The following is a 273,233-nucleotide window of genomic DNA, read 5'->3' on the forward strand; positions in this document are numbered from 1 at the left end:
TCCCAGTCTTTGTGGATTGGTTCTATGCTGGGGCACTCCTTAACACTTAGGCTGTGTCTTAGTTATCTAGTGCTGCTATAACAAAAATGCCACAAGTGGATGGCTTTAACAGATTTATTCCCTCATATTTATTTTCTCAAATTTATTATCTTCTGGAGGCCAGAAGTCAGAATTTGGGCTGCTAGTTCCAGGGGAAGACTTTCTCTTTCTGTCGGCTCTGGGTGAAGGTCCTTGTTATCAATCTTCCTTTGGGTCTAGGAGTTCCTCAGCACAGGGATCCTGGGTTCAAAGGACATGCTCTCCTCCTGGCTCTTCTTTCCTGATGGTAGGAGGTCCCCCTCTCTCTGCTCACTTCTCTCTCCTTTTACCTCTTGTAAGATAAAAGGTGAAGCAGGCTACACCCCAGGTAAGCTCTCCTTATGTGAGATCAGGGCTATGATTTGAGTAAGGGTGTTGCATCCCACCCTAATCCTCTTTAATATAACCTAGTCTTACCTCATTAACCACAGGCACAGATTAGGATTTCCAACACATGGGACAATTACATCAGATCACAAAATGGAGAAAAACCACACAGTACTGGGAATCATGGCCTAGCTAAGTTAGCACATATTTTGGGGGAACACAATTTAATCCATGATAGGCTATTTACAATTTTGCCTCAGCTTTCACTTCCTGCTTGCACTGAGCCTATAGATCAACCAGTATTAGAGTCTTCTCAAACCTTTTCTGAACATGCATCCCATTGAGAGCATGCACGTGCCTTTCTATTCACCAGTATACACTATACACGAGTACTTTTGAATGCCCTGATTTCCCAAAGAATCTCTCTGGCTTTTACTCCTTGGCTTTAGGCAATCTCCTGTATCCCCTAGGCAGCTTCTGGCTTTTGGATGGCCTTACAATGTCTTTGAGTGAAGCCTACTGGTTTTTTTTTTTTTTTTTGCCCTGGGTAGGTTTTGAGTTAGGCAAAGAGAGACAAGCACCTTGCATCAGTCCTTCAGGTAGTCCCCTGACAGGTTAAAACAAACAAAGTAATTTGCAAATAAGGTCATCTCTGCTCCCTCTGGAATCAGGGTCCTACACTGAGCTGAAGAGTGGGACAAAGGCAAGATGCCACAAAGCTTTCGTACCATTTTTAAGCTGCCCTTTTTTTTTTTTTTTTTATTGTGCTTTAGGTAAAAGTTTACAGCTCAAGTTAACTTCTCATAAAAAAATTTATACAAATATTGTTATGCGACCCTAGTTGCAGTCCCTACAATGTGACAGCATACTGCCCCATTCCACCCCACATTTCCCATGTCCATTCAACCAGCTCCTATCCCTTTCTGCCTTCTCATTTTGACTTCAGACAGGAGCTGCCCATTTTAATCTTGTGTATGTATTTGAGCTAAGAAGCACACTGTGAGTATTATTTTATATTTTATAGTCCAATCTTGGTCTGAAGAATTAGCTTTGGGAATGGTTTTAGTTCTGGGTTAACATGAGTCCAGGGACCATGTCTTCTGGGGTTCCTCTAGTTTCAGTCAGACCATTAAGTCTGATCTTTTTATGTGAATGAGTTTTGCTCTACATTTTTCTCCTGCTCCGTCAGACTCTGTCTGTTGTGTTCCGTCAGGGCGGTCATTGGTGGTAGCCAGGCACCATCTAGTTCTTCTGGTCTCAGGCTGATGCAGTCTCTGGTTTATGTGGCCCTTCTGTCTCTTGGGCTATTATTTTCCTTGTGTCTTTGGTGTTCTTCATTCTCCTTTGGCTCCATCCAGGTGGGTTGGGACCAACTGATGCATCTTAGATGTCCACTTGCTAGCTTTTAAGACCTCAGACACCACTCACCAAAGTGAGATGCAGAACATTTTCTTAATAAACTATGTTATGCCAATTGACTTAGATGCCTCCTGAAACCATGGTCCCCAGACCCCTGCCCTTGCTACTTTGTCCCTTGAAGTGTTTGGTTGTGTTCAGGAAACTTCTTAGCTTTTGGTTTAGTCCAGTTGTGCTGACTTCCCTTGTATTGTGTTGTCCTTCCCTTCACCTAAGCTAATTCTTGTCTACTATCTAGTGAATTCCCCTCTCCGTCCCTCACAACCATCAAAAAATGTTTTCTTCTGTATCTAAACCTTGAGTTCTTTTAATAGTGGTCTCATACAATATTTGTTCTTTTGCAACTGATTAATTTCATTCGGTATGCCTTCCAGATTCTTCCATGTTGGGAGATGCTTCACGGATTCATCATTGTTCTTTTTGTTGCATAGTATCCCATTGTGTAAATATACCATAATTTGTTTATCCATTCATCTGTTGATGGGCACCTAGGTCGTTTCATTTTTGCTATTTGAACAGTGCTGCAACGAACGTGGCTGTGCATATTCGTGTGATGTCTCTTGTTTCTCTAGGATATATTCCAAGGAGTGGGATTGCTGGATCGTATGGTACTTCTAACTTTTTAAAAGCGCCAAATTGATTTCCAAAGCGATTATACCATTTTACGTTCCCACCAGCAGTGTGTAAGTGTTCCAGTCTCTCCACAACCTCCCCATTTATTATCTTGTGTTTTTTGGGTTAATTCTAGCCTTGTTGGTGTGAGATGGTATCTCATTTTAGTTTCAATCATGAGCATTTCCTCATGGATCTGTTAGCCACCTGAATGTCTTCTTTGGTTGACTTTTTCTTGATTCAGCATTTGTTTGGTTGCTGTAAGTCTATGACTGTTCTCCAGAGTTCTGATAAAAGTTGGTTCTGACAGTTTATTATTTCTGTGGAGGGACAGGAGTTTGGAGCTGCCTTCTGCATTTTGCTGACATCCTCCACCACAATGGCTTTTATATACTGACCTTGCTAGTTGCTTTATCAATTATTGGAAGATGGGTGAGAAAATCTCCAGCTACTGCTGTGAAATTATTTCCCCCTTTAATTCTGTCATGTTTTGTTTCACATACATTCACACATTATGATTGTGGAAGGTAAATCTTTCATCTGCTTACTTTGAGTTTAAACCTATCTTTCAAGTGTATGTCTTATAGTTAGTATATCATTGGGTCTTGCCTTTTTTAATCCACTGTAAAATCTCTGCCTCTTAATTGTAGTGTTTAGTCCGCTGAGGTTTAACATAATTGATACAGATGGATTTAAGTCTGCCATTTTACTACTTCTCTTTGTTCCATTTATTCTTCTGTCCTTCCTTCCTTTGTATTAATATTTTAAAAAATTTACTCTAACTTACATATTTATTTATTTATACTTTTATGTATATCGCTTAGGACTCAAATGTGCCTCCTGAATCCGAGTATTGGGGTTTTGCATCAATTCTGGAAATTTATTAGATACAGGTTAGAGCTTCTCATTTCAGCCTTCCTTCTCTTTATATCTTTATGTTTCATTTTTGGTAATTTCCTTGTTCTTTCAGATGGTCGATCAGTTTTCTCTTTACCTATGTCCTATCTGCTGCTTTAACTGATATTTTGCTTTTGTAATTTCAATGACTTCTTTCTAGATGTTCCATGTAGTGTTTTTGTTTTTTTAAATAACAGGACCATTGGGGCTGGGAGTAGATGGTTGCTGAGTGCCTGTAATGCAAAGGTCCTGAAGCCCCAGGGCAGAGCCCTTGAAAATGAACAAGAGGCAGACCCAGGCAAACAGACACAATTGTTTGTGTGGGACATCCCCTGTGGAGGTGGGCTGGGGAAGGCAATGGAGGGTTGGAGCAGAAGCAGACACGATAAAACTATGCAGAGAAGAGGCCACCATGGCACAGCTTCAGGGGGACGAGGGCCGTTAGGGAAAATTCTTTTTGTACATCTGCTGTATTGAGTCCATTCATGTGAAGCTCCAATCTGCTGAGCTATAATCAGTGGCCCTGGTCCCTGGTGCACCTCCCCTGCCCCGCCCACAGGAGTTCGACCTTCCTCATCATCTATGAACAGAGGCGGACAGCCCTAGCTTGTGAGGGCTGTATGGTTACAGGATCTCAGATGGAGGGTCCTTTGGAGAGGAAACAACGTGCAAGCCCAGGCTGAAAGGCTCCCGTAAGAGCCCACAATACCAGATCAGAGCCAGAAGGCATCACAGGGTCTGCCCATTCCTGGCCTCAACCCCTAGACTTGGCCAGGAATCACCCTCAGCTGAACATGGACTTAGTATATGACATTAAACATCAGAACTTTTTGGAGTTTTTATTTTGTCCAAGTTGGATATAATTTTTCTGTTCTTTTACACACGCACAAAAATACTTCAGGTACCTATAAAATAAGACAGGTAGGAATGTGTCCAGTGCAAACAAAGTATTCACACCACCGCACAGACAGCGCTGTCAGGTAATTGTCATTTCTACAACGTCACAAAAGCAATGCTACAAGTGTCATACATAAGGGGAGACCAGACTGCCAAGTTCCGAAGGTATGGTTCTCCTCCTGTAAAATCCACTGGGTCGAGGCAGGCTTCCTGCAGTGCACCTATGGCCCTGCCCATCAGGCATGCGTCTCCTGTGCAGCAGCCCAGTGTTGGAAGGCTTGTCCAAGAGGCAACACAGCTTATGGCTGCAGGAACATACATGCACACACACACACAGCTATGCAGCAGTCCGGAATTGGAAGGCTTGTCCAAGAGGCCACCAAGGCTCATGGCTGTGGGAAGGGCTGCAGGAACATACACGCACATACAGAGCTACCCGGAGTGCACTGGCTGCAGCGTGCAGGAAGGCAGATGGCGCTGTGCTCAGTAAGGGATGTCGTTCTGATAGTACTGGATTATGTCGTAGGTCCGGCTCCTGAACGGCCAAGAGAGCAGAGGGGGACTGTGTGGAAACCTGGTCTGGGTCCCTCCCAGCCTCCACGGCTCCTCCACCCCCACCCAAAATGCACACTGGGGTCACCCCTGCTTCCCACCCCTCCCTGCTCCCTGCAAGTGTTCATGTACAGAAGCCGGTACCGTCTTCCCTGGATGTCCTCCCCCAGCTCCCTCCTCACACTCAGCAGATATCCCACTTACTGCACTGACAAGACAGAAGCAATGAGGACACCTTCCTCATCCTCCTTCCCCCAAACCCCCTCGTCCACTGAGAGGTGACGTTCTAGCAACTCTGGCCTGCCCAGGTGCCCCGTCAGCGCCCCACTGCCCGTGTCTGCCTTGACCTACTCCACTCCCTTCTGCTTTGCTGTGAAAGCTCTGTCTGTGCTGCTGTTTTCAAGGCATCGCCATCTCCCCCGTGCCAACTCCCAGGGATCACCTTGTGAGGAACCACCCAGGGTCTGTTCTTGGTCTTCTGATGGTTTGTCCGGCAGGTCCCTGGCTCCTGGCACCTGCCTTCCTGCCCCCCTCCTCCTAAATCTCGATGTCGAGGGTCCCACAGCTGGGTGGCTTTGCCCAGATCCCCACCATCTTTAGATGCCTCTCCGTGCAGATGTCCCATCAGCATCTTAACCTGAACTCCATCCCCTTCACCCTATCTGCTAGAATCTCGTTTATCCAGCTGTTCTGGCCACACATCCCACAGCTATCGCTGACTCCCTAACTTCACAGCCCATCAGTGAGTCCTACGGGCTCTGCCTTCAAAACCTGTACAAACCCTTCTCACGGCCTCCGCCTTCACCACTCCCTGCTCAGCAGCTGAGGTGGTGCACGGAAGAGGAGTGGGGGACCTGACTTCAAAGCCTCTGGTCTGCCCTAGGGTGAAGCCGGAGCCGCCTCAGCCTGCCGCCCCTCTGAACTCACTCTACTCCTGGCTCTCGCTGGTCAGCCCTACTCCACAGGTTTGCCTGACCTCCCTCAGGCCCCTGTCCCTTGAACCAGTGCCCGTTGCTCTGCAGCAGCTGCTCCATGAGACTCCCTCCAGGGCCGACCCTCCCCACTAACGTGGTCACTTATGGGGGTGGCCCCAGAGGTGCAGCTCCATGACACCCTTATCCCCGGGACCAGGGCTAGCACAGCACAGCGCTCAGTGGTGGATGCAGGTGAGAGAGCGGATGGGGGACTCACCTGTTGCTGAGGAAGCAGTTCTGAATGATCTTCATGATGAAATTTGCAGCCTCTCGCTCTGTCATGTTGGGACTGAATCTGTGCCTGTGGAGGAGGACAAAGTCAGCACCTGGGGCCAGGGCTACGTGGCAGACGACCTTCCCCAGCATGATGGTCATTTTACTTGGGGCCTGGGGTTTCGAATTTGCAGGAACTTGTTAGCTGAGGCTCCCCCTATACTCTGTTGAGTCCCTGTGTCAGGGCTGGGGGGCAATGCTGGGAGGACCCAGCCTGGCCTGTTGTGGGGACAGTGTTCCCCGTTGGCTCTAAGGAGCACCGTTCCCCTTCCAGCACCTCCTCGGGGCCAGAATCAGCCTCATCCATGGGGTGGACTAAGCATGGGTAGGACCAAGTGCTGTGCAGCCAGACAAACTACAGATCAGGGACCCTTGGCATGTTCTCAGTCGGGCTGGCCGAGGCCAGGGCACCTCACAAATCTGGTGACCAGGTCTGATCCAGTGCCCTGTCTGCTCTGGGGGAAGCCCTGCAAGTCTCTAGGGCTCCAGGGAGATCATTCAGCTTTGATAGTGATGATAGAAGCACTCAAGAGGCTGCTGATCTCGAGTGGTGTTGCGGGTAATGGACAACTGTCCCTCAATGGCCTGCGTGTCTGCCAAGGACTTACTTCAAGAGCTTGATTGTCTGGCCTCGGAAACAGGGCAGGCCCGTGTCCAACATGAGGGTGACTAGAGAGACAACTGAATCCATGTAGGGCCTGGGGAGAGATGGGGGTGGGAGATGGGGCAGTGTGGCCTGGCCAGGTGGTGGGGCCTTGCACTGCCCTTGTCTGCAGCTGGCTGCTGCCCACAACCCAAGGCGTGTGTCCTCATGTGGCTGGGCTCCTGCCCGCTCTTTCAGATCTCCGGCAGTCCTCTTCACACCAGGCATGCCCCAGCTAGTCCTGAGGGCAGAGGCCCAGCAGCTGCTGGCTGAGCAGCCCACCCCGGAGGCAAGGCTCGAGGAAGCACAGAGGCTCCGCGCAGACCTGCGCGGCCCTCGCTTTTAGCTGGGCGGTGTTGCACACAGTGGTGGTATATGCACACAGTGATGCATGCTCTGGACGGACTCCCAGGTGGGAGTCCAGGTGTCACCACAGTGTGCTGTGTGACCTGGGTCAAGTGACACTTAGTGACTCAGTGTGAGCCTGGGACAATGACCATCTCTAGTGGGCAGCCTGGAGTAGTGGGCACTCAGCATTTGAAGGCAGATGCACAGAAGACGGACCCAAGGCTGAGGGTGTTGGCAGGAAGAGGGGCAGCCTCAGGATGCAGGGGACATTGCTGGCATGGGACAGAGGCGGCAGGAATCCATGCCCGGCACACCTGCCCACCAGCTAGCTGTGTGGCCTCCACCATCTCCTTTGTTTTCTGTGCACCTTGGTCCCTTTGTCCATGAAGAGGCCCAAGAATGCCACTCCACAGGGCCTTTAAGGGTCACCAAGACAGGCTTCTAGGTGCTGAGCTGCCTGCTGCCTGCCCCCCCGGGAGGGAACCCGCCCTGCCTGGGAGTCCAGGCTTTCACCCAGTGCCCACGTGCCTGCTCACCCCTCGGCCCAGGGCTCACCTCACGGCCAGGTAGCCACGGACACACATCTCCATGAACCACTTGAAGGGCGTGGCCTCCATCTTGCCCCCCATGATCATCACCATCTCATCTGTCAGCTTGATGTCCGGCTCCCAGCCTAGGTTGCCGCCCGGTGAGCTTTCAAACATGAAGCCAAAGTCTGGAAAAGCCCGAAAGCCATTTGTGACTGACGAATCCCGGCCAGAAAAGGGGGAGTGCATCACTGGGCAGGCAGGTGGTCTGCTCTGAGGAGTACCAGCTCCCACCACACACATGGGCAGGGCCACAGGGCTGCGCTTTCTTGGGAATGAGGGGGCAGAGGAAGAGAGGGGGAGAAGGCCACAGCCTACAGCAGAGACGAGCCAGCGCGTATCGGACGTGCCTGGTCTGCCTACGCCTTCCAGAGCTCCGCTCTGCATCCCCAGCCTCCCGGTGTGGGGCCGGGCTGCTCTCCGCACCAGGGAGGCCTAAGCCCTGGCCCCAGGCCCTGATCTAACTCTCCCAGCCGTGGCCTCGGCCATGCCTGGTGAGGAGTGGGGTCACCACCCTCCTCCTGGGGCCCTGGGGAGGGAGGGAGAAGAGGAGGGTGCCAAGGCCAGCCAACCGATGTGGATGATGTGGCCCTTCTTGTCCAGCATGATGTTGCCGTTGTGCCTATCTTTGATCTGCAGCAGGAAGAGCAGGAGGCTGTAGGCGGCCATGCTCCGGATGAAGTTGTAGCGGGCCTGTGGAGAGAGCCCTGGTCATCAAGGAGGGCCCTCGGGGGGCAAGCCTGGGGCTCCGACCTCCCGCACCTGAGGTTTAGCTTTCTCTCCTGAGGAATCTGGCCTGTGTTGGTTGGGCTTCTCTGAGTCCCAAGAAAGGCTGTGGGGGTCTGGTTCTATCCGAGGACTCAGAAGGGCAGGGGAAGGAGGAACGTGCAAATGCCCTGGATCTGGGGCTGCCCCAGGTACCTGCTGGAAGGCCAGGGTGGACTCGTCTCCATACTGGCGTGTGAAGTAGTCGTACATGCCGAAGTCTGTCTGGCGGCCCAGCTGGTCTCTTGAGGTGCAGTCGGGGATGCACTCGATCACCCCGCACTGAGGAGGAAGGAGGTGGTGCCGAGGCTGCCGGGGGCTGGGGGCAGCTCTCGGGCTGAGGTGGTGCAGGGGCCAGTTGGGCTCCAGACGGGGCACTTACCCCAGGGGCAGTGGCCACCACCCGGTAGGGAAACACAAAGAGGTCCAGGCCGACCAACTGGAAGATGTTCTTAAAGAGGTCGATGATCTGCAGGGCCAGCATGTCCTGGGAGCCGACCAGGTGGGTGCTGTCAGCCACCAGTCATGTCCTCTGGCTAGCAAGACCCTGCCCCACCCGTCCACTCCCACAGGCGTGTGAGTCAGGAGCAGCTGCTTGCCCTCAGGCAGCTCCCTCAGGGCAGCCAGTGAGGTCTGGGTCTTCTATAGCCCTGACTGACTCTGTGGCACCCAAGCTGAGTGGAGGAAGCACACATGGTTGTTCAACTCTGAACATGCTGAGAGCCTTGGAGGGAGGCAGGCCTGGCCCCTAGCCTGCACCCCAGCCGTGGATGTGGCCTCCCCTGGGCCTGGCCCCTTACCTGTCTGCAGTCGTCCCCAACTTTGAAGATGGCGGCCTGCCAGGAGATCTTCTGGGCGTCAGCCTCCTGTGTGCCACTCTCATCAGAGTCAGAGCCACACCGCAGCCCTGGGGGTGCAGGAAGGCAGGCTCCTGTTACCCAACAAGAACCCCAAGGATGCAGGCCAGCCCTGCTCAGTGCCTGGAAGAAACCCTGGGACCCCTGGGGGTCATCTTTGTGAAGCCCCCACAGGGTGCCAGAAAGGGACCGAGCTGGGTCCAGGAAACGTCCTGGGTCAGCGGAGGAATCCCAAGGCCGGGTGTTTTTCTCCAACACAGGGACCCAGATGTGCCCAGGGTCAGTGATGTGCACTATCTGGGGGCAGGGTGAGTGTGTCTGCAAATGGTGGGGGGGTGTGCTGAGAAGACTTGGGGGCCAAAGTGAGGGGAAGGTGTGGCAGGCCCACCTGCACTGGCCAGAGCCCCTCTGCACAGCTGGCCACCCCTGGACAAGGAGGTTTCCCCTGGACTTTCTGGCTGAGCATGTTTGGGGGCAGGCACATTTGTGTCTGCACTTGAGCTCAGAGGGTCCCAGGTGAGCAGTGGGCCTCAGAGCTGAAGCCTGAGTGAGCACCCACTTGGACACACAGATGGATGAACATTCATCACCTTTTCTGGGGAGTTGGTGATAAACTAAATATCCCAAGAGAAACTGACATGAGCAAGGGAACACATTTCGGCCCCAGACAAACCCAGAAATTCCCCCACTGACCTTCTTTCTCTAGTTCACTCACTCCACAATGCTTCACCTTGAACTTGGCCAGGTACGGGGCCTTTGCTGCACTGGGGTGTGGGAAAAGAATGTGGTGGAAGTGATAAAGCAAAGAAAAACTCCCTGAGAACAAGGACACAGAAGAAGGGGCACCGCACCTCTGCATGGGGGTCCCAGATTTATAGTCGATGTCCAGGACGATGGCCTCGGGGTTGCTGGGCAGGTAGCAGCCTGGAGTGGGGACAGAGCAGAGTCACGAGGGCCCCATGGGATGGCGGAGAAGGACACAGCATTTCCCACACACTGGCCACCACATCCTCCCCTGCAGGCACCAAGGACTCTCAGTCTGCGGCCTTTATGACTGTTCCTCCCTGGTCCCGTGGCCTTTCAGATGATTCCCAGATACCTAACAAATGAACCACAGCCTCGGGGAAGATGGCTTCTCCAAAGAGGACACATAGCCCACAGTTTGAAGACCAAAGCAAGTGGCTTCCTCGGGCCTGCTGGCCCCCCAGCAATAGGAGGTGGGGCGGCCCCTCCCAGGGCCTTTTCCCACTCCTCCGTACCCCTTCTGTTAACCACTGCAGCTCTCACTAGGTTCCTATCTTCTCATGGACACATGGAGGACATGACCACACTGGGCTCAGAGGGCCCAGGCAACGAGCGACAGGCGCCAAGGAGCAGCTCCCTACTTATGGTTGCAGCCCACTCGTGCTGCCCTGGCCCACCCCTCTGCGCTCATCTGTGTGGCCTGCATTGCTCCTGTTCCACTGGAGCTTGGGACCCTCTTCTGAAGTAACAGCTGCAAGGGCAGTACCCTGGCTGTCAGGAAAACTGCAGGCAGTATGGAAGATGGTGCTGCTGAGCAGCCGCCAGCAGGGGCTGCCACAGCCTGAGACTCCACACCTGCCAGCAGGAAGAGGCTGATCTCACGTGAGCCTTTGAAGCAACTCTGCTTACCTGGCTGCACTTTCACCTCAGACAGCGCGGACAGACACGCCTTCTTTCTCTCATCACCTTTAGGGTAGGGCCTGAGGAACAGGACAGAAGGCTGTCTCCCAGGCCCTCCTGTTTGTGCTGCCCACGCCACTCCTTGCTTCCTGGGTCAAGTCAGGAAGGCCCGCCGGCCCAGCTCCTCTGTGAGAACATTCCTGATGGTCCCTACCCTCTATTCCTCCTCAAAGACCACACGGCTCCCTGGGGGCTGAGGGGAGCTGCTGCTTCTGTCTCAGGCTGGGGGTGCACAGGTGCTATCAGAACCTTAGGAGGGGGCAGTGGCTGTGGGGTCAGAAAGCTTTGGGCTCAAATTCCAGCTCTGTTATTTGTGCTGTGTGACCTGGGCAGGTGAAGTAGACCTGAATCTGTAGGAGCAGGATGGTAAGGGGCGAGGTGGAACCAGGTGCTTCTCACCTGGCGGAGGCCTGGTTAGTGCTGCCTCCCTCTGCCCCTTTCTCTTTGTGGGCTGCAGGCTGCCAGTGTCACCTATTCTACTTAACGTCCCCCAGGAGAAGGCCTCGGGGACATGCAGTGGACAAGCAGTGCCCCAGGAAGAGAAGCTGGGGTGCAGCCCAAGGAACAAGGCACCTGGTGAGGATCGGGCTCCCTGTTGCTCATAGGCCAGGATGCTCCCTCAGGTAGATGCTGGCCAACGCTGAGGACTCCAGGGCCCCGTCCAACACAAATGAATAATGCCACAGACGCCCAAGGACAGCGTCAGAGCCACGTGAATGGAGGGCCCAGGATGACGGGTCTGCAGAGGAAATCTGGTTTTCCTAACACCACTAGGATCCTTTACAACTCAGAGGAGAGGGGCCTCACACCATGGGACAACAAAAGGAATGAAACTGGAGTATGCTTTCTGAAACTGGCCCGACCATGCATTTTCCATACTTCCATGAGACCTGAATCACCCTAGCAGGGCTCTTCTCAGCCTGCTGCTTGGCGGAACCTGGGCCCACCCTGGAGCCTCTCATTTATCTGGTCTGGAGAGGACCAGGCATTCCTAACCTAACACAGGACTGGCTGGCCCATAGGAGCAGATCCAAAGACTATTTCAAAGCCCTGCCACTTACTTGATGATGGCCGATACATTGGTGATCTTGTTGAAGAAGTCGAATTCCCGCTGGTAGAAGTCCTTGGCCGGGCCAGACAAGGAGCCTGTGATCTCCTCCACCAACTGCTCGAGCAGGTCGCCAATGTCGGCTGATGGAGAGACAAAGAGCTGAGCCTGGTGGCTGTCCTTCAGGAACCCCAGCGGGAGACCCATAGGTCTTTTTCAGAAACTCAGTCAATGGTATTGCCCATCAGTGAGGTCGGCAGTTCTCAAAGTGTGGCAGCCCACAGATGCTGAGACCCTTTCAGTGGACCCCAAGATCAACACCATCCCAAGATGCTCTTTGCCTTTCTACTGTATGGACAGGTGCCATGACGGTGCAGAAGCAATGGCACCTTGGCACGAACCAAGGCTGTGGTGGCCAAGCACATCAGTGGTCACTGGACTCTTCCCTGAAGCACCCCACTTCTTTAATGAAGCAATAAAAACGAGTTCTGTTAAAACCTTCCCCTTGAGGACAGTCATCTTAATATCCTGCGTGGCATCCCTGGAAGTATGCGTGAAGCACGTCTGCTGGTTCTGAAGTACAGGGTTATCCCGAGGAAAAGCACTCGTGCATTGGCCTGGACTGTGAGCCTAATTATAATTAGTCTCTTTGTAATAGAGCTTCGTTTTTACTTGAAAGAATGACTAACAAACAAAATGTGGCTATTCAGACTTAAGTATTTGACAGGTGTTGTCTTGAAAATAAACAAAGTGAGCCTGTCACTTAAAGGAAAAAACAAACCAGACCCATTGCCTTCATGTCAATTCTGACTCATGGAGACCTCAGGTACTACAGACTAGAACTGTGCTCTACACGGCTTTCTTGGCTGCAACTAAAAAATTCTGGAAAACCTTTATCTGCCACTATGAGTCTGGCAGCTTCTCAACGGCTAAAAACTTTACCGCTAAGATTGGTGGGGATATTGGTAAATGTGACATTATGACATCGTATATAGAAACGTATGGACATTTGGAAGGTCTGTGTAACTCACTGACCTATGTTTTACGAATGACCAGTGCTACAGTCCTGCATGGGGATGAATGCGAGGCAGGCCAGTGGATTTTAACATAGCTGAGCACCAAGAAAGAGTTCACTGACGTGGTTTGAGTCTACGCTGAAGCTAACCTTTACGGAAATGCTACTTGAAGAGTTTCGTTTAGATCGCTGAAGAATATCCACAATGATCTGAAAAGGCTATTAAAATCCCCTTTTCCAGCCACATATTTATGCGAGGCTGAATTTCCCTCATTTACTTCACCAAAAGAACATCTTTGGATATATTAACTGCAGAAGCAGGACGAGAATCCAGCTGTCTCCTACGTAGCCAGACAGAAATGAGATTTGCAAGCATGTGAAATAACTATGCTCTTCTCACTTGTGTTTTTTATTTTGGAAAAGTCATTTTAAATAGAAACACTGTTAGCATGCGATGTCTACATTTTTAAAAATTTCTGTTTTCGTTTCTAATACTGGTCTCAGTATTTCTATATACAGTCTTAGTCATTTTCAGGTATGGGAAGGGGTCCTGACGTGACACACAATTTGAAGAGTATTGCTCTGGACTTGCCAGCTCGTGCCCCACGTCACCCACAGCCCGTGTCCAGCCCAGGGACAGACTGGTGAGTTGATTTGATCTCTGACGGGAGAAGCAGCTCAGCCCCAGCTGGCGGCCTCACCCAAGGAAGCTGCCGGATGGGGCCAAGCAGGGGAGAGGGTGGGCTAGGGGGTCTGCAGAGTGGTTCAGGAAAGGCTTCATGAAGGAGGAGGCCCTGCTTCTCTGCATGTTAAGAGGAGAGCTGCTCCTCGCTTTGGCTGGGACAGCAAGCAGAGGGAACTGTAGGCTGGGGAACCCCGGGTCATGAAAGGCTCCCAGGGGCCACAGAAGGTGCCAAGACAGGGCTGAGACCTGGGGAAAGATCTGCAGGCAGGAAAACAAGATACTCACGGTCCTTCTGGTGCCCCTCTTCATCTAGATAAATGTTAGTTTTCATGTTCCAGATGAACTGGTGGGCCAGCAGCTGGGATTTGGACGCTGCCCACAGGATGTACTCCCGCACGTAGCCCATCTGTAGGAATGCAAGGCCATCAGCCAGGCTTGGCATCTCTGCTTTCTAACCCAGCATAAGCAGTGAGCCCTCAAGGCTTAGCAAACCCACTGAGAGGTGAAGCCGAGGGGTTTCTGTCTGTGGGCAAGCTCTGGGGTCTGAGGTGAGCCAAGCCCAGAAAAAAACAAAAACCCATTGCCATTGAGTTGATTCCGACTCATAGCGACCCTAAAGAATGGAGAACCGCCCCACAGGGTTTCCAAGGAGTGGCTTGGTGGGTTCGAACTGCCAACCTTTTGGTGAGCAGCTGAGCTCTTAACGACTGCCCCACCAGGACTCCGCTGAGCCCAGGGGCCATGCTGAATTCCACTAGCCCCTGGACTGAAGTAGGTAGGCAGAGTATGTGGTATAGGTGCGAGTCAGCTTCAGTCTGCTCCTGCTTCTTCCCCTGGATTTTAAGAACCCTGACTCTCAAACCAATTTCAGCTTTTGTCAAGCCCAAGAAACGAGGAAACTGGGTACTAAAAACTCATTTGTAAGATGGTTGTTTGGAAAAATGTTCCAAAGTGATGGACAGGTTCCAGAAAACTCTTATTTAATGCACAGAGTTGACATACCTACAGGCACCATCCTAAGAACCCCTCCTCCTCCCCTTCTCGGTCATTTTCTGCCATTCGTATGAGTGATTCCAGTTCTAGTCGCCATGTCCTAGGTAATGAAGGGTTTTGGGAACTGGCATAGAACCGTTTCTTGGAAGACCCCTAGAGAAGAGGTCTTTCCCTCTCTGTAATATTTTGTGGACAGGTGTTCTCCACTTGGATGGACAGGTTTACCAAAGAGGTAATACTCTGAACTATGTGTTGCTATGGGTCTACTGAGGTCCTTGGGTGGCACAAATGATTTGCGCTTGACTACTAACCTAAAGGTTGGCAGTTCAAATCCACCCAGTGGCACTGTGGAAGAAAGGACTGGTGATGTGCTTCCGTAAAGATTACAGCCAAGAAGACCCTGTGGAGTAGTTCTACTCTGTAACACACGGGTTGCCATCAGTTGGAAATGACTTGATGGCAACAGGTTTTTTTAATGGGTCTTTCAATCCTAACCCAGCAAAATGGATCTAATGACAAACCATGACTATTCAACTTGTGGAGCCCTGGTGGTTCAGTGGCTAAGAGACTGGCTGCTAACCAAAAGGTCGGCAGTTCTACTCTGTCCTATAGGGTCACTATGAGTCAGAATCAACTTGACAGCACTGGGTTTTTTTTTTTTAATTCAACTTGTAGTGGTTTTAAATATAATTTTGCAAAATATTTACACAGTACCAAAGCCAAAATTATTAAACATGGTACATTTAGAGAAGTTTAGTTTCCATTCCTGTCACTTCCATTCTGTTCTTTACCTCCCTCGCCATTTTTAATAATTTTGGTTTAACACACACACACACAAATATGTATATACATTTGTATTCCCTCAAGTTTAGATTAAAGAAAAAATCTCTAACAATAAAAAGCAAAAAAGGGACAAATGCAGCAGTGGAGACCAAGTGCCCTCACAATACAGCCATGTGATTGTATGTCCCCGATGAAAAATGGACCGAAGACAAAAGGAAAGGCAAAGAAACCTGAAACAGTCTTCAGTAATCATATCATTAATAACAATCTTGGTATTCTTATTTTGAAACTATTCAATACATAGTAGGATAAAGCAAAAGGGTGATTACGTTAATGCTGTCAGGAACTAATACTTTTTGGTGTCAAAAGAAAAATTTCAAACATAAAGTGAAAATTCCTGTAATCCTACATTTGAATTTGAAATATCAATAAAATCTCATGATGCGATTTTTCTTAAAAAAATTTTTTTTCTAGCTCTATCTACCTTTAAGGCCCATAAACGATGACTAACTCAGCAGCAGTGAACACTCTTAGCTTTCAGATTAAGGTCTCTAAATACCATTTCTCACTGAAATGAACCAGGGCTCCTTGGAAAACTGGTTGATTCCAGGTCTGAGACAGGAAAGGAGTAAGAAGAGTCTATATCCTGTTCATTCTGGAAAGCACAGAAGCTCTCAGAGACTACTGAGTTCATCCAAAGGACCCAGGAAACAAGCACAAGGGGATTCCAATGGTCAGAGAGATGGGGTAATATGAGCATCAGAAATATTAATACCTGTAGAGAACTAATACACATCAAATATATTAAAATTCATTAGTTTCATAATGATATTTAGAAAAAGGAAAACCCACTGGTCACCTCTGGATAATGCTAAGGAATTATCTCATTATTCTGAAAATTAGAAAATAAAGACAATTTTTTAAAAGCGGCTTAAGTAAAATGCTAGCCACTTAAAAGCCCTCCTCTAACAAGGCCATGGGAAGAGATCACAGCCTGCCTCTGTCTCCATGTGCTAAATGCAGCCCACTGAGCATACTGCCGGGAAGCAAGGGCTGTTCTCTGATGGCCACCCACGGCGTTCTCATGGAGACCCTGGTACCTGCTCTTCACACCTGCTTCCCTTCCCTTCTGGACTAGTGCCTTTTGTAGGCCCAGATGGAAAGAGACAACAAGCAAAGCGAGACTGATGCTGGGCTCAGAGAGAAGGGGAAGGGGAAACGGGTATCTGTGAAAAGGTGCAACCCGATAGCACCTGAGAGCTGGGACCAGTGTGAGGCCCCAGCTTGCTGTGTATGGTTCTCCATGGCAACAGAACAGGAGGAAATTTGGCAGCTATCTAGTAAGGACAGCAAACAGTGCCACGGGACTCAGTCTTTCAAGAGAGGTTGGTGACTGTTCTAGAAGCACTATGGGCTACAGACCTTAGATGGAGAACCTTGCCAAATATAAGAAAGTAACCAGCTCTGCGATACCAACCAAGGCTGCTATGGCAAATGGGAGGCCAAGAGCCAGTCCACAGTGGACTGAGGAGGCTCAGGCAGGACACAGAGGAGATGCGGGAAAAGCAGGCTGGCCTTGGGTGCCGGGGGCAGCACCAGCAGGGTCAGGGATGAGGGCAGGTGTGTGCTACTGCAACAGTGGGCAGCACCAGGATGAGCTGTGAGCACTTCCCCAAGACCATTTCCCATGGGTGCTTCCTGTGCCAGGCCCTCTATGACATCTGAGAGATGAGGGGGCTAGACGTTGGGGAGCTCAGTAACCTATGAAGACCGTCCATCTGACGAGTCTGCCCTCCCTGAGTGGGGCCAGCAACCCTCAGAACACACTGTCATTGAGGTGCGTCCTCAGAGACCAGCCTGAGAAGGGTCATTCCTGGGGACAGAAGACAGTAATGAGGCCTCAGGAGAGTGGTGATTAGGTATGGGCTGCCTTTGCCATGGGCACTGGTGACTGCAGGGACCTCAAGTGTAGTGTCAGTCCCCTGGCCCTGAAGACTGTAGGGATCACAGAGGAAGCATCAGACCCGGGGTACTGGGGACCATGGGGATCACAGAGGGCATTGCAGGAGGTCAGGACCCTGCTCCTGGGGTCCTGCACACCCCATGGGGGCCAGGACCTGCCTGCTCACTGGGCTGGGCTGTCACTGTGGCTGAGGCTCTGTCCCTGGACTGCACCACAGTGCTCAGAGTGAAGGGAGGAAAAGCAGCAGGTGCCGGCAGCAGCCTTACCTTGTCGTACCTGAGGGCCTGCACAATCTGCGGGATGTAGAACAGGATGGCGTCCTGCGATGAGGGAGGGAAGCAGCTGTGAGCTCTGCGGCAAGGACAACGCCTCAACTCTAGGTCAAAACCACTTGGGAAAGGGGAACCCTGAGTGTCCCACCCCAAATGCCATTGTCCCTGCTTTGCTCAGCCCCCTGTCATCCTTGTCAGAGCACCAGGGCAGGATGAGAGCTGGAGACAACCCAAGAATGGCAACGAGCCACCAGTAGCTTAAGAAGAGTTAAAAGAACAAGGCTTGCATGCCTGTGGGGAGGGAGGAAAGGGCCCTCTTGGGCTCGTTCCTGTGGAGCCGCCGCACAGAGGAGGGCTGAGGATGACAGCAGAGCCTATGCTTGGGCTGCAACGAGGCAGACGTACACAGACACTGTCCTGTGCCCCTGTGGGAGTTAACTCTCAGGGTATAAGGCACTTGCTACAGTCGGACCAAACTCCAGCCAACTGTCTTTTTTTAACTCAAATAATTAAAGTTAAAAAACAAATATACCTCTGGAATGGACCTGAGTTAGAGTTGAATCCGTTGTGTACAACAACCTGAACAGAACTGTAAGATGGGCTGATGTTTGGTTAGGGGAACAGTCCTGAATGAATTGTGAGAAGACCCTGTTTTTCTTCTCCACACTAGCACCTTCCCTGTGCTGTCCCATTAGGGCAGACCTGGTGGGGTTGGCGCTCACCGGAGGGAACGACCGCAGGACCTTGACCCCATACTGCGCGGTGAGCGGGTGCGGTGGGTACATGCTGGAGAAGTAGGAGAGGCCGGTGGGCGGGTCCGTGGGCGCCCAGCAGAGCACGTGGCTAAGCTCAGGTGCGTCAGCATCGATGGTGTGCCAGGTGACCAGGAACTGGGAGCAGAGTGGGGACATGGCTGACCTCAGGTGAAAACGCCGGGCCTGCACCCAGCATCACTGGGATGGGCACGTGAACCATGGATGTTGCACAGCCACTAAAGTTGTGTCTGGAAGCATTTAAACAACCTGGGAAAATGCTTCTGATGGCTTATATAAAACGGCGTAACTGCAACTAGATTAAAGTATGTTACCTTTTTTCTACTGTAAATGGAACATGGCTGTTGTTAGCTGCCATTGAGTTGGCTCCAACTTATGGTGACCTTTATGTACAACAGAATGTTGCCTGGGTTTGTGCCATCCTTGTGGCCCACTGACCATCTGTCAGTGTGTCATACTGTGGTGACTTGCATGTTGCTGTGATGCTGGAAGCTATGCCACTGGTATTTCAAATACCAGCAGGGTCACCCATGCACAGGTTTCAGTGGATCTTCCAGACTAAGACAGACTAGGAAGAAAGGTCTGGCAATCTACTGCCAAAAATCAGCCAATGAAAACCCTACGGATTGTAGATGTAATACATACTTTGTACTAGGAGCGGAAAACAGAAAACCCGAAAGGAAACAGCCTCGCAATGAGGCAACCCCTCCATTGCTGGCACATCCTGGTCTCCAGGCATTTGTGTGCAGCTTTGTAGTTTTACCCAGACCCCGTAGGTGCGCCATGCTACCTTGATCGCTTCAGGGATATCACTAACGGCTCCTGGGTCCAAGCGTACCAGACGGGTCACCTCGTTACCGATGGCTTCCGTATTCTTAAACCTGTGGCACACAGCGGGGTGGGTAAGGGGCCTCGCCTGCAGACTCTGGCTCTCCACCTCCAAAGAGGAGGGAGCCCAAGGACGGCACTGAGCTGGAGGGATTCAGGTCGGTATCAAGTGTTAGCTAGACAGTTCACGGTATTAGTATACTGATTAAGTCTGAACGTGTTTAAAATAGATAGCATCGTGATCGGCTCTGAGGAAATACCAGCAGTACCTCAAGAAGGAATTACTCTGCACTCACTGCTCTGAGGAAGGCCTCCCTTCTCAGTCCTGATATTGTCTCCCCTACCCTACATCCCTGGTCCTCCAAGCAGCCCATTCATGCTGGGCTCTCCCAGAGGAGGGAAGGCAGGGACATATTTTCACCTTAGGGTCACCACCCCCAGCTAACACTGCAGGAGAACCAAGCTCCGGCCCTGTTTGGTTCAGGACCAGAGGTAGCGGCTGTAAGTAGGCATGTCTGGGCTCGGCATAAGGGAACATCCGCCCAGAAGCATGCACGGGACTGGTGGGGTATCTGCGTGAGGGTGTGTCTCCGGTCCCTTTTAGGTCCCGTGAATCTAAGACCTCTGTCGTGTGAGAGCCACCGCAGGGGAGCTCAGGAGGCTCCGCTGCCAGCCAAAGCCTGCCTTCCTCTGAGTGCTCACCACTGACAGCTGGCACCCAGGACAAGCCAGGCCCACCTCCTAGGGAGCAATGGCCTCCACGTGCCCCTTCCCCCTGAACAAGACCATGGTCCTGATCTGCCCTGACATGGTTTCTCCAGCTCTGGGGCTCTGGCACCCAGCTGGGAGCATGAAAAAATCACAGCGTCACTGTGACTACTGCACAGATGACAGCTAGATGGATGTCCCAGGGCAGAGAACTGCCCACGAGGGTACTCCCTGCCATCCCTGGTAGTGAACCCCTCGTGCTGTGGCTGGGCAACACCCTAGTCAGGTAGGTGTGACCTGGGGCCCACCTGGCTGGCAGCTGCACGGCCAGGTAAGGAGAGATGCTCCAGGCGAGGTTCACGTTGTCCTTCCACTGCTTCTCACTCAGGCTGATGTATTTGGACCTCCAGTTGGCCACGCTGTTCTCCCCTGCCTGGTCCAGCTCCAGCTCTGGGGCTGACAATGGGTTGTACCACGTGATGAGGCGCTCAATCTCGGTGGCCTGGTGAGATCACAGAATGACTGATGTACCTACCTCATGGCCAGGTGTTGATTCCCAGGCACAGTGTCGCAGTGTGGTTGTGGGGAGCGGCGCGCCCGAGGACTCACCAGCAGAGACAGCAGCAGCGTCCTGCGCTTCATGTAGTACTTGTGCAGCTGGGAGCCCCGGTTGGTCTTCTTAGACATCCCTTGGGAGGAAAGAGAAAACACAGAAGTATTCCTCAGAGCCTCCTGCCCACCCTTTGTTTCTAGAATCCAGAAGAAACTGACTTTCAGCATACTCTCTGTCCCACCATCTGAACATGCACCAGTCAGACTGCTGGGACCGTGACTCGGATGTGATGGACAGGGTATGTCAGCAAAGTGCCCACTGACCTGACTTCTTGGAGATGGTGGACATGCCACTGGACAACGGGTACGTGTTGATCCAGCCTTGCGTGGCCTGCTGTCGAGAGCCAACCGTTATGTCCAGGTTGCTCCGCGTGTCTTGGTTATCTGTGACAAAGACATCATTGATTCTGGAATAAGCAGCTCAAGAAAGAACATCCCAAAAGTATACTGAATTTTTGCCAAAGACCAGGTGGTCAGCGGCGGACCAGGTGCTTTCTGGAGCACTGGGCTCAGGCAGGAGGACTTTCAACAGACCTGCATGGAAAAGGCTGAGGAGAAGACACAGCTGCTGACAACTTTGTGGAAAAACCCTTTGGGACAGTAAGTTTTCCAGACATCTGAGAAATTATTTCAACCTTTTTAGATAGAGAGCTTTCTAAATTTATTATATTCCTCCTTGCCTTTAAAGTAGAATAAAACAAACAAAAATAGCCCTTTTCTTGATGAACTATGGTCCTTATTTGATCATCAACACTGCACTGTCCTTTCACATAGTGATAATGTGGGACCTATGGGCCACAGAAGGGCTGTTTGCCCCACTGAGAAAGCTGGCTTATAAAACTGCTGTGTCTGCTTCTTGTTTCTTTCCTTCTCCTGGTAATTAGGTTGTCAGCTACGGGTCAGCCTATAGAAATCCATCTCTAAATTTGTGGTCTGTAATCTGCTCTGTTGGGGGACATTGGTAGAATTCTTGCCTTCCATGTGGGAGACCTGGGTACAGTTCCTGTCCAATGCACCTACGCGCAGCCACCACTTGTCAGTGGAGGTTGTGTGCTGCTGTGATGCTGAACAGGTTTCAGCCAGGCTTCCAGACTAAGACAGACTAGGAAGAAAGGCCTAGCAGTTTACTTCCAAAAATCAGCCAGTAAAAACCTTATGGGTCGCAACGGTCCAATCTGCAACCAGTTATAAGGATGGCACAGGACTGCGTGGCGTTTCTTTCCATTGTGCAGGGGGTCACCATGAGTTGGGGGCCAACTCAAGGGCAGCTGACACCACCACCAAATCTGTTATGTGCTTAGGGAAACAAGAATACCGCTTCATTTGGAGGCACTGCTGTACACGCAAGCTTCTGAAACTGCAGGGTCTTCTTCTGGAGTCCCCTCTGTCTGAAAGGCTCTCTGCCTGCCCATCCTGGCTACCTCCTATTCACCTTCTGAGGCTTGGAGCCCACGTCATCTCTTCCAGAGAGCTATGAACTCTGTCTGGGCCCGTCCTGGAGTGGTGCCCCAGAGGGCCCTCATGCTGCAATTAATTACCTGTCAATTTGGTTGGTTGCCCACCAGACTACAATGAACACACCTTCTTCACCAGCCTTTAGCCCAATACCTGGCCTGTTAGCCATGTGGTGGATGCTCTGGGAGAAGCTGTCACAGGAAGCCCAAGTGATGCAAGCCTATGTGGTACGGTGCCCACTTGGAGGCCTCCCGGGCTCACTCGTGGCTCTCAGCTTGGGCTCAATCGATGGGACTGGGTCCTGGACTCCAGGAGAGAGGCAGCACCCAGGTATGGTCCGGGTCAGGGCTAGCTGGGCCCTAACTGCTCTTCTGCCCAGCTCTTTGGAGGCCCACCTTGCACCTCTGCCCTGCATGCTCCCTGCCCCTACAAGTGGCTGCCTGCTGAGAACAACACTCACCTGGAGGAACGAGCTGGCTGGCAGTGAGGTACTTCTTATCTGAGAACATGGCCATCCAAAACTTAATCATGATGCTGATGTCTTCACGCAGCCTCTTCTCTCCTTGAGTTGGGAACTTGGGGGGACAACTGAAAACCACCACAGAGGAAGATGTGAGTGTCTGGAATCAGAAACTAGAAGCCGTCATATTACTAAGTGACAAAAGGTCTCTCAATGACAGATATGAGCCTGAGGTGGTCACTAGCACCAATGACTGCAGTGATCCACCAGGGAATGTGTAGTGACTTTCAGAGCCCTTTCATTCCCACCTTCGCACCATCCTCAGCAAGGGCACCACACTCTGGGAGGGAGGGCCATGCTGGTGGTGCACACAACGTGGCTCGCTGCGCACAGCGACAGAGCTGACATCTGAAAAGACTGCAGCCTGCAGTTTCAATTCCATGCGTGTCATCGTTCATGTCAACAGGAAGAATGAGGGGCATGACTTCACCTCTTAAATCAACTGAACAGAGGAGGGGGTGTGCTTAGGCACGTGCATGGAAACACAGCACGGGGCTGAGGAGACGCAGACCCTGGGCTGCTGAGATGGAGCCTGAGATGTATGGCAGGTATGGCCTCCTGAAAGGACCCGAGGCCAGGACCACAGTGGGGGCAGGGGGTGGGCTGTCCCAGGACGCTGTGCCGATACCGGGGCAGCACCTGAAGTAGTCAAAGGCGGTCGAGTAGATCTTCTCCCGGAGGACGTTGCGAATGGTCGCGTTGGGGACCACATCGGCGTGTAGGAGAGCCAGCCCCAGGGTCAGCAGCCTGCAAGAGGTGTGGGCTGTCAGGCTTAGCTGACCTGCACTCAACCCCTTCCCCACTGCGCGACTGGACCTGGATCTCCCACCTAAACCTTGCGCTCAGAGGACACCCCCAGTTGCCAGGGCTCTCTAGGAAGCCAGGACTGGCCACCCGCCAGGTGATTACTGCTTACACATTTATTTTACCCCAAAGTCTCAGCGAAGGTTCTTTAAAGCCTTTACTTTTGTTTGGGGGAAAATGAACAATTTGTGAGATACTCTGCCTTAGCCAGAAACATCAGTTAAATAAACGACCTGCCAACTACTCCTGGAAGTACTATGAAGGCGGAACATTTAATACAAAAAAAAAAAAAAAACCCAAAAGGAAAAATGACTGCATGCCTGGTTCCTGCCAAGACAGGTACTGAACAGGATAGTGGGAGGGACAGCTGAAGGAAGGGGCACTGTTCCTGCCCACAGGGAGCTCATAATCAGAGGTGAGAGAGAAATACTGATATAATAAAAAGCCATGCTCACTCTCATGAAAGAGGTATTAGGTTCCAAAATGAAGGGCCCTGCTGTTGAGAGGTCTGGGGACGCTTGCAGATGAGATGGGCCCTAAGGGATGGGGGGCTTCTTGTCTGGCAGAAGCAGGGAAGTACGCAGGGGTAGGGGGAAGTAGAAGCTGTAGGGGCCAAGGGGCAGGGGGTGGTGAGGTATCAGATGGGCTAAGTGGATCTTTGTGGATGGTCAGGCAAGATGGGCTGAGCACAGGGGGTGGGGACATGCGTGATGAGCCACACTTCAGGAGTTCTTCCTCACAGCCATGGGTGCACGCTGCAACTCTTGCTCTGAGGGCAGTGAGCAACTGGACACACATTTGAGCAAGAGCCCCGCTGGGCACGCCTGCAGAGCCCACACTGAGGGCAACAGACAGGATGCTGCTGACTGCGCCGAGTGAGGGGAGTGATGGAGGGCGGAGGCTGACCGGGGGGCTGAGTGAGGGAGAATGAAGGCTGACGGGAGGGCCGAGTGAGGGAAATGAGGGACAGTGGAGGTTGACCAGGCTGAGTGAGGGGAATGGTGGAGCCTTTGAGTGAGAGGAGCACACCAGCCTCTGAGGAGATAGCAGGGGGACTGAGCGTGCTTGTCCATTTCTGTAGCAATGCCACGCCGCCACAACAGTCAAGTGTGGGATTATTTTCGCTGCATTTCATAAATGTACAGGCCATGAAAGATTGAGAGCAGACCTCCCCTCAGCTGGTTTGAGGAGCAGTGTCTGAGGGGATGCCCAACAGGGTGTGGGAACGTAGTCTGGAGCCCAAGGCGTGAGGGTGGGAATGGACATTGTGGAGGGCAGGAGGGGTGCAGGCAAAGGAGTTGAGGGCCCCAGTGGGACCCCTACACCCTCCCACCCAAGGACCTTCCCTAGGCATGGCCAGGGTGCCTTCCTGGCTCACTTGTGGCCTAGCCCCCACCTGCTCAGCACAAGGTAGTCCCTGGCCAGCCAGGTTCATTCTGGCCCTATGCCCGCTGACCTGATGCAGACCCCTCATGCCTCTTCCTCACTCCTGAGCTGGACCCTCCCCACTAAACCCACTTCAAGCTGCAGGTCACCTCCAGGTGGCACTGAGAAGGTGCCTTGGAGGGAGTTTTACGGTCCCAGTGCTGTCCCCTCGGTGCTCCTGTAGCGCCCAGGACCATGGCCAGCCCCTTTCCTAGGCCCTCTGTAAACTGCACATAGTCTGCCTGGCCTCCTTGCAGTGTCCTGCCCTGCCTGAGCCCTGGAGGGCGCGGTCAGCCATTCCTGTCTAGGCCCTTCCAAGGAGCCAAGCATGCACTGGGAGCTTAACCCATCACTGCTAGATAAGTGACCAACTGTGAGAAATCCCTGATAATCCAGACAGAGCTGCATCCAAAACCAGTGAGCAGGGGGTCCCTGAGGAAGCTCCAGAGTCTGTGCCCTGGGGAGAGGTTATGTCACCAGAGAAACGGTGGGGGGAGCAGAGACTGGAGGAGGGAGGCTGGGCAGAGCATCATGAGACCACGGAGGGGGCCCTGAGGGTGGAGAGGAGGCGTGGACAGTGGCGAGGGCAGGCCCCATGCAGGGCAGGGCAGAGGCAGGGTCTGGGGCGAGCAGGCTGGAGGAGTTCCAGGAGCAGGAGGGGCACGTGCTCAGTGCAGGTGAAACATCAGTTGCGAGGCTGCTTCCGATGAAGCTCTCCCCCCTACTCCAGCAATTGCTGTCGTCTGCCCTGTGCCCCACACGGTGTGACACATGCACCTAGAAGGAGAGGCTCTCACTTGAAGCGGGGCCCAATGGCTGCCACGTGGCGATTCATGCTCCCTTTGGCTCCACCGATGTTCAGGGACATGGAACGCTGCAGGAGGCTGGAAAAGATCTCCACTTGGTCGGAGCTGCAGTACTTGGCGATCTCAAACCTCTGCACCAGAAACTGAGCGAGAATGGGATGTGCTGCCATGATGGGGCTCGGCCAGGCCTGTCCCCTCAGTGCATGCAGCCCACTGCATGGGTGGCTGGTGGGGGAAGACAAGCAGCAGCCTGGGGCTACAAGAGGCGGACAGGGGCCCCAGGGAAATAGGGCGAGGTGGGCAGGAGGTACTGGGGAGAAGACTGGGACAGTCTCCCCTCTTCTTATGTAGGCAGTCTTAGGGCCTGGAGACGCCCTGCCACAGGCCACCCAGCCCTGGAGGAACCCTCACCCTGCGGAGGAAAAGGCAGTGCCCAGTTGAGCTTGGGGAGGGGGGAGCAGGGGCTCAGGCACGTACGTCGATCCAGATGTAGTGGGGCGTCACTTCAGGGGGGCAGGGTTTTGGCTGACTTGCTTCTGACGCTGCCAGAGGGTCTGCTTCCTTAACCTCCGCAGAAAACAGGCCGAACTTCTGCTCCACTGTCATCTGCCAGGCCCCTGCCATCTCCCGCATGAACTGGAAGTACAAGAGACTGTAAGCGCCTCTGAGAAGCAGAACAAAGGAGATTTTTTTTTTTATTTAAATTATAAAAGGAGTATTTCCATTTACGACAGCATCTGAAGAAGTAAACACCTTGGAATGCATTTCACCAGGGAGGTGAAAGACTTGTACACTGAAACTGTAAAACATCAAAAAAAAATTAAAGAAGACCTAAATAAATGGAAGGACATTCTGTGTTCATGGATTGGAGGCTTAGCATTGTTAAGATGTCGATGTTCCCCAAAACAATCTACATATTCAATACAATTCCTGTCAAAATTCCAACAGCCTCTGGAGAAATGGAACAGCCAATCTCAAATTTATATGGAACTAGCTGTTACAGGGCCCTGAATAGCCAAAGCATATCTTTGCCTTTGTTTTCTACCCCAGAGGGTTTGTGAGTTTTGTCCAGGTTGATTGACATTTCCTGGGTAAACTGTAAGCAATCTGATGTTTGATACATTTTGTCCGGGCCTGGGCTGCAGCCTGCTCTGTGACTGGTCTATTTTACACACCTTGCAGGGATTGATTGATATGCCTATGCAAATGAAGTAACTATAGCCTACTATGCAAATGAAGTGTCTGTGGCCTACTGAGAGGGGATGGAAGGGCCATGCCTTGAAACTGACCACGAGTTTGCTTATATATGCACCAACTGCATAGAGGTTGGAGTCAGAAGCAGAACGAAGAAAACAAGACAGAAACAGCAGAGAGAGGTGAGGAACTTCCTAAAAAAGCTGTAACACAGCCCAAGGGCTGTAACACTGAAGACGGCAAAAGGCCTAGAAGGAGTCCTGTGGTAGAGTCAGTGGTGACAGGAGAAGCTTGCTGCTAGGTCTGCAGCTGAAAGAGCTGAACAAACTGCTGCACTGGCTATGAACTGGGTCAGTTAGCAGTGGAGAGGCTGCCAAAGGCATAGAGGCACAGGCCTGTCCTGAGGGGGCTGAAAGGAAGGCTGACCTGAGGGGACTGAGAAGAGGGCTGCACAGCCAAGAACGGGGGTGTACATGGCAGAGAGAGGGCCTGCTTGCTTGCAAGGCCGAGACGAGCTGAGAGAGCTGTCCTGCACTAAACGGATGTTTTCCCTTCTTCAGGGGAGCCTTCCAGACTTTGTCAACATGCTTCCTGATCCTGATCGAAAGTTGTATCCTGTTACTTCCTTAATAAACCACTTAGCTCTAAGTATGGTCTGTGAGTTCCGTGTGGCCATTGCAAAGGATCGTGGAACCCAGCAGAGAAGTAGAGCGTGCCATGGGGAGGACAGCTGGTGTCAGAACTGATAAAGAGGTTGGAGAGTGGAGAGGTATGTCTGACCTCCATCTCATAGGAATCACCTTTGGGCTGATTCTGGCCATTATCCCTCTCGAAGTTAGACAGGTTCTGATGCTACTACTACCATTTCACAGATCCATACCTCACACCATATATGAAAATTAACTCAAGATGGACCAGTGGCCTAAATATAAGAACTAAAACCATAAAACTCTTAAAAGAAAATATAGCAGTAATGTTTTAGGACCTAGGTTTTTTTTTTTTTAATTTTTATTGTGCTTTAAGTGAAAGTTTACAAACCAAGACAGTCTCTCATACAAAAACCTATATACACCTTGCTATAAACTCCTAGCTGCTCTCCCGCTAACGAGACAGTCACTCCTTGTCACCTATCTCTATTTTCGTGTCCATTCAGCCAACTTCTGACCCCCTTTGCCCTCTCATCTCCCCTCCAGACAGGAGATGCCCACATAGTCTCATGTGTCTACTTGATCCAAGAAGCTTACTCTTCACTAATATCATTTTCTATCCCATAGTCCAGTCCTATCCCTGTGTGAAGAGTTGGCTTTGGGAATGGTTCCTGTCTTGGGCTAATGGAAGGTCTGGGGACCATGACCTCTGGGGCCCTTCTAGTCTGAGTCAGACCACTGAGACCTAGTTTTTGACAATGGATTTTTAGATATGACATCAAAAGCACGGGCAGCAAAAGACAAAATAGATAAATTGAACTTTATCAAAATTAAAAACTTTTGTGCATCAGAGAACATTATCAACAAAGTAAAGAGACAGTGCAAATTGGTTTAATATCCAGAATATAAAAACAACTCCTACAACTTAACAACAAAAAGACAAACACTGGATCAAAAAATGGGCAAAGGACTTGAATAGACATTTCACCAAAGAAGAGATAGAAATGGCCAACCAATACATGAAAACATGCTCCACACATCATCAGTTACTACACCAAAAAACCTATTGCCAAGGAGTCGCTTCCGACTCATAGCGACCCTATAGGACAGAGTAGAACTACCCGATTCTACTTTACACTCACTGGGGTGGCTATGATCAAAACAACGGAACAACAAGTGGTGCGGATGTGGACAAACTGGAACCCTCACCCACTGCTGACAGGAACGCAAAATAGTACACACGCTGTGGAAAACAGTTTGGTGATGGGCCGGGGAGTCTGCCTGCGGAGCCCACTTCTTTTCTCCACACCCCGTGAACCCTCCACAGCTTTGACCCCGATCACCAGGCCCAGGTAATGACGGTGGGAGCCAGGTAAAGTCTACAATTGCCTCCACACCAGGGGCCGAGCATCAGGACAGCAGGAGCGGCTTGCTCTGTGGCCTCCCTGACCCATCTATCCACGGGGATGGCTTCCAACTGCCAAGGCACCGCAGCCTGGTTTCCATTTCATGCAGCCACATGCCAGTCGGATGGTGGAGGACATGGGGAGGAAGAAACCCTGAAATTGACTGATGGGCTCCCCACACCTGTGTGCCTTTGGGGTACTGCTCAGAACTAGGTGAATGGGGTATGCCATTCTGACTAAGCAGAGAATCCACAGGGAAATGAGAAGCCAGTCAGCCTCCTTCCCACACATGGGTTGCTGGGAACTGCACAGCTGCACCCATGAGCCAAGTATGGGAGCGGTCACAGGGCGGCTCCCAAATCCACAGCACAGTTCACTCTGCAGACCCCTCCCTGGGGCAGACCTGTTGCCGGGTGTGAATGTGTAGCAGCCCAGTGGGATCTTTCCAGGAGACAAAGGCTGCCCCATTCTTCTAAGGTAACAGAGTAGAAAAATGAAGGGGCGTAGGATCACAACATTTAGGCGTGATACCACCTCTCCAGCCCTGGCCATGCAAGTCACCTGACCTCCATATTCACTTCCTTCCTCTACCAACGGGCAACAACAGCCTCCTGAGGTGGCTGCAGCACAGTGCGATGGACCTGATGGGGTGGACACAAAGCAGGACAGTCTAGGGCGAAAGGGCCACCCCTGCCCTCTAGCCCACGGAGCCACGGTCATGGTAGAGGAACAGAAGACCTGTCACAATTACGAAGAGTTGGGGCCACGTTTTCCAGGGGGTGCTGGTGGGAGCTAGTACGGAATGCTATGGGAATATAAGAGGCTGGGAGCGGCAAGGGGGCCTGAGGAAACCCTGACAAGCTGTGCCTACGGGTCATGGGACTGGGAGGTGGGGTGGATAACAGAGTGGGAAGGAAAAAGCCTTTGAGAGTGAAAGGAGGAAGGCTGGCTTCCAAAGACTAGCCCTCAAGGAGAGATGGATGGGATGGGGGCTGGCAAGAGGGTCTTGGTCCAGGAGTTGGGGATATCGTAGGCTGGGCTTTAAAGGCAACTGGGTCTTGGCTTCAGGGTGAGCGCTTTGGTGTGGCTCAAGGTGGTGTGAACGGCAACAGAACTGCTTCCAACCCAACTATGGCCTCGAACCCAGTGTTAGTTGGGGGCACTGTTGAGGTGCATCCCTGACACACACAGGGTTGGGCACATACCCTGAGGGTGGGCTCCAGGCCTATGGATGCCACGGATGCAGCTGCCATCTTCTAGAGATGGAGAATGCTGACTGCAGGGGTGGGTGCACCTACTGCAAGGCTGTCTTTGCAGAATCCTTTACCTGGCAATGATGAGAAGCGCGGTATCAAGAGCAGTTAGCACTGACTCACTATGTGCTGGGACTGGAGTGTGGCTCTTTTCTTTCCTCTCTACAGGAGGGACAGACACATCTCTAGAAGGAGAGGCCAAACCCACAGAGGGGAGCCAGAACTGCACCCAGATCTGAGGCTCTGCAGGCTGCAGGGTGACCTTCCCAGGCCCTTCTGCACACTGTGCTGAGAGCAGTGCTGGCCAGGTGAGAACCCGGCACCCACCTCAGGCCCACGCAGAAGGGGTTCAGGACCACTGCTGAGCCCAGGGGCCTAGCTGACTTTCCCCTCTGAGAGGTAGGGTAAGTGTCCCCTGACTAGAGGACCACTAGATCAGATCATGTCCTCAGAAATCTGAACAGGCTGACAGGTACAAACCCTAGGCAATTTTACATACTAGGCAAATCTGTGGTATTTACGATCACTACGGAGCCCTGGTGGTACAGTGGTTATGAGCTCGGGCTGCTAACCAAAAGGTCAGCAGTTCAAATCCACCAGCCACTCCTTGGAAACCCCATAGTGCAGCTCTACTCTGTCCTATAGGGTCACTACGAGTCAGAATCACCTCCATGGCTTGGGTTTGAGGATCACTTCTATCACCATCTTCCCAGGACATTCTAATTCCATCTTTGGAAATATTCCAAATTTCCCCCCAGGAACAAGAAAAACAAAACACCCCTTTTGTCCACTTAACTGATCTTAAAAAACAGAAAAAACATGTCAAATCCCTTGCCATCAGGAAAGCTAATGAGATCTTTGAGAAAAAAATTGTTCTTAGGTGTTCATCCAGTCAGCTGAAGGTGAGTATAACCTTTCCGATCAGCTTGTCCGATAGCAATTTCAGAAATGCAGACGAAGGGAAAGGGTGCTGCTCCCAGAGTTAGCTGCTCAGAAAAATGTCCCTGTGGACAAACAACAGCCCTCAGTCATGTCAAGAGGTGTACAGATGACAGGATCTTCCAGTCTCAGTAGAGAAATAGCTCCCCCTGCTGAGCCTCTGAAATTAACACCTTTGAGGTATCTGGTTAAAGCGTTGACTGCTAACTGAAAGGGTAACAGTGCGAAACCACCAGCAGCTCCGCAGGAGAAAGATGTGGTAGTCTGCTTCCACAGGGATTTACAGCCTCGGAAACCCTATGTGCTTGCTAAAAGTTGCAATCGAATCGATGGCAGTGGGCTTTTTTTTTTAAGGCACCGTTGGAGGAGTGGCACAAAAGGTTAACGTGCTGGGCTGCTAACCCAAAGCTTGGAGGGCCGAGTCCACCCAGAGGCACCTTGGAAGAAAGGCCTGGCAACCTAATTCTGGAAAATCCTGTAACTCAGAAAAGGAGGGTGAGAATGACTGCACTACTTAAAGAATATAATCAATGTCACTGAACCATACATATAGAAACCTGAATTGGTCTGTGTTTCTGCTGTGTATATTCTCAACAATAACAACACCACAAATAAATTATTAAAAAGAAAAAAAGAAAATCCTATGGAGCAGTTCTCCTCTGACACACACAGGGGTGTCAGGAGTTCGAAGTCGACTTGACAGCAACTGGTTAAGGCACCACTGGGATGCTTTTCACCCTGGAAACCCCGGTGGCACAGTGGTTAAGAGCTATGGCTGCTAACCAAAAAGGTCAGGAGTCTGAATCCACTAGGTGCTCCCTGGAAACTCTATGCGGCAGTTCTACCCTGTCCTATAGCCTTGCTGTTGAGTCAGAATTGACTGGACAGCAAAGCGTTTTTTTTTTTTTTTTTTTTTGGTTTTGGGATGCTTTTCACGTGTATTCTCTCTAGTCCCCATAGCAGTCCTGTGGTTAAGCATGAGGGACATAATTTTACATGCAAGGAGGCTAAGGAGCTCTAAGATCACCAGCAGCAGAGCCAGGGTGGCCTCTCTGTATGCCCTCGCAGCGCTCACCCCTGCCCTGGGAGCTGGCCCGCACCCTGTTCCTACCGGCACTTCCACGCCGTTCTTGCCGGCCAGCAGCCACTCCCAGCAAGCCAGAGCTGTCTCCATGCCGTGCTCATTGAACATCCGGAGGGGGCCCCAGCACAGGTGATGCAGGAGTTGAGGGTCACAATCTGGAAGCAAACATAGGGTGCTTAGATGTCTCTGAACACTAACACCAAACACAGCACCCTCCCACAGATTAACCCCAAGTCAGCACCAGCTGGGGCCAAGGGTTCAAGTATCAAATGGTTGGCCTTTTATTTACTTTCCACCCCCGAGAGATGCGACATAGATTTCTATCAAGGGAGCTCCAACTGCTCATTCTGCCAGAATGCCGGCTCACAAAGTGCACTTCAGGTCACACCCCGGCCTCCTCACCTCTGCTGCTGATGAGCATGGCAGTCAGCTTGAACATGGCCTGTGTGTAGTTCTGAGGGCTGCTGAGGTCCAACGCTGTGTTCAGCTCCTGGACCATCATTCGGTTCAGGTCGGATATATGGCCTGTGGCGTCTGAGAACCGGATCATTCCATAGACCTGCAAGGAGCATCACGCTGGTCACATGATCCAGGCCACCTGGCGTATCTGGATCAGGAGCCACGTCGTCTTCTGACTCCATGTTGAGGCCTCCCATCCTCCACACCACAGCAGATTCCAGCCAGTTGACCAGTTCCTTCACCTCTGTGGGCCTCAGGTTCCTCATCTGTAGACCCCAGAAGCTAGCCTACACTATCTCCAAGGTCCCTGACAACCCGGACAGTCCATCAGCACCCTGTTTTGTGTGGGCTGTGGTATCTGCATCCCTAGTGAGTGGGGGGCCCGTCTGCTTCCCCTACAGGGCTTGTTTATTCCAATGGCTGGTCTTCCCTGTGAACCTTGGAAGGTGGGACCCTGAACTGCTCAGCTGCCACCGCCCACCACCTTCTCAGCCTCTGGGAATTGCTCATAGAGCCTGTCCCGCATTTGTTCTGAATACTCCGGTGGTGGCGGGAAGGTTGTCTTTTTAGGATAGGTTTTCTGGAATAAGACAGGCCTCTTCTGCAGTCAGTCTTGTAAATAAGAAAGCAGCACTTTTCTTGGGGGCGGGGGGAAGGTGCAACTTTAAAAATAGGGAGCCTGGTATTCTTGATGACTCACTAATTGATCCTGAAGGTACCTGATTTATTCAGCCCATGTTCATGCTGTCCTACTGTGAGTCAGACATGGCTCTGCTGGAATGCACAGATGACAAGACCAGGTCCCTGTGCTCAAGGGAAGTCAGTTTCTTTCTCCGTAGAAACGAACTCACAGTACTTACAGCTCACCCAGGGTTATACATGGCACTCAGCAAGTGTTCACTACAACTTAGAAAAGAAAAACTGTCCCCAAATCAGAACGCTTCAGTGTAGCTACAGCGTGTGTACACGAAGCCACCCTCCCGCGGAGATGGTCTGTCATGCTTCAGAATGTTCCAGGGGCATGCGTCTTAGGCCCCAAGGCCATCATGTCCACCTAAGACAGCAAGTTTTATCATCTTGTCCACATCCACCCAGACCCTCATTAATCCTTCATCTGGAAGGAGCCCACTGGCATCAGGATGCTTGGATACTCGGAAGGGCCTCTGACACGAGGGAAGGGCAGTACCTCTCCAGCATAGCGGTTGCGCAGATTCAGGGATGCCATGAAGTTGGAGTAGTCTTTCTTCACACAGGCTGGACGCTCAGTTAGCTGAGTTGCCTGCAGACAAGCATGGATAAATATTTCAGACGGCTGCAACAATACAGGTTTTCTCACGTCTACCATGGCTAAGCTCAATGAAGACGTCCGTGGTTATTAGAAGTCTTCAATGCTGAAGTTAATAAAAGGAAACACTTCAGAACACTCTTTAGTCTGATATGGTCCCTGGGGAGAAAAACTTCAGCATTTTAGTATGAGAAGTTTCTCTGGAAGGCAGCTTGTTCTGTATAGCTTCGCTCTGCTGTCCTGACTACATGCTCACTCCCAGTGCACACCGATCTTTACAATGAAAGTAATCGCTAGGCTGTTGTGAGAACAACTGTAATCTGCCATGGCAATGCTATGACAGTTCATGCTCGTAGGACGCCTCCTTGGGTGCGTCCTGGTGTGTCAGCGTGATGTTCAGGTGGCAGAGGTAACTGAAGGCGGAAGCAGTGAGGGCAGAGCCAGCAAGAGCCAGTGCTTTGCAATCTAACAGCAGAAGACAAAAGGGGCAGAGTCTGGGCGTGGAAGGGGATAAGAAGCTAAAGTGACCACACGAGGTGGGTCTGCACATGGTCAGGAAACATAGATGGATGGTCTTGTCAAGGGGCAGTGGAGCACAGCAGGGACAGCCTTGGCTCTGGAGTCCGATGAGCTGGGCTCTGGCCTTTCCTTTCTCCTGAGAAACCCTGTCCCATTTGGTAACAGGGATGGAGGGAAAAGGGAGGTAGTGAAGAGGGGGGCTCTAGAGCCAGACAGAGACATTTCCAGATCTGCCCTCTCCAGCTGTCTGACCTTAGTTCCCTTTCTGTAATGTGGTGACAACAGCAGTATCTACCTCATAGAGTCTTCCTGAGTATTCAACAAGCCGAACACATGCTCAGTGCTTAGGATAATGCTGCCACACCAAGCACTCACAGGTGGTGGCTGCTGTCATCCTGTGAAGTGGCGGTGGGAACCACGTGGAGCACAGGCTGGACGGTTCGGTGGGGCACTGAGCAGTGAGTGCAAGATGAGGAGGACCTCGCCTGGGCAGTGGCTGCTGGGATGTAGGACAGGCAGCTGTGCTGGTGAAACAGAGGACTATTCCCAGGATGGTGATGTGGGGGAGGAAGGGGCCACAGGAAGACATCTGCCTGGGGGCTTGAGACAGGGAAGACAGGAGAGGTGGGTCTGCAGAGGTGAGTGCAGGGGCTCAGCTCATCAGTGATGTCAGGTGGTCAATCTAGGAGGACAGAGTGAGAGGACCACTGTGAGGCCGAATGCCTGTGCCTCGTTTAGGAAGCCCGACACAGAAGCAGGTCTCTTCTGTTTCCACAGGTCCCAGGGAAAGAGCTGTGGGAGGGGCCTCTACGCTCTGACCCATAGAATCGGCTGGGCACCACATCTCTGGGCAGGCCCTGCTGCACCCCCATCCTGCTCTGCGGGTCCTCACAGCACCCCTGCCAAAGTGTCACTGCTCCCAATCCAGTGGGCAGTCCCCGAGCAGGGCCTGGAGGGCTACCCCATCACCACCTCACCACCACCGCAGAGAGCAGACTCAGAGGGGTTCAGGTCCGTGCAAGCTCAGTAGCACACAGGCAACCTCCACACCAAGGTACAGATCAGGGGTACTGGCAGGGACACCCCACAGGGGAAGTGGCTCGAGTTCTGTGGAGACTGTGGTCTGGGCCCAGGGGTAGCTCAGTATACATTTTTACCGAGACTTTCGAAAACAAGCCTCCTCACCAAAAGGATTTTAGGAGGGGCCTTGGGATCGGAGGAGTGAATATCAGGGAAACAGGGACTGGCACACATGTTTCTGAACGCAGGTGGCCACAGCGACGTGATAGACAGGGTGTCAGAGGGCTCCTGGTATCCACCAGTGGAGCGGCCTCAGGCAGGGGCCATCCTTTCTGTGTCCTCACACAATGGGGATGTTAGCAGCACACACTTCACAGGCCGTGTGAAGATTTGACAAGCTTGCACTGTGAGTGCTTGTACATGGCAGGTGCACAGTAACCCCAGTTTTAAAAACGAGAGGCCACCTGAGAACTGATGGTCTGATGGAGGGCCTCAGCTGGCAGACCATCCAAAATGGTTATACTCACAGGGGACACAGAGCCTTCAGCCCAGAAGCCCACGCTGAGAGGACTAGCCTGCAGGCAGGAGTCACAAAGCCGGTGGGCAGACACAAGGGTAAGTGTGAAACAGAACTTAGCAGACAACTAAGCTAGGAATGTGGAGGAATGTTCAGACTCCATCGGGGTAGCCCCAAACAAACCACTCTCTCCTGGGGCCCCTTCTCCGGCCCCCACTCCCCTTTCTTTGGCTGACCTCACCCCTACTTCACCCAGAAAAGCCTGGGCACTGGGAAGGAGCCCTCAGCTTCTTGTCTCCCCTTCACAGAGTCATAGCACTATCCCCCCACCCCCTGGACCCAGGAGTTTTGGTGGTTCCTCTTCCTTGCCCATAGCTTGTCATTACTACCATGTTCTCTAGCTATGGCTCGGCCCGGCATCATGGGAGACTGCAGGCAAATGACCAATTTTCACGTCTTCCCTTCAGCATCTTTTTACTACAAATCAACACAACCTACCAATTTCGTGAAAAGTAGACATTACTGGGGAAAATGAATTTCTCGATTGCTGGGGTGGGCCACAGTGTGAGCCAGCTCCCCACTGCCCTGTCTGACCCTGACTGCTCTATGTATGACACATCGTCACCAGGCAGAGCTGGTGGAAAGGACTGTGGCCCAGCACCCAGGTGGTAAGAGGTCCCATGGAGGTTGCCAACCCAGTCCTCTGGGTGGCATGACCCACTGGCCTGAGACCATGCTTCCAAAACTCTGCCCCTCTGAGGAGGCTCTTCCCCTCTGGAATATTCCGAGTGATGACAGGAGTTACTCAGTGGAGAGTCTGCAGTCTCCCCTGCCTCCCACAGAGCAGGCGCTGCTCAGGGTCTCGAGCACACCAACCATGAGGACACGATACAAAAATATCCTTCCCTGTTTAGCAACAGAAGACAGAAAGCCTAACTTGACCTAGTTTTCTGAAGACAATGATTAAAATCTTGTAGGCAAACAGATCTCCTGGGAGTCAGTTGAGCTTAGAAGAGGACTGCAAACTGTCACACACCTTCTTAGTTTATGAGTTCGCTTCTGGCCTCTGGCTGTGTACCCAAAGTGTCAAGAGTCCTAGGTCTGGGAGCTGTGTCCAGAGCTGATTTCCTGCCCCACTGCCCTGCCAGAGTAGGAGGCCCAGGGACAGTACCTCGGCCCATAAATTCGGCCACGCCTGGCTCAACTGGCCACGTCTATGGATGCTGATGTCTTTAGAAAAAACGCAATAACCTCTAGGTGAGCGCTCCAGTGATACAATCAGGAGTGAGAAGACACTGATCTTCTCTGGGCACTGCCCGGGGGTCTTGTACCCAGGGCCTGAGTAACCAGCTCTCTCCTCCTGCCTGGGGGTCTATGGGCATGATGATAACTCACAGGGCAGCCTTGGCATCCCTCCTTCTCAGGCCCTCAGCCTCTGCATCTCTACCATGTCACACCCTCACAAGACAGGCAGGCGACCCTCCCGTTCCACGCTTTTGTGAAAGTGCAGTGATTCATGTGAGGCACACAACCATGCTCCTGTGCAAATTAACCAGGAGTCTCTGGTGCTGGTGACTGTGGCTGCCACACTCCAAAACAGCATCGCCAGTCAGAGCACCAGCTGCCAACTGCCTGTTCTGACCCTGAGCTATCATTTACCTTAGGGGAGAAGGCATGACTTAATAGCTCTGTTGGAGTCCTGTGTGGTACAGGTGGCTAGGGCACTCAGCTGCCAACCAAAAGGCTGGCGATAGGAGTCCACCCAGAGGTGCCTCAGAAGAAAGGCCTCCAAAAAAGCAGCCACTGGAAACCCTAGGAAGCATTCTTCTGCTCTGATACACGTCAGGGTGCCAGGAGTTGGAGTTGACTTGCTGGCAACTGGTTGGTTGGAATGAGTCTGCTATCCTCTAACTTCATCTAGATCAGAACAGGACAGGACAGGTGACATTTGTGTGTAGTTTAGCACCTGCAGAAAACAAAACTATCACGAAGTCGAGGGAGCATGCCAGGTACATGCGACTAGAGGACAACGTTGTCTATGACTAGTGGAGACCAGTTTTCGTCCACTGTGATGTGGACACTCAGAAATTGAAATGTGACTCATTAATGAATTAAGGTCAAGCCTCTATAACCCATACAATCAAAGCACCAGCAAAAGAAGAGAATGTCTGTTTGCACGGCTGCCTGCTGCCTGCCCCCGGTTTAGGGAGACCTGCTCTTCAGGAGGTTTGCACCTACCCCGAGAGTTGTGTTCTGCTTGTTGTAGCCAGCAAAGTGGAGGATGCTCTCAGTGGCCATGGCCAGCCCCGTGTGCTGGGACAGTCCTGACACCCAGTTCTGATGTTTGTTCAGGTATTCCTAAAAGAGGAGAAAATGCTATTTTATTTTAAAGGCAAAGAGGCAGACAGTGAAGGGTACGGAGTGGGGGGGCATCGCCTTCCTACTGCCACAGTGCCCCTGCTTCAAGGGGGTGGGCGGGTCAGACAGCAGGGCAGGACAAGTCTCAGTCCTAGGGCGACACTGGGCTAACCGCGGAGGTGTAAGGTGGGACTCAGGCCTGGGAACCACAGGGGCTCAGCACTGAAGAAGTGCCAAGTACAAAGGGCCAGAGATGGGGGCCAGGCAGGAGAGGCCTCAAGTGCCAAAGGGGCTTAGGGTGAATCACACAACTTCCACCAGAAAATTCTCATAAGCACGCACACAAAACGGTGCCAGGGTTAATGGGGGTTCCTTGACCCTGGAAACCCCAGAAACCCACCCAGGAAGCTCATGGTAGTGGGGAGTCGCTGGTGAGCAGGTTTAGCAGGGAAGTACATGGACCAGGTTTTCTATCAAAGTAGACTGCTCCAGTGGGTGGTGTGGAGACAGGGATGGGGATGGTGAGGCTGAGAGTGAGAGCCTCACAGAGGTGGGCAAGGGGGACTCAGAACTGCACGGATGAGCAGGGGCAACAGGGGGCCGGGGGGTGGCCTGGGTGGTGCCTGGTGGAATACGGAGCTCATTTTTCAAGGCCTTCACTCTCCACGTCCTTCTTAAGCCTGGCCTCAGAGAACGCTGGAGAAAACAATACAGTCTCCCTATTGACCATGTTTTGTCCACTGAAGCCTTTAGGTATAGGGGGACCTCCCCTCTTAGGCTGCAGCCTTGGGAGCTGAGGCCCTTTTCCTTTACATGAACTGCAAGTCTAACATTTCTCAAATATTAACAGTTTGAGAAACTACAGCAGTCTGGAGAATTCTAGGGCAGAGATGAGACAGATACAGGTCGTCATTTGCAGACATGGCTTAGTCATAAGGCCGCACTGTCCAGCTTACCCGTGAATCTGCCCTCTATTCTGGTTCATTCTTGTTCCACTCCTACATCTTCACGGAAGGAGGAACCTTCACAGCCACCCTTAGGCACAGACTGCGGGTCCTTGCAAGTAAGAACAGCCTCCGTGGCCCTTGGAGTTAGGGGATCTGTCCTTCCTGGATCCCAGCCCAGCAGCAGTGCTGAACCAGCTTCATCCCGAACAGTGCTGCCAGGTCACCCTCACTAGCACGCTCCCAACACCTGCTCATGTTAGCCCAGATTTCTTCTGGTGGCCTTGTCCTCATCTCTGACACCCTTCAAGGTGACTCCTGCCTGCTTACACTGTGGCGCTGCTATTCTGCCTCTGCTTGGCCATCTCTGGGGCAATGGCTTACCTCACAGTGAACCGTGTTTACAAGCCAAGTGCCATTATCTAAAAAGACTTATGTGCACATGCATGTACACAACCCAGGGAGTGTGTCCATCACATAGACACACAGTCCATGACACAGCCCTTTGCTTCTCTCCAGCACCTTGGAGCTGCTGCTGTTGGCCCACGCCCACCCTGCCAGCTGCCCCCCGGATCCTGCATTAAGACACAGTGCCTCATGCCCCTACGACCACCAAGTCACACACCTGTCCTTCTTACCACCTCACCAGTACGCTTACTCCCGTGGTGCCTGACTCAGATCTGCCTCAGAAGCTTCCATTATTCTCAGGCACTAGCTCAATACTTTTGGTCTCTTATTTACTCACAGACTCCCCAGGTGGTACAAACAGTTAATGTGCTTGGCTGCTAACCAAAAGGCTGGAGGTTCAAATCCACTCAGAGGTACCTTGGAAGAAAGGCCTGGCAACCTACTCCCAAAAAACCAGCCACTGAAAACCTAGGGCTCATGGTTCTACTCTAACGCTCATGCAGGTGTCATGAGTCAGAGCTGACTCGGTGGCAACTGGTTTTAGTATTCACACCTAGTGCTGTTGGTTTTGAGCTCCCGGGTCTGTATAAAGCTCAGTGGGTAGTACGGAGGGGCTTATGGATTGCTCTTTGATGATTTCAAGGGAATACCTGCAGGTGGGACTTGGTGACCGTCGGTGCCCACTTCATTGCCTCTTGTAGAATCATGCCACAGCGTGCAGCAAAGTCCTTCACGATGCTCTGGAAAAGGGGTGCCTACTGTTAAACCCCCTGAGGCCCGTTTACCTGGGCTGTCAGAGGGTGGGCAGGTGCAAACTGTGCTGACCACGTCTGATACCAAGCCCACTGTCTGCAGCAGTTGCTCCCGTGCGGCCCGTGGCCCATGTCTGAGGCATGTGGTGGGACACGCACTCACAGCATGTCACACTGCCCCTGCGTAGCAGAGCCCACGAGTCAGCGATGGGAGAGGAAGGCAGGTTCCGGGGGGCAAAAACCATCACAAGTAGCACGTCCTGCATAGAGCCACGGCAGGGAAGCCCCGGGCAGGACGTGACCAGCCCAGGCTCAAGGAGCTCCCACCTGGGCTGAGGCTTCAACCCTGCCCAGTGAGGGCTCTTGAATTATAGGCCCAGCTGGGGAGGGAGACGCCTAGCACAGGATAAAAACAAACCTCCTCATTGGAGCCATTTATCTGTCGGTTTACCCACAGTAGCAAAAAGCCAAAGTCATGACCCTACACTGCGATGATAAGGAGGTCAGTATACCTCAGGGAAGCGAAGTTCGTCCCAAAAATCCTGCTTGCTCAACGTAGGTCTGAGAGGCCATGTACTGTCTTGTAGCAGGGAACCTTTTTGGCAGTTAAACCAAGAACACAGTTGGAAGCCAAAAGGACCAAGTGGAGAGTGAAGGCTTTGAGGACAGACAAACAGAATGTGGAGGGTGCCACAGAGCACCTCATATGAGTGACCTGGCAAACTGCACAGTTCCTTCAGTGCCAGGTGGGGCCAGGGACCAGGTGACTTCGCCTGCATACTGCACTCAGCAGGGCACGTGATGTAGTAGCAGGGAAAGTGGACATTACGACAGGCGAGTGCTGGCTCACCTCTCGGGCCTCATACGTGTCGGGAACCGTGATCCTGTAGGGGGCGTCAGGGATGTCATAGTACGGCTGGTCCTTGTGAATATCCTGGAAGCACAGGAGGATGTCCTCACCCAAACTACCCTCCAGTCTGCCCTGCTGCCCGCCACATGCATCTGACACACTCCTGAACCTGCTTGGGAGGCACCAGGGTGAGACCCGCCCCTGCTCCTCACTCAGCCCCTGTAGCATCAGTCATGGTGGGTGGGTAACAGGCTGACCAGCGCCCGGGGCCAGGGGACTCACAGCATTCAGCCCCTGTAGCATCAGTCGTGCTGGGTGGGTCACAGGCTGACCAGTGCCCGGGCCCAGGGGACTCAACAGCACTTAGCCCCTGTAGCGTCAGTCATGCTAGGTAGGTCACAGGCTGACCGACGCCCGTGCCCAGGGGACTCACAGCACTCAGCCCCTGTAGCGTCAGTCATGCTAGGCGGGTCACAGGCTGACCGGTGCCCGGGCCCAGGGGACTCACAGCACTCAGTGAAAGCGACAGGGTCTGCAGGATGTCCAGCATGGTCTTCAGCACTGTCCCGCTCCAGAGTAGGTGAGGGAACCTGTACCCAGAACCAGCTTTTAGGGCAAGAAGCCAGGTCCCCAAAGAATCCACACACCTTAAGGTGCTGCCTGGGTGGGAGAGAGCCCACCTCTGTGGCTGCCCCTGTACAGCCCAGGCCACACCTGCAGTAGCTGAGGAGCGAGGAGGTCAGGGCTTCCAGGGGGGCACCCACCTCCTAGGTGCTCTGCAGTGACATGGCCACGCCCGGTCGGAAGTACTGCCCAGAGCCCTGTGGCCTACCTCCCTCTGGTCACCTTGGCCATGCATCAGCCAGGCTGCACCCCTGCTCCCCAGTGCAACTCTCCTGCTGTTCAACTATGACCCCTCAGTACTTCCCCACATTGACATAAACAGAATACGACAGTATTTGTGTGAAACCCTGCAAAGACAAGAAGCTGCCTGCTCCTGAAAGTGCCAGGCTGCGGGCTCCAGTGACTCCCAGGGCTGAGGGACCAGTGTCTTTGCACAGCTGTGACTCACCTGTGGCCCACTGCTCAAGATGCCCAGTTCTAGACATAGGCCATATGGATGCCTGGACTGGTGCTTGGGTCAGGGCCCCTGGCTGGTTCTGGAACTCCAGGACACCCTGCTATGAGTTGTAGAGGGGCTCAGTGTAGGGAGCTGCTGCTCCTGGCCTCACACTGCAGGGAGGCTGGCCTGGCCCACCTTCCTGGGTCCTTGTCAGTGTGGGGACATACCCCCGAAAGGTCTGCTCTGGTAATCAGCACAAAGCCTACAGTGGGAATGGATCAGTGTAGGGCTTTGATCCTTTTACGGACTACAACGGTCCAATCCTGCTGGGAGTGAGGTCGCCAGTGTTGGGGACCTCTGTGCTGGCACTGGGCAAGGACAGCTGTGCCTCCCAAGAGTGAGACCAGAGGGCTCTGTTGCAGGACAAAGCACAGGGCCAGGTCCTCCCAGGGCAGGTGGACATTAAAGACATAAGGGGACATTACACTCTGAGATCAGCAAGACATATATTGTCTGTACTTTAAAATTGACAACTCAGAATAAATGCAAGTCTCAGAATCACAATTCAAACCCTGCAGAAAACTCATGACACTCTTGATTCTGACTCTGTGTTTCTCTGGACTGATTACAGAAGGATGATTTCCCCTGCATCCCAAATCACAAAAGCTTATCACTATTTAGCTGAAACCTATCGTACACTCACACACACTATACTCACACATCCATTCGCACACTCACACACATGCACACTCACACACACACCCACTCACACACATGCACACTCACACACGCACACAGCATTAGAGGGAAAATGAACTCACTTATCCACCAGGCCAGACAGATACTTGTCAGCCACCCTCCTTATTCTCTTGTGGATGTGGTTGAAGTTCACCAGCAGGAACTGTGCGTGCCGCTCCAACTCCTCTTCGTTCTCCTTGGTCTTGGCCTAGACATTCAGAAGAGACCGCACAGTACATGTCCTATAAACGTCTCTAGCAGACACTGCTTTCCCTCTGACAAGGCTTACTTTCTCTGCCATCATGTTCAGGAAGGCGTCAAACACTTTGTCGGCGACGGCAATCACACACTGCATCATCCCTACAACGAGAGGGAGGCCCTGTCGGTCAGAGGTGTTGACAGGAAGGGGCCCAGATATGTTCAAACTTTTTATTCTAAAATCATTTTAGACTTAGAGAAGAGTTGCAAAGACAGTACCGAGAGCTGCCACACACCCTTCACCAGCCCTCCTAATATTAGCTTTTTGTATCACTATGGTGCACTGGTCAAAACTAAGAAACGGATGTTGACACAACACTAGTCCCTACACCTCAGACTTCATTTGGATTAGCCCAGGTTTTCTACTAATGTTACTTTTCTGTTCAAGGATCCTACGCTGCACGCAATTGTCCTTTCTCCCTAGTCCCCTCTGATCTGTGACAGTTCTAGTCTTTCCTTGTCTTACGTGACTTTGACAATTACAAAGAGCACAGACATGTTGTAGAATCTCTCTCAGTTTTGGTCTGCCTGATGCAATCTCATGATTGGAGAGGTTTTGAGGAAGAATACCACAAAGGCCACGTGCCTCGTGCCTCTCTTGTTGCCTCCTATCAGGGGTACGTGATATCAACATGTCTTATCACGGTGATGTTGACCTTGATCACCTGGCTGATCAGTTACTCTTTTTCCCTTTCCATACTCTGTTCCTTACAAAAGAGCCACTAAATCCAGCCCATACTCAAGGCGAAGGCACTTGCATTACCTCCTCAAGAGAATTTGTGGACAGGTGTGAAAGCCACTACAATCATTGTGAAATATTTTGGGGGAGATACTTTGAGGCTACGCAGATCTCCTGTCTCTTTTTTGGCACAGTGGTTAAGAGCTACAGCTGCTAACCACAAGGCTGGCACTTCCAATCCACCAGCCATTCCTTGGAAACCCTATGGGGCAGTTCTACTCTGTCCTATAAGGTACTATGAGTCGGAATTGACTCGACAGCAATGGGTTTGATTTTTGGTTTTAATTTTGGCCTCCCACGTAGACCCTGCCGGGAACAGGTATTCCTGTTGATTCCAGTGGCGTTGCTGCGGGGATCTTCTATTCCCTTACTCCTCCTCCTTTAGTAACTGTGATTCTTCTGAAAGGAAGGTCTGTCCCTTCTTTCCCCTTTGTTTATGTGTTCAATCATCTATTTGTACCAGTATGGATTCAAGGATATTTATTTTCTTCCTTGGGCTATAATCCAATACTCTCATTATTTGTTCCTTAAATTGTTCTGGCTTTGGCTATTTTGGGAGCTATTCCAGGGTTGGTACCGCGTCCTTTTGATATGCCCTCATTGGTTTGTTTTCTGACACATCTTGCATTTTCCCTGCCCTGGCTTTAGAATCAACCGTTTCTCCAAAGAGCATGGTTTCCTTTCACTGGAGACTGGGTATTTTAGAAACCAAGCTCTGGGCACTGGGTGTGTTCACTGCTACTTTAAAAAGCAACAGAACACAGTGAGAATCAGTGCAGATGAAAGGACTGTTTCACACGCTGCAGTGCTGTCCTGTTTCTCCAGCATCTTTAACTAAAACCAAACCGGTTGCTGTCAAGGCAGCTCCAACTCAGGCTGACCCCACCTGTGTCAGTGCAGAACTGTGTTCCACAGGGTTTTCAGGGGCTGATTTTCTGGGAGTCGCTCACCAAGCCTTTCTTCCAAGGCGCCTCTGGGTAGATTTAAACCTCCAACCTTTCGGTTAGTAGCTGCGCACATTAACTATTTGCACCACTCGGGGACTCTGTCTTTACTAGGAGAGTGAAATGCAGGACTGTGGGATCATCATGGGCAGAGAGACCAGGCAAGTGCTCGCACCTCTGTGCTGGAAGCATAAACAGACGCGCCTATCTTTGTGTTACGAGAGTGAATGGGCCCCAACACAGCTCTCAGAGCTGGAGAAGTGATGCATGTGACCTGGACAGACGCCCGGGGCAGAGAAAGGCTGCCTTCTGGAGAGGCTGTGTGTGTAGATGTGGGGGTGGGGGTGAGATCTTATCTTGGGGGTGTGTGCAGTGTAGCTGTTCGGAAACAAAAACAAAAACAAAAGCTAAGTTCCTAATAATCAGTAAACCTGATAATCAGCTGCCGTTTTCATTTAAGTAGATTTTTACTAAAAAGTCACTCTTCTCTTTGGACTCAGCTGCCGGACTGCAGGTATGCTGATTACAGGGCAGCTGACAGCTGGGCAGGAGGCTCCTGCCAAACCTTCCTGGCTCAGCTGGAACACACGGAGGCTCGGCCTAGGGCTGTACAGCGGAGGGGAGGTCCTCCCCTTCTGAGGGGCTGTGAGACGTTTTATATCACCTCTCCTGGTCCGTGTAGAAAATTCAGGAATAATACATGCCTCCAAAGACCAGAAATTATATTAGAAGCCACATTTCCTTCCCATCTCTCATGTTTTAGGAGAGAAAAGGAAGAGGGAGTGAATTTAACTGTTATGCATTCATTGGCTTCATCTAATACTATGCTCAAAACAAAAAGAAATCTAAAAATCAATGCGAAATCACGTGGAAGAGTACAATGCACTGGGACAACTGAAGGTGTCTGTGAAGAGCAAATCTGTCCCCAGTGCAGTTTAATGTCCTCTTACGACACAGCAACGGAAAAGCAGAGCTCAGGAGGACATGACGGAGAGACACCTGGCTTCAAAGGACTTTGAGTCAGTCCCAGATATCCTCAGTCAGAGGTTCTCGGGTCACGGTGGGGAGTGGCGGTCTCCGCTTCTTTGTGGCTTCCTTTCCCTCCTAGAACCAAAGACTCTCAGCGTGTCCCAACTACTTGGCACAAAACAGCTGCTGAATAAATAAACAACGAGTAGCTCCATGAGGGGAGTGAATGAATGGACAGCTCAGCCAGTGGTTAACAGCATCTGTACTATACCCCCGGAGGTCCCTGGATGGTGCAAACCATAACTGCAAAGTTGGCACTTGGCTACTAACCACAAAGTTGGTGGTTTAAATCCACCCACAGGTACCTCACAAGGTAAGCCTGGCAAATCTGCTTCTGAAAGTTCACAGCCATGAAAACCCTATGAGCCCAATTCTACAATGCAACATATTACCATGAGTCAGAATCGACTTGACAGCAACTGGTACTATCTCTCCAAGGGGTCCTGGGCATGTGTGTGGGGCCCTCTGGGAAGGGGACTCTACCTCTCCTGTGTCCTGTACCCCTAGTGTCAGAAGCTTCCTTCTGTAGAAACAGCCCGTCTGCCTGCCTTTCACCCCGGTCTGCAGCTTGTACCGATCCTTCCGCACACTCGCAGCAGAGGGCGCGTCCAGTACACCAGCCTTCCTCAGCACCCCACTGGCTCTCGGCTCCAAGACAAGTTCCTGCACTGAATTCCTGCCTCTGTGGTGCAGGAGCAAGGATTGCTCTGCAAAGAACTCAGCAGAGGGAGCTCTGACATGACCAGCATCCCTCAGAGTCCCTGGAGTGATTTTGTCAGAAAGGCTTCTTCAAGCATTGATTTTTCTCCAAAAGCAACGGCATCAGAAGCCTGTGGGGATTATTTTCTCCACTGAATGAACAAGTCGATAGTTTCTTCCATGTGACAAGGGCTTCTGGCATGGACAGGAATATTAACTACTAGTTGTAGTTTATTAATACTAAACTTATTCATCTTAATAACCTATTAATTAGCATTCCTCAAAATACTGACAGAGTTAATAAAATCAAACTTCATGGATTTAACCAATCAAATTTGTTCAAACATTTAAACATAATTATACAATTAATAATTTAATTAAGACATAGGACTAATATTTCAGAGTCTCTTAAATTTTTAAATACCTTATAAATCAGCACACAGGCTAATACGATGATGTTGAAACTTATCAGTGCCCTTACACTAAAATTGGTCAACAGGAGTCTAGACTATACATTTAACTTCTTCCCCTTGCTGTTTCTATTTTAGCCTTTCTTCTTATTTTTACTCCTATTCTTACCTTAGGTTTGCCTTACTACGGTTTCAGTAACTATATTTTTCAGTTTTCCTACCACCAGTTAGTTACTGTTCCGTCGATTCCAACTCACAGCAACCCTGCATGTGTCAGAGTAGAAATGTGCTCCATAGGCCTTCATGGCTGATTTTTCGGAAGCAGATAGCCAGGTATTTCTTCTGAGGTACCTCTGGGGTGCACTTGAACCTCCAACCTTCTGGTGGGCAGCCAAGCACGTTCACCATTTGTACCACTCAGTGACTCCGGTCTTCCTAGGAACTGGATAATCTCAGTTGAGGCTGGCTATACTGAGACCCTGTGCACTCAGGGTCTGAGGACATGCTGTGCTATGGGGCTTGTGAGCGTTCGTGTTTCATGCAGATTCTCATTCTCTGAAGCGTCCCCGGAAATGATGCAGTTCATAAACCGGACATGGCCCACAGACTGACTGACGGCCCGGTCCCCTGTGGCCAAAGAACTATTCGCGGGTCGGACTGGGGTCCCATCACCCAGCAGGGTCAACGCTGAGGCGTGAAGTCCCTCACTAGTTAGGGCGCCTGCCTACTCTAAGGGATGGTGTCTTCATCATCTGTGGGACAGACTTTCTACCCAGCCGTTCTCTGAGGTCAGGCGTGACGGGTCCCCCCTACTGCTGTGACCTGATTTTTTCCCAGACCGCGTAGCCCAGTTGCAGCTCACACACGGAAACAGCTACATGTCTGTACAGCTACGGGTATAAATGCCGAGCGGATGGAACAAAAACCATACGTATCCTAGTATCTTCACCCTTCTTTTATAATGACAACTATCTCCTTGTGCATTTTATACTAAACTTTGTTTTTTTGGAGGAGAATTACAAACTCGCACCTTTTGCAAAATAAACTTGTCTCGATTAGCCAAGAGAGGGGAATAAAATACTGTATTCCTGTTCGAACTGTGACAATTTGTCCACTGGGAGTCCCTTTAAATTGGTTGGTTGGGTTTTCATCCTGCTCCTGATGTTTTACAAATATGATTGCTCCCTGGCAACAAGAAGTTCTAGGTCCATCAATGACCAACCAAGGTGCCCTGGTTCTTTCAGCAGAGGAACCAAAACCTAGGTGCTGGAGTGCACTTGAGAGGTGACAGTGGGCACGAGTGACAGAGCTGCTGCTCTGGGGCCTCTTGGCAGTGGTAGAGCCAGAAAGGTACTTCTCATTTTAAGGAGAGATATGTTTTATACCAATCTTTCCAGTATAATATACGGTTTCCTAAAACTATTTTCTCCACATAGACAGAAAACAGGGAGTAGTGTTCCTTTTACAACATTCGTCAGGAATATTATCTACAGCTCAGTTCAGCTGGAGGGCACCACGATAACACACTTACCTGATTTGTCTTTCTGAATAGCCTTATCCTCAAAGTAGCAGAACATCACCTGGAAGCGATCAGGGTCTGTTGAACGCAGCACCCTAACAAGGAGAACAGATCTGAGTGAATGAACATGGCACCCTAACAAGGAGAAAAGACCTGAATGAAGGAATGCAGCACCCTAACAAGGAGACCAGATCTGAGTACATGAACGCAGCACCCTAACAAGGAGAACAGATCTGAGTACATGAACTCAGCACCCTAACAAGGAGAACAGGTCTGAGTACATGAACGCAGCACCCTAACAAGGAGAACAGATCTGAGTACATGAACGCAGCACCCTAACAGGGAGACCAGATCTGAGTACATGAATGCAGCACCCTAACAAGGAGAACAGATCTGAGTAAAGCGCAGCAGCGGTTCAGTGGTGGAATTCTCGCCTTCCCCGAGGAAGACCTGGGTTCGATTCCCGGCCAGTACACAGCATTTGCAGCCGCCACCCACCCGTCAGTGGAGGCTTGTGTGTTACTCTGATGCTGCACAGGTTTCAGCAGTTTCCAGAGTACGATGGACTAGGAAGAAAGGCATGGAGATCTATTTCTGAAAATCAGCCAATGAAAACCTGTGGATCATAAAGGTTTGATCTGCAACCGATCACAGGGATGGTGCAGAACTGGGCAGTGTTGTGTTCTGTTGTGCATGGGGTCACCATGAGTCAGGGCTGGCTCAATGGCAGCTGACAACGACAACCTGGTGTGCACTTTCTGGAGGACGCTGCAGAAGGTGCATTTGCATTCCTCTGACCCAGCAATTCCGCCACCAGCCACAGATCGTAAGGCGGCAGGCACAAGGAGTCTCGTAACAGCACGGACTGTACTACCCCAAACGGAAACAATTTAAAGTCCATCGGCAGGAGGCTGGTCAGATAAACCAAAGTACATCCACCTGGTGACATGAGGCATTATCCAGCCACCAAGAGGAGAGCTCTGTACGTGCTGTGATGGAGAAACGTTGGAGGCATACTGTGTGAAGACGCCAGGTGCAGGGAAAATTCATGCAGCACGGTCCCATGGGCGGTTCTTCCCAAGGTCTGTAAGGGTGTTGAGTATATGTAGGACACACAAGCTTGCATATGTAAAGAAGATTTCTAGGATGGGAAATGAGAACATTACCAGCAGGTTTCTCTGGGTTGTGGGAATGAGGAACTCAGGGCTAGGAGAGGGAGACTTGGTATTTCCCACCTTCAGCATTTTCTGAGCTATTCCAATTTTTCCCTCTCTTCGTTTTGTGTACCATGGACATCTTTACTTTCATAGTAGAAAACATCTTTAATCTTGGAGGGAAGGAGGAGAGAGGAAAGAAATGCCGGGCCCTTCAGAGTGTAGAAGGCTCTGCTAAGACCCTCGGCCACGTGCTCAGTGCTGCACCAACCTTTAACCACGTAAGTCTACATCAGGCAGGCTAGCTGCATTAACTACACACACACTCGAGTGCTGACATGCACACAGCCTTAAAGTAATTTCTTACATTTTCCACTTTACTTTTTAAAAAAGTTCTCCTTACAACCCAAAGGCTTTACTCAGGTCCTTGAGTAAAGATATCTGGGTTTTTCCTTGCAGCTCACAGGCCTCAGCTGGGCACCCTTGGAAACCTGGCAGGCAGCCCAGGGTGGGAATTGGGCTTGTGTGAGCCGTCCGCAGCCTGTGTTCTTAAGGGTCTTCCTCTGCCAGGTACTCAAGAGCCTGCCCTGAGAGTCACTACACCCACCTGTGGCTAGCCTGCGGTACAGCAGACACCAGTCCTGCCTTTGTGCACATGCGGCTGAGGGGTCCGTGACACCTCTCCTACCTGTACATGCTAAGATTGAAACCATGTGTTTGTTCTGCTTTGGCTTGGCTTGCTTTGTTTTCACTGAAAATATATTTCTTGGAAAAAAGACCAGAAGGAACTATAGTAACATGCTATAAGGGACACTGGTGAAATTAGTGGGTTTTTTTCCTCTACTTATCTCCAAGTTTTTTGTAATGTTCACACATTACTTTTATAATTGAAAAAAATACATTTACAATGAAAAAAGAAAGTGAAAACTCCCTCAGCTCTGTGGGACTCGGGGAGGAATGGGTCATGGGGGATTGCTAGTTTTCAAATTCTGCTGAGTTGTGGAGGCTACGGTACTGCTAAGAGACAGGGAGGTGGTTATAAGGTGGCCCAATCCCACGTCAGCCAAAACAGCCTAAATCTATTTGACATACTGAGCTTCCACGTAAGATTTCTATTACCAAAGGGTTTCAAGCCACCTAAGAAAGGTTCAAACACTGACTTCCAGTACTCCTCCTTTTAAGAACTAACACTTCCCTTTTCAAACCATTTGGGAAAGAAATTATTCTAAGCACATTGCATCCCTCCTGTGTTTTAAACAAGCTGGGCCTTGATCGATGGCATGGAATTCGGTTTGGTAGCTGGCGGGTGGGCTACAGCCCAGATCCGCACTGGCTGGCCAGCAGCGGGCCCTCTGCAGCCTGGCAGCTGCTGGCAGCATGGCATTGTGGTCAGGAGAGTTTTGGGGATGAATCCAAGTCAGGGGTTACTGCCTTGGGCAACTTACTACTCAGTGTCGCAGTTTCCTCAACTATTAAACGGGTATATTACAGCTGATGTCATCATACTGACAATTATAGATTGTAACAGCTCCTTTAACTGTAACGCTGTCTGTGGTGATAGCTGCACCCTGAGCATCAGGCCACCTGGGGAGTTGTTGCTGCCCAGGCCCCTTCTCATGTGGCCTTTGTTGGTGGCACTCAGTTGTGGTCCTGGAAACCAGCCTAATGAGTTTCCTAGGGCCCTTCGCAGTGAGGGCAGTTCCCAGGAAGGGCTCTTGCCCACCACGTGGACTGGCTCTGCAGCCATTTACTGTGGGTGCTCAAGTGCCTGTTCCATGTGAGAGGCGGGATGACGGAGTGTAAAAACTTGTGTGTTTTCCTGTCTGGAGGGGAGCTGAGAAGGCAGAGGGGGTCAGAAGCTGACTGAATGGACACCAAAATAGAGTGGAGAGAAGGAGTGGGCTGTCTCATTGGGGGAGAGCAACTATGAGTATACAGCAAGGTGTATATAAATTTTTGTATGAGACTGACTTGATTTGTAAACTTTCATTTAAAGCACAATAAAAATTAAAAAAAGAAAACCTGTCTGCAGATGTGGTGTCTAGTGCTTGCAAAGGAGGGGCAATCAGAAAAGCACAGGGTTTATTTATTTTTTTTAAGAAAGCTTGATGTCTTGGGAAACCCGCTGCCCTCAAGTCGATTCCATTTCATAGAAACCTCAGAGGACAGAGTAGAACTGCCCCACAGGGTTTCCAAGGAGCGCCTGGTGGATTTGAGCAGCTGACCTTTTAGTTAGCAGCCATAGCTCTTAACCACTGTGCCACCAGGGCTCCATGATGTCTTGGAAGGAGGTAAAAAAAAGTTCCATGCCAAGAAGGGCACAGAAATAAAAACACAGCTCAAGTATGGATGTGTAGGAAGGCAAGGGCTTGCATACCTCATATATTCCAGTCGGTAAACAGATAGGAGATAGGTGGACATGGCGAAGTCCAGCTTGTTGATGAGGGCGGACACTTCGGGAGGAGGGTCCAGCAGGTTGATGATGGTGCTGCGAAGCTCGCTCAGCTCAGCCTAGAGGAGACAGACATTCTAAAGGGCTCCATGTGCATCCCCGCTCAGGTGAAACGAACCCCCCTGGTTAATAACACGCGTTAACAAGGACAACGAAAGTATCTGCTCTAGTCCTTCAAGGGGGTTTAACAGCAGCCAGCCTGTATCGGGTGTCTGCTGCAGGACTCTCACAGAACAGGCATCCTTACCGGGGTAACTGTGTCGTTCTTCATCGCCGAGTTGTACTGTAGGACAGAGCGCAGTGGCTCCTTGCTGGGGAAGGTGAGCAGGGGAGACTTGGTGGCTATCTCACAGACGCCCTCGTACCACTCCTCTGGCCAGAGCCCTGCAAGGGAGGAAACAGAATGGACACCTCCGCCTCAGTAGGAGCACTGTGGTAGACTAAAAATAAAAAATAAAAAAACACAAAGCAAACCAGTTGCCATTGAGCTGACTCTGACTCATGGCAGGCCTATGTGCGTCAGGGTAGAACTGTGCTCCTTAGGGTTTTCAAAGGTTGATTTTCAGAAGTAGAACGTGAGGCCTGGCTTTCAAGGGGCCTCTGGGTGGACTTGGACCGTAGTGGAGTGGACTCTATCAAATTCTAGTGGTGTGCGTCCTTTGTTTTAGCCAATTATCCCAAACATGGGGGCAGTGATGGTTCAACAGCAGAGATCTTGTCTTCCATGCAGGGGACCTGGGTTAGATTTCTGCCCACTGCGCCTCATGTGCGGCCACCACCTGTTTGTCAGTTGAGGCTTGTGTGGCTGTGATGCTGAACAGGCTTCAGCAGAGCTTCCAGACTAAGAAAGACTAGGAAGAAAGGCCTGGCTACCTACTTGTGAAAATTGGCCAATGAAAATCCTATGGATTACAGTAGTCTGATCCCATCAAGCACACCAACTTGACGGGAGCTAACAATAATCCCAGACATGCGGCACAAAACTGAGACTCTACCTAACTGGGGGTTAGGTAGTCTAAGACATGCAGTTGTCTCTAGGCCTGAACTACCTCTGGGAAGCGGAACACTGGCACATACCTGGGAGCAGCAGCTACATGTGGACAACTTTGAACGTGTCCACATTCATCGTTAGGTTGAGTCCTAGCTCACCTTTTTTCTCAGTCTGCACTCGGCCGTCCCCGGGACAGAAAGCACCAGCCTACCTGAGCCCTCCACAGCGAACCCCATCAGGACGGAGTAGAGCCAGAAGTCTCGGAAGAGCTTCTGCAGCCGTGGCTTCGCTTCCTTGATGGGCGGCAGGCGGCGGGTGAGCTGTGTACCAAGGAGAGAGGGAGGGAGAAGGTGCGTGTGGTGCTCACACAGCCTAACACTTGCTGGAAGAGGAGTGGCTGGAGACCTGGTCCCCAGGGCACTCTCAGGGACCGGGCCCATCAAGGGTGGGAAGGCACACTGCACACGAGTAGGCTCGTGGGTTAAGCACCGGAAGTGGCCTTCAATCTTTTTCAGGAGCAGACTTCTCTGGCAATAATCTCAGGCAGAATGCCAACACGTAAGGCAGGTGAGAACAGGACTGCTAAGACTCAAGTGTGAGGGCTGCGCCCTGCATCCCTGCATCCACCAGAACCACATGGCAGCAGCAGCAGGAGGAGGCCCGTCAGTAAAACTAGGTAAGATGGTTATATCTGCTTACAGATATAACCTGGCTGGATGGGTTGATGCTCACAGAATTCGTGGCTGGGTATCTGAGTTCCCGTACAGGGATATTCACCCTGTGGGGAGTGAGACCATGAACCAAATATCCACAAATCCCAGGCCCTGTGCCAGGGATGCAGAGATGGGACAGAAGATGGTGCCCAACACAGGGGTCGGGGAGTGAGACGGCATCTCCACACAGGGCTGGGGGACTACAAACTAACACTCTCTGAACAGCAATTTGGTAATGTATTAAAAAATCCTAAATATTCCCAATATCCCATCTCCAATAATCTAACCAAAATAATAATATTTAGGCACGAAAATGTAACATTTGTTACAACAGCAAAATAAACAGAAAAAACTAGAATGTCTACCTGGAAGGGGCAGTTGAATAAGCGAGAGTATATTAAAAAAATTTTTTTTCTGAGAGTATTTGTGCCACAGAACTTGCAAAATCCAGTAAGTGAAAAAATGTATGATGTATAAATCATGATGTAGATTCGTAGGTAGGTTATGCCTAAATATAAACTCATAGAAAAAAAAGGGGGAAAAAGCAATACATTACTATCAGTTATTTCTGGGTGGCTGTCTTGCCAGGGATTTCTAGATTATTTTTCAAAGTTGTCTGCATTTCCTAGTGTTCCTCCATAAGGGTGTTCCTCCCACAATAGTGCAGAGGACACAAGTGCAGGCCCAGTACTTGCAGCATAGGGATGGATGGCCTTGCCTGAGAGCTGCAGCGAATGCAGTCTCAGGGGGTTAGAGAAGGCTGAGGGCAGCAATGGGCACAAGTGCCATAGGGCAGAAAGCCCTGCTCTGGATGGTGGTCACCAAAATACAACTGACAAGGGGGTCCCAGTTTAGCCAATGGCCAAGGACAAAAGGGCTGACTGTGTGAGAGGGCAGGCCTGCTTGGGGCGAGGTCCCACATGATGTTGGAGGCCTGACGGCATTCCCAGATGGCAGTCTTTACTTAGCACTCAGGATCTATATGGCTAAGAGCTTCTGGTGTCTCTAAGAGCCCTTGTTGGATAAGGAAAAGGCCTGGCTTCCTTCTAGAATCCTTCACTCCCAATGGAATCAGGGCCTCCAAGTGGCTGGGAAGCCTCAAGTGTTCTTGGCACAGGCAAGAGAAAGTTACTCTTAAATCCACCTATGACGTACGATACAACTCCTCACCCAAGAACTTTGGCTGGGAAGTGTTCCCTGTGGGTTCTCCCTGCTCTGACTCAACTTGAAGAACAAACTCCTTGCCTAGTCCTCACCTGCTGGCCAGCATCCCACCTGAGACTGCTCAACTCCCCAGAAAGGGAAGGCCAGGGTGGTATCCAAAAAAGCCCTAGAGATGCTGTGAGATACACTGGGATGAAGTCACGGTCCAGCTGTGACCAGGGCTCTGTGCAGGAAAATAGTCCCACACACCCAGAGAGACAGAGATGGGGCATGATATTCTAGAACAGGGCCTCAGGACAATGATGGGTCACAAATGTCTAGCCCACTAAGAGGAAAGGCAAAGGCTGAGGACAAGCTGTAAGATCACTGACCTGCTTGTTCCTAAAAAACCAAGGTCAAGGAAGAAAATGGGAACTGAAATAGAGACAATTCAATAATCAACATCTGGAAGCAGAAGTCAAGAAATTGAATCTGCTGCCTATAAAGTTTAAAAACCAAAGGTGTCGCTTTGGTGATTAAGATGCGCCTGACTCAAGCCATGGTCTTTTCAGTTACCTCATATGCAAGCGAAAGTTAACTAATGAAAAAGGAAGAAGAATTGACACATTCAAACTGTAGGGTTGGATAAGAATACTCAATATAGTGAGGACTGCCAGAAGAATGTACAAACAAAGCTTGGAAGAAATACAACTAGAATGTTCCTTAGAAGTGAGGATGCTAAGACTTTGATTTGCTTCCTTTGGACACATCATGAAAAAAGGCCAATCGCTAGAAAAGGACATCATATTTGGTGAAGTAGAGGGCCAACAAAAACAAGGGAAACCGTCGATGAGATGGACTAACACAACAGCCACAATGGTGGACTCAAACATACCAACAATCACAAAGACGGCACAGAACCAGTGCAGGATGGGCCAACGTTTCACTGTGTCGTATACAAGGGCGCAATGAGTTGGAGCTGACTCAACAAAAAATAACAATAATAACAAAAAGATACAACATCCAAGTACAACGCATGAACCCTGACTGAATCTTGGGTTTAAAAAAAAAAACTATAAAGGGCATTTTTGAACTCTTGGAGGCACCAGACTTGAGGCGTCATGGTGTCCGCTCTAACTTACCTTCCAATGCTTCAGGATGTACCTCCATCCTCATACACCTATACATTAGGTGGCTAGTATATGGGTGGTTCGTTGCTCAATTCTTCCAACTTCTCTATAAATTTTTTCCCTTTTTCTAAAATAGTATTTCACTGTATTTTTGATAGGAATGTACATAGCGAAACAGGTTTTCATTTTACAATTTCTACAGATATTGCTCAGAGATACTGGTTACATTCTTCACTGTATCAACATTCTCATTATTTCCATTCTAGCTGTTTCCTTCCCATTAACCGAGTCTCAGAGCCCCCCAACCATCTCATGTACACTTTAGAGTATTTGTTTACCACTAAGTCGCATATAGACAGTTTTTTTTAAAGCAGCACAGTATATTCATTACTTTATGGGCTAACCTGCTATTTAGTTAAAAGGTGATTTGAGGTAATAGTTTCAGTTCAAGGCTTACAGAATATCTCAAGGCAATAGTCTCAGGGATTCCTCCGGTCTCAGTTTGTCCAAACCAAACCCAAACCCATTGCCTTCAAGTCGATTCTGACTTGTAGCGACCCTACAGGACAGAGTGGAACTGCCCCATAGGGTTTCCGAGGAACTGCTGATGTTTTGGTTCACAGCCATAGACTTAACCACTATGCCACCAGGGCTCCAGTGGTTCCAGTAAGTCTGAATTTTTTTGAAAATTTGAAGTTCTGTTCCACCTTTTTCTCCCTTTCTCTCATGATCCATCTGATTGTGGTCCTGATTAGAATATTTGGTAGTGACAGCTGGACAACATCTAGTTCTTCTAGTCTCAGGATAGAAGGGCCATGGTTAATGAAGACAGTTAGTTCTGTAGAGTGGTTCCTTCTCTGAGTCTTGAGTTTCCTTCTTTTTCTTTTGCTCCAGATGAGTGGAGACCAATAGCGGTATTTCAGATGGCTGCTTGCAAGCTTTTAGAACCCTAGATGCTATTCACTGGACTAGGATATAGACCATAAACTTTGTGAATGATATTATGCCAAATGATTGAGTTGTTCCACGTGACTATGACCCCAAGCCTTTAAACCATAGAAACTGATCCCATGAGGTGACTGGTTACGTTTACAAAACATCACTATCAGTTTCTGTGGCCCTTATTTAACCAAGTTAACTGCTGCTGCTGTGTGTGTTATGTGCACACACACATATATATTTATACATATATATGTATACATATAAAGACACAACACATGCGTATTTTGGTTACTGTCACAAAATTGTATATAACATAGCATTTACCTGAACATCCTTCGTGGGTGTTTTTGTGTACACAACCTATGGCGTCAGTTAACCCGGTTGTGTACATTTTTCCCATAGTCACTGCTACCTTTTCCATGAACACAAATAAAAAGTGACTACTGTTTACAGAATGAACCCCTTCTCCCCCACCCTGGAAACCACCAATGAACATTGGTCTCTGTATATATAGCTGCTCTTGTCATTTATAAAGGTCAGGTCATACAATATTTGTCCTTTTGTGATTGACTTATGTTGCTTAGCATAATGTCCTCTAGGTTCATCCATGTTCCAAGATGTTTCAAGAACTCATCATTCTTTACAGGTGTGTAGTACCACGTTTTGTTTATCCATTCATCTGTTGGTTGGCAATTATGTTTCCACCTTTTGAACAGTGCTACAATGAACATAAGCATGCATATCCATTTGTGTCTCTTCTATTACATCTCCAGGGTATATATACCAAGAATCAAATGGTAGCTCTTATTTCTAATTTTTTGAGGAATCATACTAGTTTATATAGCAGTTGTGCCATTTTACATTCCCACCAGCAATAGATGAGGGTTTCAATCTCCTCAAATCCTTGCCACCATTTGCTGTTTCCTTTTTTTAATTTTTATCGTAGCCATCTTAGCAGGCGTGAGATGGTATCTCATCGCTGTTTTGATTTACAACTCTCTAATGACCCTAGAGCATCGTTTCATGTGTTTGTTGGCTGCCTGAATATCCTATTTGGTGAAGTATCTGTTCATGTCCTTTGCTCATTTTTTAATTATTTGTCTTTTTGTTGTTGAATTGCTGAAATTTTATATATATTTTGGATATTCGACCCATATCAAATGTTGTTCCCAATGATGTCTTCCCAGTATGTATTCTTTTACTCTTTTGATAAAATTCTTTTGATGAGCACAAGTATTAATTTTTACGAAGTTCAATTTATCACATTTGTCTTCTGCTGTTTGTACATTTGTAGTTGTTTGATACTCTATCTTAACAAAAATTAGGTCCCAGAGTTTTATCCCTATGTTTTATTTCAAGAACTTTATAGTTTTAGCTTTTAACATTTTGGTCTTTGATCCACTTATTGTTAGTTTTGTGTATGGTGTGAGGTATGGGTCCAGTTTCATTTTTCTGTAAGTGGATATTCAATTTTGCCAGCACCGTTTGTTGAAGAGACTGTTTCTTCCCCATTGAATAGGCCTTGATCCCTGGTCAAAAACCAGTTGTCCATAGATACATGGATTTATTTCTGGGTTCTCAAATCTATGTATCTACCCTTGGACCAGTACCGGCCACTTTGATTGCTGTAGCTGTATGGTAAGTTTTGAGATCAGCAAGTGTAAGGCCTCCTATTTTGTTCTTCTTCAATACAGCTTTGGCTATTCATGGCCTCGTTCCTTTCCATATAAAGCTGGTGATTAGTTTTTCTATTTCAGCAAAAAATTCTGTTGGGATTTGGATCAGGGTTACATTGTATATCCAGATTGCTTTGGTATTACTGACATTTTCATCATATTAAGTCTTTCTATCCATGAGGATGGGATGACTTTTTGTTGTTAAGTTGTTAAAGTTTTATACATATTGTCGTTATTAGATTCTTGTCGGATATATGGTTTCTGAAGATACTCTCCCAGTCAGTAGCTTATCCTTTCACTTTTTTTGTAAACTGTTTTCTTTTTGGGAACCCTGGTGGCATAGTGGTTAAGTGCTACGGCTGCTAACCAAAGGGTGGGCAGTTCGAATCTGCCAGGTGCTCCTTGGAAACTCTATCGGGCAGTTCTACTCTGTCCTACAGGGTCGCTATGAGTCAGAACCAACTCAATGGCACTGAGTATTAGGGGTATTTTCTTTTTGTAAACTATTTTGATGAGCAAAAGTTTTTAGTTTTTATGAAGCCCCATTTATTTGACTTTTGCTATTTGTGCTTTTATTAGATAACCCATTGTTGAAAGCCAGGCTTGACAGCATTGTCCTGCTTATTCTAAGAATTTTACAATTTTAGTTTGCAAAATTTAGGTCTTTAATCCGTTTTGAATCTGTTTTTGTGTATGGTGTGAGGCATAGATTCTGTTTCATTTTTCTGCAAGTGGAAATCCAATTTTCCCAGCACCACTTATTGAAGAGACTCTTCTTTCCCCATTTGTCAAAAATCATTGACCACAGATGTGAAGGTTTATTTCTGGGCTTTCAATTCTATTTCATTGGTCCACGGCTGTTTTGATTACTGTAGCTGTATAGTATGTTTTAAAATCAGGAAGTGTGAGTCCTCCTACTTTGTTCTCTTTTAACACTGCTTTACTTATTCTGGGCCTCTTGCCATTCCATATAAAGCTGAGGATTGGTTTTTCTATTTCTGTAAAGAAGGCTGTTAGAATTTTGACTGAGATCGTGTTGAATCTATAGATCGCTTTAAGAAGTACTGACATCTTAACAATATTAAGTCTTCCAACCCATGAACATGGAACATCTTTGCACTTAGTTTTCTTTAATCTCTTTCTGCAGTGTTTTACAGTCTTCATTGTATATGTCCTTCACGTCCCTGGTTACATTCATTCCTAGGTATTTTATTCTCTTAGATGCTATTCTAAATGGAATTGTTTCCCTAATTTAACTTTCAGATTTCTCATTGCTGGTGTACAGAAATCCAACTAATTTTTGTTGTTGTTATTGACCTCTACCCTACAACTTTGCTAAGTTCCTCTATTAGCTCCAGAACTTTTCTTGTGGGCTCTTTGGGATTTTCTATACATAGGATCATATCATCTGCAAACAATCTGGATACTTTATTTATTTTTCTTGTCTTACTGCCCTGGCTTGGACTTCTAATACAATATTGAATAGACGTGAAGAGAACAGGCACTCTTGTCTTGTTCCCAATTTCAAGGGAAAAGCTCTCAGTCTTTCTGCATGAAGTATAATATTGGCTGTTGGCTTTTCATATATACCCCGAATCATACTAAATTTCCCTTCTACTCCAATCTTCTTTACGGTTTTCATCAAGAAAAGGTTTTGGATTTTATCGATTACTTTTTTCTGCATCCATACAGATGATCACGTGGTTCTCTTCCTTTGTTCTACTGATATGGTGTATTGCATCAATTGATTTTCTAATGCTGAACCATCCCTGCATTCCCAGAACAAATCCTACTTGGTCAAGGTATATAACTCTTTTAATATGCTGTTGGATTCTGTTTGATAGTATTTTGTTGAGTATTTTTGCATCTATATTCATAAGAGCATATTGGCCTGTAGTTTTTGTGGTGTCTTTGGTTTGGGTATCAGGTTATATTTACTACATAGAACGAATTAGGTAGTACTCCTTCCTTCTCTACCTTTTTGAAGAATTTAAACAGTATTGGTGTCAACTCTTCTCTGAATGTTTGGTAAAATTCCCCAGTGAAGCCATTTGGTCCAGGGCTTTATTTTGTTGGCAGGTTTTTGATCACTGATTTGATCTCTTCACCTGTTATAGGTCTGTCGAGACTTTCTATTTCCTCTTGAGTCAGTCTGGGTAGGTTGTGTGCTTCTAAAAATTTGTCCATTTCATTAGGTTATCTAGTTTGTTACCACACAGTTGTTCATAATATTCTGTCGTAATTCTCTTTATTTGTTTTGGGTCAGCTGTAATGCCCTTTCTTTTTTTATTTTTGTTATTTGCATCTTTTGTCAGTCTAGCTAAAAGTCTGTAAATTTTATTGATCTTTTCAAAGAACCACTTCTGGTTTCATTTATTCTCTCTACTGGTTTTCTGTTTTTTATTTTATTTATTTATGCTCTGATTTTTGTTATTTCCTTTCTTCTGGTAGGTTTAAGCTTAGCTTTCTCTCCTCTTTCTAGTTCTTGGAGTTGAATAGTTAGGCTGTTAATTTGGGATCTTTATTTATTTTTTTTATGTAGGCACTTATTGCTGTAAGTGTCCCTCTGAGTACTGCCTTCACTGCATATCCTGTAAGTTTATTTTAGGCTGCACTTTCATTTTCATTTGACTCAAAAAAAATTTGTGATTTCTCTTTTGATTTCATCCTTGGCCCACTGGTGGTTTAACAGTGGGTTGTTTAATTTTCATATCTTTGTGTATTTTCCAGGTTTTTTTTTTTTTTTTCTGGTATTGATTTTTAGCTTTACTCCGTTGTGGTCAAAGAAAATACGCTGTATGATTTTGATTACTTAAAATTTATTGAGACTTGCTTTGTTACTACATAAAATGTGGTCTATACTTGAGAATGGTTCATGTGCACTGGAGCAGAATGTATATTGTGCTGTTTGGGGTAGAGTGTTCTATACATGTCTGTTAGGTCTAGCTGGTTTACAGTGTCATTCAGGTCCTCTGTTTCCTTGTTGATCTTCTTTCTAGATGTTCTGGCCAATATTGAAAGTGGTGTATTGAAGTCTCCAACCATTACTGTAGTACCATTTATTTCTCCCTTCAATTCTATCAGTGTTTGCTATATTTATTTAGGTGTCCTGATATTGGCTGCATGTATATTTATGATTGTTAAATTTTCTTGATTAATTGACCCTTTTATCGCTACGTAATGTTCATCTTTATCTCTTCTGACAGATTCTGTCTTAAAGTCTACTTTGTCCAATATTAAGATTGCTACCCCGGCTCTCTTTTGGTTATTATTTGCATGGAGTATTTTTTTCCCATCCTTTCACTTTGAACCTATTTGTGTCCTTGGGTTTAAGGTGTGTCACTTGTAAATAGCATATAGTTGGTATCAGATTTTTTTTTTAATCCATTCTGCCACTCTGCCTTTTGATTGGAGCATTTAGTCCATTTACATTCACTGTAATTACTGATGAGAAATTATTTACTCCTGCCATTTTGTTATGTGATTTCTGTGTGTCTTAAGCTTTCTTTGTCTTTGTCCTTTAGTACTGCTTGCTTTTGTGTTTTGCTGGTTTATTGCAGTGAGCCTTTTTGGTTCCCTTCTCCTTTCACGTATGGTTTTTAAAAAATATTTTCTTAGTGGTTGCCATGAATACTAGATTTAACAGCTTGTATCTATAACATTCTAGGGTAAGTTGGTATCAGCTTCAGTAAAATGGGAGAAATTTTATATCTGTACCATTCCTCTCTCCTCCCTCTTGTTATTGTTATCGCTAATTATGTCTTTATATTTCATGTGCCCTGTGACATAATTTTATCCTTGCTTTTTATATGTATATTTTTAGAAAACATGAAAGACAAAACATTTATAATTGTCAAGCATGAATACCTTATTACTAGCCCTTATACCTGTCCACCCATTACCCTTTATTAGGGATCTTTCTTTTCACGTATAGCTTTGAATTACTCTCTAGTGTTTTGTTTCCTTTCATCTACAGAACTCCCATTAGTATTTTTTTGTAGGGCCAGATACGAACTCTCTCAGGTCCCGTTTGTCTGCGAATGTTTTACTCTCACCCTCACACTTGAAGGATGGTTTCACCGGGTATAGTGTTCTCAGTTGGTAGTTTTTTTTTTTCCTTTCATCACTTTATATCCTTCTCTTGCCTTCTGCCCCCCAATGTCTCTGAGGAAAAATCGGCACGTAACATTATTTGGGAGCCTTTGATGTGGCTGTTTGCTTCTTCCTTATTGCTTTCAGGATTCTCTCTTTATATTTCATTTTTGAAAGCCTACTTATGACGTGTCTTGGTGTAGAGCTCTTTGGGTTTATCCTGCTTGGGGTTCTTTGATCTTCCTGGATTTGTAGATTCATGTCCTCTGTTAGATTGGGGAAATTTTCTGAATTTTTTTTCCAAATATTCTTTCTGTCCCTCTCTCTCTCTCATTTCCTTTTGGAATTTCTATGATGCGTATATTAGGTCTCTTGTTGTGGTCCCATCAGTCCGTTAAATTGTGCTCAGCCTTCTTGAGGCTCTGTTCTTGTTGCTCTTCAATGTATGTAATTTTAACTACCTTATTCTCTAATTTGCTGATTCTTTTTTCTGCCTGATTAAATCTCTTGGTAAGTCCTTTTATTGTGTTTCTCATTTCAGTTATTGTCCCTTTCAGTTGTAATATCTCTTTTTTTAGATCCTCATTTTGTTCTTGTATTGTTTTTAGCTCTTTGTCTATGTTTTCCCTTAGTTCTTTAATTACATTTAATGTTGTTATATTATATTCTTCCATTTTTTTCATTATTGGTTGTCAAGGATTTCATTTTACTGGGATCCACAATCAATATCCATGGAAGCAGCAGTCAAGAAATCAAACAATGTACTGCATTGGACAAATCTGCTGCAAAAGACCTCTTTAAAGTGTTCAAAAGCAAAGATGTCACTTTGAGGACTAACATACACCTGACCCAAGCCAAGGCATTTTCAATCACTTCATACGCATGTGAAAGCTGGACAATGAATGAGGAAGGCCGAAGAAGAATAGATGCCTTTGAATTATGGTTTGGAAAATACTGACTACTGAAGAATGAACAAATCTGTCTTGGAAGAAGTACAGCCAGAATGATTTTTAGAAGCAACGATGGCGAGATTTCATCTCACATATTTTAGGCATGTATCAGGAGGGATTAGTCCCTGGAGGAAGACATCATGCTTGGTAAAGTAGAGGGTCAGAGAAAAAGAGGAAGACCCTCAACAAGACTGACTGACACAGTGGCTACAGGAACGGGCTTAAGCACAGGACTGGGCAGTGTTTTGTTCTGTGGTACCTATGGTTGCTACGAGTCAGAACCAACCTGATGGCACGTAACAACAAGACGCACTTTCACTCCTTTGTTATGTTCGGTTGGATGGGCCATTGTTTCTCCGTTCTTTTTTTGTCTTGTGATTTTTTGTTGGGGCATTGGAATTTTCACGAGTGTTAAATTTTTCAGTTTTCCCCAGGATTTGGTGTTTTTGCCTGCGCTACTTTCTGCAAGCGACTCTTAGCTGGGCAGAGCCTTCAACCTTTGCTTACCATTTCCATCTCCCTTTCTGGTTTAAACGGGATTCAAAAGTTCCAGATCCCATTTTTCAACTTTCAATCTATCCCAAGCACACCAGAGAACACTCAGGTGAGATGCTGTGTACTAATCAATCTGTCCACCAGGGGGGGCAGTTCCCTGCCTCTGGATATTACTCCCTTCCCTTCTGTTTCTCAGGAAGGGAACACCCAGCCCCAAAGAGCCTCCCTGGGTGTGGGTTATCATGTTTTTAGTCAGGAAGCCCACACCCAGTGAGCCCCCTTCAGGCCTGGGTGTTGTCCTGTGGTTTTGCCTCTGGTTTTGTTCCCTGCTTTGTGGAGACTGTTTGTATCTGAGCTGGCATTTAGGTGAAGCACAGATAAGACTGTCTTCCCTTTCAGGTTGGGGAAGCAGTCTCCACTTAGGTGGCCCACCTCCTGACTCCATTATAGGGAATCTTCCGTAGGAGCTCCTAACAGTCTAGCCACCGAGAGTTACTGGTTGGGGCAGGGGTAGTCTCACTCTGAATGGACCCCCAGGGAGGTCTGCCTTCTTGCTATCAGAGCCTGCCACTAGTACACTGGCTGTGGGTGTGGCCTATACTCAAGATGCCTGCTTTCTAGCACACAGCAGCCTCAATCATCAGTCTGCAGCACCAACTTAAGAGGGAGCAGGGAGACCCAAACTGATCCCCACGGAGGTCTCTCCTGTCGGTTTCAGAGGCCTGAGCTAAGGGGTACACGGGTCAGTGTCTGACCACATACACGTTCATGGTCAGACAGCCACCTTCCAGGGGATGCCCAAAGCCCAACTTGGCAGTAAGACCACCCCACCACCCCTCACCCGCAGGAATAGGTACCCCTGCAACTGGAAGGAGAGGGTGCCTGATCCTGCTCCCAAGGGCCCAAGGTTGGCAAGCATCGTGGAACCTGGCCAGGGTGAGGGCGCCAGGTCACCAAGACTGCTGCTGCCCAGGTCTGCACCTGGAGTCTCCCCACTGTAACCTTCACGGGGCTGTATTCTAGGCAGGACCTGGCCGAGTGTTCACTTTGAGGCATCTGCCGAGGGAGCTGCCGAGGCCGTGTGCCACACAGCAGCCCCTGGACCCACGCGCCCAAGAGCCCCGTGAACCCAGGTATTCCCGCAAGGTCCAAATCACATTATGTCCTATTTCACAGAACGTACCATGGATGTTAAGTGATGGATGACTGTAATTTTTTAGATCATAAAATTAAAAACACAAATTTAAACAAAAACAATAAACTATCACAGTCCTGGAGTCCCTGGGTGGTGCAAATAGTTAATGTACCCGGCCGCTAACCAAAAGGTTGAAGTTCAAGTCCACCCAGAGGTGCCTCGAAATAAAAGCCTGGTGATCTACTTCTAAAAAATCAGCCACTGAAAACCCTACGGAGCACAGTTCTACTCCGACACACATGGGGTTGCCATGAGTCAGAGTGGACCTGACGTTAATTTTTCATATCATAGCCCCATGGATCCCTGTGAATGCCTAAATGGACTTGAGTTTGAAAACCACTGCTTCAGGTAACATCCCTCTCTCTCCAACAATGAACATGACAGTTTGGCTGCAAGCTCTCCTTGACTGGAGAAAGGTTCTATTCCATGGTTTCCTCGCGCTCTAAGCCACCAATCTCATACTTTCCCCTCCATTTTTGTCTGAGGTACATGATCACAGAAGGACGGGGACACCTGCCTCATTGCCGAACCAGCCACGTCAACCCTGGAGACCTGGGCAAGGTCAGATGCTGTGATCAGATCTCCCTCTGGCCTCATAAAAGGAAGAGAAATACTTGGAGGGCAGGTCTGTAGCCTCTACTTTCAGGGAAGCGTTCCAGCTCTCCCTGACTCAATCTCATCACCCAGAACTCTGAAGAGTGTCTTGGTGATTTCAGCAAGGGCTGCTCCTGCACCAAGGCTCTGTAAGCACGCAGACAATTCTGGTGTCACACGTTCAAAACAGCAGCTAAGTCACAACTTGAGCTAAATCACAAGCTGAGAAGTCACAAGTCACTTAGCAGTGATCAAAGACATAGTTGAGGGGGTTTGTGCTGACAAAGCTAGCTGAGTATTGTTTGACTTGGGACATATTTACTTTGGAAAACATGCAACAACAGCTTAGCACCAAAGTTCACATTGAAATTCCACTGCTGATCTTGGCTGTTTTCATCTCTGCAACTCCACGTCTCAGCAGCACAGAGGTAAGTCTGGCCTTTAACACTTCTGCTGATCATAAAATCTTATTTGTGATCTTTCAATATGAGCTTCATTTCTCCATCCAACTACAAATTTCAATGCTTTCTACACTATTTGAGAAATGGAAAGATTTTTTTTTTTAAAACCTGCTTATTATAAAATTCTGTCAGTTATGTTATCAGGACAATTGACAAAATTGGATCATGGACCATAGAATAGATGGAAGTATTACATATACGTTAAAATATTTTGAATTGGATGACTGTACCGTGGTTATGTATGAGAATAATCTTGTTCTCAGGCACTTTTCCCTAAGGTATTAGTATTAAGGATTAAAGGGCCAGGATATATGCAACCTACTTTCAAATGGTTTGGAAAAGAATAATATGTGTGTGCGTATATATATGTTTACACACATACACACACATACATATATGGAGAGAGAGAGAAAATGATAAAGCAAACACTTCAAATACAAAACCCTAGTGACTCTCTGGGTAAAGGGTATATAGAGGTTGTTCTCTACACCATTCTTGCAACTTTTCTGTAAACTGAAGTTATTTCAAGATAAAAAAGATTTTGTAAATCCAGGCAGTTATGTCTCTCCTACCACACCTGCTGTTTGGGCCTAGTCCCCCAGGAGGGACAAGGTGTCCCGGTGTCATGCTCTGACGAACCACTGAAAAGTCCTGCTCCACGCAATTAACACAAGAAACCACCATGTGAAATTTCCATGAAAACAAACTTTTGAGCAATTTTCCTATTGCTCTCTCCAAAGACAGTAATCTGAATTTAAACACAAGCTAAACCTAGTGATAATTTTTAAATATCTTATATAATTTTTGTGGTACTAAGTAGCAAAACCAAGGAGCCTCAGTGGTACAGTGGTTAACTGCTCAGTTGCTAACCGAAAGGTTGGTAGTTTGAATAAGCAGCAAAACCAAGGAGCCTCAGTGGTACAGTGGTTAACTGCTCAGTTGCTAACCGAAAGGTTGGTAGTTTGAATCCACCAGCTGCTCTGTGGAAGAAAGATGTGGTAGTCTGCTTCTGTAAAGACTATAGCTTTGGAAACCCTATGGGGCAATTCTACTCAGTCCTATGGGGTCACTGTGAGTGGGAATCAACTCGATGGCTACAGGTTTTAAGTGGCAAAAAATCAAGGACCATAAAGGACCTAATTGTTATATATAGAAAATATCATAGTTTCTGCTTCCTCTCATGAAGGAATAATGAAAATTACTCTTGGCTTTTCAACATATAACATAGGTTCAGAGTATATGAAGCTTCCAAATATACTATCCGAATACCAAGATAAATACATGAATGCCTTTGCCCCGTCCTCCTAGTTGGTTCCAAATTTTTTTTCCTGAACTCTTATCTATTCGAGTTTATTTTTTTTAAACCTTATTTTATCTGAGAAGGATACTTTTAAGTGCCATCTATCAAGCAGATGTCCACCAAGTTGCTTTTCTAACTTTTTAAAATGTATTGCCATCAACACCCAGGCCCCATGCTATTTGGAAACTGGGCCTAATTCTACCTGACAGCCAAACACTGCAGAATTTATTCACAGGTGCAGACCACAAGGTACGACAGTGCTCACTACTGGGAGGGTGGGCGAAAAAAGACAGCAGACACTTTGAAAGTTAGAAACTCCGAGGCTTCCCCTCCTAAAAATGTGAAATTCAGAAACCTCTCAGTCATGACTGACACACACTTTGAGCTGATTGTTTTAGTAGTTCTGTAGGGGGAAGGCCCAAGGAGGGAGACTGGAGGCAGGGAAGCCATCCAGGAAGTGACTCTCAGAACAGGTCTGTCTAAAGAGGGGCTGTCAATCATGTGCTCCTTGAGTAACGGAGTGCTCCATGCTCCCCTGTGAACAAGGCACACTAGACTGAGGAGCTGGGAGTCCAGCCAGCTTGGCTTGAATCTAGCCACTGCCACTTTTAGTGATGTAAGACTCAGTTTCCTGCTATGTGAAATGGCAAGGGCAACACTGAGAGAATTAGTTAAATCACAAAGTACAATAGTCATCGCTCTTATTAACATCTACAAATCTTACAGTATTTCAAGTGGGTATCCAGACAGTTGGGTGGTGCAACTTTGGTTAACGTGCTCGGCTGCTAACCAAAAGGTTGGAGGTTCGAGTCCACCTAGATGTGCTAGGAGGAAAATCAGCCTTTGAAAAACCTACGGAACACAGTTCTATTCAAACACACATAGGGTCACCATAAGTCGGAGCTGACTCAACAACAACTGGTATCCATGTAGTTAGCCCCGACTTCCGGACTAACAAGTTCAAATATTTGCTTAACGGAAGCCAGTAACTCTTATCTGGCCTACACTGGAGGCAGATATTCTGGCCCTCACATATCTACTGAGCAGGAAATGATCACTGAAGCACAACCAACTTAGCAGAACAAAAGGCTTCCTTCCAGGGTGAGCAGAAGTCATACTGGGATCATGAACTACCTGCCTGGGTCAGCATTATAAACACTCACTGTCAGTGTCCAGGCAAAACGTGGACACATCAAATTATACCTCATCTACCCGGGATGCCGGCACTTGGTTTTTTTTACCCGGAATGCAGTTAATAACCTGGACATAAGCAAAAGGAAAACTTATTTGGCAGCCAAAATTGATTTGACAAGCAAGACAAATCCTTCCTGGCACAGGCAAGGGACTGACAGATAAATATAGGCTTGCCACAAGGTCCGTGTATTAATAACCAACTTTACTTAAATGAAGGTAATGATGCTTAGGCCTTTAATAAGAACTTTCTGACATCACTCGCACACAGACCTTAGACGCTGGGTGAGATAATTTCTAACCTCAGGTTAGAACCAGCAGAATAGAAGATTTAGTTCCTCCTGGCAACAGTGGGCACGACTGCCAAACAAAGAGAAAAAATATACCAGCAGCAAGCAGTATTACCTGACAGCTACAGGACAGCCAGGGAGGAGGAAGGCCCCAACCACATCTCACTAGGCCCCAAGGGTGAGCCTGTATTACCGACAAGCACAAACCCAACACAAATAAAACCACCCTGGGTGACTACTCAAATTTAAATTACCTTTAGAGTATTTGTTTTCAGAAAGCAGGGCACGGTACACTTTTTCAACATCTCCATCCCAAAGTGGGAGTGGTTTGGGTCCTCCAGGCAGGACTCAGTCCCTCTGCCCTCTGGCCCTGGTCTCAGGTAGTACTCGCCATGCCCCACCTCCAGGCCTACTCCAGCCCTCCTCCTCGGTGAGCTCTTGGGGCCCTCCCACCCCACTCCCCACCAGGTGGAGGAAGGGCCACACACCTGCCCTTCTGTGCCCATGGGCTCCGCTGGCTTGACAACAAGAACCCTGGCTTTACTGAGTGTCTCTCCAAGCTGGCCAGGGAGCCCTGTGGGAGGAAGGGACCTTGGTGCCTCTAGCGCCCAGCATGTCGTTTGGAGCTAAAACCAAAAACCAGCTGCTGTGATGTCGCCTCTGACTTACGGCGACCCTATACGTGTCAGAGCGGCACTGTGTTCCACGGGTCTTTCAATGCCTGTTTTTTTGTAAGTAGGTCACCAGGCCTTTCTTCCGAGTCACCTCTGGGTAGACTGGAAACTTTCAGATAACACCTCATAGCAGTAACCATTTGCACCACCTAAGAGCTCAGAGACTCTTAATGCTGAGTGAATGAATGAAAAGAAAACTCCACCCACCCCACAACTAAGCCCTCAGGGCTCCAGGTGGTTACAATTTTGCAAACCTTTAAAGCAGAGATTCTCACTTAGGGGCCCATAGATTCTTCAAGGGGGTTCTAAAGCCCACACACAGCGTTGGGTAAGCCTTGAAAGGCCATGATCCAGAAATAGCTGGGATCTGCTGCTCCAAGGTGCTGGTCTCCTGCTGCCACCTCTCACTGTGTGTGGTTCTCTCTCCCAGCTCCACCTCTGCCAAAATGAAACGTCTGCTTCCTTCACTTGTCATCTGTCTCATTGTAACATCTGCATGTGGGGAGAACAAGGGCCTGGGGGAACAGCCTGGAGAAGGCAGAGAGCGCTCCAAGACTGCCAATCCACAGTGGGGGCAGCTAACCAATAAAACCCTGGGCCTGCCCGTCCTCCCCGCAGACTTCCACAAGGAGAACACAGTCACCAACGTCTGGATCCCGGAGGGAGAGGAGGATGACGACTACCTGGACCTGGATAAGATACTCAGCGAGGATGACGACTACATCGACATCATTGACGCCGTCTCCCCCACCGAGTCGGGGGCGAGCGCCAGCAGCATCGTCCAGCTCTTCCAAGGCAAGAGCCGGATCCAGCGCCTGAACATCCTCAATGCCAAATTCGCCTTCAGCCTTTACCGAGCCCTGAAGGAGCAAGCTGGCACCTCTGAGAACATCTTCATAGCGCCTGTTGGCATTTCCACCGCAATGAGCATGATCTCTTTGGGCCTGAAGGGGGAAACTCACGAACAAGTACACTCGATTTTGCATTTTAAGGACTTCGTCAACGCCAGCACCAAGTACGAGACGCTGACTGTCCACAATCTCTTCCGCAAGCTCACTCACCGCCTCTTCAGGAGGAACTTTGGGTACACGCTACGGTCGGTCAATGACCTTTACATCCAGAAGCAATTCCCCATCCTGGAGGACTTCAAAACCAAAACGAAAGAGTATTATTTTGCAGAGGCCCAGCCGGCTGACTTCTCTGACCCTGCTTTCATAGGGAAGACCAACCACCACATTTTGAAGCTCACCAAGGGTCTCATCAAAGACGCTCTGGAGAATATCGACCCAGCGACACAGATGATGATTCTAAACTGCATCTACTTTAAAGGTAAGAAATGGCCTTACACTCCCCAGAGCAAAACCACAACATACTCTTTTTAGTATGCAGGTGGCTTGAATGCCAGGAACTGTATTCTAGCTGTCATTTATCCATGAAACCAAGCACACAGTCACCTCATAGGCCAGAGACAGGGAAGGCCATGATGAGGGGACAATAGTGTCTGACATCTACCGAGCCCTTACTCCTGAAGCTCACCTCATCCTCACACCAACTGTGCAAGGTTGTCATTATTGTCAGTGTCCCCAAGGCACAGAGAAGTAAAGCGGAACTCCAAGGGCACACAGCTGGTGAGTGGCGGGGCCGAGTGGGGACCCAGGCAGGCTGTCTCCAGCATGTGAACTTTTAACCATGTCAAAGCGGACAAAATAATGCAAAAACCTGTTAGCACTTGGCCAAGTGGATTTGAGTTTTTCTCCTTTCCCATTTTCAGTAAGCAGGAATGTGGACAAAAGGGTGAAGAAATGTGTCTGAAGGCTGTTCAGTTTCAGTAGCTGACGTTGACACCTGCAGACCTTTTCCGGGTATTTTTTCACTAATGGGGTGGGGAAATAAACTAATGTTTTCACACAACTATTCTGGGCCAGGTACACGGGCATTCTAAGGAGGATAATCCCCCCCCCCCACCACAGGACCCCTGGAATCCTAAGAATAAATGCTTTGTAAAGACAGAGCCTCTCTTGAGAAAAGCCCGCACCGAGACCTGAGCCAGATACATGCTCCATTTCATTCCACAAGCCTAGAATTCTGGAAGGCAGACACAAGGAACAGGTGTGCATCACGAACCAGTCACTTAACACACAACTGTTTCTCCTCTCTGCCACCAAGACCACCAGGCAGCAACTACAGTCAGTCCCTGAGGTCTCCGGGGACCAACAGTTCCCTGCTAGTTAGTTCCAGTGCAGTTTTACAGCAGCAGCCCAGAGGTGTAAAGGCCAGAGACCTTTTCACTGGCTTCTGCTCTGGGTAAGTAGGGTCAGAGCCCCTCATAACTGGCCAACACAGCTGCTCGGTGGCCAAGCTGAAGCCCCCCAACCAGCTCTGCCAGGCAGGCATTCTGTCAGGTGGGAAAATTTGGGCTGAGGAAGCCAGGACCACAGGAGTGACCTGGAGGGGTGAGATCAGAACCCAGTGCTTCCCACCCCCGATCTCCAGGCAGAGTAGAACCATAGGCTGAGTCTCTAACACATATATGAGGAACATAAAATAAACCAGCTGCCATCGAGTCAACTTTGACTCCGCCCCGCGTGTGTCAGAGTAAAACTGCTCCATAGGGTTTTCCATGGCTGCAGATCACCAAGCCTTACTTCCGAGACACCTCAGGGTGAACTTGAACCTCCAACCTCTTGGTTAGCAGCTGAGCTTTTGACCATTTGTGTCATCTAGAGACTCTATGATGAGCATACACACATCCTTTTTGTTACTGGTTAAAATTGCAAATTTTAGAAGTAAACAAACCTGAATCTAAATCTTGAATTCACCCCTTGTTTGTGTGACCTCAAGGTGAGTCGCTTAATTTCTCTGTCACTCAGTTTTCTCAACTTGGTCACGGAGACGGTAAAGCCTACCCTGACAGGGCTGCGATGACGACGACAAGAGACAACAGTGCAATGGTTACTGCAGTGTATGGCATATGGTCAGAGTTCAATGAACTTGAGTGAGATTATATTAGTGTAATAGGTGAAAATGGCTAAGCATGTGGCTGCTAACTTAAAGGCTGGCAGTTGGAGTCCACCCAGAGGCACCTCAGAAGAAAGGCCTGGCGGTCTGTTCTGAAAAATCAGCCATTGAAAAACCTATGCAGTGCAGTTCTACTCTGACACACATGGGGCAGCCGTGAGTCGGAGTCGGCTCGATGTAACCGGTAGTGATTTTAATACGATATTAAGCATACATGACATTTCTACTGATGTTTATCTTACTTCTATGAGCAATAATCTGTTTAGGAATGTCTTCTGAGCAGGCCAGTGGAAGACATTTTGGCAGCGTCGAACTCCTCAGTCCCAGGAGTCTGTCGGGTGTCCCTAAATACATCTAAGAGCCTTCCCGTTAGCCCTGCCAGGCGTTCGCTCACAGGCAGGCAGAAGAAAACGGCAGCAAGCAGCCCCGCCAGCAAGGGGCTGGAGAAACAACTAGGCACGGTCAGTTTATAATCTCCTGACCACAGAACTAGTACCACTTAACCTGGTGCCAGTAATCAGACAGGGTCAAATGCTAGTAACTCCTAATCTTTCGTGGATGCTTGTCAAAGGAGAGGCTAGAAGTGTTCATTTAATCTCTAGCTCCCAAATCTCCATCACTAATTTGATTTTAATTTCAAATGTTATAACCACCTGGTAAACCACAATAAAAAGAGGTTGAGCCTCAGGAGGAAGTCAGAGGAAAGAATCCCAGGAGACTTAGGAGAGCTCCATCGGAGCTGGGTAAAACAATGATTCTCAATCAGGGGCTATTTTTCTCCCAGGGAAAATGTCTGGCAACCTCTTTGGTTGTTACAATTCTTGGAGTTCGGGGTAGCACTGCTGGTATCTCGATGCTAAACATCCTACAACGCACAGGACAGCCCTGCACAACAGAGAATTATCTGGTCCAAATGTTCACAGTGCTGTGGTTGAGAAACCCTGGGTAGGAAACAACAGCTGGAGGCAGAGACTCAGGGACACAGCTGGCCAGCACAGCCACAGGCTAGCGAGGCCACTGGGGGACTCAAACTACCTCCTAAGGAACCCCCTGCTCATCTCATGCCAGTTGCTCTACCTACTGGCTGGGAGCTTTGAACAAGTTACTTCATTTCTTCGAGCCTCTGTTTCCTCACCTGTAAAATGGGGACAGTAATAAAAAGCACCTACTTCAGACAGTTGCTTGGAGGAGAAACTAATACGGGAACAGCAGTCATCTCTTATTCTTAATTACTAGTCTCTTAGACACTATTTTCAACCCTATGGGGGCAGTTCTACTGTGTCCTATAGGGCCGTTACGAGTTGGAATCAACTTGATGGCAGTGGGTTTTTGTTTGTTTTTAGATACTATTTTCAGAGCTAAAATAGATATTCACTTAATCCTAGATACACAGTATCGTATCTGAATCTAAAGATCTCGATGGCAACCATCACCGATGTGTCCTGAGCGTCATTACAGGGTCACAGGGAGTGAGAGATGAAAACCGTCACATAGGCCAGAAATGGGCTCAAAGCTGCACATTTTACAAACAAAGTAGAGGCCCAAGCTAGTGAAGGATCTTACCAGAGCCGAACAACTAGTAAGTGTCAGAATCTAACCCAGAGTCCACCCCAGGCTATCTAACCTCTCTACCACTGCTGTGTGCTGGCATTCTCACCTTTTGGGAATCCTCTAGACAGTGTTCCCTGGGTCAGCCTCAGGTCACCAGGGAGATTCTGAGCTGCCCCGGACCTGCAGAGTTAGACTTGGCTGGGGGGCTGCAGTCTGCATCTGAACACCCCTCTGGGGATTCTGGTGCTCGCCCAAGGGCAAGAACCCATCCTTTAAAATGGCATTTTAACAAAAGCCTGCTTCTGGCGAATTCACAGGCTCCTGGGTGAACAAGTTCCCGGTGGAAATGACGCACAATCACAACTTCCGGCTGAACGAGCGGGAAGTGGTCAAGGTGCCCATGATGCAGACCAAGGGAACCTTCCTGGCCGCGAGTGATCAGGAGCTGGACTGCGAGGTCCTCCAGCTGGAATATGTGGGGGGCATTGGCATGCTCATTGTGGTTCCCCACAAGCTGTCAGGTATGAAGACCCTCGAAGCACAGCTGGCACCCCAGGTGGTGGAGCGGTGGCAGAAGAGCATGACAAACAGGTACTATGGGGTGGGTGCGCGACCTCTGATCTGGGGGGTGGGGGGACGACCGGAATGCTGGGACCTGGGTGATTTTAAGAAAAGGTGAGAAATGTGTATAAATATTCAAGAATGGCCAGATCAGCAGTCTCTTAATTCGGCCCAAATTTCTTGCTTGGTGAGAGATGATCAGAGAGCTTTTATAAGACACACGTCTGCTCTCATGAGTTTCAAAAGAGACAGATGACTTGGACTCTCCTTAGAGACAATCCCAGCTCTGCCACACGCTTGCTTTGTGCTCTGAGCAATAGCTTCATCTCCTGCAAATCGGGGACAATCCCGCTACCTCCCAGGGTTGCTGTGAGAAGTACACAGCATGAGCAATGTCGAGTACCCCTCACAGTACCTGGAACCTAGAAGGTGTTCAACAAAGATTAGCTCTGCCTCTCCCCTGCCCAAGAAATCCCAAGGTCCTCTGCTGTAAGATCACAGCCACTGAAAACCTTATGGAGCACAATTCTATTCTGAACACATGGGGTCACTGTGAGTCAGAGTCGACTTGATGACAGCAGGTTTGGCTTTGGTTATTACTGGATCATGGCAAAAGAACGGAAGAGTCATCCTTCTACCAGATCCTGGCTGTTGTTAGTTGCCACTGAGTTGATTCCAACTCACGGTGACCGCACGTGTGCAGAATAGAACTGTGCTGCCTAGGATTTTCAAAGCTATGACCTCTTGGAAGCAGACTGCCAGACCTGTCTTGCTAGGTGACTCAGGGTGGGTTAGAACCACCAATCTTTCAGCGAGTAGTTGAGCACTTAATCGTTTACACCACCCAGGGCCTGTGGATACAGACTAGGCCCATATTAGGGAGAGAATCTGGGTCTCCTTATAGGACTAGAATACAAAGAAATGCAACACACTGAGAAGCAGGCTGTTAGAAGCTCTTTGCTCAGGTAGCCAGTTAGTCATAAAGCCCCACTGATTCCTTTAAAAATGTCCCTTCTGTAATAGCCTCTCTTTCCTAATCTCACTGCCCCATGACCATGGCCTTGATGCAGAAGAGGCCTCATCAGCCTGCCTATTCTATCCCTCAGTCTGCCCGGAGCCTTAGATACCAGGTTTCTGATCCCAAGACTCCATCCCTCCAGCCTCTTCTCTAAGCTCTCTGTGGACCTCCACCTGCAGGAACAGTCCAGACATGGCTGGGATCGGTCTGCTTCCCCACCCTCTACCTTCCTCTCTTGCCCTGCACAGCCTGCACTCTCAAGAGACCCTCAGGCCCACTCCTCCCAGCCACCTCACTCAGCAGCAAGCCGACCCCAGCTTCCAAACTTTGGGCAACCTCAGGCACCCCTCCTCCACAGGGCATCCCCCTGGATGAGACCCATTCTACTCATTCAGTCTTAATGTAGCCTCTTTGCATTTCCAGTGTTTCTCATTTGTGAGTCTTGGCTTGCCAATCAGAAAGCAAGCTCTTACTTCTCTCTCTCACCCCTCAAGAGCCGGGTGCAGCTCCACAGGCACCACAGCTGCTCTCGTCAATTAGGGACTGACTGAGCTGAGGCCAAGACAGAGCATTGAGCATGGTCTGGACATAGAGGGTTGTTTTTTCTGTACACTGACCTTAATTAACAAAATAAGATGCCTGAAACCAGGGAACCAATTCAGAGAATCCTTTTAGATACCTTCTCAAACCATAAACTCTGTATAAACCAGGAAAAGTTCTACTGCTAGCTAGTAGACAGGAAATAAATGACAGCACCAGGAGGTGACCACACAGCAGTCACACATCCCAATGCCATGGAACTGGACTTACAAAATGACAGTCTTTCCAGAACCCTCAGCTGACTGCACGGGTTAAGGATTTTAACAAGTGCTATGTCGATTCTGGGGTAAATACTACCCAGAGGGGTCGGCTGTGGACATTTAAAGATAGAAACATAGTTCTTTTGTAATTTGTGACACTTCCTGCGGCTGAATAACACTGGGCCCCTTTTTCTTACATTCCAGAACAAGAGAGGTGCTTTTGCCAAAATTCAAGCTGGAGAAGAATTACAACCTGGTGGAGGCTCTGAAGTCAATGGGGATCACAGCGCTGTTCGACAAAAATGGCAACATGTCAGGAATCTCCCAGGATAAGATCACCATCGACCTGGTAATCTCTTCCTCTGCCCTTCCCCATGTGGCCCAATCTGCTCCCACGTGTTCTTGCCTCTTGGCCCCACCGCAGTCTGACTTGCAGGGCAGTGGGCTGGGTGCTGCCTTGCTGGGCCTGGCTGGGGCACAGCGTGTCACTCCCACGGGAGCAAGCCTAGTTCCACAGGGGGCAGCCAGGGGACACTGCGCCTTCCTGGGAGGCCAATCCAGGTACATAAGAGGCGGGGTAGATACGAGGCACGTTCCTGGGGCAGCCCCTATCCTGCTGACACGAGAAAGAGCAGACACGTGTGCTCCCTCTGTGACATGTGCTCTGTCAGCTGCCTCATGATTGACTCATCAGATAAACATGGAGAAACGGCACTACAGGTACATTTAACCGACGTAACCCACCAAGAGGCACTCGGCGAGAGAGCAAGCAGTGGCCCAAATTATACGGCAGGTTCAGGCCCCCTTCTTATGGACATGTGCCCCAGAGAGTGAGAATGAGATGGGGACAAACCAGGCTCCCTTGTCATGGACGTGTGCCCCAGAGAGTCAGATTGGGGGGTGGGTCCCTTGTCTTGGTTCCATAGGCCTCTTGCACTGTGTGTGCTACCAGGAGTGAATGAGATTCTAGAGTTTAAAGATAAATATGTTTTGTACAACATGGCCTCCAAGCACAATTACCGCATACTTGACAGGCAATTAGACACTTTCAAGGGTACTTTTGACCAGTTGTGAGCTTTGCTTTACTTGGGATCTTTAGACCCTTTCCCTCAATGAGGCGAGCCTCACAGGTACTGTGAGCCATCCTATGGAGTCTGACAGCTCTCCATTCCATCCACAACAGTTCAAGCACCAAGGCACCATCATGGTGAACGAAGAGGGCACCCAGGCAGCTGCCGTGACTACAGTGGGCTTCATGCCACTGTCCACCCAGGTCCGTTTCACTGTTGACCGCCCCTTCCTGTTCCTGGTCTACGAGCACCGCACCAGCTGTCTGCTCTTCATGGGGAGAGTCACCAACCCCCTCAAGTCCTAAAGGTGGAGCTCTGGGCAGCTGCAGCGTTTTACTGGCCAGGCACACTGTGGTTGTGTATACATTCTAACATGACAACAGAGATGTCTGGCATTGTGATGCTTGTGATATATGCTACCAATCTGAAATCAAGGCCGACAGGAAGAAGAGAGGACTGAGAAGCTCATGGGAACCAATACTGCATAGCGAACAGTCCCATAAGCTGATAGAAGTTAATGGAACCAGGTGTTACCTGGAGGGTCTCAGCAAGAGATCGAGCTCCCGCCTCTGCAGGGCAAACTTACAGAGTGCACCTCCTTCCCTGGCGGTTCCTGTTCCTCAGCCAGGGTTTCCTATCTGTACACAGAACTGAGTTGTAGGACTCACTTCTCAGCTCTCCCAAGAATAGCACACAATCAGCATCATTCCTAATACATAGGAAAGGAGACCTGTGATGTATGCAGGATGCCTGGGGCATTAGGGCTTAATCCTCTCGGGGCCCAGCCGTCCAAACCAATGCTCAGTGTCATCTGTGCCTCTTTCTGTCACGTAACTGCTGCCCAGAGGACAATGTATACACATAGCCATGTTTTTTTTCCCCTTAGCGATAAATAAATATAGCCACTTTTACCATGTATCTGTTACAATTCTATTTTTGAAGCTCAAGTAATGAACAAAGTCCAAATTGAAAACTGATGAAATCAGGAATGCCAGAGGTTGGCAATGCTGCACACAGACCAGTGTGCTCCAGGTGTGCTTTCAGGTTCAGGGTGTCTAGTGTTCTGTGAAGCACTCGGTCTAGTGCAGCCGCAGATGAGGTTCAGAACTCTGTGTCGCATAAGCAGGGTTCCAGAAGCAAGTGCCGTGCCCTGCAGAGGGCACGCCCACCCCATCTCGCATCCCTCGGACACAGTAACAGAGTGAGACCCAGGTGTGGCGCTGTAATGAAGTGTGTTTAGATAAGGTAGGTGATGTCTGAAGAATGTGTCTCTGGATTCTTCACTTCCTGGGTCAGACAAGTGGGTTCAAAACTGAAGGGTGTGACGCTTCTCCTGTGATGGGGTTAATGGACGATGATGGTGACAGCCCCCACAAGCTGTGTGCATGCACACCATCTAAGTCTAACCCTCAGCCCCGCAAGGAGGCCTCTTTCCCATCCTGCAGATGCGGAAGGCACGGTTTGGAAAGGCTCGGCAACCTGCCAAGAGGCCACTGCAGTGAGCAGGGGCCAGGCTTTGAGTACTGGTTGGCCTGACTCCAGCGCCTGTGCCACTGTCAGGGAATGTTTCTGACTGAGGACACCAATGCCAGCAATGGTGATGGCAGCGGGAAGAGCCATGCCCTCCCACCTCACCTTGCACTGGCACCAGGGGGAGAGTGCCTGCAGATCACCTCACCCAGTGCACATGTCCACCTATAAGGTGGGCACTGTCATCGCCCCTTTTTTACTTAAAGCTCACAGAAGTGATGTGACCAGCCCAAGGCCCCAAATTCAGCATGTAACTGCGCCTAAATTCCAGCCCAGGCCAGTGGCACCTGGAGTCTGAGCTTTGGCTGCTAACCATCTCCCTGTTCCCTTCCTCGCTTCCTGCACTCTGTGCCCAATATTCTACTGAACACTGACTGGAACAGGCTGAGGCCAAACCTCTCCCTGCCACACCCTCTTGGCCTCTTAGTGAAACCTGCTGTTGCTGACACCCCACTCCTTGAATTCACCCTCTAACTCGCTTCAAGAATGCTGTTCTTTCTTTGTGCTTGTCCTGTATTTCTAAGTATACATTCTTGTCTTGCTGCTGGTTTCTCTTCTCCCTCCCATTCCTCAATGTCATTATCTCAAAAACTCTGCCTTTAGGCCTTTGCCGTGTCTGTCCCCTACCAAAAAAGGCCACAGAGTCATTTCTACTGTCACTCTCCCTGCTCCTGCTAGAGCCAGGCCAGGCTCCACCATGCCCCCTGGACTGGTCAGAAGCACTTTGATTTCCATGCTTTTTGTTCACCTACGTCCACTTAGAATGCCCTTTGACCATCTCTCACAGAAGTCGCCTGCCTATTATTTAAGGCAGTAAAATACTGGGAGCAAAAACTCTGAACCAGGCTGCCTCGGTTCAAGTCCTAGCTCCAATACTTCCTAGCTGGGGGACTTTGGGGCAAGTTACTTCCTGATGCCTCAGTTTCCTTATCTGCAAAATGGGGATAATAACAGTACCATCCTCTCAGAGTAGTTGTAAGGATTCCATGAATTTCTGTCTGATGCGCAGAGTATCTAGCCCAGGGGCTCCTAATTGGGGGGGGGGGGTGGTCCCTGCAGGGGCTTCCCCAGTGAGCTTCTTGAAGTTAAATGCAGAACTCTGTGAACATACGCATTTCTGTGAAGAGTATGTGCCCAGCTTCCAAAGGGGGCCGTGACCTGAAACACGTTAGTCTCCCAACCTCATTTCACGGGCACTGAGAGCATAAGTAACCTGCCCAAAGTCACAACAGCGACTGGCAGCACAGGTGAACTGGCTCTAAGTAAAGACTACGACCGTTTCCCAAGCGGGAGGCACATCTCATTAAGTCACAACGTTAAGACACTGGAGCAGCTAGGTCTCTAAGCATTAGACACATTTCAAAATGCTTCGCTAATTAATGGGCCAGATGCCAACAGAAGCAACTGCAATAATGAGATTTCAGAAGCAGTATTATTCACAAAGCTGAAAGAGAAAGATCTCCAAGTCGAAGTGCGGAAGAACGTCGGGGTCATCTGATCAGCCGCCTGGCGGTTCCTGCAGGTTCCCAAGGCCATGCTGATATGTGAGCTGCTGAATTAGGACCAAATCCAGGCCCCTGCCCCAAACCACCAGTACTTCCACCAAACAGAGTAATGCAAGACACTTTGTCATCAAAAGATCCAAAACAGGGTATCTTTTTCTTAAAAAGAAAGCAAAACATGAAAGAAAACCATGTTTGAAATTATTTTGTCCAGAAGGTGCAAGAGGTAACCACAAAGCAAATGCAAGAGCCCATGTTCTCTGTGCTCCTTGTTGAGCAATAAAGTCAAATATTTGTTACCTCCCCCACAATATAACCATTAACTTCTGTTAAAAACACAATACTTGATCTGTTCATGTAAAAGGTCACAGCAGTAGAGGAAACATGAGTGCTTCAAGTGAGCATGTTGACCTGTCACACGTAACGAGCCGAATACAGTCAGGCCTGCAGAGACTGGGCACCGCCTCGTCCCAGGACCCATGCTGGGCATGTCACGGGCATCAGCTCTATCTTTATAAGAAACTCCACTGGCAGAGCAGGATCAGAGAGGTGAAGACACTCACACGGGGCTGCACAGCATACCCAGGATTCCAACCCCAGCCCATGCCACTCTAAACCTGTTACCCTCAACCACACCAGCCATTGCTCCCAAACATGCGCAACAGGGTCCCTGCATATTTCCTCTGTGCGTTCATTAACCTTCACATGACAACTGCTAAACATGCCTGAAAGCTCACAGGAATAAGGGTCCTAGAATTACAGTGTTCAAAGATCCTAGAATTCACTGATTTGAGTGTCATCCCAAAAACCCGCCCTCTCAGTCCTAAAGCTGATCTCCTGGGAAGCCGACCACTAAGTGCCTGTTCTCTCTCCAGAAGACAGCTCTGCTCACCAGGCCCAGAGACTGCCATGGGCCTCATGGCTCTCAACTTCCCCTCCAGGTTCCTTCTACAATCGGACTTCTAAAACACAACTGTACAGCACTCAAGATTCATTATAAAGTTAAAAAAATTATGTCTCTAAAAATTATCTACGGGGGGGCGGTGCTGATGAAAAATATCTTTGTAGAGAGAGTCCCAGCAAACCTCAAATTATCCAAGGGCCACGGGAGTATACCTGGTTATAAATATGAAGGCGGCAAGGTTCCCAGGGAAACGCAGAGAGCCATGAAGCAGATAGCTACACTCCATCACACTGCAGGCTACCCACCCTGTTTCCTCAAGGTGCTCACATGCCTCCCAGACACTCATAAAGACGATAGCTGTCTCGATGAACGTGTCCTCCTGAACCTACCACCTTACATGGGGAAGGATGGGGAGTAAAGGACAGTGGACAGGCAGAAGGATGGCAGCCTGGAGCAGAATATTCCGTAAGATACAATACATGACAGTTTATTATTAAAGGTAGATAATAATAAACAGTCTATCTTAGCCAGCTAAAATTGGACACACATGGGAATGTTAAAGACTCAAACTGGTCAGGGTGTGGTGGGTGGGAAAGAACCGGGAAGCAGAAGCAAGGCATGAAGAAGGAGGTGGGTGAGGTGGAAGTGAGTGAATAATGAATGGGAACAAACACCAGAACACAGAGGCCCTGGACTTAGGACTGGCAATGACTGAAAAAGGAAACAACTTCTATAGAAGTCACCTGGGAAGAGATGGGCCAGGCAGAAAACAAGAGAAGATGGGGAGGCGCTCCCCACCACTGATCATGGTGGCAGGAGGCAGATCTGTACCGGGAGCCACGGTGGACAGGGCTGGGTCTGCAAGTGTGCCTGGTTCGCACCATGCCAGCAACTCCCCCCAGGAGACTGCGGGCTGCAGCTCCAAGCCTGAACCCCAACGAGAGGGCCTGGAAGCCTCATCTCACCGGAGCAGGCAGGGGAAGGAGCGGAAGGAGGCCCAGCACAGGATGAAAGGATGAAGGGTCAGGGGTGGCCTAGGAGCCAAGCAAGAAGGGAATAGAAGCAAGCCCCCTCTCATCAACGAGCTTCAGGGTTTGGAGGGGGCGCAGAGAGAGTGGACAAGCAGGGTGGCCACAGGTAGCACACAGCCACAGCGCTGTCACGGAAGAGCATTTTTTCAAGGAATCTGCTGGGTATCATCAGGTAACACTCATAAGGTGAGCACAGTGTCTGGAGTTTTAGATGATTCAATCCATGAACACTCACCACAGCTATTACAGGAATGAGCACTCCCAAGTTCCCCGCGCTGCTGGAGGCCTAGAAAAGAACATTGATGTCACTGAAGAGCATGTACTTCTTTCATTAAAAAAAACACAACACAGTGTTTATTAGGTAAAGCTGTAATTCCTTAACCTAAAGGACATGGTGAGGGATATACAGAGAAAGAGAGATGTAGAAAGACACATAATTTTAATACCAAAAAAAAAAAAAAGGAAACAAGGTCAAAGAGTAGGATGATTACACAAATCATGGCATTTCTGCATAATTAAATACCACATAAAAAAAACCCAGTGCCGTCGAGTTGATTCCGACTCATAGCGACCCTACAGGACAGAGGAGACCTGCCCCACAGAGTTTCCAAGGAGTGCCTGGTGGATTCGAACTGCCGACCCGTTGGTTAGCAGCCGTAGCACTTAACCACTACACCACCAGGGTTTCCAAATACCACATAGCTGTTAAAAAGACCCATTTCTGAAAAATATTTCATTACCTCAGAAAGTGCCTACAGCAAATGTTAAATAATTAAAAAAAAAAAAAACTCAGGATTCAAAAGAGTAAGCTAAGACACTAGCTCAATTTGTGTAAAATAAACATACATAAATGATGTCAGAGAAAATTTGTTTAAATGTTAACAATGGTTATATCCGAGGAGAGGGATTATAGATGATTTTCCCTTTATTAGTTACAGGTTTCCGTATCTTTGCAATTAAGGGAAATTTGGGGGTTACTTACAAATAATCAACTAAAAGGCAGGTGCCCCGGCTAGACACAAAAACCTGTTTGGCCCATAATGTAGCTAAACCATGGTACACGTTGATTAGTCAAAGTAAGTACGTTCGATCTACTTTGTAAAATAACAATAACAGCGGCAAGCGCACTGAGTGCCTGAGTGCCGGCACCATTCTGAGTGCTTCACAAGTGTTCATTTATCTTAATCTGCAGGTGAGAAACGGAGGTGCGGGTAGCTTGCCAAGGTCATAGACCTGCTCAGCGGCAGAGACCATTCCAACCAGTCTCCCACGGATGGCACCCACACTCGCCCCCATACTTGCGCACTATGTTCGCACCCATGCTCACACCCAGAGCTGTGGCCCACCCTCTCAATGTGGGCAGTGTAGCATCTTCAACAAGCACATGCACGGTCACTTTCTGGCTGGTAAATAGGAACTACTCTGAAAAGAAGAGAGCACAGCTTGGAGGACCCAGTGGGTGAGACAGGGTCTCTCACACGGCACCGTGGCGCAGCCCGAGAATGAAACATCAGACCCTGAGTCTTGAGACTCAGTAAATATATAGTAATAGCCGCAGAGGCAAGAGGCCAGAGGCTAGAAGGTGCCCTTCCAGCACTGAAGTAGAATTCCTGGGTAGAGAAGGAAAAGTTTCTGACACGCTCCTTGGACAGGTGACAGCATACTCTCTGAACTCAATGCCTCTGGCTCCTCAGAGCAGGGCTTTCGTCCTGATGCTAAGGCACCTGCTGGGAATGACGGCTCCCTCCTCTCCTGAGCAGCAGGAAAAGCACCGCTGTGCACTCTCTGCTGGAGACCTGAGAAGTCAGCCACTCGGTGCATTCTCAAGAAGGCCGGCAGAGAAAGGCTGAGCTAGTGCTTCCCAAACACTCCATGGGTCTTAGGTCCCTTTCTCATCAGCTGCTCCTCTGCCAGACAGCTCCTGGCCAGGATTCTCACACAAGGTTCCTTTACTCAGTGTCCAGCTCATACGTCACCTCAGAGGCTTCACACCAACCCAACCTAAAATGCCCTCGCCATTGCCCAATTTCATTCTCACCAGTCTCCTCCCACCAAACCCCACAGGAGTGGTAAGCGTTGTCTGTCTTGCTCACTTCTGGAACTCCGCCGCCTAAAGTATGCTGGGTAAACAGTGCCCAAGGGCTACAGTTGACCCACTGTCTGCTCTTATAAATAAGGTTTTGCTGGAACACAGCACAACTGCTCGCTTACACACTGTCTGTGGCTGCTTGTCCGCTACCATGGCAGAGGTGAGTTGCTACGATGGTGACTGTGCAGCCTGCAAAGCCTAAAAATTTACAAGCTGGTCCCTTGCAGAGAAAGGGCACTGACCTCTGACCTAGGACAGTACCTAGCACACAATAGGCAAACAGTAACCGGGGAGGGAGAGAAAGAGAGGAAGAGAAGAGAGGAGGAGGAAGGTGGAAATTGAGAAGAGGGCCAGGTGCCCATGTAACCTGCCAAACGGGCAGTGACAGGTTAAGAGGCTTACCTGCCTTGATCCCCCCAATCTCCCTCTTTGGAGGATCAAGACATAACATTTTGTCTGTCCCTGTGGATCTGTTTCCCTCAGACATGCTGAGGTTAGGTCAAATTTGGCCCTTCTCATGCTGTCACTGTGCTCTGACAAAGAGCTCTTAATGTCCATTCTAGGGTCAGCCCCTGCCCCCAGCTTGCCATGGACAAGGGAAGGAGGGAGGAATCTGGGCAGGGCGCCACTGGGCTACTGTCACGTTAGCATCCTGGGTGAGGCAGGTCGCTGCCACAGGCTGGATATCATCTTCCCCCTGCCCCTAGCAGCATCCCTGAGAAAGAAGCCCACCACCACCACCCTCTTTGTTCTCACCTTTTATCAGGTGAATTTACATCATTTAAAAAAAAACACTGTTTCACCCAAGATGGTACCTAGAGACCTGGTCCAGGCCAGCAGGCACAGGTGCAGTTATAGCCTACCTTCAAGGCAGGGCCTTTCTCACTGGCCCTCTCGCTGGCCCTCTTCCCTTCCAGCCCCAGCTGCACAAACAGCTCCAGCAGGTTCATCAGCAGCTCATCCACGAGGTGTTCATCCTGGATGTTGGCCGCAATGTTGGCCAGCGCATTGATCACAGCCAAGGAGCAGTGCCTGAGGGAAGGGGACTGTCACCCTACTTGGAAACACCAGCCACCACCACACCCCTGACACTGCCCCCACCCTCGCCCCTTGCCCAGTTTCCAGGGCCAGAACCCATGCGGGGAGTGGGGCAAGCTGATCCAGGCCCTGGGCCTGGGCCTGGGCCTTGGCCTGCCTTATGGTGCTCCCCTCTGCTAACAAAGAATACTCGAGAGGTGATGAAAATGTCATCTGTGTAAAAACAACAGCCCCTGGGAAAAAGCCAACTGCTTTAGAAATGACTGTAATACTCTCTTCTGAGATGTATTTAGGGCAGGCCTCAAAGGGACTGTTTAAGCTTCAGGAATCTGCATACCTAGGGGCTCATGACAGCCTCAGGACATTTCCCTCACGAAGGTCCAAGGTCTGCTACAACACAGCTAAACACAGACGTACTTGCTCCTAGGCACCGCCTGACTGAGTCTTGCTTTTTCCCCACAAACACGTTGTTAGCTGGCATTGAGTCTGCCCCCGACTCGTGGTGATCCCATGCAAAACAAGATCAGGCTGTTGTAATCCACAGGGTTTTCAATGGATGATTTTTCAGAAGCAGAGCGTCAGGCCTTTCTTCCTAGTCTTAACCCAGAAGTTCTGCTGAAACCTGTTCAGCATCACAGCAACATGCAAGCCTCCACAGAAGCAGACGGGTGGTGGCTGCACATGAGGTGCACTGGCTGGGAATCAAACCCAGGTCTCCCGTATGAAAGGTAAGGTTTCTACCACTGAACTACCACTGCCCTCACTCAAACTATACAAATGAAAAAAAAAAAAACCCACTGCCACTGAGTTGATTTTGACTCATAGCAACCCTGTAGAACAGAGTAGAACTGCCCCATAGGGTTTCCAAGGAGTGGCTGGTGGATTCAAACCGTCAACCTTTTGGTTGGCAGCCAAGCTCTTAAATACTGTACCACCAGGGCGCCCCTTCAAACTATAAAAAAAAAAAAGAAAATTTTTTTTCTTTTTTTTTTTATAGAGAGCCTAAATTCATCATTATCACTGTAAAACCAGCTGTCCTCTGAGAATCAGATTTTTCCAAACATTCCCTCTGCCCTGGCACTGACACCAAAGGCTTAGGAAGTGATCTGTGGTCCTAGGACACCCGCCTCAGGATCAGACTGGAGCCACACACGCTCCCGTGTGAAGCTGACATTGCCCCTCAGCATAGACACTGTGAGTCAGTGAGGTTACCTGGGCTTCTTCTGTGGGCAGACTGCAGCCTACATGCTGTAAGACCTGGGTGCACTGCTTAAACCTCTGAGCCTAAGTTTCTTCAAGTAAAATGAGGATAAACTCCCTTCTTCACAGGGTTGTAGGAGGAATCAAAACATTCTACGTAATGCTCTGAGCACAGTCTTTGCCATCCAGAAATCGTGGAGCAGATGGTAGCCATGGTAACAAGGCATGCCCCTCACATAAAGATAGATACCTGGTGGGTGAGGGTAAACAGATGGCCATAAATGCTTCCACTGATGAGGACGAGGATGAATCATTCCTGGGAGGCAGTATCAGGAAAGATTTTTCTGGGAGAAGAAGAACTTGAAGGCAAAGATCTAGACTTTGCAGCTATGAAGAATGGTGGGTGTCCACACAGAGTGGGAAAGAACAACAAGACAGGAGCTAACACCAGGGGTGGGGGAATGGCAGTGAGACACCAGAGTCATGAAGTTCAGGGCAAAGAAGCCACAAGGGGAAAAGGAGTTTGGGTCTGAGTGTTGGTGTCACTGCAGAAAGCAGGCCAAGTGGGAGGAAGAAGAGGTGGGCAGCCCTCCTGGCCCAGGCCTCAGGCTGCACAAGTGCTGGGCTCCTGACGGGGCTGCAGAGGAGGCAGTGAAGTAACAACGGTGCCGAGAGCCAGCATTTACTGAGAGCTCCCATTGTGCCAGCAGGCACTGTTTTAGGTACGTCACATGTATAATCTCATTTAACCCACACACTTGGAGACAGGTGTCACGTGTCAGAGAAGGTGGCCGAGGCACAGAGAAGCTCAGTATTTCCTGAGGCCACACAGCCAGAGTTTGGCTCCACAGCTGCACTCTACCCACTAACTGCACAGACTCAGGGAGTCTCAAAGAGGAAGGCCTGGATTTCATGGTTGCAAAGTGAGGAGTCTGGGTGACAGAGGATAGAATGCCACCAAAAGGCTCGTCGTTCTCTTGCCTTCCCTCACCCCTCTCATCCATGATCTGACAAACTCTTGTGGTATCTTCCAGACATGAATAAATGCATCCCCATTCTCAAGGCATTGCCAGTTAAGGGCAAGAAACAGACAGCATGCCGGGAAAGACTGGTCAGAATTTACAAAAGTATAAAATACTCATGATCATAAAATGCCCCTTCCCTTTGGTTTCCTTTGGAAAACTAGCCAAGCGTCAAGCTAGATAAACCACAGTGCTGGGATACAGGGAACCCTGTAGAGCCATCAAAGGGAACGTTCACGGCAGGGTTGACACGCTGCAACGGTGTGCACAGTCTGAGCCCATGCAGAGGGGTGGGGTCTGAAAACATGTGCCATTAGGACACTCGGCTGTCGGCCCAGGGGTGGCTGAATATGCTTTCACTCCTTGCCCGTGTGTGCATTTATTTGTAGGACATACTGCTTTTGTAAGAAGAAAAGTTTATTTAAGAGACCAATTTCCCAACCTCTTATTTTCAAAGGAAGCTGAATACTGTTGTAATAGAAAGCGATAATAAGGCCCAGAAGAGTTACCTGTAGCCGTGATCCTTGTAGTCCTTAGTGGCTGAGTACACGACAGAGCTGGCCTTCACACTGATCTGCTGGAAGAGATTCCACACCTCCTGATAGATGTATTGCTGGAAAAAAATGAGGAAGACCATTACCATGCACCTCTAGGAACACCAAAAAAGCACCTCTTTCTTGATCAGTCAGACAGAAACCTCTGAGGGTCATGGGTTATCAGGGCCTAAAAGACCACTGAGGGTATCTATTTTCTAAAGCTTAAAGGAAGCCTCGAATAAAAAGCTAAAAGGAACATAGCTTCGATCCAGATCCTATTATATGTTATTAACAATGACAAAAAAATAGTTCAGCTCTTTTTTCCTCACAACTTAGGGAACCATTTACACTATTCTACTTCATTTAAGGAAACCCTGGTGGCGTAGTAGTTAAGTGCTATGGCTGCTAACCAAGAGGTCGGCAGTTCAAATCTGCCAGGCACTCCCTGGAAACCCTATAGGGCAGTTCTACTCTGTCCTATAGGGTCGCTATGAGTCAGAGTCGACTTGACAGCAGTGGGTGGGTATTCCGTTTAAAAACTCTCACTGCTCAGCATTAAAACAATTGTGAATACTTCACTCACTTGCAGGATAAAAGAAATCTGTATATCTACATGCTTTATAATCAAAGGTGTTTAACGAGGGGTGCAAAAGGTGAGCAAGTTTTAAGGCTCTGGTTTCGAGGCAAGGGGCTCCCTTACATTTCCGGTGATAACCAGGCAGCCCAGCTGGTCGATGATGAGCACGTCGAGAGGGGACGGGGGTTGGCAGAATTTCTGCTGCAGGATCTGCAGAATTGGCTCCATGACCTTGGGAGTGTCCCTCAGGGCCACCGCAATGTGTCCTAAGGCCCGGATCGTGTGGTCGGGAATCAGGTGAGCATCCCTATGGAGGGAGGAACAGAAACATCTAGGAACAGTCCTCCAGCATGCAATAGTGAATATCTCACTGTAAATCCCCAGGGAGCTACCAAACGATGGGAGCTGGGGCCTAGGCCTCAACTTCCCCAGTCTTGATGAGGCATTAATCTAAAAACGATAGCCAGAGGTCCTTAAGAACCAGAAGAAACAAAGCCCTGGGCACTAGGCTGGAAGACAGAGCTCTTTCTCTACCCCAACTGGTGGTCCAGGATATAGACTCCAAGTAGGTGTCACTTAAACCTGTGACAAACACCAATTCATGACTACCGTCTATGACAAGGAACGAGGCACTGCATGATCAGGACTGCTTTGGTGAACTACATCCTGCCAAAGATGCCAACTGTATCAAACCAGTCCAGAAAGACTGAGATCATCTGTATCTGACACTAAAAACGTGGTGGATGATAAGCTCCACTCTACACGCCAAACGCATCCTGTGGCAACCCTAGCCTCCCTTTCCTAGTCAGGCCAGATGCCACCTGTTCCACCCAGCTCTTTCTCTCTCATCCCCATTCACCCAGGGCCAGGCCAGCAGGTACCGGAGCCTCTCTCTCTCACCCCCATTCACCCAGGGCCAGGTCAGTAGGTGCCGATCCCTTCTCGCCCACATCCCCATTCATCCAGGGCCAGGTTAGCAATTACCCGTGCCTCTCTTTCTCATCCCTATTTGCTCAAGGCCAGATCAGAGAGCACTGGCCCCCTCTCTCTCATCCCGATTCTCCCAGGGCCAGGACAGCAGGTACTGGCACCCTCTCTCTCTCATCCCGATTCTCCCAGGGCCAGGTCAGTAGGTACTTGGCCTCTTCTCTGTGTCTTAGGCCCAATAATCCATTGGAATAACTCAAACTCCAGGGAAAGGGCTATCTTTAACCTAGCAGAATAAAAGATACAAACACATAGGGCGAGATCCAGGAGTCTCAGCACAGTGCGTCCATGTCTCCAGGAGATGTGCTTACCCTCCCGAGACCAGATGTTCAACCTCACCACCTGGGAAGCTCCACTGAGCCTCTGTCTGCAAGGCCTTTATCAGCCTCCTCACATGGCCATGATCAAAGATATCACGTCTCCTGAGGCTCAGCCAGCATGGGGCCACAGGTGGTCCTTCTTGGTTGGGTCAGCCCCACTCACTGACCTCAGGTGTGGTCCTGCTTGCAGGAACCAAGACCAAAGGGCAAGCTGTTTACTGCACCGGGTTTCCACACCTTGCAGGCATAAATAAGTGCAATGCCAGGTCCCCCCCAGTGCGTCCACACCGGCTGCAGTGAAGAGACATACTTGTCGCTTTCCTGAGAGATGTAGAGCCTGTTGGACAGACTGGCCAGGAAGGCCTCCACGATCACCGGGTCCACTGTCAGGCCGGCTTTTAGGCACCTGAGGACATCCACAAGGCATTAAACATCAAAACTGCCAGGTTTTTTTCCCCCTTCCCCAGTCTACAGTGTTTAAAGAACTGAACTAAATGTTTTCCAGAAATCTGAATGAAAAGTCATTACATTGAATGAATTCAAAGAACTGCTGCAGATGGTGCCCACTTGATAAATGCCTCAATTAGAAACAGGCAAGCAAAAAAAAACCCCAAAGCCATTGCTGTCAAGCCAATTATGACTCATGGTGACCCCCACGTATTACAGACTAGAACTGCTCCATAGGGTTTTCTTGGCCGTAATCTTAATGGAAGTAGATCACCAGGCCTTTTTCCCATGGTATCATTGGCTGGGTTTGAAACACCAACCTTTAGATTAGTAGCCAAGAGCAAACCATTTGCACCACCCAGGAACAGTCAACTGGAAACATGAGCTTCATTACTTTGCCCAGAACAGTTTCCTTTCAAATATCACACTCAGCCTGATTCCAATTTTAGACTTCCTGTACTGTTCCTGAAAAAAATTCACAGGGAAGGATTCAAAAGATGAATTGCCCCAAGACAACTGGGGGGATATTAAAATTATACATGGTTTTAACAGCATGGAGAAATGCTTGGATTATACAGAAAAGGGAAAATAAAAAAAAGCTCCTGAGTATATGGAATCTTACAAGGTATCTCACGTGCTGCATCTGTTTGGCTCCTGGGCCACAGAGCAGTCTGCAGAACTGGCTTGATTTGGTTGCTGAGAGCAAGGAGCCAGAATCCAAGACGGACAATTATATCTTGATGTGAATGAGAGGTCCCTGAGTTTAGAGAACAAAAGTTCACCTAACAGAGTCTGGGTGGCAAGGGTTACCGACTCATATAAAAGCTCTCATTTGTATTTTAAGAAAAAGAAATGGGAGTCCCCGGGTGGTGCAAATGGTTAACGCACTCACCTGGTTGGAGGTTTGAGTCCACTCAGAGGTACCTTGGAAGAAAGGCCTGGCAATCTACTTCCAAAAGATCAATTATTGAAAACCCAGTGGACAACATTTCTACTCTGACACACATGGGTTTGCTATGAGTCAGAGTCAACTCAATGCCAACGGGTATATTAAAAATTGCACAGAAAAAAGATAAAATGTAAAAAATGTTACTTTAAATGGTGGGCTGGTGTATAATTCTTTCCATTTTAGACATCACAAATTTTCTTTAACGTGTATTTTGAATTACATTTATGACCAGAAAAACGAAAGAAGCTTTTTTTTTTATTCAATTTACAACTAACAATTTTATTTGTATACTCTGACATGAACAGCTGAAAACTGAAACTCAAAAACAAAACTATTTTGAAAATATTAAATACAAAGTAGGGATAAATTTGACCAAAAAAACTGTGAGAAACTGCTGGGAGAGACAACCCTTCTTTGGCCTACAGAACTCCCATGCTCCTTGGTGGGCGTGTCAAGTTACTGAGGCTCTGACCTCTATTTTATTCAGGCCATTTCTCAGGGCTGGTAATCTTAAAAGATGAGATAATGTCTCCCCTGAGCTAAAGCACAAGCTTACGTATCGCCTGATACAAAAGCAATGGAGTCTCCAATCTCAGTGTTCCTCAGATGCAACACAAAAACTGTATGTGTAATTATCCATGTGGCCCACTGCACCGCTCTGACAGGAGATGGTGGCAAGCGAAAATCTCTGACAGGAGACGGTGGCAAGCGAAATAGACTGACAGTTATGTTACTTGTACCAACGTGAGTATTAGAAATTTAACTTTTGAGAGTATGTAATAATTCCTCTTTTTAGATCAAGAGTAGGTTTGGAATAATCAGAAACAAGCTTTAAAATATTATGTTGTTGCTGCTTACTGCCATTAAGTCAGCCCCCAACTCACGGTGACCCCACGCACACTGCAACAAAACGCTGCTGGTCCTATACCATCCCCATGATTGGCTGGGAAGTGGACTATGTTCCGGTGTGATCCATAGGGTTTTCACTGGCTGATTTTCGGATGTAGATCACCAGGCTTTTCTTTCTAGTCTATCTTAGTCTGGAAGCTCCGCTGAAGCTTGTTCAGCCTCACAGTAACACACAACTCTCCGGTGGTGGCTGCACTGCACACGAGGTGCACTGGTTGGGGATCCAACCCAGGTGTCTCGCCTGGAAGGCAAGGGTCTACCACTGAGCCATGACTGCCTCTTAAAACATGATACACATTTCTTATTTTACAACACGCCTCTGTCTGGAACGCGGTTTTCTTCCTTCCCAGGTAATGAGGCACAGGTCACTGTCACATAACCAGGCATACATACCTGCAGATGTTGTCGATGGCGATGTCTCGAAGCTGCTCGTACATGGAAGGCTGGCTCTTCTTTCCCGACATAACATTCAGGGTTGACTCGGAATGCTCATTGGTTACACTGATTTTTATATCATTGCCAGCAACTACATGTAAATTCAAATAGGCACCAGGTTAAGCCTGACACTTTCCACCCCCTTTTTCATCCTTCAAAAACCAAGAATATGCTCATCACTTCTATTTTAAGAAGCAATCACTCTGAAGAATCTGACCAAACGTTTCAGAGGCAAAAGACAGCCTGAGACCAATGGAAAGGACGAAATGAACATGCTCAAATCAAAAGGATGTTTAGGTGACAAAGTGACAAATGGGCACACGCATCCAGCCCTGATTCTGACTGAGACAGAAATAAGCTTGAGACACGGGCCTGTCCTCAAGGTTATACCCAGCTAACTATAGAGCGCTAACGTTTATGCAGCCAGTGAGGGTGAAGAAAGGCACGAGAGCAGGGGCTTCAAAGTCAGGGAGACCTTCACGCGCCACAGGGCCTGGGGCAAGTCTTTCAACTGCTTCGAGACTGGGTTTCCTCATCTGAAGGGCAAGGACGCACACCGTCCCAGAATGTGGTTAAGACGAGCAACACGATGTTAGAGGCTCAGGACCTAGCAGATGTCTAGTCACTGCGACCTGTCATTTGGCCACAGACTTGCTCTGAGCCTGTCTCTGGTCTCTAGAAGCATCACAATGCACTCTCACGTGGGCGGTGGGGCTGGATGAGACAGTGCAGCCAAGTTACCGGCCCAGCATCTGGGACACAAACTTAGGTGACCCCAGTGGGGGGAGGTACCAAAAGGAGAATGGGGTGGCAAAGGCCTCCAGTAGTTGCAGGAGTAAATGCCTAGGGAAGCAGACGGAGGAAAGACCTGGAGGCTGGGGATGGATAGGAGAAGGCGAGAGCCCAAGTGTGGGACAGAGCAGATGGCGCCACCCCAGCATATACAGTCACCATCCTCTGTTGGGCCCACACAAAGTCCCCTGGTCCTGTTCTCAGACCCTGGGGGGGCACATGAAAGATGGGTGCTTGAGATCAGATAAGACAAGGTCGTGCTAGTTACCTGTGTGGTACTGACTGTGGTACTTGTAGAGCTTCACCAGCACCGGGGATGGGATGACCAGAAAGTCTCGCAGAGACGGCGTCACTGAGTGCACCACCACAGGGAACCTCTCGCACAGGCGGCCCAAGCCCTGCAACACAGCGGCCACCAGTCACAGCCTAGGAGGAACTCCTTCCCAGCCAGTGTTGAGCAACACAGTGCTTGATTCTTCCCAGGCACCCAAGCTTCACCAAAAACCTTCAACGTCCAAGTTTCCAGGGGCCCTTTCCCCCAAGAGGCAAAAAAACAGGAAAGGGAGATGGTCTTAACTCCTGTCCACCTAAGGGGACTGTATACTATTAAAGTACACTCATTTCTTCTGGAAGCATATTAAGGGAAAAAAGGCATAAAATGGTATTTTTAAACAATGGCAGGTGTGTAGTCACTGGGATCTGCAACAAGGGAAGAGTCTCGGCAGAGTGAGCTAAGTTCTGCGGATATCAGGAAACTTCTGACCATGTGGTCCTAATAGCACCTGTCTACAGCCCTCTACTTGCTGGCTCGGGGAAGGAGGAACTGGTGGCTCTCACTGAGGCAGGCTGCACCTGGACCCCATGTGCAGAGATCCCTGGTGCTGCTGGCCCAGCCCACACTCAGGGCTGACCCACAACCAACTGCTCAGACCACTGAGTCTCTGCTACCGGTGTGATAGGTTCCCCAGCCACAGCCTGAGCAATTGGACAAGAACACCCGTCTGGTGATATATGTGCAGGTGGGACTGACCTGCAAACAGCAGATCAGCAATGGCAAGTGAGCAATGATGACTTTGCTGGAGGTCTTGGACTGCAGCTTCTCCGACAGCTTGATACAGAGATTTTCTGCACCTTAATGCAAAATCAGAGGAGGGTACAGATGATTAACAAGGTTCGAGATTGACAAAATACTTCCAGCTAACCAGCTAGTGCAGTGGAGTTGACTCCAAATCATGACAACCTTGTGTGTCAAAGAACTGTTCTCCATAGGGTTTTCAGTGGCTGCTTTTCAGAAGTAGATCACTAGGCCTTTCTTCCAAGGCACCTCGGGGTGGACTCAAACCTTGAACCTTTCAGTTAGCAGCTGAGCATGTTAACTGTCTGGACCACCCAGGGACTCCCACAGAATTCATACTCACCAATTAATCATATAATTCAAATAAACTTCAGAGATACTTTTAGCAGGGTTCACTAATACTGGGAGGGGACACCAGAAAGTGTCTAGAGGCAGGTGGCCTTAACTTGAATTTCACCTTGTGAAAACACTTTCCCACTCTCTCCTCTGCTTGCCTGCAGCCTCCGCACCCCCCAGTCCTCTGTGCTCGGCAGCCATTTCTGCTGCCTTTGCTGATGTTTTACATTCTACAACTTGCCATAGGGAGTCCTTGGGTAGTACAAACGGTTAACTTGTTCAGCTGCTAAACAAAAGGTCCAACCAGAGGCACCTTGGAAGAAAGGCCTGGTAACCTACTTGCAAAAAATCAGCCACCGAAAACCTATGGAGCACAGTTCTACTCTGACACGCATGGGGTCACCATGAGTTGGCATCAACTCAATGGCAGCTGGTTTTTTACTCACCCTAGATAAGTTTGATCCTCCAGCACTGAGCTCCTACTTCTCCACAGAAAAGCTTAAAGAACCAGCAGAAATAGTGGGAAGAACCCAGAGGCCCTGTGGCCTTGAGTTTATCACTGACTCCCCAGGCCTGGTTTCCTCAGCTGCAGGACAGGGCACTAGATCTGCATCCTCCCAGTAGACAGGGCTTGACTGCTCTGGTTGGTATCAGAGCTGGGCATTCTAAAAGTCATTTGCGGGAACCTGTGGTCAGAACAGCTCTGGGGCACCCGCTCACACGGAGCGGCCTGGCTGTCTGCACTGCCGGCCACTGGGCTCACCCTGCTCGTCCTTCACAGCCCACACCATGAGGTCCACGCAGGCAGCATTGGCCTGGCAGCGCAGCTTGAGCGGGCTGAGCTCGCTGTGGATCCGGTCAGCATCATGCAGAATCTTCTGGAGCTCCCCCTGGCTCGTGTTGAACTGCTCCAGCACAAAATCATGGATCTCCTTCACAAAGGAGGTTGGGAGGTCTGCAGAGAAGAGAGCAGGCATCACAGCCAGAAATAGCACTGCAGCAAAATACGGGCAGTGGCGGTGCGTGTCTAAGGTCTTTCTACTCTCAAACCAAAGCCCAAGACAGAGGTGTCTGCTGCTGGCTGCGGTGGTTCCAGAACATCCGCAGGGAAGACTGTGGAGAGACTGTGTGTAGTTGTCCTCTACACACATACCAACTAGCAGGCAGAGGAGATGATAATTTCCCAGGGACATGAGAACCGTGCTTTGTTTCAAGCAGTCAATAAGCTAAAACCTGAATTTACGAAACACATAAATTGGCATGTATTATCACTGACAGTAGGAAACGCTTCAGTGATGTTAAACAAATAGATTATCAGTTATCAGAGCAGGGCAAAAACTGGCTACAGCCAGAACAAGAGGATTCCCTGGCCCCAAGGCTGGACCTCTAGAGCACCCACTGTTGGTAGCCATTTCACACTGTCATCCTTGGGGCCTAGAAGATTCAGAAGAACCATAGAGATGGACCCAAGTCACAACAGCCAAGAAAGCCAGGAACCCCTCAATGTCCCTCCTAACTGAGCCCAAACCCTCTGTCACCCTAACCAGACCCTGCTTCCCAGGAGCTCTCTGAATCCAATTAGGAAACGGTTAGGTAAATCATGGTACCTGTACAGACGGAATGCTACGTGGTCATCAAAACTTACACTAATGACGAACATTTAATAACATAAGGGAAAAGCGCAGGAAGAATGTCAACAAAAAAAATGTATAAAACAGAGACTGGAAGGAAACACATGAATTTTGGGGTGTGCACTAAACTATTCAGATGTCATCTCTGAGTTATAAGATCCTCAGTGCGTTTTCTTCTTTTTACAATTTCTAAAGTAGACATGTAAAACTATAAACTATACGCATGATTAAAACAATGTAACAAGTACTTACGCTATAGAAAAACACCTTAGGAAAACCTGCCCCCTGCCCCGAGGTGCCACCATGATTATATTGAGGTTGCAGGATCAGAACAGATTTTTTTCTTATTTACTTTCTTTCCAAAATTTCAGTAACATGAATAAATCTCTCAGATGTGTTTTTTAACTGGCTCCAGCAAAAAGGCACAGACCTGCAGCAGGGGGCCTCAGGACCCAGCCTCCCTGCATTCACTCATGCGTGGCACTCGAACACATGTGGCTCTGCCTTGCGTGTGCAAACAGTCCTCACCCTTCATGTAGTACAGAGTGTCCCGCAGCATCTTGAACACGGCCACGTAGAGCGGGTCACTGAAGGTGGAGTAGTAGAGGTCTGCACTGGGGCTGGCCTGCAGGAAACAAGACACACTGATCACAGGGCAGAAACCCACCGCAGCCCCCCTCCTCTCACACTGAGGTGCCATCAGGCAGGGCTGGCTTTGTGATTTGGTATTACAAGTGGGGGGGTATTTATCATGACTCATCACTTGGAACACTTTTAATCATGCTCTTCACCCTCTTGGCATCAGGCCAAAGGTAGCAGGAGACTCATGTAGTTGGAAGACACCCATAGGGAGCAGCCATCTGCACCTTGACGAAGAGGCGCCTTCTTTTCCTGAGAGACTGCCATCTGTGGCCTGAGGGGGATACTGAAAGCGGAGGAAGAGGCAGGAGCCCAGGAAACAGAGCAGTGGGCTCCACCCTGCCCACGGACACTACAGCCAAGTCACCTTCACACTCATCTGATATGCCATATCTAGAACTCACTTTTAAGTATCCTCTTAGCAACCTAGTCTAATATGCATCACTATTTTTCTTCTGCGGAACAAATGCACAGGAGTCCTCGTGAGTTGAATAAGACACAGTCCTTAATTTCAATACATTCTCCAGTTCAGCAGTATGGAAAGTTGTGCTTTATTCTAATTCTTGACATGTATTAGAACTGACACATGTAAAAGGTTCTGCAAACACAGAGAAGGAGATGTGGAGGTAAGTGTGGGGAGGGGCACCAGGCTGGGGCAGACAGGGGGGCCGGGCATGGGGAACCACTGGGTCTAAGTGGGCACTGGTCAGAGCCGCAGCTACGGAGGGCCTCCGACAGGCGCCGCTCCAAGCGCTTCACAGACCTCATCTCTCGGTCCTCACGGCAACCCTGAGAGGCGGGGACCATGCAGAGATGAAGAAACAGAGACTTCAAGAGGGCAAAGCTGCACAGGGACTTGACCGCAGAGCCCACAAGTCGGCGAAGGACTGGCAAGCAAGGAAGGGGATGGGAGGACCACCTGAGGAACTGTTAAGCCCGAGCACTACGGAGCCAAACTGCCTGAGGCCGCATCCACGTCTCATCACTCACTAATATGTAACTAAGGTTCCTTAACCCTGTAAGCCTCCGCTGCCCCTACTGATTAAAGGAGCAGGGGCATGAAGTCCTATCACAGTGTCCAACACACAGGAAGCATGCAGTAACTGCTAGTGACTATTATGTTGCAGTATAGCCCTTGGGTGGAGCAAAGAGTTAACGTGCTTGACTGCTCCCTGAAAGGTTGATGGCTCATCTCCACCCAGAGGTGATCAGGAAGAAAGGCCTAGCAGTCTACTTCCAAAAAATCAGCCGCTGAGCACAGTTCAACTCTGACACACGAGTCGCTGTGAGTTATAGCTGGCTCAACAGTGACTGGTTTTTTCATCATATTGTGAGGTTAACTCTAGGTCAGGAATTTCAAGCATTTTTTTGGTAGCTACAGCACCATTTCTTCAAGTGGAAGTTTATGCTACAGTCCAAATTATAAAACAAAAAACCTGAAACTGCTCTGATTCAATGGGAAGTGGGGGTCCCAGAGTCCCAACATTCCTGCCCTTCACCTTGAGTCCCTAAGACAAGCCCTAAAGGGGAACCCCCGCTCCCCCGCCACTGCGGCCTCCACTTTTCCCTCGGAACTCGGACTAACGCCCTTCTTTACAGATGGCACAGGCCTGACAAATCTCCAATCACCCTGACTGTCCAGCCCGGCCCAGCCAGTCCTGGTCCTCTGGTTAGCCCTGGTCACACGTGACAGCACATTGACAACAGAAACCAAGAGGCTCCAAGGCCAGAAGGCGGGGCATAGGGGGAGCACTAAAGCCAGGTAGAGGGACAGAACAGCCACCTGCAAAAGGGTTGAAGGCAAGGCAGGTAAGTGCTAGACTGCAACTGGGGGAGTTTGAGAGCTGTGACTTCAGCCAAGAACCAATCTGTAACAAACCATGCCTGCCAGACACATCCGATATCTGCCTATGGCTCACCAACAGCTAGTGCAGAGAAGCGAAAGACGCAGCTCTCCAGCTCAGAAAGGTCCCCAGAGGCTCCCTCCCCACTGTGCCCCTAGGCCCCCATGCAGGGGAGAGGAAGAACACCGTGCTTCATCAAGGAAATAGGGATCCAGCGCACAACTTGGCAAACAGCGCTTTCTCTGGGTCCCAACACCAAAAGGAGGACCAACCCAGAGGTTCCCTGAGACTTCTAGACCTCCCCAGACAAAAAGTTCACGATGTTATACATAATGCTATAGTTCTTGGTTCCAAATACACAAAAGACCAAAAGTTCCCTAGGTCTCGCCTCTCCCACTAAAGGGCCATGGCTCACATGTGCCTGGGAAGCAGAGCTCTGAGTCTGGAGAAGCAATTTTGGAAGCATCGAAGCAGCATGGAAGAAAAAAGAACATGGACGTGGAATTAGGTGGGCCAGGCCCCCCTACCCCACTCCAGGGCACCATGTACCTCCATCTTCCGTCTGTAAAATGGACACACTGACCATCTTTCCACGGCATGGCCTGGCATGGCCTGACACAGCCTGGCACTGAGCAAGCCCTCAGGTAGCAGGTGTGCTGTGATTATGTGGTGAAATGAGTTCCTTTATGAGGCCTTTTGCTTTGGTTCTTTGGAAAAACAGCTTGAGAGATTCTCCCCCGAGCCCCGAGGAGATACCTTTGCTCTAGTTTTCTACCCTGGAGGGTTTGTTCATTTTGTCCAGGTTAAGTGACATTTCCTGGGTAAACTGTAAATGACTTGTTGTTGGATACTTTGTCTGGCCAGGGACTGCAGCCTGCCCTGTGATTAGTCTATTTAACGCACCTTGCAGATACTGGTCAATATACTTATACAAATTGATCGTGGCCTACTACAGAGGGGTGTGGTTAGTTCAGTTCGTAACCCTGGTGGGAGGGCCATGCTTTAGAAGTGACCAGGAGTTTGCTTATATATGTAGCCAACCCCACAGAGGTAGGCAGACAGGAAGGAGAAAGCAGCAGAAAGGAGAAAAGGGAAAGAAAAAAAAAGGCGGGGGGGTGGTAAGAAGATAGAAGATGAGAAAAAGAGACAGGAGGTAAGGAGCCTCCTACAACAGCTGTAACATGTGTCAAGGGCTGTAACACTGAAGATAGCAAGAGGCCCAGAGGGGCCCTGTAGCAGAGTCAGTGGTGATGGCAGAAACCTGCCTCTAGGAATGTGGCTAAGAGGGCTGAATGAAACTCTTACACTGGCTATGAGCTGGATCAGTTAGCAGTGGAGAGGCCAACGGCAAGGAGGCCGAAGGTAGAGAGGCCTGTCCTCAGGGGGCCAAGAGGAGGCCTGCATAGCTGAGAAGGTGCATGCAGGGGACAGACAGAAGGCCTGCTTGCTTGCCTGGCCAAGAGGAGCTGAGAGAGCTCTTGCACTTAAGAACGGAGGGATGTGCTCCCCCTTTGGAAGAGCATTCCAGACTTTGCCTACATGCTTCCTGATCTTGATCTTGAGTTACAGCCTGTTGATCCTGATCCCAAGATGTACCCCATTACTTCCCTAATAAATCATTTAACTGTATGTATGGTCTGTGAGTTCTGTGTGGCTGCTGCAATGGATTATCAAACCCAGAAGAGAAGTAGAGCGTGCCACGGGAGGGACAGCTGATGTCAGAACTGGTAGAAGTTTGGAGAGTGGAGGTATGTCTGACCTTCACCTCACAGAAATCAGATTCGGGCTGATCCTGAGTCTCATGATCCCCCCTAAAGTTAGACAGGTTCTAGTGCTATTACTACTACCACTTCACAGGTTAGGTGCGACTGGGGAGCTTCAAGGAAACCCTGGTGGTGTAGTGATTAATCACTGTGGCTGCTGACCAAAAGGCTGGCAGTTTGATTCCACCAGGCACTCCTCAGATACCATATGGGGCAGCTCTACTCTGTCCTATAGGGTCACTATGAGTCGGAATCAACTTGACGCCAATGAGTTTGGTGAGGTTTTTTTGGGGGGAGCTTAAACTGAAAACTCACTGCCAACCCCCTTTCACTCTGGTCCCATGCAAACTCCTCCTGCGTTCTACACAGCAGGGCTAACCTCACTGAGAGGCCCTCAGGAAGGACTTACCTCTGTGACACTGGCTACGACTGCATCCAAAGACTTGAGAACAGGGTCCTCGACGATCTTCTTCACCTACCAAGGAAACACAACCGCATGAGCCAACTGACAAACACAGTGACAGACAAGAATGCTAGCTACTTTTACCAAAGCCACAGAACAAGCTCGTGGGGTACCGAACACGATGGGATCAACAGGCCAACAACATACGAAGTATAGCTACACATCAAATTATTTGTGGTGGTTGTTTTGTTGCCATGGAATCAATTCCAACTCATGGTGACCCCAGGTGCGCAGAGCAGAATTGCTCCATAGGGTTTCCAAGGCCGTGACATTTCAGAAACAGATTGCCAGGCCTTTCTTCCAGGGCACCTCTGGGTGGGTTCAAACCACCAACTTCTCAGTTAGCAGCCAAGTGTGTTAACCATTTGTGCCACCCAGGGACTCTTTATACACAAAAAATGCCCTTAATTCTGTCATCGCTTGGAGCTTCTCTTCTTATCCCGGATCAAAATGATATAAAAATAGAGAAAGGGAACCAACTCCCTCAAAGTTGCAAATACTAAACTTCCAGCTCTTAGACGTGATGGCATGGGGACTCTGGGCATCACTGACACTTCGCACACTCACAGATAAAGCACAGCTGTGAGCTTTTTCACAGTCCCTCCCAGGCATCAGGGACACCTTCACAGCCAGGCCTCAGGTGCTAACAGCACCTCCTTCTTCCTCAGCCCTGGTGGGACTGGCTCTTCAGAAGCTGCCTGGGCACTCACACTACAGTACACATTCTTAATGTCTTGCACAAGCAATTGTTTCCACCCCTTCTCCGTATCTGCATTTAGTAAAGGGATGAACTGTTCTGTAAACTGCCGAACCCCCCACCCCCAACGACAGAACTGCAAGAAGGTCATTTTTAAAAAGTATAGATAATACAATCTAGGAATCCCTGGGTGGTGCAAATGGTTAAGTGCTCGGCTGCTAACCAAAAGGTTGGTGGTTCAAGCCCACCGAAAGGCACCTCAGAAGAAAGGCCTGGTCATCTACTTCCAAAAAATCAGCCAGTGAAAACCCTACGGAGCACAGTTATCCTCTGACTCACATGAGGCTGCCATGAGTTGGAGTAGAATCAATGGCAACTAGTTATAAACATTACCTGTAAGATAACATGTCAGGAGATGAAATAAAAACTTCTCTGATAAAGAAAACCTAAGTTTGATAAATTAAAATATATTGGAAAAAAATTTTCCCAAGTGACAATCCGAAACATTCAGTCTTCGATTACGATTCTCTGATATTATACAAGGAAAAGCCCCCTGAGAAGGCCACAGTCCACCCAAGCCACCTTCTGACCGGGACACTGGCATTGAGAAGCACATCGCATCAGGTGTTCTCCTTCCTGACCTCACCTTCAAACGTGAAGGATGCGTTCCAGAACACCCTGGGTTATAATAATCTAATAACTTACTAGTGCTCTATTCTCATTCATCACTGCCGTATGTTTTAATGTCTTCTTGAGCTTTAGCCTAAAGCCATCCTCTTTGAGCGCTGACGCCCATTCAGCACACTGAGGGGTGGCTGCTGTCCGCGGCGCGTGTGCTGGTTTAACACCAGCCCCTGCCCCTCGCACCTGGAGGGCTGTGCGGTTGGAGGGATCCTTCCCACTTCCGCTCATTCTTTCCAATACAGAAAGTCTGCCCTTTAGCATCTGTCCTTGACGATGTCCTCACCCCAACGCTGAAATCTCTTGGACAACGTCAAAGCCCCTGGGGCTGACCAAAGGCCTGCCTATCCAAGGCTCTACCAGTGCCACCAATGCCTTCTCTGACATCACCTCAAAGACCAGAGATAACCACATATGAAAAATTCAGGGTCCGTATTAATCCAAGCCCCTTTCACTCTTGCCCCACATAAAATCCAAACAGAGCAGACCTTGGAGGGACTCAGGTGCAGTGGAGAGACACTGGAGTTGGACACAGGAGCCATGGCTGTGCCCTGCCCTGGGCCTGTGCATCCTTCAAGTACTTGACTTCCATTTTCTTACCTGTAAACTGGGATGCATGACCTGTCTCCCCACACGGTGGCTAGAGGGATTAAATGAGAAAGAATCGCACTCTTTCCTTCTTTAGTCCCCAAATTTGTGACTAGGGACTTCTACTTAAAATACTGGTACTCTTTTTTCTTTCAAGAAATACAGGCTCTCACCACTCGTAATTTTACTGATTGGTTATACACGTAATCTATTGATCCATCCACACTCTGCTTACCAAGTTTAAAAGTTCCCGAAGCATTTCTAGTGGAATATCAAACTCCTTATAGGTAATGCCATTGAAAAGAGGGGAAACTGAGAAGCTGGAGCTGACGGTGGAGAAGTAGTAATCCGGCTCCAGGGCATTCCCATCAGGTAAGCACGAGGCTGACGGAGAGAAAATGGGTAAGTAAATCATGGTCACAGATGGCCAGGACGCTTCCTCCAGCCGATTCCCTCAATAACCAGCAAAGCCACGGTGTTTGCTCTTTTTTTTTCCTAAATTTTATTTTGTTGTTATTGGGAATATACACAGTAAAAATACACCAGCTAAACCATTTCTACACATACAATTTAGTGACACTACATTCTTTCGGGTTGTGCAACCATTCTCACCCTCCTTTTCTGAGTTGTTCCTCTCTCATTTAACATAAACTCACTGCCCCCTAAGGTTCCCATCTAATCTTTCAAGGTGCTGTTGTTGATTTGATGCCATACAGATTGTTCTTAAAAGAGCAAAATGCCCAAGGCAGACCTTTTTTTTTTTTTACTAGTTAAGCTAAACTACTGTTCAGTCTTCAGATGACTTCAGGGGATATCCTGGTTTAAGATTTAAAGATTATCTCAGCGTAACAGTTTCAGGAGTTCAGCCACCCTCCATGGCTCCAGAAAGTCTAGAGTCCATGAGAATTTCTGTTCTGCATTTTCCTCTTTTTGATCAGTATTCTTTTATGGAATAGTCTGTTCTTTTTTTATGCTCCAATTCCTTGTTTGCTTTTTAGTTACGAAATAAAGGCTGGATTACAAACCCTTGGGGAGCAACACCTCCCACCTGGATGTTTCAGTTCAAATGCTGATACGATCATGTCCTAATATTAGACAAAATAACTAAACATTTTGGGGGAAAAATAACACCTTTTTAAAGGTTGAGAGATGTGCAAGCTTGAGGTCCACAGGACCCCAAATATAGTTATCACTAAAATTAGAACAAAAACACACTCTGCTAGAAGTTTCAAAGTCAGAACAAAAACAGCCAGCCACCCAAGACCTAATAGACATGAATCCAAAATTGTACAACTGTTTGAAAATCCATTATGAAAAAGCTATGAGAGAAGACCACGATTAGAAAATAAGTCTGTAATATTTTACATTCAACTATATTAGAAAACATCAATCTGTAAAGCACCAAATAATAAACATTATGACTTTCTCAAGCAACTAGAGCACAGAAAAAGCTGAGTCGTGTTAACCCAACTGTGTCAAAGCTGGTGTGTGGTTCTAGACACTGGTGACAGTCTGCTGACGTGACAAAAGAGGGTCTGAAGGGAGCCAACTAGCAACACAGCCCAGAAAAGGTGGGCGATAATGCCAGAGGAGCTGAGACACTGGAGGTCCAGCATAATAAATGACCACTGACGGAGTGAGCAGGGGTGGGAGAATGGGGAACAAAGCTGACGTAAAGACTGGGTGGGTAGGAGGTAAGGAGCTGCGATCAGAGAGCATTTCCTGGCAGCACCATGAATAAGGAGGGAGTCCTGGACGCTGAGCCAGGTGTAAAGAACACTGAAGGTGGCAAAAGACCAGAACTGCAAAACCAGGGGATGTGAGGTTTGCAATTTACGCAGGGACACGGGGTCGCTGAAAGTTTTTAATAAGCACGAAATTAAACGATCAGTTTTGTGCTTTTAAAAGTAACTCCTTTCAGGGTGATGGGGAAATTCAGGAATGGTTAATGGTAATGACCGATCAATGTGATGAACATATTTGTGAGCATTTGAAAACTGTTGACATGGCAGATGTTTTGTTTTTACCACAATTAAACAAAAAAAATTATTGGGTGGGTGGCACAGATAGTGAAGGCTACTTATATTTGATAGTGAATGGTATTTAATGTGTTCAAGAAACTAAGACAATTTAATGTCAATATGTAATATTTTAGGTAAGTTTTTAAATTCTGCCATTTAATTGTAGTAAACAACTATTAATGGAAAAAAAAATTCCTACAGCACTGTCGAAGAGGGACGAGAGAGGGAGAGGAAAGATGAACCTCTCTTCTTTTGTGTGAGCCAAAGGGAAGAAGTGGCACGTTGGTCCTCTGTCTCCTCTGCTTCAGAGAGCAGGAAGCATCTGCCTGCTCCCAGCTGCAGCAGAAGCCGGCACAGTGTAGGGCTCAACCAAGTGCACTGAATGAAGGGATGAAGCGTGCAGTCAGCCTGCACCTGGGTGGGCCTCAATCTCACTAATAATTTGAGGGGCTTACAGGAGGGCAGCCCTGATGAAGGGGCTTGACCACAGAAAGTGGACGGGAGCTGCTTATCAGGGAAAGAGAAGTCTTTGAGGGTCACCATGGTTGTCCCAACCCCAATAGCAGGCCCACAGCAGAGGGGCCTTTAAGGGCTGGAGGAATATATATTCTATACTTAGACAAGATGTTCCCTCTGGGAGGTGGAATTCTGAGTGGGTAGACTCGGTCTCACCATGGTAACACAGGCTGTGGGTCGCCAAGAGATACCATATGAAATGGCGCCTGTATTTATTTGAGTTTACTCCCCTCTTTTTGTAATTTTTTAATCCTCCTTCACATCTCTCAATTTCCTTTTGAGAAATGCTCTTAATTTAGCTATCAGCATCATCTACAAATGGAGTGGCCTGCATTAGAAGGCATGGGATTCTGGCTTCCTCATTTTCTGTTGCTTAGTCCAAGCCTGACTTCCCTCAAGGGTGAGGTGGAAGTGACTTTAACACGTGTCTGACACTGCACAGGGTGATCCTATGAATCGAATTCAGAAAATTATGTAAAAGTACTTTGTAAACAGCAGAGCTCTGTAAAAAGGCACTATCAGCAGTATTACATTTTAAAATATTACCTACATGTTTAATGGTGTTAAACAAAGAAACAAGGGAAGTACCCACTATCACTTCTTCTACCTGAAAACCAGTGCTTTCAGAGGTTAAAGCATTAAACCTGGATGGCAGGTATACGGGGGTCTATTATTTTCTGCACTTTCCTCATTATGAAATATTGCAAAATGAAAATTTAAGACGTTAAAATGAAATAGAAAATGTTTTCTAAAAGCGTGACACTACATCCATGGAACAGCGAGTTACTATTAGCATCCTTAAGGTAACAAGGAGATGCCACTACAAGCCTACCATCCAAGTACTAGGTTAACATTCTCAGCAGAAAGGTGAAGCCCACCATCAAAGTAGTGAAAGGCGGATCCTCCAGGTGAGCTGGGAGGCGGCATCCCACGTTCTGGGCTGACCTGAAACAAGCAACCAGAGTCACTGATCAGAAAAGGCTGGCCAAACCTCAGCCACATTGTTTTAAGACAAAGCTGTCTCTGCCAGTCCATTGTATATCGTTCACATCCTGGTTCAAGCCCACCTCCTTCTTGAAACCCACCAGGCTACAGCTTTCCTTCTGTATGTTGTTGTTGTTAGCTGCCATCAAGTCAGCTACCAACTCACAGTGACCTTGTGCACAATGGGATTGGACTGGCATGAAGCATAGGGCTGTCACTGGCTGATTTTCAGAAGCAGATCACCAGGCCTTTCTTCCTAGGCTTAGTCTAGAAGTGCCAATGAAATCTTTTCAGCATCATAGCAACACGCAAGGCTCCACTGACAGATGAGTGGTGGTTGCAAATCAGATACACTGGCCAGGAATCAAACCAGTGCTTGGCATGGAAGGCAATGATTCTACACTGAAGCACAACTGCCCTCTCTCAACTTACACTATATCACTAAATTCTTCATATGTGACTCTATATTTTATACTTGGTTATTGAGCTGAATTGTTTTCAGTGTTTTTATCTTTTCTCCATGAGTCAATTACATAACTTAAGGACACCACTGCCTTCGACCAAGAACAGAGAGTGGCACCCAACACCTGTGAAACAAATACTTTGTGACTACAACACTCAGTCACTCACAAATTTTAAAAAGGACACAGTGAGCCTTTGTATTAAAGACAATTTTAGCAAGAGCCCTTTTAAATTTCATCTTAAGTTCCATCGAACTACACACAAGTAGTTCCTTTATTCACAGGAGCACTAAACAAGATTTTTCTCCTCTGCTCTTCTTCCAGGAGCCCTGCCCTACCTGAGAAATGCTGGACACACTGCTGGTCTTCCTCTTCAGGGTACCCTCCTGACAGACTGTCAGCAAATTGCTGGGGAGGATGGAGCGGAAGTCATTGAAGGAACGCCTCCGAATGCCTTCGAGCTCCTCTGGGACTCGGAGGGAATGTGGAGGGACTCTGGGAAAGAGCTTCGAGAGGAGAGACTCCTCCGTGTTGCTGTAACGCCCAAATGCTCGTGAGATTCCTATCAGGCATGGGAGTGCATATTTGCAAAGGTATTCTGGAAGACAAAGTGAGAAGGTCACAATATGAGAACAGTGCCTGTGAGACAATCACATGGCACCAAAGTATATCACCTGCTAACATTTCACAACCCACGTACTTACAAATCTGAAGGCTCAGAGTAAGCCACAGTACCAGAGCCAACCTAAAGGGCTGACAGGTGACATTTTCAATTTGTCATTGACAGAAATAACTTCAGACTGTGCCTCCATCACACACAGCTGCTCTCTTTGCGAGGTCTTCATCTGATTCACAGCACATGCAAATTGGCAATATAGCTAGGTCACATTAGCATGTACCTATGCTATACTTAGACCTTACACCTTCTAGGACCCTACTGATAGTCTTATACTAGAGAAAAAAATGACCTTTGGAGCTCAAAGAATCTACCCAGACATTTCAAAGGTAAAGAAGCTGAGGCCCAGAGGGGCAAATTTACTTGTTCAAGGTCGCCCAGCATTTATGTAGGACACCCATGCTCCTGACCCCCATGTGGCCTCATGGTATACCAACACAGACCAAATGGAACCTGATATAGAAATGTTCTTATCCATCAGGTACACGAGAAGACTGGGGAGAAACATGGGAAAGAGTAACCACAAAATCATTTGGGAAGACAAGAAGAAATGCCTTAAAAATCTATTAATCATACCTTTTTCTTGAATCTCCAAAGTCTGACACATTCCCAAAAGGACATGCAAAACCTGCAAAAGTGCCTCTAAAATCTGTAATAGTCAAGAAAACAAAATCAGATATAAACAAGATCAGGTAACTATCACAGAATTAATTCAGAATTAGAAGGAGCTTTAGACATTATCTTGTCCAAACTCTATATCTGATACATAACCCCCTTGCATCATAGCTCTGCATGTAGCCAACCAGCTGACCTTCCGGGGACAGAAGCCCTCTTCCACCCAGTGTAGCTCATGCCATCTCGGGACTGATAAAGAACTCCTCCTAACACTGGGCCAATGGTGTCCTCCTGGGACCTGCCCCACTGACTCCTGGAGCCATACACAGCAAGTCTCCGTTCTCCTCCATATTCCGGAAACAGGCTATACACCCCCAGCTCTTCTTTTCCTTGCTAAATATGTCTAGTTCCTTCAATCATTCCTTATGAGTGCAAGTTCTTTGTGATGCTGACTGCCTGCCTCTGATTTCACTGTAACCCAGTGTGTCTACTTCTGTCTCCAGCCGTGGTGCTGAGTAATATATGCGAATATTCCTGGGATGTTATGACTCGCCCACAGCAACCACCACACTCCTAGTGGATTCTAGACTCATGTTTGCGTGACATTACCTTTTTGGCAGCCCCTTCACACTGCTGGCTTATGAGCTTGCAGATAAATAAAATACTTAGTCTTTTTCACACATGCTGCTCTAGTTGGTCATTTTTTAACTTGTCATTTATCCCTACAAAAGTTCCCTGTATTGGCTGTTGCTCACTGGACTAGTCTTTGACACCCAGCTTTAGTCTTCTACCAAGGGGATCTTCATATGTAGCAGTGGCCTAGTTTTGCTTCAGCAGTGTGGGCAGGCCATTAAAGGCTTCTGCTGAGCTGACGCCACACTGGGTACCCTCTGGGATGATCCTTCAACATGTCCCCAAACTCTATGAATCGTTTTAGCCCTCGGCCCATATTATTGATCCAGGATGTCAGAAGAGGTGTCTGTCCAATGCCTTCGTGAGGGTCAACATGACTATTCACATCATTTCCCTCAACCAGTCTTAGAAAACTCAGGCAAAGAAGAAAATAAAGTTGGTCTGAAAAGACTTGTTTGTAAAACTATGTCAAATTTCTCACGTTTTGCTAATGCTAAATGATGAATAACCTGTTTAGATGTGTGGAAGCCCCTTGTGGTAAACAACTTGGCTTTTGGTCCTGGTTCCTGACAGCAAGACCACACCTAAGGGCAATGAGTGGGGGCTGACCCAACCAAGAGGGACCTCTTGGGGGCCCAATACTGACTAAGCTTCATGAGGCGTGATGTAATTGCTCATGGCAACGTGGACAGGCCGATAAATGCCTTGGAAGACAGAGGCTAAGCGGAGATCCCTGGGTGCAAAAAGCAAACATTTGCTCTCAGGAGGGTAAGTATGTCCCTTGGGGACATGAATACTCTGCACCAATGCCCCTCCTGGACCTTGTCTTATGTGTTTCTATCCCTTTTTCTGCTAGATTAAAGATATCCCTTTCCCTGGAGTTTGTGAGCCACTACACCAGATTATTGGACCTGAGAAACAGAGGATGGGCCACTGCTCACTGATCTGGCCCTGGGTGAATGTGTAAGAGACAGAAGGAGCCTTACCCACTGACCTGGCCCTAGGTAAAGGGGAAAGAGAAAGAGAAACAGCCCGCACCTGCTGACCTGGCCCCAGGTGAATAAGGATCAGAGAGGGGACCTATACCCACTGACCTGGCCCCGTGTGAATGGAGATGAGAGAGAGAAGGAACCAGCAACTGCTGACCTGGCCCTGAGTGATGCGGAATGAGAGAGCAGGGGCCAGTGCCTACTCACCTGGCCCCAGGTGAAAGGGGATGACAGCAAGAAGGGGCTAGTGCCCGCTAACCTAGCCCCAGGTGAATGGAGATGAAAGAGGGAAGGGAGGCTGAGATTTCCACAGGACACAGCTGCATGTGGAGTGGGATTTACCATCCACCATGCACGTGGTGTCCAGAAGTAGATGAGCTCAGCCTCCCTGGACTGGTTTGATATAACTGCCGACTTTGGTGGGACTCAGTTAAGTGGTCTTGACTTTGCACCTATGAAGACCTGAAAAGCAATACTTTCTCCATTTCATACATAAAATTTAAGTCATCACCTTCAATGTTTTATTTTGATGCATTTTACTCACAGAAAAGTCACAGCCTGCTAACTTTTTTTATAATAACATATAATTCAAATATCTAGCTATCTCTTTAGCCAACCTACAAAAGAATGAATTCCCTAATTTAGAAAGAAGGATGAAAAATAATGTAAGGACAGAAATACTGATAGCAGAATTTACAGCTTGATGTCAAGAAAAGAGATTTAAAAAATTACAAAACAGGTACAAGAACTTAAAAAGCATAGGTAGCTGGGAACATTTAACTTACCGGCAAACAACTAGACATACCTTGGCAGGACCTGAGAATAGCAGCATGTAAAAACTGACTTTCAAAATGATAAATCTAATTCATTTTTTAAAAAAGCTTAAATTATGATTATATTCTTTGTTTTAAAAGGAAGGAAGCACAAAATACATTTAGTAAAATTTCCAAGAAAACTAAATAAAACTTAAAAAGCTTGGGCACTTAGAGGTATAAGCTTCAGCTATCTAGAAAATTACTTTCTATGAACAACTGGCCTCCCCAGCCTAGAATTAGAAAAACGAGCTGCCTGTACCTTTTGCTGCCTACCTCACAGGGAGGGCCATTGGGAAAGTCCAGGGAAGTAACACTCATGGAATCACATGGGGACCTGAAAAGTACTATAAGCAAGTATTAAACATTTCTTCAATCTGCTATTAATAATATGGAAGAAATCACCATAAACAGACAGTCCAATCACACTTTTTCTTTTTCCATCACTTTGGGACTCTCTTCGCTCTAACAGTAACCACGCCAAGCCAGCACCCCCTCACCTCATCTCTGAGGGAAGGGTCCCTATACGCCACATCAGACAGCAAAGTCACCAAGCAGAAGCTGAAGTTCTCTGCAACTGGGAGGGCACCTGGAAGATGTAAAACACAAAGCAGATCATCAGAAATGAGATGCTAGGCCATGCCTGCTGGCTACTCAGTTCAGTATTTCCCCTCTAACCTGGACTGCAAAGGGCCCAGGCTATCATGGCTGCCCTCCTTGAGATGGGCCCAACATGTTTGCTGGGAAATACCCCACCCTTATTTTTAAAAATGTTTTGCTCCAATAAACTTTAATGTTCCCTGAGACAATTCATAGTTTGAGACTGTAGAGCCTCTCAACATAACGGACTCTATTTTTCATTCCCTACCTAAATAAAAGTGAGAATCCAATCTTGTTAGAGTGTAAAACACGGTAAATGGAAACTAACAGTCAAATACCTATTATTATACCTTTAAGTTGAATAAAGTGTTGTTTATATATTTTTTTTTTCTGCTTTATTTTTTGCAAATGGGGAAAATCCTATAAGGGCTTCCAAAGATTTCCTCTATTCCCCATCAGTTTTTAAGTTTTTCCCTACTAAGCTTTCTAGCAGGGCAGTTCTTAAGAGCATGGCCTTCAAGGTTGGGAAGGGATCACAATACCTGAAAGGCCAAAAGCTAAGGAGCACACCTATCAAATGCACCTTCAAAGTGTGAAAACCTTCAAACTGCCATCTAGGTCCAATCATTATTAAATATCTAGTCAGTTTTGAATACTGAATACTGAATCAAGGACATAACACTATTTTACAAATGCTATTTTATGAACATACTTTTGGTACACGGCAGAAAATTGTTACATTTCTACTTCTGTGCTTTTAGTTTTAAAATGCCACCCTTGGTTCCTCCAGGTCCTTCTCAGCTTGAGTGTGCATCTGCATCACCTGGGGGGCTTGGCAAAACCAAGACCGTCTGCTTCCCACCCCAAGATACTGATTCGGTAGATCGGACGCGGACATGATATGCATTTCTGACAAGTCCCCGCGTGATGCTGATGCTGCTGGTCTAGAGATGACACTGTGAGAACCACTACTCTAGGGTTTAAAAGCTTAAGCTGTTGCTGCTGGTGGCTGCCACTGAGTTGTCCCTGACTTGTGGTGACCTCATGCACGAAGGGATCAGAGCACTATGATTCATAGGGTTTTCAAGGGCTGATTCCCAGAAGTAGATCACCAGGCCTTTCTTTCTAGTCCCTCTTAGTCTGGAAGCTCTGCTGAAGCCCCTTCAGCATCACAGCAACATGCTTCCACTGACGGGTGGGTCATGACTGTGCATGAGGTGCACTGGCCGGGAATCAAATCCAGACCTCCCCCATGCAAAGCGGAAATTCTACCGCTGAACCACCACTGCCCTCTAAAGCATAAGTAATACTGCCTTAAAAAAAAAGTGAAATATTGTACAACAATTAGAAATATGTCTCTAACAGTGTTTAAATAACGCTAAAACTTTAATTTTAATATGAATCCATGTACACAGGAGTGATATTTGTTTTAAAATAAAAAAAAAAAACTCAATGCCATCGAGTTGATTCCAACTCATAGCAACCCTATAGGACAGAGCAGAACTGCTCCACAGGGTTTCCAAGAAACAGCTAGTGGATTCGAACTCCCGGCCTTTTGGTTAGCAGGCAAGCTCTTAACCACTGTGCCATCAGGACTCCAAAAAGAGAAAGGGGAAAAAAAAAAAACAGCATCAAAATCTACTGGTATTCTACTTCTTCCCAAATCAGGTAACACAGTAGCGGACACAGATGTTTAACTTTTCAGGAACAGCACTCCCTCTATTTCCATTTGCATACCTTCAAATTCCAGAATGTGTACATAATTGCAGTGACAGGTACCAAAAGGGTCTGTCAGTTTTAGGCATGGCAGGCCACCACAAATAATGAGAAGCCAAAGGTCAAAAGGAATACAGGTACAGGTAGATGTTCATGAGAACAGCTAAACAGACTGAGCCCACCCAAAAACTTAGGGCTATTCCACCAACAAAAACGTCTATAGTTCTATGATCCAGCAATCCCACTCCTAGGAATATATCCTAGAGAAATAAGAGCCATCACACGAATAGACATACGCACACTCATGTTCACTGCAGCATTGTTCACAATAGCAAAAAGACAGACCCAACCTAGATGCCCTTCGAGAGATGAATGGATAAAAAACTGCACAATGGAGTATTACGCAACAATAAAGAACAATGATGAATCCGTGAAGCATCTCTTAACATGGATGAATCTGGAGGACATTATGCTGAGTGAAATAAGTCAATCACAATAGGACAAACATTGTATGAGACCACTACTGTAAAAACTCATGAAAAGGTTTACATATAAAAAAACAATCTTTGACAGGAGGGAGGGAAGGAGTGAAGATGGAAAAACACTTAATAGACAATAGATAAGTGGAAACTTTGGTGAAGGGTAAGACAGTGCACAATACTGGGGAAGCCAGCACAACCTGTACGAGGCAAGGTCATGGTAGCTCCACAGACACATCCAAACTCCCTGAGGGACTGAATTGCTGGGCTGAGGGTCTCAGGGAACAGATAGCTCAACTGGCATAACACAATTTATAAAGAATATGTTCTACATTCTATTTTGGTGAGTAGCATCTGGGGTCTTAAAAGCTTATAAGCAGCCATCTAGGATACTCCACTGGTCTCACCCCTTCGGGAGCAAGGAAGAATGAAGAAAACTAAAGACACAAGGGCAAGATTAGTCCAAAGGACTGATGGGCCACATCTACCACGGCCTCCACCAGACGGAGTCCAGGACAACTAGATGGTGCCCGACTACCACCACTGACTGCTCTGACAAGGATCACAATAGAGGGACCTGAACAGAGGTGGAGGAAAATGTAGAACAAAATTCTATCTCAGAAAGAAAGACCAGACTTGTTGGCCTGACAGAGACTGGAGAAACCCTGAGAGTATGGCCCCTGGACACCCTTTCAGCTCAGTAGTGAAGTCACTCCTGAGGTCACCCTTCAGCCAAAGGCTGAACAGGCCCATGGAAGAAAATAAGACTAAAGGGGCGCACCAGCCCTGGGGCAGGGACTGGAAGACAGGAGGGAACAGGAAAGCTGTAATAGGGAACCCAGTGTTGAGAAGGGAGAGCGCTGACATGTCGTGGGGTTGTTAACCCATGTCAAAGAACAACGCGTGTACTCAGTGATGAGAAACTAGTCTATTCTGTAAACCTTCACCTAAAGTACATAAAAAAAAAAAAAAGGGACCACGGTCTACTTTACAGGCACCAGCCCCTGCTACAGCTAAAGGTGGGCCACAGGTAAACAGTGGTAGATGACAAGGAAACTTCAGTCTCATGGGTCTTGAATCCTAAAATGTTGGAGATCTTCCAAGCTGATTGGGAGTCTCTGGAAATCAGTATATAAGAGTATCGGTGTTTTAAGTGTTTAGCACAATGCCTGGCAGACAGTGGAGCTATGTAAATATTTTTTTTAAAAAATGGGAGGGAAGGAGAAGTGAAGGCGAGGGGAAAGAGGAAAAGATTGTTTTACCTTTCCCTTTGACCCTGAAGAGAAATCAAAACACAAGTTAAAAAGAAATACATACTGAGTGGTATCTCATTCTGGTTTTGATTTGCATTTCCCTGATGATTAATGATACTGGGCATCTTCTCATGCTTATTGGTTATTTGTATACCACCTCTGTAAAAATGTCTATTCAGATCTTTTGTCCATTTTAAAATTGAGTTGTCCTTTCATTGTTGAATTGTAAGCATTCTTTACGTATTCCGAATACAAAGCCCTTATCATATATATGATTTGCAAATATTTTCTCCCATTCTATGGGTTATCTTTTCACTTTCTTTTTCATTTAATCAAAATTTTAATTTTACATTCAATGAAAACAAGTAATGACTCCTTTTAATAACTGCCTCACATGTCTTTTCCAGGAGATGCAAAGTGTAAAACCACAAACATAATGTACCAACCTAAGGTTAAAAAAAAAAAAATTTTTTTTTTTTTTTAGATGCTATGAAATTGAATGGAAGAAAGAAAAATAAGGTTCAAACAGCATACGGCACGTGCTACATGTCGGGTGTTATAGATCGGGTATATGCAGTACATTGCTGTTACCAGGCAAACATATCTCTGTCTAGTTTCCCCGGGGTACAGCCACAATCTCCATTGCTCACGACCAACTTCCAAGCATACTATGGCTGTGCTTGCTTTGTTGACGTTCACGTCACTTGAGGAGCTGCAGCTGTGATAGGATGCAGTTCAGTTTTGCAGCCTCTCTACTACAAGGCGGCATGCTAGAAAGGGGCTGAAGTCTCTTCTGACTAAGCACATGTGCCAGACTGGACACAGCTGATTTAACTTCTTCATACACACCGTGTTGTCATCTTAGAGGTTAGAGGCTGATGCACAATGTGCTGAATTCACCCCATGATCCAGTAATATCTTTGGGGTATGTACTAGATGCTTCAGGATTTATTATGCTTCCTGTGTCCTGTCTGTCTGTCTTCATTAGAAAATATGCTCCATGAGAAGACGCATCTTTTTTTTCACTGCTATATTCTAAGTGCTTATTTTATTACGGTGCCTGCAAAAAGGAGGTGTTCAATAAATTTTGTTGTATTAGTTAACTAACTTTTACCCCTGGATGTGGCTAAATGAGAGGAATTCCCTGTTCCAATGATATGAAATGGAGTCTCTGGGTGGTGGGAACGATTAACACACTTGGCTGCTAACCGGAAGATGGGAGGTTTGAGTCCACCCAGGGGTCTTTTCACTTTCTTCCTGACTCTGCTGGAGTACAAAAGATTTTATCAATTAATGGTAATGGCTGAACAACTTGATGAGTGTAACTGATATCACTAAATTGTACACCAGAAAAAGAACAGCAAATATTGTGTTACACATAATTTTACCAAAAAAAAAAAAGAGGCTAAAGTTGCTGATATTACTCAGGTACATTCAAACACCTGATGGGATTAGTTCTGTTGGCTGGAAGGTTCAGGGTCATGGCTTCATGGGATTGTCCCATCAATTAGCCTAATTCCATTTTCAGAGTTTCTGTTCCACTCCCTAGTTCAGTGAGTAGTGCCCGGGACTTAAAAGCTTGCCAGAGGCCACCCAAGATACAACTGAGTCTCTATTCACCTGAAGCAGCAAAGGAAGAAGGAAATTCTGGAACTGGAGAAGGAAAGAGACTGCAGGTCTAACTACCTCCATGAACTACCACCTCCTTCACTATGAGACCAGAAAAACTGGACGGTGCCAGGGTACCATTACTAAATATTTTGATCAAGGAATCATCGATTAATCCTAATCAGAAGGGGGACAAATGTGGAACAGAATTGTAAATTCTCACAGAATCCAGACTTACTGGACCTATTGAGACTGGAGAAACCCCTGAATTTATCACGCTGAGAAAATCTTCAAACCACAAGCCAAAATTATCCCCTGAAGGCATCTTTAAACAGTTTAGCTAAATTAGTAAAGAATGTCTGCCATGAGCACTGCGTTCTTTTAAAGAATTACCTGTATAAGATAAATTGACAACAATAACTCCAAAGCACAGATGAGAAGTTAAGGCAAAGTGAGTCTAAGTAAACAGTGGTAAAACAATATGAGTGGAGATAGCGAGAACGGTGACACAATGTGAAGAACGGAACCAATGTTACCGAATTATACATGTAGAAATTGTTGAATGGGTATATGCTTTGTTGTATATTATTTTCACCAAAATCAAAATTAAAAAAAATTAATTTTGGCCAATTTATTTTTGTTGTTGTTACTTGTGTTTTTGGTGTCATATCTAAGAATCCTTTCCCAAATTCAAGGTGATAAAGATTTACCCTACGTTTTTTTCTAAGAGTTTTATGGTTTTAGCTCTAATATTTAGGTCTTTGGTCCATTTCGAGTTAATTTTTGTATATGATCTGAGGTAGGGGGTCCAACTTCATTCCTCTGCATGTGGAAATCCAGCTGTCCCAGAACCATTTATTGGAAAGACTCTTCTTTCCCCCACTGGACAGCTGTGACACTATTGTTGAAAATCAACCGATTATAGATGTGTGGGTTTATTTATGGACTCTCTGTTCTATTCCACTAAGAATATGTCTATCCTTGTGCCAGTATCACACAGTCTTGGTTACTGCTGATTTGTAGAAATTGGGAAATGTGAGTTCTCCTACTTCGTTATTTTTGAAGATCATTTTAGCTATTCTGCGTCCCTTGCAATTTTATATGAATTTTAGAATCAGCTAGTCAATTTCTATAAGCAGGTCAGGTGGGATTCTGACGGTATTGCACTGAATCTGTAGGTCGGTTTGGGGAGCACTGCCATCTTAATGATATTAAGTCTTCTAATCCATGAACGCAGAATGTCTTTCTATTTATTTAGGTCTTCTTTAAATTCTTTCAGCAATTTTTTATTGTTCTCAGTGTACAAGTCTTGCACCTCATCAGTGAAATTTATTCCTAAATATTTGATTTTTTCATACTATTGTAAACGTTTTCTTAATTTCCTTTTCAGATTGTTCATTGCTGGTATATCAAAATACAGCTGAATTTTGTGTATTGATCTTGTACCCTGAAACTCACAGTATCAATGGAGAAACGGAAGAAACGAGCTCTGAAAATGAGCAGGAATCAAAGAAGGCCAGGATGCCAATGGCACCCGTTAAAACCTGTTGCCGTCAAGGCAATTCCAACTCATAGTAACCCTATAGGACAGAACAGAACTGCCCCACAGAGCTTCCAAGGAGTACCTGGTGGATCTGAACTGCTGACCTTTTGGTTAGCAACCATAGCACTTAACCACTACGCCACCAGGGTTTCCATGGTACGGCTACTACTAAGTACTCAATCACCCCAATATTCCTAGGCTCTCTGATGGCAATTTCTACTGTGAGTTATTTCTCCACTGTCTCCCTCAAAATACAAAGTCAAAATCAAAACCACAACAAGATACTACTTCACACCTATAAGGATAGCTAGAATCAAAAAGTCCGATAATACATCTAGGTCAACTGGCATGATAAAATCTATTAAGAAAACATTCTGCATCCCACTTTGGTGAGTGGTGTCTGGGGTCTTAAACACTAGCAAGTGGCCATCTAAGATGCATCAACTGGTCTCAACCCACCTGGAGCAAAGGAGAATGAAGAACACCAAAGACACAAGGTAATTATGAGCCCAAGAGACAGAAAGAGCCACATAAATCAGAGACTACATCAGCCTGAGACCAGGAGAACTAGATGGTGCCCAGCTACAACCAATGACTGCCCTGACAGCGAACACAACAGAGGAACAGGAGAGCAGTGGGATGCAGATCTCAAAATCTTGTTTAAAAAACCAGACTTAATGGTCTGACTGAAACTAGAGGGACCCTGGAGGTCATGGTCCCCGGACCTTCTGCTGGCCCAAGACTGGGACCATTCCCAAAGCCAACTCTTCAGACAGGGATTGGACTGGACTGTGGGAAAGAAAATGATACTGGTGAGGAATGAGCTTCTCAGCTCAAGTGGACACATGAGACTGTCTGGAGGGGAGGTAAGAAGGCAGAGGGGGACAGAAGCTGACTGAATGGACACGGGGAATATAGGGTGGAGGGAAGGAGTGTGCTGTCTCATTAAGGGGAGAGCAACTAGGAGCGCATAGCAAGATGCATATAAATTTTTGCATGAGAGACTGATTTGATCTGTAAACTTTCACTTAAAGCACAATTAAAAAAAAAAAAGTCCAGTAATAAGAAGTGTTGTAGAGAATATAGAGAAGTTGGAACCCTCATACTATGATGGTAGGAATATAAAATGGTACAGCTCCTTTGGAAAACATCTGACAGTTGCTCAAACAATGAAACACAGAGTTACCATATAACCCAGCAGTTCCACTCCTGGGTATACACCCAAGAGAAGTGAAAACACTTGTCCAAAGAAACCTGTACATGAATATTTATAGCAGCATTATTCATAATAGCCAAAAGGTGGCAACAACCCAAAAGTCCATCAACTGACAAATAGATAAACAAAATGTGGTATATCCATACAGTGAACAATACTCAACCATAAAAAGAAATACTGATACATCCTAAAGCATGGATGAATCTCAAAAACTTTATGCCAAGTGAAAGAGCCAGTCACAAAAGACCACCTATTATATGATTCCATACATATGAAAGTCCAGAAGTGAGAAATCTATAGAGAAAGAAAACAGATCGGCAAATGTTTAGGGCCGGTGTTAGGGTGATGGTGGTTGGGAAATGGGGGGAGGATGATAACAGAAGGATATATGAGGGTTCTATTTGAGGTGATGAAAACGTTCTAAAATTGACTGTGGTGATAGTTACATGTATCTGTGAATATACTAAAAACAATGAATTGTACATTTTAAATGGGTGAGGTGCATGATACGTGAATTCTCAATAAAGCTATTTGTAAAAACGAAAAGAAACACACATGAATTTATTATATTTCTAAAAGCGCAAAGTTTGAGACTTAGTAAGAGCAGCAAACTGATAAAACTACAGTGAACACCATGGCTGAGTCCCAATACCCATGGCACTCTTCCCTTTGAGCGGCAGCAATGCCCCCTGGAGAACTAACCTTACCCCAGGAGAACCAAAAACCCACTGCCATCGACCCAATTCCTGCTCCTAACAACCCCAGAACTGCCCCACAGGGTTTCCAGGGCTATAAATCTTTGTGGAAGCAGACTGCCACATCTTTCTCCTGTGGGTTGGCTGGTAGGTTTAAACCACTGACCTTTCGATCAGCAGCAGAGCGTTTTAACCACTGTGCCAACAAGGCTCCACCACTCCACAAGGGAGCCTATCAATCTAAGCGTAATTGAGACTGGTGTGGGGATGGGCAGGTGACCTAATTCTGGCAAAACAGACATGAGACAAGGTTCCTGAAGGTCTGAAAGTTCTTGCTAACTCTCAATACAATGGAAAACCCGCTTACTTCGTCCTGCCTTGCCCTCCCTGGCTCACGTGCTGTGGAGGTGAGTAAACTCAGCCCACATTGTTAAAGGCAGTCATCTCACAGCCGGGAGATACACCAGCTAGAAACTACACTTGATCCTTACAGAACACACAGCGTATATATTCTGGGAAAACATTATACAAAATTACCTCTGCCTTTCCGAGCTGTGCTTTCTTCTACCCAGTACACTTTGGGAAGACCTTTAAGAAGCCGAAGAAGGTAAGGAACAATGGAATCTTTGTGCTAAAAAAGAAAGATCACATTTAATGAAATACACAACTAGTATCTTTTCTGTGTAAGTCAAGTTCAAAGCAAAGTAGGGCACATCAACATTCTAATCACTTCAAAGATTCTTCAAAGACAACATAAAGAGCACATAAATTCACATGGCATCTCAACCTCTTTTCCCACAGTGGATTCTAACCTGCCCTTCTGGAGCTCAAGGTCTGGCAGTGGCTCCGGCCTCCACTGGGGCCAGGCCCCGACAAGGGGCTCTCCAGAAGAAGGTATGTGTGTGCATACACACTCAAAACCGTGTACACTGAGGGGGGCACAGGCAACCCCCAACCCTAACGATGGACCCCAGGTAAGAGCTCCTGACTCAGTGATGCTTCTGTTGCTCACGGCCTTTGTCCTCTTTCTTGTTATCTTTTTTTTTTTTTGTTTTGTTTTCTCTTGCTCCTCTCATATTACACATTATACTTTATAGCCAATATTAGCCCAATGGAAAAATTATTTTCTTTTGGTTTCCAAACTAGCCACTCAACATATAACTTTGTAATCTTCCATCACTGACTATTTTATTTCCTTATTTACAGCTGCTCCAGATAAGGAGAATACTATTTAATGTTCTGAAATACTAAAAACATGCAGTGTTTAAGTATTACGCTTTTTTAAGAATTATCTATATGGGATCAAAATGACAAAAGCAACTTGAAAGACTGGATAGGACCTTAGGGGGCAGTGAGTTTATGTTAACGAGGAAGAAACGGCTCTGAAAAGGAGGGTGATAATGTGTAAAAACGGTGGTGTGGGGCCTCGGACGTCCTCATCTAACTTCACAAGGGGGGAGAAGAAAGATTGCATCAATAGCCCATGGCTGATTTCTATGAGATGGAGGTCAGACATATCTTCACCCTCTAACTTTATCAATTCTGATACCAGCCACCCCTCTCATGGCAATGTCTATTTCTTTGCTGGGTTTGATGATTCATTGCAATGGCCACACAGAACTCACAGACCATACTCACAGTCATGGGGGATTATTAGGGAAGTAACAGGTATCTTAGGTATCTAAAACCAAAAACCAAACCCACTACTACTGAAATGATTCTGACTCATAATGACCCCATACGGTTTCCAAGGCTATAAATCTCTACAGAAGCAGACTGCAGCATCACTCCCCCGTGGAACAGCTAGTGTTTTCGCACCTCTGACCTTTTGGTTTGCAGTCAATGGCTTTAACCACTGCACTACCAGGGCTCCTTCTTAGTTATCCAGTGCTGCTACAACAGAAATAGCACAAGTGGGTGGGTTTAACAAATAGAATTCTATTTTCTCACAGTTTAGGAGGGTAGAAGTCTGAATTCAGGGTGCCAGCTATAGTGAAAGGCTTTCTTTCTCTATTGGCCCTAGAGGAAGGTCCTTGTCTCTGAGCGTCTCCTCCTGGGCAATCTTCACATGGATTGGCATCTATCTTCCCCGGGGTCTAGGAGTTTCTCAGCACAGGGACCCTGGGTCCAAAGGACACACACCGCTCCTGGTTCTTCTTGGTAGTAGTGAGGTCTTTTCCCTCTCTGCTTGCTTCTGTCTCCTTTTAGCTCTGGTGTATGTATGTATGTGCACGTATATGTGTGTGTATATATATACACATGTATATAAACCCACTGCCGTCGAATTGATTCTGACTCATAGCTTCCACAGAGCTTCACAGACACCAGGATACATATAGCTATGTCACTAAATTACAGGGTAGTCTGTTATTCCACAACAGATAACTGGAACAAACAGGGAATTTTTCTTTAGCAAAAACAGACAGCTCTTTCCTACGGAACTGGTTATGGTTTTTGTAGCACACTGTGGGTAAAACCACCTTTCGCCGCAGCTGCTGCCAGGCCAGCATCCTGACTGGACACAAAGGAAGCCAATGCCATAGCCCATCCTAGACAGAGGCAAGTTGTGTAAACAGCAGGTGAAACAAGGAAGCTGGTCCTTGGAGCTCAGGGGTGACAAAGCAAACTGGGCTCCTCTCCTGGTGTCTGTGAGGCCCAGTGCAAGCAGCCAGATAACACCCCTTGCCACCTGTGGCTCTGCCAATTCACACCAGGAACCCTAACCTCCCCTAGGCTAATCCATACCTTCTCTTCTATGCCACCTCGAAAACCCTAGCACAGCAAGTACAGCCCTTTTACAGGCCTCTATCAAGTAAAGATACTTTCAAATAATGCACATTTGAACAGCAGGAAATTCTTATACAGATTTTTTTTAATTATTTTTATCTCTTCCTAATTCATTTTAAATTTAAGTCGGATTTGGCAAATAGAAAAGTAGAAATGGTTTTCTTTTCACATTTACAAATAAATACAGAGAAGAAGAATTAAATTGCAGGTTATATATGTCCAGTTTTAGTTTCCATGTGGCCCTGGTCCAGCACTATATTTAATTTTTTAAATATTACTCTATAATCAAAACGTTTAATATGCTATTTTCCAATATTAAAATACTCTGTCAAAAATATTAATGCTTATTGAAGTAAAATTTCCCAGACGTACAAACTTTTTTGGATAAATAAAAATTCACGTATGTATTATCTTTACTTTCCTATCATATCACAATTAAACTTAGAATTAAAAAATGATTCTCGGTAATAATAAAAAGAAATAAACAGATAAATAACTGTCCACTCAGTGACCCATTATTTGCTTCAATTAGCCTTTGTTGTTGTGGTTGTGTGCTGTCGAGTCAATCCTGACTAAGAGCCATGGTGGTGCAGTGGTTAAGAGCTCAGCTGCTAACCAAAATGCTGGCAGTTCAAATCTACCAGCCGCTCCTTAGAAACCCTACAGGGTAGTTCTACTCTGTCCTATACGGTTGCTATGAGTCAGAATAGATTCCACTGCAATGGATTTTCACATAACAAGGCAGAACTACCCACAGAGCTTCCTAGGTTGTCATCTTTATGGGAGCAATCTCCAAGTCTTTTCTCCTGCGGAGACTTAACTACAAAATATAATAGCCAATACCATTTTCTGTTGGAGCTACAAAGTTGGTTTTTAAATTCCTCTTAAAAGGTACATTAAATGTATTCTAAAACTTAATTTATAGCTAACACAGTTTTGAAAAAGATGGTATTTTATCAAAATTATCTTAAATAATATTGTCCTTTTGGAAGGAAAGAAACGGTTATGTGGATTCTAACTCCCTAGTGTTTTACCTAGGCTTGAAAATCAAGTAAACTCTAGGGAGCACACAGTTACTTCACAAAGCATTTTAACATTCTACCTACCCCACCCTCAAAAAAAAAAAATTTTTTTTTTAACTTCAAGACATATTTACACAGCTCAAAACACAAATTTACATAAGAAGGTACACATTAAAGAAATCTCATTCTCATCTGTTCTGTTTGCCCTGTCTCGCCGTCCCCTCCAACCACTTTTATTAGGGTCTTCTACATCTTGGAAACCCTGGAGGCATAGTGGTTAAGTGCTACGGCTGTGAACCAAAGGGCTGGCAGTTCGAATCTGCCAGGTGCTCCTCGGAAACTCTATGGGGCAGTTCTAATCTGTCCTTTAGGGTCACTATGAGTCGGAATCGACTCAACGGCACTGGGTTTGGTTTTTGGTTTTCTACATGCATCTAATATTTTTATACAAATTTAAGCCAACACAGATTTAAATTATAAGTATCCTCCCCTTTTACACTGCAGAAATACTTTTAATTAAATGAAGACCTACCTGCAGATCGGACTCAATGAGAAAAACACCCAGTGCAATAACCGCATCTCTCCGCCTTTCATCTAGTTGGAAGATCCCATGGAAATCCACTGGGCACATGCAAAGCAGCTTTTGGACCTAGAATATAAGACCAAAAAAACGAAAAGATATAAACCCACATTTACAATAAACTGGTACCACCAAAGGTCAGTGACTCTACATAACCTGTCTTTTTTTTTTTCAATTAAAAGATCATGAAAAGGATTTTCTCCAGTTTTTGAAATGATACACATGCGCCCCCCAAAACATACACTTTGAGGAACTGGGCCCAAGGATGAAAATGACTTCCATACAAAGGACATAAAGTACTCAGCATTAAAGCCAGTCCTGGGCCACCAATTTCTCGCAGTGTACCTGTGGGCCAGTTACCCAAATCTACCCCCAGGAACGACTTCTACCCTTAGGGCTCTTTTTGAAGTTATATAATGCACCTCGGATTGTGCAAAGTACATAGTAAGTGCTCAACGAACAACACCATTTGTCACTGGATATGCCATAATCGTGGTGAGCAAGCAGGCCAAAAATCAGCAACTTAAGAAACAAATGGAAATATTAGGATCATCTTCCCAAACAACCAAGAGCAAATGTCTGTTACAAAGGAACTAAAAATTTGAACTTATTATAAAAAGAAAAACAGGTGATGCAGCCTTGACAATCTCTGCCACAAGAAGCACTGAACAAGGCAGTAAGAGATACCAGGAGGCCCTGGCCTTGGTGTGTCACTGGGGCCACGAATGCGAAGTTGCTTACTGACACGCATACGGTCAGGGTGGGATATATTAAGAGCTAAGAGGATCAAATGTATCGCTTGGCGTTTGTCCTGAAAACGCATTAATGAATTGCAACCATAGCCCCTGGTGGTGCAGTGGTTAAGAACTACTGCTGCTAATCAAAAGGTCAGCAGTTGAAATCCACCACGCGCTCCTTGGAAACCCTACGGGGCAGTTCTACTCTGTCCTATAGGGTCGCTAGGAGTCAGAATCGACTCGACAGCAACAGGTTTGGTTGGTTTTTTATATTCCCTGGAAGGAGCCCCGGTGGCGCAGCAGTTAAAGCGCTCAGTTGCTAACCAAAAGGTCAGCAGTTCAAACCCGCTAGCAGCTCTGTGAGAGAAAGATGTGCCAGCCTGCTTCCGTAAAGATTTACAGCATTGGAAATCCTATGGGGCAGTTCTAACCTGTCCCATAGGGTTGCTATGAGTCAGAAACCGCTTGAAGGCAATGGATTTGGTTTTGGGTATAGCCCCTGGGTAAGGCAAATGGTCAAACACTCCACTACTAGCTGAAAGACTGGCAGTTCGAACCCACCCAGAGGCTCTTCAGAAGACAGGTCTGGCAATTTGCTTCTGAAAGGTCACAGCCTTGAGAACCCTATAGAGCACAGTTCTACTCTGCACACGTGGGGTCTTCATGACTTGGAATCGACTGGACAGCAACTAACAACAATAACATAATTTTAAAAAGAAAGCAAATTGCTTTTATGTGCTCCTTTTTTTTTTTTTATTTTAAAAGGGCAAACACAAAGGGACAATAGACTGGAAAGAAAAGCATCTTACAACCCAACTGTCATGGACTGAACTGTGTCCCCCAAAAATACGAGTCAACTTGGCTAGTGTGTGATTCCCAGTGTTGTGTGATTGCCCACCTTTTTGTCATCGGATATAATTTTTCTATGTGTTATAAATCCTACCTCTATGATGTTAATGAGGTGTGATCAGCAGCAGTTACGTTAATGAAGCAGGACTCAATCTACAAGGTTAGGTTGTGTTTTAAGCCTATCTCTTTTTGAGATGTGAGAGAGAAGAGTGCACGAGGGGACGACACACACGCTTCATACTACAAAGAAAGCAGCACCAGGAGCAGAGCGTGTCTTTTGGAACCCAGGTTCCTATGCTGAGAAGCTCCCAGACAAGGAGAAGATTGAAGACAAGGACCTTCCCCAGAATGAAAAGAGAAAGTCTTTCCCTAGAGCTGGCACCCTGAATACAGACTTCTACCCTCCTAAACTGTGAAAGAATTTCTCTTTGTTAAAGTCATTCACTTGTGGTATTTCGGTTGCAGCACCACTAGATAACGAAGACAGAACTTGGTACCAAGAGTGGGGTGCTGATGTAACAGATACCTAAAATGTGGAAGCAGTTTTGAAACTGTGAATGGATAGAGGCTGGAAGAGTTTTAAAGTGCCTAATGGTAAAAGCCTAGATTGCCTTGAAGAGACTGTTGGTGGCATTATGGACATCAGACAATTCTGGTGAGGACTCAGAAGGAAATGAGTAGACCTGTTATGCTGGTGATAGCACAGATGGAGAAAAGCCGCAGCAGGCAACCTGTGAGAGATAGTGTTGGAACCGACTCATGGAGCAGAGTGAGAGTGTTGAGTGCCTTCCAGCCAAAGTTTACTGACAGAGTGGGGTACCTCCAGGCACTTATCTGTGGAGCTATGGAGCTTTAGAACACTTGCCCAAGCAGGGCAGACAGCAAGGCATGAGGGGCCAAGAGGCCAAAGAACCAGGAAGCAGAAGCTGAAGAGACAAGGAACACAGGAAGCAGAGCTGCCTCAGTCTCACAGGGTAGGGCCATGGCCTCAAGGGTCTCAAAGGGTGGAGGAGGTAAGCAGAGGGAGTACGAGAATGGGGTTGCCCGGGGGCTAAGGAAGCACAGTTGTCTTTCCAGTGACCCTGAAAGGTGGAGCTGAAGCCCAGGGCAGAGGGGCCTCCACTCAGAATCTGGGGAATGTGGCCAACATCCCGAGTCTGGAGGGCAGGGGCATTGTGTAAATGGTCTCAGAGAACAGAGGATTATTTTCAAGCCTTGAGGGCTAATGTAATGTGTTCTGCTGACTTGCTTGGTGCCTGTTATCCCTTCTTTCCATCCAATTTCTCCCATTTATAATGGAAATGTCTAGCTTGAACCTGTTTCACCATTGTACTTTGGAACCAGATTTCACAAATGAAGAGGAATTTTTGGATTTTGTGGTAAGGTCATGAATTTTTGGGAGCCAAAGGGTGGAATATCATGGATTGAACTGTGTCCCCCACAAATACATGTCAACTTGGCTAGTCCATGATTCCCAATATTGTGTTACTGTCCACCATTTGGCATCTGATACAATTTTCCTATGTGTTCTTGTTATGGATTGAATTGTGTCCCCCCAAAATATGTGTCAACTTGATTAGGCCATGATTCCCAGTATTGTTTGATTGTCCTCCATTTTATGATAGCAATTTTATGTTAAAGAGGATTAGGGTGGGATTGTAACACCCTTACTAAGGTCACATCCTTGATCCAATGTAAAGGGAGTTTCCCTGGAGTGTGGCCTGAAACACCTTTTATCTTACAAGAGATAAAAGGTAAAGGAAGCAAGCAGAGAGTGGGGACCTCATACACCAAGAAAGGAGCACCGGGAACTGGTGCATTCTTTCGATCCAGGTTCCTGCACGGAGAAGATGCCAGTTCAGGGGAAGATTGATGACCAGGACCTTCCTCTAGAGCCGACAGAGAGAAAGCCTTCCCCTGGAGCTGATGCCCTGAATTTGGGCTTCTAGCTTACTAGACCACGATAAAGCCATTCACTTGTGGTATTTCTGTTATAGCAGCACTAGATGACTACTAAAACCAAAACCAAACCTACTGCCATCGAGTGGATTCCGACTCATAGCGACCCTATAGGATAGAGTAGAACTGTCCCATAGAGTTTCTAAGGACTGCCTGGCGGATTCGAACTGCCGACTTTTTGGTTAGCAGCCATAGTACTTCACCACTATGCCACCAGGGTTTAGTAGATGACTAAGACAGTTGTAAATCCCACCTCTATGATGTCAATGAGGTGGGATTAGCACCAGTTATGTTACCAAGACAAGATGCAATCTACAAGATGAGGTTGTGTCTTAAACCAATCTCTTTTGAGACATGAAAGAGAGAAGCAAGCAAAGAGGGAGGTGGATCTCCTATCACCAAGAAAGCAACACAAGGAGCAGAGCTGATCTTTTGGGCCCTGGGGTTCCTGCGCTGAGAAGCTCCCAGACCAGGGAAAACCTGATGACAAGGACCTTTCCCCAGAACCAACAGAGAGAGAAAGCCGCCTCCTAGAGCTGATACCCTGAATTTGGATGGCTAGCCTCCTAGACTGCGAGAGAATGAATTTCTCTTTGTTAAAGCCATTCACTTGAGGTATTTCTGTTATAGCAGTACTAGATGACTAAGACACTGACTAACCAGGTGCCATCAAGTTGACCCCGGCTCGTGGCAACCCATGTGTGCCAGAGTAGAACTGCAACACTTAGGGTTTACAATGGCTAATTTTTTGGAAGTAGTTTACCAGACCTTTCTTCCTAGGTGCCTCTGAGTGGACTCGGACCTTCAACCTTTCAGTTAGCACCTGAGTACACGTTAACCATTTGTCCCACCCAGGGACTCTTTACAACCTGAAGAGAAGCCTTTTTTTTTTTTTTGTGCTTTAAGTGAAAGTTAACAAATCAAGTCAGTCTCTCACACACAAACTTATATACACCTTGCTACATACTCCCAACTGCTCTCCCCCTAATGAGACAGCCCACTCTCTCCCTCCACTCTCTCTTTGCGTGTCCATTTCACCAGCTTCTAACCCTGTCTACCATATCATCTCCCCTCCAGGGAGGAGATCCCAACATAGCCTCAAGTGTCCACCTGATCCAAGAAGCTCACTCCTCACCAGCATCCCTCTCCAACCCACTGTTAAGTCCAACCCCTGTCTGAAGAGTTAGCTTTGGGAATGGTTCCTGTCCTGGGCCAACAGAAGGTCTGGGGGCCATGACCACCGGAGTCCTTCTAGTCTCAGTCAGACCAATAAGTCTGATCTTTTTACAAGAATTTGGGGTCTGCATCCTACTGCTCTCCTGCTCCATCAGGGGTTCTCTATTGTGGTCCCTGACAGGGCAGTCATCAGTTGTAGCTGGGCACCCTCTAGCTCTTCTGGTCTCAGGCTGATGTAGTCTCTGGCTTATGTGTCCCTTTCTGTCTCTTGGGCTTGTAATTACCTTGTGTCCTTGGTGTTCTTCATCCTCCTTTGGTCCAGGTGGGTTGAGACCAATTGATGCATCTTAAATTGCCACTTGCAGACGCCTCTCTCCAAGGTGGGATGCAGAATGTTTTCTTAATAGATTTTATTATGCCAATTGACTTAGATGTCCCCTGAAACCATGGCCCCCAAACCCCCACCCTTGCTACGCTGGCCTTCGAAGCATTCAGTTTTTTCCGGAAACTTCTTTGCTTTTGGTTTAGTCAAGTTGTACTGATCTCGCCTGTATTGTGTGTTGTCTTTCCGTCACCTAAAGTAGTTCTTATCTACTATCTAATTAGTGAATACCCCTCTCCTACCCTCCCTCCGTCCCCCTCTCGTAACCATCAAAGAATATTTCCTTCTCTGTTTAAACTATTTCTTGAGTTCTTATAATAGTGGTCTTATACAATATTTGTCCTTTTGCAACTAATTTCACTCAGCATAATGCCTTCCAGATTCCTCCATGTTATGAAATGTTTCACAGATTCATCACTGTTCTTTATCGATGTGTAGTATTCCATTCTGTGAACATACCATAATTTATTTATCCATTCATCCGCTGATGGGCGCCTTGGTTGCTTCCATCTTTTTGCTATTATAAACAGTGCTGAAATGAACACGGGTGTGCATGTATCTGTTCGTGTAAAGGCTCTTACTTCTCTAGGATATATTCCAAGGAGTGGGATTGCTGGATCCTATGGTAGTTCCATTTCTAGCTTTTTAAGGAAGCGCCAAATCGATTTCCAAAGTGGTTGTACCATTTGACATTCCCCCAGCAGTGTATAAGTGTTCCAATTTCTCCACAGCCTCTCCAACATTTATTGTTTTGTGTTTTTTGGATTAATGCCAACCTTGTTGGAGTGAGATGAAATCTCATTGTAGTTTTGATCTGCATTTGTCTAATGGCTAATGATCGTGACCATTTCCTCATATATCTGTTAGCTACCTGAATGCCTTCTTTAGTGAAGTGTCTGTTCATATCTTTTGTCCATTTTTTAATTGGGTTGTCTTCTTGCAGTTGAGTTTTTGCAGTCTCATGTAGATTTTAGAGATCAGACGCTAATTGGAAATGTCATAGCTAAAAACTTTTTCCCAGTTTCTGTAGGTAATCTTTTTACTCTTTTGGTGAAGTCTTGAGATGAGCACAGGTGTTTGATTTTTAGTTATTTTCTCAGTTATCTAGTTTTTCTTCTGCATTGTTAGTAATGTTCTGTATACTGTTTATGCCATGTATTGGGCTCCTAACGTTGTCCCTATTTTTTTTTCCATGATCTTCATTGTTTTAGATTTTGTATTTAGGTCTTTGATCCATTTTGAGTTAGTTTTTGCGCATGGAGTGAGGTATGGGTCTTGTTTCATTTTTTTGCAGATGGAAATCCAGTTATGCCAGCACCATTTGTTAAAAAGGCTGTCTTTTCCCCCATTTAACTGTTTTGGGACCTTTGTCAAATATCAACTGCTCATACGTGGACGGATTTATATCTGGATTCTCAATTCTGTTCCATTAGTCTATGTGTCTGTTGTTGTACCAGTACCAGGCTGTTTTGACTACTGTGGCAGTGTAGTATAATCGGTTCTAAAATCAGGTAGAATAAGGCCTCCCACTTTGCTCTTCTTTTTCAGTAATGCTTTACTTATCCAGGGCCTCTTTTCCTGCCATATGAAGTTGGTGATTTGTTTCTCCATCTCACTAAAGAATGTCGTTGGAATTTGGATCGGAATTGCATTCAATGTATAGATCGCTTTTGGTAGAATAGACATTTTTATAATGTTAAGTCTTCCTATCCATGAGCAAGGTATGTTTTTCTACTTATGTAGCTCTCTTTTGGTTTCTTAAAGGAGAGTATTGTAGTTTTCTTTGTATAAGTCTTTTACATCTCTGGTAAGATTTATTCCTAAGTATTTTATCTTCTTGGGGGCTACTGTAAATGGCATCGATTTGGTGATTTCCTCTTCGATGTTCTTTTTGTTGGTGTAGAGGAATCCAACTGATTTTTTGTATGTTTGTATCCCGATACTCTGCTGAACTCTTCTATTAGTTTTGACAGTTTTCTTGAGGACTCCTCAGGGTTTTCTGTGTATAAGATCATGTCATCTGCAAACTGAGATAATTTTACTTCTTCCTTGCCAATCTGGATGTTCTTTATTTCTTTATCTAGCCTAATTGCTCTGGGTAGGACCTCTAGCACGATGTTGAATAAGAGTGGTGATAAAGGGCATCCTTGTCTGGTTCCTGATTTCAAGGGGAATGCTTTCAGGCTCTCTCCATTTAGGGTGATGTTGGCTGTTGGCTTTGTATAAATGCCCTTTATTATGTTGAGGAATTTTCCTTCTATTCCTATTTTGCTGAGAGCTTTTATCATGAATGGGTGTTGAACTTTGTCAAATGCCTTTTCGGCATCAATTGATAAAATTATGTGATTCTTCAACAGAGAACCCCTGAGGGAGCAGGAGATCAGTGGGATGCAGACCCCAAATTCTCCTAAAAAGACCAGACTTAATGGTCTGACTGAGATTAGAGGAATCCCGGCGGTCATGGTCCCCAAACCTTCTGTTGGCCCAGGATAGGAGTCATTCTCGAAGACAACTCATCAGACACAGAAGGGACTGCACAATGGGTTGGAGAAAGATGCTGATGAAGAGTGAGCTACTTGTATCAGGTGGACACTTGAGACTGTGTTGGCATCTCCTGTCTGGAGGGGAGATAGGAAGGTAGAGCGGGTTAGAAACTGGCAAAATTGTCACGAAAGGAGAGACTGGAAGGGCTGACTCATTAGGGGGAGGGTAAGTGGGAGTATGGAGTAAGGTGTATATAAGCTTATATGTGATGGACTGACTTGATTTGTAAATGTTCACTTAAAGCTCAATAAAAATTACTAAAAAAAAAATTATGTGATTCTTGCCTTTTGTTTTATTTATGTGATGGATTATATTAATTGTTTTTCTAATGTTGAACCATCTCTGCATACCTGGTATGAATTCCACTTGGTTATGGTGAATTATTTTTTCAATATGTTGTTGAATTCTATTGGCTAGAATTTTGTTGAGGATTTTTGCATCTAAGTTCATGAGGGATCCAGACCATCAGACCCAGTGCCCATGAGGGATACAGGTCTGTAATTTTCTTTTTTTGTGGTGTCTTTACCTGGTTTCGGTATCAGGGGTATGGTGGGTGAAGCCATATTTTTTATCTAATAATTTTCCTTCTAGGGATAATTTTACAGAAATAGAAAGTCAGGCAAAGGTTACATAAATATACGTTCATTACAGTGTTATTTATAATAATAAAAATTTTGAGACAATCTAAATATTCAAATTAAGAGAACAGTTACATAAATTATGATTTAAGTATTGATTCAATCCAATAATTGATGAAATATTAGGTTGAACCATGTGAAATTACTGATATTCAACCATTTTTGATCCATGAAAATGATGTTACATTCAATCTAATATTACAGAGACATTAAAAATGGCATTTTCCCAATGTTCGCGGAACACTGAGCTTCTGTTAAGTGTGATGGAAAAATTTGAGAAAGGTTAATAGTTGTCTTAGTCATCTTAGTGTTGCTATAACAGAACTATCACAAGTAGATAGCTTTAACAAAAAGAAATATATTTTCTCACAGTCTAGTAGGCTAAAAGTCCAAATTCAGGGCATCAGCTCTAGGGGAAAGCTTTCTCTGTCAGCTCTGGAGAAAGGTCCTTGTCATTCTATTCTGTCCCAGACTAGGAGCTTCTCCACACACGAACCCGGAGTCCAAAGGACGCATTCTGCTCCAGAACTGCTTTCTTGATGGTATGAGGTTCCCACTTTCTCCTCGCTTCCCTTTCATCTCTTGTAAGACAAAAGGTGGTGCAGGCCACACCCCAAGGAAACTTCCTTTACACTGGATCAGAGATGTGACCTGAGCAAGGGTGTTACATCCCACCCTAATCCTCTTTAACCACAGGCAGAGATTATGATTTATAATACATAGGAAAATCAAAAAATGGAGGACAACCACAAAATACTGGGAATCATGGCCTAAACAAGTTGACACATTTTGGGGGGACACAATTCAATCCATGACAATAATGATGGCTGCAAACATGATGAACAAAATTAATGCTGCTGAAATGTACATGTAAAGACTGTAGAAATGACAAATGTTTGTTACCTATGTATTTATACTAAAAATACTTTTTAAAAAAGAAAATCTTGACCAAAAAAAAAAAAAGAAGTATTTTCCTAAGAATAAATAATGACATGCAAAAATGCTCTAAATGTCCATAAATCCATGATAGAAATAATCTTACTATATCTAGAAAAAATACTGGAATAAAATATATCAAATAGTTAATAATTTTGACAGATAGGATAACCAGTTGTTTTACTTTTCTTCTTTGTGTTCTTTTGTATTTTCCAAAATACGTTTCATGGGAAAATACTACATATCTAGTCAGGAAAAAACATCCAGTAAATAAAAATAAAAATATATACATATGAAAAATAATTCCTCAGGTGGCTAGGAGACGAATGAAAAAATGCTTCAGATCATTAGCCATTAGAAAAATGCAAATCAAAACTTCAGTGAGATACCATCACACCCCAACAATACCACCACTAATCAAAAAAAGAAAACACACAAAATAATAAATGTTGGAAAGGTTATAGGGAGACTGGAACTCTTAAGCACCACAGGTAGGAATGTAAAATGGTACAACCACTATGGAAAATGATATGGTGACTCCTTAAAAAGCTAGAAATAGAAACACCGTACAATCTAGCAATCCCACTCCTTGGAATATATCCTAGATAAATAAGAGCCATTACACAAATAGACATATCCACACCCATGGCAATGCAGCACTATTCACGATAGCAAAAAGATAGAAACAACCTAGGTGCCCATGAATGGATAAACAAACTATGGGATATACACACAGTGGAATATTACACAATGATAAAGAACAATGATAATCCATGAAACATCTAACAATATGGATGAATCTGGAAGGCATTATGCTGAGTGAAGTAAGTCAGTTACAAAAGGACAAATATTTTATGAGGCCACTATTATAAAAACTCAAGAAAAGGTTTATACACAGAAAAAAACATTTTTTGATGGTCTGAGGGTAGAGGGGAAGAGGGCTAATTACTAACTAGACAGTATACAAGTGTCAACTTCAGTGAAAGGAAAGACAAGACACAATAAAGGGGAAGTCAGCACAACTTGACCAAAGTCATTGAAGTTTCCTAGATACACCCAAACACCTTGAGGGACTGAGCTGCTGGGGCTGAGGGCTGGGGACCATATCCTTGGGAGACATCTAGGTCAAGGGGCATAACACAGTTCATACAGAAAATATTAGCCCAAAGGACTAAAGGACTACATGAACCACAGCCTCCACCAGCCTGAGCTCAGAAGAACTAGATGGTGCCGGGCTACCACCACCAACTGCTCTGACAGGGATCACAATAGAGTCCCAGGGAGAATGGGAGAAAATGTAGAGCAAAATTAAAATTCATAAAAAAAGATCAGACTTACCGGTCTGACAGAGGCTGGAGGAACCCCCAAAACTATGGCCCCTGGACACCCTGCTAACTCAGAACTGAAGCTACTACCAAAGCCCACTTTCCAGACAAAGATTAGACAGGCCTATAAAACAAACAGTAACACATGTGAGGAACATGCTTCTTAGTTCAACCAAATATATGAGAGAGTGTGCAACTCCTGTCCAAAAGCAAGACAAGAAGGCCGGAAAGGACAGGAAAACTGGATAAATGGATATGGAAACCCGGGGTGCAAAGGTAAAGGGGAAGAGTGTTGTTACCTTGCAGGGATTACAACTGATGCCACAAAACAATATGTATATAAATTTTTAAATGACAAACTAACTTGGGCTGTAAACTTTCACCTAAAGCACAATAAATTTTAAAAAAAAAAAGGTAAATGGGAATAAGTTAAAAAAAAAAATTCCATGCTGCTCTGATTAAAGGTCTAGGCAAAAGGGCATAAAATAACAGTCAAGAGAGGAACAGAATTGCTGAATTCTCTCTTCCTCAGTGTTGCTCTGTAAGAGAAGGAGCTCCGCCATCAGAGTGGTAAATAAAATACACAGAGAGTGTATCATACCAACCACAACCGAGTGACAATGCCACTTCAAAGGCGTTTGTGGTGTATCACGATCTTACCTGGAAAGAACAGATCATGGGTCTGAAAGCATCCCTACAAGTAAGAAATTGAAAGGAGGAGGTTTTATATCAGAATGAGTCAGTAAGATTCAAAGAACATCGACTAATGAATCAACACCAGCCTGGAGGGAAGAACCTGGGCTGTATTAAAATCCCCGCATCTTGCCCTGTCCTGTGCAATCCATTACCACTCCCTGCTTGAACCCAGAGCATCAGATCAAATCACATAACTGCAAAAGGAAGCAAAGGTGCTAGAGGACAGACTGGAGGCTGAGAATAAAACTGTCACAACATCATTATTAAATGTGGAAAAGATGTAACTGCACGGGAACAAGATAATTCATCAAGATCTCCACACGCCAAACACAATCACACTTAAGATCTACATATTCTTGTTCTTGGTTTGTTTCTTTGAGGGCAGGGTAAAGGGCATGTTTTGTTTTTCTGTTTTATGTGAATAAATTTAACATTGACCATTTTTAGCAGAGTGACATGTACATGGACTTTAGCGCTGAGTCTTAGCCACCTCATGGAGTAGACAAGATCATGCAGTGCTGGCCAAAGGCAGTCATCACTGGGAGGTCAGGACCCACTTAATGGTATGTGGTAAGCATTCTCCACGTTGCTGCTCCACAATAATGTCTTTCAAGTGGCTATAAACAGTCCTTCCAGTGACTCTGCCTTTAATGCATTCAATCACTATTTACTGGCACCGAGTCCACACTGGGCACTGTGCCGGGTACTGTGGATGCGGAGTAAGCAGAGTGGACGAGGGCCCCTGCATCATTCCAGACAGGGGCAAATAAACCAGACAAATAGCAGAGCTGTGATAATACCCAAGGAGGCTTCAGTCGATGGGGAGGTCAGGGAGGGCCTCTCTGAAAAGGTACCTATTAAGCTGGGTCCTGATTAGGAAGAACTGGTCCAGCCAAAACAGAAAAGAGTTTGAGGCAGAGTCCACTGTGGCAGCATCAGCAGCAGCACAGTGGGACAGGGAGAGCAGGAACCAGAAGTCCAAGTGGCAGGCTGGGCCCATGCCCACGGGGCACCACAGGCCAATTCAGGAGTGTGGACTGTACTCTAAAAGCAAGAGGAGGCCAGAGCCGCAGGCCTGAAGGATGGGAAACAAAAAGGTCAGAAGAAGCCCTCTGGCTGCCACCTAGAGATTGGATTTTGGAGGACAACAGTGAAAGCAGAGACAAGTCAGGAGAGGCCTGCAGCAGTTCAGGCAAAGACGGCAGTGTTGGCACAGGCGGTATCTCAGCAGAGATTGAAACAGACCATGTCAGGATGCGTTATGGAGGAAGACTTTAGGAGGACCTGATGGTGGACAGGATGTGGAAGTGAGGGAAAGATTATTTTAGATGCCTCTTAGTCATCTTTTAATACTGCCATACTAGAAAGTATCCGTAACGGGGCATCCAGGATGATGTGAGGTCAGGCCTGCCATACGAGGGCCAGCTGAAGGAATGGTTAGCATAGAGACGATCAGGTTTAAGGTAAGTACTAGTCTTTCTGTATTCAAAAGTTTCCAGTAACACCAACCGACTACCTGTCTGTCAGTTTGTCGTACTGTAGTGGCTTGCATGTTGCTGTGGTGCTAGAAGCTATGCCACTAGTATTTCACATACCAGCATGGTCACCCATGTTGGACAGGTTGCTGTGGAGCTTCCAGACTAAGACAGAATAAGAAGAAAGGCCTGGCTATCTACTTCTGATAATTAGCCCATGAAAATCCTATGGACCACAACAGAACACTGTCCAACTTGGTTACCTGACACACATCACTGGGGGGAAGACAGCACGGTTGGTGAACTGGAGGGCCAGCGAGGCCAAGGGAGACCCTTCTTGAGATGGATTGACAAAGTAACCAACGATGAACTCAAATATGGCAGCGACTGTGAAGATGAAGGACTGGGCAACATTTCGTTCTGATGTACATGGGATTGCCAAGAGTCAAAGCCAATTCAGAGGCACCTATCTATCTAAAATCATCAACAACAACAATAATAGCTACCACACTATCAGTGCTGCAATTATCTGTGTACTTGTTTGTCTGCTCGACTAAACTGTAAGCTCCTTTAGGCATCTTTGTATCCTACCTCTGACACTGTGAAGATGGATCCATAGACAGACAAAAAGACATGTTCACCGCCCTACCTGGGCTGTAGGCCCTGCCATTTATGCTTAGTTTGGGGCCAGACTTTCATTCTGACCAGTGTGACAGGTCATTTTCTTTCCATCCTGGTCCTCCCTTATCTGGAGAGCTGCCACCAACCCATCCAATGACTTGCCCCAGCAGCCAAACACTAAATCTAAGGCCTTCTCCTGTACATAAAATATAAACCAAAAACGCCAAACCTGTTGCCATCGAGTTGATTCTGACTCATTGCAGCCCTACAGGACAGAGTAGAACTGCCCCATAGGGTTTCCAAGGAGCGGCTGGTGGGTTCGAACTGACAACCTTTTGGTTAGCAGCCAAGCCCTGAACCAGTGTGCTGCCATGGGTCCTAGCTCTTAATGGCCCCCTAAAAATGTCCTCCACCATTCGTCTGTCAGTCTGTCCTACTGTGGTGGCTTGCATGTTGCTGTGATGCTGGAAGTTATGTCACTGGTACTTAAATTACCAGCAGGGTCGCCCATGGCGGACAGGTTTCAGCGGAGCTTCCAGACTAAGACCAACTAAGAAGGATCTGGGGATCTACTTCTAAAAAAAAGAAAAAAAAAACTGGCCAGTGAAAACCTTATGAATAGCAGCAGAACATTGTCTGATATAGTGCCAGAAGATGACCCCTCAAGTTGGAAGGACTCAAAATATAACTGGGGAAGAGCTGCCTCCTCAAAATAGAGCTGACATTAATGACGTGGATGGAGTAAACCTTTCAGGACCTTCATTTGCTGATGTGGCACGACTCAAAATGAGAAGAAATAGCTTAAAACATCCATTAGTAACCGGAACGTGGAATGTATGAAGTATGAATCTAAGAAAACTGAAAGTCATCAAAAATGAAACGAAAAGCATGAAGATTACCTAGGCATTAGTGAGCTGAAACAGACTGGTATTTACCATTTTGAATCAATCATATGGTCTACTATGCCAGGAACAACAAATAGAAGAGGAATGGCATTACCATTATCGACAAAAAGAACATTTCAAAATCTATATTGAATTACAGCTCTGTCAGTGATAATATCCATACTCCTACAAGAGACACCAGTTAATACGACTACTACCCAAATATATATACCAACCACTAATGCCAAAAATGAAGAAACTGATGATTTTTACCAATTTCTGCAGCCTGAAATTGATCAAACATGCAATCGAGACGCATTAATAATTACTGGTGATTGGAATGCAAAAAAAAAAAGTTGGAAACACAGAAGGGTCGACAGTTGGAAATATGGCCTTAGTGATAGAAACAACACAGGAGATTGCAACACCAATGACTTATTCATTGCAAATACTTTTCGTCAACAACATAAATGGTGACATACACATGGACCTCACAGGATTAAACACACAGGAATCAAATCGACTACATTTGTGGAAGGAGACTATGCAAAAGCTCAGTATCATCAGTCAGAACACGGCCAGGGGCTGACTGCAGAACAGACCATCGATTGCTCATACGCAAGTTCAAGTTGAAGGTGAAGAAAATTAAAACAAGTCCACAAGAGCCAAAGTACAACCTTGAGTATATCCCACCTGAATTTAGAGACCATCTCAAGAACACAGTTGACACACTGAACCCTAATGACCAAAGACCTAAAGAGTTGTGGCAAGGACAACACACACGAAGAAACCAAAAGGGCACAGAAGAGAAAGAAATGACCAAAATGGATGTCAGAAGAGACTCTGAAACTTGCCCTTGAACATTGAGTACCTAAAGTGAATGGAAGAAATGATGACGTAAAAGAGCTCAACAGAAGATTTCAAAGGGCAGCTCAAGGAGACAAAGTAAAGCATTATAATGAAAAGCACAAAGACCTGGAGTTAAAAGACCAAGAGGGAAGAACACGCTCAGCATTTCTCAAGCTGAAAGAACTGAAGAAAAAATTCAAGCCTCAAATTGCAATTCTGAATGATTCTATGAGCATGATATTGAACTATGCAGGAAGCGTCAAGGGAAGATGAAAGGAATACATAGGGTCACTGTAACAAAAAGGATTGATCGACGTCCAACCATTTCAGGAGGTTGCATATGATCAAGAACTGATGGTAATGAAGAAGTGCCAGCTGCACTGAAGGCACTGGTGAAAAACAAGGTTCCAGGAATTAAAGAAATACAAATTCAGATGTTTCAACAAAAAGATGCGATGCTGGAAGCACTCATTCGTCTATCCCAAGAAATGCGAAAGACAGCTATGTGGTCAACTGACTAGAAGAGATCCATATTTGTACCCATTGCAAAGAAATGTGATCCAACAGAATGTGGAAATTACTGAACAATATCATTAATACCACAAGTAAGTAAAGTTTTGCTGAAGTTAATTAAAAAGTCGTTGCAGCAGTACATCGATGGGGAACTGCCATAAATTCAACCTGGATTCAGAAAAGGACATGGAACAAGGTAACGTTGCTGATGTCAAATGTATCTTGGCTGAAAGCAGAGAATACCAGAAAGATCTCTGCCTGTGTTGTTGACTATGCAAAGGCATTCGACCATGTGAATCATAGCTCTAAGCTGTGCTCATGCAGAACCTGCACACAGTCCAAGAGGTAGGAGTTCAGTCCGACCAAGGGGATACTGAATGGTTTAAAATCACGAAAGGTGTATGTTGGGGTTGTATCCTTTCACCATACTTACTCAAGCTGTATGCTGAGCAAAAAATCCAAGGAGCTGTACTATATGATGAAGAACACGGCAGCAGGATTGGAGGAAGACTCATTAACAACCTGCGTTACGCAAATGATACAACCTTGCTTGCTGGAAGTTAAGAGGACTTGAAGCACTTACTGATGAAGATCAAAGATCACAGCTTTCAGTATGGATTATGCCTCAACATAAAGAAAACAAAAATCCTCACAACTGGACCAATAAACAACATTATGATAGAGAAAATATTGAAGTTGTCAAGGACTGCATTTTACTTGGATCCACAATCAACGCCCACGGAGGCAGCAGTTAATAAATCAAATGACGTACTGCACCGGGCAAATCTGCTGTAACAGATCTCTTTAAAGTGTTGAACAGCAAAGATGTCACTTTGAGGACTAAGATATGCCTAACCCAAGCCATGGTGTTTTCAATTGGCTCACATGCGTACAAAAGCTGGATAAGGATTTAGAAAGACTGAAGAAGAATTGATGTCTTTGAGTTACGGTGTTGGTGAAGAATACTGAATATACCATAGACTGCCAGAAGAACTTACAAATCTGTCTCGGAAGAAGTACAGATAGAATGCTCCTCAGACAATGTTGACACATTGTAAAAATTGTAACCAAGGGCACAGAACAATTTTTTCACATACTTTGGACATGTTATCAGGAGGGATTAGTCCCTAGGGAAGGATGTCATGCTCCATAAAGCGAAAGCGATAACAGAGGAAGACCCTCAACAAAATGGATTGACACAGTGGCTGCAACAATGGGCTCAAGCATAAAAACAACTGAGAGGATGGTGCGGGACAGGACAGTGTTTTGTTCTGTTGTACATTGGGTCGCTATGAGTCAGAACCAACTCGATGGCACCTAACAACAACAATTTGCTGTGTAAACTTTCACCTAAAACACACTAAAATATTGTTTAAAAAAAAAAAGCCAATCTCAAAAGGTTACATGTTGTGTGATTCCATTTATATAATATTCTTGGAGTAACAAAAATATAGAAATGGAAAACAGATTAGCGGATGCCAGAGTTTAAAGATGGGGGTGTGAGTGAGTGTGGTCACAGGAGGGCAAGAGGAGGGAATTAGGGATCCTGGACCTTCATGGTGTCAATGTCAACATCCCAGTTGTGATGGTGGGCTGGGTAAAGGGTGCACAAGATCTCTCTGCATTACTTCTTACAACTGCATGTGAATCTACAATTCTCTCAAAATAAAAAGCTGAATTAAAAAAAAGAGTAGCAGCTTATGTACAACCAAACACCTCAAGAGATTTGGTTCCTTGGTTCAGTTTAGAGTCATGGCTTCACGGGACAACCCAGTTAAGTGCTTCTCTTTTAGTCCTTCTGTACTAACTCCCAGTCAGTTGCACAGTGCGTGGAGTCTTAAAAGCTTAAAAGAGGCCATCCAGGGCAAAACAATTGGCCCCTTTTTCCCTGGAGCAACAGAAGGAGAGTCAGGGATTAGGGGACAAATCAGAATGTGTGGCTAATTGCTTCCATGAACAACTGCCTCCTTTGCCATGAGACCAGAGGAACTGGATGGTGTCCAGCTACTATTACTGAACATTTCGATCAAAGGTTTTATAGCAGAATCCTGATCGAAAGGGGGGAAACGCAGAACAGAATTTCAAAATCTCACGGAATCTAGACTCTCTGGAGCCATGGAGGTTAGATGAATCCCTGAAACTACTGCCATGAGATAATCTTTAAACCTTAAACTAAAAACATTCCCTGAAGTGTTCTTAAAACCAAACAATATTTTAACTTAACTTACTGAAAATGTCTGCCTCGAGCATCGTGTTTCTTTTAAAAACTATCTACATGGCATCAAACTGACAACAGCAACTAGACAAAAGCTTAGGGGGCAGTGAGTTTATGTTAATGAGAAAGGAACAACCCAGAAAAGGAGGGTGAGAATGGTTGTACGACTCGAAGAATGTAATCGTCACTGAATTTTACGTCTAAAAACTGTTTAAGTGGTATGTTTTGTTGTGTACATTCTCAACAACGGCAACAAATAAATTTAAAAAAACTGAAAGTGGTCATCTTTGAGATGAACAGAGCAAGGCTGGAAAGTGCGAATTATACTTTTATATCTTTCTATATTATTTTAATTTCTTCAGCTAAGTACACGTATTACATTTTCCAAATGTCAAAATGGGTAATCTTCATGATGTGATTACAGGGTTTTTTTTCTTATGGTTTTTCATATTAAAAGATAATTTGTGAAGAAATAAATGAAACGGTCTATTATTCAATTCATAAACTTACAGTTAGAACTCATCAACAAAATTAAACTGTTGACTATTAAAACTGTATATGGTAAAATATATTATTGAATAAAAATTCACAAAAAATAGAATCTTAATTGAATGTAGATGTGCAAAATTTGACAGGAGAAATTGTACTTCGCTGACCAAAAGGCCAAGAAACAAAAATGTGTAGAATTGGTTAAAAAAAAAAAAAAAAACAGAGAGAGACCGAGGAGAGTAAAGTTTAATCTCACAAAATGGTCTTGGAAGCATTTCATAGTTCTGTAAATTAAAAAAAAAAAAAATTATTAAATCACTTACTTCATTAAAAAAAAAAAAAAAAAAGCCACTGCTGTCAAATTGATTCCAACTGATAGCGACCCTGTCAATCAGATGAGATTACTTCATTAGCAAAACAAAAAAATCATGGAAAAATGGAACGTGACACTGAGCTTTTCTTGGTCAAACTTCTCTAAAGAAACACAGCATACACATAAGCTCAACTACCATATGGAATGGTGCGCACCTGAACTTCAGGCCTGAGGATCACTAACAACTCCCAAACACGCGAAGCATTACAGATTAAGGGCTGGAAGAGGGTACACAAACACAGCTGGTCAAACGTCCACTTTTAGCAGTTAACGCGCTATCCTTGCTGTACAGGTCAGGCAACTAGGCCCAGGCAGGTAAAATACATCCCGCATTACAAGCTCGTAACTAGACCCTCTCTGCCTTTTGTCTCTCCCTGCTCTCATATTCCGGCTCATACACCTGCAGTAGCTCCCCACTGTCCAGTGAACACTGAATGCACACGCCCAGCCTGGTAGCTGAGGTCCTCTCCAGCTTCTCCCACACACCCAGGCCCCATATACAACTCTCACTGCTCCCTACCTGGCCTTCTTCATGGTTTTCACTCATCTGCGACATTTCCACCAACCTGCCCTATCTCCCCTATGAAAATGCTACCCATCCTTCAAAATCTATCTCAAAAGTCTCCTGCTTCTCAAGCAGTTTTCAGATACCAGTATGTGGTCTCTCCTGTCACACTTCTGAATACCTCACATAGAACTCTGAACTTTTCTTGGGATTATTACAGTTGCGGGTAGAATCGCGTCCCCCAAAAAGATATGTTCAAGTCCTAACTCCTGGAACCTGTGAATGTGATCTTATTTGGAAACAGGATCTTTGCAGATGTGATCAGGTTAAGATGAGGGCATACTAGATTAGGGTGAAATCTAATCCAATCACTGGCATCCTTTAAGGAAACAGAGATTTGGACACAAAGACACACAGGGAAAGGGCCATGTGATGACAAAGAGTGATGCAGCTGCAAGCCAAGCAACACCAAGAAGCTAGTTTAGAAGCAAGGAAGGATTTGTTAGCAGACCTTCAAATAAGTGGCATTTGGGCGGGACTCACGGTAACAGGTTAATCTGCACTGCCTCTGGCGAGACGAGGAGGGGGCAAAATTGTGGGTGTTCTCTGAAAGTATGTGGTTAAGACTGTAATCAGAAATGCTCCAGGAAGCTTATGACAAAAATATTTTTTTGTGTAACACATTCTTGAAAAGAATGCTTGTGCATACTGCCCCCTGAGCAAAATGCTTGCATAGGCTGGCTCCAAGAAGTCTGTAGAGCAATGGCTACTATCTCCTTAAACCTCTCGTGTATTAAATCAACTACAATTCTACAATCAAGTATGGCCTAACCAGCTGATGGTGATTCACTCTCTCCTAGCCAGGTGGCCTCCCTCTGCACTTCAAAGGAGCTGAAGCTGATCTTACCTACAATCAATCATTAACTCCCTACCTGTCCTTTGTTCTCTATGTATAAAGACCCTCTCTTCGCTTAACTGGGAAGTACTTTGTATCTTTACTCAGTATTGTCCAACTGCAGCTGTTGCTATTCCTCAATAAAACTGTCTTCTATACCTAAAACAGTATGAATTTTGTTCTTCGACAGATTCTTCCCTACAGTCTTCAGAAAGAGCATGGCCCCACTGACACCTTGACTTTTGACTTCTGACCTCCAAAACCATGAGAGAAAAAATTCCAGTTGTTTTAAGTCAACCTGTGTCTTAGCAATCTAGTGCTGCTATAGCAGAAATAATACAAGTGGCTGGCTTTAACAAATTTATTTTCTCACAGTTTAGAAGCCTAAAAGTCTGAATTCAGGGTGCCAGCTCTAGGGAAGGCTTTCTCTCTCTGTTAGCTCTGGGGGGAGGTCCTTGTCTCTTCAGCCTGTTTCCTGGTTCCTTGGAGATCTCCATGTGGATTAGCATCAATCTTTCCCCATCTCTGCTTCCCTTAATTGTTTAATCTCTTTTATATCCCAAAAGAGACTGACTCAAACTATACCCTACACTAATCCTGCCTGGTTAGCATAACAAAGACAACCCATTCCAAAATAGGATTATAACCACAGATATAGAGGTTATGTTTCACAACACATATTTTAAGGGGGACATAATTCAATCTACAACACCCCGTTTGTGCTTACTTTATTACAATAGCCCTAGTAAATTAACAGTTACCTTCCTCATCACTGTACCCGCTGCACACTACACATTATAGACAACAACTACCTAGTTAAACTAAAGGGGACAATGTCACACAGCCACTTAATGAGGTGAGGAGGAGAAAAAAAAAGGACAAGACCACTAAAACCTAGGCTTCCTAGTACAGAGTTTAACTATGTTACAGTACTTGTCATACAATCAGTAACAGGCACTAAATAAGTATTTGTTGCATGAAGGAAGGAAAGAGGAAATATTAATTAAATGATGATGGAATAATCGAATGAAGTGATACATAATATACAGTCACTCCCTCATAAGCCTTACAATCCAGTGGGAGTTATAAAACTAGTAAAAACGGTAACGCAATGAACAACACAAGTCAGAAATCAGATAAAGGAAGACCCTGAAAGCCTGGCACAAGGTCCAAGCTTTGATCCAAAATGCCCCAGAAGCTGGGACTTGTGAGAAAGACATTAGAAGACTTGAACCTGCGTACTATAGCAGGAGTCACACATCAAATAAGGGAAAACCGGTTTCAGTGAGTGGCACATAACAAATAATAGCTGGCACTGATTAAATATTTACCACATGCCAGGTGCTAATTTGGATTAGCTCATTCAATCCTCACAAGAACTTATTAACCAAACCCACTGCCATTCCTACTGCCAGTCATTGGACTCATAGCTACCCTGTAGGACAGCACAGAACTGCCCTATAAGGTTTCCAAGGACTGTAAACCTTTACAGAAGCAGACTGCCACATCTTTCTCCCATGAAACGGCCGGTGTGTTCAAATCATTAACCTTTTGGTTAGCAGCCAAGAGCTTAACCACTGCGCCACCAGGACTCCTCAAGACCTCATTAACCAAAAAACCAAACCCGTTGCCATCTAGTCAATTCCGACTCATGGCAACCCTATAGGACAGAGTAGAAAGAACTGCTCTATAGGGTTTCCAAGAAGTGCTGGTAGATTCGAACCGCTGACGTTTTGGTTGGCAGCCGAACGCTTAACTGCTACATCACCAGGGTTTCCACGAGACCTCATTAAACTAAAACAAAAAACCAGCGCTATCAAGTCAATTCCGACTCATAGCGACCCTATAGGACAGGGTAGAACTGCCCCATAGAGTTTCCAAGGAGCGCCTGGCAGATTCGAACTGCCAACCCTTTGGTTAGCAGCCATAAGCACTTAACCACCACACCACCACCTCATTAGGTAGATATTAATTATTCCAATTCTATAGGTGAAGAAACTGAGACACAGAGGTCAAGGGCCCAGTGCAGAAAAAAAGCTTTAACACAATAAAAATATTTTTTTCAGAATTTTACAACAAAGTTGTTTGTTTCTACTTTTTTGTTTTTTGGTGGGGAGAATGGCAGAGTCTCATTATAAAAGGTCACTGTCTTCATTATCTAGAGCTGCTATGACAATAACACAAAGTGGGTGGCTTTAAAGAACAAAAATTTATTGTCTCAGAGTTTTGGAGGCTACAAATCCGAATCAGGGTATTGGATCTAGGGGAGGGTCCTTCCTTGTCAGCCGCCCCAGGCATTCTTACGAGTTCCTTGGCTTGTAAACAGATCCTCATATGGTCTCTTTGTTCTGTGTGCATGTCTATGTCTGCACTCCCCTTTATATGACACCACTTAGAAGGGATTAGATTTAAGACTCACCCTCCTGGTGGTTAGAAGGGATTAGATTTAAGACTCACCCTCCTGGTGGTGCAGTGGTTAAGTGCTACGGCTGCTAACCAAAAGGTCAGCAGTTCGAATCCACCAGGCACTCCTTGGAAACTCTATGGGGGCAGTTCTACTCTGTCCTACAAGGTGGCTATGAGTCCGAATCAACTGGAAGGCAGAGTTTTCTGTTCTGGTATGGCCTCATTAACATAACAAAGAAACACCTATTTCCAAACAGGATCACACGGGCAGATACAGGGGGGTTATGACTTCGACATTTATTTCTGGGGGAAACAATTCAATCCACAACAGTCACTAAGCTCAATATTTGACAGCAATAGCCAAGGTTATTTCACTTTATTGAAGAGTTCTCTACTCACTGCTTTAAAGAGGTCAATAAGCCAATGGATCAGAGAAGCAACAGTGTAACTTACTAAAAAAAAACCAAACCAAACCCAGTGCCCTCCAGTCGATTGACTCATAGCAACCCTATGGAACAGAGTAGAACTGCCCCATAGTTTTCAAGGAGCGCCTGGCAGATTCAAACTGCAGACCCTTTGGTTAGCAGCTGTAGCACTTAACCACTACGCCACCCAGGGTTTCTGTAACTTACTTGGGCTTTAAAATGGACCCCTAACAAGATCTTAACCCAAGGTTACTAAAAGGTAGAGTTCCTGGGCAGTGCAAACAGTTAACCTAGTCCACCCTGAGTCACCTCGAAAGAAAGGCCTGGCAATCTACTTCTGAAAAAAATCAGTCATTGAAAATCCTATGGAGCACAGTCCTACTCTGACACACACGTGGTCGCCATGAGTCAGAATTGACTCAATGGCAACTGGTTGGTTATTAAAAGATGCCACTAGTGTGAATTTTGACTACGAAAATAAGACAACGCTAAACCAAGGAGAAAATAAGATGGTCTCACAAGTCTGGATGACTGGGCAGAAAACTGTGGATGAGAATCGGCCATAAGAGTGGGTGTAGGTAAAGTATTTAGGTCAAAATAAAGAAAGCTACAATAATAGCATTACAAGCTGGGTAATTAAACAATTTTAAAAAAAAGAATACAACTTTTGTTATCTGAAACCTCTGGGAATAGTCTTTTTGGAGAAACAAAATTCCCAGAGAACTAAAGAATAAGTATTAGCAGTAGTTTTCTTGTTAAAAGCATTTTTTTTAATTCAGTCTTTCTCAAATGGACGCTCCCTTAAACAGAGAACACTGAACATAGGTAACATGATAATATGTCCAAAGGATGTGAGACGAAGTCTCGCCATCCTTGCTTCTAAGGAACATTCTGGTGGTACTTCTTCCAAGACAGATTTGTTTGTTCTTCTGACAGTCCATGGTATATTCAACATTCTTCGCCAACGCCATTAATTCAAAGGCATTAATTCTTCTTGGGCCTTCCTTATTCACTGCCCAGCTTTCACATGAATAGAAGGCAACAAAATAACATGGTTTGGATCAGGCATACCTTAGGACTTAAAGTTCTTAAACCGAATAATAGTTTAGCTTAATTAGTAAAGAAAGTTTGCCTTGAGCATTGTGCTCTTTTAAATAACTATCTCTCTGAGACTAAACTGACAAGAGCAACTCAAAAGATTAGCTAGGAAGTTTAGGTGGCATTGAGTTTATGTTAATAGGGGAAGAACAATTCTGAAAAGAAGAGTGAGAATGGCTGCACAACTTAAAGAATGAAATGAAGTCACTCAATTAATTGTACATTTAGAAATTGTTAAATTGGTGTATGTTTTGCTATGCGTATTTTCAACAGCAACAAAAGATAAATTACTATTTAAAAAAAAAGGGTCGGTGGTTGTCCAGGGGGTGAGGGAGGGATGAATAGGTGGAGCACAGGTAGTTTGGGGCGGGGGGGCAGTGAAACTATTCCAGAGGATACTGTAACAGCAAATGACATTACATTTTGTCCTTGCATTTGTGAGAACCCATAGAACTGTACAACACATTTTGAGGAACTGCCAAACTGGATTCACGAAAACCACCCATTCTAGCTCAGCTGCTAACCAAAAGGTTGGTGGTTCCAGTCCACCGAGATGTGCCTCTAAAGAAAAGCTTGAAAAATCGGTCACTGAAAACCCTACTAAACAAAGTTCTACTGATATATGTGGGGTTGCCATAAATCAAAGTCAACTCGCCGACAACTGGTTTACTGGTAGCTCTCTACAGCTTTTTTTTAGTTGTGTTTTAGGTGAAAGTTTACAGCTCAAGTTAGTTTCTCATACAAAATTTATACACATATTGTTATGTTACACTAGTTGCTATACCTGTAATGTAACAGCACAATCCCCCTTTCCACCCCAGATTTCCTGTGTCCATTCAACCAGCTCCTATCCCTTTCTGCCTCCTTATCACGCCTCTGGACAGGAGCTGCCTCCTTGAACTAAGATGCACACTCTTTACAAGTATTATTTTATGTTTTATAGTCCAGCCTAATCTTTGTCTGAAGAGTTAGCTTCGGGAATGGTTTTAGTTCTGGGTTAACAGAGAGTCCGAGGGCCTTGTCTTCTGGGGTACCTCCAGTCTCAGCCAGACGATTAAGTCTGGTCTTTTTACTTGAATTTTTTGTTCTGCACCCCACTTTTATCCTGCTCCATCAGGAACTGTCTGTTGTGTTCCCTGTCAGGCCAGTCATTGGTGGTAGCCAGGCACCATCTAGTTCTTCCAGTCTCAGGCTTATGTGTCTCTTGGGCTATTATCTTCCTTGTGTCTTTGGTGTTCTTCATTCTTCTTTGCTCCAGGTGCGTTGGGACCAGTTGATGCATCTTAGATGGCTGCTTGCTAGCTTTTAAGACCTCAGATGCCACTCTCCCAAGTGGGATACAAATTTTTTTTTCCTTGTTTTATTGTGCTTTAAGTGAAAGTTTACAGTTCAAGTTGGTTTCCCATACAAAAATGTATACACATACTGTTATATGATCTTAGTTGCTCTCCCTGTAATGTGACAACACACTCCTCTCCACCCCAGTCTATGGCCTTTTTAAGGTGATCAAATTGGTTAAAAATTGTCCTATCTCTGGGCCTTTGGCACAAGCTGTATACCCAGTCAGGTATACTCTTTAGTCCACACTTCTCTAACTCTTAATCATCCTTTAGTTTTATTTAAAGCCTTCCCTGATTCCTATGCTTTCTGTTATCACACCACTTGTTTTTATTTTTAATTGAGATAAAATCCACATAACATAAAATTCACCAACACCATTTATCTTTGCTTTTTGGTACTTCTTATAATTTTAAATTGTATTTACTTGTAATTTTTTACTTAATGTCTATCTGTCTGTCTACACAGTAGACACTATGACAGCAGGACCATGCTTATTTATTCATCCCTGAAATGCCAGGTGCCTGGCACACAGCAGGCACACAAATGTTATAAGAACGAATGAATGTCACCATCTCTTGCTTTCATAAATAGAGCCTTGGCTGTCCTGAATCCAGACTCCCACACAAGTTCTAAACACGGAAACACTCCGGAAAACTGCACGGCTTTGCAGCAAAGATGGAGCCTCTGAGAACATAACAAATAAATGCAAGTCAGACCTAAGAATTTTGCCTTAATCCTATATTCATTCATCTGTCACACGAATGAAAGTAGTGCTCTGGCTGGCTTGGCAATGCTCACAAAAGACCAAGCTTTTTCCCAAAATGCTGAGGTATGTGAGAAAAGCAAATACAAAAATCAATAAAAGTAATGAGGAAAACGAACTGCACACATAAATATCAGCAATTAAAATCAACAGCTGCTGGTAGAAGGCATTGGAGGCAACCACATCTCCACTGCCTGCAAAGTGCAAACTCACAGAGCAAGAAAGAGAATTTGCAGTCGGGAGCCAGAAATAGAACATTTCTGCCCTCTGGGGGAGCAAACGCATCAGGTTCTATCCCTTTCAGGGCCCAAAAAATTCAAAGACTCCTCCCTGCCTCATCAATTAAATCCTAGCTTGAACCCTTAGTTGTGGATTGGATTATGTCCCCCAAAAATGTGTTAAGATCCTAACCCTGTAAATACGACCCTGTTAAGAAACAGTGGGTTTCTTTTGTTATGTTAATGAAATCATACCAGTATAGGATGGGTCTACACAGAGGGGGAAGACAGACATCAAGGAACTCCCAGGGCTCTACTCACTTGTAGCCTCCAAAACTGTAGGATAATGAACTCCCGTTCTCCAGCTCACCCACTTGAGGTATTTTTGTTACAGCTGCACTAGGTAACTAAGATACCTGACATGGGAGACTCTCCATTCTTAGGCCACTTTCTTCCATTTCCAGTCCAATCTCTACTCTTTCCTTTAAATACAGTGTATTTCTGCCAATCTTCATTCTCTTCGTGTGCTTTGGTCTATGCCCTGGATCTGAAATGACCTTCCCTCACCAACCACTCTTAGCATTTACAAACGCCCATCTCCCATTGTTCTGAAACCTTCCCTATGTAAATCCCAGCTGAAAGTCACCTTCCACCAAGTGCCCGTGACACCATCACCTTCTTGGAGTATCCTTCACTTTTCTACTTTGTATTACATTTTTCACATACCTGTCCACACCCAGAGAGAAGAGGTTTGAGCACCCCCAAATCTTTTCCTGCACTTCCTACCCCTACCTGAGAGAAGTGTCAAACAGCTAAATATCCTCCCAGGAGCTTTCCATTGACAAACTACAGAGCCAATCCCAGGCTCTTCTGTGGACAACCAGCCAGGCCTGTACCTATCACTGCTGCTACTAAATTCTAAGTCATTTGAGGGTAGGAACTGTATTGTGTATACACTTGGCAGACCCAACTACCATAAATAAGCTACCCCTAGAGGGCACAGCAAGGAGTCCCTACTCAAGCAACAGGAATGCAAGTATGAGCTGTTGCTAGTTACCATCAAGTTGACTCCGACTCACGGCAACCGTATGTACAACAGGACGAAACACTGCCTGGTCCTGTGCCATCTTCACGATCATTGGTATGTTCGAGTTCACTGTTGTGACTATTGTGTCAATCCATTTCATTGAGGGTTTCCCTCATTTTCGCTGACCCTCCCCTTTACCAAACATAATGTCATTTTCTAGCAATTGGTCTTTCCTGATGACATGTCCAAAGTAAGCGAGCCAAAGTCTCATCATCCTCGCTTTTACGGAGCTTTCTGGTTCTATTTCTTCTAAGACTGATATGCAAGTACGAAGAGAGTAATAAATGCAAGTTTCCGCAGAGATATCACATAATTCTAGTGCTTCTGTCTCGTGTTTTCATTTGTTTAATTCATAACACAACATAGCCAAACATGGTCAGGTATGATCTTGTTATTAAAAGAATAACGTACTTTTTAATGTTGAGTTGTCCAGGAAAATTAAAACCCAATACCACTGAAGCTATAGAAAAATATGCATAAAGATGTTTTGCTCATGCTCTCATAACTAAGTATAATCCTTTGAAAATAGCTGGGCAGTAAACATCAGGATCCATCTACAATTTAATACAGGGAAATAATTTAGAAGATACTAGGTGTTCAAACGTGCTTATGGGAATAAAGTTTTACCTGAGAAAAACTAGAATGTCTAAAGAAATGCTTAAGTAAATTATAGTATACCAACACAAAAGATAACATGCAGCCATTAAAATATTGTTGTTATTTTTAGCTGCTGTCGAGTCAGCTCCAAACCATGGCGAACTTAAGTACCACAGAAAGAAACACTACCGGTCCTACCACATCCTCACAACCACCAGTGTGTTCGAGCCCATCATTGTGGCTATAATGCCAATCCATCTCACTGATGGTTTCCCTCATTTTCAATGACCCTCTACCAATTATGAGTCCTTTTCTAGCACCCAGTCTTTCCTGATGACATGTCCCAAGTGAGTGAGTCTGAAGTGATCCATAAGGTTTTCACTGGCTAATTTTCAGAAGCAGATCACCAGGCCTTTTTTCTGGTTTCAGTCTATGTGATGGTTAATGTTATTTGCCAGCTTGATGAGGTTATGATTCTCAGTGGTTTGGCAGACATTGTGCTGATCACTCTTCTGTAACGTAAAACGATCTGACATAAGCCTGTAGAAGTTTCCAGTCTGCCACCTCACCTGCAGACTATGGATTTGCCAGCCCCTACTACCCTATGAGCCAGCATAAGCCTTTAAGTCTGCTACCTGGCCCATGGATTTGGGACGTGCCAGCCCCCAGCAACTGCATAAACTATTTCCTTGAAGTAAATCTTCCTACGTTTACTTATATATATGCCTCACTGGTTTTGCTCCTCTACAGAACCCAGACTAAGAGAGTCTGGAACCTCCACTGAAACCTGTTTACCATTGGTGACCCTGATGGGATTTTAAATACCGGTAGCATAGCTTCCAGCATCATAGCAACAACTAAGCCACTACAGTATGACAAACTGACAGATGGGTGGTGGATAAAAATAATAAATACAAACTACTTTTAAAACAGGCAATACAATCACAGAAACACAATGAATATATACCTATGGCCAAAAACTGAAAAGGCGCACCAGGAAATGAAGGTGCTGATGGGTTAACGCGGCACGGTCACAGGCAAAGATTTTTTTCTTCTTCCAATTTCTTCTTAAAATAACTTTAGAGTTGATGTAATAATAATGGTTCTAACAACACGAATACCCTCTGCCAACCTTCATTCTCCTCTTGCTCTCTGGATCGTTCTTTTTTACATAGCCTGGCAAAGGGAAAGGAGAGGAGATGGGAAATGTTCAGCTTTATGATGCGGAAAAAATGCCAACGCCATGATTTTTACTCCCTAGCAGACCACGCTATAAAGTATAAATTGAATAACCTTGAACACCAGACAGCCCACTACCGTCCTCAACACCTGCCCACACATTCCTCCAATTATAGATGAGAGTTAACGAGCTCATTTTCTGGACTACGTATGTCCACCAGGGAGGGTTCAGCCTGTTCCTATTGCTACCGTGTCATTTAAACAACAGATCAATAGTTGGCTAAACCCCTCTATATTCTGGCATTGCAACTGGAGAGAACATTTTAGGGCATGAGGAAAAGATGCCCACCAAAGGCCCTGAGGGTGGAAAGAGGACTAGAAAGGGCAAAGAACACTGCCACCTTTGCAGCTCTGCCCAGGACTCTCAGTGTCATAGAGCCAGGGGTTCCACTGGTATGACACAGGCCAGACAAGAACAGGCAGAATAAAATAGTTCACCTGATTCCCTGGAGACAGAGGAAACGTACCAGGCAAAGCCAAGAGGAAGCTTCGCAGGGACAGCCCAGCACCACTGTGAAGACAAGTGAGAACCAGGAAAGCAGAACAGGACTAGCAGGCAGATGGAAATCAGAGAGAGGGAGTCTGGAAGTAGACTGTAGGCAGAGATCCTGGTGCTGAAAAGCCTCTCTTTCTTTCCTATTTTTCTCCTCTTGCCTTTCTCCCAGAAGGAGAGGACTCAGGACTAAGTAGGACTTGGTCCAGAAAGCTTCACAGAGGGCATCCTTAGGGGTAGGCTGCAATCCCAGGGGTGGGGCTCAGGGATGGTAGTTCAGTCTTAGGGGCAGCCTAGCAGGAAAAGGTCAAAGCTCCAATATGGATCCGAGAACAGGTGCCCAATGGTTGTGGGTTTAGCTGTCTGAACATGGCAAGAGTCTGGTGACCAGGCCTGGAATACAAGAGTAAAGGAAGGGCTTGTAGCAAATTTGAACAACAAAATTTGGACTGTTTCTTACACACCTATTCCTAGTACATACCAATACACAATGGGCGCTCGATCAATGCTCTCTGAATGCAAGAGTGAGCTAAGTAATGGAAAAAAAAGTCAAACCCACTGACTAGGGACAGAACTCGTTCCACCATCAGGGATCAGAGTGGGCGAGTGGCGTCAGTAAAGACAACAGTAACACATAGAGGGACACAGATTGGGAAGGTAGGTCATTAATGTGCTTCAAGTACCACCAAAAGCACTTTGGGGCTGCATGAGTTACCAACATCTGAGCTGAAATGGCAGGTCTTGTTCAGAAAACAGAGCCCTCCACAAGTCAACCCTATCTGGACCAAGCCCCAATCAATGCCCTGCTCTCTCTCTGAAGGAAGAGGAGAAAAACGAAAATGAAGAAACAAGAAACATATGTTTCAACACTCATCTCCCCACTTAAGTCTCCATCTTTATTACTCCAGGTGAATACTCAGAAGTTGCTTTACTCTTTAGAACCTCAAGAATCTGTTCCTTAGGAAAGCTAAGGGATGCTTGTCAATTGTTTTGAAGTATGGGAAATGCAGTAAGCAGATACATTATACAGGATGAAAGAGTAACGATGATCCCTTGCATAATCAAGTCTCAAAATCCTCGATAGACAAAAGAAATTCACATATATTTGATAGGATAGGCCACCTACAGAAGCTGCTCTTAAGTAATAAATTGCCTGAAGGGTTCCCAAGACGACCCACACATACATAGCTGTACTCACGGCTGGAGTTTATTACAATGAAAGGCTATCAGCAAGGGAAAAAGACACAGGTGGAGTCTGGAGAAACTCCGTGAACAGGCTTCCTTATATTCTCTCCTCCTGTGAAGGTACACGCCAAGCACACTCCTTTCTACAGCAGCAAAAAACGCAGTAACGTGTGCAATGTTTCTGCCCAGGAAAGTTCATTAGAGACCCAGTACTCAAGGTTTTTATTGGGGGCTGGTCATGTAGGCACTATCTGACTAGCAACTACCAAAGTTCCAGATTCCCAAAAGAAGGCAAGTGTTCAGAATAAATCACATTGTCTGTACCCAGACTGGGCACACTGAAACACCTTTATCAGTTAGGGAATGGAAGCAACAGTTCAAGTACCAAGTTCCCTGAGGCCAGCCAAGGGCCACCTTTGTAAGCAAGCCCTTCTAAGGACAGTAGCCTGCTATATTAACACTTTTCTGCACAGAAGTGGTTTGTAAATGTTGCAAAAGAGACCACAGGGCCTCCGAAAGAAAGAGATATTAGGGAGCTGACACCGTAAACACTGTGTTAATTAACTGTAAACTATATTGCAGTCTTGACAATTGAAGCAGTTACAACAAGATATAAAGCTAACACTGCTCCAATTGCAGAAGGTTTTTGCAGTGAAGAAAGAGTTAACTGAGTGGGAAAGGGTGCCACCACTGCTAGAGCTACAGGACCATCTTCTTTAAGATTATTCAATTCCATGCACCCTCTTCTCTCTTCTCCCTGAATCCAACAAGCAAACTCCTGATACACTTTTTGGTTTCTATTAACCAAGAGATTAAGCTCTCCTAAGAGAATACGCTGATTTAATAAACCAGCACCATCACTTAATGGTAACGACATCAACAAACACAACTGACGTCCTTGATTCCGACTCATGGCAACCCCATGTGTGGCAGAGTAGAGCTACTTGACAGGGTTTTCATGGCTATAATCTTTGAGAAGGAAATCACCGGCCTTTCCTTCAAGGCGCTTCTGGGTGGGCTCCAACCACCAACCTCTCGGTTATTAGGTAAGCACTTAACAATCTGCACCCAGCGACTCCTAGCAGTGATCCATTTATTAGGTACTCCAAGTGCCTGCCTTTGTGTCATTGCATTGATCAATACTTCTATCAAGTGCTATCCCTGCTATTTACACAAGGAAGCAGAGGCTTAGAATAGGGAGACGACCTTCTCAAAATGACACTAAAAAGCAAGTAACGTTATCGCTGCTGTGTGCCGTCAAGTCGATTCCAACGCACAGCAACACTACAGGGTAGAGTATAACTGCCCCATAGGGCTTCCTAGGCTGAAATCTCTACAGAAGCAGATCACCAGGTCTTTTCTCCCATGGAACAGCTAATGGGTGGGTGCAAACCGCTGACCTTTTGGTTAGCAGCTGAGCACTGAACCGTTGTGCCACAAGGGCTCCTTAAACAAGTAATAAACCAAACCCATTGCCATCGAGTCAATTCCGACTCATAGCAACCCTAAAGGACAGGGTAGAACTGCCCTGTAGGGTTTCCAAGACTAATCGTTACAGAAGCGGACTGCCACATTTTTCTCCCGCTGAGCCGAGTGCTTAACCACTATACCACCGGGGTTCCTTTAAGAAGTAACACAGGATTTAAATTCCCACGGCTCTATCTCCAAAACTCGTGTTCTTTCCATTCTATTGCACTCCTTCTTTAATTAGTAGTCAGGCTGGTATCAGTCTCCCAGGACCCGCTCACCCTGCAAAACCAAAAACCAAATATGTTGCCGTCGAGTCGATTCCGACTCATAGCGACTCTATAGGACAGGGTAGAACTACCCCATAGAGTTTCCAAGGAGCACCTGGTAGATTCCAACTGCCAACCTTTTGGTTAGCAGAGGTAATGCTTAACCACTACACCACCAGGGTTTCCCTTACCCTGCAGGTGAGTGATAAAATCAAGATTCAGAACCTATAAAGCCCAAGACTAAGCTGTACTAACTACCAAAGTGCCTAAAACAGCCTTTTGGCTTCACTCCATCACCAGAGCTACAAAACCATCCCCAGCTGCAGCAGGCAGGTCTCTAGGCATCATTGCTCTTCTCTTACTGTCAGGGAGTGTCCTCTCTCATCTGCCAGAAAGCTGTGCGTAAAAATAATGCTATCCCTTCAGGGCTAACACACCGCAATGAATCTCATCACATACTGGTGGGGGAAGAAAACTGACATTTACTGCGCACCTACCTACCCTGTGCCTTGTCCTGTGTATGCGCTTTATGCTTAAACTCATTTAATCCTCAAGAACAATCTCATCTCACTAATAAGGAAACAGAGGCTCAGAGGGTTGAAGTAACTTGCCAAACACGACACAGATATAAGTGACAGAGCAGGGGCGAAATCTAATTCTGACCCTAAAATCTGCGTTCTTCCCACCACCCCGTGGCACACCCTTGAGTGTCTTTCACCTCCCAAGAGACAGGACTCCTCTGGAGCACGTTTTGCCTTCTCCTCTGAAGCAACTCCCACCTTAATTCTCTGCCCAATGACAAGACAGTTCACTCCCCTTATCTGCCACTGTCCCTTCTCCTTCAAATACGCACTCTTTTACCCAGTCTTAAACACGCCCCCCTCTAGTCCCCCACCTGCCTCAGAAAATAACACTGAGCCGCCGAGTTGCAGTTTAGAAAGCGGTTTCACATACGCTGTTTCATATGCCCCTTCCCAACAATCCCGCGAGTAGGGCAAAGCAGGCGAAAGCACCCCCATTCTATGGGAAAGACATCTCCCCTAGGTCGTGGAATAACAGGCAGGGGAAGTCGGGGCCAGACACCCAGGTTCTGACCCCGGTCCTCGGCTCTTCCAGCAGCTCCTCACAGCCGCCACGTCCCGGTCCCCGCCCTGCGATGTCACAAGGTGGCTCACGGCTCGAACCCCCACCCGCCCAGCCGACTCCTCCCCCACGACCCTTACCCCGCCTGCCCCCTTCCCCCTCCCCGGCGCCTCCTCACCCCACTGGCTGTCTCCCCTCAAGAGCGCCCTCCCCCACTGAGCCTCCTACCCCCAGTCCCAGGCTGCTCGCGACCCCCGCTCGGCCTCCTGCAGACCTCCGCCCGTCTGCCTGCCTGGCCGCCCAGGCCCCTCCTGCTGTCAGCCCGCGGCCGAACCGGCCGAGGTTACCTTCTCCAAGGATGCCGGTCTCTGCACGGCTAGGGAGCGGGCCAGTGACAGGACTGTGTTGAAGTAGAAGCCCCGCGAGCCGCTGGTGTTGGAACTGGAGCTGGAGCCGGAGCTGCCGCTGCCTCCCCGGGCCGCGGCCGCCGCCATCGTCGCGAGCCACGGCGATGCCCGCTTGCCTTCCGCGCCCGGCCAGCGAGCGCCGACCCCGCCGCGCAGGCGCAGCAGCATCCGGCTTCCCTGCCACGTGACCTCTCTATTGCCGACACGGGACGGAGCGTCGTCTCCGGGCGGTTCCACCGCAGCGCGGGGGGGAGAAGCCTCGAGCCAGGCCGCGGTCGCGCGCGCCGGGCGTGGCTCCCCCCTAGACGCGGGGTGTGATGGTAGGCTCCGGGGGTGGGTCCGCTCGCGCGCTGCGGACGGAAGGAGGCGGGCGCGGCGGCCGGGCGGTGGGGGACGGGCGGCGGCGGCGGTGCTGCAGGGTGCACGGCGGGGGCGCTTCCGAGGTCCCGGTGTCCCGGCGGTCCCGCGAAGGCTATTCCTTGACTTGGCCGCACACCTCCTTCTTCCCAGGTCGAGGCCAGCGCCGGCACCATGTCGGCCTACCCCAAGAGCTACAACCCGTTCGACGACGACGCGGAGGACGAGGGCAGCCGGGATTCCCGCGACCTCCCCGACGGGTCCAGCGCGGCCGCGGACAGGCAGCAGAGCCTACGGCAGGAGGTGTTACGCAGGGCCGAGGCCACGGCTGCCAGCACCAGCCGGTCCCTGTCCCTCATGTACGAGTCCGAGAGGGTCGGCGTTGCTTCTTCCGAGGTGAGCCTGGGGCAGGGCAGGGCGGGACTGGACCGGCGGGCTGGGACTGCCCAACGGGGTCGAGAAATGCTTCGTTAAGGATCTTTTGGAAAATCTTGGGTCTAGTTTCCTAAATTAGGTTCTTGTATTTTCATGACTTGATTTATAATCTTTTGTTACTTTGTAAGTAGATGTGCGTGTGGGGGTGCTTGAAAGATCCCGGGGGTCTCCCTCAGCTCTTAGTCTGCTTACTTGATTCTCTTTTTCTTTTTTTCTACACCGAGTTCAAAGGTTTGTAATGCCCAGGTAAGTGAAAATTCTGAAAAATAGAGGCTGGCTTAGGGAAATGAAAGATCTGCTTGTTTTTACGTAAGTCTGTGGGCAGAAGCAGAGACTCAAGGCTCTGACCATTCTTCCTGGAATGACCCAGAGTGAGTGAGGAATGTGCCGGTAGCAGGTGTCAGGTGATGCCCTGAAGTATCAGGACATAGGGACCTTGAGTTCTTCCTCCTTCCAGACTCCTCCTCCATCCACATCACCAGTAGAAATGTTGAGATCCTACCGGCCTAAGTCATAGCCTGAGTTGAGGAGGTTTACCTTTACTTCCCAGACACAAACGGAGATGTCCTAGGTAGACAGTGTATGGGTTGGGATGTTGTATTGGCCCAATTCACCTTTGCTAGTTCTTTCCTATTTGTAGAAGGTTCCAGAGAGTGGGACTTTAAATGGGGACTGTTTTTCTTTCTTACACATCGCACTCTCTTCTCGGCCTACTCAGGATATAGTTTTGTTTTGGCAGAGAAAAAAGTTTTAAAAAATGTGTTCGTAGATTACCGGTATGTCATGTAAGACTAATTAATTGTAAGCACTTATTGTTTGGAAGTATAATACTTGAAACTAAAGTGTCGTTTTCCTCCTTGGCCTCTTCCATAATTCTTTTCTCTGGCAAGGTTCATTCTGACCTGGTCGCTTATGGCCTTGGACAGTGTTGAGGCCTTGCTAATAGTCATCATCCCTGTCATTTCTTCATTGCCACTTTCTTGGGTTATTTCTCTTCCCCATTTTGTGTTTCCATATTGTTGGCCCGCCTTCCTGTCTTTAATCTCATTGAAGAAGCCTAGCTTACAGACCTCACATTTCATACCTGCAGAATTTTTACGTTTAAGGGGAAAGCTTTGACTTAGATTTGGGAGGAGAGCCTGCGATCTTACGTGGAGGGATCACTTAATTGAGGGTTCCAGGCCCAAGAAGGCCAACGAAGAACTGTTTGAAGAGGTATTTTTGGAAACAGAACAAATGAGATAAGAAATCAGAGTGACCTGAAGGAAGGCATCATGGTAGAGGATAAATTTGAGTCCACCTTTAAAGACGTGGTATAGGCAAGCGGAGTGAGAAGGAAAGATGTTCCCAGGGAAGACAGGAGAATGCATAAAGGCATTGGCCCAGCAACAGAACCCCTGGGCTCCCAAGTACGAGAAATGATGCGCAGGATGTATCAGAGGAAAGGGATGGGGGAGGCAGTTGAAGCGTTTTTGCTGGTCAGAGGGTAGAGTGTAGTCCCATAATCCAGGAGAACCAAAAACATAATAGATGTGAGTTGTTTGATACTTACTATGGTGAGAAGCCCCCCAAAGGTGCTCTCTATGCAGTGGGGACTATAAGAAAAGGCAGAGTGGCACCTCAGGCATGTGAGGCCTGGGCTGGGCAGATGACAGGCTCTATAATCAGTGCAGTTACAAGTTGGATTTTTCCACAATTGACTCAGTTCTCAATGATCAGAGGCCCTGGGAACAGGAATGATCAGCATCCCCCACCCCAAACCAGTTGCTGTCAACTGAGTTATGACTCATGGCAACCCGCTGTGTGTCACAGTAGAACTGCACTCCGTAGGGTTTTCAGTAGCTGATTTTGGCAGTAGATCGCCAGGCCTTTCTTCCTGAGGTGACTCTGGGTGGGCTCAGACCATCACCATCTCAGTTAGTAGCCTAGTGCTTAATCATTTGCACCATGCCGCAGCTTCGCCCCACTCTACCCTGTCTAAACTATCTTTGAATCACTCCTTCAGAGTTGGGGCAGGATTAGGGGTGAGTTTGCCGGTCAGTACACAACTGAGTCACAGAGAAATTGCTCCCAGCAGACCCAAGTATACCCTGCTCGCCTTCTTACTACCCAGTGGCCTATGAAACCCAGCTCTATAAGAGATGCCAAAATATATCAGATTTCTGTAGAGAATCAGGAGTTTATAAATCACATTCGGTTGTAACTGCTAGATGCCGCCAAGTTGGCCCCCGACTCATGGAAACCCCATGCACAACTGACTGAAACTCGGTCCAGTCCTGTGCCATCCTCATGATTGCAGATTGGACCGTTGTGATCGTAGGATTTTCATTGCCTGATTTTCGCAAGTAAATTATCAGGTTGTTCTTTCTAGTCCATCCTAGTCTGGAGTCCCTGGGTGATGCAAGCAGTTAACATACTCAGCAGCTAAGGAAGAGTTGGCAGTTTGAGTCCACTCAGAGGCCCACTGGAGGAAATGCCTGGCGATATACTTCCAAAAATCAGGCAATGAAAACCCTACAGAACATAGTTCTGCTCTGCACAAATGGGGTCACTATGAATTGCTGTCAACTTAACAGCAACTGTTTGATTTTTTTTTTTTTTTCCAGACTCACAGAAAAATTTTTTTTTTTTTTTTTTTTAATGGGATAATCAGAATTCAGTCCAGCTTGGCGGAAGTAGGAAAATTACTTAGTCAGGTCACCTCTAGTGGAGGAGAGCTGCCCTTCTCCTGCTGTGAGACCTGGCAAGGTTTATTGTCATAAAGGCTCTGACTCAGGTTGTGACCTCCAAGGGGCAGAGAAGAAGCAGCCAGGGCAGGACCAGTCCCACCAGCTGGCTTCCTAAGCACATATACAAACTGGGGAGACTTTGCAGTCACCTTGCTCTTCGTTTTGACAAGCGTGACTTCCTTTTTTTTTTTTTTTGATGTCTTTTTCTGAGGTTTAATTTTTGTGACAAGATATTCCAGTCATATGATTCAAAATTCAAAACATGCAAAAGAGTGTGAAGTCTCCTCCCTTGCCCTTCCTTAGCCACCCTCTGCCAGCTAAAACCAAACCAAACCCATTGCTGTAGAGTTGATTCCAACTCGCAATGATCCTATAGGACAGAGTAGAACTGCCCCCGTAGGGTTTCCAGGAAGCAGCTGGTGGATTCAAACTGCTGACTTTCTGGTTAGCAGCCAAGCTCTTAACCACTATGCTACCAGTTATTGTTGATTTTTTCAGTATCATTATGGAGACGTTTCAAGTGTGAGGACATAATTATAGTGTTTTTTCTTGTATCTTTTTAATACCGTAAATGGAACATTTCATACATTCTCATCTGATCGTTGCCTAACAGGATAAGAGATTGTTCCAAAACAATATGTAATGAGCTGCCCCCTTTTTTTTTTAAGTGGCTATTCCAGAGCCCTGGTGGCGCAGTGGTTAAGAGCTCAGCTACTAACTAAAAGGTCAGCAGTTTGAATCCATTTCTACTCTGTCCTGTAAGGTTGCTATGAGTTGGAATTAACTCGACAGCAGCGGGTTTGGCTGTTTTTTTATGTTGTAGTCCAGGCTCCCTGGGTGGCGCAAACCATTTGCAGTTGACTACTGATTGGAAAGAAGTCCATGGGTACCACAGGTGGTTTATTCTTGACTACTAATCTAAGAGCTGACTCGACGGTACTGGGTAGCCGGGGTACTAATCTAAGGGTTGGCTCTTCGAACCCACCCTGTGGTATCACAGAGGAAAGGCCTGTCAATCTACTTCCATTCAGATACAGCCAAGAAAACCCTATGGAGCAGTTCCACTGTGTAACACATGGGGTCGCCATGAGTCAAAATCAACTCGATGGCACAGGTTTGGTTTGGTTTACCAACCAAAAAAACTGATTGCCATTGAGTCAGTTCCAACTCAGAGCAACCCTATAGGACAGAGTAGAACTGCCCCGTAGAGTTTCCAAGAAGTGCCTCGTGGATTCAAACTGCTGACCTTTTGGTTAACAGCCATAGCTCTTAACCACTACACCACCAGGGTTTCCTACTAACTGAAAGGTTGGTGGTACGAATTTACTTAGCAACACCACAGAGAAAAGGCCCGACGATCTACTTCCTTAAGATTACAGCCAGTGAAAACCCCATAGAGCACAGTTCTACTCTGACACACATGGAGTTGCTACGAGTCTGAACTGACTTGACCGCAACAGGTATATCATATTCCACTGAAGAAGTGACTTTTATTTATGTTGCCAGTCCCCTTATGATAGGCGTTTGACCATTTGCACCATTTTGGTGAACCTGTTTGCATCATACTTGGCCTGGGTGTTTGTGCATCTTTTATCCATCCTCGCAGAGAAGACTGGCTGTACTGGAGGCTTTCCTTCCCCTGTGACAGCTGAGATTGCTCCAGTGACATTTCTGGGGCCTAGGATCTCAGTTCAGGGGAGTCCAGCACTGAACTTCGAGCCAGAGCCCAGTAGTTGATGCGGTAGCATTGGTGTCAAGGGAGTGGTGTTTGGTAAGATTCAGATCCCAGCTGACACTTCCTGTACATGGTCTCATGCAGGTCTTCATCACTGTCTTGGTATCTTTCCACCAACGGACAGTCACTGCTGTGCTGACCGTTTGGTTCAGAGAGGGGTGAGGGGCCACCCTGCCCTCCAGGAACAACCGTCCTGGCCCAGGAGCAGAGGCCCTGGCAACCACTATACTCAGCGTTCCCCCTGTAAGGGTGTTGCCCTCATTCTCTAGGAAGCTGGTCTTTGAGCAGAACCATCCCCCACTCCAGGGGGCCACAGCGACCTGAGCTGTCCCTCCAAGGTAGCCTTTGGTGGTACTGATGGGGCCAGAGTTCTTAGCCCAACCCTGTCCTGAAGCAAAAGCTGGTGGAGAGGGGAGACAACTGCTAGATCCAGTAATTTCTCAATCCATTTCTCCATGTCCGTTCTAGAGGAGGAACCCTCTTCCTCAGCATTCCACCCTCACACTTGTCAGCACAATGTCCTTTGTGTAATAGTTGCTCTCCAGGTAGCTGTTGGGTAGTAGCTGTCCTGAGGAAGGGGAGGGACATCAGGAAGGAGAAAGAAGGTAAGGGAACAGAGGGTTGGAATTAAAGGTGAGGGGGAGGTGAGAAGAATGAGTTGAGCCATATGACTGTGGATGAAACCCCTCTCTGTGACCAGATCATTGCTGTCGGGTATAAGGGGCTCTGGTAGGGAGTTGTCATTGGACCACATCTTCACCGATAGGCCTGTTCTGGATTTATTTTGTTATTAACTTTTCAGAATAATGATGTTGCCATTAGTTGCCATGGAGTTGGTTCCAACTCAAAGCAACCTTATGTATACAGCACAGAGAAACATTTCCCAGTCCTGCACCATCCTCACAGTCTTGGTATGTTTGAGCTTATTTTGATGCTATTATGTCAGACCATGTCATGGAGGGTTTCCCTCGTTTTTGCTGACCCTCTACCAAACAGGATGTCCTTTTCTAGTGATCGATCTTTCCTGGTGATGTGTCCAAAGTAAGAGAGCCCGAGTCTCGGCGTCCTCACTTCTAAGGAATATTCTGACCGTACTTAGTCTAAGACTGATTTGTTTGTTATTGGCTGCTGTCAGGTCAGCCCCCAATTCAGGGCAACCCTGTGCCCAAGGGAACGAAATGCTGCCCAGTCCTGCACCACCCCTGTGATTGGTTGTGGATTAGACCATTGTGATCCATAGGGTTTTCATTGGCTGACTTTCAGAAGTAGATCGCCAGGCTTTTTTTCGTAGTCTATTTTAGTCTGGAAACTTCACTGAAACCTGATGTTCAGCGTCATGGCAACGCACAGGCCTGCACTGACAGACAGGTGGTAGCTGTATTTGGGATGATAAGTGAGCACAGTTTTTCTTAAACTGTCATTGATTGAACTACACTATTGGAACTTGCCAGCTCCTCAGTTGTAACAAGGTGCCTTGGTACCGTTCAGGTAGATCAGACCCGCTGCACCGGAGCCAAGGCATCTGGCTAGATATGGCGCTCTTTCCTCAGCACTTCCACTGATGGCCTCGTTGTTCTCAGGACTTTGCTTTGCTGGCCAGGTAACACACTACGGGAAGCTGAGTCAGCTGTGTGCATTCCAGCCTTCCACCTCTGAAGTGATCATTATGAGAGTGGAAGGTGTTGTTCGGTGGTCCCTAAGACCACCCTCAGCTTCAATAATTTACTAGATGAACTCCCAGAACTCAGCAAAGTCATGATACCCATGGTGATGGATTATTACAGCCAAAAAAGGTGCACAGGACAGAGTCCTGGAGAGCCCAGGGCGAGTATCCAGTGGTCATCTTGCAGTGGACTCACACAGACAGTGCTTACTTCTCCCAGCAGTGATGTGGGACAACACACAAAGCATTGTCAGCCAGGGACGCTCACTGGAGCCCTGGCGTCCAGGGTTTTCATTAGGGATTGGCCATGTTGACATGACTGGCTGCCTGTGGGGCAGACTTTAGTTTCCTGCCCTTGGAGAGGTCAAGCCGATAACCACATGGCCCAAGCGCCTCCCACAAAATCACATTGTTGGCATAGACTCTCTGGCCCAAGGCTCAAGGTCTTGGATGAACAAGGGCACACTGGTCAGAAAGAACATCCCAAGGGCTCACAGGTCTCCTTCCAGGAGATGGTCGAGGACCAGTCCTTTGTTTGGAACGCACAGGGCATGGACAGCACAGACCAGCCCATTCATCCTTTCCTATGTGTGGTGCCCAGCCATGGGTCTCCGCAGCACACAGTGAGGAGCACCAGTGTGTCCCTACCTTTGCCTTCCAGGCCTTTTTATGCAGCCCAGGACCCAGTTTGTGTTTCTGAAACCATTCCATGCTACTGGCAGACTTGGCCAGACAGGGTTTGGGTTTGTTTCATGTGTGTCCATGTGTGTCCTGCCAGCACCTATACATGTGTGTGTTTTTTTGGAAGGGAGTGATGTAACTAAGATAGATTTCAAATTTTGGATTCAACCCATTGACTCCAGGTTGACTTCTATCTATTTTAACCAGTTGTTGTTAGCTGCCATCAGGTCCGCCCCCGACTCATGGCGAGCTCATACACAATGAAACAAAATGCTGCCCGGTCCTGCACCATCCCCATGATCAGTTGGGGATGGTACCAGTGTGATCCATAGTGTTTTCATCGGCTAATTTTCAGAAGTAGATGACCAGGCCTTTCTTCCTAATCCATCTTAATCTAGAAGCTCCACTTTGAAACCTGTTTGTCATTGTAGCAACATGCAAGCCTCCACTGACGGACGGATGGTGGCTACGCGTGAGGCGCATTGGCCAGGAATTGTACCCAGGTCTCCCTCATGGAAGGCGAGAATTCTACTGCCAAACCACCAATACCTTATTTGTTATCAATTGGTATCTGAGTTTTAACTATTAGCTCAGTTTGAGAAACTTAGTACTGGTGCCTTTCCTCAGGAACTCGGGACCAGCTCTATTAAGGAAGAGCGTGAGGCCCGTCTCAGATGCATCTGCTGCGATTTGGGGTTGAGGGCTGGTGATCACTGCTGCTCTTTGAAGACTCCCCATTACCCCCTCAGTGTACCGTGCTGGAGTCCTGCCTGCTCCTTTCCATGCTTACCTGAGCACAGCACCACTTCCTTTCTCAGTTCTTCTGCCCTGCACTGCCCCACGCCGCGTGCTGCTTCCTCTGCCAGGAATGTTCCACCCCACCTCCCCACCCCTGTTTGACTCCCAGATTCTTCAACTTTCAGGCTCTCAATCAATCTCGCCCCACCAGGGAGCTTCCCTGACTGCGCTTTAACTGGGCAGCAGCCCCAAGTGGTGGGAATGGTTACGGGTGTGTGTGAGAGAGAGAGACACACAGCCTCCTTTCTGTCTCCCCCATGAGACCCTAAGCTCAAGGAAGCGCTACAGTGTTGTCAGCAAATTCAGAATCAGATTGATGCTCACTCTCCTCACCCTCTGCTAGCCTGTAAGCTCCTGAGTGCAGATTATTGGCTGTTTAGTTCACTCCTGAGCCCCAGCACCTGGACCGGCATCTGGTGGAGAGCAGAATCTGGTGGAGAGCAGACGATCACTAGTATCTGTGGTTGGACACCTCACACCACCTCTGCTGATGCGTCTCGGGTTTCCAGTGCTCACAATACCCCTGAGTAGAGTCCATGGCCTGGGACTGCCTCCCTCAGGACAGTGTGTGAGCAACCAGGGTCTTTTCTTCCTCATCTGCTTACCCTGACTCTGCCGGGAACCCTTCTGCTGGACAAAAAGCCACAAGCCAGAGAGGAACTGGGAAACTCCCTCTCTCCAGGTGGTCCCTCGGCATTGTACCCCCAGCATGAGCTCCTTTCCCTCACCATCTCCTTTTTCCAGTTTAACTTAGAACACTTATGGGGGCTCAAAAGAGAGGGGGAATCACCTGTAATGCTGACACCTAAGCTAAGCACTTAGCGTGCATGTCCATAGAACCAAGGGGCCTTGCAGGACCTCATTGCCCTCACAGCCCCATGGTCTCAGTGATATCCCATCATCACAGTGGCTGATGGAGAAGAATGGTGACTTTGGAGGCCCCAGCGCTCCAGTGGCCCCCATCTGGAGGTGGGAACGGCTTGGGACTGGAGTGCTGGTGGCCTGCCTCGTGCTGGCAGGGGTGCAGGTCCGCTTGGCTATCAGGGCCCTCCCAGACAGTCCATTGCTTCTTTTCCTAGTCCTCTTGGCCTGAGCTTTGCTGAGGCCTTCTCCCTTGCCCGTTGGAATTAGGTCACAAGCACGGTGTGTCCAGTCACTTCCTTTGCCTTCCAGGGAAGAAATTAGCAGATGCTAATTAGCAGATGGCAACGGGTTTGGTTTGGTTTTTTTTTTCCCTCCCCCTCTGCTAGCCTCATGACCCGCAGATTTCCGAGGCCAACGTCAGCTTCCAGGCACCAGCAGGTGTGCACCTGTCAGCAAACAGAAATGTCCAGAGACCAGAGCAGTGCTCACATCTGCTGGCCTTCAGCCTCAGCTGCAGGACAAGCCTCCCTGCCTCGTGTATGTCCCTGGACTTCCGTCATCCAAACCAGACGTTGGATTTCCTCTCCAAGTCAGCACAGTCACATGGACTCTTGGAGGATTTGAGAGAATGTGTCACTCGTGGACAGAAGAGAGTAAGACCCCACTGCGAACTGGGGATAGTCTTGTCAGCTCCTCCTTACTGCTATGACTCTCAGACCTGAGGTGAAGAGGCCAAGGGTGAAAGAGAGAGCACTGCTGTAAAGTCGGTCACATGGGAAGCTGGGCAGCACCCCCAGGAGCCATAGTGTGGCTCGGCAGCACCTTGGACACCACCGCCACTCCCATCCTCTGCTCGTCCCTCCATCCCCACTCACTTCTGCTCAAAGCATTTCTCAGCTTCGGATTCTTCTGTCTCTGCAACATGAAATAAACTGGGACTGGACTGTGAGAAACGTATCAACTCAAAAAAACACATGAAAACTGCAAAAAATCATTTTAATCTTTACATAAAGCCCTACCTGGTTTTAGAAAAGATTTACATTCATTTGGACATAGAGATGATAAATATGAGGTGTTGGAAGAAGCAGAAACTCCAGATAAATTAGCAGCTCTTTTTTTTGTTTGTTTCCCCCTAAAAATTAGCCCCAGCAAATGTTTGTTTGACATATTGTGAGGAACACAGTCCAGTAACATTTTTGTTTTTTACTTAAAAAAACCCAATGGTGTCTTCAGCCATGTCTCAGGAGCTAGGGAAATACATAAATATCCAAAACTGTAAAAGTCAGCAGTTCTAGATTTATTTCCGGCAAGAGCTAAACAGAAATTTAATAGTAAATTGGACCAACGTTTTAGCTTTTTACCCAAAGACATTGTATCTGTCTCCTAAACGTTAATGTTAAGAACTCAGATTACTCCTTGAGTTCCTGAATGCCCACTGTGTCCCTGGAATGCCTTCCACCTACACCTTAAATCTGAAAAGGGCTCTAACAGTTGCATATGGTTTCATTTTTATCCTTGAAATTTCTAGGGTGTTTGTTTGAAAACGGTTTATCGCTTTGTTTTTCGGTATCAAGATAAAACATCTCTAAAGGTTATTTGTATAGTTAACATAACCACTGAGCCACAAGGAGAATGAGGGACAGAAGATCCCATGACAGGGAGCTGTGGGAAGAAGTTGCTTCCTGCAATAGAACAAAAAGCTTGAGAGTCTCCTGGCCAGAAGGGTGGATACAGAGAGGGGACACAACAGGAATGGCTGTAGATAAACCCTGAAATAGGGATGCAAGCAACTTTGTCACAAAGAAAGGCAGGCATTAGCGTCGCCGTTGTGTATTCCCATCTGCAGCCAGAACCATCCGCTGAGGGATACAGTCAGGGCCACCCTATGACCGTGGAGCATCACATGCATGTCTGTTCAGCACACCTGCAGTGAGCAGCTTCTCTGAGTGCAGCATTGGAGACACGGCCGTGAGCGTGCTGTAGAGAGAATTTTAACTAGGGTGAGGGATGGAGGATTGGGTTAGAAAGTGGAGCTTTGCTTTAGGGAAGGTGTGCAGGGAACGCTTCTGTGAGGAAATGGCCTTAGAATGAGTGAGGGAATGAGCCATACGTGGGTCTGGGCAAAGAGCGTTACAGACAACGAAGTTAACAGGTGCAAAGGCCTTGTGGCAGGGTCAACCCTGTTGCTAGTTTCAGCACCAAGACCAGAGTTTTAAAGCTTAAACTATGAGTGAGTGTGGAATCAGACGCTAACAGGGTCCAGAAAGGACACCAGAACCTAGTCCATGAAATGGAGTTTGAAAACAATGTCCAGGGCCACGTGAGCATTCCCATATCTCAACATGAAGAAGACAAGAACCAGAGTCTTCAAGGCAGTGGCAGGTCAAAACCTGTGAGGGTTACCAAGGCTCTGAGGGGCTAGCGAGGGTGGGCTGCCACCGCAGGCCCTCGGTGTCAATCTCCACATGCACACACTTAAATCCGTGTTAAATTAGTGAGGTTCTGTGGCCATCCCCTCATGTGGCAGGAGGGAAAAGGGGCTTGAGAGCAAATAAAAAGGAAGTAAGGAGAGGTTGGGCAGAGAGGGAGAGACAAAGGAATGTGTTGTCAGAAATGATAGCACGCCCCTCACAGGTGACAGCTGACAGCGTATGTTTCCATCTGTGCTCCGTGAGGGTTCTTAAAATGCCTGCTGTGCCTGGTGCTCTACAGGGTCAGGAGAGAAGTACAGAAAAGGGGTAACACCAGCTCCTCTCGTTTCCCAAGGAACTCATCCGTCAGCGAGGAGTCTTGGAACGCACAGAGAAGATGGTGGACAAAATGGATCAAGATCTGAAGACCAGCCAGAAGCACATCAACAGCATCAAGAGTGTGTTTGGGGGGCTCGTCAATTACTTCAGGTCCAAACCAGCAGAGACCCCCCCTGAACAGAACGGTATCCAGGCTGCTCAGCCCAACAGCAGGTAAGTGTGGCCTCAGCCGCTCAGATTTGAAGTCCAGCTTAAATTCTGCATAAATTAGGCCTCTGGTAGAAAGCCTGGTGGCGTAGTGGTTAAGAGCTATGGCTGCTAACCCAAAAATTGGCAGTTTGAATTCCCCAGGCGCTCCTTGGAAACCCTATGGGGCAGTTCTACTCTGTTCTGTAGGGTCACTATGAGTCGGAATTGACTCGATGACAATGAGTTTGGTTTGGTTTTAGTTAGGCCTCTGGTAAATAAGCGCTCTGATGATTGTTGTGAGCTGCCGTGAAGTCAGCGCCCAACTCATGGTGGCCCCACACACAACAGGATTGGACCATTGTGATCCATAAGGTTTCCACTGGCTGATCTTTTGGAAGTAAATTGCCAGGCCTTTCTTCCTAGTCCATTTTAGTCTGGAAGCTCCACTGAAACCTGTTTAGCATCTCAGCAATACAGAAGCGTCCACTGACAGGCAGGCAGTAGCTGCACATGAGGTGCCTTGGCCGAGAATTAAACCCGGGTCTCTGTCAATGAGCAAAAGCCACCATGACCCAGGCTCCACTAATTGTGACCCCAGTAATTTGAAAAAGAATATTCATCTCATACAGCTTAATCAATACAGATGTGACTCACTTCATAGAATTTTTGTGTATGAAAGTATGTATAAGTTTTCTACACCTAATCCAATTTCCTTACTGCTTTTCGTGTTAAAATTAGAGATTATTTTCCTTAAAAATTTTGCTCAGAAAGAAAATGAAATCATACATGAGATTTTGGCAGGCACGTAAGTTTCACATGTTCAGAGATAAAAGAATTGCATTTCTACTAAAATTCCTGTTGCTATCTCAGATCGTGTCTTTTTTTTAACTATAAAAATAACGCAGCCATCGGTGTGCAGGGACAAGGGATCTCTATGAGCTTCCTGTACAGTTTTACTGTAAATGTAAAACTGCTCTAAAAAATAAAGTGTATTTAGAACAGCAAATAATAATACCAGCACCAGTTGCTGTCGAGTTGACTCCGACTCATGGTGGCCCCTGTATGTCAGAGCAGAGCTGTGTTCTACAGGATTTTCATGGCTGATTATTCAGAAGCAGACTGATAAGCCTTTCTTCCCAGATGCCTCTGGGTGAGCTCGAACCTCTAATCTTTTAGTTAGCAGCCAAGCACATTAACCGCTTGCACTACCCAGGGACTTCCTAATAATAATCGTATAACCGTATTACAAGAAATCTATTCCTTACGCACCATAACACAAAAACTTAAATTTTAGCCTTCTTTCCCTCATTCTGTTTTTTTGTACCAGTTGCCATCGAGTCAGTCTCAACTCTTGGTGACCCCGTGTGTGTCAGCAGAACTGTGCTCTGCAGGGTTTTCAGTGGCTCATTTTTTGGAAGTAGATCGCCAGGTCTTTCTTCTGAGGTGTCGCTTGGTGGACTCGAGCTGCCAACCTTTTAGTTAGCAGCTAAGCATGTGAACTGTTTACACCACCCAGGGGCACCATTCATTTGGTTTTGCAACCTGATTGTTTCATTTAACCCAGAAAAATGGTTGATAAAATGTTATTTACTCAAGCTTCATAGCCATCATGCACGTACGCACACACTTGGTTTCTCTCTCTCTTTTAATTCTGAAATAGTGATTTTATTTTTTAGCTATTTTCTAAAATGCATAACTGATGTACAGTGAAGTGCACAGACTCGCACATCAGTGCGTAGTCTTAGAACGCACAGAGGAGATGGGAAGATGGTGGGCTAGATGGATCAAGATCTGAAGACCAGCCAGAAGCCATCAGCAGCATCAAGAGTGTGTTTGGGGGGCTCATCGGTTACTTTCAGATCCAAATCAGCAGAGACCCACCGGAGCAGAATGGAGAGCCGATGACTGTTAACCTGTTCATACACCTGTGTGGCCACCACCCAAGTCAGGACGTAGGTGCAGTAGGGAAGAAATTAGAAAACTGCTTCAGGCTCACAGTGGGGCTGGGGAGAAACACGTGGGAAAAAGAGCCAGTGGTGGCGGCAGAAAGAACAGACAAGTGAAGTCGTTGAGACTTAACAGAGAGAAAAAACCAGGAAGGGGAGCAGGTGATGGGTAGGTGGTAGCAGAGGGCTTAGTTCTCGTGAATACACCAGCCAAGGTTATGAAGTAGGGCTTTTGGCTCAGCTGCAATCACCATTCAACCCAGGTTTTCCAGCTCAACCTAATTTCAGATATCTGTAACTTTTTCCCCTTAACTGGAGTTTTTTTTTTCTTCAGTACACAAGTGAGGGCAGTGGCCGTTCATTGGTGGCATCCTTGCCTTCTGTGGCATCACGTAGCAAATGCAGGGAAGCAAAACTGCCTGAAATGAAGCATCTCACGCTAATTCAGTGGCTGTTCAGATGTGCCCTGAAGGGGGTCTGTGCAGCTGTGTGGGCACTGCAGCTAAGCACTCTTGCGTGGGTTCCTTCACCCACTTCTGCTTGATGGGTCTGCAGGTGTGGTGGTGCGGTTTGTCTGCTGGAAAGTGTGGGGCGGGCAGATGGTCAGCTGGGAGGCAGTGGACGCCTGGTGGGGGATGGGGCTGCACCTGGGGCCAAGGAAGGCGTCCCAGGGGAGGTGCTGGCCTTGTGCTGGAGTCAAGGTGAAGTAGGGGGCTGCCACTGAAGAAGGGGAAGCAGGTGCAAAGCCTAGGCAGACAAAGCATGGGGAGCAGGGATCCGGAGGGTGTTGGCAGTCTGGAGAGCGAGGAGTCTAGCACACTCTGGACATGGGACATGTAGGTGAGATACGGTCTGCCGTCGCTTAAGTCCCTAAATTTGCAAACATCACCACAATGCTTCTGTAAAATTAGGCAGTCAGCCGTGACTAAAATTTTTGTGGTCCTGTCACAATCCGTTATTAACTCATAAATACAGGCACACTGACATTTACAAAGCCTTTAAAACACGTTTCTCTTAGTCAGGCTTCTGCTCATGTGCGCATTTCCTGTGTATGTCCTTATCGTGTAAACCTAAAAGCTTTGTCTCTTGGTAAGCCGTTTTTGTTCTTGCTGACACAGCAGTCATAAAGTGCTGTTTCTCATTTCCATTTAAAGCACCTGGGGGATCCAGTAGTGCCATAGAGTTAAACCACTCCTAAATTTTAACCTCTCTGACTTATTCAGGACGTGGTTTTTGGCCAGGCATCATCGCTTTCTTAGACTCTTCCCTTTCATATCACTTCTATTACTAGCCCTAGAAATTGGCTTTTTTTTTTTTTTTTTTTTTTTTACTGGGGGGCTTGTTTTTCATGGAGAAACCAAGTTACATCAATTACATATTACTAACTGTGTGCGTGAGAGCAGAGAGAGAAAGTCAGCTGTGACGTGTGCAGGCTAGGCAGACTCAGAGCAAGCGTCTCCCTCCTACACCCAGCCTGGCAACAAACAGGGTTCACTTTCATTCTTGGAGAAATTGGCATGTTCTTCTAGGCCTTCCATGATTGCTTCTGAGCAATTAGAGCCACAAGTGTTAAGTCCTCAGGTGTCCCGAGGCGCCACTACATTCTGCACATAGCTGGAGCACTGGACATCTGCACGCTGTTGGCTGCGGGAGCCTAGGCTTCCTCCTGAGGGGTGGGAGCTGGTAAAGACTGGACCGGGAGACGTGCAGGTCAGCCAGTGGAGTCAGGATTGGAAAGTAGATGCTCATTTTGTCATAATCCACATAAAGATAAGCAAGGTAGGGCAGAAGGGACAGAGAGGAGGGACTCAATTTCTAGGACCAAGAGGACTTCATTGGCCTGGATTGCTGGGGGTGGAGCCACGTGGAGGGGGATTCCCAGCTTGACTGACAAAGTGGCTGGTGGAGAGGAGCAGGCTGTTCAGTGCCCCAGCTGTGACGGGGGCAGCTGCCGTGCCTGCAGCGGTTCTGTGGGTGCTGGGTACGGTCTGAACATTGCTGAATTGCAGAGAAAAGTCCTTGTTTGCATCAGAGATTGGCAAACTTTCTCTGCAAGGGGCCAAATAATAAATATTTTAGGCTGAGGGCCAGGGAGCAAGATCAAAGATACTGTGTAGGTACTTAGTAACAGGAGAGTCCCTGGGTGGCACAGGTGACTAAGTGCTCAGCAGCTAAGGAAGATTGGCGGCTCGAGTCCGCCCAGGGGTGAGTGGGCAGAAGGTCCTGGTGATTGGTCTACATCGGATAAAATCGGCCGCAAAAAGCCCTGCGGAGCACAGTCCTCCTCTGACACACACGGAGTCACCTTGAGTCAAAATTGACTCGGCAACTGGTGTGGTTTTGGTTTTTTATATAACGAGAGAAATTTCCATAAATTTTTAGTGATGGAATCCTAAATATAATAATTGAGTACAATTTTTTTTTTGTATTATAGGTATACTTAAGAGAAGAATGAAATCTTTAATTGAGGGTCAGAGTTCATGTTCTGTATCACCTAAGCGCTTACAAGTGGTCATCTTAAGGGCCATATGGAAACAGGCTGTGGGCCACATTGGGTCTGTGGTCGCGGTTTGCCAACCCTTGGTCTAAAGTACCCATTTAGTCGTTGGCATATACTTTTTTCTGCCTGGTCCTAGCACTTTTCACAAGAAAGGGCTGTCTAGTTAAATGCTAAGCTTCTAAGGCTGGCATCTTTGTAAGCTTCCTGTACCAGAAGACAAGGCTCCCAGGAACTACTGTCAAAATATCACTAGTTTTGGTCAGAAGGAGGTTAGTACAGAGAAGGCATTTGATTTTCTGCATACAGGCATTATGTGAAAAGACTCACAGCGCTGTGATAGGTACCTTTCCTTAAAATTTTTCTTTTTTCTTAATTTCTATCCAAAGATTGAAAGAAGCCATAACAACAAGTAAAGAACAGGAGTCAAAGTACCAGGCCAGCCACCCAAACCTCAGAAAGCTGGACGATTCAGGTTAGTGGAGACCTACACTCACATCTGCCCTTGGACTCTGTGGGGATTGGTGTTGGCCCTGAGTGGGGTGGGGGCCCCAGCATCTGTCACACACGTGCTGGGTACAGGACATAAGGGAAGCAGCACCAGGTGCAAGCTACCGGAAGTGTGTGTGAAAGTGGGAATCATTCCTCCTCTCTCATGGAAGGGGATAAAGAAGTGGGGGCCTGTGTTTCATTGAGAATGAGCCTGTCCACCATCAGTTCTTGCCCCATGTAGCTCTGAGCTCTTTGGGTAGTGCAGTGCCAACTGCAGCAAAACCACTGTGGTAGATAGAATAATGTCCGAAAGATGTCTGCATCCTAATCCCCAGAACCTATGAGTGTGTGAGGTTACATGGCAAAATGGCAGTGAAGGTTGCAGGTGAATGATGCCAGTCAGCTGACCTTGACATGGAGAGAGGATCCTGGATTATCCAGGTGGGCCCAACATAATCACAATCACCCCCTTTGTAAGTGGAAGAGGGAGACAGAAGAGAGAGAAAGTCAGATTTGAAGATGCTATGTTACTGGCTTTGAAGATGGAAAAGGGGGCCACCAGCCAGGGCATGTAGGCAGCCTCTAGAAGCTGGAAAAGGCAAAGAAATGGATTCTTCCCTAGAGCTTCCAGAAGGGACACAGCCACGCTGACACCTAGACCTTAGCCCTTGAGACCCATGTGGGACTTCAAATCTCCAGAACTGGAAGCTCAGTTTGTGGTCATTTGTTAAGCAGCAACAGGAAACTATTAACAACCCCAAGCCTGACTGGGCGGAGAGTTAGCAGTGTGGACAGATGTGCAAGACAGAATGTGTTTTGTGTCAGATCCTTTTAGTCATATCAAATGGTATGCACAGAAACATCCCTTACCTGGCATCTTAGGTATCTAGTGTTGCTGTAACAGAAATACCACATGTGGGTGGCTTTAAGAAACAGACATTTATTTTCTCACAGAAGGCCAGAAGTCCAAATGCAGGGCACCAGCTCTAGGGGAAGTCTTTCTCTCTCTTCCCCCTTTAGTCTAAGCTGATGGGTTTTCTGCTGTGGTAACTGGTAAGAGCCATTAGTCACAGACTTAATCTCTTTAATAAAAGATTGTGTAACCATGGCCTTGGTGAAAATTCTAGGACACGTGTCCTTACTTTGTTCTACAGAATTTTCCAAATCTTTAAAGTTTTGTTTTCGTTTTGCACAGTTCATTTTTAAATTCATCACTTTCCTCTCACATTTTACCGCTCTAAGTGGCAAGGAGAAACCACACGGCCTCTTTAAGACCTTGCTCAGCCAGATACCCAAGTTCATCATTTACAAGTTCTACCTTCCACCAAATATTCTAACATAATTCAGACAAGTTCTTTGCCACCACATAAAAAGCATCGCCCTTCCTCCATTGTTCCACTCACACGTTCATCATTTGCTTTTAAAGCCTCCCCAGAAGCACATTTGATATCCTCATGTCTAGCAACATTCTGTTGATGGCGCCACATGTATTCTCTAAGACAATAGCAACTTCCTTTATGGCTCTCTCACTTCCTCCTGAGCCCTCACCAGAATTGCCTTTGACGTCCATAATCCTACCAGCAGTCTTTTCATGGCAGTCTAGTCTTTTATTATTAGGTACCTTAAAACTCTCCCAGCCTCCATCCATTACCAATTCCAAAATCCCTTCCACATATTATTTGTTAGTGCAGCACCCAACTGCCAGTACCAAATTCTGTCTTTGTTATCAAGTGCTGCTGTAACAGAAATGCCACAGTTGGGTGGCTTTAACAAACAAAGGTATTCTGTCACAGTTTAGGAGGCCGGAGTCCAAATTCAGGGTGCCAGCTCTAGGGAAAGGCCTTCTCTCTCTGTTGACTTTGGAGGACTGTCCTTGTCTTTTCAGTCAGTTCCTTGGCTCCTTGATGATACTCAATGTTGTGTGGCATCTGTCTTCCCCCATCTTGGCTTGCTCAATTGCTTGTTTAATGTCTTCCGTATCTCAAAAGAGATTGACTTAAAACACACCCTACAATGTACTTTGTCATTAAGGTAACAAAAATCCTATTCCCAAATGGGATTATAACCACAGATACAGAGGTTAAGATTTACAACACATATTTTTGGGGGACACTATTCAACCCATAACACCTAGAAAAGAAATTAGCCTGCCCAGGGGCTTCTGTAGGCCTCTAGAAAACCAGGAATATCTAACAGTAAGCAAACTAAATGCTCGTGTGCTACCTTGAAGGATGTGCCCTTCAGGAGCTGGGACCCACCCTTGTCCTCGTGGACACAACTAGGGAGAGACCTGATGGGGGAAGAGCTGGGGGTCAGCAAAGACTGAGATTGGCACAGTTCAGGCAAAAACAACAAAAAGAAGAGAGAAAAGACAAAAAAGTGTTCATGGCTTGGAAAAACCTGCCCTTTTTCTCTGGAGAAGTGACATCAGAGCCACGTACCTTAAAAGACCTGGTTTTAGGGAATTTAAGAAAGCTTTAGTTGCTGCAGTGTATATTAACTTTGGAGTCCCTGGGTGGCACAGAAGGTTAAGCACTTGGCTACTGACAGGTTTGCGACTGAGTTCACCCAGAGGTGTGCCAATCTACTTCCAAAAAACCAGCCATTGAAAACACTGGAGCACAATTCCACTCTGACACACATGGCGTCACCATGAATCTGAATCGACTCCATGGCAACTGTCTTAGTTTTGTTTTTTTCCTATTAATTTCAGAGAGTCAAAACAAGTGACACTGTGTGTGCATAATGGGACTCAGTGAATTGATGCTTTAGGAAATGCAGTAAGTCTAACGAGATGTTTCCCTCCCTATGGATTGAATTGTGTTCCTCCAAAATATGTGTTGTAAATCCTAACTTCTATGCCTGTGGTTATAATTCCATTTGGGAATGGTTGTCTTTGTTATGTTAATGACACAGAACTAGTTGACAGTGTTCTTTGAGTTAATCTCTTTTGAAATGTAAAAGAGATGAAACAAGTGAGGGAGCTGAGAGAGGAGAACATAGACTCCATACTACATGAAGAAAAACCAAACCCAAGCCTTCCCCCAGAGCCAGCACCCGAATTTGGACTTCTAGCCTCCTAAACATTAACCAACCTGCATTATGCAGATGACACATCTTGCTTGCTCAAAGTGAAGAGGACTTGAAACACTGATGAAGATCAAAGACCATAGCCTTCAGTATGAATTGCACCACGACATAAAACAAATCCTCATGACTGGACCAATAAGCAGCATCATGATAAATGGAGAAAAGATCGAAGTTGTCAACGATTTCATTTTATTTGAATCCACAATCAACACCTGTGAAAGCAGCAGTCAAGAAATCAAAAGACACATTGCATCGGGTGAATCTGCAAAAGACCTCTTTAAAGTATTGAAAAGCAAAGATGTCACCTTGAAGACTTAAGGTGCGCCTGACCCAAGCCATGGTATTTTCAGTAGCATCATATGCATGCGAAAGCTGGACAATGAATCAGGAAGACAGAAGAATTGACGCCTTCGAATTGTGGTGTTGGCGAAGAATACTGAATATACCATTGACTGCCAAAAGGAACAGATCTGCCTTGAAAGAAGTACAACCAGAGTGCTCCTTAGAAGCAAGGGTGGTGAGACTGCATCTTACATACTTTGTACATGTTGGCAGGAGAGATCAGTCCCTGGAGAAGGATATCATGCTCGGTAAAGTACAGGGTCAATGAAAAAGAGGAAGACCGCAATGAGATGAATTGACACAGTGACTGCAACAATGGGCTCAAGCATAACAACGATTGTAGGCATGGCACAGGACTGGGCAGTGTTTCATTCTTTTGTACATAGGGTTGCTGTGAGTCAGAACCCACTTGACGGTACCTAACAACAACAATAACAAACTGAGAGGATAAATTTGTTTGTTAGACCCACCCACTTGTGTATTTCTGTAACAGCAGCACTAGATAACTCAGACACCCTCAAAAAATGTAAACTATGATGACAGAAGTAGCTTTTCTGTGTGAATTTAGAAACCAAAATCCAGGGAAGCTTTCTTTGGGCAAGTGTGCATTATATACAATCCTTCTTCTGTTTTAAGTGAAAAGACAGCATAACCCTAGAAATAGATTTCAAGAAGAAAAAAGTCACTGCTAACCTCATTTCCATAACAGCAATTTTTAGTTTTAAGCTTTGTTTTCCAGACTTTGCCCCCTGAGCCTGGCAGGTTTTCATTTTTTGCATCACCACTGCTATATCGTTACTTGTATGGATCTGTATCTCTTTCCAGAGCTTGTACCAGCATCTGACCAGGTGACCCAGGTGTTAGGGGTCTGTGATCCCCAAAGGGCTGGGGGAGACTGGAACCCTGACTTGTTCATGGGCATTTCTCTACCGGCCCAGCTCCGGTCAGGCCAGCCTACTTCTGTCCCTCATACGTTTATCCAGATGTTTATACCCATACTTGCCTCGTCACAGGGTTCAGGACCACTCACCTTATTTGATCCACCCATTTTCCAGATTAAGATTAATTTTGTGAACTACTGTTGGAAAAGACATCAGTTAACTGTTCTCTTGGTGTTTCTTTTTGAAATTAGACTCCATCCCCAGAGAGACTAGCACTGCTGTGAATTCTGACACTTACCCCAAGAATCCACACCTTCGTGCTTATCACCAGAAGATCGACAGCAACCTGGGTAAGACTCAAAAGCTGCGCCAGCCTCGGCAAGTCATGGTTAGGACACATGGCTTCCAGGCAGCTCAAACGCAGCACAGCAGGAGCCACCCGCTTGCTCCGGACGGAAACCTGGTGCCTGGGTCTCCCTCACCCCACACCAAACGCAACATCAAGTCATGCCCACTGCACCCCCTGAGCATCCATAGAGCCTGTCCACCTCTCCTCATCTCCTTCAAGCCATTCTCAGCTCTTGTTTGAGTTGTAACAGCAGTCCAAGTCCTCAGCTGGCCTGGATACACGCCCTTGCTCTGTCCGTCCATGTCAGCTCGTGGTTCGGGACCCTGGTTTCCTCCACTAGGAGATGGGGACAGGAGCAGAATCCACCTCTCAGGGCCATCAGGAGGGCTATGTGAGCTAACATCGTAATATATCTCTTACGAGTGCCTGGTCTGTTTGCCACCCAGCTGCCAGAGTGGTCTTATTACACCCTCTCGGGGCTGCCCCACACACTTAGAACACCACCCAGGCTCCTTGCCAGGCCTTAGACTTCCCCCCAACCCATCTCTCAACCCCATCTTGCCCTCATCAGTGCCGGCTCACACCAGCCAATGCACCGAGGTCTTCCCTGCCTGGGGGTCCTCCCGCTTGCCACTGTTCTGCTAGAGTGTCTTCCACCTCCTCACACTGTGAGTCCCGTTTAAGTGGTGCCCCCCACCACCACCCCCTATTCTCTCCGAGCACACTGTTGGATCTGCTGGGTTACTTGTTGTCTTCCCGCAGACTAAGCCCCAGAGAGCACAGGAACATGTCTGCTTTATTCACCACTCTACACCTGGGCCTCGCAGGCGAGCACCTGATGGTCACTCTCAGTGAAGGGATAATTGGACTATGTGAAGCTCAAGCTGAGTGGTGGGTGTGGAACATAGGGGTTGGTCTGTGAGAGGTCCCTGGGCTCATCCCAGGTGGTGTCTCCCACGTGCTGCCTCCTCTACAAACAGGAGCCTCCCTGAGGCTGCCAGACCATTTGCTCAGTCTCCCAGCCCATTGCAGGAGCCTAGCAGAATGGGTGAAACAGATGATAAAATTTCAGGTTCCTAGGAACCCTGGTGGTGCAGTGGCTAAGAGCTACAGCTGCTAACCAAAAGGTTGGCAGTTCGAATCCACCAGCCGGCTCTCAGAAATCCTATGGGGCAGTTCTACTCTGTCCTGTAGGGTCACTATGAGTCAGAAACGACATTACAGCAACAGGTTAGAGGAATCTTGTAGGAGACAAAATGTAAACCCATGAAGATCCATTGTTGGGCTGTTGGTGCGAACCCCTGAGGAGCAGGGGAGCAGCCCTTACCACCACTTGCTGAACAAATAGAGAGCACTGATGCTTCTTTCAGTTACATGTCAGCTGTGTTTCTGATTATGTTCATTGTAGAAACTGATGGAATTAGGTAAGTGCCATAAGGAAATAACCACCCGCAGTCTACATCCGAAAAACCAGCCACAGGAAGCCCTATGGAGCACAGGTCTGCTCTGGCACACTTGGGGGCACCAGGAGCTGGAGTTGACTCCACAGCCACTGGTGGCGATGGGGATGGATCCTCCTGCCCCACCCAGCCTCTGTTTTGGTGTGAGGCTCCTGTTTTCACAAACATCTGCACCTGGATATACAGCTCTCAGGTGGACTTGGGGTCATTCAGTGTATACAATTTTTTATCCTGCTTTTACCTTATTATCTTCCACATTTTCCTAAACTACAAAATTTTCTTGAGAAGTATCGTTTTTAACAGTCCCAACCCCTGCTCATGGATGCTTAGGTTATTTCCAGTGTTTTGTAAACAGTCCTTTGGCTCTTCCTGTGTGGAAATCTTTAGCCACATTTTTTTTTTTTTTTATTAACTTTTATTGAGCTTCAAGTGAACATTTACAAATCAAGTCAGACTGTCACATATAAGTTTATATACATCTTACTCCGTATACCCACTTGCTCTCCCCCAATGAGTCAGCCCTTCCAGTCTCTCCTTTCGTGACATTTTTGCCAGCTTCCAACTCTCTCTATCCTCCCATCCTTTAGCCACATTTTATAACTAGTTTATAAAATGAAGTTAGTGAATATAATATTTTGTAAACATTTTTTTTTAATTTTCATACAAGTAAGACATGGATTTTAGTAGATAAATATAAGTAAAACTAAATAAATACAAGAAGTATATTTCTTCTGTCCAGAGCTGACCCTCTTTGCCTGGGTGTGAGTGCTCACACTTCAACCTTCATTCCCACAATGCCTGCATGTGGGAGAGGGCTGTCTCCATACATTACCACAGTGTGTGCTCTCTACACCCAGCTGGCCTCAGCCCAAGCCACAACTGCCCTTTGCCCTCAGACCCTAGAGCAGCTCAAACAGCCACCTCTGGCTTCTGGACTCTGCCCTTCGGGGCAGAGACATCTCACAGCCAGAAGATATGTCTGTCCAGCTGTGACCACTCCAGAGAAACAAACCAGTTTCTGTCAAGTCAATTCCAATCCATGACGACCCCACATGTATCAGAGTAAAACTGCTGCATAGGCTTTCCATGGCTGTGACCTTGCAGAAGATCACCAGGCCGTTCTTCCGAGGTGCCTCTGGGGGAACTCAAACCTCCAATCTTTGGGTTAACACGTAAGTGATTAACTGTTTGTACCACCCAGGACACCAGAGAAACGCAGAGGGGCTTGAGAGCCCTTTATTCTTCCCACTCAGAGTTTCCTCACCCAGAGGAAGGGCGTGGCTGGGGCCAGGGTGTCCTTGACGCCTGCTGGATTGGAAGCTGGAGGAAGGGAATACTGATGAAGGACTGAAATCTGGGAGTCATGCAGAAGAGAGCTGAGTAAAACCACCACTGGAGGCAGAGGGTGAGCAGTTGGAGATGAGGCTTGCAGCCAGCGCAGTCCACAAAGGATACAGCATGGTGCAGGAGGAAGATTCGGGTGGAACCAGGTGGTTCCTCAGCATGCTGGCACATGCCCTTCTAGGTGGGCTTATACCTCACTGCCCTCGGTGTATATGCTCTGCCCTTTGTACCACACTCCCCTGTTTCCAGGACCCATGCAGGCAGGTCTCACTTGGCTTTAGTCCCTGTTTCAACTCCATTGCCCGGCAGCTTCACTTTATCTTACTCCTTATCTCCATGAAGCTATCTGCGTGTCCTTTGTTCTTTTCCAAGGCCTGATATGACCTTACAGGTTCACTCTTCTTAGAATAAATGGGTCACAAACTGTCTTAGTCATCTAGCGCTGATATAACAAAAATGGCTTTAACAAACAAATGTATTCTCTCACAGTCTAGGAGGCTAGAAGTCCGAATTCAGGGCGTCAGCTCCAACGAAAGGCTTTCTCTCTCTTTTCGCGTGGGGCGAAGATCCCTGCCATCGGTCTTCCCCTGGTCTAGGAGTTTCTCAACACAGGGACCTCGGGTCCAAAGGACTCCCTGTTCTCCTGGCTCTTGTTTCTTGGTGGCATGAATTCCCCATGTCTCTCTGCTCACTTCTTTTGTATCTCAAAAGAGTATTGGCTTAAGACACAGCCTAATCTTGTAGATTGAGTCCTGCCTCATTAACACAACTGCCTCTAATCTTGCCTTATTGACATCATACAGGTCGATTTACAACACGTAGGATAAGCACATCAGATCACAAAATGGTGGACAATCACACAACACTGGGAATCAAGGCCTAGCCAAGTTGACACACGTTTTGGGGGGACACAATTTAGTCCATTACACAAACCAAAAAAACCAAACTCGTTGCTGTCAAGTCAATTTCAACTCATAGCATCCCTATAGGACAGGGTAGAACTGACCCACAGGGTTTCCAAGGTTGTAAATTTTTACAGAAGCAGGCTGCCACATCTTTCTCCCCTGGAGCAGCTGATGAGTTCGAACTGCCAATCTTTTGGTTAGCGGCCAAGCACTTAACCACTATGCCACCAGGGCTCCTTATACAGGGTCATAGGTGTCAGTAAACCCAAGAAGCATCAACCATTTTAAAAAATAACCAATTCTGTTTAGATTTCTGGTGCTGGTGTTAAGTATTTGTATATTCTGCCTTTTTTTTTTTTTTTGGTATAACATTTTATCTTTGATTTAGCAATTAAGAAGTCTTACAAAGCACTATCTCTTCTCTCCTTTCTCTTCCCTCTGGCATGCTGTTCTTAGTAAGGGTTTCCTGGGTGGTGCAAACAGTTAAGCACTCAGCCGGAAGGTTGGAGGTTCAAATCCACCCAGAGGCACCTCAGAAGAAAGGCCTGGTGATCTACTGCCATAAAATCAGCCATGCAAACTCACAGAGCACAATTCTACTCTGACACACAGAGGGTTGCCATGAGTCAAAGTCAGTTCCACGGCAAATGGTACCAGTAAGCTGTGGGAAGTGTGAGCTAACCATCGTTGCCTGGCATTTCCACAGCACTGAGGTGTTCCTGGTCTGGGAAGTGGCAGCAACGAGTGAATGAACGTGGGGTAGTAGGACTTCTAATAGCGTAGGTAAGGGCTTCCATAGCGTTTGGGTCCGGTGGGCACGTCTGCAGTGCATGTGTGTTCTGGCAGAGCAGCCCAGGCACCAGGGCAGGAATGGACTCCCTCCTTCTCCTGCCACACTTAGAGGGGGCTGGGGGCATGCAGCCTTACCTAGAGGTGGGCCTAGGGCTACAGCAGCCTGGATATCAGGGACTTCAGCTGGACAGGGCTTCCCAGGCCTGTCTCAGAGATCCCCACATTTGCATCTATGGATCTATGTTTGATTAGTTTAGGGATCTGGAGGTGGAAGGAAGGAAAGGAGGCACTGTTGAGTTCTGTGTACAGAGGAGTTTTTGGTCCTGAAGAGCATGTCAATAGATCTGGCTGGGAGTGACCAGTGAATTCTCCAGGTACTCCCCATAGGGCCTGGGAAGGATTTCCAGGTTCCTCTGTGTCTTTTCCTTGGATACTGTCTTAGTTATCTAGTGCTACTGTAGCAGAAATACCACAAGTGGATGGCTTTAACAAACAGAAGTTTATTCTCTCACAGTTTAGGAGGCTAGAAGTCTGAATTCAGAGTGCCAGCTCCTGGATTCTCTGTAGGCTCTGGGGGAAGGTCCTTGTCATATACCTTCCCTGTGGGTCTAGGCGTGCCTCAGCATAGGGTTCCCGGGTCCAAAGAACATGCTCTGCTCCCATCTCTGCTTTCTTGGTGGTTGGAGGTCCCTTTCCTCTTTGCTCAGTTCTCTCTTTTATATCTCAAAGGAGATTGACTCAAAATACATCCTAATCCTGTAAATCGAGTCCTGCCTCATTGACATCATGTTCTATTGTTCTGTGCCTTCAAGTTGATAGGACAGAGTAGAACTGCCCCCATAGGGTTTCTGAGGAGCAGCTGGTAGATTCAAACTCTTGGTTAGCAGCCTGAGCTCTTAACCACTTCACCACCAGGGCTCCTGTTAACATCATAGCGGTAGGATTTACGACACACAGAAAAATCACATCAGATGGCAAAATTGTGGACATTCGCACAATTCTCAGACTCATGGCCTAGCCAAGTTGACGCACATTTTTGGGGGACACAGTTTAATCCACAACAGGTACTAGCTGATGTTATAATGTGTGGTAACCTACTGGAACATTAAAAGGCAGCTGAAAAACTGTGTATCTATATGTATTTCTGGAAGCACTGGGAGAACCAAAAAAAAAAAAAAAAAACCCATTGCCACCAAGTCTATTCCAACTCATGGCGACTCCATGTGTTACAGAGTAGAAGTGCTTGATAAGGTTTTCTTGGTTGTAATCTTTACAGAAGTAGATCTCCAGGCCTTTCTTCCATGGTACCACTGGGTAGGTTCAAACCACCAGCCTTGACAGTGGTTTTCTTTGGGGGAAGGAGGAGGGTTCTACATTAAGCACATTTTACTTTGTATTGAGTAAACAGGTTTTCTTTTAACTTGCACATATTTTGGAAAATGTAACTGGAGCCTGTCTTATGAGGAAGCAGACCCAGCAATCTAAATGCCTGTGTGTGCTCAGGCCTGCGTGTTGTTCCTTCTCCCACAGATGAGCTGTCCATGGGACTGGGCCGCCTAAAGGACATAGCCTTGGGTATGCAGACAGAGATCGAGGAGCAAGATGACATCCTGGACCGGCTCACAACCAAAGTGGACAAGTTAGATGTTAATATAAAAACCACAGAAAAGAAAGTCCGACAACTTTAAAGCTGGAGGTTTTCCACTCCATTGTGATGAAGAGATTCGAAAGGTCTTTTTTTAAATGCCCAAGAAATTCACCTCCTATTTTAGTATGTAATTTACTGCGTGTTTGCAAATGTTGTACCAGAGTGGGTTGTAAGAGATTTTATTGTTCTGAGGAAGCGTGTGTCCCACTTTCTTGGGGTCAACATCTTTCTAAGTTCCTTCAACTGAATACTTAGCATTTTAGTCCAGGCGCAGTAGCCTGGCCCTGAATATCTCAGGCCTCTGTTTACTGGGATGAGAAGAAAGAGTTGCATTTCTCACTTTAATGAGCATATGGAAAATGTGGGGAGAATTTCAATCTTGGAACTGCCAACCCTTTCTGTGTTTGCTGTAGCTCTCATTCCTCAGCCTTCCCATGAATCACAGTGCTGAGGGGCCATGTGGGGGAGGGGGTCTTCCACACCTTTGTTGAGCAGCCATCATCCCCTCCCACACTGAGCACATTGTGATTTTCAACCACCCGGAAAAGACTCCATTAGATTGGGGAATGGAGTGTGGCAGCGTTCTTTGCTGTTTTAGATAGCTGTCCCCCTTCCCCCACCGTCCCTCCATCTTTGGCATGGGTTTTAGTAGGAGGGCTCCAAACAGCATGGCTCATTTGCCATCTGGACCCCGTGTGGTCATCTCTAGCTCTCTGACTGTGGTTGGGAACAGAGTCTCTACTGGCTCAAGGCTGCCTGGCTGACCGACTGGGCGGCCCCATAGGATTTATGGGAACAGAGGATCACATAGACACGATTTGGAGGTTAATGGTCAAGCAGGGGTCTCCTTCCACTGAGCACCCCACCCTTCTTAGAGTCACCCTGTTGACCAGGCTTGGGGTGTGTGGCAGGTGTTTATTTAGTACCTGGGGTCTCCTGACTTATCCAGCATCCCCACCCATGCTCCTTGCAGAGGGTGATTTGAGCCAAGGTGACGAGACTCACCCCTTTGTTCTCGGTCACCCAATTTCAGGACTGGAACTCAGAGTTCCACAAATGATGCTGACTTTGTGTAGAAGCATTTGGCTTAAACACACACGTGATCATTTTAATTGGTCCAGCTTGTTCTCTCTTTTCATCTTACAAAAAAGATCCTTTGAAAGCATGTAAAATTGATTTCTGTAATAAAATGAGTTTCTTTTTGTTGGGACTGCCAATGAAATGAAGCCACAAGACCCTTGCCTTTTTTTTTTTTTCGCCCCTGTCTTTTTTAAGCATAAATGAATATATTTTAAAGATGGTGAGAAGGACTGATTTTGATAACGTGACAGGTCAGGAAACAGTTAAAAATAACAGTGCCTTTCACCATTTAACAGGACTGGCCTTGGTGACCTCTGCTGTGGTGTGATAATTTCCTCTGTGCACTGCAGCCTCTAGACAGGAGTCCCTTACAGCAAAGGAAGCCTCTAAAGTGCTGCAGCAACGCATTAGTATTTATTTATGTAGCAGTTTGTGAAAGGTCCATCCCATGATGCAGGACCTTCCTAAAAGTACTGACAGCCTCCACTGGCAAACACAGCTCTCTCTGACACTGGTCATGCCCCAGCCTCAGGGAGCCTGATGCATGCTTATCATGCACATCCCAGGAAGTCCAGTTTAGAGGCTTGTTCATAGATGAGCTCAATATTATTTTCTTGGTAGCTGATAAAAGGAACATTTTTAACATACACCCAACTCAAACAGCTAATTCAGAAGGCTTCGGTTAAAACGCTGCTCAGATGCCTGAAACCAGAGTGAAGAACAGCCACGTGGGCGTTTCCATCCATTCCCATTTTTCCTCTCTACCACCTGCTTTCATGTCATGATAACTTGTTTCTCCTTATCATTGGGCCTAGATTCTGGAAATTAGTCAAGACACCTTAGACCTAAACATGTTTTTTCAAATAAACTCACTTAAAGGCCACCACCAAACAGTCTCTTCAGCAGCCTTCCTGAGTCACAGGGACAGTTTGCATGATTGGCTTCGTGATTTAACTGACTTGAAGCAGAGTAATATCGGATTTTATGTACCGTCCCTATCTTTTGTTGCATCAGTGAAGCCAGTACCCTCTCCTCCTTTTTACCCCAAGCATATGGAAGGAGAATTGCCCTCACTTTTCTGGAAATTTGTTTTCTGCTCACATGCGGAAGGGCTCCTGTATTTTGTTCTCATTCTTGTTCTTGTTCTAAGGCATTGGCCAAAGGACTGTCTAAGCTACGCTAGCCCACCATCTTGTTTGTGCTGTATCTTCGCCCTGCTCTCATGCCACAAAGAACTGGTTACTCATGCTACTTTATAAAACAAAGTTGGTAGCATTTTCGGAGATTATGTTCACATGATGATTGTGATCAAAAAGAAAACATTCTACCATCTAGCCTAAACTCATCTAATGGAGACACTCAACAAAGGTGCCAGGGCTGGGTTTGGCTGTGGGATGGGCTCCCTCTTGCCAGGCATGGCCCTTAACACAGATTCTGATTTCCACAGGTGAGCTGGATACTAACCGTGCCTTCAAAAAAAGTGGCTTTTCTAACATTAGATTATATGTTAAGTGTGCTACTAACTTTAAAATAAACATTTGCCTTCAGAGGCAACTATTTCTAACATCTAGTCATTTGTAACTGAACAACAGTGGGGTTGCCTCCTGTACTTTTTTGCATTCTGTGGGAAAGAAGACCTGAATTGAACTCAGTTTGGCAGGAAAAAAATTACTTAAAATGCATTTTAATTTCTCTAACTTTCTGTGAATATGTAAAGTGTACACTACGGCAATTTAATAAAAATCTCATCCTTTCTGCAGAATTTGTAAAGTTACCAATGCTGTTAAGCACCTTCACCTCTGATAAATGAAATGCCTGTGTACAGGACGATGAGCTAGTCATTGAAAGTGCTCACTGTGCCATGTGGGGTGGGGAGTGTTTGGCTTTTTATTTGGAGTCTGTATCAGAACAGCCATCTCTTACGCACAAATGCTTTCACCTCAACAAATGACCATACTCCATAAAATAAAATGTGAAGTTGTTTTTTAATCAAATTCTGTCTCGACATACATAGTCATTTTCAAAGACTTGCCTGGAGGGCCTCCTCTTTTTTTTTTTTAATAATTTTTGTGCTTTAAGTGAAAGTTTACAAATCAAGTCAGCCTCTCACACAAAAACTTATATACACCTTGCTACATACTCCCAATTACTGTCCCCCTAATGAGACAGCCCACTCTCTCTTTTCGTGTCCATTTCGCCAGCTTCTAACCCCCTCTACTCTCTCATCTCCTCTCCAGGCAGGAGATGCCAACATAGTCTCAAGTGTCCACCTGATCCAAGAAGCTCACTCCTCACCAGCATCCCTCAACCCATCGTCCAGTCCAATCCCTGTCAGAAGAGTTGGCTTCAGGAACGGTTCCTGTCCTGGGCCAACAGAAGGTCTGGGGGCCATGACCACCGGGGTCCTTCTAGTCTCAGACCATTAAGTCTGGTCTTTTTATGAGGTTCTGGGGTCTGCATCCCATTGCTGTCCTGCTCCCTCAGAGGTTCTCTTGTGTTCCCTGTCAGGGCAGTCATCGGTTGTAGCCGGGCACCATCTAGTTCTTCTGGTCTCAGGATGATGTAGTCTCTGGTTCATGTGACCGTTTCTGTCTCTTGGGGCCTCATCTTTGTTGAGTCTCTGCATCTGGCCCTCACTGCCACATTTGGCACCATGAGCAACCTTTTGAAACTCTCTCATCTCGTCAGAGTGCTTTTCCAGCCTGTCTCCCACCCTCCTGGCCCCTCTGCAGCACCACCTAGGCCAGGGCTCAGCAAACCTTTGTAAAGGGCCAGAGAATAAATAATGTAAGCTCACAGGCCATACAGTCTCTGTGGCAACTACTCAACTCTGCCGTTGTAGCACAAACGCATCCAAAGATAGTATGTAAATGAGTGAGTATGGCTGTGATCCAATACAGCTTTATTTATGGACACTGAGATTTGAATTTCATATAATTTTCACATGTTGTGAAATATTTTCCTAAATATTTTTGAACCATTTAAAAATGTAAGTACTATTTAGTTCATAGGAGGCTAACTGGCAGCCACATTTGGCCTGAGAGCCATAGATTGTGACCCCCTGTGTAGACTGGCAAGAGATACTCCTGTGGGTGGGGGGAGAAGGACAACTGGCCACCCTACTCTGCAAATGGGTTTCCCTTCAGAGTCCCTGCCCCTACAACTGGAGCCCACCAAACAAGAGAGCAAGCCAGGCGTAGCCTTGGCTCCACTATCCTACCTTCATCTTCATGCCTGACCTCATGCCTAGAAATTGCTTCTAAATCTGAAAGCTCTGAGGGTAGGCTGGGCTGGGCCATGCCATGGTAAATCCAAAGCATCTTGGAAATTTTATCTGTTGGTGGACCTAAAGGCCACTCTGGTTTCAGTGGATGTCATTTTTGGGTCTCATTATAATTAAGCAATGATGAGGGTTTGAACTTGGGCAGTGGACTTTTCTGGGAAGACAAAGGGATAAGGGTTTTAGAGACAAAAAGAAGCATGAACAAAGACATCAAGGTAGTTCACTTTGGGAAGCTGCAAGTAGAGGAAAGGCTAGCTTTTGGGTTGTAGGTGAGAGAAGACACTAGGAAGGTAAGCAGGTCCTTGATATGAAAGGCCTTATGAGCCATATCGAAGCTTCAGAACATTGTCCTTCAATGTCAGGGAGGCACTGATGGATTTTAAGCAAGAAAGTGATGTGATCCAGTTGGTATTTTGAAAGAACCATAAAGATGTATACAAAGATATATAATAGTGGTCATCACAGCATTATCTATAAGAGAAAAAAAACCTAGAAACAACTGATTAAGGAAATGATAGAATAAATTACAGTTTACCCAAATCATAGACAGTTGCAACTGTGAAGAGTTTTCAGAGAACATACAGGACAATGCTTGCAAGATTAACATGGAGGAAGAATGGGCATAAGACTGATTATACAGTATGGTCCCAATTTTTTGGAAAAGCAGATCAACATGCGTATTTTAAAAAAGAAAAATCACCCTTATGTTGGTGAGGAGGACAAGCTGGGAACAGGTTAAAGTAAAAACTTTTGTAATGGTCCAGGCAATAATTGAAGAGGAGGCCCAAAGGGCTGAGTGAGTAGGTGGGTTCTGGAGAGCACTAGATGGGGCAGGTTTTAGTGACTGTTTTTCCAGGGAGGGATGATGAAGAGGGAGGAACTGAAGATAATGCTCAGTTTTCTGGCCAAAGGGACCAGAAGTTGTTTTGTTGTTAGTTGCTGTCAAGTTGGCTTTGACTCAGGGCAACCGTATGTCTAACAGAACAAGGCATTGCCCAGTCCTGTGCTGTCTCCATGATCTTAGTTATCTTGTGCTGGTAAAACAAATACTACAAGTGGGTGGCTTTCACAAACAAATTTATTTTCTCATAGTTTAGGAGGCTACAAGTTCAAATTCAGGGTGGCAGCTCTAAGGGAAGGCCTTCTCTGTGGGCTCTGGAAGAAGGTCCTTGTCTCTTTTCAGCTTCTCTTCCTCAGTAATCTTCATGTGACTTGGCATCTCTTTATCTCTGCTTGCTTGCTTGCTTAATCTATTCTTTTACATCTCAAAAGAGATTGACTTAAAACACACCATACTGATACTCCCTCATTAAGATACAAAGAAAAGCTTATTCTAAAATGGGATTATAACCACAGATATAGCAGGATTTACAACACATATTTTTGGGCAACACAATTCAATCCATAACAATATATTTGAGCCCATTATTGAGGCTGTTGTGTCAATCCATCTCACTGAGGGTTTTCTTCATTTCCACTGACCCTCTACCAAATATGATGTCCTTTTCTAGTGATTGTCCAAAGTAAGCAAGGCAAAGCCTCCCTATCCTCACTTCTAAGGAGTATTCCGGTTGTATTTCTTCTAAAACTCACTTTTTCATTCTTCTGGCCGTCTATGGTTATTCAATATCCTTCACCAACCAAACCCAAATCCGTTGCTGTCAAGTCATTTCCAACTCATGGTGACCCTACAGAACAGAGTAGAGCTGTTCCATAGGGCTTCCAAGGCTGTAATCTTTACAAAAGCAGATTGACACACTTTTCTCCTGCGGAGCAGCTGGTGAGTTTGAACTGCTGACCTTTTGATTAGCAGCCAAGCACTTAACCGCTGTGTCACTAGTGCTCCTTTCTTCACCAGTACCGCAATTCAAATACATCAATTCTTCTGTCTTGTTTTTTTTTTTCATTGCCCAGCTTTCACACGCTTACAAGGTGCTTGAAAAGATCATTAGTAGATAAGTGTTTTATGAATACAAGAACACAGCAAATTTGGGGTTGGGAGCAAAGGAAAATGATGTTGACATACTGAGTTTGAAGATGGATTCCAGGTGTTGGGCCAACAGTTCTGCACAAAACACACCAAATTCCCTGTCTTCATGGAAGTTACATTCTCACAGGAGAAAATCGAGAGAAGACAATAAACAAGATAGGAAAACTAAGTGCATTAACACTGACATGCATTATTTGGAGCTGGGAGAGATGTGGAGAGGATTTGGGAGTTGTCTGAGTATATATATATTAAAAAAAAATCCAAACCCTTTGCCATTGAGTCAGTTCTGACTCATAGTGACCCTATAGGACTGTCCAGTAGGGTTTCCAAGGAGCGGCTGGTGGATTTGAATTGCCAACCTTTTGGTTAGCAGTCAACCTCTTAACCACTGCGCCACTAGGGCTCCTGGATGAATATAGGTGGTAGTTAAACCCATATAGGTGTAGGAGACTCCCCAGGGAGAGTAAGAGGAGAGCCAAAACACAGCCTTGGGAATACACTGACAGCCAGAAGGAAAGCCCAAGAAGAACCCAGTTCAAGAGATGAGAAGAGAGTGACCAGAAAGTAAAGGCAGAGTTGCAAGGAGGGAGTAATCAATGTCCTAAATTATGGTGGAAAAGTCCAATGAAGACAAGAGCAGTTCCAACAGAGTGACATAGGTGGACTCCAGATTATAGGGGCTGCAGAGTGAATAGGAGACGAGGTGGAGATTACTCTCAAACTTGGCTGTGAAAGAGGAAGGTTGAAACGAGGAAGGTAGGAGACAGGATCAAGAGAGAGATTGGACCTTATATAAAGGCTAAGGAGAAAGAGCAAGTGAGGAGAGAGGAGAAATCCTACTACAGAGGGAGAAAAATCAACCCCAGACACAAGAAGAGCTACCTCTTCTGAGAAAAAAAAAGAGAGGATAGGGTATAGACACAAGTAAGTTTGTAGTTGGGAAGGAGCTGACATCTGACAGCCTTTATTAGCTTCATGAGGCTGAGATGGGTGGCAACTGAGAGGTTACCTGTTGCTGTTGAGTTGATTCTGACTCATAGTGACCCTAAACGACAGAGTAGAACTACCCCATAGAGTTTCCAAGGAGTGCCCGGTAGATTCAAACTGTCAGCCTTTTGGTTAGCAGCCATAGCACTTAACCACTATGCCACCAGCGTTTCCAGTGAGAGAGGTAGATCACCAAAGAAAGGACTGTCATGGACCCAGCTGAGACAGGGGACTTGGAAGGACCCTGATAATGAACACAATGGAAGGATTTTTAAAAATAGAGTAATGGGGGCTTAGCCTGGAGACCTCAGTCAGTTTAGTGGCTGCTTGGCAGAAGATAAGAGAGGTGTCCCTCCACCCCACCCCCATCATCGCCCCGAGGGCGCTGGAGCTCCAGAAGCAGGCAACCTGCCCCTGGGCCAGCTCACAAAGCCAATGAAGGCAGGTTAGAAATCAGCACTCTGGCCTAGTGCCTAGGACAAGCATCTGGTTCCTTGACCAGGGTTCAAGGTGATGTCTAGGTGCTAAAACTGGAAGCTCAGTTCAGAGAAGGACTGGAAGTGAAACTGACTTGATGCTGTTGTTTGCACTTGGGTGCCTTAAATTCTCCCAGAAGAATGTCCCAAGGGACTGACGTGAAAGTGGGCTAAGAGCAGGGTGTGAAGCAAGTCATTTTAGGTGTGAAAGAAGCTGCTCACCCTACAGAGGCAACATGTAAAGGGGTACAGCACCCACCAACGTCAGAGACAAAACACTGAGACCCAGAGCTCCTCTATGCCATTTAGAAATGAAGTCAAACCTAAGTTCTTCTGTGCACTGACTGGGCTTTTTTTCTTTTTTTAATGTGTTTTGTTTTAAAGTTCTCTGAGACAGGCTAATGCTGATCATATCCTTCCACCACTTAAAAACCTCTCTTGGCCCTGGGAGTGTGGCCCCTGATATCTTTTTAGCTCAGAACTGAAGTCACCCCCGAAGTTCACCCTTAAGCCAAACATTAGACAGGTCTATAAAACAAACAATAACACACATGAGGAACGTGTTTCATTGTTCAATCATATATATGAGACTAAATGGGCATATACCTTCCCAAAAGCAAAGACAAGAAGGCAGGAAGGGACAGGAAAACTGGATGAATGGAAATGGGGAACCTGAGGTGGAGAAGGGGGAGACTGTTGACCCATCATGGCATTGGCAACCAATGTCACAAGACAGTTTGTGTATCGATTGCTTAATGAGAAACTAATTTCCCCTGTAAACTTTTCCCTAAAGCCCCATAAAAAATAAGAAACCTCTGTTGGTTCCTATTGTGGTTATGACAGAAGTATCATTTAGGGAAGCCTGCTGGCCAGCTTGGGCTGCACATGACTCGACCTCTGTGGCCCAAAATGTGGTGGTCCCAGGTCCACAGGCCCAGAGATCGCTACTTTCTTGAAGACACTAACCAAAATCACAATACATGTGAAACTGAGAAAGCCATAATTATTCATTTACAACAAGAAATGTAATTATCAAATAAAAACCTGGAATATAAGCTCTCTGAAGATGTGACTTCAGTGAAGAGTATACTACTTAGTAAGTTTTTTGTTGAATTAATGCTGAGAAAAGGAAGGAAGAGAGAGAGGGCAAGAGGGCAAGAATGTGAAATTCATCACAACTAAAAAGCACGTTTTCTCTTTATAGGAAGGCTACTTGCGGAGCCATGTAAAATTAGAAAATTGCTCGGCACTAATCCTCCGCTAGACTGAACACAACCGCCCAGGGACCATATGGTGTTCACCTTTGCATCCCCAATCCTAGCTCATAGAAGTCATTCAATAAATGTTTGCTGAGTTTATTCATCAATTAAGTGTTCATTATCTCAGGTAGAAAGGGCTTCTTTCCCTGAATTCCAGCAGGCTGGAGTCTTGTTAGTCCCTCCTTGCTTAAGTGTCTATCCCAAAGTCATTATTTTTCTTCTTTGATGCCAAAACCACAATCTTCTTTGGTCTAAGTCAGTCATGGTATCCCCATACTTGTAGGTGCTTGTTTTAGGAATAAGCATGTGACCCAATTCCAGGCAGGAGGTGAAGGAGAATCTTCCAGAAGGTTTCTAGAGGAAGTACTCTTTGCTGTCAACAGGGGACAAAAGGAAGTGACATTCTTCTCCTCCCATTGCGCACTGTCACACCTGGCTGTGATGCCGGGCATGACTGTGGCATGACCACCCCGAGAATGAATCCAAAGTCTGAAGGGAGCTTCAGAACCAAGAAAATCAGAGAGAAGCAGATGCAGAGTCTGGACATCCTACATCTGGATCTCCCCTCCCTACTCAGGCTTCATGGTACAGGAAATAATAAACCTCCTTATTGTTTCAAGTATTTTGAACTGGGGTTTCTAACATTGCGAGAAAGTATGCTGATCCAGCTTGGATGGTTAAAATGGTTATATTGTGAATCCATGGTGAGTAAACTTTTGCAAGATAGTTGAGTCACTCTAGTGTTACAGATGCAGACTCATCTGATTGCCTAATCCCAGAAGGGCTAGACCCTGACCTCAGTCATGACTACTTTTTGAATAAGCTTTGGACTAGGAATTGAATGGGAGGACTCTGAATGATCTGGAAGTTTAAACAAAGTCTTAGGTTTAAGGTGGCCAGAGAAACTGTCCTATAATGGGTGGGAAATTAAAATGTGGAAACAGGGACCTGAATATAAAAAATAAACGTTAATGATTGTGTACTAGTTTTTGAGGTTTTAGTGTTGTGTTAGGAAAGGAGGATTTGGGATTTAAGTCTTCTACCTACTTTCTTCATAATTCAAATGAACTTTTACCCTTGTAGACCTAAGAGTACAGTGAAGATCGATTGTAAACTACTTCCTCAGAGATGGTGTGATAGTTAATGTTATGTGTCAATGTGACTAGGTTATGATTCTCAGTGGTTTGGCAGGTAATCATGGTAATCATCCTCCATTTTGTGATCTGATATGAGCAGCCAATCAGTTGGAAGGAGAGTTTCCTTGCGGGTCTACATCCAATATATGTGGATGTTCTGGCAAAGCTCACCCTCTCCCTTTCTCAGTCCTACACTCATCTGACCTCTGGTTCTTAGAGAAGCCTTCAGCCAGCTGCCTGACCTTCAGACTTTGGATTCACCAGCTCCTACAACCTGGTGAGCCAGCATGCTGCTGCCTGACCTGCAGATTTTGGGTTTGTCAGCCCCTGCAACTACTTGAGTCAGGAGAAGCCTCCAGCTTGACACCTGAGCCACGCATTTAGGACTTGCCAGCCTCTACAATTGCATGAGCCATTTCCTTGAAATTAATCTCTCACCGTATAATAAATCTGTCTATGTATGTATCAGCGAAAAAGAGGAAGACCTTCAATGAGATGGATTGACACAGTAGCTGCAACAATGGGCTCAAGCATAACAACAATTGTGAAGATGGTGCAGGACCAGGCAGTGTAGGGTCACTGTGAGTCAGGACCAACTTGACGATACCTAACAAGAACATATCTATGTATATGTTTCAATGGTTTTACTCCTCTAGAGAAAAAAAACCAAACCAAACCCAGTGCTGTCGAGTCGATTCCAACTCATAGCGACCCTATAGGACAGAGTAGAACTGCCCTATAGAGTTTCCAAGGAGCGCCTGGCGGATTTGAACTGCCAACCCTTTGGTTAGCAGCTATAGCGCTTAACCACTACACCACCAGGGTTTCCCTCCTCTAGAGTATCCAGCCTAAAACCGAAGGTGATTACAGGGATTAATCCAAAACTTCTGTAACATGTAAACATGGAGCACTAACCAGGCAAAAATTTCTAGTTTGGCTCTATTACAGAATGACCATCCTGAGTCCCATTATGGTATATAAGTTACATAATACAAGTGCTATTGTTATTGATTGAGAGGCATTTTATGAGAATCAAATTTTTGCTATTATTTAAAAAGATAGGGTCTTGGCTATAGATGAGTTCTTACAAGGTCAATTCCCAACATTCTTTTAATCATGGAGGAAAAAAGATGTATCTCCCAGATGGAAAATCTAAACTGAGTAAGAAAGCCCCAGTAGGTGAATTAGCTGTGGAGCTTTAAAAAATATTAGTGATTATCTTAGTCATCTAGTGCTGCTATAACAGAAATACCACAAGTGGATGGCTTTAACAAGGAGAAGTTTATTCTCTTCACAGTCCAGTAGGCTAGAGTCCGAATTCAGGGCGCCAGCTCCAGGGGAAGGCTTTCTTTCTCTGTCGGCTCTGCAGGAAGGTCCTTGTCATCAGTCTTCCCCCGGTCTGGAAGCATCTCAGCACAGAAACCTCAGGTCCAAAGGACACGCTCTGCTCCCAGCACTGCTTTCTTGGTGGTATGAGGTTCCTAACTCTCTGCTTGTTTCCCTTTCCTTTTATCTCTTGAGAGATAAAAGGTGATACATGCCATACCCCAGGGAAACTCCCTTTACATTGGATCAGGGATGTGGCCTGAGCAAGGGTGTTACATCCCACCCTAATCCTCTTTAACCATGGGCAGAGATTATGATTTATAACACATAGGAAAATCACAAAATGGAGGACAACCACACATGGCCTAACCAAGTTGACACATATTTGGAGGGACCAATTCAATCCATTACAGTGATGGAACTTGTTATGAATTGAATTGTGTCCCCCCAAAATGTCTATCAACTTGGCTAGGCCATGATTCCCAGTATTGTGTGGTTGTTCACCATTCTGTGATTTGACGTGATTATGCTATGTGTTGTAAATCCTAACCTCTATGACGTTATAGAGGCAGGACTTGATCTACAGGATTAGGTTGTGTCTTGAGTCAATCTCTTTTGAGATGTAAAAGAGACAACTGAGCAGAGAGGAGAGGTACCTCATTACCACCAAGCCAGGAGAACCAGGAGTGGAGTATGTCTTTGGACCCTGGTCCCCGCACTGAGAAGCTCCTAGACCAGAGGAAGATTAATGAACAAAGACCTTCTCTCAGAACCAAAAGAGACTGAAAACCTTCCCCTGGAGCTGGCACCATGAATTCAGACTTCTAGCCTCCTAGACTGTGAAAGAATAAATTTCTGTTTGTTAAAGCCATCTACTTGTGGTATTTCTGTTACAGCAGCACTAGATTACTAAGACAGCCCTTAAATATATGAAAAGATGCTTGTCCTCACTCCTAATAGAAGAAAGTCAAAATAAAACTACACTGAACATTGTTTTAACCTATCAGATGGGCAAGAATTTAAAAGTTAGACATATAATTCCACCAATATCCAGTTCTCTTCAACTTTTGAAAATATGGAGAACACAATTCCCTGCATGCCCTGAATGTAGGCTTGGCATATGACTCATTCTGCCCCATAAAATGGGAGGAGAAATAACATGTTTCCTCTCAGGTGAAGTGTTCAATAGTACTATTAAATTAAAGAGAGTCCTGGTGGCGTAGTAGTTAAGGCTCAGCCGCTAACCAAAAGGTCAGCAGTTTGAACCTACCAGCCACTCCATGGGAGAAAGATGTGGCAGTCTGCTCCTATAAAGATTTACAACCTTAGAAATCCTATTGGGCATTTCTATTCCATTCTATAGGGTCGCTGTGAGTCAAAATCAACTCAATGGCAATTTTTTTTTTTTATTATTAAACTAAAGAGGCTCTTCACCTGTCTTTCCCAATTCAGCTACAGAGGGAGAAGGCCAAGTGTTCCATTGGTGCAGCCGTAGAATGGTGGAGCCTCCATGACCCTGGATTGCTGAGTTGCCACATGGAGGAATGTTGCTCTGATTGTGTGTGAGTCAGAAATAAACCTGTGTTGTATTAAGCCACTGCTACATAAGCCTTGCCCATTCTGACATGCACTCCATTGATGAGACTATGGGGAAACAGGCATTCTCTTATATTATTATTACAGCGCAAAATGGTTATGAAAACAATTCACCATCTCTACACATGTGCCGTCCCACTTCTTGGAATTCATCCTACAGAACTAATTGCATACATTTGAAATGATATGTGTACAAAGTTGTACGATATGGCATTGTTTGAAACAACTAGAGTTAGGAAATAATTTAAGTATTTACCTATAGACTGGTTAAGTAAACAATGGCATATCTTTACAGTGGATAGCATGCAAATGCTTTCTACATATTGTTATGGAAATATTTCCAGAGTATATTATAAGATTTTGAAAAAGCAAAATGAGAAGAAAGGATTTGAAGTTTCCTTTAGTGTAAGAAAGGGGAAAAGGAGTCCAGAGCAAGATATCAGTGTGTACAGCTGCATGCTTCTGTACCCCCCCACACACAAAAAAAGCAGAAACTGGCAGAATTAACTTTTTCAAAACTCTGGAAACCAGTTGAAAGGTTACAGCAATTAAGCAAATGCTGAATCAAGAAAAAGGTGGTTCAATGGTAGAATTTCTGTTTCCCATGCAGGAGGCCTGGGTTCAATTCCTGGACAATGCATTTCACACACAGCCATTACTCATCTGTTCAAAGGAGGCTTGCATGTTGCTATGATGCTGAACAGGTTTCAGCAGTGCTTTCAGACTAAGACAGACTAGGAAGAAAATCCTGTCAATTTACTTCAGAAAAATCAGCCAACGAAAACCCTGTGGATCACAACAGAATATTGTCCAATCCACAATGATCGGGGGGATAGCCCAGGATAAAGCAGTGTTTCATTTCTTTGTGCATGGGGTCACCATGAGTTGATGGCAGTTAACAACTACAAATAAGAAAGTTTGGTTTTCTACTTACCTGTACCCCACCTCTTCTCGGCTCAATGTGGCCACACTAAACTGCCAATGGCCCATCTCAGAGAGGGTGCCTGGTCTCTGGCTCTGGACAGACCAAAGCAGCTTTATCTCCAAATTATTGTGTGTCTGTTCTAACACGCCCAGTGGGGAGGGGAGTTAGCCTGAAGGACTAAAGCAAGAAGCTAGCCTAGGTTTGCCCTGTCTTGGCTAAACAGTATTATTAAGGCATACAATAGGTGCCTAAAGACTGCAAGGAGAAGCCAGGGAGAGAGTTTCTTTTGGAAATTAAGGCTTTCAAAGTATCATGTATATGAGAGAATGAAGAAAGCCCTACCATGCACAGGGCAAGACGCATGCTCAGAAATTACCTGTATAGACCCTACACTTTCACCTCACGCTGATCCCTAGCCTCAGTACAAAACCCAGTGAAAAAACCAAACCCATTGCCGATTCCAACTCCTAGCAAAACTATAGGACAGAGCAGAACTGCCCCATCGAGTTTCTAAGGAGCACCTGGTAGACTTGAACTGCTGACCTTCTGGATAGCAGCTGTAGCACTCTAACCACTATCCCACCATGGTTTCCAACAAGCCTGGCTAAATGTTGAGGGAGGGGAGGACCCCAGCACACAGATAAGCTGCAAAGACTGGGAAAGGTTTTGTTTTGTTTTTTGTTGGTTTTTTTTCCCCCAGAGCATTCAAGGAAATCTATGCCAAAACACTAGCTGAACACAAACTAAGGAACAGAAACTTCGGTGTCCACACATGCCAAGAAGTCACTCTATGTAAAAATAGGTAGGGGAAGCCACTAAACAAATGGACTACTACAGACTTCAATGATTAAAAAAGAAAAAACAGCAAACCCTGTGGGAGGGGAAGGATCTGATTTCCAGAGTTACCACATTATAATATTCAAATATTCTGGTTAAAAAAAAAATCACAAGACATACAAAGAAACAGGAAATGTCAGCCCTCTCAAAAGAACAAAATAAAGGGACAGGACCCATCCCCATGGAAGCCCAGTTAATGTACTTACTAGGCCAAGAATTTAAAACAACAGTATTAAATATGCTCAAAGCACTAAAGGAAAACACAAAGAACTAAAGAAAACCAGGAAAACAAAACAAGAATATAAATAAAGATATAGAAATTATAAAAAGGAACTGAACAAATACTGGAGCTGAAAAGTATAGTAACTACACCAGAAAATTCGCCAGAAGTGTTCAGCAGCAGATCTGAGCATGCAGATAAAAGGAATCAGTGAACTTGAAGATAGGGCAGTTGAAATTATTGAGTCTGAGGAGCAAAAAAAAGAAAATGAAGATTAGTGAACAGAGCCTAAAGGACTTTATGGGACACCATCAAGTACACTAACATATGCAAAATGGCAGTTCCAGAAAAGAGAGGGAGGAAAAGGGTAGAAAGAGTATTTGAATAAATAATGGCTGAAAACTTCCCAGTTTTGACAAAAGACATGAATATATATATCCAAGGAGCTCAATGAATCCAAGTAGTATAAACCCAAAGGGATCTACACTGAAACATTATAATCAAACTCAAAAAACAAAGATAAAGAGGAAATCTTGAAAGCAAGAAAAGAAAAGCAAATTATCACTTACAAGAGATCCTCAATAAGATTAAGCATCAATCACTCCTCAGAAACCATGGAGGCAAGGAGGCAATGGAATGATGTGACCGTTAAGGTCGTGTGTCAACTTGGCTGGGCCATGATTCTCAGTGGTTTGGCAGTTATGATGTAGTTTGGCAGTCGCATAATGATGTAATCACCTCCGTGATGAGATCTGCTGTAATGTGATCACCTCCATGATGGGATCTGCTGTGAGCAGCCAGTCAGTTGAAATGGAGTTTCCTTGGGGGTCTGGCCTGCATCCAATATAGGTAGATTTTCTGGCAAGGTTCAGGGGCTTTTGCTTGCTCTGCATCCTGCAGCTGGTTCCTGTTAATCGGGCCTCCAGTTCTTGAAACTTGAGCTAGCAGTTTACCTGCCCTCTTGCTTGCCAATCTTGGTATTCATTAGTCTCTGCAGTCTGTGAGCCAGGAGAAGCCTCCACTCTGATCCACAGACTTGGGACTTTCCAGCCTCTACAATTGAATGAGCCTTTCCTTGATATAAATCTCTCTCTATATATTTATATGCTTTACTGGTTTCGCTTCTCTAGCAAATCCAGCCTAAAACAGGATGACATATTCAAAGTTCTGAAAGAAAAGCACTGTCAACCAAGAATTCTATATCCAGGAAAACTCTCCTTCAAAAATGGGTGTGAAATTAAGACATTACCAAATAAACAGAAGCGGAGAGTGTTCATTACCACAAGACCTGCTGTGATGGTTAATGTGATTCGTCAACATGGCTAGGCCATGATTCTCAGTATTATGTAATTAGCCTCCACTTTGTGATCTGATGTAAGGGGAAGTTTCCTTAGGGATGTGGCCTGCTTTCAATATATATATATATTTGAGAAAGCTCCCTCTCTCGATCCTGTATCCTACTCATCATCATCTGACCTCTGGTTCTTGGGACATGGGACACGGGCCAGTAGCCTGCTGCCTGACCTGCAGATTTTGGGATTTGCCAGCTTCTGTACCTCTGTGATCCAGCAGCCTGCCATCTGACCTGCTGATTTTGGGTTCATCAGACACCGCAACCACATGAGTCAGGAGAACTCTCCAACCTAACCCATGGATTTGGGACCTGGCAGTCTCCACAACTGCGTGAGTCATTTCCTTGAAATCAATATCAATCTCTCTCTTTCTCTCTGTTTTTATATATATATATATAGGAAACCCTGGTGGCGTAGTGGTTAAGTGCTACGGCTGCTAACCAAAGGGTCGACAGTTTGAATCCACCAGGCGGTCCTTGGAAACTCTATGGGGCAGTTCTGCTCTGTTCTATAGGGTCACTATGAGTTGGAATCAACTCGACGGCACTGGCTTGGCTTTATATATATACACTTCACTGGTTTTTCTCCTCTAGAGAACCCAGCCTTAGACATCTGCCGTACAAGAAATGCTAAAGGGAGTCCTTCAGGTTGAAATGGAAGGATACTAGACAGTAACTCAAAGCCACATGAAGAAAAAAAGATCTCCAGTAAAAATAATTCATAAGTAAATATAAAGGCCACTTTTATGGTATTTTTGGTTTGGAACTCCACCTATTATATACCACATAATTTAAAAACAACTGCATAAAAATAATTATATAATATATAAAGATATAATTTATGACAAAAAACAACATAAAGGGGGAGAAGCAATATACAAACAGAATCTTTGTATGTTATTGAAGTTTAGTTGGTATCAATTTAAACCAGGTTGTTATAAATTTAGGATATTACATGTAATCCCCATGGTAACCACAAAGAAAATACATTAAAAATACACACAAAAGGGAAGTGGGAAAGGAATGAAAATAGTTAACTACAAAATAAAATCAGCTAAACACAAAAGTAAGCAGTATTGGAGGAAATGGAAGCCAAAAAAGGTATAAGGTGCATAGAAAACAAGTAGCAAAATGGTAGAAGTTTTTCCTTATTAGTATTTACTCTAAATATAAATGGTTAAACTCTCCAATCAAAAGGCAGAGATTGGCAGAATACATAAGATTGGCAGAAACATGCCAACTATGTCTACCAGAGACTCACAAAATCACAAGACACAAATAGGTTGATTGTAAGAGGATAAAAAAAACTATCTCATGCAAATAGTAACCAAAAGAGAGCTAAGACAGCTGTATTAATATCAGACAAAATAGACTTTAAGTCAAAAATCTATTAAAAGACACAAACCAACCCATAAACCAAACCTGTTGCCATCAAGACACAAAGAAGGACATTATATAATGATAACAGCAACAACAAAAAAATGGCTGTGGAGTCAATTCCAGCTCGTAACAACCCTATAGGACAAGTAGAACTGCCCCATAGGTTTCCAGGGCTGTAAATCTTTATGAAAGCAGACTGCCATGGAACGGATGGTGGGTTCAAACCACCAACCTTTTGGTTAGCAGCTAAGCAATTAACCGCTGTGCCACCATGGCTCTTTTGTATAATGATAAAAGGGTTAATTCATCAAGAAGCTGTAACAATTATATGTTCACCTAATTGAAAGGAGAAATCATTCTACAATACTAGTTGGAGACTTCAATAAACCACTTTCAATAATGGATAGAACATTTAGATGGAAGGTCAGGAAGGAAATAGGGGACTTGAACAACACTATAAATTAAGTAGACTCAACAGACCTATACAGAACATTCACCCAAAAGCAGCAGGATATACATTCTTCTCTAGTGCACATGATCATTCTCCAGGATAGACTATATGTTAGGTCACGAAACAAGTCTCAATAAATTTTAAATCATACAAAGTATCTTTTCAGGTCACAAAGAAATGAACACAGAAACAATAACAGAAGGAAAATTGGAAAACTCACAAAAATGTGGGAATTAAATAACTATTAAACACAAGAGAAGAAGAAATCACAAGAGAAATTAGAAAATACAGACAAGGAAAATGAAAGCACAACAAAATTCATGGGATGCGGCAAAGGCAGTATTCACAGGGAAATTTTTAGTTATAAGCACGTACATTAAAAAAAAGAGAGCAATCTCAAATCGATAATCTAGCTTTACACTTTGAGGACCTAGAAGAAGAAGAGTAAACAGAAAGTCAAAGGCTACCAGAAAAAAAAACAATAAAGATTAGGGTGCAGAGAAACAAAATAAAGAACAGAAAAACAATAGAATCAACAAAAACAAAAATTAGTTATTTGATAAAGTCAATACAATCAAACTGTTAGCTAGACTGACAAAAAAAAAAAAAGAAGACCAAATTAAACTAAAATCAGAAATGAATCTACTAGGGACATTACTACTGATCCTACAGAAATAAAGGATTATAAGAGAATACTACGAACAACTGTACACCAACAAATGAGATAACTTAGATGAAATGGATAAATTCCTAGAAACACACACACAACCCAGATTGACTCAAGAAGAACTAGAAAATCTAAATAGACCTACCACAAGTGAAGAGACTGAATCACTAATCAAACACTTCTCAATAAAGAAAAACCCAGGACTAGATGGTTTCACTGGTGAATTCTACCAAACATTTAAAGAAGAATTAACATGAATCCTTCTCAAACTCTTCAAAAAATGGAAGAGGAGGGAACACTACCCTGATACCAAAGGCAGATAAAGACACCACAAGAAAACTACAAACCGATATCCTTCATGAATATAGATTCAAAAATCTTCAACAAAATATTAGCAAGCCAAATCCAATAATAATTAAACACCATGACAAAGTGGAATTTATCCCAGGGATGCAAGAGTGGTTCGACATTAGAAAATCAATAGTGTAGCACACCACATTAATAGAACAAAGGAAAAGAACCACATGATCATCTGAATCAATGCAGAAAAGCTATTTGACAAAATCCAGCACCCTTTCATGATAAAAAACACTCAGAAAACTAGGAATAGAAGGGAACTTCCTCAACAGGATAAAGAACATATATGAAAAACCCACAGCTACCATCATACACAATGGTGAAAGACTAAAACATTTCATCCTAATATCAGGAATAAAATAAGGATGCTCACCTTCACCAATGCTATTCAACATTTTAGTAGAAGTCCTGGCCAGAGAAATTAGACAAGAAAAATAAATAAAAGGCTACAAATCAGGGAGGAAGAAACAAGATTATCTCTATTTGCAGATGACATGATCTTATATATAGAAAATCTCACAAATGGTTCACAAGGAAGCTAGAGCTAATAAATGAATTCAGCAAGGTTGCAGGACTCAAGGTCAATACACAAAAATCAGTTGGATTTCTATACACTAGCAATGAACAAACTGAAAATGAAATTAGAAAACAATTCCATTTACAATAGCATCTAAAAGAATAAAATATCTAGGAACAAATGTAACCAGGGAGGTGAAAGACTTGTACACTGAAAACTATAAAACATTATTGAAAGAAATTAAAGAAAACCTAAATAAATGGAAAGACATCCTGTGTTCAGGATGGATTGGAAGACTTAATATTGTTAAGATGTTAATATACCCAAAGTAATGTCCAGATTCAACACAATCCCTATCTAAATTCCCGCAGCTATTTTTTGCAGAAATGGCAAAGCCGACCCTCAAATTCTATGGAATGCAAGGGACCCCAAATAGCTGAAACAATCTTGAAAAGGAACAAAGTAGGAGGACTCATACTTCCCAATTTCAAAACATAATATAAAGTATTCAAAACAGTGTGGTACTGGTATAAGGATAGACCTATAGACCAGTGGAATACAACTGAGAATCCAGAAATAAACCCGTGCATCTATAGACAAATGATTTTCAACAAGAGTGCCAAGTGCATTCAGTGGGGAAAAAATTGCCTCTAAAACAAATGGTGTTGGGACAACTGGATCTCCACACAGAAAAGAAAGAAGTTGAACCCATACCTCACATAATTAATGAAAACTAATTCAAAATGGAACAATGACCTAAATATAAGAACTAGAGCCATAAAGCTTTTAGACAAAAACATGGGAATAAAACTTTAAGACCTTGTTTTTAACACTGGATTCTTAGATATGGCACCAAATGCATGAGCAACAAAAGGAAAAGTAGATAAACCAGACTTCATCAAAATTAATAGCTTTTAAAAACCCAAAGGACTTTATTAGGAAAGTGAAGAGACAGCCTACAAAATAGGAGAAAATTATTTGGGAAACATATATCTGATAAATGCTTAATACCCAGAATATACAAAGAATTCCTACAACTCAACAACAAAAAGACAACTTCAGTGTAATTGATCACTTTTGTGTGGCCTTTCTAGCCATGGTCTTGTAACTCCCAACCAGGTGATTGGGCGGGACTGTGTAATAGGATAATTGTGGCCAACCAAGGGGATTGGTCAGTTTTGCCTTAAAAGAGCCAGTTTCAGAGCAGAGAGGAGGATTCTACCACCATTAAGGAAGAACAGCCAGAAGTATAGAGTACATTCTTTGGACCCTGGATCCCGGCACTGAGAAGCTCCTGGAAAGCAGGAGAGAGACAGAGATGTAACCTTGAAGACAGAAGCAGTAGCAGGAGAGACCAGACGGCAGAGACCAGGCACCAGGAGACAGCATGGTGGGCTTCTTGGCCCACAGAGAGAGAAAGCTGAGTGCCTTTGGGCAGAGGCCAAGGGCCAGGAAGAGGTGTGCCTGCGAGCACAGCTAGGAAGAGGCTGCCCTGATGGAAGAACTGTATCCTGAGTGTTCCTGAGTCTGAATTTTAACTGTTAACTTCCCTAATAAACCCCATAATCATCAGTATGGTCTGTGAGTTCTGTGTGGCCATTGCTATGAATTATCGAACTCAGGAGAGAAGTAGAGAATGCTGTGCAAGGGACAGTTGGTGTCAGAGTTGGTAAAGATGTCAGAAAGAAGAGGCGTGTCTGGCCTCCAACTCATAGGAATCAGCCTTGGGCTGTTGATCTTGGTTCTCCTTTCCCCTTGTGAAGTTAGAAGAGGTCAGACACTACTCCCAAGATCTTTTTGCAACAGCCCAACTTAAAAAATTGGCAAAGGACTTGAATAGGCATTTCTTCAGAGAAGATATACAAATGGCCAATAAGCATCATTAATCATTAGGGAAATGCAAATCAAACCACATGAGATAAAAACTTGAATTGGTGTATGTTTTTGCTGTGCATGTTCTCAACAACAAAAATAATTTTTTAAAAAACCACATGAGAAATTGATAAAACATTTTATGTTTTGTTGTATGTCTATAGCTATAATAATAATAAAAACCACATGAGATACAACTTCACACCCTCTAGGATGACTATCAGAAAAATGAAAAATTACAAGTATTGGAGAGGGTGAGGAGAAATTGGAACCCTCCTGCATTGCTGATGGGAATGTAAAATGGTGCAGGCGCTGTGGAAAAATCTCATTACTAAAAAAAAAAAAAAAAAAAATTTTTTTTTTTTTTTTTTTAGATCAGCATTAACAGCTAAACATTTGATAATAGGGAACACTAACTCTGAAACCCAACTAAGCAAAATGTTATCCCAAATAAAAGAATCCCATTCTTTTTATTAGTATACCCATATCACACACACAAAAAAAGTACTCAATTATTATTATTTCTCTTGGGCTGGGTTTTCGAGAGAAGCAACACCAGTAAATCGTATGAATATATAGAGAGACATTTATATCAAGGAAATGGCTCATACGGTTGTAGAGACTGGTACATCCCAAGTCCACGGGTCAGAATAGAGGCTTCTCCTGATATAAGTAGCCACTGGAGTCCTGTAAACCCAAGATGGGCAGGTTGGAGAGCAGGGCTCTTGTTTTCAGGTTGCGAAGACAGACAAATCCCGAAGATTGGCAGGCAAGACCACAGGTAAGCTGCTAGCTCAAGTCCCAAGAACCAGAGATCAGATGAATAGGAGGCAGCTGCAGGATCTAGAATGAACAAAGCCCAGAAGCCTTGCCAGAATATCCACTTAGAGTCAATGCAGGTCACACACCTAAGGAAACTCCCTTTGAACTGATTGGCTACTCACAGTAGGTAAAGGTGATCAAAAATATCAAATCTCATGATGGAAGCGATCACACCATCACACAACTATCAAACCACTGAGAATCATGGCCCAGCCAAGGTGACACACAACCTTAACCATCATATTATTATAGTTTAAATTTCATCAATAAAAATTTTGCGGACATTTGTTTTTTTCTCTTGTTACACAAGTACCTACATAATATCCTTCTTTTATTTCATAGCCCACAAAGCCTAAAATATTTCTTATCTTTACAGAAAAAGTTTGCTGACCCCTGGTCTCAAGAGTTGCATAGACCTGGATTCTTTGAGGTTAAGCGTGCCAACATCTAAGAGGGAATCAGAGTGGCCCCTAGCAGAAGGATCTTTCTGCTGAGAACTTTACTAATGATACTCCAGAATGTTCTAAAGTCCCGGGGAAACAAGGGAATTTGCCTTTCAGTCCACAAGTAGCTAAGTGACAAGAAAAGTGAGCAAATAAATTAAAACTACATTAGAAAATGGCAAGGGGAACATGACCACATTTTAAAACACTGGGATAAAGAAATAGGTCAATGCTTTCTACAGTGGTCGATAGCCAGGGCTTCTGGATATGACAGCTAAACCTCATTCAAGATATGACCCTAAGAAGAAGTGATTATTGATACTTTAGTATGGAAAATGAGAATGGGGATATGAACATTATTTTATTAGCAAATATAGTAGCAAAGTAGTACGAAGGAAAAAAATCAATGAGCTTTTTGTTTTAGGGAGATAAACTTAGAAATACATGTAGAACATGGGGGAATACCAACTGAGAAGAACTGATCAGAGAAAACTTACTATATAGGAGGAAAGACTTCACAGAACCAAGTTAGTAAATGCACTAGAAATTCAACAGTCAACCAGCGCTTGTGGAGATAAAGCATCTGAGCACTGCTGACCTTATCAAGTCAGTGAAGAAAGACATCACGGAAGTCCATATCTACATTGTCCTGGCTCTTCTACCCTTAGTATCATTGCTAGAAAAGAATCAAGGCTGGAGCAAGGGACAGAAGCTTGTTCTTCTATTGCCTTCAGTAAGGCAGCCTGGGTTCAGCAATCTGGGACACCTGCTTGGCCTAACCATCACCTGGCAGATCGGGGAGAACAAAATGTCAACAGTGGGTCCCAAGGTTGTGTCCTCTGTGCAAAGAAAGACAGGCCCAAGGCAAGGAAATAAGGAATCCAGGCAAGTTGCTTAAAAAGCCTTATCAGACCTTGGTGTCTAGATTGTAATTATTTTAGAAGGGTCTAAGTATAAAACCATCTGGAAAATCTGAGAATGAGCAAGCTAAGGTAAAAGCCCCTCCCCCCTTTTTTGTTAATGTTTACTTGCTATGAGTTGGTCTCGACAGCAACGGGTTTGGTTGTTGTTGTTATCTCTCCATGTGTTTCCATTTTGTTATTCCTTAGCATTTAGCAACATTTTTAGTAAAGTTTTTAAGCTTGTCTCAGCTATGCTAAGGAGGAAAATAGAAGAGCACTTTTTAAAACAAATTTTATTATGAAAAATTCCAAACATATACAAAAGCAGAATAATGTAACTAACCCACACATACATCACATCACCCAGCTTCAACAAATACCAACATGTGGCCAATCTTGTTTCATCTTTATCCACACTCTATTCCCCATGAAGCCAGTGATGGTTCAGTGGGTAGGGTTCTCACCTTCCATGCGGGAGACCTAGGTTCAATTCCCAGCCAATGCACCTCAATGTGCAGCTACCACCCATCTGTCAGTGGAGGCTTGGGTGTTGCTATGATGCTGAGCAGGTCTCAGTGGAACCTCCAGACCAAAATAGTATAGGAAGAAAGGCCTGGCAATCTATGTCCAAAAATCGGCCAGTGAAAAACCCTCTGGATTACAATGGCCCAATCCTGGGAATGGTGTGCTTCATCCCATTGTGCATGGGGTTGCCATGAGTTGGGGGCCAACTTAACAATGGCTAACAACAACACCCTAGTCCCCACTGTATTATTTCCTCACTAGATTATTTCGAAGCAAAACGAGAGGTGTTTTGGTCCATCTCTAAGAGGAATTTTTAGAGAAGAACATGGCTTCTTGGCAGCAGAATAGCGGTAGCATCTGAAATCCAGTCACTCCTCTATATTCCAAGATTGATACTCCTTTCTAGTGCTAGAATTTACTTTGGAGGGCCTCAGTTTCCCTACCTGCAAAACAAAGAGAAGGGACTAAATCACAGTAACTGTGAGATGGGACCTTGAGTCAAAAGACCTGGTTTAAGAATACTGGCTCTATGTTGGTGAGGATGTGGGGAGACTGGAACCCTTATCCACTGGTGCTGGAAATGTAAAATGGTACAACTGCTGTGGAAAAACTGTATGGCAATTCCTCAAAGATTATAAAAATAGAATTACCATATGACTCAGCAATTTCACTCCTATGTACATACCCTAGGAACCTAAAAGAAATGACATGAACACTGATATTCACTGCAGCATTATTTATAATAGCAAAAAGGTGGAAACAATCCAAGTGTCCATCAACAGATAAATGGATAAACAAAATGTGGTACATACATACAATGGAATACTATCAAGCCTCAAAGAAAATTTAAGTCTTGTCACATGCTACAATATGGATAAACCTTGAAGACATTATGCTGAGTGAAATAAGTCAATCACAAAAGGACAAATATTGTATGATCTCACTTAATGAAATGACAAGAATAAGTAATTACATAGAGAGGAACGATTACTAGTGGTTACCGGAGGCAGGGAGGCAAAGGGGAACTCATGCACTGGGAAGTAGTGAATTTTTGTCTATGGCAATGGGAAAACTGGCATTGACTAAGGGTAGTGGTTACACAACTAGACTAATGTAGCTGTTACCGTTTTAAGCTGTATGCCAGGTTAAAAAATAAAAAAAGGTCAAATGGCAAAAAAGCATTGTACGTAATTTTACAACAGCCAAAAGATTAAAAAAAAAAAAAAAGCTGCACCTGTTGATACTATAATACTTAGATACAATTAAATACTTCATTGATTAGTTTTCTTGGTTCAAAGTCATGACTTCATGGGTCTATCCAGTCAATTGGTTTAACGTTGTTTTTAGAGTTTTTTTCTACCTCCTTGTTTGATGAGCAGCCCCTGGGGTCTTAAAAGCTTGCACAAAGCCACCCAAGATACAACTGATCTCTATTGTTCTGGACCAGCAGAGGAAGAAAAAGACCCGGGAATCGGTGAAGGAAATAGTCTACAGGCTTAATTGCCTCCATAAACTACTACCTCCATTAACAGAGACCAGAAGAAATGGATGATGCCTGACTACCATTACAAGATGTTTTGATCATCCAACAGATGGATCCTGATCAAGTGGAGGAAAAGCAGGGAACAGAACTTCAAATTCATATGGAAACCAGACTTACTGGATCCATTGAGACTGGAACACCCAAATCTAATGCCCAGAAATAATCTTTAAATCTTGCACTGAAACTATCCCATTAAGTCACTGTTAAACTAACAGCTTAGCCCAATTACTAAAGAATGTTTGCCTTGAGCATTGATTCTTCTAAAGAATTATCTGTGTGAGTTTAAACTGACAACCGTTAATCTAAAGTACAGATGAGAACTTCAAGGGGCAGACAGCCTAAATTAATTATGATGAAATATGGGTAGAGATAGTAAGAATGGTGACAAATGTCATGCAACCAATGTCATTGAAGTGTTCATGTAGAAATTTTAAATGGATGTATTTGGTTGTATACATGGCCGCCAAAAATAAATAAGAATGGCAGCTCTGCCTCTTGCAAATTATGAAACTTGAAGCAAGTCACTTAGCCTCTCTGGGCCTCTGGATCGTCTGTAAATGCGTACTTCATAGGACTTTGGTTGGATTAAGTAATACAATATGAAGTTTTGTGAACTGAAAAGCAAAATTAGGTATCACTATTGAGTTCTTCAGTTACGTAAAAGAGGACTCCAATTTTAAGCCTGGAAATTAGGAAAACAGTGGTGTTATTGCCATAAAAGGGGAAGTTGAAAGGCAGAGTTCAATCCAAATGAAAGATTAAACACAGAGGGAGATATGGAGCCAAACTATGTATTTTAAATAAATTTATTATGTTAATAACAGAAAACAATCATAGAATCTCCTTATCGTCACTGAAATAAATTTTTGCTTTTCTCTGGCTTCTTCACTTCATCATATATATTAAAAAAAATTATTAAGTATGTATTATGTGTGGGGCACTGTGCTAGGCACTGGGAATATAAAAAATACTGCTATAGTCAGCCTCCAAAATGCTCACAGATTAGGACGGGACTGATACGTGTAAACATTTACAATACAATGTGATAAGAATTGTATTAGGCTGTGATTACTGTGTTTGCATAGTAATCATAGGGTGTGGCCACTTTCTGTTTTACTTTTAGAATATATGTGTTTTGGAGTTATCAACAGGGAGGTGACCCCTAATGCCTTCAGGACGAGTAGTCTATCAAAGGAGGCACTGTAGAGGCAGATTACGGACTGAGCTTCTACACTCAGGAGCTGGAGACAAAAGTGCTATAGAAAGAGACTGAAAAAGTATATTTGGAGAGGTAGGAAGAAAACTATGTTACTGTTCCAGGAGCCAAAAAAAGAAGTCTTTCCAGAAAGACATTTCCAATATAAACACATGTGGCCAGGGAGATCCAGAAGAATAATGGTTTCACTGGAGATCAGTAATCTCCTTGAAGAGCCCAGTTTCGGTCAAAGTACAGGTAGAAACTAGATCAGGAAGGCTGGACAAGGAGTGGGTGATGATGAATGGTAAAATCTGGCAGTGAAAAGTAAACAGAAAATCATATGGAGGTTTTTCTCCCAGCCTTCACTCACCCATTTAGAGATCTGCACATGCTTTTAGCCTATAGAGGGAGAGGCCCAGGCAGAGGCTGAATAATAATAATGGAAAACTCTTACATAATGCTTAACATGTGCCAGACACTATTCTAAGCACTTTACATGTATTAACTTGCATTCCTTCATACTTACTTTTACCTAGGAGGTAAGTGCTATTATTATCCCTATTTTATAGATCAAATTGAGGCACAAAATGATCAAGTAACTTGCCCAAGCTACCCAGCTAGTCAAGTGACTGAGCCAGGATTTGAACCCAAGCATTCAGCTTCAAATTCTGTGCTATTCAAATTGTACCTCAGACTAATACAACATGCAAGCGCATTTGGGGGAAGATGAAAATTTACTTATGCTGAGTCACTGAAGGCATTAGACCTTGACATTCTCCTTACCCTAGGACGGACTCCACTCGTCACCCTACAGTCTAGGATATGTTTAACCTGGGGGTGCAAACAGCCAAGTAAAATTCCATTGGCACAGGGATCTAGGTATGGGCTTGTGCTGCCTGCTTCTCCCACTCTTGCCTGCCCAGTTCCAGGGGTGATGCTATCAATAATCGGGCACCAGGAGCTTGGTGGTCTTTCTCAATTCTGTCAACAAATATCTGAGCATCAACTCTAGGCCAAGGGTGAACAAGACAGCCAAGATATCTGCTCTCTTAAAATATACATGCTAGCGGGGGTGGAAATAGGTTAAGAGGGCACGGCTGGAGCTGGGTAAGAGAAGGGGAACGGTCGGAGATGAAGTCGGAGAAGCAGGCCGAATCCCAAGGCGTTGGCGTTGTACTTGCAGCAGTTCACCGAGTGATGGCCAGACGCCCTCCAGGCTTCCCAGACCACTTGATCCTGTCAATCCAACCTTCACACCCACCTTGGTGCCCGTACGGTAACTCAACTAACACCTCGGGCCTGGGCCACCTTTTCACCTATCTGGTGACATCTCAGTCCCAGGGTCACCTCAGCCGGCCGGCCCACCGCGTTCCTGAGTCACCGCGACCCATCGGGACCTGTCCGCCTGTCGGTCTCCCTCAGTGCGGGGCCCCTCGGGTCCCTCGGCCGGGCAGGTCGCCTCAGCGCCACGCCTCCCCGGCTGAAGATTCGGCCTATTTCTCCGCATAGCTTCCGCACTTTACTCTTTGTTCCCCAGAAGCAGGTTTTCGAAATGCCGCTCCCCCTCGGCTCCAGCTGTTTTCCTGCCAGCGAGGAGGGCAGGTCGACCGGGCGACAGCAGCGCCCCCTGCGGCGCTCCGCGGCCCCGGAAGGGAGTGCCCGCCGCCGCCTTCCCCTCCTCCCGGAAGGCGGGAGCGGGCTCGGGAGGTGCACGCCCCGGCTCCGAGCTGCGCTCCTGATTGGCTGCGCCGCGCATTGTCACCGGGAGGGCCCCGGCGGCAGCTGGGAGTCAGAGCGCTGCGCGTGCGCAGACGGAGCGTGCTGAGCGGAGGGGGAGGTGGCCGGCCGCTTCTCCCGCGTCCGCCATTTTGTTGCTGTGGCTCTTGGGAACGGACCGGGCAAAACTGCCCTGGAGGGGCGACGCTCATTGCAGTCCGGTGATTCGCGTGGCGGCTGGGGTCGGTGCGCAGCTGTGTGGGGGCGGCGGCGGCGCGTTCCAGGCTGGGAGTCACTGGAGGCACTCCCGGTACGCCGGTCTGCCCGAGACCCGCAGGGCGGCCTCCGCTGGGTCTCGCCTTCGCCAGCCCCGTCTCCCGGCTCTGCTCCGCGTTCCCCGGGCCGGCTTTCTCTGTGAGGCGGCCCCGGAGCAGGCGGGCGGCGGCGGAGAATGCTGCGGGCCCGGCGCCGCGAAGCAGGTGCCGGCCCAGCCCTCTGAGCGCGCCCCGAGGTGTGCCGGGAGGCCCTTCCTCGGCTCCGAAGCCATCTGCCAGGCAAAGGCTTCCAGAGCAGCCGCCACCCCGACCGTCCACAGAGCCCCTGGCCCGACACCATGTCCTCCGCCAGGTTCGACTCCTCGGATCGCTCCGCCTGGTACATGGGGCCAGTGTCTCGCCAGGAGGCGCAGACTCGGCTCCAGGGCCAGCGCCACGGTATGTTCCTAGTCCGCGACTCCTCCACCTGCCCCGGGGACTACGTGCTGTCTGTGTCCGAGAACTCGCGGGTCTCCCACTACATCATCAACTCGCTGCCCAACCGCCGCTTTAAGATCGGGGACCAGGAGTTTGACCACTTGCCCGCCCTGCTGGAGTTCTACAAGATCCACTACCTGGACACCACCACCCTCATCGAGCCCGCGCCCAGGTACGATCCCGCCGCGCCCCGCCCTGCCCGCGGACGAGGTGGGAGAATGGACAGGCTGGTTCGCTTGGGGCCGAGGAGTGTGGGGGATGGTGGTTGGAACTCCTGTCCCCCATTCGGAACCAAATTATTTTCCAGAACGTATTCCAAACAGAAGGTCTGTGTGAGGATCTGGGTCACTGTGGATGAGAGCATGCGTTTTAAATATGTTTAACGGTGGTTGCATAGTTAAAAATGTACGCCTTTTGCCTTTTGTCACTTTGTCTATTTGGCAATCACACGAAAACAGGGTTTTGTTTGTTTTTGTTTTTTTAACCTTTTTCTGGACCACAGACTTTTTTGAAAATCTGAAGATAGCCATAGTATCCCCCCCTCTCCCCCAAAATGCACGTACACACGTATGCACACCGTTCGAGGTTCTTGGGCTCCTTGCGGATCTCTGAGCTCCCGGTTAAGAACCCCTGAACTGCAACCTTTGAACGGTTGAGAAATGAATACGCTTTAGCGTTTAGAAACAAAGACCTTAAGTTGAAGTATCAAAATTGTATATTGATAACCCGGCGCTAAGTTTGACATGGGCCAGACATCTTTTATTTTACAGTACTATAAGTTACCAAATAAATAAATAAAAGATACTTTGGCCTCAGCGAGGGCCTTTTCTTTTTTGAAAATGTGTTTTCCGTTTTCTTCAAGCTGGACTATTAATAGGTTAGAGATCCATTTGGTTAAGTCCCGAGGTGGAATAAGGCTAGCATGTTTACTAAGGGAGATTTTTGAGTGGCACTTGTCTTAATTCTATCCTAGTTCAATTTCAAATGTAATTTCTATTTTAAGTCTAGTGATTTTAATATCTGCTTTTAGGTTAAGAACCCACAGTGACACTGAGCATCAAACATCCTCTTTTCCAAGTAAAATGCATTGTCTTACTTGACCATTTGCTTTAGTTTGCCGTAATAAGTATTTTATCCGGTTTCCTGATACTGTGAAGTTTCTTTTGCTAAAAGAATGCTAAATATGAGTTGAAGAAATTGTGTAAAATTTTTTTAACTAAAAGGTGTTTCACTACCTGATTTGTTTCTTAAATATGTATTTTAAAAGGATAAGGTATTGGAGTAGATTTTTCAGGTTTAGATGTTTCTGACTTTTCATAGGTAGATAACATTTTATTTATAAACTTTAAACACTGAAAGCTATTAAAATAAATTACGGAGCACTAACGGAACCAAATTTTTGGTTCTGTGGGATAGAGACACACAAAACAAAGCCGTGACAGTATAGTGCCTTAAGATTAACTGCTGGACAAAATGGACCAGGAGAATGTGATTAATACTCAAATACTGTTAAACAAAGACCAGGACACCAAGAATCTAATTGGTGGAAACCGGTAAACTTTGAGTACAATGTAATTCTAATATAAGGGGTTAGACAGAATCTTGGAACCCACTGTAATGAGATTGTAATATAAGTAAATTAACTTTCCTAATTTGTGAAGGTGAATGATGTAATTAATTTCAGGCATTTATTCAGCCTTGCTATGTGCAAGGTCTTGTTCGTACATTGAGGTTACGGGTACTATCATATAGATGTTTCAAAAAATGGGAGCGAATGGGACAATCCCCTTCTAGAGGGAAAAAAGAGTATGCTTCAATGACTCCCACTCCCACAAAATTGAGGCCAGGTTTTCCATAGATGTGTCTTCCCAAATACCAGATGTGTCTTTCTGTCTCCTTTGCTTGCACAGCCCCTCTCATCTTTCCTTTAGCATAGCTCCACTAGTCTGCTCCATTGTCCCCTGGTTGTCATCCCAATTCACACCTTTATGCCTTTGCCTGGGCTGCTGGATCTTCATTGAATGCCTGCCTCCGCCCCACACTTCCCTATTGAAATCTTACCTGTTGTTCTAGCCCCCTCACAAATAGTGGACCTTTTCCTGACCCTGCAGAGCCAGGCCCTCCCTCTCACAGTTCAGCTTTGTTTCTCTCTGTGCTGCCACTCCCAGCCTGTTGCTGTAATTTAGGTATTCATTTTCCCTGTTATCTCAGGCAGTCACAATGCACCTTGAATTGGGTCCTGACTAGATTTACTTTGTTACGCTGAATCTTTGAATTCCCTCTCCCAAGCTTGAAGTTTGACATGTTAGATTTGCCTTTGAGAGTTGGTTTGGCATGTTAGTAGCCTCTTACAGGAAAATTGTGCCTATCCTCCAGTAGCTAGTGGTGGTAGAGCCTTGGCCAGATGGAAAACTAAAGGTAATGCTGCCTCACACCCCAAACAGAATAAATTAAGTTGTTCAAATTGATCCCTTAAAGCCAGTCTCATGCCTCCTGACTTATAGTTCATTCTTTTGTTTTGCTGAACTATAAGTATATAACTGTAGTGTTTTCCTCAGAATTTAAAGACTGATGTGTGTTTTGTTCTAGTCTCATTCTTTTTATTGGACGGTTTCTTAATTTTTGTAAAATTTTATTGTGGTGAAATAACATGTAACAAAGAATTTGCCTTTTTAACCATTTTTAAGTATGCAGTTCATTGAAATTAGTTATGTTCATGTTGTGCAGCCATCACCACTATCCATTTTAAAAATATTTTCATTACCCCAAACAGAAACTCTGTACCCCTTAAGCAATAATTCTCCATCTCCTCCCACCCTCAACACCTGGTAACCACTAATAAATTTTTGCCTCTATACATTTGGCTATATTAGATAGTTCTTTTATAAGTGGAATCAGAGCCCTGGTTGCGCAGTGGTTAAGATGAAAAGGTCAGTAGTTCAAATCCACCAGGTGCTCCTTGGAAACCCTACGGACAAGTTCTGCTCTGCCCTGTAGTGTTGATACGAGTTGGAATCCAGTTGAAGGCAAAGGATTTGATTTTGGTTTGGCATAAACAACAACAACAAAAAAAACCCATTGCCATCGAGTCGAGTCTAACTCATAGTGACCTTATAGGACAGAGTAGCACTGCCCAATAGGGTTTCCAAGGAGTGCCTGGTGGATTTGAACTACTGACCCTTTGGTTAGCAGCCATAGCACTTAACTGCTACGCCACCAGGGTTTCCTTGGTTTACTATAACCCAGCCCAGTAAGTGGGATCATATAATATTTGTCCCTGTTTGTCTGAGTCCTTTTACTCAGTATGTTTTCGAAGTTCATTTATGCCATAGCATATATCAGAACTTTGTTTCTCTTTATGACTGAATACTATTCCGTCATGTGTATATACCAGATTTTGTTTATTCATCTGTTGATGGACACTTGGGCTGTTTCTACCTTTTGGCTATTGTTAATAATTCTGCAGTGAATATTGGTGTACAGCTATGTGTTTGAGTCCCTTCTTTCAAGTATTTTGAGCGTGTACCTAGGAGTAGAATTGCTGGGTCATATGGTAATTCTATGCTTAACTTTTTGGGGAACCACCCAGCTGGTTTTCACAGCAGCTGCATCATTTTACATTCCCACTAGCAATACGAAAGGGTTCCAGTTTCTCCTTATCCTGGCAAACATTTGTTATTTTCTGTCCCCACCCCCTCCCCCCCCCCCCCCAAGTAAAGCTATCCTATTGTTGTGGGTTGGGTATTGTTAGGTGCCAATGAGTCGCTTCCGACTCATAGCGACCCTGTGTACAACAGAACAAAATGTTGCCTGGTTCTGCGCCATCCTCACAGTTACTGCTGTGCTTGAGCCTTTTATTGTAGACACTGTGCCGATACATCTCGTTGAGGGTCTTCCTCATTTTTCCTGACCCTCTATTTTACCAAGAAACCCTGGTGGCGTAGTGGTTAAGAGCTGCGGCTGCTAACCAAAATGTCAGCAGTTGGAGTCCACCAGGCACTGTTTGGAAACCCTATGGGGCAGTTCTACTCTGTCCTACAGGGTTGCTATGAGTCGAAATCGACTCGATGGCAGTGGGTTTGATTTTTTGAGTTTTCTACTTTACCAAGCATGAGGTCCTTCTCCAGGGATGGGTCCCTCCACTTCACACTTCACTGGTGTGAAGTGGTATCTCTTTGTGAGTGTGAAGTGGTATTGTGGTTTGAATTTGCATTTCCCTGTGAGTTGAAATAAGCCCAAGGGCAGTGGGTTTAATGACTAAGGAAGGAGCCCTGGTGGCGAAGTAGTTAAGATTTGGCAGTGGATGGAATGCACCAGCCTTCGGAGAAAGATACAGCAGTGTTGGAAACCCTCTGGGGCAGCCCTACTCTGTCTTATAGCATCGCTATGATGCTAAGAATCTTTTATTGTGATTATTTGCCATTTGTATGTTTTCTTTGGAGAAATGTCTGTTTTTTAATTGAGTTGGTTTTTTTTTGTTGTTTTGTTTTGAGTTGTAGAAGTTCTTTATATATTCTGGATGTTAAACCCTTATCATATATGTATTTCCCAAATATTTTCCCCCATTCTGTAAGCTGTGTCTTCACGTTCCTGCTTTTGGTGTTTTAAGAAAACCCATTGTCAAAAACAAGGTCTTGAGGCTTTTCTGTTTTCTCCTAAGAGTTTTTAGTTCTTAAATTTAGTTCTTTAGGTTGTTGATCCATTTAGAGTTTAATTTTCGTATGTGGTGTGAGATACGGGCACAACTTCATTCTTTAGCATGTTGTCCAATTGTCCCAGCATCATTTATTGAAGAGACTGTTCTTTCTCTTGTCAGTCAAATGTATGTATGGGTTTATTTCTAGATTCTCAATTCTATGGAAGTCCCATGATTTTTAATTTTATATTTTCATTCAAATATTTAGAAGAGAATTATATCCCAGTGATAGGTGCTGAGAAAATTGGGTGACAGATATAATTTCTTCATCATGGAACTTAGACATTTTAGTGGCGGAAACAGACTAAAAAGTAGAAAATAAAATACTTGTAAGATTAATAAATGCTATGAAAGAGATAAACCTAGGCTGAGAGACTGTAACAGAAGGGACCTACCTCAGATAGCGATCAGAGAAAGCCTGAAGCTGAGAAGTGAAATAAGGCTAGAGGAGAAGTGAGTCTTAGATGGAAGGGAATACTCCTCCAGGCATAGGGAAAAGCACATGCAAAGGCCCTGAGGGAAGAAAGACAGCTAGTGTGTTGAGGGTGTAGTTCTTACAGGAGAAAGGGATCATACAAGAAGAGTTCGGAGATACTGCTCAAGGTATGAAAATTGGATTTTATTTTAAGTACATTGATCACTATGGAAGGAGTTTGAGGCAGGGGAGTGACCTAGGACTGTTACTGTAATCCAGGTCCACAATCACGGTGACTGGTAGAAATATGGATCCATGACTTCGAGATAAAATTGACTACCCCCCCTGATGGATGGGAGGGGATTGTGAATGGGGCAAGGAAAGGGAAGAAACAAAACTGATTTGGTATCTTTATATTTGTAACTTTGTATCTTCGCTTTTTGTTTTTGTCTAGGTTGTTTGCTGGTGGCATTTAAATTTAACCCCCAAAGGTATCATATAGTCAGATGGTTTCTGTTGATTTTGAATGGCCCTAAAAAATCCTCTTTCTGCTCATGGGTGTAATTTTTATATTGCAGATGCTTTGATAAACAGGAAAAATCCTGTGGTGGTTTGCACCTCCATTTTCTTTGAGTACATAGATTGTAAGATTCATTTAGGTTATAGTTAGTATTCAGGTAAGTGCTAATGTTTTTTATTTAATAGGGAATATTTCCAGTTTAACAACAATGTTTCAAAAGATTTATGGGTAGATTATCTAGATGTGGAATACATTTTCCCATGGTTTAGAAACTTGAAAGTGTTTTACATAGTTTGTTTTGCTTATAAAATTTAACATTTCCAGATTATGTAGAAAGCTTGGAGAAGAAAATAAATCATAAGAAATAAAATGGAACCATAAAAAATGAGGAAAGTCAGCCCTCAGAGAAAATCAGGTTTTTTAATCAGCAGCCATTGAGGATCTGAAGTACGTGGCGATCTCATGTACCTGGAAACTACATTGAATCAGTAGTCCCGGCCATGCTCCTGTGGTGCTTACTGGTTACGGAGATTTTTTCAAAGGCTGTTTCCATGCTGTATGATATGGTAAGGGAGTTGTGGGAGAACAGAGAAAGGGTGCTGAACCAAATGTGAGCGCACATGGGGCAGACCTTCACACCTCTGAAGGGGCAGAAGGAGACCACAAGAAACGCAGTTGCGCCTCCTTCCCTCATCCCCTTTTCTCAGTAAGGGAGTTCAAATCTGGACTTTTATAATTGGAAGTAAGGGAGGACGATTATCAGTAATTTTGATCAGCATAAAATTCAACACTGTACATGAACCCCTGAGTTTCTTCTGATCAGTGGTTTCAGTCATATAAAATTGATGTAAGAACATTGTCATTCTGTTGGGAATGGAAGCTTATTTATTTAAGAGTTACATCCCTGCAGCATGAAGATTACTGGTAGCTGTTTGGTTTGTAATTTTTCTCTTGTTTAAGATTCAAATCCAGGTAATTTTTACCTAAGTAAGAATTTTCCTTTTGGCCTGAACCATTGGACAATTTCTAAGGGGCCTTAAGGCTAAAATATTTTCGTTCTTTCTGATAAGTAAAGGGGGCCACCGCTTATTAGTGGGAGTTCAAATTACCCTAGAGTCTGTCTCAGTTATCCTAGAATGATGACTAAGAGTACTAGTGGAGCAGTGGGGAGTTGAAGAGGCTTGAAAGGCAAGTCAGGTGGCACACAGGTCCTTTTCTTGTCTGTTTAACTGAATTAAACCAGGTTTGGGTGATTAGAGTATCTAGGTTTTTGTGTTTCCAGAAGGAAAAGAAGAATAGAAATGTGAATGGGAAATGCTTCCCCATGTCTTTGTAATTTTTTGTTTAGTTAGCAGGAATTTTAAGACTTACCGTATACCAAACTACAATACTGGACTCGGCAGCATATAGTGAGTAAATCATGAAGGACTCCCTGGGTGGCACAAACGATTAAGCACTTGGCTACTAACTGCAAGGGACCATGAGAATCTGAACCAAGATGGAGACTGGCAGCCTTTGCTGGTCAATTGCATATAGATGTCAAGGGAGAGGAATGACTTCAGGAATGATTGAACCATGTCTTTAATTGAGAGAATAGGAGGGAAGAGATCAGGGTGCGATAGAGGTGTGATTGTTTTCAGCATGAATCCTTTTTTGAGGTGCCTGCTGAAAGGCTGGTGGTGTTCAAAAATCTGATGGCTTGTTATTAGTAAGGGAAGTGGGGGCTGAAAATACAAATTTTGGAGTGTAAGCTTAGATGCAATTATCCTGAATGAGTGTACAGAACAGGAATGAGCAGAGGAAGAGGAGCTGTGGGAGGAGGTGGAGAGCCAGCTGCAGGCATAAGAGGACGATCATGAGTGATGGTGTGAATGCCAAGGATGGGAGGGAGAGGTTCTCAGTATAAAATGCCACTGGGGTGGTAAAGAACTGTTACCATACCCAAAGCAGTTTCATTAGAGAGGTACTTAGTTGATCTTCTTGGATTGTGTGTGTTTAACTTTTTACTGTGAAATATTTCATATGTACAAAAGAGTATGCAATACACATAAGTACATAAAATAAAAAATTTCAATATGCAAGTACCCCCTTTAAAAAAATAGAGCATCATCTGCTTCGAAGGCCAGCAGAGTAGGGGCGGGGGTTTGGGGACCATGGTTTCAGGGGACATCTAAGTCAGTTGGCATAATAAAATCTATTAAGAAAACATTCTGCATCCCACTTTGGAGAGTGGCATCTGGGGTCTTAAATGCTAGCAAGCGGCCATCTAAGATGCATCAATTGGTCTCAGCCCACCTGGAGCAAAGGAGAATGAAGAACACCAAAGACACAAGGTAATTATGACCCCAAGAGACAGAAAGGGCCGCATAAACCAGAGACTGCATCAGCCTGAGACCAGAAGAACTAGATGGTGCCTGGCTACAACCAGTGACTGCCCTGACAGGAAACACAACAGAGACCCCTCCCTGAGGGAGCAGGAGAGCAGTGGGATGCAGACCTCAAATTCTTGTAAAAAGACCAGACTTAATAGTCTGACTGATACTAGAAGGACCCCAAAGGTCATGGTCCCCAGGCCTTCTGTTAGCCCAAGACAGGAACCATTCCCAAACGCAACTCTTCAGATGGATTGGACTGGACTGTGGGATAGAAAATGATACTGGTGAGGAGTGAGCTTCTTGGATCAAGTAGACACATGAGACTATGTGGGCAGCTCCTGTCTAGAGGGGAGATGAGAGGGCAGAGGGGATTAGAAGCTAGCCGAATGGACACAAAAATAAGAGAGTGGAGGGAAGGAGTGTGCTGTCTTATTAGGGGGAGAGCAATTAGAAGTATATAGCAAGGTGTATATAAATTTTTGTATGAGAAACTGACTTGATATGTAAACTTTCACTTAAAGCACAATAAAAAAAAAAAAAAGAGTATCATCTTTGAATCGCCCCTACCCCTAGACATTGATTGTATCAGTTCTTTAACATGATTAAGGAGATTTTTAACGTAAAAGGTATTAAAGCTCAGGTTAAAAATGTTTTATCTTCGGTTTGTCCATGAAGCAGAGAATACCTTTAACCAAAAGAGGAGGGAGGGAGGTTCATTACTAACTTAGGTTCATTACATGACTAGCTTATGGTTATACGTGAGAACTCCAGCTAGAGCCAGACTGCCTGAGTACAAATCTAACCCTTGCCTTGGTTTCCTTATCTGTAAAATGGGCATGGTAACAGCATCTACCTCACAGTGTCGTGAGGATTAAATGAGTTCATGTCTGCAAATTACTGCAAAGAGTGCCTGGCGCTGGGTAATGAGTGTTCACTCATTGCTATTGCTGATCCTGCTACTCCTGCTCTCCCATTTTTAGATGTAATTGATATTAAGTAATTTCCCTTAGTTATAAGATTGTTAATAATAATAAGGCCTTTGAAGTTTTAAATCAGGCTCCTAATCACCATGGTGTTCTGCCTACTATGAAACTAGTTACTTACATTTAAAAAGATGTAAGTTTTGCCATATTATGAAGACTGCCTTTTGGAAAGCAGTGTGGCAGTTTGTACCAAGGGCCATAAAAATGCTCCTGTCCTTTTTTTTTTTTTTTTTACTGTGATGAAATGTACAAACGAAACATTTGCCAATTCAGCTACTTTCATGTGTGCAGTTCAGTGACATTGAGTATGGTCACCATATTGTGTAACCATCACCACTATCTGTTTCATTTTTTCATCGAGCAGGTCCCTCTATTTTTCCCTCCCACCTACCCCTGGTAAATAAACTTTGGTCTCCATGCATTTCCCTATTCTAATACTTCTTGTAAGTAGGATCATACAATAATTTGTACTTTTCACGTCTAATTTATTTCAGTCAGTTACGCTGAGTTTTCAAGGTTTATCCATGTTATAGCATGTATCAGAACTTCATTTCTCTTTATGACTGAATAATAACTGTTTGGCATGTATGTAACAGGTTTTGTTTTTATCCATTCATCTGTTGATGGAGACTTGGGTTGTTTTCACTTTTTGGCTATTGTGAATAATGCTGCAGTGAACTTTGGTGTACAAGTATCTGATTGAGACCCTGCTTTCAAATCTTTTGGGTATAGTCCTGTGTCTTGGTTATCTAGTGCTGCTATAACAGAAATACCACAAGTGGATGGCTTTAACAAACAGAAGTTTATTCTTTCACAGTTCAGGAGGCTAGAAGGCTGAATTCAGGGTGCCAGCTCCGGGGGAAGCTTTTCTTCCTTTGTCGGCTCTGGGGGAAGGCCCTTGTCAGCAGTGTTTCCCTGGGTCTAGGAGCTTCTCAGCACAGGGACCTCCACATGCTCTGCTCCTGGCTGATCTTGCTTGGGGATAATGAGGTCCCCCCTCCTCTCTGCATGTGTGCTCTCTTATATTTCAAAAGAGATTGAGTCAAGATACAACCTAATCCTGTAGATTGTGTCCTGCCTCATTATTAACCTAACTCCTGTTCCTGCCTCATTAACATCATAGATGTTAGGATTTACAACAGATAGGGTAATTACTTCAGGTCACAAGATGGAGGACAACCACACAATACTGGGAGTCATGGCCTGGTCAAGTTGACACACATTTTGGGGGGACACATTTCAGTCCGTAACAACCTAGGAGTGGAATTGCTGGTAATTCCTGGTGATGCAAACAGTTAAAGCCCTCAGCTGCTAAAAATCAGAGGTTTGAGTCCACCCAGAGGCGCCTCAAAAGAAAGGCTTGTTGGTCTACTTCTGAAAAAACAGCCATTGAAAACCCTGTGGAGCAGAGTTCTACGCTGACACACAGTGGGTCACCATGAGGTGTAATCAGCTTGGTAAATAGCTTGCAAATGTGAAAACTTGGTAGATGCAACTTTTCAGAACATTCCTTAGGTAAAGAGAGACCTCTGTCCTCCTTTCGTAGAAGGGGCATTGCAAATGGTATTGTTGGAGAGTGGGGCTGTGCTTTTGTGACTGACTTCCTGGGAAAACATTCTGTGAACCCAGCAAAGCAGTGTCATGTCATCTGAGAACTTTCACATGTTTTCATTTTGATGGTCAGATGAGGCTCCCTGTACAAGCTGTGCAGTATGGATTTTATTTTTTGAATTTGCCAAATGTCTAAGCCCTTTTCTAGTTTTCCTATCTTGAAGGACACAGGGACAGAGAACTTTGTAATAGGCTACTCAGCACAATCTTAATGCAAGGCCAGTGGGAGGTTCCAGTGTTCGTCTTCTGTCCATTCCCTGGGGAAGTGTGCAGTGTGCAGGGTGTAGATTAGGGCTGGCAATGAGAGTGTGCAGTGTCTTGTGATGGGGTTGTAAGGAAGGCAGCTACTGGACTGAACTGGAGATTTTAAAAATAAATTTAGACCAAGTATCTCTGTGTAAACAAAAGATTCCAATAAAACAGAGATGAAGAGAATGCATTTGACATGTCATTTGAAAAGGTGTATTCAGGATATTGTTGTTTTTTTTTTTTTGGCAATACAGAAAGTACAATATGACAGAGCTGAGGATATAGAGAGGGAATTAATTCCATTATAGAGGAGAATGGTTAATTAAAAAGTTTGAGAAGTACCGATGTAAAGTAAGATTTTTCTCTTAAAAGTAATTTTTTTTCTCTCAAGGTATCCAAGCCCACCCATGGGATCTGTATCAGCACCCAACCTGCCTACAGCAGAAGAAAACCTGGAATATGTACGGACTCTGTATGATTTTCCTGGGAATGATGCCGAAGACCTGCCCTTTAAAAAGGGTGAGATCCTCGTGATCATAGAGAAGCCTGAAGAACAATGGTGGAGTGCCCGGAACAAGGATGGCCGGGTTGGGATGATCCCTGTCCCTTATGTCGAAAAGCTGGTGAGGTCCTCCCTGCACGGGAAGCATGGAAACAGGAATTCCAACAGTTATGGGATCCCAGAACCTGCTCATGCATATGCTCAACCTCAGACCACAACTCCTCTACCTGCTGTTTCCACTACTCCTGGGGCAGCCATCAACCCTTTGCCATCCACACAGAATGGACCTGTCTTTGCGAAAGCAATCCAGAAAAGAGTTCCCTGTGCTTACGACAAGACTGCCTTGGCATTAGAGGTAAAATTGGTTTGGGGGGACCTTTGGCATTTTTTTGTTTTAACTTAGTTTCTGCTATGTAATGACTGCTCATTTAAGGTTATATTCTTGGGAATAAGAGAACTGGGTGATATGGGGAGATCTAAGTGTTCAGTGTTTCACATCATTCTTTTGTCATGGGCTTTCCTGCTCCTTGTTTCTGCCAAACTCATGGCCTGTGCTCTTCTCCCAGGGTCTCACAGATTTAGTCTCACAATAGTTGGTTTTCTTCCAGCAAGAAAAGAAAATGGTTAAGAAAGATACAGGACCTAGAGGAGAAACCAGCATTCAGACACATAGCCACTCGTACAGTTTCATATTTCTAACATCGTGACCAGTTGAAGAGAAATACTAAATGTGTCTCTTCAGCTAGCAGAGGAATAGGTTTAAAGTATCTCAGACCTTGCTTATTAGAGGTTGTATACATTACAGTAGCATGAAATAGAACTTGGACATTTTAATCCCCAAATCATTTTCTTCTACTAAACATTAACTCACTTAAAAAGAAGAGAGATTGTTGCAAAAAAAAAAAAAGGTTAGTATATTACCGTGGCTTGCTGAAATACAAACCAGTCCTGAAGATTGCTGTTGGTAAGCCTGTTGGTAATAAAATTGTGTAGATGTTTGGTGAGACATTTGCAGAGTGACCATATATGATAAACTCCGTGGTGGTGAGGACCTGAGGAGAGAAGGAATTAAAAAAAGACAGTTTTTTTTTTTTTTTTTTTTTTTTTAATTCTGATTTTTAGAAGAATGGGTCCATACCCTTTCTTTTTTTAACTAACATTTACTGAGGTATCAAATGTCTACAGTGAGATGGGCCCTGAGTATTACTGTGTCAGGACATGGGATTTGCTGCCAGAATCATTTCTTGTTTCACCTGAGGAAAATCTCTTCACCTTTGAGCCTCTCTGCCTTTACCTGTAAAATGAAAGTAGCTCTATTATGCCATCGTCACAGGCTGCTGTGAAGATCAAATGATATTTGTGAAAATGCTTTGTAAACCATGAACTGTTAAGTATTGTACATGATTACAGCTGAATACTCTTTCTTAGTAAATCAAGTTGCCTATGTATTAGAGAAACTAAGCCTGAGTTAGTGACTGTTCTGTGTGTCTTCACCCCAAGATTAAAGTTGGGGATGGTTGCAAGACAGCCCAGGTGCATCCCAGAAGGATGACGTGATCCAGGCTGTTGGTTTAAAAAAGTAAAACTTAACCTACAAGATAGCCTGTCCACAGATAAAAGTTTGTCGTAATTTATTTTATGTGTATTTTTCCATTGGTCGTCTTCAGTTTTCTTTAGGCTGGGATTAACCACCTGATTCAATTATCACCTGAAGGTTTATTTCAGAGTCCGTAATTGCTTTTCCCTCTCGTGTTGGCTGTAAGCACAGAGTACCTGAGGCTTGTGGCTGGGGAGGACCCAGTGCTTTTATATGCCCCAGTGGAAGAACAGGAATGGAACCAGAGGAAGCTGCCCTGCAGATAGAGTCTTAGCTGAGCCAGCTTTCCAGCCTTCTTACCCCTTCATAAACCTGCTCCTGCACAGCTGGACATGTCTAGCCTAGCCCACACCTCAGTGCTTTAAAATAACTTGAGGTGCTCTGGGCTCTCAGCACCCTCCAGTTTATATAGTGGTTTCAGCCTTTTGAAGTATTTTTACATCTCTCATCTCTGCCTAGGGGAGAGCTAGGAATTGTAGAGTTGGTATGACCTACATGTGTTAGGCAACTGGTTGTTGGCCTGCCTTAGTGAGAACTATGGTGAGAACCTTGGGGCTTGAGGCTCCCAGTCAGGATGTCAGGAATGGAGTTTTCATCTGAGCTGGGGTTGAAAGTGGACCCCTGGCTCGCTGATGTGTGTTTTAGAAATCCCTGTCTGCTGTGTGGTCCCTGGAGCATGCACAGAGGGTCGTAGAGAGGAACATCAGTTCCTGTAGAGGGGTGACTGAGGGGTATGGGGGGTGATCGAGAGAGGCCAGTTACTTGGCCATTATACAGCTCTCTCAGTTTCTTAGACCCCAGAGGGCACCACACCTGAGTCTCATCGTGACACTAACCCAGCTGTCTGAACCTCATCAGAGGCTTTGTTTGGTGCTTCACACTGTAAATGAGACCCAAGAAGTAGACCTGTGCCCAGTTCCACTTACTAGAATTTCTCATTCTGTTTGTGTAGACGGGCTTTCGACTATAGGATAAGTATAAATAATCCACATGTCTGAATATATTATCTTCTAAAAGTATTAGAATAATGGTGCCTGTCCAATCTTATTAAAAACAACTCTTTCTCTTGAGACGATTGCAATTAGGTTACCAGGATAAAGTGTTATAATTAAAATGAGAAACAGTGAGACAAGTAGGACAAATTGTGCCAGTAATGAAGCCCCTTGATAGTATTACATAGAACAATGATGGCTCAGGTGAACTTCATTCCTTGAAATTATTAGACAAGTTTTCTTTTCTGTAAAACCTGATTGTCTAAAGGACATCCCTGCAAGTGAAGAGCTTAAAACAGGTCTGTGTTTAGCCATTTTTCTCTTGCTCACCTCTAAGAAGTGAGTTGATCATGGAATCTGATTGAAGGGGGAACCCTTGGTACCCATGGGTTGTGACTCATGGTGGATGTCCTTGCATCTTGAGAACAGCAGAGCTCTTCTGGGCTCCTGGTGCCCTGGGCGTAGTAGGGCTAGGAGGGCCGTGGGAAGCAGGTTGTACCCTACAAGACCGTTCTCAGGTTCAGGGAGACAAAGTAGCCCTTTTCAAAAGTAGGTCCTTGACCAGAAGGGAATGTTTGGAGCAAGGGTGCTATTGTTGTTATAAAGCACATGTGGTCACAGTTGTATTCTCTGACACAGTAGAGATGGGGAGTGTGATTAGGGAAAGATCATGGGCCTGTATGCAAGTCCTGGCTTTTACTGGTACAATCTTGGGCAAGTAACTTTGATTCTCTGAATCTAACCTGAAAGGCAGCCTGGCTCTGAGAGTTGCTGTTTGTTCATTAATCATCCATTGATGTAAGCACCCTGTGGGGTGCCTTGTAGAGTCCTGCCACCAAGGAGTTATCTAGTGGGGAAAAAAAAAAATAGTTGTGGTAAGTGCTGAGAAAGTGGAATGGGGAGTTAGAAATGGGAGAGTGGGTGGGTAATGCGGGTTAGGGAAGGCTTCTGGGAGGAGGTGACCCTTAAACTGAGAGTTTTGAAGATTGAACAGAAGTTAGGTGAGTAAAGTAGGGGAAGGCATTGCTGTCAGAGGAAAGAGATTGGGTGAACGAGACTAACACCCCTGAGTAGCTGCAGTTAGATGAGAGCACTGGGCATGTTGGGCAAAAGTGGCAAAAGACAGCAGGGGGTGTGGGCTGTCACCATCTCACAAAAGGGCTAAGCTGAGGCAACAGTTTTCTTGTTGCCTCCGTTTGAGACAGGGAACCAGCTGGCTTCTCACAAGTGCTGGAGGTTCTGAAGTTTGCAGAAAATTTACCTTTTTTAAAATTTTATTTTTAAATAATTTAGGGCATGTTCTTCATTCTCCCTGTAATAACATTCTCACTCACTTCTATACTGGTACACGTTCCTGACTAGAAAAGAAGGGGAGGAAATTTCTTAACACCATCTGAATTGTACTTAATCGTGGGTGTACACAGCCATGCGTATTTGCTGTATGGAAACGTGTATCCACTGGAGCTTCAGTTGAGCATTCCTCCATGGTATGAGTTAAGAAAACAGTTGGTGTCATTTTGGTGGGGTAAGTCTGCGGGAATCAGAGTCAGTTTCAAAGATACTGTGGAGGAAGAATAACAATTCCTCAGACTGCAGATGGGACGCATAAAGCATTTTGGGGTGGAATTGATATAAATCGAGGAGAAAGACAAGTTGTAATGATACCTTAGATCAGTTAGTCGAGCCATCTTCCCAATGCAGATGGCTTTCTGCAGTGTCTAGGTTGTTTGGCTATCCATTCTCAATTTGGACATCTCCAAAAACATTCATTCCTTCAGCAAAGGTTTAATGAGTTCTTATTATGTGGCAGGTAACTATTCCAGAAGCTTGGGATACAGCAGTAAACAAAACAAAGGTCTCTGCCCTTGTGAAACTTCTGAAACATGCAGTCTCATGTGGCAGTTCATGCCATATTTGGTGGCTCAGGTAGTTGAGAAGTTCCTTGCATTCTAGCTTTCCACTAGGAAGAAACATAAACCACAATCGGTCCCCTCCCTGAATTTGCCCGCTAAGCTTCCTTTTTTGCAAATCTTTTGAGTTGATGTTATCACTTAGATCCCATATAGACAGTTCTTTAAAAAGTATAATGCTAAAGGCAGATATTACTTGCTAAACTGTTTTTTGGTTTTAAAAAGACTTCAGGGGATATTTTTGGTTTAAGGTTTAAAGATTATCTCAGGGCGATAGTTTCCAAGGGTTCATCCAGCCTCCATGGCTCCAGCAAGTCTGGAGTCCATGAGCTTTTGAAGTTCTGTTTTGCTTTTTCCCCTTTTTGATGAGGATTCTTCTATAGGCTCTTTGATCAAAAGTTCAAAATGTGGCAGCCGGGTACCATCCAGTTCTCCTGGCCTCATGGCAGAGGAGGCAGTCATTTATGAAGGCAGTTAGCCACACATTCCATACCCTCCTCCTATCCCTGACTCTCCTCCTTCCTCTGTTGCTCCAGGCAAATAGAGACCAATTGTGCCTTGGTGAAATTATGTGTTTTTAGTTAAAAATTCTAGGTATTCATTGCTAGTATATAGGAAGCCTATCCCAATTTTTGGATCTAAGTGTTCAGCCCTATAGTTGTCTCTCTTGAGGTGTTTTTGGGTGTTTGTTTGGTTAGTTGACTGGTTGGTTTTTCTTAGTCATACATTCGCACATTCTCTGAATCTTTCTGAATCTCGATCGTGTCATCTAGCATATTGATTACGCCCTCAGTTTCATGTTGACTGGAGATTTCATACAAGCACCATCCAGGTTCTGATACTGAAGTCCTCCTCTGCAGCCTCTTCTGATTTATGTGTCATATCTAAAAAAGGACAGTGAGGTTGATCTGGCATGACTTACTCTTAGTGAGCCTGTGCTGCTCCCAGATACTTCGGTTTCCATTCTAAATCCTTGTAAACCATGTGTTTGGTGATCACTGCCGGCATTTTGTCCAGGTTTGGTTTCAAGCTCACCTGTTTACATTTTATAGAATTTGCTGTTTTCCCTGTTTTGACAAAAATCAAGATAACAGGTCAGCCAGTTTCCTGTGGAGTGATTTCTCTATGGCAGGCAACCCAGCAAGAGCAGCTCAGACTCCTGTAGACCTCCTAGCCAGTGTTAGGCTGAGTCCTGCTTGTCAGTGTGTCTGTTCAGCACTTATACACTTGACCTTATCTGTACAGGCATCCTTTCATCTTTGGTGCATGTCCTTTTTATGACACTCGGAGTTCTTTGTGTCAACTCACCAGCATCCATAAGGTACTTGTTCTTTGTTCCCACTGAGGTCATATGTGTTTATGTTGTTGGAATTTCTTCTTGGATTGTCTTCTCCCCATTTGGAAACCCCTGATCATTGAATTACATCTGTTCTCTGACTCTCTTGGATTGGCCCTCCTAAGGCTTGGGTGCAACTTCCTTCACTGACTGGTCTGGGTTTTCAGATTTCTGCTTCTTTGGATAGAATTAAATTCACATTAGCAGTTTCTTCATCACTACTTTGGCTTATTACTGAGATGAAATTGGCTGCAAAGCAAATGCAGATTTCAGTAGTGCTACCTGTTGCTTTCAAGTCAGTTCTGACTCATAGCAATTCTATAGGACAGAGTAGAACTGCCCTGGAGGGTTTCCAAGGAGCAGCTGGTAGATTTGAACTGCCAGCCTTTTGGTTAGCAGCCAAGCTCTTAGCCACTGCATCACCAGGGCTCCTCAGTAGTGCTAGTAGTATTTTTCAATCTTCCAGGGATCGTCTGTCAGTTCTGGCTGGATGACCTGTAGTTTATACCCCCACTGATCTTGGGTTTGTGCCTGTTGGTCCGCAAGCACCTAACTCAGCCATAGAGGTCTGTACAGGGCCATAGCTCCTAATGCAGTGATGCTGCTCCTTGTCACCTTCTCACATTTCAGAGGTGATTTCCTCTCCTTACCACAGCTGTAAGGCATGCCTGTGAGCTCTCACGCTCCTTAAGTAAAAATTTCAGATTTGTTGACCAGCTGTATTGGTGTGTGGCTGTCCAAGGCCAGAGGAGTCATTGCCAGCCCCTTCTGGCCTTTCACCACGGCTGACCTCTGCCTTCGCTCCTTTGACATTGTGTCAGTTGTCCTTCACAGCATCTAGTTTTAGGAATTTGATTTACTCTGCACCTGAAATGCTTTTTTCCTCGATCACAGTACCGTGTCAAAAGTAGAAATCTTTAGAAAGTCCTTTAGAATTTTTTTTTATACTTTACATGTGTATAATTTAGTGGTACGTTAATTAATCATGTTGTTCAACCCTCACCAATAATCATTGTCAAATTTTCCATCACCCAAAAAACACACACTCACTGCTTCCTAAGCAATGACTCCCTCTTTCCCCCTCCCACTCACTACTGGTAGCCACTAATAAAGTTTGCATATTTTTAATAACATTTTCCCTTCTAGCATATCATATTCTCACTGGGTTGTGAATCAGAGGTTATTTTTTAAAAAAATTTTGTTTCTCAACGTGTAAATTGGGTGAGAATACCATGAAATTAGGGCTCTTGTGTGGTTCAGGCAAGGCTTATCCCAGCCTACTCATTATATTGACATCAGTTTTCTGTATATGGTAATGGCTGTTGAGTAAGCTAGGGGCTTTACATGGAGTGTCAGATTTGAGGCTCGTGTTACTTGCTGACAGCCTCAGAGGTGGCTATGTTGCAGGGGTGGATGCAGCCCACCTTCCTGGCATCACAGTGTACTGGCCTGTGATCCCCTTGACCCCTGGCCCATCCTAAAATAAGATCCCCGTATTTTCATAAGAACTGTTAACTGATAAGTAGCCCTCTGGACAAGAGACCTCAAGACTCCCTGAAGGAATGTGACGCATAGGGTGCATAAGCTGTGCATGGGGTCATCCACATCTTCCAGTCTTAGTTTGCTCCTTGAATAGAGTTGATACTCAACCACTTCAAGATTGATCTGCCCTCCAAAGTGAGTGCTTCATTGGGCTCAGTCCTTGTACTATGAAGCCAGAGAATGGACACTGTCCCAGAATTGTAAGTGATGAGAGAAGTAGCAAGATGGCTGAGAAGCTGCTTGTTTCTGGACGTGAGCGAGCACTCTTTGGTAGCCTGTGAAAGAAACTGGTCCACCGTCAGGCCTGTTACTGTAGGCAGCAGGCTGTGTGCCATAGCCAGGTACTTAGGCCCCCATGTAAAGGGCCTTGGGCCTTGGACTGAGGCAGAAAACAGCCTGAGGAATGATGTGGTCTGTTTTGACTTAAGCCAGACTGGGGCACTAATGGTCAAGTGGTCGTCAGAAGCCTAGCCCTTCTCTTTCTAGGCTGTTGCACCTTCTTCTGCCTGCTGGTCCAGGGTTCCTCAGCTAAAGCAAACTCAGTGTTGTTTTTCTGCCACCTGCTACTCTTTACCTTGTGTTGCCAGTATCCAACAAACATCTACTCTCTCCTTCATGACTCTGCAACCTCTATTAAAGTAGTTTACGAAAAACCTGTGACATAACATGGGGTGCAGAAGTGTGTACAACTGGTTCTCTACATCAGAGTGTGCTGTCTTGTGGTGTCTGTTGGGGGTGACTTCAAGGAACAGAATGGAGCCTTCTTGGGTGTGTCTGCCAGAATCATGGGGGACAAGGCCCTGGACCTCCTGACCTCACAGAGGCATGCTTTCACAAACTCCAGCTGGGAAAAGTACCTCCTTCATGGGATTATTTTATAAAACACCACAAAAAAGGAGAGGGATGAGGCAGTGGAGAAAGATCTTTAGAGTGAGGTCTCAGACGTCAAAAGTCATAGAGTAGTCACAGAGGTTGAGAACTGAAATTGGGCTGCTGGCTTGGGCGATTAGGAGGTCATTGGTGAAATAGTGGGAGCGGTAGCCAGATTGTGGTAGGTAGGTCTGCTGTAGGAAAGGAGGGTGACTGGGAGTTGGGATGATTGGGCTGAGGTGGCATAGATGATGGAAGGTGGCTCAGGGCAAGATGGCTGGTCTGGTAGGGCCAGATTGTGAGAGGCTAGGGTAACTGACAGTGGGTGCAGTTAGTAGGAGGTGAGAACATGTTCATAGCCCCCAGGAAAGAGGGTGAACTTGCCAGAAAAAATGTAGGAGAGGGGGGCTGCCTGCGGCTAGGTTTTGTTCTCTTCCACATTTATCAAACATCAGCTAAGGCAGATGAAGGCTACAGACTTCAGGCCAAATGCATGCGCTCCAGGGCCTGAAGTTCAATTGAGGATAGAGAGGCATGGATAAAAGGACAAAATTCCAAAGTATTTTCTCCAGGGCATCAAATGAGTGAGGCAAATAAAAACTGTCATCTCAAGGAGAAGCCATTAATCTCTGGCATCAATCAACAGCTCGCATCCGCCTTAAACAGCTTAGCTGCATTTGTTTGATTCAGAGTCTCAGCCCTTCTTGCCTTAGCCTTTTTTTTTTTTTAAACAGCTTGTTATAGTTTCAGAATCAGATATAGCTATGAGAGCTGGCCTAGTTATAGACTGCCCAGATACCCTTCAGCCAGCGTTCTACCCTATAACACAGAGTTATAAGTGTTTGTGATTATTAACAACGCACAGAAGTTAGTTTGGAATGGTATCAGTAGTTCTCTTTCCATGAGTTTTTCTTTCCTATTTTAAAAATAGAGACAGAGGCAACCCATTTTCTTAGGTAAAAAAGAAATGAGGAGAATGCTCAGCAAAATACTACCAATCAAAAAACATTGAAAGGATTATCCACCATGATCAAGTAGGATTTATCCCAGGAATGCAGGGGATTCCACATTAGGAAATGAATCAATGTAACACACCATATGAATAGAACAAAACAGAACTACACAATCCTCTCAATCAGTGCAGAAAAGGCATTTGACAAAATTCAGCACCCTTTCATGATAAAAACACTCAACAAGATAGAAATAGAAGAGAAATTCCTCCGTATAACACAGAGCATTTATGAAGAACTCACACTTAACATATTCAATTGAAGAAAGACTGAGAGCTTTCCCATTAAGATCAGGAAAAGACAGGGATGCACACTCGGACCACTGCTATTCAACATCATTCTGGAAGTCCTAGCCAGAGCAATTAGGCTGGGTTAAAAAACTATCCAAATCAGGAAGGAGAAAGTAAAACTATCCTGTTCCACAGATGGCATGATTCTATACGTAGAAAATTCCAAAGAATCCACAGAAAAAGCTATTAGAACTAATAAATGAGTTCAACAAAGTAGCAGGGTACAAAGTCAACATGCAAGAATCAGTTGGGTTTCTATATATCAGCAGTGAGCAAGCTGAAAAGTTAAGAGAACATTACCATTTACAATAGCATCTAAAAGATTAAAGCACATAGGAGTAAATTCAACCAAGAAGGTGAAAGACTTGTACAGAGTAAACTATAAAACATTACTAAAAGAAATCAAAGAAGATCTAAATAAATGGAAGGACATCCCATGTTCATAGACTGGAAGGCATAATATAGTTAAGATGTCAGTACTATCCAAAGCAATCTATAAATGCGGTGCAGTCCCCATCAAAATTCCAACAGCCTTCTCTGCAGGAGTGGAAAAGGCAATCCTCAAATTTATATGGAAAGGCAGGTATCTAAAGCAATCTTGAAGACTGTGTAAAATGAACTTGTACACCAGTGTTCATTGCAGCACTGTTCACAGTAGACAAAAGATGGAAACAACCTAAATGTCCATCAGCAGATGAATGGATAAACAAAATGTGGTTATAAAGTAGGAGGACTCAAACTTCAAAATTTCAAAACATACTATGAAGCCACAGTAATTAAAACAGTCTGGTCCTGATGTAATAATAAATATATAGAACAATGAAGTAGAATTGAAAGTCCAGAAATAAATCCATACATTTATGGTCAGCAGATTTGCAACAAGGGAGCTAAGTTCATTCAGTGGGGAAAGAAGAGTCTCTTAAATAAATTCACCACTCGTCTGTCAGTTTGTCATACTGTAGTGGCTTGCATGTTGCTCTGATGCGAGAAGCTGTGCCACAGGCATTCAAATACCAGCAGGGTCACCCGTGATGGACAGGTTTCAAGTGGAACTTCCAGACTAAGACAGATTAGGAAGAAGGACCTAGCAGTCTACTTTTGAAAAAAATAAATGGTACCGGGAAAATTGGATTTCCGCATGCAGAAGAATAAATCAGGATCCAGGCCTAACATCATACACAAAAACCAATGCAAAATGTATCAAGGACTTAAATGTATAAACTAAAACCGTAGAATTCTTAGAAGAAAATATAAGGACAAAGCTGTGGGACCTAGTTTTTAACAATGGGCTGTCAGATATGACAACAAAAGCATGAGCAGCAAAAGACAAAATAGATAAATGAGACCTCATAAACGAATACGTTTGTTTCTCAAAAGACTCAACAAAGTGAAAAGACGAACTGCTGTATTTATATGCATATAATACGTGCCTTCTACGTTCGTTTGCCAACTGCACTCTTCCCTCACAAGGTATTTTCATAAGCACCACTATGCCAATTTTTTTTACATGTTGCTGTAAAAAAAATTAGCATAGCGTGCTTGACAAAAAAACCTCGCAAGGAGGGACGGCATGGTTGGCAAACAAACATAGAAGGTGTGCATATATTATTTGCATAAAAATATGGTACAGGTTGGGAGAAGAGTTTGGGAACCATGTATCCAATAAAGGGTCTCATATACAAGATAAGCAAAATACTCTTGCAACTTAAAAAGACAACCCGATCATAAGATGGACAATGGACTCAAGTAGACATTTCACCGAAGAGGACATTCAGATGGCCACCAAACACATGAAAAAATGTTCGGTGTCATTAGCCATCAGAAAGATGATACAAATCAAAACCACAATGAGATACCATTTCACTCTTACTAGGATGGCTGAGGTAAAAAAATAAAGTTATTGGTGAGGATGTGGGGAAATTGGAACCCTTTCTCATTGTTGATGGGAATGCAAAATGGTACAGCCATTGTGGTAAAGAGTGTGGTGGTTCCTCAGAAAACTAAACATAGAAGTACTGTATGACCCAGCAACTCCATTCCTTGGTACATACTGGAAAGACTTGGAAGCAGAGACACATACAGAAACCTGTACACCAATGTTCATTGCAGCACTATTGACAGTAGCCAAAAAGTGGAAACAACCTAAATGCTCATCAGCAGATGAATGGATAAACAAAATGTGGTATACTGTGTATACCACATATGTAGTGGAATACTACTTAGCCAACAGAAGAAAGGAAATTTTGATACATGCTACAATATGGATGGAGCTTGAAGATATTACGCTGAGTGGAATAAGTCCACCACAAAAGGACAAATATTGTATGACCTCACTTATATGAAAAGGCAAATATATAGAGGGCAAAGTTATTAGTAGTTACCAGGGGTGGAAAGGAGAGGGTTAAGGGTGATGGAAAAATCACATTGATTAAGGGTAGGGTTATACAGCCGATTATTGTAAATGCTGTCAATAAGTTGTACACCTGTAGAAAGTGGAATTGGCAAAAGCTGTGTAATATGTGTATCAATAATGACAAAAGAAAAAAAGAGTAGCTGCTGAGGCTGCTTATGTGTAACCAAACACCTGTGGGATTTGGTTTCTTGATTTGGAGCTTTAAGGGTCATGGTTTCATGGAATATCCCAGTTAATTGGCCTAATAACTTGTTTAGTGCTTCTGTTCTACCTTCTAGTTTGTTGTGTAGTACTTGGGGTCTTAAAGGCTTACAAGTGGCCATCTGAGGTACAACAGTTGGTCTCTATTTGCCTGGAGCAACAGAGGAAGAGGAGAGTCAGGAAGAAATGGAATGTGTGGCTAATTGCCTCCACGAATAACTGCTGCCCTTGCCATGAGACCAGAAGGACTGGCTGGTGTCCGGCTACCATTACTGAACATTTGGTCAAAGATTCAAGAGTCCTGATCAGAAGAGAAAATACGCAGTTTAGATTCTCATGGACTCTAGACTTTCTGGAGCCGTGGAGGCCAGATGAACCCCTGAAACTTTGTCCTGAGATAATCTTTAAACCTTAACCCTTTTGTGCTCCAACTATTTTCTGCTTTGAATTTTTTGTTGATACCATGTATTTTCATTAATGGAAGCATACTGAATCACTGAGTGTCTGAATTTTCAGTAGATAGTATGAGTTTTTGTTTGTTTGTTTTTTGCCACTCCCACAAGCTTATCCTGAGTGTTTAGTGGTATATATGAAGTACCACTAATTATACCCAGAGTGCCCACCAAAGTCTATTGGTACATATATGTAACAAAAATTTTCAAAATTTCTGTTTTTCCTACCAGAAATTCAGATCCCTCATACAATATTCTGGAAAAACAATAAGTTGTGGCACACACCCGTTCCTTTTGTCTCGAATAGTTATAAAGGCTCCTGCCTTTTAGCACCGGGCACTGTTGGTGTAGCAAAACAATCACTGCTATCTAGTCGATTCCAACTCACAGCCACCCGACAGGGCAGAGTAGAACTGCCGCATAGGATCTCCAAGGCTGTGGTAAATGTTTACAGAAGCAGACGGCCACATCTTTCTCCTGTGGAGTAGCTGGTGGGTTTGAACCACAGACCTTTTGGTTAGCAGCTGAGCCCTTTAACCACTGTGCTACCAGGGTTCCTTAATGGTGCAGCAGCTTCCCAATAAACCCTTAGAGATAGAAGAAGTGCTTGGTCCCTAGAGGTGCCCATGAGCATTAAACCAAGAAATATCCCCTGAAGTCATCTTAAAACCAAATGATAGTTTAGCTTAACTAGCAAAGAATGTTTGCCTTGAGCATTATGCTCTTTTAAGAACTACCTATATGGGATCCAAGTGACATCAATTCAAAGATAGGAACCTTAGGGGGCAGTGAGTTTATGTTAATGGAGGAGGAGCAACTCAGAAAAGTAAAGTTCAGATTGTTGCACAACTTGAAGAATGTAATCAGTGTCACTGAATTGTACACGTAGCAACTGTTGAATTGGTCTGTGTTTTGCTGTGTATATTATAAAACAAACAAACAACTTAATCCATAAATGGTCAGAGAACTTTAACAGGCATTTAATGTAAGAGGATATTCAGATGGCCAACAAACACATGAAAAGATGCTCAAAGTCGTTAGCCATTGTTGTTGGTTGCTGTTGAGTCACTTCAGACTCATGGTGACCCCGTGTGTGCAGAGTAGAACTACTCCATAGGGTTTTCAAGGTTGTGACCTTTTGGAAGTGGATTACCAGGCCTCTCTTTCTGGGTGCCTCCGGGTGGGTTCAAACCACCAGGCTTTTCGGTAGTAGTCAAGCACTGAACCATTTATGCCACCCACAGATCTTAGGAAGATGGAAATCAAAACCGCAATTAAATACCATCTCACCCCATTAATTAGAATGGTAGTGATCAAAAAAAAAACTAAAAACAACAGGTGTTGGCGAGGTTGTGGAGAAACTGGAAACTTCATCCATTGCTGGTGCACATGTAAAATGATACAGCCACTGTGGAAAAGTTGGGTGGTTCCGCAAAAAGCTGAACTATCATATGATCTAGCAATCCCAATCCTAGGTATACACCTAGAAGAAGTGAAAGCAGGAACTCAAAATAGAAACCTGTACCTCAGTGTTTATTGCAGCACTTTTCACAGTAGCCAAAATGTGGGAACAGTGGAAATGTCCATCAGCAGAAGAATGGATAAACAAAATGTGGTATATACATGTAATGAAATATTTCTCAGCCATAAAGAGAAATGAAGTCCTGATGCATGCTACAACAAGGCGGATCCTTGAAAACATGTTGAGTGAAATAAGTCAGACAAAAGAGAACAAATACTTTGTGGTCCCACTTATATAAAATAAGCAAATACATAGGAACTAAAAATTTATGGTGGTTACCAGGGGTGGGAGAAAAGGCTGGGGTTAGGTCAGAGTCGCTGGCTGGCACAAACAGTTAAATGCCCTACTACTAATCGTAAGGTCGATGGTTTGAACCCACCAAGAGGTCCCTCAGAAAACAGTCCTGACGATCTGCTTCCTGAAGGTCACAGCTTTGAAAACCCTATGGAGCAGTTTTACCCTACCCACATGGGGTCGCCATGAGTTGGAATCAGCTTGACAGCAACTAGTAATAATAACTTATTTTTAAATAATATATTTTTTTAAGAGGATAAGATTATCAGATCGTGGACACAAATCATGATTCCAAGTTTCTATAGACTTCAGCTTCCCAGTTACGTGATTGTCTAGTCTGTCCTATAACTCAAGGCTCTCATTCACAGTAGAATTTTCCTTGTATCTAGATCCTAAAAATATCTTTAAACAGAAGTGTGGTCACAGTTTAAAAGTTTCCCTGTTACATAACTTCTGTAAGGTAAGAAAATATATAAATTATAAAACTAAGTGTTTGGTCCATTTGAAAGAATATGAATTTTTTCATAATTATCAAAAACCATTCATGGTTCATCCATGGCCTTCTGAAGCTGTCTGTTCAGCTCTTGGATACTTGGTTATCCCAGTTAGGAATTAGACATTTCTCTTCCATCCTCAAAAAAGATTGTCCTTTGAAGAAACGGAGATTGCAGTCACTGATCTTAAGATGTTTGTCTTAGAAATCTTCAGTTGTTGTTAGGTGCGGCTGAGTCAGTTCTGACTCATAGTGACCCTGTGTACAACAGAAGTACATAGAAGTCTTTAGTATGTACCAAATATTTCAAAACATAATTCTCATATTAAATCCATTTATTATCTCCACTGAGTTTTTATTTCCTTTTAAGGCAGAACCAGAGTAAGTATGTCTTTTCAGTTGTAATTTTCTTCCACTGAAGTGTGTTGTAACAATCTTTAAGATTTTATTGTGGTTAAAAATATATGTACAATAAAAAAATAGGTTGGCCATTTTAACCATTTTTCAGTGTACAATCAGTGACCTTAATTGCAGTCAACATGTTGTGCTATGAAAGTTTTATCACCCCAAACAGAAACTTAATACTTTTTTTTGTTGTTGTTAATATTTTATTGTGTTTGAGGTGAAAGTTTACACAGCAAATTAGGTTCCCATTTAACAGTTTATACACAAATTATTCAGTGATATTGGTTGTTTTTCTCACAATATATTGTTGTTCTGGTTGTACCATTTCCAGTACTCTCGTTTCCCTGCCACCTTACCTTCTCATTTTCACTAAGAGTAATTTTTGACCATTGGTCTCGTATAGATTTTTCTTAAAGAAGCTTATTACTCACAGGTGTTATTCTTTATTTTATGAGCCAGTCTGTTATTTAGCTGACAGTTGGCCTTAAGGGATAATTTTAGTTTAGGGTTTAAGGTATCTCTCAGGGTGATAGTCTCAGGGAGTCCTTTAGTCTCAGCTGGTCCAGTAAGTCTGAAATTTTTTAAGGATTTGGATTCTGTTCCACATTTCTCTCCTATTCTATCAGAATTCGCCTATTGTGGCCCTGATCAGAATGGTTGATAGTGGTAGCTGGGCACCGTCTAGTTTTTCTGGTTTCAGGGTAGATGAGACCATGGTCATGTCGACTATTAGCAAAACTTAGTACTTTCTCAACAATAACCCCCTCTTCCTCCCTCCCCCCAGCTCCTGGTAACCTCTCATACTTTGGTGTTCTATGCGTGTACCTATTCTAGATATTTCATATAAGTAGGTTTATACAGTATTTATCCTTTTCTATCTTAACTCATTTCACTCAGCATGTATTCCAAGTTTATCCGTGTTGTAGTGTGTATTGGAACTTCATTTCTCTTTATGGCTGAAAAATATTCCATTGTATGGATATACCACATTTTGTTTATCCATTCATCTGTTGATGGACACTTGGGTTGTTTCTACCTTTTATCTATTGTGATTATAACTTAATTTTTAATACAAGTCTCAAAAATAGAATTTTCAGTTAGCCTTCAAATTATAGTTGTTCAACCAGCTTAAGTGTTTTAGTTGAGCCTGTGACTTAAATTTGAGAATAATTAGCTATAATAATTCGTAAAGGCATGCAGTTGACTTTTTACACATTTCTCTTGTATACGTATCTAGAACCCCAGTGCCGTCGACTAGTAGCTGGCTATAAAAATAGGAATACTAAGTATTTATTTTTATTTTTGTCCTAGAGCCTCTTTTATGTAAGATCTAATTAATTCTTAATTACTGTAATAACTCTTTACAAACCATCCTACAGTTGAGTTGACTTCGTAGGTCTCCAAAATAAAGGAGTTTGAGCCAGAAATAAGACTGGGAACTTAAGCAAAAAAAGATACCATTGAATTTATATATTGCATTCTAACCAGGCAGCCTCACCAGATTAAGTTTTTTTCCATTATCATTTGGTGATATAAACCAGTTTCCACAAGGTGAGAGATTCCATTTGTTAATAGTACTGTTTTCAGCGTAAACTTAGCATCCTTATTTCTCTGTAAGTTTTGGGAATTACAGGTAGTTTGATATGGTTGGGACTTACACATCTCAGTGAGAGACTAAAATAATAACATTAAAAAACTGAGGGTTAGATCTTACAGAAAAAACTCAGGGCAGCCAGTCTGCATTTACAGGAGGGGAAGTTACAAAGACAGGATGTTAGGGGCAGAAGGCAGTGTGGTGAGAAGAACCCCAGAAAAGGAAAGTCGAGCCATCCTAAAGGCATGTGGGCCCCTTTTGCGCCGCATGGAATGACAGGTACATAGACAGCCAGGGACGGGGATGCTGTCAGGTTTTGTATCCCTGCTGACTTGGGGAGGTCACCAGCCTCTGGTTCTGTTATCCGGTCTGCTGTACAGAAGGTTGGCACAGATCAACAGTGATAATGTATCCACAATGGAATGAAATTAGAATTTAATATAAAAGAAAAACTGATAAATACACAAATATGTGAACTTTAAATAACCGGTAGATCAAGGAAGAAATCAGGAGATACTTAGCATTGAATGAAAATGAAAGTACAACTTACCAAAACTTAGGGAATGCAACAAAGGCAGTGCTCAGTGGGAAATTTATAGCAGTAAATACCTACATTAAAATAGGAGAAAGATCTGAAATAAATTACTTTACAACTTGAACTAGAAAAAGAAAAGCAAACTAATCCCAAAGCTACTAAATGGAAGGAAATAAAAATCAGTGTAGAGAAAAATGAAATAGGGAATGGAAAAACAATACAGAGAATTAGCAAAGCCAGAGGTTGGCTGTTTGAAAAGATCGATAAAATCAACAAACCTTTAGGTAGACTGCTAAACTGACTCAAAAAGAAAGATGCGAACACACCCATAACAAGTGAAGAGATTGAATCAGTAATCAAAACCACCAAAAAAAGTGTCCTGGACCAGATGGCTTCACTGGAAAATTCTCCCAAATATTTAAAGAAGAGTTGACTCTAATCCTTCCTATTCCAAAAAATAGAGGAGGGAACATTTCCCAACTCATTTTATGAAGCCAACACTACCTTGATAACCAAAGCCAGACAAAGACATGACAAAAAAAGAAAACTACAGGCCAATATCTCCTCTGAATATAGACACAAAAATCTTCAACAAAGTACTAGCAAACTGAATCCAGCACCATAACCAAGTGGGAATAAAGGGTGGTTCAACATTAGAGAACCAATCAGTGTAATATATTAATAGAATGAAGGAAAAGAGAATCACGTGATGAGTTCAATCAATGCAGAAAAGGCATTTGACAAAATCCAACACCTTTCATTAAAAAAAAAAAAAAACTCAAAATTGCTCAGTCTAATAAAGGGCATTTATGAAAACTCCACTAAACCAAAAACCCATTGCTGGCTAGTCATTTCTGACTCGTTGGGGATCCTGCAGGACAGAGTAAAACTGCTTCATAGGGTTTCCAAGGCTGTGATCCTTACGGAAGCAGGCTGCCACATCTTTTTCCTACAGAGCAGTTAGTGAGTTCGAACTGCTGACTTTTTGGCTAGCAGCTGAGCACTGAACCACTGTGCCACCAGGGTTCCTCTGAGAAGCCTACAGCTAATATCATGTTCAATGGAAAAAGACTGAGAGTTTCCCCTAAGATCAGCAACAAGACGAGGATGCCTGCTCTCACCCCTGCTACTCAGCATTGTTCTGGAAGTCCATGCTAGAGCATTTAAGCAAGAAAAAGAATTAAAGGTATCCAAATTGGGCGAGAAGAAGTAATAATATCCCTCTTTGCAAATGACATAATCCTATATATAGTAAACCCCAAAGGATCCATAACAAAGCTACTAGAGCTAACAAATGAATTCAGCACATTGGCAGTGTACAAGGCCAACACTCAGAAATCATTTGGGTTTTTGTACACCGGCAGTGAGCAATCTGAAAAGGAAATCAAACAATTCCATTTTTAATAGTATGTAAAAGTGTAAAACACCTAGGAATAAATTTAACCAGAGAGGTGAAAGACATATACACTGAAAATATTGCTGAAAGAAGATTAAAGAAGACCTAAATAAATGGAAAGATACCTCACCATTCATGAATTGAAAGACAGTGTTGATAAGATGTCAGTACTACCCAAAGCAGTCTATAGATTCAACACAATCCCTACCAAAATTTCAACAGCCTTCTTTGCAGAAATGAAAAACCGGTCCTCAAATTTATATGGAATTGCAAAGAACCCATAATAGCTAAAGCAATCTTAAAAAAGAAGAAACTTGGAAGATTCATCTTGCAACTTCAAAACATACTATAAAGCTAAAATAATCAAAACAATCCAGCACTGATGTAACAATAATAGACCAGTGAGATAGAATGGAGAATCCAGAAATGAACCCACGTATCCATGGTCAGTTGTTTTTTGAAAAGGGCGCTAAGTCCATTCATTGAGGAAAGAATAGTTTCTTCAGTAACTAACTCTAAGGACCTATTTTTCTACAGTGGATTCTTAGGTATGACACTGAAAGCATGAGCAACAAAAGACCAAATATTTTAGTTGGACTTCATCAAGATTAAAAACTTTTGTGCATCAAAGGGTTTTACTGAGAAAGTAAAGGGACAATCTAAATAATAGGAGAAAATACTAGTAATTTTGGTAACTATGTACCTGGTAAGAGTTTAAAATCCAGAATATATAAAGAACTCCTACAACTCAACAACAAAAAGACAATCAAAAAATGGGCAAAGGCTTTGAACAGACATTTCTCCAAAGAAGGTGTAAAAATAAATGACGAATAACCAAATGAAAAGATTCTCAGATCCTTTAATTAGTGTTGTTGTTAGGTGCTGTCAAGGTGATTTTCAACTCATAGGACACCCATGTGACAGGATGGAACTGCCCCGTAGGGTTTTCTAAATTACCAAGTCTTTCTCCCAAGTAGCTACTGGGTGAGTTTGAACCACTTACCTTTGGGCCACCAGGGGTACTTCATTAGTCAGTAGGGAAGTGCAAATCCAGTGAGTTACCACTTCCCACCCACTAGGATGGCTCTGGAGCCCTGGTGGTGCAGTGGTTAAATGTTCAGTCGCTAATCAAAAGGTGGGCAGTTGGATTCCATCAGCCGCTCCTTGGAAGTCCTATGGGGCAGTTCTACTCTGTCCTGTAGGGTTGCACACGTTAATATGTCAGTAGCTACAATGTGTTTGAATGTGCTTTTTGTTACAGCTTTATAAAATACAATTTAAAAAGTGAAGCCCCAGTTAGACATTTGTTGGACCCGTAATGCACCCCCCTAGAGCTCTGTGGTCTGCAGAACAATTTGGCAACTATTTCCAAAATGAAATACTTGCCTAGATGTGTCTGCCGTTGATGAGCAGACCAGCCCTAGCGGGTGCCTGTCCTCTATAACAGTGCATAGAATTTCTCCCACCCTGCAGTTTTAAGTAGACAGTAAAAGACACTCAGAGAGTTGACCTTCCTTCCCGCAGTGACTTACCACAGAGCAGAGAGAACAGGCGGCCGGAGATGTCATGCTGCTTGGGGGAGGTCTCGATGACAGCAGTTCCATCCCATGTAGGTTTGGGCAGGGACAGGTTTTTTTCTAAATACACCTTTTTGTGTGACTTTAATCATCCACAGGAGTCAAGTGTCCCTTCTCTCTTGTTAAGGTTAGTAGCTAATTTAAAAAAGAAAAAAAAAAAGGGCTGCTGTGTGCTCAGAGTTACGTTTCCTCCTGATGTGTGCCTCTCACTGGCTGAGGCAAAGTGCAGTGGGCCCACTAGCGGCACCTTGTGTCTTCATCAAACGTGGCTTTAAGTGTGAGCACTAAAAAAAAACGGATGGGCCTTGAAAGAGTTTCTAGGTCCTTTGGATAGGACAGTACTTGTGATGTAATGTAAACTTTCTTCAGTTTGCAGAGAAAATGCTAACTGTCCTCTTTCCCCATCCTTGCAGGTTGGTGACATTGTGAAAGTCACAAGGATGAATATAAACGGCCAGTGGGAAGGCGAGGTGAATGGGCGTAAAGGGCTTTTTCCCTTTACGCACGTCAAAATCATTGACCCTCAAAACCCGGATGAAAATGAGTGATTGCTGCTGCCCCATACCTGCTGCTTCATGTTCTGCCTGTCATAGTCTCCTTTGAAGTGGGAACGCATTCTCTCTCATGGGCAAGTGCCACTGCATCCCAACACCTGCTCTCCGCAGACGGGCGTCTCACACACATTTGGAATGCACACAGCAGGCTGCCTTCTGGCAATTGTATCATAGTTGTATTGTCAACAAGTAGCCGATTTTAGAGTTTTTTTGGATCATAAACTGGAAATCCTGGTGGAAGCACAGAAGTGGAGAGACGTTAATGAGGAGAGGGTCTTACTTCTCATCACTACCCGGTTTTTACTGAGACCAATGGCTGTAGTGTTCATCGGGAAGTTTGAGGCTATTCCACAAACCAGGGGCTCAGCTGCCATATTCTTTTTCCTCTGGAGAACAGAGGAAGTGAACCTTAAAGAAGAGAGAATTTTGTCCTAAACTGTCCAAATCTGGCTTTTCTTTTGGTTTGGTTTGGTTTTGGAAGACTAATTGATTAGACTTGTGTGTTCTGAACAGGCTTATAAGTAGCAGGTTGGGTTTTTGCGATATCACACGGAACGACGTGCCTCTGGGCTTCTGGAGTGAAGCTGCCGTAACTAAAGGAGTATGAAGAGAATGGCCCTGAAGCGGGGCCGTCATTGTCTTGGAGTTGTCAGTAGTACCTTGTTTTGCCAAATAGCAGACAAAACAAACAATAATCAGTAGTCATGGCATGCCAACGTGTGTGGACAGGCTCTTGGATTACATTTTCCCAAAAATCATCAGATTGGGGGGTGATTGGGAAACCTTTGCTTACCTTGTTTGCCAGTGACAGAGGAGTTTTCTATCCAGCTTTCCAGTGAATGCATTCTTTTAAGGTGTGGGACTTAAACATTTCTTTAAGAAGTGAGGTTATTCAAAGAATCATTGCATTAAGTTCAGCTCCCTGAGATCTGGTTCTCCCTGCCAGGCCCAGGCTGCCAGAGAAGGTAGTGCTGCTGATCTTGGTTCTGCAGTCCATGTCCACGTTGCTCATGAGCAAGGAAAAGCAAGCTCTGGAAATCGGTCAATGAGTTTCATGTTGAATGTTTTGGTGTCTAGAGCGAACCATTAACTATTTACCAATTTGGTGTAAAGCATCGCCTTGTTGGCTTAAAGAGGCCTGCTCATACAGGCCAGCATGTACAAACGTGTGGTAACGCCCTCATGTACTACCCAAAGCAGACTAAGATTCTGGAACCTCTGTGCAGTCCAGTCTGCTCCGGCTTCTGGATACTGGCGAAGGCAAGCATCAGCTCACACAGTGAGACAGACCGAGAAATGTACCAGCACCCAAGGAGGAGCTTAGTACCGTTTACTGAGCATCTGCTGTAGCCATGGCCCTGTTACTGGACTCTTGAGGTGTAGAGCATATTCTGGTGATAGAATCACCAAACAACCATTTTTCAATTTCTCTTTAAATCAGTATTCCATTGGGTCACATTAAAGAATTTTGGGAATATTCCTCTCACTAAATTAATGATAAGTTTAAAAAATATCACCTTGGCTGTAGATTTCCTGGAAAGTGCTTATCAGCCTTTCCTGCCCAGTGAGAACTGTGGCCACTTCCTGCTCTGATGGTGCCTGTCTGTGACACTTCTCCTTCTGAGCTCAGCTTGCTCTGAGCTCAGCACAACCTGAATCCCCACACAAGAACCGTGCTCGCCCTGTAGCCATTGAACGGGTTCAACCCTGCCCTTGTCAGCATCTTCGTCTGAGTGGGGAGTTCAGTAGAGGGTGGAATGTGTTGCCTTGTTCAAAGAGGGCAGAAACCCTCAGGCTTTTTTAAGCCAAATTGAGCTGAGGGGCTTGACATATTTTGATTTTGACACTGAAGTTGGCTCAGCACGCAAAATATGCGTAGCCACTTTGGAAAGCAGGTTTTCCTTTCGGCCATGTCTACAAGGCCCACCTTCTGAGTCAAACCCCCTATAAGCCTAGGGTCAGTCCTGAAGTGAGTCAGCTCAGCCCATGAGAATGTTTCCAGGACTACCCAGGAGACTCAGCTCAAAATCAGAGTTCTGAACTCTCAAGATAAGTGCCAAAAGTAGTAGCTTTGGACTTGGAACTGTGTCAGTTTTTAATCAGGCCAAGAGATGTTCTTTTTCACACTAAACATGAAAAGTGGCATCACTGCCTTAGCATTGTAGCCAGATCCCCCACCTGTCTTGAAACCATCTGTGCTTCACAAAGCAACACGAATCTGACCCACAGGAGCTGCCTCCATCCAGGGGGTTTCCCTTTTATGACTGTTCATGATGCTACTTGCTCTTCTCTACTGTGTGACATTTAAGGTAGAAAGTATTTGGCTGTAAAATTGACTGTCACTCTGAATTTTTACTTGGGAAAGAAATTATGTACTAAAGGGCATTGACAGTTTGAATCAAAACTCGTTTACCCCGGGAAAAACCCCTCACATGGGAGTCTTCCTGGTCACTTCTGAGCTGCATGGTTCCACTAGATGGCATCATAACCCAGAGGAGGACCTACTGAGTGGCTGCCACTTGCCGACTTGGGTCTCCCAGACTAGACCCCTTCTGTGCTGGAAAGCTGACAGGCAGGAAAGCCAGCGGTCGTCCTTTGGAGCTCAAGTACCCAGCACCGCGCTGTACTTCCTACACAGCTGTTTACAGACAAGGCGGCCCAAGGCGTTGGCCACCACCCTTGTCGTGTTTGCTCAGAGGAATATGAACATGTTTTTGAAAAGGGATGATGTGTTTTTGTGCCAGGTGTCTATAATTTAATCCTTTAATATTGTGTTCATTAACCTCTTAAAATGAGTGAATTCTCGATTGTTTTAACACAGGACCTCTAAGACTAATGCTTTCTGTGGGCACCACTGAGCTCTGCCTCAACGTCCACCCTCTGGGACTGGAGAACTGTGTCCCTGGTAACTGCTGTCAGTGTGGACACTGAGCTGGCTGTGTATTCTGTTGGAGTAAGAGGACGGTTCTCTGGGACAGGATCGTTGTCTCTGCAGGAGGAACAGTGGCCTTGCTTCTGAGACGGTCTTCACTGTGTTTTCAAACAACACCACCACCACCACCACCACAAAACTCTTTTGACCTGTAACTTAAAAATCATAAACTTCAGGCAATAATATTTTCTGTGTTAAGCTGTTGAAATTATTTTTGGGGATCATAGCTTGTTTTATTTTGTGCTATAAAATTAACAGTATTAAATGACTTATATTCTTAGAATACATCGAGTGTCTTTTCTTAACGGGTTAGTGCCTTTTTATTTTTGTATTCCATTTTGCGTTACTGGTCCCAGCATCAAAACCCTTGTTTTCCATGGCCTGTTTGTACATTGTCTCAATAAAACTTGCATCAGCCGGCGGTGGCGGCGGCTTTGGTGTTTCAGTGTCTCCTCGGTGCTGTGTGGAGGCACTCAGCCTCCACCAGCCTCCAGACTCTTCCAAGCATTGGGCCATCGTGGGACAGCTGGTGCTTCTTCGAGAGTGGTGGTCTGAGGCCCAGCCTTGCCACTGCTGGTAACAAAATATACTGGGATTTTGCATGGACCCTTCCCCCAGTCAGGCACCCAGAGGACCACACTTGGCCTCCCCACAGAAGAAAGAGCAGCTGGTTCCTAGCCCCGGAGCATGGAGGCTGCTGTCTCAGCCTCAGCCTTCTGGGGCCTGAGGATGAGGCAGTAATTCCCACACTTTGCACCGCCAGGGAGAACTTGGGTTGTTTTCCTTCTTCTAGGCTCCAGTATCTGAAGTCTTCTGTTAAATGTTTGGCACGAGCTAACGAGTTGAATGGTTTCAAGCAAGTCACGGAAAGTGAGCAGCCTTCATCTCAGGTTATGGTATGATATCTGCCCAGCTTTCTTAATCTTTTTCAGATTGAGTCTGTATACAGCTCTCCTGTTGAACTCTGGAGGACCTTCAACTGGTATCGGTTGAGAAGAAGGTACTGGGGGGCCTGCTGAGGCCTCACATTGACACTCTTCGTCCAGAGCCCTTTCCCTCCACAATCCCCAGCTCTCAGCACATTGCATCTCTGATTCCACTTTTATGCTCTACACCTGTGTGTTGAGAGGTCCAGATTTTCTTGTGGTAAACCACAGGAAACGAGTTTTCAGAGTTCTCCTGAATTTGAGAGAACACTTGGATGGAAGTAAAAAACTGTATCAGGTCATTCTGGGAAAAAAATGTCCCCAGAGATGCCTTTGAAGAATACCTGTCATTTTGAAAGGTTAAGTTTCCATCAGCAATGCTGGGCAGAGTTTGGAAACCCTTGGAAATGTAACCCCATTTGGTGGAGCCGCCCTTCGCACTGCCTCCCTGCCAGGTCATCAGTAGTGCTGGCCTGGCTTCTAGCGCGGGCCTTTTCCGGAGAACACCTCCCGTCCCGTCGTTCTTGTCAAACGAGTGACAGGTGCGTGACAGGTGCCGTGTGCACACCGACGCCCTGGCTCGTCCTCTAGAAGGGGGCCTGGACGGTGAGGGCGCTGTGGAGCCGGGCGGGTCAGGGAGGCTCCCTGCCTGGGAGGCGCGGTTACGGGGCAGGAGGCCTTCCCCCGGCTTCCCTGTGGGTGGCCTGTCGCTACGCAGTCCTGTTCTCATAACTGGACTCAGATCTGTGGACGCCCTCCAGCTTCTAAGACGCAGCCCTTCATGCCTGCGACCCCCGGCGAGGGCCTGGGGTGGCCCTCTGCCCGTGGTGAGAGCAAAGTCGTCCTGTTGGGATCTCGTGCGCCGTCCCGTCAGGACCTTCACCGCGCCTCGCCGGGCCGGCCAGTCCTCGCAACCACCTGCTGGGGGTACGCCCCGCCCCGTGTTCCTCCTCAGGCTCTTCACACTGGGCACCTCCGAGGCCGAAGTCACAGCGTCTGTCCTCGCCCCCGCGGGCTCGACAGGGACTCGGGGGCTCCTGCCGCCTCCGACCCCAGGAAGGGCTCAGCTCTTCCCTGACGCCCGGGTTAAGGGGGCCGGGGGTGAAACTCCCCCCATGGCATGTCATTGCATGGGAGCCAAAGCGACAATCCCCGCCCGCCCGCCAGGGCCCTGGGGATGGGGGAGCGAAAAATAGCACCAGAACTGCCTGGTAGTCAAGTGCGGGGGGTGGAGGGGAAGGGGTGGTAAGTGGGCCCGGCGGGCGGTGCCTCGAGGGCGGCTACTAGTCGGAGGAGGGCCCTGGGCAGAGGGGAGTTGAGCCACCAGAGGAAGTCCAGGCCCTGGGCCAGCCCTATGGGAACAGTGGTTTGCAGCCTCCCTGAGTTCACCAGGACCCTTCAACAGGTCCTGCATCTTTTGATACATTTAGAAGAGCAGATAGGGTGGAAGGTCTCCCTCCCACTCTGTCCGAGCCACTACATACTGTTGCCCAGAGTCATGCTGTTTGCAGTTTATTTTCCAGAGTTACTCTGTAACTTAAGCAAATACAGGTGTAAATCCTTAAATTTTTTCCTTTATTTCTCTGCACAAAAGCATAGACTACGTACTGCTCTACACCTTGCTTTATTCCCTTTCGTCTATTTTGGAGATTGCTTTTTCATCTTTCCGCAACCTGGATGGACGGTCATTTAAGCACCTCCTGTTATGGGCATGTAGGCCCTTTCCAGTCTTAACGCTGTCACAAACTGTGCTTTGATGAATAAGGTGGCATCTCACACATGTCAGATGTGCTTTTAGGACAGTTGCTCAGAGTGGGATTGCTGGACCAAAGACATTTGAAATTTTGATAAGCTGTGTTAGCTTCTTAGTGCTGCTGTAACAGAAATACCACAAGTGGGTGGTTTTAAAGAACAAATTTATTTTCTCACAGTCTAGGAGGCTAGAAGTCTGAATTCAGAGCATCAGCTCTGGGGGAAGATTTGTGTCTGTTTCCATGTCTCCGGAGTTCTGGGTTCCTTGGCAATCTCCACGTGGCATCTATCTTTCTCCCATTTGTGCTTCCTTGTCTGTTCCTAATCTGCTCTTTTTATATCTCAGAAGTAATTAGGTTTAGGACACTCTACACTGATATTGTCCGTTAACATAACAAAGAAAACCCTATTCACAAATAGGATTACATCTACATGTATAGGGGCTAGGATTCCAGCACATATTTTAGAGGGACACAATTCAACCTGTGACAATCGCTATTGCCAAGTTGCCCTCTGTAGGGGTTGTCTCAGTTTACACTATCACCAATGATGTATAAGAAAATATAATGTTATTACAAACCCTCTGTAGACACCTTTTTATGGTTGAACTATAGTGTATCCTATAACTGAGGCAGCTCATACTAGCCCAGCTGTCACTGGGGTGTGGAGGTGGCTTCCAATTTTCCGATGACAGAATCCTCAGAAGGTCTAAGTAAGGGCTGCAGGGGCCATGCCCACCTTCTTGCGCCCATTGCTGCCTCCCAGTCCACCACCAGACTGGCTGCTGGTATGTCTTTTTCCTAAACACACACGTGATGAAAAACCCTCGCCAAGCACCTCCGTGGCCCTGACATGCTAGCCCTTCCTCCATAGACCCAGTGCCCAAGCCACATGGCCTGGCACATGCTGAGTCCCCAGGACTTGCCATCCCCCTTCTGGCCTTGGTCCACACTGCTGCTTCTGCCTGGGTGCCCTTCCCCCCTCCTCAGTGAACTCCAGGCCAGTCTGTCCTCAGCTTCTGCCAAACCCTATGTAAGCAACTCCTGAAGTTTCCTGCCCTCACGAGAGCCAGGGAACAGAAGAGTACTGGCAGCAAACCATCAACCTGGCGAGGGCTGAGGCTGGGCTAATAAGTCAGCAGGAGCTGTGAACCCCAGAGAATCCAGAGAGCCCTAGGGACACAGTGGTGAGGCTGTGTAGACACCTGGCTGGGGAGAGGCTGGGCTGCAGTAGGCGGGCCAAGGCTGGGAGTCAGGGATGGGGCCTCAGCCCAGGCTCCTCCACTTGGGGACCACCGACATATGCTTACATAGCATGTCACTGTGCAGCTTCGGCACCATTCCCACCTGTCTCAGGTACCACAGATGCAGAGTCCAGTGCCTGCACCACCCCCCAGCCCCATCCCATCTGGTCCCATAACTCACCTGGCCTCAGATCAGGTGTTACTGTGTTGTGTCAGCCCCTTAACATTCCTGGAATCAGTTAGTTAAACAGAGCCTCCTCCCACATCTGAAACCTAACCTCTTCACTCCCTCTGTCCTCAGGACCCTAAGGCCAAGGAGAGCCCTTCCGACCCTCAGACTGGCCTCCAGGGGGCGATAGTGTCAGCCCTGTGTTAGCTATTGAAGCAGTCTCTTTCTCACCTTTAAAAGGACCATATGCTCCTCCCTGCTTGGAGCCCTTACACTGGGGAAGTGGGGATCAGGGGACGCTGATAGGAGGGGTGGGTGTAAGGAGAGCAGGGGGCGGGGGTTGCTGCATGATAGAGGAGGTCCAGGGCTGGGGGGGCCCAGGGAACAGCTCCTCTCCCAGGCCTCAGGCGGCTCCCCTTCCTCTACCTCCTCAGACCTCAGCAACCTCCGTCCTGCCTTTGGGGTGTCTGCTGGATCTGGAGGGCTCTCAGCCGCCCTCATCACCACACCACCTCCTAACTGGGCCTTGATTTCCTTCTTTGCCGTCGCAGTGGTTGTATTGTAAAGGCTGCTAGGATGTTTTTGCCTTTCCAGAATCATCTTTGGAGCAAGATCAGGACTTCAGGCAGGCTGAGGCTCAGAGCTCCCTAGGGTCTCCCTGCCTTGTTTAGACCCCTTCTCCACGTGTTCCCATTCTCTCCATGTCTGAGGATCCTTCGTGAGGGAGCATTTCCAAACTGCCCTTGGTTTTTGCTTTTGCACCATGAAAACCTTAGGTCATTTCTGCCCCTTCATGGGGCAGTAGGGACCCCAAACCCAGTCCCAGGGCCAAAATTTTTATTACTATTCAGATATATGAGCACACGGTAATATAATGTGTTTTAAAACTATTATAGATTATATCTAAACCTCATTAAAAAAACAAGAATAATCATTATACCTAAAGGTATTCTGTTCACAGACTCACTTTTGTGTCAGGGCATCTCTCAGGTTGTCAGCCTCTGCATAGCCCCCACACTACACTATCACTCCTGTCTTATCTCTAGCACCCCAAGCTCAGTAACCTCCCATTTCCTGAGTGCTTCTTGGCCTTGCACCTGTAATGGTGTCCTAGTGGCAGCCCCAGGGGAAGGACACTGCAGTGAGCTTCACCTGTTCCAGGAAACCTGGGGCAGAGGAGTTCCCCAACTGCGGGAGTCACAAAATAGGCACGCAGCAGAGTGGGGCTCAAGCCCTGCACGGGGGACCCTGCATCCTTGGCAAAGCATGGCAGGCTTCTCCCATACCACTCCCACACCTCCACCACGAAGCCCAGCACAGCAAAGACAGCCTATCTGGGTTCTAGGCTCTGCTCTGCCACTAACCAGCTGTGTGGCTTTGGGGAGTCCCTAACCTCTCTGAACCTCAGTTTCCCCACCTGTAAAATAGAGATGATACAGAGAGAACCTTTCTCCTGGGGCTGTTATGAAGGTAATGGAAACAAGTCCATGTAAAGTCACAGTCATGGTTATCTATGGGGTACATTGTCTTTCTGATACAGTGGGACTCCCTACAGGGTTAGCAAGGTCAACACGTATGTGAAATGGGGCAAGCTGGTGAGAGGCCAAAGGCACCAGGCCCAAGAAACACCTTCTGCCCCGTGACGGGGCCTCTCCTGTGGCAGTGGTGACAATCACACTGTAGAAACCACCTGTGGCCACAGAGGGTTAACTGAGCCAAGCTACATGTCCCCTTCAGGCCCCAGCTGCAGAGGGGTAGGAAACACCCTGAAACTCACTGTCTTAGTCTCCTGGTGCTACTGTAACACAAGTAAAGCAAGTGAGTGGCTTTAAAGAACAGAGATTTATTTTCTCACAGTTCTGGAGGTTAAATGCCCAAATTAGGGTCACGGTTTTTAAGTTCTAAGAACCGGAGGTCAGACAGTGATGCAAGATCCAGGTGCAGAAGGAGAGAGAGCCCCACCAGAGCACCCACATATATACCTTGGAGGCAGGCCACACCCTAGAGAGGAGTGTAACTTGAGTAAGGGTAGGACTTGAGTCATGCCCTCCTGCAAGGCCCTGATTCAAGATATAGTTCACACTAATTCTGCCTCATTAACATATAGAGGTTAGTGTTTATAAAATGGAGAATAATTACATCAAATCACAAAATGGAGGACAATACTGGGAATCATGGCCTAGCCAAGTTGACACAATCCCAACTATCACAGGTTCCATATACCTTATTTGCATAGTCCCACTCAATCATTGTGTGTGAGTCACAAAGACCATGGCTAGAAAGGCCATATTAACTCATTGCACCACGTTCACCCAGACTCTACACCCACCTACTTCAAGTGTGACTTATGGAAGCTGTGGTCCTGCCATTGGGAGACCATGGGCAACTCACTCAGCCTCTAGGCGCTACCTTCCCCATTTGTAAAAAGAGAGGGAGGCAGAGCTTGTCCTCCTGGGTGGATATAAATAAGGGACTGCCCTGAAGGGCTGGCTCACCCTGGCACACAGGGCTGTTATTTCTTTCCTTATTGTCATTATTACAGGAGAGGAGAGCATAGCTCAGAAAGGTGACTGCAAGAAAGAGGAACCAACAGAAGCCACCAAAGAGCAATAAAGGAAAACAGGGTTGGTGGCCCCTCATGTATTTAGTGATGGACATGACATCACATCCCTGGAACGTGAGTCATTCATTCTTTTCCCACAGTCACTGAGCTCTAGCCTGCTGGGGGGACAGGCTCTACCTGATGGCAATGCAGAGATCCCAACAGTCAGAATAACAGTGAGGTACCAGGACCCAGAATAACAGGGCCTGATTTAGTCTGGAGAGGATGGTTAGGGAGGGCTTCCTGGAGGAGGAAGTACACATGAGGGTGCACCATGATTTATGCAGACCAAGGAAGGTGGGAAAAAGAAAATGTACATTGAAATAAAATAAAATTTGAACCAGAATGTGTTGGTGACATCACTCAAGATGGTGGAGTAGGGAGGTCTACAGTTTGGTGCCTCCACTAAACAAAAATTGAACTGGGAAGACCAATTTGAATTAATTATTTTGAAACTATGGAACTTGATATAACATTTATATGAATCAGGGGAGTGTTTGATGAAAGGACAGGCTGCTGATCTTTCCTGAATGAGTCACACACACCAACTGGCTACCATTGCCCTATTACTCAGGCCTGCCATGGTGGTAGGGACAGCTACCACATTCTGAGAGTGTCTTGCTACGGCCTGAGCAGGCAGTGGGGACTTTGTCCTCCAAAGATTTGGGGTTGCACAGTTCGTGAAGTTGGGTTGGTGTGGTAGTCCCCTGAAGGACTGGTGCAGACAACTGCCTCATTTTTGACCCTCTTCTGGGCCTCTTGCCACTGGCTCTGCTGCTGGGTCCCTTCCAGCCTTCTTGCGTCAGTGTTACAGCCCTTGACCTGGGTTACAGCTCTTTTAGGAGGTTCTTTGCCTCCCTTCTTTCTCTGGTTCTTCTTTCTTCCTTTTGCTTCTCTTCCTGCTTCTTTCTGTGTTTGTGGGGTTCCACATATATATACAAACTCCTTGACAGTTTCAAGGCATTGTCTTCCTATCAAGGCCATGAACTGACCAATCTCCTCTCAGTAGGCCAAGACACTTCATTTGTATAGTAGGCTACAACTCGCTTCATTTGCCTAGGCTATTGACCAATCCCTGAAAGGTGAATACTAGTCACAAGGGCAGGCTGCAGCCCAGAGCCAGACAAAAAGTATCAAACCTAGTTGTTTACAGCTTACCCAGGAAATGTCAATCAACCTGGCAAAAGTAACAGACCCTCTGGGGTAAAAAAAAAAAAACTAGGGCAAACATAACTCCTCAGGGCTTAGGGGAAAAAATTTCTCAAGTTGTTTTTCTAAAGAACCAAGGCAAAAGACCACATAAAGGAACTCATTTCACTACAATGCAAAGAAACAGAAACGTATGGGCTGTGCACAGGAAAAAAAGAATTTCACACATACCATCCCTGAGGAAGCCCAGATATTAGAATTACTAGTAAAAGACATTAAATCAACTGCCTTAAGTGTGTTCAATGAGATAAAGGAAACCATGAACAAAGAAGTAAAGGAAATTAGGAAAATAGTGCATCAACAAAATGAGAATATCTGTAAAGAGAAATTATAAAAAGGAACCAAACAAATTCTGAAGCTCAAAAGTACAATAACAGAAAAATTCAGTAGAGGGGTTCAACATCAGATTAGAGCAGATAGATGAAAGGATCAGTGAACTTGAAGATAAGATAACTGAGATTATAGAGTCTGAGGAACAGAAACATAAAAGAACAAAGAAAAATGAACAGAGCCTGAGAGACCCATGGGACACCATCAAGCTAACCAACATATGCATCAGGGAAACCTCAGAAGGAAAAGAGAGAGAGAAAGAGAACAAAAAATATTTTAGGAAATAATGGCTGAAAACTTCTTGAAATCTGATGTAAGTATGCATATGCATACCCATGAACCTCAACGAGCTCCAAAAGGAATAAACTCAGAGATCTATACCAAGACACATTATACCCAAATTGTGAGAAACTAAAGACAGAGTGAGAATCCTGAAAGCAGCAAGAGAGAAGCAAAGTGTTATAGAGAAGAGATCCTCAGTAAGACTAACAGCTGATTTCTCATCAGAGATCATAAAGGCAGTGGGAAGAAATATTTAAAGTACTGAAAGATAAACACTGTCAACCAAGAATTCTATATCTGGCAAAACTGTCCTTCAAAAATGAAGGAGAAATTAAGACATTCCAAGATCAAGCAAAGCAGGAGTTCATTACCAGTAGACCGGCCCTATGAAAAATGCTAAAGGGAATCCTTCAGGCCAAAATGAAAAGACACTAGATAGTAACTTGAAACCATAAGAAAATGGTAAAGGTAAATATGTAACTGCATAAACCAAAAAACCAGTTGCTGATGGGTCTGTTCCAATTTATGGTAACCACATAACTACGTAGGTAAATATAAAAGCTAGTATTATTGTACTTTTAGTTTGTAACTCCTCCTTTTTTGTCATATATGATTTAAAAGACAAATGCATAAAAGGATTATAAATATATATTAGTGAGCCCACAATGTAGAAAAATGTAATTTGTGATAATAACAATATGAAGGGAGAGGGACAGAAATGTATAAGGGCATTGTAACTAAGCTGGTATTATTCAAACTAGGTTGTTGTAAGTTTAAGGTGTTAACTGTAACCCCCAAGGTAACCACTAAGAAAATAACTGGAAACTATACACAAAAAGAGAAGAGAATCCAAACAATACACTGAAAACGAAAATTCACTGGCTTTTTTTAAAGGCAGTGATGGAGGAATGAGGAGCAAAAACCATATAAGACATACAGAAAACAAATAGCTAAATGGCAGAAGTAAATCCTACCTTATCAGTAATTAAATGTAAATGGATTAAACTCTCCTATTAAAAGGCAGAAATTGACAGATTGAGTTAAAAAAAAAAAAAGATACAACTAAATGCTGTCTACAAGAGACTTTGTCTTTTTTTTTAATATTTTCTTTTTGTTGTTGAGAATATACACAGCAAAAAAATACACCAATTCAAGTTTCTACATGTACAATTAAGAGACTCACTTTAGATGTAAAGACAGAAAGAGAATGAAGGTAAAAGGAAGGAAAAATATATTCTATGCACATATAACCAAAAGAGAGCTGGGGTGGAAATGGGTGGCCATATTGTTATCAGACAACATAGACTTTAAATCAAAAAAGGCTACAATAGACAAAGAAGGACAATATATATTGATAAAAAGTACCAACCAGCAAGAAGATATGATGAATATATCTAAAAACAGAGGCCCAAGATACATGGCACAAAAATGCACAGAATTTAAGAGAGAAATAGTTCCACAATAATAATTGGAGACTTCAATATTCCACTTTCAATAATGAATAGAACAAGAAGACAGAAGATCAATAAGGAAGTGGAGGACTTGAACAACATTATAAATTAATTAGACTTAACAGACCTATCCACAACACTCCACCCAACAACAGCAGAATATACATTTTTCTCAACTGCACAGGGAACATTCTCCAGGTTAGGCCATATGTTAGGGCACAAAACAGGTCTTAATAAATTTAAAGATTAAAATCATACAAAGTATCTTTTCTAATCACAATGGACTGAAACTAGAAACCAATAACAGAAGAAAACTGGAAAATTCACAAATATGTGGAAATTAAAGAACACACTCAAATAACCAATGAGTCAAAGAACAAATCAAAAGGGAAATCACAAAATACCTTGAAACACCCACAGGCAAGGATTAGAAGGCAGGAGGGGACAGGAAAGCTGGTAATGGGGAACCCAAGGTCAAGAAGGGACAGGGTTGACGTCTCATGGGGTTGGCAACCAACATCACAAAACAATATGTGTACTAATTGTTTAATGAGCAACTAGGTTCTGTAAACCTTCATCTAAAGTACAAAATAATAATAAATAAAAAAAAGTTGAACATAGACTCACCATATAACCCAGCAATCCCAATCCTAGGTATGTACCTAGAAGATGGAAAGCAGGGACACAAACAGATACTTGTATACCAATGTTCATTGTAGCACTTTTCACAAAAGGTGGAAACAACCTAAATGTCCATCAACAGATGAATGGATAAACAAAATGTGGTTTATATACACAATGCGATATTACTCAGCCATAAAGAGAACAGAAGTTCTCATACAATGCTATAACAGGGATGAACCTTGAAAACATTATGCTGAGTGAAATAAATCAGACAAATTACTGTATGATCCCACTTATATGAAATATCTAAAATAGACAAATGCATATTAGTGGTTACCAGGGACTGAAGGAGGGGGAAATGAGAGTTAAAGAGTATTAAGTTTCTGTTTAGGGTGATGAAAAAATTTTGGAAATGGATAGTGGTAATGGTTGCACAATATGGTGGATGCAATTATTGTCACCAAATTGTACATTTTAAAATAGTTAAAATGGCAAATTTTCTATTATATATAAAAAAAAAAAACCTTGAGACAAAATGAAACTATAACATCAAGTTTTATGAGATGCAGCAAAAGCAGTAATAAAAGGAAAATTTACAGCTGTAAATGCCTACATTAAAAAGAAAGCTCTCAAATCAGTAATCTAAAATTACAATTAAAGGACTACAAAATAGAAGCAAAATAAGCCCAAAGCTAGAAGAAGGAAGAAAATGATAAAGATCAGAGTGGGTATAAATGAAATAGAGATGAGAAAAATAGTGAAAATCAATTAAACCAAAAGTTGATTATTTGAAAACATAACAAAAGTGACAAACCTCAACTAGTCTGATTTAAAAAAAGAGAGAGAAGACTCAAATTATTAAACTCAGAAATGAAAATGGGGACATAACCATTGACTGCTCTGACAGGGATCACGAGAGAGGGTCCCAGACAGAGCTGGAGAAAAACGTAAAACAAATTTCTAGCTCATAAAAAAAGACCAGACTTACTGGCCTGTCAGAGATGGGAGAAACCCTGAGTGTATGGCCCCCGGACACCCTTTTAGCTCAGTAGTGAAGTAACTCCTGAGGTTCACCCTTTAGCCAAAGATTAGACAGACCCATAAAACAAAAAAAGACCAAAGGGGCATAGCAGCCCAGGGTCAAGGACTAGAAGGCAGGAGGGTACAGGAAAGCTGGCAATAGGGAACCCAGCGTCAAGAAGGAAGAGTGCTGACATGTCGTGGGGTTGGCAATCAATGTCACAAAACAATAGGTGTACTAATTATTTAATGAGAAACTAGGTTGTTCTGTAAACCTTCATCTAAAGTACAATAATTAAAAAAAGAAAATGAAGACATTACTACCAAACTTACAGATAGTACAAAATTACAAGAGAATACTATGAACATTTGGATGCCAACAAATTGGACAACTTATATGAAATGGACAAATTCCTAGAAACACAAAATACCAAAAGTGACTCAAGAAGAAATAGAAAATCTGAATAGACCTATAACAAGTAAGGGGATTGAATCAATAATCAAAAACCTCCCAACAAAGAAAAATCCAGGACGAGGTGGTTTCACTGGGAAATTCTACCAAAAATTTAAAGAGGAACTCACACCAATCCTTCTCAAACTTTTCCAAAAAACAGAAGAGAAGGGAACACTTCCTACCTCATTTTATGAGGCCACCATTACCGTGATACCAAAGCCAGAAAGAGATATGATAAGAAAAGAAAACTACAGGCCAATATTGCTTATGAATATAGATGCAAAAATCTAAACAAAATACTTGCAAACCAAACATGGAGGCATATTAAAAGGATTATACACCATGACCAAGTGTGATTTTCCAAGGCATGCAAGAGGATTCCACAGTAGAAAATCAATCAATGGAATACACCACATTAATAGAAGGAAGGTGGAGGAAGAGGGAACAAACATGATCATCTAAATTGACAAAGAAAAAGCATTCAAGAAAATCCAACACCCATTAATGATAAAAACACTCGATAAACTCGGAATAGAAGGAAACTTCCTCAGTAAGATAAAGGCCATATATGAAAAACCCACAGCTAACATCGTGCTCAATGGTGAAAGACCGAAAGCTTTTCCTTTAAGATCAGAAATAATACAAGAATGCCTGCTTTCCCTGCTTTATTCAACATGGTATTGGAAGTTCTACCAGAGCAATCAGGCAAGAAAAATAAATAAAAGACATCCAAGTTGGAAAGGAAGAAATAAATTTATTTCTGTTTGCAGATGACATGATCTTATATGCAGAAGACCCTAAAGAATTTAAAAACAAAAAACTGTAAGAGCTAATAAGTGAATTCATCAAAATTGTGGGATACAAAGTCAGCACACAAAAATCAGTTGTGTTTCTATATACCAGCAATAAGCAAACCAAAAAGGAAATTAAGAAAACAGTTCCATTTACAATAGTATCAAAAAGAATAAAATAGTTAGGAATAAATTTAACCAAGGAGACGAAAGACTTATACAATGAAAACTACATAACACTGTTGAAAGAAATGAAAGAAGACGTAAATGGAAAAACATCCATGTTCATGAATTAGAAGACTTAATATTATTAAGATGACAATACTACCCAAAGCAATATACAGATTCAAGGCAATCCCTATCAAAAATCCAATGGCGTTTTTAAAGAAATAGAAAAACCCATCTTAAAGTTCATACAGAATTTCAAGAGACCCAGAATAGCCAAACAATCTTGAAAAGAGAAAAGTAGGAGATCTCACTGTCTTAATCATCTAGTGCTGCTATAACAGAAATACCACAAGTGGATGGCTTTAACAGAGAGAAATTTATTCTCTCACAGTCTAGTAGGTTACAAGTCCAAATTCAAGGTGTCAGCGCCAGGGGACAGCTTTCTCTTCTTTCGGCTCTGGAGGAAGATACCTTGTCAAGGAGCTTCTCAGGTGCATGGACCCCAGGTCCAAAAGACCCACTCTGCTGTCGGTGCTGCTTTCTTGGTGGTATGAGTTTCCCCTGTCTCTCTGCTCGCTCCTCTCTTTTATATCTCAAAGACACTATCTAATCTTGTATATCTCATCATTATAACTGCCACTAATCCATCTCTTTTCATCATAATGATAGGATTTACAACACATAGGGAAATCACATCAGTTGATAAAATGGTAGACAATCATGCAAGAGATTCATGACCTAGCCAAGCTGATAGATATTTTGGGGGAACACAATTTATTCCATGACACACTTTTCAATTTCCAATTTCCTATAAAGCTACGGTATGAAACAGTGTGATATTAGCATAGAGATATGCGTATTGACCAATAGAATGGAATAGAGAGCCAGCCAAGATTAGGGAAAGGACAGTCTTTTCAACAAATGGTGGTGGAAAAACTGAATATCCACATGCAAAAGAATGAGGTTGGACCCTTACCTTACACCATATACAAAAATCAGCTCAAAAATGGATCACAGACCAAAATCTAAGAGCTAAAACTATATAAACTCTTAGAAGAAAACAAAGAAAAAACTTCATGACCTTAGTTGTATCAGTGGATTCTTACCTATGGCACCAAAAACACAGGCAATAATAGAAAAAAATAGATAAATTGGACATTACTAAATTTAAAAATTTTTGTGCATCAAAGGACACTATGAAGAGTAAAAAGACAACCCACAAAATATGAAAAAATATTTGCATATATCTGATAAGGGATTAATATCCATAGCACATACAATGCAACAAAAAACAAATGACCCAATTAAAAAATGAGCAAAGGCACAAAAAGACCATACTTAATGATCTGACTGAGACTAGAGGAATCCCGGCGGTCGTGGTCCCCAAACCTTCTGTTGGCCCAGGACAGGAACCATTCCCGAAGACAACTCAGCAGACATGAAAGGGACTGGACAGTGGGTAGGAGAGAGATGCTGATGAAGAGTGAGCTAATGGTATCAGGTGGACACTTGAGACTGTGTTGGCATCTCCTGTCTGGAGGGGGGATGGGAGGATAGAGGGAGTTGGAAGCTGGCAAAATTGTCACGAAAGGAGAGACTGGAGGGGCTGACTCATTAGGGGGAGAGCAAGTGGGAGAACGGAGTAAGGTGTATATAAACTTATATGTGACAGTCTGACTTGATTTGTAAACATTCACTTGAAGCTCAATAAAAGTTAATAATAAAAAGAAAAAAATGAGCAAAGGACTTGAATAGACATTTCTCTAAAGAAGATATACAAATGGCTAATATGCACAAGAAATGATGCTCAACGTCATGAGTCATTTGTTGTTGTCGTTAGGTGCCTTCAAGTTGATTCCAACTCATAGCGACTCTACATACAACAGAATGAAATGCTGCCCGGTCCTGCGCCATCCTCACAATAGTACATATGTTTGAGCCCACTGTAGGAGCCACTGTGTCAATCCATCTTGTTAAGGGTCTCTCTCTTTTTTGCTAACCCTCTACTTTACCAGAAATGATATCCTTCTCCAGAGATTGGTCCGTCCCAATAACATGTCCAAAGTAAGTGAGATGAAGTTTTGCCATTCTCACTTCTAAGGAGCATTCTGGTTGTACATCTTCCAAGACAGATTTGTTCACTCTTCTGGCAGTCCATGATATATTTAATATTCTCCACCAATGCCATAATTCAAAGGCATAAATTCTTCTTCCTTTTTCATTGTCCAATTTTTGCATTAATATGAGGCAATTGAAAATACCATGGCTTGGGTCAGGCACATCTTAGCCCTCAAAGTGACATCTTTGCTTTAAAGAGGTCTTTTGCAGCAGATTTGCCCAATGTAATATGTCGTTTGATTTCTTGATTGCTGCTTCTATGGGTGTTGATTGTGGATCCAAGTAAAATGAAAAACCCTTGACAACTTTAATCTTTTCTCTGTTTATCATGATGTCCAGTTGTGAGGATTTTTGTTTTCTTTATGCTGAGGAGTCATCCATACTGAAGGCTGTAGTCTTTTATCTTCATCAGTAAGTGCTTCAAGTCCTCTTAACTTTCAGTAAGCAAGGTTGTGTCATCTGCATATGGCAGGTTGTTAATGAGTCTTCTTCTAATCCTGATACTGTGATCTTCTTCATACAGTCCAGTGTCTTGAATTATTTGCTCAGCATACAGGTTGAATAAGTATGGTGAAAGGATACAACCCTGATGCATACCTTTCCTGATTTTACACCATGCAGTATCCCCTTGTTCTATTTGAATGACTGCCTCTTGGTCTATGTACAGGTTCCTCGTGAGCATAATTAAGCGTTCTGGAATTCTATTGTTTGCAATGTTATCCATAATTTGTTATGATCCACACAGGCAAACATCTTTCTAGTATTCTCTGCTTTTAGCCAAGATCCATCTGACATCTATAGAATCCTTCAATATCGCAACTCGAGGTTTGAATTTCTTCAGTTCTTTCAGCTTGAGAAATGCTGAGTGTGTTCCCGCCTTTTGATTTTCTAACTCCAGGTCTTCACACATTTCATTATAATACTTTACTTTGTTTTCTCAAGCCATCCTTTGAAATCTTCTCTTCAGCTCTTTTACTTCATCATTTATTCCGTTTGCTTTAGCTACTCGACATTCAAAAGCAAGTTTCAGAGTCTCTTCTGACATTCATTTTGGTCTTTTCTTTCTTTTTTTATGACTTTTTACTTTCTTCCTGTATGATTTCCTTGATGTCATCCCACAACTTGTCCAGTCTTTGGTCATTAGTGGTCAGTGCATCAAATCTATTCTTGAGATGCTCTCTAAATTCAGGTGGGATATACTCAAGGTCATATTTTGGCTCTCATGCACTTGTTTTAATTTTCTTCAGCTTCAGCTTGAACTTGCATACGAGCAATTGATGGTCTGTTTCACAGTTGGCCCCGACCTTGTTCTGATTAATGATATTGAGCTTCTGCACCGTCTCTTTCCATAGATGCAGTCAATTTGATTCCTGTGTATTCCATTTGGTGAGGTTCATGTGTATAGTCACTGTTTGTGTTGTCGAAAAAGGTATTTCAATGAATAAGTCATTGGTGTTGTAAAATTCTATCATGCAATCCCCAGTGTCATTTCTATCACCAAGGCCATATTTTCCAACTATGGATCCTTCTTCTTTGTTTCCAAGTTTCACATTCTAATCGCCAGTAATTACTAATGCCTCTTGATGGCATGTTCAATCAATTTCAGACTGCAGATGAAATCTTCAGGTTCTTCACCTTTGGCATTAGTGGTTGGTGCATACATTTGAATGATAGTTGCATTAACTAGTCTTCCTTGTAGACGTATGGATATTATCCTATCATTGACATCATTGTACTTCAGGATAGATCTTGAAATGTTCTTTTCGACAACGAATGGGATGCCATTCCTCTTCAATTTGTCATTCCCACATAGTAGACCACATGATTGGCCAATTCAAAATGGCCAATACCAGTCCATTTCAGCTGACTAATGCCTGGGATATCTTTGTGTGTCCCATTTCATTTTTGACAACTTCCAATTTTCCTTGTTTTATACTTCATATATTACATGTCCTAATTACTAATGGATGTTTACACCTGTTTCATCTCATTTTGAGTCATGTGACATCAGCAAATGTAGGTTCTGAAAGCTTTACTTCATCCACATCGCTAAGGTCAACCCTACTTTGAGGAGGCAGCTTTTCCCCAGTCGTATTTTGAGTGCCTCCCAACCTGAGGGGCCCAGCTGCCACTACTATATCAGACAATGTTCCGCTGCTATCCATAAGGTTTTCACTGGCCAATCTTTTTCTGAAGTAGACTGCCAGGTCGTTCTTCCTAGTCTGTCTTAGTCTGGAAGCACCACTGAAACCTGTCTACCATGGGTAAGCCTGCTGTTATTTGAAATACTGCTGGCAGAGCTTCCAGCATCACAACACACAAGCCGCCACAGTACAACAAACTGACAAATGGTGGTTTTTTTTCTTGGGTTTAAACCCAAGAAACCCAGGAGTCATCGTTGTTAGGTGCCATTCAGTCAGTTTCGACTCATAGTGACCCTATGTCCAACAGAATGAAACACTGCCCAGTCCTGCGCCATCCTTACAATCATTACTATGTTTAAGCTCACTGTTTCAGCTACTGTGTCAATCCATTTCATTGAGGGTCTTAGGGGAATGCAAATCAAAACCACAATGAGATACCACTTCACACCCACTAAACTAAACCAAACCCATTGCCTTGGAGTCGATTCTGACTCATAGCGACCCTATAGGACAGAGTAGAACTGCCCCATAGGGTTTCCAAGGAGCAGCTGGTGGACTCGAACTGCTGACTTTTTGGCTAGCAGCTGAGCTCTTAACCACTGCACCACCAGGGCTCCTCACACCCACTAGGATGGCTATAATCAGAAAAACAGAAAACAAGTGTTGTCCAGGATGAGGAGAAATTGGAACCCATTGCTGATGGGAATGTAAAATGATGCAGCCACTGTGGAAAAGTTTGACAGCTCCTCAAAAAGTTAAACACAGAACTACCATATGACCCAGCGATTCCACTCCTAGGTATATACTCAAAAGAATTGAAAGCAGGAACGCAAACAGACACGTGTACACCAATGTTCTCTAAAGCACTATTCACAATAACCAGAGTGGAAATAACCTAAATGCCCATTAATACTCAACACCAGTTACCAAGGAGTCAGTTCTGACTCATAGTTTTCTTGGCAGTTTGCCAGTCCCTTCTTCCAGTAGCACCCTGGGTGAGTTTGAACCATCAACCTTAAGGTTTGTAGTCGACAGTTAGTAGTGCAAACGGTTTGCGCCACCCAGTGTGACCCGTTCATCAAAAGAAGAGTGAATACACAAAATGTGATATACATTCAATGGAATATTACGCAGTCATAAAAAAGAATGATGTTCTAATACATGGTACAATGTAGATGAACTTTGAAGACATTATGCTTAGTGAAATAAACCAAAAAAACCAAACCCAGTGGTGTCGAGTCAATTCTGACTCATAGCGACCCTATAGGACAGAGTAGAACTGCCCAATAGAGTTTCCAAGGAGCACCTGGCGGATTCAAACTGTCGACCCTTTGGTTAGCAGCCATAGCACTTAACCACTATCCCCACCAGGGTTTCCACAAGTCAGACACAAAAGGACACGTATGCTTCCACTTATGTGATGTAACCAGGATGTGCAATTCATAGAGGCATAAAGTAGAAGTTACCAAGCCAAAAAAAAGCTCTTTCACCTCGAGTCGTTTCTGACTCCTAGTGACCCCACAGAACAGAGTAGAACTGCCCCATAGAGTTTCCAAAGAGTGCCTGGTGGATTCTAGCTGCTGACCTTTTGGTTAGCAGCTGTAGCACTTAACCACTAGGCCACCAGGATTTCCAGAGGTTACCAGGGATGGGGAAAAGGAGTAATTGCGCGTTTTTTAATGGCTACAGAGTTTCTCCTTGGGACTATTAAGAAAAGATCTGGAAATAATGGTGATGGTTATGCAACATTATGAATGTACTGAACGCTACTGAATTGTACCCTCAAAAATGGCTAAATTGGTAAATTTTGTTATGAATGTTTTACCACAATAAAAAACAAAACAAGCTGGAGGAAGTATATATGGGGTGGCTCTGAGTATGATTTGGCTAGTCTGGAGACTTAGGAAAAAAAGAAAAGGAAAAGGAACCAGGTCCGGCATGCACCCCAGCCTGGCGCCGCTCGTCGTTGCGAGGATCTCCCGGAGCCCAAACTATACGCCGAGGCACTCACAGAGACCCCCAGCTGCCTCCCCACACCCGAGACTCCGATCGGGCCCGAAACTGGACTTGCGACTTCGCCCCCGGCCCGACCCCTGACCTCTCGAGACCCGCCACCAGGGCTGGGCAGGGCGCGGCCGGGCGCCGCGGGCTCCCCGACCGCAGTGTCGCCGCAGCGCCCGCCCCGCCCCCCCACTCCTCCCCCAGCGGCCGCGGCCCCGAGCGGTTCCCGAGTGGCTGCCCGCGGGAGCCCAGGTGAGCGCCCGCCCGGGGACCCTGGCCCTGGGGACCCCGACTCCCTGCCTGCCCGGCTTAGGTGCCCGCTTCCTGCTCGGTCGCCTGCGCGCCCGAGTAGCGCGCATGCTGGGGACACTCGGACCCGGGACCCGCGCGTTGTGGGTGGGGGTGAGCTGACGTGGAGAGACAGGCTTGGGGTCTGGAGAGCGCCTCTTCCGTGTAGCGACCCCCGGCCCCTTGCTCGCTCGTCACGAGGCTCTACTATGTGCCAGCCCCCGCCTGCGCCTTGGGTAGTGGGGGCCCCAGGACCCAGCAAAGACCGGCGTCCCAAACAGATGGCGGCAGTGCACGTGCAAAGGCGGGAGAGTGTACAGGGCGAGGGGCAGGGCGGAGCTCTGCTGGGGAGCGGGAGGAGGCCAAAAAGCTCGGACTCCTAACCCAGGTTCCCCCCCCCGGGAAGCCACCGAGGGCCCGAGTTAGGCAGAAGTCTCCAGGGGCGGATGTGGGAAGGGCCCTTGACACTTGGTAGAGAATGGGATCAGGGAGGCAGGAAGCTGAGAACCCAGCAGAAGTTTCTGCCAGAGAACCACAGGGGGTCCTGCTGAAGTTGCACCAGGAGCAGGGGCCCCTCTGAGCCTCAGTTTCCCTCTCTGTGAGGTGGTAATAATTCAGTACCTGCCTCCCTGGGTGTTGGGGGTCCCTGGGGCCAGGACACAGGCACCTGTGTGTAGGTAGCACTATTACTAGGGTTAGACATTGGTCAGCTGCAGCCCTGGGGCAAGAGGCAGAACTGCAGACTTGGGGTCCCTCTCATCATGCCCTGGCAAAGACCTTTGCCTCTGAGTTGGGGCTCCTAGCCTGCCTAGCACACAGTAGGTGCCCGGGGAGGGTGTGTCTGCACCCTGTTTTTCCAGACTCAGGCTTGGGAAGGTCCACACAAAATGGGTTCCTGGGAAGGGAGGGAACAGCTGGACAGACACCTGATGGCTAGACCAGGCCTGACCCTTCCTGGGAGCCGGGGCCCAGCAGGTGAGGCCTGAGACCAGGCAGGAGACAGAGGCTGAGCCAGAGGGAAGCCAGGATCTGGGGAGGAGCCCCTGGTAGGAGGTGGGGGGGACATGGCGGGTAGCAGGGTAGGTGGTGGCCAAGTTTTACAGACCCTGAGCTGGCGCCAAGTGAGAAAAAGAGCATGACCCGCCAAGGTGGCCTTAGAGCCACCGCCTCCTCACCTGTACTGGCGCCTCTGTGGCAGGTGAGACAATACATGGTCCTTCTCCAACTTTTCTCTTTTTCTCTGTCCCCTTGCTCTGAGGATCTGGGATCAAGTAAGCCTCAGCCCCACTTAAACTAGACTGCAGGAAGAACTTCCAGGGAAGACAGAGGGGCCAGTGGGATGGGTTGTGAGGAGGTCAGTTGTAAACAGGGCGGCCATACCTTTGTCTAGGC

At 45.5% G+C, this 273,233-nt stretch overlaps 4 protein-coding genes across 9 annotated transcripts; 3 read left to right on the forward strand and 1 right to left on the reverse strand.

Annotated features, from left to right (window-relative positions):
- Positions 1-4,153: 4,153 nt before the first annotated feature.
- PI4KA (phosphatidylinositol 4-kinase alpha) lies at positions 4,154-159,568 on the reverse strand. 6 transcript variants are annotated; one of them, XM_003419301.4, is made up of 55 exons: positions 159,386-159,551; positions 125,259-125,375; positions 121,455-121,548; positions 112,308-112,396; positions 109,335-109,407; positions 108,421-108,680; positions 107,516-107,582; positions 104,336-104,484; positions 102,081-102,146; positions 97,954-98,050; positions 96,558-96,749; positions 95,414-95,514; positions 94,652-94,781; positions 93,550-93,682; positions 91,162-91,257; positions 89,668-89,851; positions 88,941-89,044; positions 86,035-86,203; positions 83,318-83,368; positions 53,463-53,571; positions 52,508-52,644; positions 52,186-52,319; positions 48,667-48,749; positions 43,346-43,416; positions 43,140-43,264; positions 41,764-41,845; positions 41,256-41,339; positions 40,304-40,393; positions 38,182-38,301; positions 33,789-33,881; positions 32,546-32,702; positions 32,171-32,298; positions 26,098-26,256; positions 25,612-25,763; positions 23,225-23,332; positions 22,526-22,653; positions 20,875-20,994; positions 20,608-20,687; positions 20,307-20,500; positions 19,253-19,343; positions 18,412-18,579; positions 17,684-17,737; positions 13,964-14,084; positions 11,992-12,121; positions 10,880-10,950; positions 10,078-10,150; positions 9,920-9,990; positions 9,170-9,276; positions 8,752-8,856; positions 8,526-8,651; positions 8,177-8,297; positions 7,573-7,732; positions 6,635-6,724; positions 5,971-6,054; positions 4,154-4,762 (listed from the first exon to the last, which is right to left on the reverse strand). In XM_003419301.4, exons 1-55 carry the CDS (start codon positions 159,530-159,532, stop codon positions 4,711-4,713), a joined length of 6,297 nt encoding a protein of 2,098 aa, XP_003419349.2. In that variant the 5' UTR covers positions 159,533-159,551; the 3' UTR covers positions 4,154-4,710. The 6 variants fall into 6 exon arrangements, 5 of the variants coding, with proteins under 5 accessions (XP_003419349.2, XP_064128433.1, XP_064128432.1 ...); XM_064272363.1 differs by adding an exon at positions 154,270-154,478 and having other exon boundaries at positions 9,920-10,150; positions 159,386-159,497; XM_064272362.1 differs by adding an exon at positions 130,312-133,027 and having other exon boundaries at positions 9,920-10,150; positions 159,386-159,480.
- On the forward strand, positions 70,465-79,085 carry SERPIND1 (serpin family D member 1). The gene is made up of 4 exons (XM_003419307.3): positions 70,465-71,426; positions 74,984-75,257; positions 77,250-77,394; positions 78,229-79,085. The coding sequence occupies exons 1-4, from the start codon at positions 70,544-70,546 to the stop codon at positions 78,418-78,420; spliced, it is 1,494 nt and encodes a 497-aa protein (XP_003419355.1). The 5' UTR covers positions 70,465-70,543; the 3' UTR covers positions 78,421-79,085.
- A 273-nt stretch (positions 159,569-159,841) lies between the features above and the next one.
- Positions 159,842-188,614, forward strand: SNAP29 (synaptosome associated protein 29). Its single transcript, XM_003419297.4, has 5 exons — positions 159,842-160,198; positions 171,474-171,670; positions 176,479-176,564; positions 181,146-181,244; positions 187,275-188,614. The coding sequence occupies exons 1-5, from the start codon at positions 159,977-159,979 to the stop codon at positions 187,430-187,432; spliced, it is 762 nt and encodes a 253-aa protein (XP_003419345.1). The 5' UTR covers positions 159,842-159,976; the 3' UTR covers positions 187,433-188,614.
- Positions 188,615-216,677: 28,063 nt separating this feature from the next.
- On the forward strand, positions 216,678-252,690 carry CRKL (CRK like proto-oncogene, adaptor protein). Its single transcript, XM_064272365.1, has 3 exons — positions 216,678-217,175; positions 228,244-228,709; positions 249,197-252,690. Exons 1-3 carry the CDS (start codon positions 216,865-216,867, stop codon positions 249,329-249,331), a joined length of 912 nt encoding a protein of 303 aa, XP_064128435.1. The 5' UTR covers positions 216,678-216,864; the 3' UTR covers positions 249,332-252,690.
- The last annotated feature ends 20,543 nt before the right edge of the window (positions 252,691-273,233 follow it).

The sequence above is a fragment of the Loxodonta africana genome, chromosome 19, assembly GCF_030014295.1.
Source record: "Loxodonta africana isolate mLoxAfr1 chromosome 19, mLoxAfr1.hap2, whole genome shotgun sequence".
Lineage (NCBI taxonomy): Eukaryota > Metazoa > Chordata > Mammalia > Proboscidea > Elephantidae > Loxodonta > Loxodonta africana.

Bases quoted from the DNA above. Each gene is read 5' to 3' on its own strand.
- SERPIND1 (XM_003419307.3), top strand. From the start codon at position 70,544: ATGAAACGTCTGCTTCCTTCACTTGTCATCTGTCTCATTGTAACATCT. The intron at 71,427-74,983 runs GTAAGAAATGGC...GCGAATTCACAG, and splicing joins AAACTGCATCTACTTTAAAG to GCTCCTGGGTGAACAAGTTC. The intron at 75,258-77,249 runs GTACTATGGGGT...CTTACATTCCAG, and splicing joins CAGAAGAGCATGACAAACAG to AACAAGAGAGGTGCTTTTGC.
- PI4KA (XM_064272361.1), bottom strand. From the start codon at position 159,532: ATGGCGGCGGCCGCGGCCCGGGGAGGCAGCGGCAGCTCCGGCTCCAGC. The intron at 104,485-107,515 runs GTGGGCTTCACC...TCTCTCCGTCAG, and splicing joins CGCCTTTCACTACTTTGATG to CCTCGTGCTTACCTGATGGG. The intron at 6,725-7,572 runs GTGAGCCCTGGG...ATCTCTCCCCAG, and splicing joins CGTGGCTACCTGGCCGTGAG to GCCCTACATGGATTCAGTTG.
- SNAP29 (XM_003419297.4), top strand. From the start codon at position 159,977: ATGTCGGCCTACCCCAAGAGCTACAACCCGTTCGACGACGACGCGGAG. The intron at 160,199-171,473 runs GTGAGCCTGGGG...TCGTTTCCCAAG, and splicing joins TCGGCGTTGCTTCTTCCGAG to GAACTCATCCGTCAGCGAGG. The intron at 171,671-176,478 runs GTAAGTGTGGCC...TTCTATCCAAAG, and splicing joins GCTGCTCAGCCCAACAGCAG to ATTGAAAGAAGCCATAACAA.
- CRKL (XM_064272365.1), top strand. From the start codon at position 216,865: ATGTCCTCCGCCAGGTTCGACTCCTCGGATCGCTCCGCCTGGTACATG. The intron at 217,176-228,243 runs GTACGATCCCGC...TTTTCTCTCAAG, and splicing joins CTCATCGAGCCCGCGCCCAG to GTATCCAAGCCCACCCATGG. The intron at 228,710-249,196 runs GTAAAATTGGTT...CCATCCTTGCAG, and splicing joins AGACTGCCTTGGCATTAGAG to GTTGGTGACATTGTGAAAGT.